Below are 276,643 nucleotides of genomic sequence, written 5' to 3' on the forward strand. Positions count from 1 at the left end.
GCAGCTCAGCATGGAAAACTTTCCAAAGGACTTGGTTTGGTTGCGTGCTGGAAGAAAACCAAGTTTTAAAACCTTGAACAGTTGATGAACCAGTTCATGTTTCCCAGCCAGCCCCAGTTCTGCACTCATCGACTGCAGGGCCAGAAGGAACCATGACATGAATCAAATTTGACATTTTACCCAGCCTGGGCCAAGGAAACTCACCCAGAACCTTCTCCAGCAGCCCCACAGCTCCTGACAGCAGCGTGGTGGCTGGGAGAGCATCTGTCAGCTCTGTGGCAACAAACGAGGCCATGGGCACAGCAATTCACTGCCCACACCCTCAATGTGGGGACACCCATGGCAGTGGCAGGTCAGAGCAGATGTCAAATCCCCCTCACCACTCACCTTTATGGACACCTAAAGTGCATTTGGGAACGTGCCCTCTGTGGGTGCTGGGAATGAGCTGTTTGCACCCCATGGGGGTCACCTGATGGCCACAATGGTCACCCAGGCCAGAAGCAGAAGTGCCACCACCCAACATCTCCTTGTTGAGGAAGGAGTCTCCTGCCACGTTACTCAGTGGGGTCCAAAGCGCCAGGATTGCACTGTGGAAATAATTCAAATTAGGCATGCGTGTAATTACCGATATTTTATCCAAACAGGAGGAGCTGGAACATCCCTGGGTATCTGGGGAATCATCTCACGAGATGCAAAGCAGGAAACGCTGTGGTGGATGGGGGGGACAGGCTGATGTGAACCCTGCCCAGGGCCGCCTGGTGGGACAAGGGGACAATAAATGTCCTGAGGGCATGGCACCAGTGTGGGCCTCCCAGCCAAGCTCCTCCTCTGCCGCCCCTTCCATGATATATCATGGTGGGACAACCATCCAGACAGCAGATATCTATTTCCAAGCATCCTAAATGCTTGGAATGGCAAGGTCTTGTCCCATCCTGCTCATTTGCCGGCTCTTTCCAAGCAGCAGGGAGGCTGCATCCCTGCTGGTGATGCCAGAGCCTTCCTCGTGGTGGAGGATGAGGCTGTGGCAGTTCCCCGATGTGGGACCTGGCAGAGGGAGAAATTGTGTCCAGCGATCCCCAGGGACTGGAAACCACCAGGAGAGGTGTGGATTGAAACCAGCCAAACTCCTCCAGGCCAGCCCTGCTCTGGCTCAGCTCTGAGCAAGTTTTCAATGCCCTGGGTTTAGTTTTTTGGGGTTTTTTTTGCTTGGAACAAGCTCAATGCGCCAAGTTTTGCATGATTTTCTGCCTCCAGCTCCAGACTTTCCAGAAACTCAACCTCTAGGCTTGTGCCAGACGCCTGCTGCTGGCTCCTGGCACTGCCAAAACTGCCCTGGAGGCTGCTCAGGAGTCGCCAGCTCCAAGGCCAGGCACGAGCCTTACCCGGGCTCAGGGGACAAGGTGGGGATGGAGCCTGGGGCCAGGGCTCATCCTGGTGCTGCTGGGAGCGTGTCAGAGCAGGCTCCTGCAGTAAAGGTGAAATTTGCAGGGAGCTCCTGTGAAATGAAAGCAGCCTCTGGAGCAACCTTTCCTCAGGAATTACCCTGCTGATGAATCTCTCCTGAAGTCACTGGTGATAAATGAAGCGATGAAGGGACTGACCTGCCTGTGGGGCTGGGGTTTTGTGGAGGTGGGCAGGGAGAGATGTTCCCCCTCCACCACCACCATTTGGGCTCTTTACAGACCTGACACCTCCTAAATCTGTGTCACCAGAGCAGCCCTGGGTGGCTCCTGCAGTGGGGACTGTGCTGGGAGAAGGCCACCCAGGCTCCTGTTCCCTGTTCCAGTCCCCTGTTCAGAGGGGACTGTGGAAACTGGGGAGAGGGTGTGGGGGCCAAAGTGACCTCGTGCAGCCGGGGGCTGGGGCAGAGGGCCGGGGGTGCTGCTGCTCTCAGCTGCGTTTGGTGGTCCCCGCGTGTACCAGGGGCTAATGCGTGTGAAAAGCAGATTTATTTTTGCCTACGTTTCATATTCTTCACGCTCCACGGCGGGAGACAAAGGATCAGCTCTTCAATGGAGTCCTAAGAATAAACCTTAAACCTCATCAAATCCAATCCGGCAATAAAAATTGCCCGAACAAAAGGCCAGGGACGGAGGGTGGCGGCGGGGCCGTTTCCCCACGATAACAAGTTTTCACAAGACTGTTTATCCGCACAATTCGGAACGACACTTAAAATCTCTAATCCCAATAGGCATGAAAGTGCTTGTCCCGAGCAAGCAGGTGGATTGTCCCGGAGCGGCCGCGTTGCCAACGCTGCTCGGTGGCCGCGGCGGTGCCCGTGGGGGTCACGGGGAATGTGCTGAGACGGGGCAGCTGCAGCCTGAATGCCTCCCTTCAACCTCAAAGCCTCGGCCCCTCTCCCCCGCAACCCTCTGCATCCCACCCCCTATTCAAGGCGGTTTTAAAAGGCAGCAAAATGGTTACAAGGTTTAAGGCAGAGGCGAGCAAAATGCTGCACAAAGGGAGGACAAAGGCGTGCGGCGGCCGGTCCCTAATCCAGCATCGCCCATGGCAATGCAGCCCGGAGCGGGGCTGCGCGGATTAAACCCACTGCCAACGCCGGGGTTTAGCGGCAGGGCTGGGGGGTGCCGAGGGCTGTCCCCCCTTCCCGGCCCGCCAGAGCCCTCCGGGGCATCCGTCCCTCCAGGGGCAGGCGCAGGAGGTGGGGTGAAGGCAATTCACCCTGTCCCTCATCCCAGGGAGCAGCGCCAGGGCTGGTGTGGGTCCTGTGGAGGAGGTGGAGTGTTGGGAGCTGATTGATGCTGGGCTCAGCAGAGATGCTGAGGGTGGAGCAAGAGCCTCCGTGTCCCCAGTGGCATCTTCAGCCCAAAGAAACCCTTTATTCCTCCTGTCCTTAGACAAAATTCCAGAAAGTGTTCATAGCAAATGACAGCTCCTAAGCTGCCCAGCCTGAGGCCTTCCAAGGCTGTGCCATGAGTCACTGGACCAGCTGCTTATCCTTAATGGCTGCTGCCTCCAAGCTCCCAGCTCAGCTCCGTGCCAGGAGCAGGTGCCCACATTCCCAATATAAAGCTCTGTACAGGGGGAATCTCCCTTCTGGGGCAGGGATGGGGTGAGCCACAACCCCCATATAAAACCCCCATATAAAACCAGCAGTCTTATAACCACCAGGACCGACCTGGTGGTTTAGGTTTAGGTGATTTAGGGGGTTTAGGTTACCTCAGGACTGGTAACTGAGGATGCCCACACCTCTTTGTCCCACACACCCCAAATTCCTGGTGGCATCCAGGACAGTCTTGGCTCCTGGCACATGCTGCCCATCCTCAATTTATGGAAAACTCCTTCCTCTGGCCCTGATATTCCCTCAGCACCCAGAAAAGGAGCTGTCTCCCTATAGCTTTAGTTTTCTCCTCTGTCTAAAGTTGATCTTGAAATTAAGGCAACTATTTTGACAGTCTCTGCATTATGAGCCTGGCTCAGCAGAGGGCTGCTAATCCCTTTAGCACTCCAGAACTATCACCCAGACAGCAACAGCACTCGGGATCAACCCAAACTGACATCCCCTTCACACGTGGAAGAGAGGAGAGAAGCAGGGCAGGGTCCTCTCTGGGGAGCAGGGGGCTGGGACCCCGTGGGTGTCGGGGATGTGTCACGGTGGCAGTGACAAGTCCCGGCGGCTCAGGGTGAATAAATGTCAGCACAATGCCACCGAGCTGCGTCTGTGGGTGACAACGGTGACACCCCTGCCTGGCACCCCTGCCCTGCTTCCCACGCCCACCATGCCCAGGCTGCTGTTGGGGCACGGTTTGGTTGCAGGGAGAATTGCTGGGCTTGGGCTGGGAGATGCCCTGGGGGCTCCTGAGGTCGGTGGGACACCCCAGGGGAAGGACATTAGAGGACAGGTGAGGGGTGCGTGTGCTGCATGCCCCTCCTCAGGGCTCAGGTGTGCTGCAGTCCTTGCTGGATGCTCTGAGGCTCCTGCTTGCTGAAAAGAGGCTTTTAATTACTGTCAGTGCCCAAGCCCTGCAGCAAACTGCTCTTTCCTCTCCCCAAAGATGGGCCAGGGGCGGGTCAGGGCTTTGGGCCATTTTCAGGCACAGATTTGTGATCCAAAGTGAAGGACAGAAATCCCAGGAGTACAACATGCACAAGCAGCTGGTTTTTAACCAACAGGGCACAGGGACAGTGATTCAATCCCTGCCCAGAGCTGCCCAAGGCGTTTCTGGTAAGGAAATCCTCAGAGAGAAAATCTCTTCTCTCCACAATTATGGCCACTGGAGCAGTGTTTGGACACACTCAGTTGGTGCAAGTCCACCCTTTCCTTCCTTAATCTGCCTTTTGAACGTCTATGAAACCACAGCAAAAGCAACTCCCTATTTGGCCAGGTCGAGTATTTTTTCCTCCCCAAGTTCCTGGCAAAAAGGAGGCCCTTGAATAAAGTTGAAAAAAATAAACACAAGACAGTGAGGTTGTGCTTTAAATTAGCATTAATTTACAAAGCCCAGACAGACCCGCTAAGCAAACTGTGCCCATTAATATATTAACAACAGATTTTCCCTACTGCTCCTTTGGGTCCAGAGCCTGAACAGGGGCTGGTGATTAAGGCTTTTTTAATTCTAAGAGCCTCAACGACAGAGCTGGACCCGCGTGTGCCCACGGCTGGGAGGGTGTCAGGGTGACCTCAATAAAGTAGGTGACCACGGCACCTCTAATCCCCTCTTTTAATTGATTACTCTCACCCAGCCCCCGAGGCCATGAGAATGGGGGACCCACCCTCTATAGATTAGCACCCTTTAGTTTACAGATCAGCCACTTTTTCAGTCCTTTGCCCTGCAGCAATGCATGAAAATAACACTAATCTCATTAAGGACAGAAGGGAGCCCTTCAAAGTTTATTAATAATGGGAGCAGACAGGGAGAGAGTCAGGCTCTGGGTCAGATTTCAAAGCCAGGGAAGTGGCAGGAGCTTTCCAAGGGCCTGGTTTTGCCAGGCAGGAGGGATTTTGCCACATTTCCAGCTGGGTGTGGAGGTGCTGGTGGTGACTCTGAGGAGCACTGGGGTTGCTGAGCACCTGGGACCCTCCAGGTATGGCTGGGAAGGAATGGGCAGTGCCCACCACTGGTTTGGGAGATGCTCCAAGCTCTGCTCCACTGCACAGGACTGTCTTCCCTACAACCCCCAGCTGAAGAATTTCTTGAATGATGGCAAGATCTCATCACCTTGAAAGAGACCTGGCAAACAAGATTTTAAGATTTAAACACCAGGACTCAGAGGCTGACATTAAAAAGGAGAATAATTTCAAGGTCAAAGCAGCATCCTAGCCCTGGTGCTGGTGAGAGCTGATGGCTGATGGTTGTGAACCTGGAGTAGGGCACAGGCTGCCCATTTCTGCTGTCTGAGAGAAGGGTGTCTTGAAGGGCCACTGGCACCTGAAACTGGGCTTATTTCATCTTCCTCTTCCTCACTATGGGATGAGAGAAAAAACACCTTCAGCTCAGAGGTCTGGGGCTCTATCAGTGCCATGAGCAGGCTGTCAGAGGTTATGAGAGATCACCCAATTTCTCCCAGGCTGCCTGAATCCCTCAGGAAAGTCCATGAATTTTTAAAGCACACTCCATGTGCAGTGTCCCCAGCACTTTTGGGGGATGAGCCCTGATTTACTCCCTGCCTTCAAGCAGGAGATGATGGCACAAAAGCTTTGGCAGAAGCGGGACCTCAGTGCTGCCACACCTGAACTCCACCTCTGTGATTTCCCAAGCATCCTGAGGGATTGGGGACCATTGACCAGTCCTGTGGAATGCTGTAAATCCCAGAGGACCTGCAGAGCTCCAGGGAGACACCTCACCTGTGAGAGGGCTGAACCCTGAGCAGGGCATCCCTCCCAACACATGGGGGGATCCCAGGGCTCAGGAACTTGGGATGAAACTAAACTGGGATCCTTTTATCACCTGGAAGTGAGGAGAGAAGCAGCTCATGGACCACAGGAGCTGCCCCAAATCCACAGGGTTAAACCACCAATACCCCAACAGGGCTGGATTTTGGGATGGGTCTCTGGGCTGTAACACCAAGGGTTTGAGGGGGGCTCAGCAAAAGGATGAGCTGGATCAAGAGGAGGGAGGGTCCCAGGCTGCAATCCCTCCAGGCCTAACCTAATCACCATCGCTCTGCATTATTACCCTGCCTAACGTGGCATGCTTTTAAATAAAATATGCAAAGATTTCTCAAATTATTTCCCCGGGGCAAGTGCGTTTTCTATCTTTGCTCGTGCATGTTAATCTGAAAAATGCAAATTCCACACACACCCCCATCTGTTGGGGCTCGGCCATTTATTAACTTCTTTTTTTTAATGCAAACTGTTTCTTTCTTTTATATATATATATATATATATATGAAAAAGCAATGAGTTTTGTTATCTCTGCCCTATTTTATTTCATTTAGAGAAAACAGGTTTTAATGGGTAAAAAAAAAAAAAAAGATAATAATAAAATGGCCCCAAGGTGCTAAGAATTACAACTCACTCAGCACTGGAGTTTTAATTGGAGATTGGTGTTGGGTAGGATTAGGGCAGCTAGAGGGCTGGGCCTGTTTTAAGAAGAAATGCTGATGTTCAGGGGACAAGATTTGCTTATTTATTTATCCAGGATGACTTTGATATTCAGGTCTGAGCCAACAGCACATCTTGAGAGACTGACAGCTTCCCTGTGGCTGCCTGGACTTTGGTGGCACTTCCTCAGGCTGCAGGGCTGTCCCCGTGCCCATCCTGTCCTGCCAGGGGGTGACAGTCCCAGACTCCCCAGAGCAGCACGTGGGCAATGCCCTCATCTCTGTTGTTAGGGCTCCTTTGCAAAATCATTAAAAATATCAAGAAAAAAGCAACGACAGACACAAAAAAAAAAAACCAGGGGAAAGGAGGACCCCAGTGCCGTGTTTTCCCTGACAAGAAGCCGATGTGACAGAGCTCGGCGTGCTGAGCATAATTGGCAGCCTCTGCCCAGGAGAAGCCCATGGACAAACTTGCTCCAGGACGTGAGGATGCCCCGTCCTCGAGCCCGCGGGTCCCCACGGCAGGGGGGGAACGGGGACCGTGCTCCGGCACGGCCGCCGTGGGGAACATCAGCCTTCACCTGAGTAATGAGACAAAACCCAGGGAAAACACACATGAAAAGGAAGGGAAAGAGAAACTCTTAGGAAATAAGATCAAAGTCCTGCCTTCAAAAACGTTGTCCTGCAGCTACGAAGAAATCCAGATCACCCTAATTGCGGCAGCCGCGCGCAGCGCTTGGCACAGTGCTGGAGTGGGGGACGGGCTGGGGGGACCCAGAGGTCCCAGCACCCAGCTGGGAGGGGCAGGAACACAGTGGGGATATGCTGGCCTTGCTGGTTTTATTTTTGGAGTACTCCTGTCCCTGATCCTGCAGGAGGCCCATGGAGATCAGCAGCGATGTCTGAATGAGAAGTGTGGTGTGGGTCCTCATGTGGAGGAGCAGAGGGAAGCTGCTGGCTTGGGACATATCATACATTGCACTTAATACAATTGTATTAAATAAAATGGTATTAATATTTATTATATAAATACAGTATTTTATTAATATTGTTCCCGCTAGACATTTTAAAGAGAAACATTGGATAAACTGATGGCCAACTGCTTGGACACAGGCTGTTGGTTTATGCAGGGCAAATGGTTACAGAAAAGGAGCTGCACTGGAGAAGAAATGTCTCTCTTTTGGAAAAATGCAAAGAAACTCTGGAACCGAGGCTCTCCCAGAGCAACTTCTAGAAGATGCAATGGAGCAGAGTCATGGACTGTTGGGGGCCAAGGAAAGCCCAGGTGTGCTGGGTGCTCTGGGCACAGGAGAGTCACTGTCCTGGGCTGGCCCTTGCCAACCCCCATTTATTGCCATGTTCTGGGCACAGAGTGGCTCTGCAGGCAGACACTGCTGCCTTTCATGGGGCTGGTGCAGGGATGGATGAGCCAGCAGCTTTGCCTCCTCTCACCCCTTTTCAGCAGTTGCTCCCAATCCTTCTCTCCACCATAGTCCCACAGCACCCAGATCCTACAGCACCCGAGCAGCTGAGGGGACAAGGGGGGCTGGGAGTCACATCCTCAACCCAGCCTGACCCCTGTAATGGGTGCAGAGCACCCGGGTCCCCACCACCATGCAGGGAAGCAGCTGGCTGGCCCTTTAAAGCCTTTTTTTTCCCTCTCTTGTTAAAAGATGTCTGGGAGGGGAGCTGCCAATCTGAAAAATGATCCTTCCTTTTTTCCATTTTCTTCCTTCTCTCCTTCTAGCTCATGCTCATCTGTTCAGGTGAACCGCAGGCACATTCATTAAATCTCTGTCTTTGACACCTCAGCTGCTTTGGAGCCCTGGGCTGCTCTTTCTCTTTTCTTTCCATGTTTTTTTCCTGTTCCCCATCTCCGAGCCCGCCTGATCAGCACACTAAGGCAGCGAGAGTGAGCTGCAGAATCGTTAACGAAGCACAACTCTGCTGGTGAGGTGCTGAGTGGCCGGTTTTGGGGAGGATGCTGGGAGCACCCACCGTCCCTGCTCGTGGACAGGGAGCACCAGGGCACTGTGAGGTGCCACTGCTGGCACTGGGGTGGCACGGAGGGACATGAGCATGGTGACAGCACAGCCTGCACCCAGCCAGCGCCCCAGGGCTGCGGCCGGCAGCCAAGGGATTGGCTCGCTTCACTCGTCCTCAGTCCCACTAAATCCCCTGTTACTCCATGCAGGAATGCCTTCCCTGCTCCCCAGCCCCCTGGATTCCCCAAATCTTCCCAGGGCTCACCCTCATGCACCCCTTCCTTGCCTGTCCCATAAGTCCCATCCTGACAGGGAGGCACCTATGGCTCATCTTGCCACAGATTTGCTGCTTGGCCAAGAGGGACAGAGCCCTTCTCCAGCAGCTGCCTCTGGATCAGCTTCTGATGCTGAGTGGGGCTGGAGGAAAGAGATAACCCGCCCAGCAGCCGCCAGGAAGGATTTGGCCTCGGCTGTGCTGGCCCCTGGCCGGGTACCTGCTGGCTGCTCCCAGCCCTGGAAGCCCCAGCACTGAGCAGTGAAGGGAGTGGGGGATGAGATGCTCTCCATGGCCTCTGCCCGTGGGTTCAGGACAAAGGGGCAGGAGCAGAAAGGATCCCTTTGGTAGAGGCAGAGCCCTGGAAATGAGGAGGAGGGCAGAAGGACTCGGGCTGGACCCAGCACCTCAGGAAAGCACGTGTCCAAATCCCAGCTCCGTCTGGGATGGAGCGTGTGCACCCAGGGAGGGCAGTGTGTCCTGCAGGAAGGGACAGCCTGGTGTGGAGCAGTGAGTGGCTCCAGGAGGCTCAGCAGGACTGGGACTGTAAAGCTGTGAATTCCTGCAGAGTTTTGTTAGCGGGATCGGCGCACAGCCTGGTGCCCTGCTCCGAATTAATTATCCGCTGACACGATTTCGCTTCTTTCCCTTTGTGTTATTTTAATTAACAGAGATCTCCTCCAAGCAAGCCAGCTGTCATGTAAATTGTAAAACTGTCAGCATGTACAGGAACTTAACAGGGACTGGAAGAAAGCCTTGCACAAAGGGATGTGCTACTTTCCCTTTTTGGTTTTCCTTCTCCTTTTTTTAAATCTGGCATATTTGTAAAGTTAAAAAAAAAAGTGTGAAGATTAGGGTGGGGCAACAGATGAAGAAAGCCCAGATTTTACTTTAGATCCATTTCTTGAGGCAGAGGTGCAAGACAGAGGTGCTCTTAAGTACTTTGGATCAGGATTGTTTCCTTGCACATCCCTGTAGCCTGGACATTCCTCCCAGTTCCCCTCCCCTCCATCCACACAGGCTGCAGGTGGAATGAAACCTACCATAGGAAGGAGCCAGCACTAAGCTGGGCAAAAGGAGACATCCGTGGCTTTGATATAATTAATCTGGTCTCTGTCCATTGCAGATTTCACCCGCATTCATCCTGAGCTCGATGAACCCCTGTGTGCTGACAGCCAGCTGCAGGGCTGGCTCCAGCTCTACTCCTGCATCACCTAGGCTTGAGACTTTTAACTATGAGCTGAAATCAGCCAGTTCTTCCCAAGATCAGACTCTGCAAACAAGCAAAATCGTGTTAATGGGCCCCATATGTCTTTGGTTAAAAGCTGCTCCAGCAGCAAGAGCAGCAGATGCAGAGTGGAGCCCGCGGAGCCGGAGGTACGGCAGGAGTTCATGCGAGGATACTCCGTGGACATACCATCTCCCCTGAACGCCAGCAGAAGCCTGTGGTAACCCTGCAGCAATCAATTAATAAATGTTTAGGCAAGTCAATGAAGGTTAGCAAGGCCCCAGCTCCACGGGAAGCTCAGGGAGGACAGTGGGAAGTGGAGATGCTCCAGAGCAGTGGATGGCAGCAGGACACTGAGGGTGAGATGTGCCAGGGCAGCCAGGGATCTCTGCACTTTGTGGGACCTCACAAGGCTGTGGGGCAGGAGGGGTGCTCACCAAACCTGCAGAGGCACCCCCATTTTTGTAAGAATTTATATGCTTTTCTCACTGCCTAATTTTTGGGAGAAGATCAACAGCCTGGGAAGGGCCTGGATTTTCTACAGTGCGATTTTTAGTGCATATCTCATCCTTATAATCTCCAGATCTGGACTATGTCTGGATGAGGACTGAGCTACTTAATTCCATTTCTTCCCTTCCTCACCACAAATGGTTTTTGTTCCCCTTTAAGAACAAAGCAAAAAGATTCCAAACCGCATTCTGGTAAAGAAGGATGGATTTTCTTTCCCAGCAGCAGCCAGGGATAAAAGCCTGGAGACAGCTGAGCAAGCTACAGCATCACAGCCCAAATGCTGAGCTTATCCGAGGAGCACAGCCGGGCTGCGAGGGCTCCAGCCTGAGCTGAGGGTTCCACAATGAGGCCAGGGGCTGGGATATGCCAGTCGCATATGGAGGTTCCCTCTCAGCCCCGTTTGCATGCCAGGCATGCTGCTTGTCCACTGAAACAAATGACCTTGAGCTGCGCTGCGGGTCAATAAAATAATTTGCTAACTGATCCATCTTCTGTGGCAAACAGATGAATCAACTCCAGCTCCCTGGGCTGTTTTATGTACGGATGGGAGAGCCGTGAAGTTAAAATAACGTGTGTGGCCACATCCATCTCCGTGCAATGAAAGGATGGCTCTGAGTGAATAAAGTTGTGCATTTCTAGATGGGGAAAAACCATCTCTGCATGTCCTGACACTTGGTGAGGTGGGTGCTGCTCCCAGGGCAATGTGGCCCAGGCCACACTCTCCCTTAGTGGAGCATTGTGTCCCCTTGCTCCTGCTTTCCACACGTCTCCTCAAGCAGCTTTGCTGCCCTGATGTGTTCCTGATGGCCCCTCCTGGGCTTCAGTTCCTAGACAACCCTTGGCCATCCTGTCCTTGCTGCCACCTCATTTCTCCACAAGGAATGGACCAAAGACTCCAGTTCCAACAAAGGGGACTCACAGCTGGGAGCTGGAGTACAGTGGGAGGCACACTCGGGTTTTACCGGTCTCCAATGCAGCTAAGCACTAAAAGCAATTAAGAAATGACCATTTCTATCCTGGCAACACAACCTGCAGAGGGTGGGCAGGAGCTGGAGCCACCGGGGCTGGTGCGCGCGGCCGGGCTGCATCTGTCGGAGAGCGCGGCAAACTGGGGCATCAGAGGGAGCAGAAAGGCCCCGAGGCAGGCTGTGCTCACTGAGCCCCTGATCACAGCGAGGTGATTAATGCCCTTCTGCTCCCGTGCGCCGCTGCTCTGCTCCGTGCTCCCCTCGCTCAGCCCTGCTGCCTCGGCAGGTCCCACACCGGCGGGCACCAGGCACTTGGCTGTGCAGGGACGGTGCTCAGCTCTCCTGGTGCTGAAAGCAGGGATGGAAAAGGGCAGGGCACAGCAAAACCAAGGGTTCATCTTTGGCCATGATAGTCTGTGAATTAATGTCTGGTTTTGGGAGAGGGTTTTTATCACCTTTTCTTCCAGAGCTTCACAGCACTGTGTCTGTCAAGGGCCAGCATAATTCAGGAATCCCAGGGCTGAGACTCAGACCTGTTCCTGCCTCATGCAGCCTTGGACAGGCTGGAACTGGCCCATATCCACCTCTTTGTGGATCAATCTGCTGAGTGCTTTGCTGTTGGTTTTAGGCTGGTGCAATGAAAGCAGAGTCTGGCAGCAGGAGACAGCCCAGATTTAAGCTGGGGACCTCCCCAGGGATTGGCATCCCAGGTTTCAGTGCTGAGGCAGAGGTTGCTGGGGTTAAAAATTCCCTGTGCCCTGCTGTTCCAAATGCTTATCTTCCAAATTCTTTATTAAAATTGCTGGTACAAACACGATTTTGTAGGAGGTTCCTGCAGTCCTTTCAAGCAGGAGGAGGGTACTGGTGAGTTCCTCATGCCAGACACAAGCTTGGTGCCCAAACTCCTCCTCTGACAGCTGGAGCACAGAGCTGGAAGCAGAAAGGTGGAGTCCTGGAGCCCAGCACTTGCTGATCTCAACACTGCATTCTGCTGCAGGATGGGGGATGCAGGTGGAATGTGTCCCCGTCTACTGTCCCATAGTGGGGTGGGTTACCTGGCCATGCTCCTCTAGCTTCTCCCCGCAGGTTAACAGGGTTAGGCACAGCTCAGCCAGGTTAGGCACAGTTCAGCCAGGTTAGGCACAGTTCAGCCAGGTTAGGAACAGCTCAGCAGCAGCAAATGTCAGTGAGCAGGAACAAGCAGCCGTGCTCATTCCCAGGAGGAAAGAGGTCACGGTTTGCCTGTCCCAGAGGTTAACAAACCCTGCACAGCCACCCTAAGGGCACAGGAGCTGCTTTAGCTGAACACCAGAGATAAAAGAGCTGCTCAGAGGAGTCAGAAAAATGGGGTCCCTTCCACAGGGCCACAGGAAACGCCTCATGGCCCAGCAGCGTCACACCGTGCTCCTCTTCCTTGGCCACGTACCGGGCAAAGCTCGCTGCGCGCCGGGATCGCTGCAGGGCACTTCCTGCGAGCCATTAAAGCACGTTGGGTAATTAATACCTTCCATGCATGAGGAAAAATGAAAGGCAGGTGGGAGGAGGAGGGGAGCAGGGAGGAGGCAACTCCATTTTGAAGGCTGTCGGGGTGGTTTTCCCTTGGTGAGTTGTTATAATTTGGAGGCTCCTTCACGCTGCAGCGTTCACACCTCTCAGACATTATTCACAGCCTGGTTCCAGCCAGCATCACGATGCTGTCAGACTAAGTAGGATCCATGCTGCCTGCTGGAGCAGCTCTCTTCCTCCTCATCCCTTGGGACCACTGAAGGATGAGCTGAAGCTCCCCCACATCCAGGTTCAGCACCCAGCCAGCTTCTCCAAATCCCCTCCATAGCTGATAGTTACTGGAAAGGCCCCTCTGTGCTAAAGAAAGCTCCATTTCAGCACCTTAAATACAGTTTCTTAACAAACAAAATGTTTATTTTCTGAATAATAATAATAATAATAATAATAATAATAATAATAATAATAATAAAAGAATTCCAGCCTTGGGGCATGTGGTGGGATGGCTGCAAGCTCATTGGAGCGTGTGTCCATTACCGTCCGCGCTCCAGACCCCGGCGCTTTATTCCGGGAGAGTGACTGACAGACCCTGATCGATGCTGATTTGGGTCTTAAATAAACACACTGGCCCTGGTTTGCTGGGAAGAGCAAGGTGTCAGCATCTGGCTGACAGGCAGAGAGAGGCAAACTTTGCCAAATGGACATTTCTTAGCAATATTTCCCTTTTTTGAAATTTATTTCCCTTCTCTCAGCACTATGTCATGGGAGCGAGGCAGAAGCTGGGATAGGGCAGTCAGGAAGGTTTCAGAACAGAGTTATTTTGCATTTTGCTCCTTTAACTTATGTCTTCTGTAAACATAGAATGAAAGAAAAATAGAGTTCAAACATTCAAACAGAATTGTGCTGCTAAGAGCCACCGGATCTCGCTGGTGCCTGATCAGACCATCGAGCAGGGAAAGGTGCTTCACTGCCGTCAGCTGCTGTCAAGAGAAAAGCCCTTTGATAATTTGCTGAGCTGTGGCAATTCACATCTGCAAGAGCTGGAGAGCTCCAAGGAACCCCGAGCTTCTTGGAAATGTTTTTCACCAGCATCATGTAGGTCTTAAAATTATGGGAAATGGCACTTGAGACTTGAGTGACTTAGGCTGATACAGTTTGGAAAATATCACTCCGGTCATTTTTCTCACCCTTTGAGCATGATTTTGTCAAATCAAACACTTCCCCAATGCCCATTTCTCCTTTAGTGCCACGTCAGGCATCAATAGTGAAACAGCAGCAGATAAAGTTTGCTGCTGCAACACCCCAAACACTTGTGTGCACCCATGTTCTGGTGGTGACCCTGTGGGGTGACTGTTATCTCCTCATCTCTGACCCTGCGTGCCAGCAGATTCCAGCCTGGGCAGAAATGAAGGTCACAAGTTACTGAGCCAATCTGAGAAAGAAATTCCAGGAGAGCAAATCGGGATTGTTTTAATTAAAGGAAAGAGGCAGGGGAAGGGGGGCAGAGCAACAATCGAGCAATCAAACAATATTTTTCCCTCGTGAAGATGAATAGTTTGAGGTAGGATTAAGAGGGCTGAAATTGTCTTTTTAAAGGAATGTAAAAATGTGGAAGTTGGATGATTGACAAATAAAGGGCACTTTCCTTTAATTTAAATATGTTCCTAGTTTGTGCAGAATATGTTAATTTATACATTGCCTAAATAGCCAGTAGCTATTGTCTGTAAAACCACATCAGATCAGGGCAGCAGGGCAGTTAATGTACTGGCTGGATGTTATGGCTGGTCAGTGAAGCGATCCGAGCTTCCTTCCACTGGCTCCCAACCCCTAAATGGAATAGCTGAGCTGTAAAAAACTGCCAGGGGCATAAACTGAAGTTCATTCTGTCAGCCTTCAATAGGACAAGGCTCTCCTTCCCACAAGGACCCTCAGCCCCAGCTCAGCTCCTGCTCCTCTGTGACCCCAGAGCTGTTCCCCTTCCACTGGAGAGCCCTCCAAGCCCCTGTGCTCCCCACAGGGATGATTTCTTGGGGAACACACAGCCCACCCCAGGAGCTGTTCACAGCTTTACAGCACCCTCCCCTGACCCTGTGCTCCCCCCATGCCTCAGTTTCCCTGGCTGGAGGCTCTCCCAGACCCTCCAGCCCAGCTCTCCTGGGCCTTTGGTCACATCTGCTGTCTCCCAAGGTCCCACAGCAGCTCTTAGCCTCTCCAAAAAGTCCTGCTCAGCTCCTGCCATGCCATGACCTGCCCTGGGATTCTCAGCTGGGCCTCCTGAGCAGCCTTGGGACCCCAGCTGGATTTTTAACCCTGACATTTGGCAGCCTCTGCTCCAAACAGGTCCTGACTGTGATCCATCCATACCTGACCTGCCTCTTCCTCTGCCTTCATGTGTAGCCAGGACTTGGTCTGGTCTCTGGAGCAATTTTTAATGCAGAGAGGCTTCTAATTAACAGGATTCTGAAGTTAATTAAAACAATCTCGTTTAGATCTCTCCATGAGTGCTCACAAGGGCAATGCTGCTTCCCTGTGCTCCTTGGGAGCCTCTGCTCACCTCACAAATCACACCCCAGGGGCTGTTGTGTCTTTGGGAAAGGGTCTGGGGTGTCACCTTAAAGGCTGCCAGGTCCTGGAACAGTTTGTCCAAAGGACCAAAGGACTAGCATGGAATTCCAGACTCCACAGACTCCAGGGCCATGCTCCAGCCCTCCTGGGTCCTCCATTCCCCTCTGGGACAAAGCTGCTTCTCCATAGGTGACTCCTAAAGAGAAACCCTTGTCTCCCATGTCAGCCCAAAACCAACAACATTATGGACCCGTCTTGTTCAAGAAAGGTCCATCCTCTGCATTCCCAATGCATTCCCAAAGATCAGTCTGGATTAAGTTTATAGTGATATGATAAGTAGTAATAATACTGCTGCCTTGCCCCTAATTATTTTCAATATAATTACGTACCCTCAAGAAACCTTTTAAATAGCACACTCTCCTCAGTGCTCCGGTCCAAGGGATTCATTTGTCTCAGGAAAGGAATATTCTTGGGGCTGAATCCTTCATTAGTCTTTCCTGGAGAGACTCCTGCTGAAGTCAGCGGGGTGTGTGTGTCCCACTGGAGGATGTGGGGCTGTGCCTGCCTGGGCAGTGCCCACCACAGGAAAATTTTACAAGCCCCTCGGAATTCGGTTTCTTGGCAGCATAAAGCATTTGGTAGGGAAAAAAAGCCTGAAGTCTTCTGGAAAGTATTAGTGAAAGACTCAGTTTCACTGTCTTTTATCAGCTTCTCATGCTTCCTTCTCTTGTGTTTTAATCCCACACAAGTGCTGCAGCTTCAGTGTGTGAAGAAAAAAGAGGGAAGACACTCAAAGTCTGGGATCATACTGTGTGAGCAGGTGCAAATCAAAATTGCATAACCTTCACATCACTGTGGTGCCCTGCCCCACCTGGAGATCACAATGGGGAAGGAACAGCAAGGCCAGTGTGTTTGGAAGGAAGGAATTAAATGCATACATTGAATTATTTATACAATATATTTTCAGGTGATCCATTGTTCTTCTGAGCAAATTGACTTTTCATTCAGAGTGTGCTCGGGTGGGATCTTGTCTGTGGCACCCATATGGAATTTCCTGTAGCAAAAGATGCCCTGGACTGGATTCTCCACTGTCCCAGTTACCTGCTGCCCTCCTGTCCCACAGCTGGCAGCATGTCCAGGGTCTGGGATCCCTGTGCATGCTCACAGATGTGGGATGGGATTTCCATACATGTCCCCAGCCTCAGGACAGGATCCCAGCCCAAATCTGATGTGCTCCCGCTTTCCATTTTCAAACCTATGGAAGATCAAAGCAGGGTTCAGTTTGTGGCTTTTCAGCCGTTCACAATCTTTTAAAGATAAAAAACCCACATCAATGGATGCTTTCCTATGATCCTGTTTTATTTACTTGCTGGCACAGTGGCTGTGAGTCCACTTCAATTTTCATCCTGCAGAGACTCTTTTGTGCCCTACAGGGTGTCCTGAGCACTCCCCTGGATTTAGGGGTTATTCCTGGTGGATGAAGCATCTGTGTAAATCAACACCTGCTTGACCCAGGAACAGGACCCGTGGCATCCCCAGTCTGCATCCCTGAAATCCTTTGGGGAAAGGGAGGACTCTTAGTGGGAACTGAGAACCCAGTCCATCCCTCTCTGTGCATTCCCACACACCTGCACTCCAGACTGTCCCTTCTGTGCACCAGTGTCTGAAAATCATGGATGGCTTTCCAAGGAAATTTCCTCACTGAAATAGTTAATGAGGACTGATCCCATCCCCCAGCTCTCTCCCCCCAGCTCGCCACCCCTCTGAAAAAAAATCAGAATAATAATTAAAAGATGCCTAGAAACGCTCTTGGAAGAGCATAAATTCTGAAGATGAAAGTAAATGATTAAAATAATTAAATACTTCAAGTTGACAAGCAGAAGCAGAATCTTGCCAACGGACATTTGTCGGTAATTAGTTAATTAATCCTAACACAAATTATAAGCCATAACAAACCAGTCAGGCTGAACACAGCCGGCTGTTCGGAATTAAACTTAGAAAAAGAGGGAGTGAGAGAAAGAAGAAAGAAAAGTTTGGAGATTCTTGCAGATCTGAAGGAAGATGCTGTGCAGGAGCTGGTGTCCCTCGGGAAGGGCAGCCAGGACAGGGGCAGGAGTTGGGCAGAACAGGGCTGTGTTCCCACCTGGCAGGAGCACAGTGGGGTGGGATGCATGGGATAGGCAGTACAGAGCAGGATTTGGGACTTCCACCCTTCTTCTGTGAATAAATTCAGCACAAAAGCTTCCCAGCTCTGTTTCCCACTCTGCCACTGGTACCAGTGTGCACTTGAGAACATCCTTGCCATGGGAATGAGCTGGTCTGGGCAGGTCCTTCAGATCCACAGGCAAGTGGTGGCTTTAATCCAGGGGTTTCTGGAAGATGTGTGGGCCAGCTCTGTGAAGGGCTCAGTTCTGGGGTGCTGGGAGGGCAGCTGGTTTGCAGCTGCCCATTAACACCCTGAAAGTGTTTCTAGGACAGGCTGGAAAAGCAGGGTCAGTGCTTGAGAGCTGGGTCCTGCCAGGGAAACTCAGTGCAAATGACACCAGGACACGTGTGTGGTCAGCAGGGACCCTGATGCCATCCAGATCACTGGGACTAGGGAAGACAGAGCCTTTGTGCAATGGGAAGAGGTTAATGAGCTGTGGGCCGGTTTCTCACCTCTGCTCACCTTGGCTCAGGTCCAATTTTCAGCCCTAGATTAAGTGAGGTTGGTGATCTACAGGCACAACACAGTGACTGACAGCTCATCTGTGGCTGCACTGCTGAGTTCACACGTCCAGCTGGGGCTGGGGAGGCACTGAAGGGCCAGGCTTTGCCCTTCCTCCAGCATGAAAAAGCTCTGGAGCAGCCAGAGTTGGTGTTCTGACAGGAGAGGACCTGCACATCCCTAGCATGGGGACACTGCTGGGTGACAGACTGGGCCAAATGACAGCTGGCAATGCAGCTCAAGTGAGAAATGGGACATACAGGTTGCAAATGGGCTTTTAACAGCACGGGAAAGAAGGCACGAAATGTTTTGAAAGAATAAACAGCTAGCAGGGAAGTGTGACTATCCCACAGATCCCACACTGTTGGAGGAGCTGCCAGTGACTGATGTGCCACATCTGGGCACTATCATGTGAGGGGAAGTACGAACATGTGAGTACACATGACCATCTCCTGATGTGATTTACAAGCAGAGGAGAAAGAGATTACTTACAAGACAACGAGAATTAACACTGAAGAAATGCAAGTCTTGTCTCTTTTGGCCCAAACTCCCTGAGTTGCCTGCACAGTGGTTCCTATTTTCCATCAAACCCATCCAGAGCTCTGCTGAAGAGAAAGTTTCATCCGCATGTGCATGAGCATGTGTACGCGCGTGTTCTAAGTGTTTTGCATTATGTGAGCTCTGACCTTCAGAGGGGAACAGAAGGAATATTTTCCCCCCTGAGGCTAGAGTTGTCAGTGAAATGTCTGTCTTCCTTAATAATTTCAATCCGGGTGACAGGGGACAGGGCATTTTGCTCTGAACGAACGTACTGTAAAAACTGTCAGATAGAATTTGTCTCAAGAAGCAACATTTCCATCCATTCGGGGTCATAATTACAGGCATCTTATGACCTGTGGAGCAGCACATTTTTCTCAACTGAAAAAAAGGAGTCCTAAAATAGGTGGTTTGGTCTTCTGCAGAGCTTTGGATTGAACCTAAATGGAATCTAACAAACAACGGTGATCTGCAGCAGAATGCTTTCTTCGTGTTTGCTGGCTGCTATTTAAATCCAGAACAAACTGTGCACTGAAGTGACGTAGCAGAAAAGAGGGAATAGAAATTGCCATTCACTGGGCTGGAGTAATGGCCTATTTCTCCTATATCCTGTCTCCTAACTGCCTGCCTCTCAAAATTTCCTCCACACTGACACTAGCCAGCGTCTTGTTAATGAACTGAATAAGTAACTAAATGGGTGATTAACCAAATGAGCATGACGATAATTTGATTGCGCTTTCCACACTTTTAAAGCACAGGAAATAGTAAGAAAAGAAATAATTCAGTGACCAGCAGGAATTCAAAGAGTACAGAGCTAGAGGAACTGGGGGAAGCTTTGACTAGATGTGGCTGTCAATAAATCCCCCACAGCACTGCAGAAATCTCTGGCTAAATATTTAGATTTCTTGATTTGTGCCTCCACACAGGAGAAAAAAACCTATTCATTGGTTTGAAGCAGCTTTTACTTTAATGGTTTGATTTTATAATTAGCACCAATCATGAAATTGATCATCCTGCTGTTATGTGCAGTTATGAGTCACAACTTAAGGCTGGACATCATTTTGGGGTTACCAGCCTGGGTTTGTGTAGCAGAGCCTGCAGTGCCTGCTGCTTTCCCACCTCACTGAGGTCTGAGTGACAAATCAGACTGGGAGAGGGAACCCAAAGGTACCACAGTGGGGAGATGGTCTGCACTGCTGGGGAGAGAAAAAAGTGAAAACTGAGAAATAACACCCTGTCCTCAGCCATCCCAGCTGCCCACAGTGGCTAATCCTCTTCCCCACCCCAAGCAGACAGTGGTGACCATGACAGAAGCACAGGGAAGGAACATCCAGCCGAAGAGCAGGGCCCAGCTGGACTCTGGAATGCTCTCATCCTCAAATCAATCCTGCCAGAGATACAAACGTTAATCAGCTGTTGGCAGGGCAGGTTACAATCCATTTTCACCTGCACACTCTGATGGATGCCCTGTTCTTGCCATCACAGGTGGAGGGAAAACACTCTGCAGTGAGCCTGGGAGCAGAGCAGCTCTGGCAGAGAGGGATGCCTGTAGGGTTCACAGAGCCAGGCACTGACATTCCCTGACATGTTTGCCAAGAATGGGGACCCTTGGAAGGAGTTTTTCTGGTGGTGGGCAAGGAGGACAGTGTCTGCACACTGATGTTAGCCTGGGAAATGTCTGAAGGGAAAATGGGGCACCCCAAGGTCAGAACAATCCCTCTGCAATGCTGCTGTGCCCCTGAAAGCAAGCACTGAAGGGAGATGCCAACAGCCTGCTCTGCATGCCAGGAGAGCCAGGCTCAGGATTTAAATCCCACTGACAAACACCTCCATCCAGGTAGTGTCTAACACGGTCAAAATAAACATGTGAAAGAGATTCTGTAGCTTTGCTCATTAAAAATTCAGCAAAAGCTGCTCTCCAGGCATTGTGGTGGGAAGGACAGAGCCAGACTTGGCATCAGGATTGCCACAGGCCGGGCATGGGATGAACAAGGCAAGGCTTGTCCAAGCCACCCATCCCTGAGGGGAATCTGCTGAAAGACACCACGTTTAGGCCTATAGAGAGTCAGTTCTGGGAGCTCTGTGGAGCCCAGACAGGAGATTAGGAGCAAAGCCCCGTGTAAGCCTTGCAGGGTTCATGTTGGGGTTGGTGATCTGAACCACACGGTCCAGCAGCTGCAGAGAAACTCAGTGAATCAAGACATTTCTATTCCCATCCACTCTGTTACCCTGCCCTGTGATCTCCTAAATCACTTCTCCTCTCTGCACCTTCATTTCCTGCACCTGAAACAGCAAGAACACACAGATTCTTTTCTTCTCTGGCAAGCAGGAGCTCCTGCAGGAAACTTCATCCAGGCATTCCAGTAACTGTAACATCATCTTCACTAACATCACATTGAGAGACAACAAAGGACAAAAGCTGGTGCAAGCACTGCTCAAACAATCCCTGGAATGATAAATCCCTCCTATCCCACCATCCTGGGTCACACCACAGCCCCACAGTGGTCATAGGAGCAGAAAGCTGAGCCAGATCCCTCAGCACAGCGTTTTCCAGCCCAAGGCAGCAGCAATGCACCCAGGATGGCTCAGCATAGCCCTTCTGGAAGGAGAGCAGGATATTGGGATCACCAGACTGGGAGGCAGAGGTAGGCCTGGGATTCTCCCTTTGGCTGTGAGGAACCAACCTCAATGGTTTTGGGGGCTTTTGGACACTGTTCATCCTCCTTTGCAGGCACTGCTGGGCTGCACGTCGGATCCTGAGGCAGTTCTTCATGGCAAGAGAGACACTGAGAGGCTGGAGCGTGTCCAGAGAAGGGAACAGAGCTGGGGAAGGGTCTGGAGCACCAGGAATGGCTGAGGGAGCTGAGGGGCTCAGCCTGGAGAAAAGGAGGCCCAGGTGGGACCTTCTGGCTCTCCATAAGTCCCTGATAGGCAGGTGGGTGAGGTGGGGCCATCTCTCCTACTATGAGAAGAGTGAGCTCAGTGAAGGACAAGAGGAATTGGCCTCAAGCTGAGACAGAGGAGATTCAGATCAGATATTGAAAAAATGTTCACTGTTTGCATGGTGAGACACTGGAACAGGCTGCCTGGGGAGGTGGTGGAGTCACTGTCCCTGGAGGTGTCCGAGAGCTGGGTGATGGGGCTCCAGAGGCAGCGCTGGTTGAGAGACTGAGTGATCTTAAATCCAACCTTCATGACTCCATGAAAATCTTATACACGTATTCAGAACCTGGGGACATGGTTTAGTGGATGGCACAGTGGCAGCACTGGGCTGAGGATGACCTTGGAGTTCTTTCCAACCTCAGTGCCTCATTCAGCCACCGTGTGTCTCTGGGATCTTTCCCACCTTTAACCATCCCGTGATTCCAAAGGGATGGAATTTGACCTCCTCAGATTCGAGGCCACCCTGTCCTTTTATTCCAAAGGGATGGAACTCGACCCCCTCAGATTCGAGGCCACCCCGTCTTTTTATTTCAAAGGGATGGAACCCAATCCTCTCAGATTTGAGGCCACCCTGTCCTTTTCCACCTTTAACCACTCCGTTATTCCAAAGGGATGGAACTTGACCCCCTCAGATTCGAGATGACCCCGTCCTTCTCCACCTTTAACCACCCCATGATTCCAAAGCGATGGAACTCAACCCCCTCAAATTCAAAGCCACCCCGTCCTTTTCCACCTTTAACCACCCCATGATTCCAAAGGGATGGAACTCTTTCCCCTCAGATTCGAGGCCACCCCATCCTTTTCCACCTTTAACCACCCTTTATTCCAAACCGATGGAACTCCTTCCCCCCCACCTCCCCAGTCCCCTCAGGGCTCCCGGCCCCGCGCGGGCGGGCGGCTCTCGCGAGCGGTGACGCCATCGGCGCGCGCGGGCGCGCAGGCGCGGCGGGGCGGGCCGGGCCGCGCTGTGTCACGGCCATGGAGTACCTCATCGGCATCCAGGGCCCCGACTACGTCCTGGTGGCCGCGGACACCGTGGCGGCCACCAGCATCATCCAGATGAAGCACGGTGAGACCCTGGAAGGCGCCGGAGCCCCGTGCTGAGCCCTGGCCCGGCAGGGCCCCGCGATGTGCGCGGTTGGGTGCGGCGGGCCCGGCGCTCGGGCTGAGGGGAGGCTGTTCCCGGGGAGGTTTCTGGGTTTGAGCGCTGCCGGGCCCTTCAGGGAGGTGTAGTGGCTGTAGGAAGTGCCGGTTTGAGCTCTGCCGGGCCCTTCAGGGAGGTGTAGTGGCTGTAGGAAGTGCCCGGCGGCCTCTGGAGCACGGAGCCAAAGTTGGGCTTAAATCGCCGCTTGCTCCGGGTAAAGTCCCCAGTCGTGGCCGAGTGTGACCGCTCTGTGTAGGGTTGTCAGCCTAATTTACCTGTTCAGGTGAGCGTTGGCTTGTGATCCCAAACCTCGCTTTGCACAGCAGTGTAAAAGGGTTAAAAAACCGCACAGGGATAGAGGTTGTTAGAGGTTGTGAAAGCTGGTGGTACATACAAAATAAAAATTTTATCACTTTAAATAATGTTTCTGAGTTAATATTGGTTCCAAATAGGTTTGTTCACAAGCTGTAAGAAATACGAACTTCGAACATAAGATTTAGTTGCTTTTGTTGGGAGGGGGAGAACCCATACATTTCAGATCTATATTTAGACTATTTATTTGTAAATCAGTTTCGGCCTGGAGAAGTTTCTAGGTGACCTAATTGCCCCTTCCATTACCTGAAGGGAGCCTTCAGGAAAGATGGAGAGAGACAATTTACGAGGGCCTGGAATGACAGGACAGAGGAATGGCTTCCCACTGCCAGAGGGCAGGGATGGGTGGGATATTGGGAAGGAATTGTTCCCTGTGAGGGTGGGCAGGCCCTGGCACAGGGTGCCCAGAGCAGCTGTGGCTGCCCCTGGATCCCTGGCAGTGCCCAAGGCCAGGCTGGACAGGGCTTGGAGCAAGCCTGGGACAATGAAAGGTGTCCCTGCCATGGCAGGGGATGGGCTTTGAGCTCCTTTCCAACCCAAACCAGTCTGGGATTGCAGGGCTGGGCAGCGGCAGTGCCTTTCCCTGAGCTCCAGAGAGCAGCTCCAGTGCTGTGATGACTTCTGACATAATTTTAGAGGATTGTGACACTCGGTGCCTGCCTTGCAGCAGGGATTGTTCAGCACCATTTAGTGAGCTGGAGGGGAAGCTCAGAGGTGGAGGCTTGGTGTTTGTGCAAGCCCTCAGTGGAGAAAAGGGATTTTCCCTTCAATCCAACAGCTCCTCAGTGTCTGTCTGAGATATCCAAGTGCCAGATACCTGCTCTGGTGAGAGGAGAATCTGTGTGAGCACAGGATTGTCTTCAGCACTGTCATTGCAACAACCTGGATGCCCTCAACACAAACTTAAAACTGTTTTAAACTGCACTTACATTAAAAAATATGGATTACTGTTCCTTAATTTCCTGCTTATAGGTCAGCTTCATTATGATTTATAATCATTACTTTAATTTTCATTCTCTTTGGTAGTTTGGTTTGGTTTTTTCCTCAAAAAAATGACAAGCAAAAGAAATGTTTCTGGAAAAGCTTCATTCATGTAAACTTCTGGTTTTTGGGACTGCTGGATATAAGTAAAAGGGCATCATTTGACGTGGAATTCGTTTCTGGATTTCCTAAGATTGCTTTTGCTCAGTGTGTTGATATTTCAGCTTTATATTGAATTATTTGCTTCTGTTGCAGAATATTTGAATAAAGTTGAATAGTCACTGAGCAAAATTCTTACTCCTGATCCCGGGAAGCAAAACCTTATGTTTTGAACACAGTATTCTGTGTGAAGCTTTATTATTTCCTACCTTGCTTCTAAGGTGGGAAATACTATCTATTTCTGGAATGCCTCCTTCCTGAAGGGCTCTGTTTCACTTTAACAACTCTTGTGTTCTGTGTCACCAGCTGTGAGACACCAAATGTCAGTCTGTGCTCAGAAAGGCTTTTTACTGGTGCTCCAGGTCATGATGCAGTTATCCAAATCTCTTTCTTCTGTAAAGTCCTGATGTGTCAGGATATTAGCAAAATAATTTTTTCTTCCTCATGACCATGGCACTCAACGTTATTTTTCTCTGCCTAGACCATGACAAAATGTTTAAGATGAGTGAAAAGATCTTACTGCTGTGTGTGGGGGAGCCTGGAGACACGGTGCAGTTTGCAGAATACATCCAGAAAAATGTTCAGCTCTACAAAATGAGAAATGGTGAGTGAAGCAGGACAGGCCCTGGGGGTTGGGAGCAGAGCTAAGGGTGGTTCCCAGGTGAATGTTGGTGGAAAGTGCTGTTCTCAATCCTTCTGTAAAGATTCCTGCATTTTTAGTGCCCAGCAAAGGTGATAATTCAGGCAGGATGCAGAAATAGAGTCTGGATTGTATAAACAGTATAAATTAAATAGTTTATCCAAATCCTAGCAAACTTCTTTGCAATATAAACGACACAAATATTTTACTGACAGACTTATTATTCTCTTAATACGTCCATTGCATGCTAACTGTCACCAGTTCTTTTGTTATACTGGACAAAAAAGTCAAGCTCCTTGTCCTTAATACTTTAATTTTTTGAAGCCATATATTTCTATGGTCCATACAGATATGAAATACCCAGAGTCTGAGAACCCTCTTTATGCTTGTAGCTTTCAGAATAAACCAGAATTAGACAAAAGGCACTACATTTTGTCACTAAAGAACACTTTGTTATTTCAAAAAAGGCATGGGAAGGTGAAACATGAATGATTTGGGCTGTTACCAAATAAATATTTGTCACATTTCTCCTCCAGGTTATGAATTGTCTCCCACTGCAGCTGCAAACTTCACCCGGCGAAACCTCGCGGACTATCTCCGGAGTCGGGTGAGTAAAGCTGAGAGATCTTGGCACAGGTTCCAGGCAGCATTTCCATCCTCAAATAATGGAGTCTGAAAAAGGTGGGAGCTGCTGTCTTTGATGATGAATTTGGAACTGGCTGCTCAGGGGTTTAGTGGAGTCAAGGAACAACTGGATGTTGTATCCAGTGCTCTGGTCTGGGTGACAAGGGGTTGATGGGTCAGGCTGGACTCGATGATCTTGGAGATCTTCTCCAACATCACTGATTCTGAGATTCTATGAGTTCACGTTGCTAAAATAATGTCTTAGTGAAATAGAACTTGATTTGCTTATTTTAAAAACTTATCACATCACTTATCAATAACTGATACAGCCATAGACTTAAAATTCCAGCCTTGGGCCCAGTAAACACTTTGTCACACACTGCAGACGTGAAGTGAATTAAACTTCGTGAACATCGAGATAAGGTTGTGGGTTTTCATGCAAATGCTCCAAATCCGTTTAATCTTCTTGGAAAATGATTTCATAGAGCAAAGCTGTTTGATGTATTTAGGAAAACAAGTGCCTTTTGTAAACAGCAACATGAGGCTTTTTGGTAAATACCACATTCAAGTTGGGGTTGTGTTTTCAAGTTACTGAACTGCAATTAGTGATGTTTCCCAGGGTGATTTTCAAAGTATGAAAAGCTGCTGTGAGGGGGCAAACAAACCTTTAATGATCTAAGGTTAGGAAGCATTTCATTGAGAAGAATGTAATGTGCTACATGAAAGAAAACAGGAAGAAAGAGGATGTTGGGAATGAAGTTGTTCAGCTCTGTCAAGGATAGAGTGTGGGTTAAACTGTGTTGCTGTTCTAACAGTGCACTGCTCAGGCCTGAAGTCAGGTTTTACAGTAGCAAATAAAGGCCAGTATTAACCTCAGAGCTGTATTGTTGAGAACTACACATGTTGAGTGAGAGTTCTTCCAGAACTCATGCACAGGAACAGCCAGAGATTATTGTTCTGATTTCTGACACGGATCAGTAGCTGCAGGTAGAAGTTTTTCCTTGTGGGTCCCTTCCAACTCAGGATATTCTATGATTCCACACTGCTCTTCTGGTTTAAATGGCTTAATCCAGCTGCATGGCTGGCAGGTGATGGTTGGCAGTGATGCTGCTTGCTTTAGCTTGTGTTGAGGTGTGATTTGGAAGGTCTGTGTGTGTTCTGTGCATTCCTGTGCAGTTCTCAAGGCTGATGTGAAGCAGTGATGCTGTTGGGGCCTGGCCTTGGTGCTGATGGCTCATCTCAGGGCCATGACCTGCACAGATAAGTCTGAGTGTCCTGTCCCTTTCAGCAGAGCAGCTATTTCTTACATATGATTTAAAGTACCTTTAACAGGCTTTTAGGTAAACCTGCCCATCAGGAGGCAGCACTGATGTGGCACCTTTGTCTTGCTCTGTGCCACGTCCCTTGGGGGCTGCTCCTCCCTGTGGCTCCACTCCTTGCTGAGCCCACGCCTGTCTTCCAGCTCACCTTCTCCAGAAGGCAGCAGCGTGGGGAGGACACTGGCAGAGGCAGATGTGTTTATTTACCAGAGACAAAAGCGCTGCTCTGGTGCAGATGGCAGCGCCCCAGGGCGCGCGGCGCTCTCTGACACTGCTGTCACACTACACTGATCTCCACATTGCAGGCAGAAGCTTTTTTCTCTAACTTAGCACTTCATGGTTTGTTTGTGGCATTTAGAATTTTACAAAACAAGCCTTGCCATCAGAGTTGGTTTTTTTTCCTGTGAATTTTGTTACATTTTCATCATAATGTACCAGAAGGATTAACACTGGTGCTTGAAACTGCATAAGGGATTCCTGGAGGCTACTAATGTAATCATGTGGATCATGAAAATAAAAATTAAAAGGTAAAACATGCCAGTGCCTCCTGTTAGGAGTAGGAAAATAATAGTTGAGAAGTAAAAAGTTTGGTGGAGAAAAGTTTGGTGCAAAAGTGTTTGGTACATTGATCTCACTGCTGAGGTTGTGTGTGTGGGGGGGGAAGTAGGAAAAAAAGCTCCCTGCCCTCCAAAGGTGATGAAGTTCAGTCTCTGATTGTGATGCTGTTTAATTATAGGTGACAGGGTCTGGCTGGATTCCAAAGGCAGCTCTCAGCTCCCTCTCCCCATGTCCACACTTGGCAGGAGGCTTTCCCTGCTCCCACCTTTCCCCCCTCGCTGTGACTTTGGCTTCCGCCAGATGTCACAGGGCTGTGTCACCACGAGCTGGGCTTGGGCTGTTTGGCACAATTGTGCTCTTCAGCTGTAAATTCTGAACAATTTCACACATCTCCTAATTGCTGTCGTTATTTTAAATCAAACAGCACCAAGTGCAAAACTACTTGGGATGAGAAATGGTGCTTCTGTAGGAAGGGAAGTTTGGGGTAAAAATAATGTCCTGGAGTGTTAGTCATCACTCATTTGATGGCCTTTTAACTACACCAGCCTTGTCAAGAGTTGAGAATTGTTGGCATGGACCGAGTTAGAGAAGTCAAGGAAGGAATGGACAAAAGTGTTGGGATGTACAAGAAATTCCAGTCCCAGCCTTGAGGTGTTACACTGCAAATTTCATTTATAATCATGGAAGTAGTAAATAGATTATGTATATTTGCTAATGTTTAAATCCTGCCTTTCTAGAGTAATAAGGCATGGGGGATAATTATTTACATTTGAGTTTTAAGAAGTCTCAGAGACCATTAGCAGGAGAACTTAAAACTGAAAATCAGTTTACAGATGGGTTTAAGTCTGTATAACACCATTTATTTATGGTTGAGTATCTCGCATATGCCAATGTTGGTAATTCCAAGTCACACAATAATTTGAGTGATCTTGTGTCATGGCTCTTAAATATCAACTTGTGTGATGTTTCAGAATAAATAAATGATGAAATACAGCCTAATTAAACCAATACAGCTGCATGGTAACTTCTTTCCAAATATTCTTGGATGCTTTGAAGATTAAATCACACAATTTAAAGTGATGTTTTATATATAACTGTAGCCTGCTTTATTCTTTCATACTGACTGAAAGTAAAAATATAGTGGCATGGGATTTTTTTTTGTGTGTGTGTGGAAATTTACTGTATTGAGTATCAAAATGAACTTTTCCTATGATGCAGTTAATGTTTTGGCTTTAGGGTGAAATTTTGTTTGCTTTTTTAATCTGGTAGTTGCATCATCATTTTTTTTCTTGTTTTGTTGCTTTGTTGATCCAGGTTTTCCAGCAGTTTGGAGATATCCTGTTAGGACAATTAATTTAATAAGAAACATTGTGTAGATATGGAAATACTGGAAGTATATAAAAGCTGCTTTTAAAAATACATACAATGCCCAAATTTTTTCTGATCCTGTGTTTAAACATAATACAGTGCACGTGTGTTTCATGGTTTTACAAAGTACAGATCTTGGAAGGAGATGTAGGAGAAGAGATGTCTGATTTATTCGTGATGGTGGAACTCTAAACCCAGAACGTGGAGTAAACTGCCAAATATTAAAGATTAAACTTGGTACATGCCATAAAAACCAAATTGCCAGTGCACAGGACACTGTGTGTAACTGCACTGTGTGAGAGCTTTCACACGTGCTGAGACGGGCTCTGCTCACTGCGAGGGGGAGTGGCAGGAGAGCACAGGGCAGGTTAAATGAACAAAGACTTCTTACAAACTGCAAAATGTTCACCTTGTGCTCACGTGTCAGCAGTAAAAATCCACAATTTTTATGTTGAGATGAAAGAATCTGGTGTGGAAACTTCATTCAAGTTTTTTAAAGTTTGAGTGTGTTGTGAAAGCTGTAAAAACCCCTCAAACACACTGGTTTTCAAGAGAATAAGAGTTCTATGTTTTTATTTGCTTGTGCAGTCCATGTTACCAGAAGACCTGATCACTTTTAGCTTGAGAATGTGCTGCAGACAGGATTGATGTAGCATTTTATGATGAGGAATTGGCTAATCAGCTCTGCTGCTGTTCCCTGGTGCACAGGGAGTCAGGATTCAGAGATGTGCTGTGAGTGCTCTAACAAAAACATCGTTTCTCTTGGCAGACCCCTTACCACGTGAACCTTCTCCTGGCTGGCTATGATGACCACGAGGGCCCTGCCCTGTACTACATGGATTACCTGGCAGCTCTGGCCAAGGCTCCTTTTGCAGCACATGGATATGGAGCATTCCTTACCCTCAGCATCCTTGACCGCTATTACAAGCCAGGTGAGTGGAGCCACTGGACAGGAAAATTCTCCTGCTTCAATTCAGGCCTTGAATTTATTAACCAGTGAGACTGACATTTGCTGAATCAGGTGGCATTGCTGTGGTGCAACAGATTGGAACTTGACTTTTTCTTAGATAAATGGAGCTCGAAAGGTTGCCTTTGGTTTTGCTAGCATGGTAACAGAAAACTAGTCAACTCCTTAATTTTTTTTCCTGTTTGCAGCATAACAGACTGGGAGTAAAGGACATTTCAGTTATTCTAAAATATGATTAGACTTTCCTGGATAATTGGCAGCTGGTAGTCTGCTTTTAATAAATAAGTTTGACAGCTCTATCTTCTTGCTTGTCTGTTGGCTCTGACATGTACATTTTCCCAGAGTATCAATATTCAGAGGTCAGTCCCAGATGCTGTTGCTCCATATCTTGGATTGGCTTCATGTGTGATAAATTAAAAACATTCAAATGAAAAGATATTCCTAGCAAGATCATCTCCAGCACTCTGAAGTGGTGGTGATGAATCACAGAGTATGGAATGGTTTGGGCTGGAAGGAACCTTAAAGCTCATCTCATTTCACCTCCTGCCATGGGCAATGACACCTTCCACTGTCCAGCTGCTCCAAGCCCTGTCCAGCCTGGCCATGGACACTGAGAAGTGATGGGGCAGCCACAGCTTCTGTGGGCAACAGAGAGGTTTTAGACTGATTCACAGTTCTGTGCACTTGGCAGCTGCTCATCATAACTCTTGCACATGTTTGTACCTGTCTAAACTTTTAGTTTTAGCATCATAATCCAGTGCCAAGATACACGGCCCCATCCCCACTGTGCAGATATGGAAATGTACAATACACAGAATATTGTTAATCTGACATCTTTGGCTTTAGCTACAAACTATTTGACTCCTGTGTGCAAAGCTGAGTTTAAGTTATTATCTCTGCTCTGAGATTAGAAATCCTTTCATCTACCTCCTTCAAAAAATGTAGCTATAAACTGATCATTTTCATTTAACTTGCCTGAGCAGTGGATGTAGGTCTGGAACAAAGCCTAGAAAGAAGTTTTAGACCCACCAACCCTGTTTGTTTTCTAGTCATGTCCCTCAACAATCTATTGTTCCATTTTCACCATTCCTTGTGGAACAGAGGAAAATAATGAACTTCATTGTCATGGCTTGTCACCCCTGTAGAGTGCTGGATTTTATCCTGAAGTGTGAGAATAGCAGGAGCATCCCACACGTGCCTTGTCCTTTATTGAGCTCATACCCAGCAGGAACATCCACTAAACCCATCTCCACCTCCTGCCCCGGACTCGCAGCCGGCTGGGGCAGCTGGAGCTGATTTAGAGCTGCAATAAACTGCAGGAGAGGGAGGTGGCTGTGCTTCTCTGAGCCAGGCCCTGGCCATGGGAGGCAGAATTCCGTCATGCTTCCCATTCCCTGTAACAAATCGATTCTCAATGGCTTGTTGGGGCGTGAGCACTGTGGTGCAGGCCGTCCTCAGGACATCTGGAAAGTGTTTTCTGTGAGCTGGGAAGGAGAGGTTTTGGTGCTCAGCTGAAAAGTTGTTTAAATTTAATAAAAGTTTCTGTGGAGAGAGATGGCCTCTAATGAAATCAATCTGTGGATGTTTTCCCTTTCAGATATCACACGTGAGGAAGCTGTGGAGCTCTTAAAGAAATGTCTAGAGGAGGTGAGTTGCTGAACTCAGGCCCTGATGCTCCTGAGAAAGGAATGTTTGTTTGCATTCATTCGCTGATACTTTCCTGTTCCTCTTGTCGCATTTCTTGCTGCCTTTGCCAGAAGGGTAATAAAGGCACTGGCCAGATGTGGAACAGCTACTGAGGAAAAGGATTTACAGGCACTTGCATTGCCTTTGCACGGTTCACGTCCTCCAGAACATAAACTTGAGCTTTTTGCGTGCTTAGCATAATATTGATCCAGACTTTTTCCTCTTATGTTTCTTCTGAATGTACTGCAGCATGCTTGTCACTTGTGTTACACTTAAGAGCTCTTAGAAGCATATACTAATTCTTTTCCAACTTGTGAAGTGATACCTGAGGTAAAGCCTTGACCTTAAAGTTCATGACCAGTTTTAGTGTCAACATTAGACTCCAGACATTTCAGACACCAAGGCTTTTATTGTAGGAAAATAGTCTTTATCCTTGTCTTTAGGAGATTGATTTGAATGTAGATTTGAATCAAGAAGTGCTCCAAAGAGGTCCTGTTTGAAGTATCTTTGTGATATGTACACTTTGTGTCCAAAATTTTAGCCCACTCTAGTTTTCCTGTTTAAATGTCTTCTTGTTAAGAGGCCTGGCTATTTTACATCTCTACCCAGGGTTTGTCTAATGGCACCATCTTAGAACAAACTCCCACTAATTCACTCCTGAGCAGTGAAAAAACCCACTCTAGTTCCTAGTATTTCAGGTCACTAGAACCAGGGTGGAAATTGAAAATATACTCTTCTCTTTTATTTAAGCTTTGAGTGAATCTTATTTCTTCTTTTTGTCTTTGCTGAACAGCTCCAGAAACGCTTCATCCTCAACCTGACCTCCTTCAACGCCCGGTTCATTGACAAGGAGGGCATCCACGAAGTGGACAATATACCCCTTGCCAAAGTGGAGTCCTAACCCCAAGATCTTTCTTCAGCAACCTTCTTATTTTGTTCTCTTGTTTTGTTTTTTTCTATTCATTTGAAGTACACGAGTAATGTACTGCAGTGGGAGCTCAAATAAAGCCTGACATTTATATAGCCAGTTTTATCTTTTTATTCCACTGATCCTTCCTGAGAGGATTTGAGTAAATTGTTCCACAGTAAAAGGGAAACTTGATTTACAGTTCATGGGGGCACATTCAGGTTATTTATCTTTCCTCTTCTGAGATTTTACTGCTCTCCAAATTTCTTTGTGGGAAAACTGTGTTTTCTAGATGACATTGTGCTGTCATCCCTCTCATCACTAAAGCTCATCAAACCCCAGGCAAGTGGTTCATGCCAAACATGCAGCATCTACATTATTTTTTCAAAGATGTTACCACTCTTTGTTGTATAAAATACTAATCAAGTTTTCAAAGACCTAATTTACTTTTGATAAAGTTTTTTTTTTTCACTTGAATTAGATTGATACAAAGGTTTCCAAGTAGAATGGATTTTGAAATGCACTTTTAACTCACCTGGCAATGGTTCTGTTACTGGGAAAGAGCATTCTGCTGGCACAGTGGGTTCAGAACTACATTAAATAGAATTTAAGTAGTATTTTAAATAGAAACTAATATATCAGTTGTGTGATGTTTCTTAATTGATGTGTCTGTACATTTAGAAGTACATGAAAGCAGTTCAGTGAGAAATTAAACTGCAGCACTCCTCATAAATCTTTGAATTACTCTCAGCTAGCTAGAGCTTTGTTTCCTTGAGAATAATCCCTGATGATCCTTCTAGGCTCAAGATGCTGCTTCCCTATAAAACCCCCATTCATGGAACAGCCTCAGATAATTATCATGTGGCTGATACTTGTGGTCTGCCCAGAAGTGATTTTTCTGAGAACAGTTTTTGGTGTGACTCCTTCCCTACTTGAATTGGCATTAAAATTGCTCTGGGTGCTTATTTTTATGTTTGAATAAGCTCATAAAAAGAATCTTGGGAGTAGGGTAGATGTGCAGACTGATAGCTGTGTGTTGTGGCACAACACCCAAGTTCTCAGGTGGAGAAGGTGAGTGACAGACTTAACTGTTAATTTGTCTAAGCTTTTTGGTCTTACCCTCAGTGGTCTGTTTGAGAAGCTTCGTTTCTTCCCCAAAAAAAGTTGTCAGTCTCAAAGTATTCCTGTCTTCTGGAATGGATGAGAACTGGATGAGCCTGAGACTTGCTTAATGACACAGAAGAAATTTGCAGCTCCAGTGCCTTTACTCACCCTGTCTCTTACTTAAATCTAATTCTTCCCTAGAGTCCCATCAGGCTTTGTTGTTTAATTCTTCCCAGAATGAGTTTAATTACAGCTGGTTTTGCTGTAATGGCTGCAATGGCTTTTATTTAAGGCCAATGGCACAGAACTCTAAAACATTTTGCTAAAACTCACTTTATCTCTTGAAAACCTTTAAACTTTCACACTCAGCAGTCCCCAGCCTGATGATTTCCTCTTGGCAGGTCACATTTAACACGAGCAGAGTCGGAGCGTTGTCGTTCCGCCACTGAAATCTCACCCCTTCGCGTTGCATTAATGTACTTGCTTAGCTTAATGCAGCATCTCTAATTTATTTTCCCACTGATGTTGAATGTTTTTGCAGGTTTCTTGTCTCATTTCAAACTCATCACTGCAGAGGGGCTGAGCTGCTGTGATATTTTTGTCACTGCATATCAAAGCAGCGATGCCTCTTCATTGGAGGGATTCATTGTTCAGACACCAAACTGTGGTGTGGAGCTTTTGGATGATGTGAGCCTGGCAGAGAATCTGCCTGGAGTTTTTATTGGCACCTATTTGCATGCAGGTGATTAATAAACATAAAACAATTATTCTCTGGTTGGAGCCAGGTTGCAGTGGAACATATGTTTTGCCCAAGGGCAGGGCCCAGGATCTGAATCCCCCAAGGAAAGGAAGATCCAAGGGGTTGCATCTGAAGCCAATGGAGCAGCAACCTTGAGGAATGAATAAATACAGCCCTTGATTCCAAACCAGGAACAAAAGAACTGGCCCATGATGAGATTGGACTGTAGCCTCTAACAAAGGAGATTTTTTTGAGGACTTTCCAAGAATTCATACTTTTTAAGGAAAAGTGTGATACTTTGCTATATAATTTACTTTTTAAAATGTGCTGATACTCAAATTCAGAAGCCAGTTTTCATTTTTGATTGTATTACATGGAATCTGCTTGAAAAACCAATATTTAAGTTAATGAAAGAGTAGAAAACTTACCTGCTTCACATTTAGCCCTAAAGCTTCTGAAAACCATATTTTGCCTGGAATCCAGGAATACCTTTTCAAAAGAATTCACCTCTCCATTTGTATTTGTCATGACAGACCTCTTTCATAAGAAATCTCTGAAATAATTGAGCACTGCAAGAAAATACTGCTTTGTACTAATTTTTGTGGTTCATATTATGAGAAATGAATGTAGTAGTCAAGGTACCTTGTTCCTGGGGCACTGTGGCCACGGTGAGCTGCTCTGCCTTGCCTTGCCTGCTAATTCTGACCATATGTTTTACTCTCAAAGCCTCAGGGCCCAAAGAGTTAACAAGGCCCTTTTTCTCGTGTTAGGTTTCCTGTTTAAGGATGGTCTTTTCCTGGGGAGCAGATCATCACCAGCTCATCTCTCCAGAGCTTGGAGTGAGCTCCAAGATCAGTTTACAGATTCTCTGTGCCTTAGGCCACATTGGGTTGGGAGTGCTTTGCTGGAAGAGGAATGTGAGCGTAGGTGCAGCGCTCACGGGGCTTTTTCTTGGTGTTAATTACACCTCTCCATGGAAGAAAATCTGTGTTTTGGGATAGACCTCCCTGTGACCAGAAGCATTGGCCCAGAGGAGCCATCAGAGCTCAGCTGCCTTGTGGAATTGGTCTCACAGAAATTTGTAATGGTGCCAAGCCAGTTCTGCTGCCTAAAAGTGACTCTAGCACTCAAAAGTCCTCCCTGAGTGAAGTGACAGCCAAGCAGGGACATCAATCAAAAGCTGAAATGCCTGGAAGGTGAAACTGTCTCCCATGCTGCTGTATTCACTTTTGTGGGGAGCTGCTGGTGAGGGGGAGCCCCCCAGGCTGATTCACCTTCCTTTCCCCAGGATTTCTTCAAGAAGTCCACGGCCCTGTTCTGTTAAACCAAGAGATGCTCCAGCCCTGGGCAGGTGAACGGCCTCAGGCAGGGACTGGGTATCAGTGCAAACCTGAGTGTCCTCAGCAGAAATTCATGAGACTGCCTGATAATAATAATAATAATAATAATAATAATAATAATAATAATAATAATAATAATAATAATAATAATAATAATAATAATAATAATAATAATAATAATAATAACTAGAAATAAAGTGTGTGTGATCAATCCTCCAGCCTATTCTCAGCAGTCCCTAAGTTAGGGGACTAATAATAATAATAATAATAATAATAATAATGAAGTGTCTGTGATCAATCCTACAGCCTATTCTCAGCAGTCCCTAAGTCCATCTTCTGTTCATGGTGATCAGTCACTGGCAGAAGCTTTGTCACCAAATGGAGCTGTCACTTCCCAGAGTCAGGATGTGGGAGCAGAGGGGAGAGATCAGGCTGAGCTCTCCCAAGGATGTGTTTGCCTTTGCTCTTGTCTCTAGTTTTGACAGTAGGCTCCTCCAAGAGGCATTAGCCCATGCCAGGGCTGACATTAGGGATTATGCTCATAGGATTTGGTTGAGTCCATTTTCCCATCTGAAGCAGGGACAAATATTCCTTTTGTATTAAATAACTTGACATTTAAGGAATAAAAAACCTCTGCTTGCTACCTGTGAAGGACTATATTTATATATTTAAGGAAGGAAAATTTTATATTTAATTATATATTATTATATAATTAAATTATATTATATAATTAAATATATTATATAATTAAATTATATATTAAATTATATATTTAATAAGGAAAAATTCATTTATCCTACTTGTAAAAAGTTTATCCTTCAAGCCATTTTTAATTCTTTCAGGGTTTAACCTTACATAGAGTTTCCATGTGTTGTTATCAGTCATCAACAGTAATCTAATGCAGGAAATTTTCACTAATCAAGCTAAACAGACATCAGTTGTTTTAACAGATTAAAAAAAAAAAGCAAGCAAAATGTAAATGGTGGAATTAAAATATACAACTTGTCTATTTTCCATGCCCTTGACTATGTTGGTTTAGATCTGACTGGCTGAGGACTATGTTAAGAAATAAGTTAGTTGTCTTGAAAATGTAAAGTGACAGTTTAAGTGTTTTGTTTCTGTGCTAATGTGCAATTAGGTCGTTATCCAATAAGCTGATTCATGTAGTTTAACTGGAGACAGCTGTGGAAGGCAGAGAAAACCCTTGGCTGTTGGGGCATGGGGAGAGGGTGTCTAAAAGGATCTGTTTCAGAAATGCCAGGATGGTATTTTCCCCTGTGTAATACAGTAAAATTAGCAAGATTTATGAAAAATTAAATTCTGCTGATCAGATCTATAGAGTGAAAATCAAAATGAATGCCAGCAAGTGAGGAATAATTTTTGATCTATAAATCAACTCTAAGACAGCCCTACAAGGTGGGGCCAAGCTAATCACTGAATCCTCTGAAGTGATTTCTTGGCTGGGTGTGTTTTGATTTGGTTAAATTACCTTTTCCTTAGTAGAGGTTTCCTTGATGTTGTTAAATATTTCTCGTGTTTATGCACAAACATAAAAAATTGTGGATCTCCTCGAGTTAATTTCCATCAGACAAAGGAAACTCTGGGGGTTTTTGTGTCAGTATTTTGGGGATTATTGACAATATCCTGCTGCTGTACCACCAAAACACCCGTGGGCCTCAGTGGTGCTGCTTGGTCTCCTCCTGCCAAAAGTTGCACTGGGAATGTGGCTGATGCCATTCCTGCTCCCAGAGATTTTGGGTTGTAGGGAACACCTGTGTGTCTCCCCAGCTCTGGATTCAGCAGAGGGCAGTGATCTTGCACGCTGCTGCCTTCTCCCAAACTGGTTTTTCCTCTTCCTGCCTGGCAGAGCATCTGGTGGTCACAGAACCTATGGAGAGGGGACCAGAGCCTTGTCCAGCAGTGGCAGGTGGGATGTACAGGGTTGTTTCCTCCTTTAAGACACTTATTTTATTTTTCAACAATTTTATTTTTCCCAAGTGTTGGGCAGTCGTACCATGAAACAGGAAATTATCCATATTTTCACAAAGGAAGATAGCCAGTGACTCACCAAAAACCCAAAAAGAACAGCTGGAACCCATCCTGTCCTAGTTAATCCAAGCACTGACAAGCAGGGATGTGAAGTTAAGGTAAATATTCAGGGTTTTTAGGTTATTTCAATTCTCCCTGGCAGAGCTGCTCTGGACATTCACTGCTGTGTGCTCACAGTGAGGATGCTCACAGGATTTTATCAGCAGCTGTGCCAGGGAGGGAATAGCTCCTCCACCACATGGGACTGTTTTCAAAGGACTTTCTGTGATCCCACAGCAAAATTTGCTGAAGAAAAAAAAAATCAGGAAAAGTCTGCAAAGGCTAGTTTGGAATGTGGGATATCACAAGCCATTCATTTGCTCCCTCCCAACAAGCCTGCAGTGTGCTGAGGCTGTGGCTCAAGGGTGGCTTTATGGGCCTGGCTGGAGCAGAAAATGCATTTGTCTGTGTAATTAAAATGTCCCCAGTTGGATTATATGGGAATCAGAAACTTTCAAGTACATAGCCAGACTCTGACATGGGAATTAGGAAAACATTTCCAAAGCTGTCAGCTCATTTGGTGGTTTTCCTTTTTTTTTGGACAGCAGTTCCTTGTATCTTTGAAACTTTTCTTACTGGGCAAGGCTGAGTTTGGGATATGAAAGGATTTCCAGGGTTTACTTATTCCTTATTTTCTCTGATTTAAAATGATACAGCTCAAACCTGGTTTTCTTCTTCTTTTTAAACTCACATAGTTCTTAGCGAGCACCTTAAAGAAGAAAATCATTAAAACAGGGGTTTAATTTAATTTGTCTTGCAATGTTCACTCCATACACATGAGGAATCTGCCCAGAGCATCACTCTGGGGGCTTTGCTTGGGCACATCTGATATTCCAAGATTTTTGTGTTGGTTTTTGCCTCAGGACTGATGGCCTGTGCTGTGATGAACCAGGGGAAGGCTGCTTGTGTGAGCTCCCTGTTCACATAAGCCAGGAAAGGATTTGAGGTTGACCCCTCCTGATGTGTTTAGGAGCTGTGAAGCCACAGAGTTACAGTTTTGGTTTTAGTTTCCATGTTGGCTCCAAAATTTACAGGGTACTAAAGCAAAAGGTTCTTTATGTTCAAAAGCTGTGAAAAAGCTTATTAACACATGGAATTAATAGAAAACATTTTTGCCCCAAGCTGAGCTGAACAGAGCTGTTTTTCCTCACAGGATTTGCTGGATTACTCCTTGGCTCAGCAGGTTCAAAGGCATTGACAACTTTTTTTAGGAATACTTTAAAACAACAATGTTCCTTACTTTTTTTAGCCTTCTATTTAAGTTTTCTGCTTTACCAAGTAAGACCTTTGTATTCTCCAAAGAATATTTTGAAAGGTGCTCCATAGGGTTTTCCCATCTCTTGGGCCTTCCTCGCTTTCCTGAGGAGAGCTGAATGCTTCAGTTTGCCTGAAACCTTCCCTTTTCCCCATCCTGGGGTGGGCTGTGGATGCCCTGTGCCTGTTTTGGCTCTGGAGAACTTTGGAGAAGTTTTCTTTGGAGAAGTTTTGTGCCAAACCCCATCTTCCTCACAAAGAGAACCTGGACAGGGCCAAGCCAGGGCTGTCTGTGCTACAGGACTGGTCTCATCTCTCATGGTGATTACTGTGTGCTCCTGGAGGATCCCTGTGATGACCAAATTAGCAGGAAACTCCAAAAGCCATAATCTGTAATATATAATATATAATGTGCTGCTGCCATATGACAGGGCTTGGAGAGGAAATGAAATGAAAATGGGTCAGGAGTGGGAGGCCTGGGCTGAAATAATTCCCTGTGGTGCCAGGGTCCATTTAAGAGGCAAAACAGCAGCACATTACCAAGAGGGTGTAGGAAAGGTTGTTTTTATGGTCCAAACTGAGCAAACTGGCCTTTCCACCAGCCTCCTCCTCCTCAGCAGTGCCTGCATCCTGTGTCCTGCCTCCCTGCTGGAAAGCTTTTGCAGGGAGTGGAGTAGAACAGAGATGCTTAAAGGTGACAGGCTTTTATCATTAGAAATGTCATTGTAAACATACAGATTATATCTTTGAAACAGACTGTTGAAATGAATTTTGGGGTGGTTTTTGGTTTTTTGGTTTTTTTTGTAATTATGGTGCAATTATAAGTTGATTTATCTGTGTTTGAATCCCAACCATTTCCTAAACTCCCAGGTCCCTTCAGCTCTTTATGTCACATCTGTTTCCAGTGAGGTGCAGGTAACTGTTTCCTTTGTAAACTTATCTGCTGAAATAGAAATTTGCAGGGAGGATGTTTCAGCACGGGGTCTTATACAATGAGGATTTGATTTTTGATGGCAAGAACAAGGTACTGTGGGAACATAAATGTAACACTCCTGAAACAGAGGCAGATATTTGGATTGGATAAAATGTTTTCATAGGAAATGCTCCTTTTTTTTTAAAGTATTTGCTGCATGCTGAGGAAAAAAATATCTCAGGAAAAGCAACATCCCTGGAAGATCCAATCTGCACAGGAATCTGGTCAGAGTTCCACGTGGCTGGCAATGAGGTCTTCAACACATGGTGAAACTCTCAGAACTCCTGAATAAAGGCACTTGGCATTTCAGGCGCTGATGTTCTGAGTCCCATCCAGTGAAAGAATCCATGGATCCACTTTGATCAGGCCTGTGACAGAGGAAAATTTGGATGGGAAGACTTTGAGTGTCCAGCGAGAAGAATGTGATTTACTCATAGCAGGTGTTTAATGATAAAGAAATCCAAGATGCCATTGCAGAATTAGCTGAAACTTCTCTGTTCTGTGAGATAATAAATAGAATCACAGAGAACATGTGGAGTTTTGGGCCAGAGGAGGATGATGGACCAGTTGATTTTTGTTGAGTGCAAGTTGTTCCGTTGCTGCCTCTTGGGGATTTTTTAGTGAATTTAATGCTCTAAACAGTGGAAAAACTCAAGAAGGATTTAAGGCACTTCTGCACTGCAGAGCCATTGTCAGGTGGGAAGCTGGAGCATCCAGGCACATCTTGAGGTGCTGCAGAACTTCTTGGCTTGGACCAATAAATTGATTTTTCTCTGAACCCATTTCACAGGCCAAAAAAAGCTGAGTTGTCTCCATTTAACATTTTCTTTGGCTATAACCTTTGCTACTAGAACAAAGCTATCCTGATGAGAAATCCTTCAGGATCTCAGGGATCTTATCCTTTTCTGTGCTGAAAATAATGAAGTTAGAAGCATCTGAACGTGTCTGGATAAAAACATACAAAGGAACCGTCCAGAACTTCACTGCCATAATTTTTCCTGCCTTGGAAAAGTTCTGGGACGCCTCATCACCACAATCATGGGGACAAAGCCTGGGTGGGTGTTCAATGTCTGGAATTATTATTGCTATTTATGGTATCCTATGGAAACGCTCCGGTGGCCACAGTGGGAATTATTTTCCATATAAAGGAGATGAGGTGGGATGACCAAAGTGATAACTTGTGTCTCAGCATTGCCACATTCTGGGTGATGGCTGGGTCAGACTCTCTGTGCCAGCTCTGTTTGGGTAATGGAGTCTCCACATCCTGCACCTGGACAGGGAGAGCAAGGTCCACACCAATTATCTCAGGAGCACCATGTCACCCTCACAAATCACATTTATTTCACTGCCTGATTTGAAAACATTTCCAGTGTTGGTGGTTTGATTCAGTTGCACCACCAGGAAAAGCTTCCCTTGCTCACAGGCTGTGTGGCTCCTGGATTCTGCATGTAAAGCTGGGAATTTAATGGACTCTCCTATAGGAAGGAATGCATTAACTACAGGTCAGCAAACTCTGGTTATTGGGTTGTTTCACACCAAGAGCTGTTATTACCCTGTTCCCTTTAAGGTCCCTGTTTAAAGGTAATTATTTAGTCTGTCCAAAGCTGTGTGGAATTCCAGCACAGCCTCTGCTCCCTGGTGTTAATGATGCAGCACAGTCACAGCTCCAAGTTCCCCTTGGTTTGCCCTTGGGACAGCTGACTCTAGGGATTGAAGAGTTTCTCTCTTTTTCTTTTTCACTTGTCAAGGATTGGTATGTGGTTTCCCTGGATTTGTCATTCATTCAAAATTAATTCAAAAAAGATTTTTTTTTTGTTTCATTCTCCTTTAGAATTGAAATTCCAGCGTGTTCTGTAACAAGCATAGAAACCCTGAGCCTGGATCTATTTTTACTCTTTGACACAATCCTATGTATTTTCCCACTATGAGATTTGTAATCAGTGTGGGAATTTATACTGGGCTTGAGCCTGGAATTGTGTAAAATGCTTTTTTTTCTCTTAGGATGGAAAAGGAGAGGACATATCAGGGGATGGCCTTGTTTGACAGTGAGCTGGGAGGGGACCCCAGTACAGACAAGAATTGGCCTTGCACGACCCCTGACCCTTCTGAAGTGTCTCTGTGGGCCTGCAGGAATGAGGGTGTGCAAAATTTTGGGGAGTCTTGATGCTTTTAGGAAGTTGCTCCTATGTGACTTGTCCATTACTCATCTTGAGCACCTGGGGTGGAATCAACAAGTGAATCCCAATCATGCAACTTCCTCCCACTCACAGGTCATTGGAGGTGTCCTGGCCTTTCAGGCACCAGACTGTTCTTCATCAAACATTCCAAAGACTTGCAGGTACCCAAAAAGGAAAATGAGGAGGGAGGGATTTTCCACCCCATGGATGTGGTGTGTAATTACTGGAGGCAGATCCTGATTCTCTGTCTGCGTTGCTCATCCGTGCTGTGTCTAAGAATTCCTTGATATTCAAAGTGCCCCAGCCAAGCCAGGTTTGCATAATGTGATTAAATTAGGAAATGATATTTCATGCCTGGATATTATAGTGTGCACACACACACACACTTTCATCCTGTGTTGGAGCGTCGCTTGCTCTGCTCTGATACCGTGCACCAGAGGATGTCTGCAAATGGAATTATTTCAGCATAGTTATCCTAAATAACCCCATGTAGGGAAACCTGTATTGTAGCACAAAAGCACCTTACTCTCCTTTATCATAATCCATTTAAATGTGGATTATGCTGATGCAGAACAGGGCACTCCTACTTTGGAATAATTTTAAATAGGAATAGTTTTTGTGCTTTTGGCTCACGCCCTGCATTATCCAAACTGGCTTTGAAGTGTAAACAAGCCTCTGATGTGTCTGTAATATTTCCATTCTGCTCCCTGACTCCTCCTTGTTTCTTGGCTCTTCCTTTGGGAAGGTCCAGAGCAAAACCAGACCTGCAGAGCCCGTCATTTAGGTCTTTGCTTTCACAAACCTCATACCAAGGGACGTTTCCAATCCAATTCCCAATTTAAATGCCTTCCTAAGCTTTGAAGGGAATATTTAGATGCAAGTTTCTGACGCTGAGCCATCCCCACAGATTATATTAGGACATTAAATGTTTCCTTTCACACTTTCCTGAGATGGAGGTTTGTGTTTCAAACCTCCTGTGGTCTCTTTTGGGGCTGTTTGGGGTTTTCCCTCTATTACCATCAGCCTGTTCTGCACCTCCAGAGAAACCTGTGGGGTGCAGCTCTGAGAAGGGCCCAATGCAGGGAGTGCTGCCAGAGCTCAGTCCCTGCAGCTGCTCCTCTGTGAGGAGCAGTGATGTGTAGGGAAGGCAGCAAGGAGGCTCCCTAAAATCACCCTCTTCTCTTGTGTCAAAAGCCATTTTTACACCTCTTCCTGTGAAAAGTCACAGCTTCTTACCTGAGGCACGTAAAATTTACTTAAATCTTCTTCCTGACCACTTCATGGGTGTCCTGGCTCTTGGTTTGGTGTCATCTTTCCCTGTTTGTGTTCTTTTATCCCATAATTTTCCACACCTCTGTCACATTCTGCTCATGTTCTTCCTCCTGCAGCTTGGTCCTGCCTCATGTGGGAGTTGCTCCCACCTGAGTTCCTCATGGATTTACCCACTAGAATTTACCAGATCTGTAAGTGCCATTCAGGACAGAGCAGTTCAGGGCTAGCACACATAATCTGGCTTTTGCTTTGTTAGTCCTTTTTCTGACCATTCCCATTGTGTTTATTTCTAAGCTCTGGGAGCTGGCGCAGAGTCCTGCTCGTGGTGACGCCACGAACAAAACCAATTTGGAGCTTCATTGCCTGGAGATCAGTGGGGCTGTTTTATCTCCTGTTTTATCACTGATACCATGAGGTCCTTCTGCAGCTCCTCACAGACAGGTTTAGATTTGACTACCCTGAGTAGTTCTGAAACATCAGCAAACTCATTCATCTCCACTGGCGCCAGGGCTGGGGACACCGGGCAGGAACAGCAGCTCCTGTCACCCCCAAGCTCTCTTTGTGGCAGCACTCAACCCCCAGCCATGAAACTGGAGAATTCTTTCTTCAATCTATGCAATTTTATATAATTTCCATCTAATAAACGATACAATCCCTTTTATATACAGAGGCAAAGGATCTTTTCTCACAAAGACGATGGAGGTGCTTTCTTCAAATAAAAAGAGGTTTATTAAGAGAATGAGAATGACATTGTAGTGTGGGTGTTGTACATCTATTGCAGCATTAAGAGAAACAACAGCAAGTACAAAATCCTGCAGAACTTCTAGAGTCATCATCATCACAGCCTAGCTTGTCCATGCTACAGTTTGGTGGATCCAAAACTTCATTCCCATTTCTAATGGCAGAAAATCCAAAGATTTTCATCTTTCAAAAGAAAAAAACCCAACCCAAAACAAACAAACAATCAAACAAAAAAAGGCAAAACAAAAAAAAACCCCAACTCAATTTGATATAAATAACTTGCACTGGACATTTTAAAACTTTCAGATTTTAATTACACATAAATAAATATATACAGATTTAGAAGAGTTCCGTTTGGCCTGGTTCAAGTTCTGCTCCTTGTGCTTTATTTATTTATTTATTTATTATTATTATTATTACTACTACTAAATTTAGAAACTTGTGTGCTGTTATCTGTGGGTTGTGGAGTTTTGTTTAGTCCTGGGTTTAACTTCACCTGCCTTTTCCCCAGCCAGGAGGGCAGCAGTCAGGGGGACTCCCCTCGGTCCTGCCCTGGGACCCATTGGCTGTGTGGTTGTTCCTCCCTCGTGCCGTGGCCTTGGGGCTCCTCAGCCCACAGGAAAATCCACAGTGAGTCTCAGTCTGAAGCTGTAAACAAAGCCTGGACCTGCTTTAAATCCACAGCAGTTCTGCCAGCAGTTTTCCTTGGCCTGGTGTCGGGGCTGGGCTCTGGGTGGGGAAGTGGGAAGGTTTCCTGGCTGTTTGCCTCAAAACCAGCAGATAAATCCAGGTGGAGCCGGGGCTCCATCCCCCTGCCCTCGGCTGCTCCTGCTCTGGGTCTTGCACTGATGAGGCTTTTGCTCTTCCCTCTCAGTCTTTTCACTTGGAACAAATTCCAGGATTTCACTATGGGTTTTTTTTTTTTTAAAAAAAAAGCAAAATAAAATCAAATTGCACATGACTTGTCTTCCTGCATCCACGTTACAAAAAAAAAAAAAAAAAGGCAAAACCCCAAAGCCATCAGCCTGGCTTCTCTCAACCTCACTACGTTCATTAGCACTGCTTTCTTCTTAAATTCTTTAAATCTTCTCTTTTTTTTCCCCTGCCTTTTCTTTGTTTGCTTTATGACGTCCAAACTCAGCAGTTCAGAAAACAGTGCTCTGGGTCACCTTTCTTCTCCCTGGAGCCACCTCTGGTGCCCGGGGGAGGCTCCCCGGGGGGAGGCAGCGCTGTTATTTTGTTATTTCCGATGCTTCGCCTCTTTGTCTGACGCTTTGGAGTCCCCGGCCGTGTGCCCGTTGCCCGTGCTGTTCATGAATATTTTATCCAGCCCCTTCAGGGACTCCACCAGGTAGTTCTGGAAGGCGGTGAGGGCAGCACAGATGGCCGGGCCCCCGAAGCCGTGGGTGATGAGGCTGAAATGAGTCAAACAGCTCTGCACGCCGGGCTCCAGGATCAGCGAGGGGCGGCTGTTCCCCAGCGGAGAGCGATCCTGGGCTATCAGGTCTGCAAACTCCTTGCAAATTTGCCTGAAAGAGAGAGGTCTGGTCACTCTAATGCATGTGGAGAGCTGCAGGAGACACAGCCATGGAATCATAGAACAGTTTGGGTTGGAAGGGACCTAAAAGATCATCCAGTCCCAAACCCTCTGCCATGGACACCAGGCTGCTCAGAGCCTCATCCAACCTAGCATTAAATGCTTTCAGGTGTGGGGCATCCACAACTCCTCTGGGTGTATTTTGAGGTTCTTTTCCTGCTCTCTGCCTCAACAACCACCTCCCCATGGTGACTTTTTGGCTCCCGCCTGGGGAAAGCCCCTGAGTGCAGAACTGGAGCCAGAGCTTTGAAAGGGCACATGAGGCAGTACCAAAATGCTCTCCAGGGCTGGGTTACCCTCTCCCATGCAAGAACAAACCCTCAAATCCGTGCAGGCTGTCCCCTTTCTGGACACCTTCCTTCCCCACAGAAGAGCAAAGTCTGGGGGCTAATGCTGAGCCCATCTCTTCCCCACAGAAGAGCAAAGTTTGGGGGCTAATGCTGAGCCCATCTCTTCCCCACAGAAGAGCAAAGTTTGGGGGCTAATTCTGCCCCTCCAGGCTGCTGATCCCCAATGCCCCAGTGGCTCCCTGCCCTCTGTACTCACTTGGTAGCCAGCAGCATGTTTTTCCTGGTGTGCAGCTCCGTGGGGTCGGAGTGCTGCCGGCACAGGTACTCTGCTGCTGCCTTGGCCGGGAACTCGGTTTCGCAGACGTAGCCGAAATCCCGAGCCAGGTGAATGGCTTCACCTGAGAGCAGGACAGAGGGACATCAGCACTGTGCCAGCACCAGCGGGACAGGGAACTGGGAACTGGAAACTGGGAGCTGGGAACTCCTGTAGAGCTTCAGAACTGTTGGGGCTCGGTTCTGGTGAGACCGGGGCCCTTCCCTGTCTCAGTGGCCACCCAAGAGCTCTCCCCACCTTCACCTCCTGCTGCAGAAACACCACTGAGTTTCTAATTCTCATCTGTAAATGAGTCTGTGTGGGCCAGATGAGCCAGTGCCAGCTCTAAACAGCAGCTGGGTCCTTCCTTTACTACGTTTTATAAGAGCATCAAGACAGTGCTGGCCCTGGAGCAGGCTGAGGAGTGACTCTGGGCATCTGCTGCAAAAGGAAGAATAGCAGAGGTATTTCTTACTTGGGAACATCCCCTGCTGCATCTTTCCCTGCTTCATCCCAAGTTTCCTGCTTGGCCTCTCCAAATTGAGAAGAGATTGAAAGAGAAACTGGAGGGTCACAGCGTGACCTCAGCCCTGGGACTGCTGGACAAGGCAGGGCAGGAGGAAGGGGCAGGGGGAAGGGGCAGGAGGAAGGGGCAGGAGGAAGGGGCAGGAGGAAGGAGCAGGGGAAGGGGCAGGAGGAAGGAGCAGGAGGAAGGAGCAGGAGGAAGGAGCAGGAGGAAGGAGCAGGGGAAGGGGCAGGGGGAAGGAGCAGGAGGAAGGAGCAGGGGGAAGGAGCAGGGGGAAGGAGCAGGGGGAAGGGGCAGGGGGAAGGAGCAGGAGGAAGGGGCAGGGGGAAGGAGCAGGAGGAAGGGGCAGGAGGAAGGGGCAGGAGGAAGGGGCAGGAGGAAGGGGCAGGAGGAAGGAGCAGGGGAAGGGGCAGGAGGAAGGGGCAGGAGGAAGGAGCAGGAGGAAGGGGCAGGAGGAAGGGGCAGGAGGAAGGGGCAGGAGGAAGGGGCAGGAGGAAGGAGCAGGGGAAGGGGAAGGGGAAGGGGCAGGAGGAAGGGGCAGGAGGAAGGGGGTTACATCCCCCACAGGGCCCTCGGGCTGGACGTGCAGGCAGCGTATCCATCACCCCCTGGAAATGCCCACCCATTGATGGGATTGATCCATCTCCAGGCGTCCCGTGGAAATAATCAGAGCTGATGGCCATTGATCATGCCCAACACCCGAAATCCCGGTCGGGCAGGCAGAGCTAATTTGCCTTGCCCCCCTGCTGCTCACATGTATTAGGCCATCCATCCTAAAGCATTAACCCAGATCCCATCCCAGCCTGCCCAGCTCCCCGAGCTCAGTCTATGGAGCCCTGTTACAGGGAAGTGTCTCTGCTTTCCACACAACAACAGTACTTCCACTTCATTTCCTCCTCCAGAGAAAGAGCAAATAAGGTAAACCCAAAGACTGCAGAATTGCAGTTATTTGTGTGTTTAAAAAAAAGAGTCAGAAAGGAATAACTGCTGAAAAACTGATACTGGGATAATGAAAGAGAGCTGAGTGACCTCATGTCAGAGCCAGGGCTGGAGCCAGGATTTATTTCTTCCATGAGTGTGTGAGTGGCTGCACATTTTAATGTTTTTTAGAGGCAGTTTGGATGCTGGATTAGAGAGGTGCCAGGGGGAACAGGACACTTTGGGTTTAGTGTTAAAGACACATTGAGCCAGATCTTGAGGAGGAGAGGCTGCAGGAGAGTGCACAGAGGGCCATGGTGGGCAGGAGGGCAGCAAGAGCCTGGCTGAGGGCAAACCTCCTCCCAAGAGCTTAGGGGTGTTTCTGGAGTGGAAATACAGCCCTGCTGCTCCCTTGGGTCCAGGCTGGAGGTGCTCTCATGGAGCACTTGCCCAAGAGAGGTCGAGTGCTTGGTGTACGTGGTGAGGACTCCCAAGGGAGCTGTTTCTACCTGGTGCTCCCTGAGTTCTCCAGGAACATCCTCCCCATCGCTATGAGCGGCTGTGGGTCAGTGTAAGAAAACCATATTTCATTAGCACTCAAAACCCCATCCATTGACTCTTTTAAATAATTAGACTTCAGGAAGGCAGAGGGGAGAAAACAAATTAAACCAAGACAGCAAATGTTCAGGAAAGAGCGTGTTTGGGGCAGAGGGGGACAAACCAGTTTCTGTGTGCTGGGTGGTGGCAGTGCAGTAGCAGCTTCCTCTGGGTGAAACATCCCCTGGTTCCATCAATGCTTACAAGCAGGAGGAAATTATATCCATCAACCACACTCCTATTTACTATGAGCTGGGAAGCAGGAACCCAAACATCAGCAGCCACTTGAAATCAAACTGTACATTTCTTCCTTCCTTTCTTTCCTTCATTCTTTTCTTTCTTTTCTTTTCATGGAAATCAGCCTTTCATTCAGCACAACCAACTGCCCTGGGTAACAACCTCCGCCTAATGAAGCGGGTCATTTAATTTGCTGGCGACAATGGAGATGATTTTCTATTCAGGATCCGAAGGCAGCTGCCCGCACCGAGCTGAGCAGGGACACAATGGATTCCTGAGCTCAGAGGGAGGCAGAGCTGTCATTCCATTTGTTTGCATCCCCGTGTGCTTTTCTCCCGGGATGCAGAGGCAGCATCATCATTTCCATGGTGGAGAGAAGTAGGAGGGGAGGAAGTGACCGAGTTAGGCAGGGGCACCTCACATGTCTGGGCAGGGCTCTGCCTGCCAGGGCAGCACCTTTTCCATGGCTCTGAGGGTGGCTGCTCCACACCTGAGCTCCACCTGCAAAACCTCAGAGCAGTTTGACATCTCCTTGGTGTCTCACTCATTTCCTGGAGCAGGGAAGGACTTGGATGTGGGCATTTCCTTCTTTTACAGGTGACATCACCCAGACCTGAGCTTGGGATGCTGCCCAAGGGTAGCGTGGTTGGAAGCACCTGAGCTGTGCCTTAGGTGGGCACACGGGGCTGCAGAGCAGCTGGGAAATTCTTGGCAGCTTTATTCAGGCTTTTTTTGTGTTTGGTCTCTGTGAGCCAACTATTAAACACAGCTCAAAGAAATGAGGGATACCCTGAGCTCCAGCCAGGAGGATGCTCACAGTCCTGCTTGGCATCCATGAGGAGCCCTTTTCCATGGGCCACACGTGATCCAACAGAAATGGCTGAGTTTTGGAAAACAGACATGGAAACATAGACTAGAATGGTTTGGGTTGGAAGAGACCTTAAAGATCATGCAGTTCCAGCCTCCTACCACAGGCAGGGCAAATGTGCTTGGACATTTTCTGGGACATTTGCTGTCTTGGTTTCATTTGTGTTCTGCCCACTGCCTTCCCAAGAGTCTGCCCATTTAACAGGACACGTTCATGAATCAGTGTGGAGGCTTACACAGGGACATTGCCATGCTCATTCAGTGGTGACCACTCCATATTTTAAGAGTTCTGGTTTATGGAAAGCTGGAAATTAAGGGGATACAAGTTTTGGCACTCCACCCTCCACAGGAGCAGGGAGGGACCCTTACCTTCCACGAGGGATGTGAGCAGGGTGACGTTGGCAGCTTTGCGCCTTCCTGCAGGTAGATTTAGTCCAATTTTCTCTAATCTTTCCCTTAAACACCGACCTCCATTTTTTGATTTGGCTCTGAAAAGAGAAAACAAAGAGGGAAAATAAATTTCCACGTAATTCATATTAAAACAACCATAATCCTAGTTTAAGCTTTGAGGTTTGAAAGGACAGAAGAGAAAGCAGTAAAAATACTATTCCTTGATGTACCACACACCAGAATTTCTCATCTCTTTATCTGAGGCAAGAGCTGGTGCTGAACACAGATCCTGGGGCTCTTGGGGCAGCTTACCTGCGGAGGACCCCGCCGAGGAGAGAGGCGTTGAGACACTCGGGGGGTGAGAGCCTCCTCTGCACCTCCCCGACCGTCACCTTGTACTTGGAGGTGGAGCTGAGGAGAGACAGGCGGCCAGGCACGGAGCAGAAAACCTCGTTGGGATTGGTGACCCCTCCAATCAGGCCGTCCTTGTTCATGGACAGCGTGGAGATGGTGGTGCCGTTGGCCTTCGAGGGGATGGGCACTGGAGACAAGGGAGAGGGAGAGAAGAGGAGACCATGGCTGAGAGACCCAGACTCTCCAGGCAGCTCTCCAGCACCTCCCAGACAGCAGCACTGCTGCTGGGATGTCTCATTAGTTCCTTATTTTCCTCAATGAGAGAAGCGAGGTGGGGTGATGAAAATAAACTAAATAAAGGTTGAAGGAAAGGAAGAAGCCTGGACGCTGCCCTCACCTGCATTCCCACAGCTCCCAGCCCATCTGTAATTAAAGCCAAGGTTTCGGCTGGTCTCCTGAGGATTGTCCATAGTGTGGATGGCTGGACCTGTGGCCAGCTGCCCTCCCTGTCCCCTCTGGGTGCTCCATGGAGGTTGGTGGCCAGGCAAAACGTGGCTGGTCCCGCTGGCCAGGATGCGAATCCTCTGCAGGGATTGCAGCTGCAGCTCAGCTCGGTGCCAGCACACACTGCATCCCAGCAGGCAGGATCAACCTCCTCCATTCCCTGCCCCAAACCCAGGAGCTGCTGGGCTGGCCCAGAGCTCTGCTTCCATTATGTGCCCACGGGAACCAGGGGAAAGAGTTCCTTTGCCTTCAGCTCTGGGATTAACCCCACAAATAGCCACAGCCCTAAACTTTCATCATCCCTGGCTAAAAGGAAGCTTAACAAGATCAAACCCAATTAATCCAGCACAAACTTCCCTCTGCTTAATGGGCAAAAGTCAATTAACACAAGGTTAGGCAGGCACTGGTAACTGCAGCATCTTGTTGGGCCTATGGCATGACACCGGGGCAAAGGGGCTCAGTTTTCCCATTTGTCATTCCAAAAGAAACATTCCTAGATGCAATAAAGGTTTGTAAGTTAAAACTGTGGGTGAAACTTGTGCCAAATCTCTTTGGTTTTTATGCTCTGAAACTAATAACCAATTTAACTCAGGGGGAAAAATAAGCAGGTTTTGAAAGAATCCAAAGATCATTTCAGCCCTGGCATTCTTTGTGCTTCCTCAGGAATGACTGTTCCACAGTCAGATGGTTCCTGCAAGTAATGCAGCAGTGACTGCCGTGGTTTATAAAGGAAATACATATGGCCAAAATGAAACAGCAGCCCCAGGATTAAGCAGGGAGGGTTCGTGGACTGGACCTATGAGGGGGCGCTTACAATCGGCACATTGAAAATCCAGCTCAACGACTCTCTAGCATGGCAATAAAAATCAGCACATGCTACATAAAAATGACTCATGTTTTAAGACTAAGGGATGAATGGAAAGGAGCTGAAGGACACGGAGTTTCCTCCCAGCACAAAACTTGCACCAAGTCAGGGAGCCAAGGGTGAGATGCACCAGTGCCCTGCTGGAGTTGGCAGCTGTGGTCCATGTTTGCCATGGCTGAGGCTGGTCTAGGGCAGAACAAACACAGGAACTTCCCCTGAGACGTAGGAAACCAGAACTATTTCCAGGAAGGAGCAACTTCAAAGCTTTCTTCCGCAGTCCCAGAACAGGTTAGGTTAGTCTCTAGGGGATCCCTTAAAATCAAAAGTCAGAGCGTGGTTTGCAAATATCCGTGCAGTGCTGCTGAGCTGTGAGGCCCTGCGGGGTCTCATCGATGGGGTTCTGCTGAAGAAGGGGCCACCCCCAAACCAGACTCCCCTGGGGAGCAGGTGTTGCTTGTAGCATGGTGTGAAGAGCTGCGTGTAACTGATCCACTCGGTAACCTGGATTATATTTGGGTACATCCGTGCATGCTTGTGATCATGCCATGGCTGCACTCAAGCTGCATGCACGGCCAGGGATCTGCACACACCCGAGGGACAGCAGAGCCATGCAGGGAGAGGGAGAGGGCTCGTGCCTCACCACACATCCATGGGACACAGCATCTGGGGAGGGGGCAAACCCAGCTGGTACCAGCGTGACTTAACACCAGAGCCTGTGGAGAAGGGTGGGATACAGCTCTGCGCTTGCCAGGCACCCCACAGGCAGTGACAGAGAGGCACAGGTGATGTTGATGTGCAGCGTGGAGACACAACGCTCGGGAAACACGCACTGGAGCTTTTAGGAATGATGCTACTGTCAGAAACAAAGCCCTGGAAAGCTGTGCCCTGGAGCTGACTGCTGTGAAGGGTAAAGCCCAGCACAGCTGGATCAGCCCAGCTCTGTGCCACAAGCAAACCAGGCAGGCACCAGCACTGAGCGTGGATTTTGGCATTGCTCTTCTGCCTCGAAGCCTCAGCCAAGGCCACAGCCCTCTGATCTGGGCGCGTGCAGGTGTGGGACAGGGTGGCTGTGTCACGTAGAGCTTGTGCCCTCACAGGGGATGTGAGAGAGGCATGGAGCAGGCAGCAGTGCTGGGAGCTGAGCCGGGCCCCGGAGTCCTGCAGCAGTGCTTCATCCATTAGACAGCATTGCCTCGATACAACAAGAATAAACAAAGCCACATTCGCCATTAATCACGAATTATTGTTATTGAGCCTCACCTGCTGCTGTTTGCCTGGTCTGATCTGCAGCTTGTTTGCCCATAAACATGCTGCAGGAGGGAGACAAGCTACCATTAAAGCCTGACAGCTTTGTTTCCTTGGCTTTTGGGGAACCAAAATTGTCTCTTGTCATCTGAGTAAACCAAAAGTCCCCCTCGATCTTCAGTTGCTGCTTTCCCGCTCCCGCAAGCAGCAGGTGATCGGAGCACCTGAGCCAGCCTGCAGACAAGAAGGAAGCATGAGAGCGGTGCGGGCCAGCAGCCCCGCGCCCCAGCGCCGACCCCCTGCGCCTGCCGAGCCCCGAGCTGCTCCCGCAGCCTCTGCCGAGGGCTCATCCCGGCTCCGGTGCAGAGCAGAGACCGCTCGGGGCAGAGCCAGGGTCTGCACGGTGAGGTTGAGGCGCTGAGCAGCCCCGATGTGAGCGGGGATTGCAGGCGCCCGGGAGAAGGAGCAGCCGGGCACAACAAGGACCCGAGATGTGGGATGGAAATGTCACACCGTGTCACTGCACTCGTCACCCCCCCTGCGGGATCAGCCATAGGAGACACCCGTTTTTGGCAGAGTAGGACTCCACCTTTCCCACAGTGACCCGGCTCTCCCTCCCTCGTCCCCCTGGCAGGAGCTCGGGCAGGGTCGGGTCCCACTCCTGACCGTGGAAACCCAGAAACACATTCCAGAGATGCTCGTGCACACAGTGTCACACCAACACACCACAAAGGCTGATGAGGAAGGGTTGGATGCTGCTGCCCAAACAATCACACCTCCAGCCCTGCCTGGTGAGCAGGATGGGGAACCCCTGGGTCACCCCAGCCCACCCCAGGAAGCTACAAATGGCTGGGCACAAGTGGGAGTTTGGGTTGATTCAGCCAAAGAAAGGGGAAGAAGGAGACCTTAGACCTTAAATAACTGCTCAAAGCACTCCTGGGGAATGCAAGGTCCTCTTTGTTATCTGTTCTTATTATTTATCAATTATTATTTATTGATGCTTGATTGCTTCACTCTGTCCTCCTCCTTTTCTTAAACTGCCTGGCATTTCTGAGAGGGTTTTTCCCATGGAAGTGCTTTTTATTCAGATTAATCCTGCTATTTCTAAATCAGCAAATTTAGGTGAGCTTGGCTGCAGATTTCAAAAACTGAGGCCCCTGTGAAGCATTTTGACCTGCCCTGGGAATGCTGCAGGTGGGCTGGACACAGGCAAGCACTGGCACAGGTCAAAGGGGTCAGATCTGAAAGGGAAAACAGATTTTGGAATAAGGTTATGCTGGCAGACCTCAAAGGGCTTCACACATTGCTGATCCTCAGCCCAGTGCTGGTACAGCTCCAGCCACCAAAGCCATGAACTCACTCCTGACTCAAGCCAGCTCCTTAGTGCAGCTGGGGAAAATTGAGGCACAGAGCAAGTTAAATGATTTACCAGAGCTCAGGTACGTGGCATGATGTGTGTGTGTGCAATTCCATGTGGGAATGCTTTTCTAAGCAATCCGGGTTCAGCTGTTGCCCAAGTGTTGGGGAGTGCTGTGCTGCAGGCTGCTTACCTACAGCCTCTGTTTTCATAGCCCTGGATTTTCTGTAGGAAGCTGTGAAATCGAGCTGCTTGTCACCACATCATCTTGGCTCCTGGTGCTGTGGTGATTTGGAGAAGGGCAGCATGGCAGCAGCAGGCACACAGCAGAATCTTGCTGAGTGTGGGGAGGGAAATGATCCTCATTTCTTCTGTACACCTCACAGGAAGCTTTTCCATCAGACTCAGCCTCTCACTGCAGCCTTGAACCTCACAGGGCAGGTGCCACTTGCAATCTGTTCAATTCCAGGTGTGTGTGAGCAGCCCTGGAGAGACACAAACTCCCAGTGAGTCGCTTGCCTCTGTGCTTGGAGCGGGTACCCATGACTTCATCTTCCCTGTGAACCTCAAGGTTTGTCATGTCCCATCAGAGGAGCCTTTTGTGTTGAGTCAGTTCTGGTTTGTCTTTAAAACATACCCTGGTGTAACTGTCAGATGATGAACCCCCAGAACTTCATTTGCTGTGGCTCAAAAAACCCTGATGCAGAGAGTGATTTCAAACAAGTCCTGGTGTCCAAAACTACCAAGGGTTTCATCCCTTGACTTCCCTGAGCTGGAGAACACCCTGCCTGCCTGGGGTTATCTCTTTGTATCTGCCACAGCCAGAATGAAATTGTGTTATGACACAGGACAAGTCACTATCCCTGTTTGGGCTTGACTGTCTCCAGCAACAAATTGCAGATAATAATATAATAATGTCTACCTGGGAGGGATGTTATGACACCCAATTAAAACTTTCCAAGTAATCTCTGGTGGGAGATTTCTCCAGGTGAGAAGTCCTTGGGTGCTGAATGCACCAGGAGGAGTTGGTCCAGCCGCTGAGCATGGGATGTGATGATGCCCCTTGGAGCAGACAGGCAATGGAAAGGCAATTCCATGAACAACAGGAGTCCCACACCTCCAGGATGCTGCAGCCCATGGGATGGGATGGCACAGCTTTGTCTCCCTGAGGGTTTTCAGGAGACAGCTGGGAGAAAGATAAAACCTCGGCTGAATGGATTGCTCAGCTATGAATCCAGAGAATGGAATAAGGAGCCTCACTCCTTCGAAGTGTCCCAAAAGAAAGCACAAAGTTTCTGCCACTTCTGGCTTGCAGAGGTAGATCCTTTGGATCTTAAGTTCAAGAGGCAAAAAGAAGGAGCAAAACAAACCCATTCTTCAAAGGCTTTCACCTAGAAACCCTTGGAGAATTTCCTGCTTTTGCCCAGTGAAATCCAGCACGAGCCGATCCGCAGCCCTGCGCCTCCTCTTCCTCATCCTCCCTCTTCTGCACGGTCCGGACTGAGGATGCTCCGTCATTCCTTCTCCTTCCTCATATTTGTTCACCGAAGTCTGTGGGTGAAATTACCATTGTGATTCCTGGAAATGGGCACTTTGAAATGTAAACGTTCGGTGGAAAAGGTGCAGCTGCAGCCCGGCTCAGTCTTCGTGCGCGGAGCTGCGGGAGCCGGTGTCCGTGCTCAGGGCTGGCAGCAAAACATCGATTTCTGGGTTTAAGGGAAAAGAAACTTTCCTACAAAAAGAGAAAAATACGAAGTACAGAGTCGTTTCCATAGGAGAAATGCGCTGCTCGCTTGCAAAATTATCTGTTAGCAGGAAAAATTGTGGTACTTGGGAATTGAGTTGCTTATCGTGGTGTTATTTGTTCTGTTCCATTTCCAGCTGGAGCTCTGGGTGCTGTAAGGGGAAAAACAGGTCCAGAGGGAAGATGCAAATCGCTGCCCGTCTTACAAGTCTGTTTTCTTCTCTCTCCAGATACACTGCAGGTAAATTCTCTTCCTCGGTAAGGCGGAATCCCTGAATATCGGAGCTTTTATTGCGACATCCCTTTAAAAGTGGGAGTGTGCTACTGTTGAGGTTGCATTTTAAAGAGCTAGCAGTAAATCGCCTTAGGAGACAACCTGGGACAAAGCAATCGCTCATCTTCAGGCACAGCAGCTCTGTCTCCAGTCCCCCACCAAAGCCTCTGAGCCCCCCGTCCCTTTCCAGGGCCGTGCCCCGGCCGGCTCGGCTGCCTCGGGCATCGCTGCGGGGCAGAGCTGAGCCGTGCCCCGCACACCTGCACCCTCCGAACCTGCCGCAGGTGCCGAGGTTTTGGTTCCACGGCTCTGCAGGTGCAGCGGTGACAGCCCCGGTTTGTTCCCTGGCCGGGGGTGCCGCTGCTCTGACCCGCTCCGGGTCCCGGCTGATGGATGTTTGTGTGCAGCCCCCGATGGAAACGCTGCAGAGAGGGGAGGGATTGCTGCTGTCTTCCGGGAAGAGCTGTCAGCGAGCTCATCTAACCTTCCTTTGAATGTCTCTGATGTAAATTATAAGATGGAGATATATATATATAAAAAAAATATCTGAATGTGGGTGTGAGCCAGGGCAGCTGCTCCTGCCATCCCTTTAAAAGCCCTTTTTCAGGGAGGAGGTGCTGCAGAGTTCAGCTGCACCAATTTCCTGGTGTTTCAGCAGAGAGGTATTTATTGATGGTCCAGGGAAGGAGGTCAGAGCCATCAGCTGTATTTCAAACGCACACTCTGTAATTATCCTCTCTCCCCAGAGGGGATTATACAGGTATTCTCTTTATCTCGAATGCACAACCTGAACCGAGTCCCCCTGTCAAAGAGCCTCTCTAGGAACCACCACCATCATCGGCCTTTTCAAATGGAAGGATGGAAAGAATCTTGGTTTTATCTGCGGCTTTTCGAGATCGCTGAGCTCTGATAGGGAAATGAATCTCGGACCCTCAGAGGAGAGCAGGGATACAGCCTCAATCTATTCCCATGAGAAAGCTGATCAGGAGAGGTCCCATGCCTATGCAAAACTCCCATATTTAACATTTTGTTTCCCATGCAAATCCATTCATCAGGTTGGGAAAGAAATATGAAGTTGCCGTGTGATATTAATTCCATTTTTCATTCTGTACCTCTGTTTGAGCCAGTGAAGTCCCAACCATGAGTCACTGCAGGTGTCTCCTGGGGAGCTTTGGGATGGATCTACAGAGCAGGAAGGTTCAGACTCCCCCAAATCCATGGGAACAATGGCTTGGTTAAGAATGGTCCCTGCTGAGTACATCATGCTTTGATAGGAATGGCCAGCTGATATAATATTAAAATTTACTCAGCCCCCTGAGCTCCTGCAGGACTTGGGAAGGGGACTAGAAAGTGCTTTGCAATTGATAATTTCAGCTAAGGCATTTTCTGCTTCACCATTTAGGAATGACTCGACCTCAAATATGCTGCTGTTCAGAATAGTTTGTCAGTTTTTTGGGAACTGCTCACAATTAATTTGTGGTGAGCTCCCACATGTTTCCTTTCCATGCTTCATTTCATGGAGTGGATTCTATTCTGCTGTCTGGGGAACCCTGATGTCACAGTCTGAGCAGTAACTGCAGAAACACTTCACTGGAAGGCACCAAACATCAATGATTAAAATGTCCCCCTAAACAGTAAAACTCAGGTGTCTGAACCTTTAAAGGGAATGAATGAAAATTATTTGGGTCCTGCTTTTGAGTGACGAAGTGTTTGGAGATATTTCCTGCACTGCTGGTTGGAAACCGCCCCGATGCAGCGACTTCATTGGAGAAGTCAGTTTAATCTGGTAATTCACATTATTTCCTTCCCCCTTGATTCTAAATTACTTTTTCTGAATCTGCAGCTATGCCCTTCTATATCTACATTAGAAAATTAACTATTTCAATTTCAGTTCAATTACTGAATAATTATTTAAAATTCAGTCAAATTCTGCCCGTTTAGAATTCACGTTTCACAGCACAAACCAAGCAGGTTTAGAAACGGGAGGTTGGAGAGCCAGAGGATTTAAGCCACACTGCTCCATGCTGACACCAAGGGAAGTTCCCCATCCATTGTCACCCCTGGCTGTGCTGCAGCAAGTGCTCCCAGCCCCACACACTCCATAACTCTGCCTGCAGCATCAACCACCCCAAATTCACTCCTTTAGCAGCACAAACACTTTGGCACCCAGTCTATGAGCTCTTTATGTGTTTAAACAGTTCAATCCATTTCACAACAACATGCAGGGGAACTTTTCCCTGTATTCCCTATTGATGCACCTGAATTTGTGTGGTTGGGATCTCCATAATCTAAGAGGGGAGAGCAAAGCTGTGACATTGCGGTGAGCGATGACCGATCCCGTGGAAGCCATTGCCATGTTCCTGTCAATTTGTTAAATCTATTCAGGTTGTTGAAGGGCAAAAGACCATCCAGCAAAGATTAGAACTGAATAATAACAGAAAAAATTCTTCCCTTCGTACTGAGCTCGCTGCCAGCCCGCCGAGCTGGCGGGGTTTCAGTCTGGGTCTGACCACAGCAACGTGAATCTCTCGGTTCAGCGGCTCCTCGGAGCTGCCCTTGGCCAGGGATTGCTCTGGGGACAGGCACTGCTCACCCACTGTCACAGCAAAAAAGGCTTTTCCTTTTCCTTGCTCGGATGCCCTGGGTTGCTGACACCAGTGTATTGCTGCGACAAACCCTCTGATGATGGTTTTTCAATGGCCACCCCATCTCTTGCTAACTGGATCCTGTGCTGGAAACCTCCCAAAGCACCCTCGGTCAGATCCTCTGCTCGAACCTCTCCAGCCCTGGGAGGGTGGCTCTGCTTTCTCCCACACATGTGGCCACTTTGGGGCTCCCAGGGAGCCCTGGGGACACCACTTGCTCCCTGGGACCTGTCTGACCAGTCCGGAGGGAACAGGGCTGACCCAATCCCTCTCTCCCTGGCGCCTCGGCACTCTGGTGACTGATGCCAGATAAATGCCTGAGATAGAGGGTGGGGAGACTCAGCCCGGCTGGAATCCCAAGCACGCACCGCAGACACTGCCGTGGATTTTTAAGCCACGAAGGTGAACCTGCTCCCAGCTCCCCTGGTCCTGCTCCAAGCCCCAAGCTCCTGCCATGCTGTGTTTTGGGGTTCTTTAATTGCAATGGGCACCTTGGGCTCCTTTCTAGCAATTCCCTCTCGCTCCCATTCTCTGCCCTTTCTCCCCAAACCACAACCAAAGGGAAGGCAATACCCAGGCACAGCAGAGCTGGGCTGGGGACAGGCCAGGGAGACGAGAGCTGAGCATGCAGAAGCTCCAAGCATCACATCCAGATTTGCTAATTAGTTCCTCCATTAAGAATTAAAATAAACAAACAAATGGAAGGACAGCAAGAGTGAGTAATTCCCTGGATCACACAGGAAAGGGTGGGATGGTTTAGTGGTTAGAGTGCTAGTCTAGGACTTCAGAGAACCTCATTTAGGCTCTTCAAATAATTAAGAGAGATTGCAAACATTTTTTTTCTGAGATCATCTATCTTGGAATATTATTAAACTGGGAGGAATAGTCTGTGTTTGCCTCTGCTCTGCTGCAGGTTTAGTGTGACCCTGGTCTGGAATGACATTGATGGGTCCTATGGGTCTTGCCTGTGCCTGTGCTGCCCTGGGTGTGTGTCCTGATGGACCCCAGTGAGGCAGGCATCTGTGCTGTCACACAAATTAAGATCTTGGCACCACTTCCTTTGCAGGGACAAACACCACTGGTGTAACCTGGCCAAGGCTGTCCTGCTGCCAGTCCACCTGTGGATGAAATAGCCCCTGTGGGAGCCAGGGTAGTGATGTGACAGTGGACACCAAACTGCAAAGATACCGAACAGCCCCCAAAATGAAGGGGAAGGTGCTCCAGAGCAAGCCCAACACGTCTGTGCTGCTCTCTCGGTGCTGTCCATGGAGAAGCCTCACCTGAGGTTCTCCTCCCAGAGCAGAGGTGCTGCTGCTTTGGCTCAAGCCACAAGCCAAAAAACAACCCAAGCTGGCTTTCCTGAACCTACCCTTTAAGAGTTGCTCTTTATTTCAAACAAAGAAAAAAATTCATTTAGAAACATCTAATTAAACAGTAAGTCATGACAAGGTACATGAAACTTGGAGATAACACATGCCTGGGAGGCAGTGGGGAGGTTGAGACAAAGCCCAGCGCCTTCACCAGTACCCGCGTGTGTTATCTCACATGAACACACACCTGGGCTTATCCTGGTGCAATTATAGGACATTAAAAATATAATTTTAATGGAGGAATGGTGATCTGGATGCAGTTCAGAGTAAAAACTTTCTTTCAAGTTTCTCTGTTTGATTAGTAGGTGTTCCTGCCGCGCACCGTGAGCGCGCGAGGCAGAAGCGGCAGGCTCGGGAGGTGTGACTGTGTTTTGAGGAACGCTGCTCTATCTCCCTGTGTGTGCGAGGGCTTGTCGAAACTTTAAAGCATTCATGAGCAGCACTAAGGCAGCAAAACTTCCAGTCAAGACCCGGCTTGTCCCGGGTGAGCCCCTTTTCCTACTCAGGCAAACTACCGCCGCAGATGAAGCTGCAGAGAGCTGGGAGGGCTCCCCAGCGAGCCCAGCACCCTGCAGCTGACTGGAAGCCAAGTACCTCCACCCACGGCCCTGGACAGTCCTATAAAAGCTGTGTCTTCACAGCCCCAGGTGTTTTACAGGATGACCTCATTTATTACCTTACTCGTCACAGGAAATGATGTTTATCTAATCTACCATTCTTTCAGGGTTTTTTTTTCCCCCTGCCACATCTGGCTTCTTACATTTCTTACAGCTCAGTTCCTCCTTGCACCAAAACAAAGGAGAAATGGCACTGCTGCCATCATGCCAGTGCCTCAATCCCACCAGTTTGAGAAGAAGCTGAGAAGCTTCAAAACCTGGAGCTCGCGTGCGGTGGCGAGTGGATCTAAGGATCTCGGTCCTTAATCTCCCTCCTCTGCTGCATTCCTTAGTAGTGACAGCTACTTCTTGCAATATTCCTGACTGTGGGCTCTGAGGCACAGCTTTCCATCTGCCTGTCCAGTATCCAGCCAAACAGGTCCACATTCCTGAGCAGAAACGCTAGCACTGCCCCTCGGAGCGGCTCGAAAGCCTCGGATGGAAACTGGAACAAGTCACAAACATGAGGGAAGGCAGCAGCAGCCAGGACCAGATCCACAGAAATGAGGGACAGTGGCAGCACCAGATCCACAAAAACAAGGGACAGTGGCAGCACCAGATCCACAAACACAAGGCACAGTGGCAGGAGCAGGTCCCACTGCCCCAGCACGGAGCTGGGGACGCGCGCTGTGCGTGCCTGGGTGCCAGTGTGAGCCCACGCTGGTCACACCCTGCTCTGTCTCTACTCCAGGTTGTAAAATGCCACAGCCAAAACTCGTGCCCGCGAGCGGGTGCACCAGCCCCTGTGGCTCACCCTGCTCCTTCTGCCACAGGGCCCCAGCTCTCTCCTGCCCACCTCCAGCAGGACCCAGGGCTGCTCCCGCACCCCAGCGTGTCCCCAGGTGCCAGGGAAAGAGATTGGTATTTTTCTTTGTAATAAAAAGGCTCTCCCAGAAGCTTTCTGCTGATCCCAAAAGGATGTGAAAGCAATAAAACCCCTCCTTATTTTACAACCAAGCTGCAGGATTTTTTGCTACTGAGCACAACGACCTAAATGCTTGATTTCATAACCAGAAGGTCGCACCCTGCACCAGGAGCTCGGGACTTGCTGAGTCCCCAGTTTTATGTCTGGGGGGGTCTCACAGCCAGACCTTGGCAGCTGACCTGGGCATCCAAACATCAGGGCAGCAGGTGAGTGGAGCAGAAAATTCCTGAGCTGCTGTAGACTAAAGCAGCCAGAGCCCCAGCTAAACTTTTTCAGAGCTAATTTTAATGTTTCTCAGTCTAATATTTCCTGGTCTTATATAAATGCTTGGAAGGGAAAGTAATACTAATACTAATACTACTAATAATAATTATAATAACTCAACCACAAACAAAACAACAACAAAAGAAAGGCAAAGGAAACAATTTCTGAAATACTGATGGGAAAAAAGGAGAATGAACAAATAGGGGTACAAGATATTCATAAATGCTCTGCTGCCCTGTCCAAGATTTTATCTATTTATTCCCAAACGAAATCTATCACCCCATTTGTCACGACATCACGGGGGAAAAACTCATCGTCTGTTTTTCAGAGCTATCACATCTCTCCCTGCTCCAAGTGAAATCCCAGCTCACACACCGCACCCCACAACCGGACTGGACCCTTCACCCGGGATTTCTCGGCGCCTCCAGCCCTAGGGATCACCACGGCGATAACGAACCAGAACCAGTCCCGAGGGCAGCGGTGGAAAGGGGTATTTGAACGCCTGTTCCCAGCCGGGATCTGCCTCCCTGGGCTGCACCCGCTGCCGGGACCCGGCTGCCCCCGCCGGCAATGCGGGATGGGGGTCCCGGGGCGGTCCCCGAGCCCTTTCTGGGGTGAATCCCCGCTTTTCCTCTCCACTTGTTTCATTCGGGGTTACCTGCACCCAAGGAGCCGGAGCGCTGCGGGCTGGGGAAAACACTCGGAGGGGAGAGGGTGGCAATGCACCGCATTTCGAGATGCCCACAAAATCCCTGGAATTTTATTAACGGCTGGAAGTTTAGTTGAGAAGGAAAAGGAGGGAAAACAGACACGCCGTCAGTGATGCTCCCACACAGCGCTCCGAGGCTCCGGGGGCAGCATCTTCCCCTCGCCGGGCTGGGGGACATCGGCAGTGACCCCCGTTCAGCGGGAATGGCCCCGAAATCCCGGGATACGGGAGGGGAGAGGCTGCGGGGACAGCGCGGGGCTGCGGGCTCTTCCCGCCCGTTCCGGGCTCTTTCCGACCGGGGACTAAATGCGACTCCAAGGACGGGAGTTAAAAGGGAGGTTTGGGGATCTGGGGCAGGTGATTAATATTTTGTTGAACCAGGACAATAGTATCAGGGCAACTAATTAGGCGGGATAAATCTGTTTCCACACGCAAAGATTTCTATCAGGTTTCTGTCCGACGGCCATTCCGTCAGGAATTCAGGATTAATCGGCGTTTGGGATCTCGGTGCGATTTAGGACAAAACTGCGCTTTTTAAGTTTAACCTCGCTCCCTTCAGATTGGGGGTTCTCGAGCCCTGCTGCCCAGCCGCTCCCTCCGGCTCTTTCTGCCCGGGACCCGCCGGGAGCTGCCTCACATGGCTTTAATTTAATTTTATTTTTCCTGGGGTGTCATTCACCCGCGGGGGCCCGGGCTCGGCTCTTGCCACGCTGGGCTCCAGAAGACAGCTCAAAGCTGCCAGGGCTACATTTTATACATTCTAAAAAATTAAATAAAGCCGAATGTAAAGGAATTTATTCCCCGGGCCGTGTGGAGGGCAGAGGCGTTTGATCCAGGATCCCCGGCTGCAGCTTCCATAATTCCTCCGGTTTCTTTAGAGCTGAACTCGCCCGTTTGGGAGCTTCCAGGGGCAGGGAAAGAGGAGCGCGGCCATCGGCTCCGGATGCCGTTCTCCCGATCCCTGACAGCGGGGCGGGTGACGGAGCGGGGCCGGGACAGAGCCCCCGGTGCTGCCGCCGCTCCCGGGAGCCCCGGTGGCTCCGTCCCGCCGCTTCCAGCGGGGCTGCCCAGCTCCCCCCGCAAACACGCTCGTGGCTTTGGATTTATCGATTTCCCCAGCAAACTCGGAGTTGCGCTCTCCAAACACAGCAATAATAATAGAGAAAATTTAAATAATAATAAAGAGGGCAAAAACAGGGACGGAAAAGAGATATTAATATTTAAAAAAATATTAAAATTCCCAGACAAGAAAGGGCGTGGAAGAAAAAGTGTCCGGCACAGGGGCTGCGGTCGAGCTTTTTGCACCATTTCTGCCTTTAGCCAGAGATATTTTAATTTTATTTTTCCTTTCTTTTTTCTTTTTTTAAATTTTTCTTTCCAAGACTAGGGAACTAGAGAATTTCCAAGGGCAAAAACCAGGCACTAAACAACGACAAATCCTTCCGATAGAAGACAAAAAATTCTAAGTAAAGGCGCTTTTGGAAAAAGGAGGGGGAAAACCTCACTGAACCACTATAACTCTAACCGAACTTCCAGACTAACATTCCCACTCCGGGATATTTCCCGAGCGTTCCGGGGCGCTCCTGCCCTGCCCCAGCCACGGAGGTAAGGTCGGTGCCGGCTCACGCACCCCTCAGCTTCTTGCGACCATTCCTCACTCCCGAATGTTTAATGAAACGCCTCTCCAGCGTTCTGATTAAAGCTCAATTAATGCGGGTCATTAATGTCCCGCTGGCAGCCGCGTGTTGCTAGAATGGCCTTTCCTAGGGAAAGGGGATGCGGCGCACCGGGAGCGCCGCTCCCCCCGAAACGACCGGCGGCAGCTGGGGAAGGACCGCACGAACGGGAGGTTTTTCATGCAGTTACCGGGGATCGGCTACGGCCCGGACCAGCACCGGGACTGCGGGGCTGCAGCACCCACCGGCCCACGTTACCGAGCCGTCCCCGTGGCTGCGGCTCCGTTCTGGTTAAACGCATCCTCCCCATGCACAAAATTCTGTAAAAAATCGCGGGGAGAAGCCAAGAGCAGCGCTGGAATATTCCATAGTAGAGATCGCCCCGAGAACCAAACCGGACGCTCCCGGGCCCCTCTCATCGCTCTCACAACGGCCCGGCGGAAAATTTAGTACAGAAATATTTTAGGGAGTTGAGCTGTTTTACCCACCGGTTCCTTGGGATGTGGGGGACTGGTCAGGGTGCGGGGCAGAACCGGACGCGGGAGATCTCGGGGGTCGAGCGGGATCTCTGCCCGCAGCCCCGATCCCCGCGCCGGTCCCGGAGGAAAAGGCATCGCCTCCCCTCTGGTCCCGGAGCGAAGCCCCGGTTCTGGAGCGGCAGAGGCGGGGGGGTGTCTGCAGACCCGGGCTATTGCCGAGATGGGGCTGCGGGACAGGCAGCACCGGCCCCAGAGCCGCGCCACTTCTCGTCTCCGTTAAACGCGTCCTTCCCCTCGGTACCGGTCCCGCCGAACGGGCCCGATCCGCCGCGGTGTGAAGCGGTTCGCGGCCCGCGCTGCCTCCCCCGCCGCCGGGCGCGGGGATCCGACCGGGGCACGGCGGGACCGGGAGCACCGGGAGCTGCCGCCGAGCGCCGCCGGGGCATCCCCGGGCTCTCCACGCAAACCGTACGCGGCCGCCGGCGGGGTGGGCCCCGGGGCTCCCCGACAGCAGCGTCCGCCCGTCCGGGCCCTTCGGAACCGGGAAGGATCGACGGCAGCGGTACCGCCCGAGGGAGAGCGGTGGGCCGGGGGCGGGTGGGCGCGCTGGCCCGCCGGGACCCGCCGCTTTCGTTTCAGTCTCGCCGGGGACAGCAGCGAGCCCTTCCCGACGGGCGGGGAGCAGCCCCGCGGGAGGGCGGACGCGGGGGGACCCGACGCTGGGAGCCCCGAGGGCAGGAGCGGGGCCCGGTCCGGTGCCGCTTTCCGCTGAGCCGCCGCGCTTTTCTTACCTTTCTTGATCACGGACTGATCGAGCAGGTTCATCCCGCCGTCGTCCACGGCCTGAAAGCACCGAGGGAAGGAAGAGCCGTCAGCCGGCCCCGGGCACCGGCTGCCGGCGGCGCGGGGACGGCCCGATTCCCCCCGCTGCCCCCGGCCAGAGGGAATTCTGAGGACACGAGTGAGCCCCACTAATGGGAATCCCCGGCCCGGTGTTTCTGTTTGCCCGGGGGTACGGGCGCCGTGGGGCCCGACTCGTCCCGGCCTGGAATCCTCGGTCGCACAGGCAGAGGGATCTGGCCCCGTCCCCGGACAACCAACCCACCCCGGGCACCCTCCCGGTGCTCCCGCCGTCCCCCCGTACCTGGATGTCCTCGAGGCCGTGGTGGCCGAGGCCGTGGAGGCCCAGCGGGCCGTCGGCGAGGCCGTGGCCGCCGTCGGGCAGCCCGTGGAGCAGGCGGGGCACGGCGGGGTATTCGCGGCGAGGGTCGAGCCCCAGGGCTCGGTGGGTCTGCGAGAGCAGCCCCGGCTCGTCCTGCCGGCCGCGCTGCGGGGGCCAGGCCGGCTGCTGGTGCTGGTGCAGAGGGCTGAGCGCCGCGTACGGGTCCGCCAGGTGAGGGTAAGCGGGCTCCTGGCCCTGCGGGTAGGGCAACGGCGGCTGCGGGTACGGCGGGGGGAAGTAGGGCGGCTGGAAGTCGGCGGCGGGCGTGTGGCAGAGCGGCGGCGCCGAGCCATAGGGCGCCTGGTTGAGCGAGGGCAGCTGCGGCAGGCGGGCCCCGGCCGGCGCCCCGGGCAGCCCCTCGGCTCGGTCCTGCGGCGGCGAAAACAGCGGCGGTGAGGCGGGCACGGACCCCCGGCCCCAGTCCCCGGCCCCCCGTCCCGTCCCGTCCCGTCCCGCCCCACGCGTGCTCGTCCCGCACTCACCATGCCCGGGTAGCTGTGCACAAGCATCGGTGCGGGCCCGCGGCAAGCCCCGGGCGGGCCGGGCCCCGGGGGTGCCCCCGTCTCCGCCCCTCTATCCCGCCGGAGCGGCGTCTCCCATCGCCCGCCCGCTCCTCTGCGCCGGCCCCGACTCCATGCACGCCAGTTATAGCGGCGGGGGCGCGCCCGCCGCCCCGGGAGCGCGCGTCAGAGCGCGGGGACGGGGACGCGCCGCCCGCTCCCGCGGGGCCCCGACGGCTCCCGACAGCGGGCGCGGCGGGACGGCGGCGGGAGGCGGCCGGGGCGGGGGGCGAGGGGCACCCGCCGCCCCCTGGGAGCGTGGCTGGTGCTACCCCCGCGCCGTCGGGCGGCCCCGGTCCCCGGTCCCCGGTCCAGCACACCCTCCCCGCGGTGCCACCCCGGGTCCCCTGCCCTAAGAGTCCTGCTGCGGAGCAAGCCCCGAGGGTCGGGAGAGCCCCAGAGTGCGGGCGGGCTGCGGGGCCGCGGCGATGCTCTACGGTTTGACTTTATTAGCCCGAGCCGGGTGCGGGGCCCCTCCGGGAGCGCTGCGAGGGCCCCGGCGGCAGCTGCGACCTCCCGGGAGCGCGGCAGGAGCGGGGCCCGGGGCCCGGTCCTGCCGGGAGAGCTCGGGGCTCCTCCCGGGGCGCTTCACCCTCCTCCCCGACGGGGAGCGGGGAGCTGCATCCCGGACTGGGGACAGCGAGAATTGGCTGGGGATGCTCCGGGTCCGGCTCCCAGCCCGAGGAGACGGACGGGAGGACGGGCGCCGGGTGCAACAGAGCCAGGGGAAAACGGGGAGCACCGACGGGCAGCGTGCCTGCCTCTCTGCCCTCCTCCATCCCTCCCTCCGCCTCTCCGTCCCTCCCTCCGCCTCCCCATCCCTCCCTCACTCTCTGTTTGAGCCCTCCCTCCGGGGCAGGACGAGGCGGGCCCGCAACACCGGGTCCCTGAGCGCGGCACCGGACACCAGCGGGGCGAGCCGGGCAGGGCAGGAAGGTCCTGCCAGCGGCACTGAGTGACTCCAGTGCCATCCCCCCCTCCCCGGTATCACGGCCACGCGGGTCCCACGGCGGAGCGGCGATGCCCATCCATCCCCACGGGCGCACGCACACCCTCGGCCGCTCACAGCCCGGCACACACTGGCGGCACCGGACACACGGTGACAGCTCCCCGCGGCCCACGGGCGCCGTGGCCGGGCTGTGTCACCGCGGGTCCCAGCGGTCTCACCGTGCCACCCGCAGGGCGGGACCTTCCATTGGCAGCGCGTGTTTTACGTGGAGCAGAGCACAAACCCTTCACCCCCAGCTGTAGCACGCCGCGCTGTGTGATCGACATCAACAAACACAGCCCCACACTGCAGTTAATTTAATTCCACTCTTCCTGCCCCGAGCTACAGCTCCCTTCATTTTCATTTTTCCTCTGAATTCCCACAACTCAGACCTCTTTGATTTCCAGGTTTAATTAACAATGCTCATTAAATGAATTTTTATTCATTTCTTTTAATATTACCCTGCCACCTGTCTTTAGGAGGCATGGGCTGATCGCTTATTCTAATTTATTTCTGTTAAAGATGGCATTTAAGGGTGGGAGGAGGGATATGAAGAGGTATAGAGGGTTGATCCATTCAAATCTCTTCATCCCCCTCAAATGCTCTTCAAGGACGCTGCTCCTGGAAGTTCTGTATTTATTTTCCACCAGATCCATTTCATTTGCTAGGAAAAATTGGATTGGACATGCTGTATTTTGCAGTTATGTTCCAGTTCATTCTTAATGTCCCTTGCTCGTCTAGTGCGTATAATGTCGAGTCTTTACTCATCTGAAAGAGGTGAAACTGTGCAAAATCCAGGCAGGAAGGGCTGTGAGTCAGCCTGCACAGGACAGCAGGCAAGCAGGAGAATGGTCCCTTGCAGCAGCTTGGAGGGAAGCTGTGTTTCCACCCAAAACTGAGACAGAGCAGAGGAAACCTGCAACACTGACAGACAAAGGGAAGGAAAAACAAAGGCAGAGCTGTCCCACTGCCCCTCACAGAACATGCTGGGCAAACTGGGGTCATGGGAACACATCAGGCTGGGGCAGGGCCTGTGGGGGGGGTTGCCCTCCCCAGTACAACACAGCAGTGCTCAGGAAGGAGAAAAGGACCTTGCAACAGACTCTGGGCTTTAGGAACCCCAGGAGCTCCCCTGCCCTGGCACCTTCTCTCACCTTCTCTGGGAACACAATCAGCACCTTCCCAGCCCTGGTGTCCTGCCCAGCAGCACCCTCAGAGCCCTACAAGAAGCAGAATTGTCCTTGCAAGATGACCAAGACCCACCTGAGTCCTTCAGTGCCCCAGACCCTCTGTACAGCACCTGTCTGATGATGCAAACCAAACCCCTGGGCCTCTCATGGACAGGAGGCACTCATTAAACCATGATGAACAATTATTCACTTTTTGCTGTCCTGAGGTCCCAGGCAGGGCCCAGGACTGTCACACAAGGGGTTGTTAGCGTACTCTCCCAGCAGCTGCCTGGCTTTTTACTGGTTCAACCTGGCCAGGACAATTGCTGGGATCACCTGAGCACTGGAGGCTCAAACACAGCTCCTTGCTACCTGCTTTTTAGCATCCCTGTTTAAGGACCACAAGTCCAGCTGTGCCACCCCTGCTACATCTCATGGCAGGAAGGAGGGGGCTGCCCTGGGTTCTGGCAGCACAGCAGCCAAATAACAACCTTATGAAATATTTAATTTTATTGCTAGGGCTTTTGGGGTGACATGAATAAATGCTGTAAGATAACGCATACCATGGTCAGGTTTGCAATGGCATTATGACATTTAAGCTGCCAAAGAGAAGCAGAATGTGGATCTGCTCCTCTGGGGCCACGTCCATCTTGTTGGAGCACAGTGAACAATAATCTTGCTCCTGGAGAGCTTGTCCTGGTGCTGGAAATGCACTGGGAGATAAAGCACGGTTTGCTTTGGGTGTTGCTGGCTGCAATCCCACTCTGTGCTGGGATCTCAAACACTGGCAGAGAGGGGATGTTAGATGATGCCACATCCACCTCTCTGGCACCAGATCATCAGTGCCCGTGGATGCCAGCTGCCAGAGGCAGAACCTGTGGTTGGGCTTGCAGAGCTCGGGGTGGCTGAGGACATCCTGCAGCCTTTGAAGCCTTGGCCAGGCTGCCAGGGCAGCATCTCCCTCGCGTGGGCTGGGCCAGCCGGGCGTGCTGGGGCCTGTGGACTGGCATGCATGGAGCCAGAGGAGGTGCCCACGTGGCACGAGGCTTCCAACAGCTCCAGTGCCCTCCCCTCCTGAACATGCAGTGCTCATGTTGTTAGCACTCAGTCTTGGGGAGGCAAACAGTCTTTTTGGGGGTGCTCTGTCCAGGAATGTTTGGAAAGTGCCCTGGGACAAGAGAGCAATGATACTGCTCAAGGAGCTCGGCCATCTCCACTGGCATTCAGCCTGGTAACATCCCAGAGCCACGTGGGTGTCTCACCCCTTCCATTGTCAGCTCAGAGCTGTGAGGGGCTCACAAGGAGCATGTTTTGTTTCATGCAAGGAAACAAATGCATGACAAGATATCAGGGTCCCAGGGAGGGTCCAGCTCTGGCAGGGCACAGATGGTTCTGCTCACACTTGAGGGGACTTTACACCAAGGAGTGTGAGAATGAGGTGCAGATGCTCCTCTCCGGGCACCTGCTGGTGGCCAAACCCACTCCCTAAGATGGGGAAGGATAAAACTGGAAAACCTTCTGGGCTCTCAGTTTGCCCCCAGGTAGCCTCTCAGGGAATTAAAGACCAGTAGCCAAAGGCCTCTGGGTTAGGACTGTGCTAGTGCTGGAACTGTGGGCTCAGGCTGGATCTCTGGTCAGGTGTTGGAGCTCCAACCACTGCCCACGGGAATGAACCACGGCCAAACCAGATCAGCTGCCCACAGCAAGCCCAGCAGTGCACTGGGATAGTGGAACATCCTCCTGGTGATACAGGTCATATCTCTCATTAGCACTAATTAGTGGCTGTCATTAATGGGAAGCCCACGCCCCTGACCAGAGGCAAAAGAGCATACAGGACTGGGAGCACTTGAAGGTAAAGGCTTTGAGGGTTTGGGTGTTTTTCTGACACTGCATTGTATTCCCAGCTTTTCCTGCTGCTGTGTCCCTGTGGTGCAGGGATGTGTTCCTGGCAGGCTGAGGAGCCTCTCCCAGCCCAGCTCCACAAAGTTCTGCTCTTTTCTAAGGCCAGGAGGCTCATTTGCTGGTTTGGCTCGCACTGCTCTGCTGGCAGCACCTGCCTTTGTTCCAACTTGCACTGGCTGCTCAGGGCTGAGCTGAAAAGATCTGAAGATACTTTCCCTGAGCAGCAGCCTCCTCTCCAGTTGTGTAAGGCACTCGCTCTAATAAAGCAGCGAGCCAAAAACACAGTGTAAAGCAGGAATACACCCAGAGCCAGCCCTCCTTTTGAGGCAGCTTCGTGCTTGATTTTCCCTTGATCAGACGATTCACAGCCCCCTCCAATGAGTTCTGATCAGCGCCTCGGGCTGGCAGCAGAGCCGGTCCCGGCGAGGCAGCAGCGCCCAGAGAACTCCTCGGCTGACACCTGGTGGAAAAGCGGGAGCAGGGAGAGCCGCCCCGATCAGCCTCAGCCTCAGCAGCCTCAGCAGCGGCCGCTCCTTCTGGGAAATGCCCTCGGGACAGCGCGGTACCCAAGAGCTGCAAGGCCAAGCTGGAAAGCCGGTGCTGCAAGAGGTTTACTCCACGGTGCATGTGGCCTTTCTCTTCTGTAAAGCACGACGTTCTTTGGTCTGCAGGGAATCAGCAAGGGGGAGTTCACTCATTTTGGCTTCCACACCCTAAATGGAGCAGAGGCAGACTGAATCCTTCACATTGCAAGAATGGAAATCTCTCCCTCTACATCCCATCCTGGCAGTGAGAGGGAGGAAATAGAAAATCCCATGGATGTACTTTGGGCAGGTGTTTGATGGGGCAAAACAGGCAAAGCAAGTGGTGCTGGGAAGGTTTTTTAGGTGTGAACTTGGGATGATGGTACCAGTGGAGGATATGAACTGGGGGATCATCTGGCAGCACAGCATCTTCAAGGCACAAGGAGTTATTCCCAGTGCTACCAGTAAATAATAAAGTTTTTCCCATTCCTGCCTTTTTCAGGGTTCTATGTGTAGTTACTAATATGTGCAGGACTCAGAGAAAATAAGGTGAAAACCTGCAGGGCTTACTGTGACCATATGAACAGGAGAAGCAAGCATCCTGTCAGGGCCCTGGGCAGAAAGAAATCCCAGCACTGAGGAGTGTAAAAAAACAAACTGACAAAATGTCTTTAATAACAAAACAGGCTGTTTTTACAGAGAAATCCTCACAACAGGTCAAGCAAGGGCATGGTGAAATGTTCTGAGGAGCAGCAGTTCTGCACACTGATGTGGACAGTGCTGATCATGCTGGGTGCTGCTGCATCACTCCAGTTTTGTAAAGTTTGGTCATTAAAATGGGTTTTTTTTGTGCCCATCTGGCAGCAGAGAGCACAGCAGAAGTGCTGAACAGACTTTGTGCACGTGTCTGGTTTCATTTCCCACCTGGAGTGCTGCTGGCTCCTCCCTGCTCGGCCAGACACTGTTCCAGAGCTGCCATTCCATACAGATTGGCCCAGTCCATGCCGTGGTGGGACAGGATCACATCCCTGCACTGCTGGCTGGCTCTGGCCAGCTCCACCAGCACGGCCTGGAACACAGTGACGAGCTCACAATCCACAGAGGCTGGAGCGACCTGGGACAGCAGCTGTGCCAGTCCCTGCAGCCAGTGTGCCCCCAGAGCCGCGTGGGGCAGCCAGGGGAGCAGTGGCACGCAGCCAGCCCAGGCCTGCATCCCCAGGAACCAGAGCTCAGCGATGTCATCCCAGGCGCTGGCGTAGGCAGGGGACACGGCCAGGGCCAGCCCGTCACTGCTGGGGTCTGCCTGCGCCACGTGCGCCCGCGAGAGGAAGCCAATGGCAGCTCCAAAGAACTCCCTGGCACGCTGTGTTCCCTGAAGGGCTGGGAGGAAAGGGAAATGAGTGTTACAATGCAGAGCTTGCTCACTCAGAAAAGGGCCCTGGGGAGCAGAATATCTTCCTGCCCTAGAAATCTCTTCATCCCAGCACACCAGCCTGCTGGTTCTTTCACTATTCCTTGCTCCTGAACCCTTTTGGTTGATCACTTTTCCAATGACAAACTGGACCAGTTTCCCTTCTATTTGCTTTTTCCAGCCCAACTTCCCAGCTCCTGGTCTCTGCCCATGCAGCACAACGTGGGCTTTGCCAATGGGAACTTCCTTTACCTGCTGACCCCGCAAGGATCCTGGCCATCATCAGGCCCAGAGTGGCAACGTTTGCTGCCAGAACCAGGTGATGCTTCTGGGGCAGGAGAAGTGGAAGAGACTTCAGCAACACATCCATCAAGGAGGAAAAGGTTTTGTCACGCCTAGAGAAAAAATAAACCCTTTTTGACACATTTCCTGAGCAGAGCCAGAAGCACCTGAGAATGTCAAGGTTAAAAACAGCACCAAAAATATAAAGAAATAGGGGTTGAAAAAGGAACATCCCTTTTCAGCATGGCAGGTTAACAGATCCTCAAGCTTGATGCACAAGGCACCCTCTCTTCCCACTGCCAACCTCAGAGCCAGCTCCCACAGCTCTGTTACCTGAGCAGGTCTGGAGCAGTCACAACCAGGTTAAGGAAAATCCCACACATGGTCTGCAGGCTCATCTCAGTGCTTGTCAGAGGTGCTGGGGCCGTGGACTCAGAGGTCAGAACCTCCCACTGCTGCAGGAAGTACTCACACAGCAGTGCTGGTGCCCCTTCGGCAATGAGGATGTCCCGGGGTTTGTCCTCTGCTGTCAAATGGCAAAAGCCAGGTAGGAGAAATCTGGAAGGGGAAAGAAACTGGGAGCATGAGGTAGAATGGGTCTGAGCCCTGCATTTACATCCATCTTTGGGGAGAAAGCCCCCATGGAAGTGGCACTGCAGGGAGAATGAAAATAGAAAAACTATTTGAGCAGCTTTGCACTAAAATGCAAGAAATGTCTGCTTAAAATGCTCACCTCAGAGCATCCTGGGGTAAGGCAGAGCCCTCAGTGCTGACCAGCTCTGCCTGGGGAAGACTCACAGCTGGGCTGCCTTCCTTGAAAAGTTTCCTGGCATAATCAACAAGGAAAGGCAAGAGCTCACAGATTTCCTGCTTGAGGGAGGATGTTTCTTCTGCCATCCAGGCTCCAAGGACTCGAACAGAGGCAAAGATGAAAGGATCTTGCAGCTCCTCCTGTTTAACCTGCATGAAGAAAGCAAAGTGACACATTATTGTCACTGTCATCAACTACCACAGGCCTGGAAATCACAGTGGGACAAGAGGGAGAGTTTGCTCAGCACAGAGCCACCCCCACAACCTGCTCTTTGTTAAAAGCCCCTGCCTTACCTGTCTCAAGTAGAGTATTACAGCTCCAAATGCCTCCTCCATAATCCTCATCAGCTGCATTTTCTGCACGTTTTCTAGCAGAGGGTTCTCTTCCCTCAGGCACTCCTGGATCCCCATCTCCATAAGGACATAGCAGGCTGTCACCACTTCCTTCTTCCCCTCCACCTCCAGGGGATCTGGCTCCTCCAGGGTCAGGCGGACCTCCACACAAGCCAAGTTCACCAGCAGGGCCAGGAACTTGCTGCCAGCACTCCCTGCTGGGATCCACTCAGCCCCACAGGCCTGCATGAGGCTGGCTGCGAGCTTCAGAGCGGGGTCCCGCTGTGACTGGCTGAGTTTGCTGCCCAAAACGTCAGCCAGCCCTTTGTAAAGTCTGCACAGGCACTCGGAGCCCTGCGAGTTCTCTGTGAGAGGATGTGACAGGGGGATGAAGCGAGGCAGAACCTCACACAGCTCAAATTTGGTCATGTCTTCAGCCTTGAGGAAGTCACTGGAGAGCTTGGTGAGCACAGCCAGGAGCTGTGGAGCATCTCTCTGCCAGCACTTGGCCTCTGCTATGGCCAACAGCCCCACAAGCAGTGTGAGGGCACGCTCAGAGCCGTGACCACCATTCAGGTAGGCCTGGCACAGGGCAGACACTGTCCCTTTGGTCACCAACTCCCTGGGGCCTCTGGCTGTAGCCAGGACAGCGCTGAGGCACTGGTACACATCATCAACCATGGATGTGCAGTCTGGGTCGCAGGGGGACAGCAGGACGTCATTGAAGGTCGGGATTTTGTTCAGGATCTGGGAGTGCCCAGCTAGCTCTGGGTCGGTGCAGAAACAGGCCAGCAGGGTGAGGCCGAGGGCACGGAAGGTGTGCGGGGGGCAGTCGGCTGGGGGCTGCTGGGAGATCAGCAGGCGGGTCGGGAACGTGAACCCGATCGCGTCGAAGATCTGGCGGCGGGTCTTGGCATCCACCTCTCCGGCTCTGACTGCTTTGGTCACCTACGAGGCAAAACAGGAGTGAGCGTGAGCATAGCAAAAGGATTTGGTACACGTACAGGATAGAACTGCTGCAAATCAGAAACCAAAACAACTTTATTTAGTGAAGTTGTTTTGGGAAGTACCCAGTAAGCTGGCACTTGATCCAAGTGCTAATCCAGACATTTACTACGGTGTTTCAAGAGTGTGGCAGCACCGACTGACTCTCTGCACACCCAGGTCAAGGCCAGGCTCTCTTGCTTTGCTGAAGGGAACCCCAAAGCTCTGAAGCAGCTTTGCTCTGAGCTCCCAATCCCCCTTCCCACATCCCCCGGGCACTCCCGTGTCCAGCGGGGTGTTTGGCCTCCCCTTTACCCTCTCCTGAGGCGATCCCGCGGTTCCTTACCAGGAGCAGCGCTGCGAACTGCTCGCTGTCGTTCCTCGCGTCTCTGAGCACACTGAGGCACCGCTTCAGCGTGGCGAGCCTGTCCCCGGCGTCCGAGGCCATGGCCGGGAAGTGGGGCTGAAAGACTAGAGGGGAACGTGGGCAGCCTTCCCTCGGCCCCTTCCCTCAGCCCTGTCCCTCACGGCTCCGCTCCTTTCCCTCTGCCCCTTCCCTCGCTGTTTCCGCTCCTTCCCTCACGGCGCCCCGCCCGCAGGCGCGCGCCGCCTGCCCCGCCTCCCCCTCCAGCCAATCCGCGCGCCGCCTCCGCGCCGCCGGCCAACCGCGTGCGGCCTTGTTGGGCGGTGCCCGAAGCCGCCGCCTCCGCGCGGAACTGTGGGCAAATCACCTGTGGCTGCGCGGCCTCCGCGCCCGCCCCGCCCGGTGCGACCGGGAGCGGCGGGGGAGCGAGCGCCGGGGACCCGCGGCTCCGCAGCCCTGGCACTGCCCGCACGGCCGGACCCAGCCCTGGTGCCGGGAGGCGGCGGTTCAGCTTCCGGGTGAGCGTGCGCCGCCATGGCCGCGGGGCGGGAGGCCGCGGTGCCCCCGGGCCCGCCGCGCTGGAGCCCCGGCCGTGCCCGGCGCCCGGTGCCCGCCTGAGCTCGCCGAGGAGCCGCTGAGGAGCCGCCGAGCCTCGCCATGCGCCCTTGGTACGTACGCGCCGCCGGCACGGAGCGCGGCCGCCTCCCGCGGGGCCCGGGCCCGGCCCCGGGGGCTCCGTGCTGGGGCTCCGGCCGGGCAGGGGCGGGCACCGGGGGCTGGGGCGGCGGAAAGTTCCCTCAAGGACCTGTTGGCTGTGCGGGCGCGTGTTTACATCCTCCTCCCTCGTGAAGTTTTCCTCCCGTGTCTGTTCCTGCTCTGCTGCGGACGGCTGAGTGCAATTGCTCGAGGTGTAACCAGCTCTGAGTGCTTGTGGAGCGCCGGTGGATCCGGCTGTGACAGCATTCCCTGCCACAACATTCCCTTTGCATTCTTCAGAACTGGCCTATTTAATGCCGTTTAGTGCCTAATGATGCTTTCATTGCTCCCTTAAAATAGACACTATTTATTACCCGTGAAATAATTAATGTTCTCCTACCTATCACCTAGAGATAATTTGCATTCAATTAGCATATAAGGCTATTGAATAGCCTTTGGCATTAGAAAGGCAGAGAAGTTTAGCGGTCTCTGCCCTGTGGGGCAAAACAAGAAGCAAACCAGGGCGTTAGCTGCCAGTTTCCCAGCGTTGCTGTGCTGTCGTTTCCCTGTTTCTGGCTGGCACCAGCCAGCACGGATGTGCCTGTGGTGACATCTCCGGGCAGATGTGCAGGGGTTGTCCCTGCCTGTGTTATCCTCACGCTGCTGCTGGGTGTCCAATCCTCAGGCATACATGAAATTGGAATTTCCTAAATTTCCTAAATAGCCTGTTTGAACAGCTGTTGTGATATCAGATGAAAAATGGGGTCTGGAGGAGAAAACCACAAGGGAAAGGCTCTCTGCACTCAGCACTGGGAGCTGTGCCACTACAGATTTCATTTTGGTATCAGACATTGATAGTTCCTTAGCAACAGCTGGACTAATCACAGCTGATAAGACATTCCTTTTGCTCCACAAATGCTCTGTTCACTTTGCACTCTCGCTGGATCTGTGCAGGAGCATTTCAGTTGCCACAGGGTGTTTTGTGTTTCATACCCTGCGTGTTTCTAGAACCCTGCTGCTGCCCACAAAGGCCATGGAGAAGAGGTTGGAAGCCAAGCCCAGCATCAGCACCCGGTTCCTGTCCCAATACTGCCTGGGAAAAGCTGTGAGGGAGCTGGGAATTCTGCAGCTGTTCTACCTGTGCACTTGCCTGTGTGCCTCGTGCTCCTCTGCAGGTGACTCTTCTGTTCTCTCTGAGACTCTGTATATGGATTTTTATGGTCTTTATCCCTCTTACTTGTTTAAAATACTCTGAGAGAAAAGTGAAATGATTTACTAGTAGACATTATAGGGTTGGTTTTTTATTGGTTTCCTTTTTAATTGTTTTTTTAACTGAGAAACCAAAGCAGTTGTTGTTTTCAAACCGAACAAAGCACCACCCTTAGCAGTTACTAAATGTGCTCTCAAAAGTGTAGCTTGTATTTCAGAGAGAGCTTTTTCTGACCTTATTTTTTGACAAAAGGGACAAGTGATAATCTGGAAAATAATTTAATTTAAGGGAAGCAACCTGGAAAGGCAGGAATGTTTTTTAGCCCTAAGATGTTTAATGCTCTTCCCAAGAGCAGTGTGTCAGAAGTCTTTATTTGCCTACAGGCAATGGTTATGTTTGTTTTTTTTTTATTTCCTGTTCAAACTTGAGCAACCAACCTCCTGCTCAAGTAAATAACCAAGTCAGTGGCTAGGATGGAAGTTTTCCTCTAATGGATTGTGTGATGTTTGGTTTGGGAAGGGGGTTGGTTTGCTTTGTTTCCCAGTTATGTGGACATGTTCTCCAGGCAGCTGCAGCGTCCCTGTTGTGTTACTGGACCATCCTGGACAGTTCCCAGTGGCAGATTTGATTAAGCTAATGAGCTGTGTGATTTTAATCAGCTAATTCAGACCCTGGAAAAACATACTGGTGTTCCTGCTAAGGGTTGTGTGTTTGAATGATGAGTGTTTCCTTTTCGACTGAGCTTCCTGCCTGCATATCCTGGCTTTAGTAATTTCTTGGAAGTTCAGAGTTAGAGCTCCTGTGAGACTCCTAGAGGGGTGTTCTAGACAGTGTTGGTGTGTTTAAGGGCTGCTCTGCTTGGAAGAGTTAAAGCCAGGACTCACAGAATTGTTAAGGTTGGAACAGTGCAGCTCTGAGATCATCAAGTCCAACTGTTAAATGAGTGAAGAGTCCATTAAATTAAAGCTTTTGCGTGTGCAGAAATAAATATAATTATATGGGCATAGCTACCCTGATGTGGACATTTTTTCCATTGCAGAGTTTTTGTTATTTTGGGCTTGTTTGTGTCGCTCAGGCAGCGGAGTCTGTGAAGCTGAGGAGGAGTTATGGCTGCCTAGAAATGAGCGTGGTCATGTGGAGTTACACAAGGGGGACTGTGTTGACAGAACTGACTGACTGACTGTGGGGCAGGTTTAAAAAGTCCACAGAGTCAAGCCTTTAATCATTAATCTGCTATCAGGCAGGATTAACTGCCTGGGCAAGTCTGTAAACCTGAAGTTATTAATAGAAGCTGTTCCTGTGTGTTCCATTCCCCTGCTGCTCAGCAAGGCTGTGAGCTGCATCCCTGGGACAGGAACTCCTGAGTTCCAGGGAAGAGCAGTTTTCTCCACTGATGTGACAAAAACACTATGGAAAAGTGACTAAGCACACCCACTGTGCAGGTGTCTTGTGACTTGTGTGGTGCTGAGCTTAGGAGGGAACTCATCCTCAGGAATGTTCCTGCTTTCCACAGACGAATGCAAGTGTAGATTTTGTTTTCTCCCAGGGCATGTAGAGTTGTCTGAATGTTTGATGCCCAGCAAAGGCCATGGAATTTGAAAATGCAAAGTGAAAATCAGTATGTCTCTGTGGAAAATTCACATCTGGCGTGCTGGGAGTTGCCTGTTCACTTCTGTCATTCCTGAGAGTTATCTGAGTTTTAACTGTCCATGTACAGCAATTCAGAAGAACATACTGGCTAATTTCAAATAAATATGTCCCAAGCGGCCATTAACAGAGTTCTGGAAATGAAATGTAGCCAAAATATTATTCAAATCTTGTTTTGGCAGAGTGTTAAAAGAGAAGCAGAATGTTCTCAGCATGGCAATGTTGTGTCATCCAGGCTAAGTCATGGCTCTGACATGCTGAGATGTTTCTGGGGGTCCAGGCTTTATATTTGAGATGAATAAATATATTACCTGTGTTATGTAGTGATTTGTCACAAGGGATATCTTCCCTGGGAACATTTTTCTTTTAAATGTGCCCCGTTCTGTGTGTGCCCCAGTTCCAAGCCTGGTACTAGAAACTGCTGCTGAATTTCACTGCTTCCATATCAAGCCTTAATTTGAGTGGTATGTGAGAGCCAGGCCTGACACATGAGGAGAGATGGATGAGCAGTGATGGAGGAGGAGGAGGAAGGATTTTAGGAATGTGGGAAGCAGCACATTTCCCTCATGCTCAGGATATATTAGCAACAGTGATTCACCTTTAACAGAAAGGGAATTTTACAGGCAAAACGTAAATCTGAGTGGATAAGATCCTGTTGAAATTCACAGGGATGGTGTAATTCTTCAATTTGTTATTGTTTCTCCAAGTCTGGAGAGAGTGTGTGTGCATGCACATGGCTTTGGTGTGTACTCACATTCCATATTCTGTTCTAATTCCAGCCCCATCAGGTTGGTGCCAGGAGCTTGTCCCTGCCTGTGACTGTGACAGTGGTGCCAGGGGCTGGCAGTGCTGGCATTTCAGGTGTGATGAGGCTGGCAGTTGCCCTGGGCACACAGATTCCCTGTCTGCTCTCTCTCCAAGGAAGTGCTGTGTGTTGATGAGGTGTGACAAGGGTGCTGAGGTTTTCAGAGATCCTGGTGTCAACTTGTCTTGCTGTTGAGCATTTGCAGGTTTTCTTTTACACCTTTCATTGCTCAAGTGAGGATCTTCTCCCTCTTCTGCACAGTGGTGGGTTCAGACACCCACAGGGAGCTCTGTCCCCTACAACTCAGTCACTAAACTCAAGTTCATTCTCAATCAGGATATTGTAATTTAAATTCAGGCTTTATTTAAATGGAGAAAAATGCTTCCTATTTGTGTTGTGTTCAAGAACTCCACTCTTGACAGGGAGGGAGCCAGATCTGGAGCATATTCTCCAGCTGCACAACTCCCCAGGCCAGCAATACTATTTGTAAAGTAATCTTCCAATGACCTATTATTGCTTGGATGCTGAACACAGCACAGTACAACAGTCCCATAGGTCATTAGGCTATTTTTAGGGAGTCCTTAATCTGCAGAGCTCTGAATTTTGGAAGCCTTTAATCCATTGATCCCTGCAAGCACTCAAAATTTTCATGCTAAGAAAAAAGAATCCATATGCAAAGCAGTTGCTGCTTTACTGCAGAGCTGAGACCTGAAGTGACTTGACTCTTAACTGAAATTATGTCAAATGTTTGAGGGTTTTTAATGAAAAACACTATGGCAGGGTGGGTGGCAAGGCTTTGCCTTGCAGAACCCTTTTCTAGAGACTGTTAACAACTTCCCAAGTGGAGCAGATTCAGTCAGAATAAGCAACAGAAATACCAGCATGGAAGAGTTCAAAATACCTCTGTACTGTGCTCCAAGCCAGTGCCACCATTTGCAGTGTTTTCTTTCTAGGCAGACTATGGGCAGAGAGGCAAGGCCATAACTGGTTAAAGAGCTGTGCCTGGGATTTCTGGGTTCATTTTCTGCCTCTGAACTTCCAGTGTGACCTTGGCCCAGCTGCTCAGTGTGGGCATTATGGGCTCCTCTGGAACAAGAACATTTCTGTCTTCACTTCTGCTTCTCCATCCCTGTTGGAAAGGGTGGTGGTGGCTTAGGTAGGAGAAGCAGATTGTTCCTTAAAATCTTGTGTATGTGCTGGATAGTGAGGCCAGGTAGAGATTCTGAGAAGTCAGATTTACTTTCCTGTGTCCCTCTCCTGCATTATTCCTGTGTCCCAAATAGTGATCTGTTATCCACTGCTTTAAAGGACTGAGAATTGTCTGTTTGTCTTCCCTCCTCTTTCCCAGATGCAAACTGGAACGGATCTAAATGTGAGCTGGGGAAGATCCTGCTCGGTGGCCGTTTGAGATCGTGGGCAGGTCACCATCTGCAGCTTCTGGAAGGGTTCCATACTCTGAGCTCCTGTCAGACCACTTGCTGCCAGCACCCCACCTGTGATGCCTTTTGGTTCTTGGAAAATATGTGCATCCAGGTGAACTGCACCATGCCTGGCACATGTCAGGCCAACAAGACTGGCTTTTCAGATTCTGTTTTGGTGTTTTTAAAGAAATCAAAAAGCACAGAGCACTTGTTGAACTTCCATATGGAAGGTAATGGGAAGACTTGGAGTCACAAGTGGTTGGACTGGGATATCCCTGTCCAGAGGAAGAAAAGACTGAGGAGATCATTGCAGAAGTGGAGGTTGGCAGGTAACAGGGGGCAGCTCCTGAGAAGGGATCTGGCAGAGAACTCCAGAAGCAGCCAGAGTGAAACAGAACGCTTGAAGGATCAGGTCCTGAGGCACTTAGTGGCAGACAGAGCTGCTCCTGAGAAAGAAAATCAAAAGCAAGACTTGCTGAAAAATGGACAGAATCCAAGAGAACTGAACCCCAGAAGCCCAGTCCCTCCTAAGAGCAATAATGTGAACAGGTCACAGGATGCTGATGGTGACTTGCCCCAGGTAAGTGGTGGGTGGGGCTGTCTGGGACAGCTGTCCCCTCCTCCTCAGTCTGGCTTTAGGTTGATTTTAGACTTGGAACTGCTCAGTGATGGGATACCTTTTCAGGTTTTCAGTTTCCAGCCTCCTATCAACAAGGCACTGCCAGTGGTTTGGGGTTTTGTTTGGATTTTGGGGTAGGTTTTTTTACTGCCCTTTTCTTAGCTGGGATAAACAGTGTTGAGTTGGAAAGTGAGGCAGGATGGAGTCTGTGAGAATGCTTATCCTCTGTATTATCACACAGTGTGCTTGCCAGATGAGAAGGAAAGGTGACATGTCAGTGGAAATTGTCTGGGAGCTGAAAACTGTTACCTGTAAAAGTACCTGTTCAAATCCACACAATTAAAAAATCTGTTTTCATTGAAATGTTGAATCAAGGCAGTTAAATACATTATTTTATAGAGTCATGCACAGAGCTCACAGTGTACTTCGATGTCAATCTGCTTCCTTGAGTTGGCATCTTAATTCCAAATGTTCTCTTTTTTGAAGAGTGCTCCAGTTTCTCAAATCCTCCAAAGCTTACCTTGGCACTGGTGAATGAAATCAGTTTAGTCTCTACTCCAAATACATACAGTGTTAAGCCAGTACATCATGATGTTACAGAGAATTTGGCACATTTGAATTGTTAAGTGATGTTTGTATTTTTACATCTGCAAATGATTTTTTGAGCCTTATCTCAAAAACGCTTGTGCACTCCTGATGGCGAAATAGAATTCTCCTTTGTTAAACTGCTCCTGAAATAGCTTTTGCCACGTTTCAGGGGTTTGGCTTTGTACAAAACTCTGGTTCTGGAAATGACTGACTTTTTCAAATCCTGCTTGCAGGTAGGGCTGTGACTGCCTGAGCCACCACCCTGGAGCAGGATGTGGCGAGCAGCCAAGGGGCACTGCTGAGAGCTCCTGGGCAGCCAGGGTGACATGTGAAACCAGGCACTAAACCTGACAAATGTTTGATTTTCCAGAACCCCCCCAGCATGTGAGGCTGACTTGAGCTCAGATTTCTTTCTCCCCTGCAATGCTGCAGCGTTTCCACCCTCCCTGTTCTTTCCTCCTCCTAGGAGTTGAGCTGAGATGGTGACCCCATTCTCTCAGCTGTCATACATGTGAGGAGATGTCTTTGCAGCCTCTCTTAAATGTTTTCTCTTGCTCTTGGGGAGCAGCTTTTACATCTCCCTGCTTGTTCTTTTTGCAGTTTTGCTTTCCAGGTTGTCCTGCTATTACTGTCCAATGTGTGTCTAGTAAACTGGTTGCAAATATTAAATTACACTGATTAATCAGCTTCTGAATGTTGCTGAACATGCAGGGTTTCCCATCTTTAGGAATTGCTCCCTTTGTCATTAATGTGCACTGTTGGATGTGTGCTGGGGAAAGGTTTTTATGCTCCTTGATGATTTTTGCTAATAAGAAAGTCCATGGCTCTTAACAAAATGGAAGTTCATAAAAATAAAACGTTTTACTAAAATATAGTGATATAATAGAATTCCTGACATTTGCATTTTTGAGGTTTAGGATGGAGTTTTTGAGGAGAAGGAAGAATTAAAATACCCACCTGGGCTAATTCCAGGATTATTGAACCATCCCACTTTACTTGCAAAATGCAAAGCCAGCTCTGCAGCTGTCCTTGCACTTCAAATCCAAGAGCAGTTTAATGTGAGCCAAGGATAAAACATTGGGGGCTGTGTTCTTGGACATGGCCAGACCTTCCAGGAGGGAGGTATTCCAGGCTGGGACCAAAATAAAGTTACACCCATGCTGAAATCAATAGAATTTCTGGGTTACATTTGGCCCAATCCATGGAGCAAATGGCTGGGTGTTTCATGCTGTTCTTTAGGAAGGGTTGGAAGATGGGGACAGTACTGGCTGTCACACCTGAGAGCATCAAACACCTGAAGTAGGAGAGGAGATTTGAAATCAAAGTGCTCTTTCTCCTCTGCTGCTGCTGCTGAGCATTGAATGTATGGAAGGTAAATATTTTCCTTTCCTTTTGCAGGCTCAGAGAGAAGGAAAATGATAGTTTTGGGAAAATATTGCCTCTGTGGGTTTTAATTTTCCTTGTGCAGCTCTGATGGCTCCACAGCCATCTGCAGTGGCATTTGCTAATGTGCAGTGAGCATTAATTTCTGGTTTTACTGTATCTATGCTATGGAACCAGGATAAACCACTGTGCATCCTGCTCATCAGCCCTTAACTAAGGGAGATTGGTACTTTTTCATTCAAGTGAGTGACATTTTCCAGGCACCAGTTTTTTTTTTCTGTCTCGTTGTAAAATTCCTTGTCAATTTTAAAATATAGCCAGTCAGGAGAAGTGTTTAACTGTAGCACTGCTGATGAGCAGGGATGCTGCAGCACTGCAGCAGCTCTGCAGACAGGCTGGGGAAGGCTGGAGCAGGAGTGTTGCAACAGAGCCAGAGAACTCCTTCCTGCCCTCACATCAAGCCCACTGTTTGGCTCTTGCTGTCACATTTCCTGCAAGTGCTGGGTGCTTTTCATCCACAAGGAACAAGGAAACGTCTCTCTTTACCACCAGCACTAACTCTGTAATGGTTTGTGACATTACCTTCATTTTAGTGCCTTAAGAGTCTTCACAGATGTGGCACTTAGTGCAGACAGCAAGGAAATCATCTAAGCTGAAAAGAGCCCATTTTGTGAATTCAGACCAGGCCTATTTAAATTAAAAAATAGAGGTAATTTCCAGGACAGAGGTATTTTTCTCTCAAGTAACTTGGGCTCAGTGTGGATTCTGATGCACAGGGCTGCTCTAGTCCCTCTACCAGACATGGGACTCTCAGACAAGGACACTGGGTTATTTGTCTCAGGCCAAAGGCATTTAGGGGTGGAATCAAAATTGTTTGAGGCTCCTGTGTTGACTCAGGCCAATGTGTCACTCCTCTCTATTTTCTAAGCTAATAAGATAGGACAGCTGGCAAACTTCTCGTCTCCTTGTCATTTATCCCCAAGAATGAAATAATCTGTTCTTTGCTTTAAAGAATTCAGAGTTATGGAGCAAAGATAAGAAATGTCTCAGCTTGCAAGCATTAGAGGCATTTTTGACTGTTGTGTTGCCCCAGGCAAAGCTTATCTAATTCCAGCTCTCCACAGACATTTGGCTGTCAATTCATCCTGAAGATTTTTGGAAGGAAGAGGATCTCTCTTAACTGTAAAGTGGGGTTTTTTGGGAATTAAAAGTGAGTCAAGAAAGCATTCAGCTCACTGGAAATATTACCAGGCAAAGTGGGGACTCTGCTGTGGCCAGCAGGTGAATGTGGATCTCCTGTGTGTTTTTTGTGGCTCTTGTTCTTGTGACCCTTCTGGGTTGATTCTTGAGAGGCAAAAAGTTGTTTCCCATAGTGAAGTCATGGGAACATTCTGCTCCTGTGCCTTTCCTAAAGAGTCTGTCTCACTTGGGTTCCTGCCTGGCTGTTCCCTCTTTCTCCTGCCAGCATTTCAGACTTCATCTTGAGGAATGGGAGGGAGTACCCTTTGCAGTTGTCAGTGGGTGGAAGATGATACAGCTTGGGACATCCAGCTGTCCTGAGGCCACTGAGAAAGAGCAGCATGCCAGAGTTTTCCTGCCTGGATTCCAAAGAATCCATACTTCTGTTTAAGTAAGCCCATTATAAAGTAACCAAATAAAGGAAGACAGCTTATGTCTGTAACACTAACAAACAGTGTTTGATTCCTTGGTACATAAAGCTCAGATGTTAATCAAACAATTGTTTTACATTCTGTGAGCAAAGGGAGCTGAGATATGGTGAGAGGAAATTATTTGCCCAAGACTGAAACAAAAACCTTGCAGAGAAGCCCTGAGTGCTTCAGTGCTGCTCCTGGCTTGGCTGGTTGTTCAGTGTGGGCAGCACAGCTTTATTTTTACAACCAACATTTAGTGTTTTCTAAAGCCCAGCCCATTTACTGACAAGGATGTTGCCCACCATGGTCTGGAGTGTTTTCCCAGTTCCTGTTTCCTGGACTGAATGCCAACAGCATGGTCTAAAAGCATATTGAGTATATTTCCTCCAATAGGAGCTTTTAATCACTCCTCTAATGGGCAGTAGTGGTGGGAAATCCAGCTCCAAAGCACTTTCTGAGTCAAAGATGGTAAATTGCTCTATTTTAAATATTTAGCAGATGTTCTCAAAATAGACTTAGCTAAAAAAAAAAAGTGCTACACACATGGACTTCACATGGTGGAGGGTAAATTGTCAGGAGTATGGCCTGGCAGGCTGGGAGCTGGGATGGGGCTAGGTAAAAGGAATTTTTTGATGAAAGAAAGGAAATTGTTCCTGCCATTCTGATTATTTTCAATCAAGTGGCTCATCCTGTGTGGATGTGAGCAAGCTTCGTGCCCTCCAGCTCCTCTCCCTGCCCAGCAGCATCTCCTGGGGCAGGCACGCAGGGAGCTGTGTGTGTCAGCTCACCTTGCTTTGAAGAGTGATTCCAAAATAAATTTCCTCTTGCTGTAACAATTCAGTTATTACATAAAAATGCCACTGCAATCCTCCTGCTTCGTGTTGGCCAACTGCATGGCTTCAGGAAAAGAAAATCCCAGCCAGAGTGAATGAACCCCAGTTTGTGGTCCCTGTCTTCAGGCTCTGTCTTATCCCACCTTTCTGTTCTTTTGCAATTTTGAACCTGGATCTTCTCTTATATTTGCCATATCAAATATATATGGTATGCTGTAGCTAAATCTGGTGTTAACTGGTGTTCAGCTGGGGTAGAATTGTGTGCTCTGGAGGAAGAACATGAAGAAACACTTCAGAAAAGAGAAGGGGAAGCTGTAAAAATTCCTGCTTCTGGAAAAACAAACCAGGGATTTTTCAGCCTCACTAACTGTGGAGGAGGAGAAAGGCAACTTCAAACTGCCATTCAGTGTTCAGATCAAACTCAGACAACTTCTTCCTTTCCAGATCCACACAGGAACATCTGCACCAGAATCATCAGTGCTGGCTACATTCTCCAGCCCTGTGGCACTGGACCTGACAGCTCCAGGGAAGACTGAGCAGCCTGGGCAGCCTGATGATGCCCACCCTCAGTTTCCCACAGCCAGCCCTGTGCCAGTGAAAAGCACAGCAAAGGCACAGGCAGAGACTTCTGTGCCCAGTGGAGTGCCCACAAATGGCAGTGTAACTACAGCCCAGAGCAGCACTGCTGCAGCCCCAAGCACTGCTGCCACCACTCCAGGTGAGGACTTGCAGGGCTCCAGCAAATGTCACCTGCTCAGGCTTTTTCAAGCCACAGCAGTGTGGAAGAATATATATAGATATATTATAAATATATCTGTAAATATATGGTATCAAGGTACCATAATTATCTATCTATCTATCTATCTATCTATCTATCTATCTATCTATCTATCTATCTATCTATCTATCTATCTATCTATCATATCTATCATATCTATATCTATATCTATATCTATCTATATTATATCTAGATGTAGATATATAGATTATATAATAGATATAATATACATAAAAATGAGTATAAATATGTATATAAAATATATAGATAGCTATATATCTATAATGTGTATATATCTATATATAGCTATATATTATATATAGAGTATATTATATATGATATAATTATATATAGTATATTATATATAGTGTACTATATATTATATATAGTATATCCACTATATTATATATAGTATATATAATATACTATATATGTATATATATTATGTATAATATATTATATATGTATTAAAATATATATTAAAATATATAGATATCTATATATGTGTGTGGATATATTGATATATCTATATATCTATGTCTATATATATGTATATCTATATATATTATATATAGATACAGATATAGTATATTTTATATATGTAGTATATATAAAATATGCATAAAATATATATATATAATATATATAGATATATAGATAATTTGGTACCTTGGAGAAAATACTGAGGCGTCTGTGTCAGCACATGTGCTGTTGGATCCCAGTAATTCCTGAGGTCTGGAATGGAACTTGAACATCATAAATCTGCATGTGACCATTGCATGTGAGGACAGCTGGGAATTAATGAGGATATCTTAGTTCCCAACGTGAAGGCTGAGATGTGATGCAGGGCAGAGTCCTGGGAAATGTTTTTCCAGTAGCCTTGGCACACTGCTATCCATCAAATCCAGCAGAAACCTTAATGTGTGCTCAGAAGAGGGTGTAACTGATTCTTTTCTGTCCCTGAAGTGTCACTGCACAGTTCAGCCGTGGAGAACAGTGTACTTGGCTGTTAGCCCGTGCTTTGCTCTGCAGCATGCTGATGTTCCTGTTCACACTGGTATTTCCTAAAACAGACTGTTGAAAGTGCACTCAGGCCAAAATGCCCTTTGGCAGCTCTGTTCCCTGAGCCGGGCTGGCAGCTCTCCCTGGAGGGGTGGCTGCACACCGGGAATGGCGTGTACTGCCCGTGTGCTGTCTCAGAATTCACTGCAGCCAGTGTGCTGAAGCATTCACTGCTGAATTGCTTTTGAATTTAGGGTGCCTTTCCCTTACAAGGGAACAAATGGAAAGTGGAAGGGAAGCGCTGCATCCAAAGATGGTTTTGGCAGGAAGTTCATTGGCTGCTTGTGCTGACAAGTTAATTTTTTTTAATTATTTTTTTAAGGGCCTACCCCACCTAAAACTGGAAAATATGCTTTAAAAATCTTCATTGGTTTGTCTGGGACATCTAACATAGCCAGGGCCTCCTGGTTTTGCTAGCCAATGCAAAGATGATGTAAAGAGTAGTTTTTCCAAGGTTTTTTATCTGTTTGCCTGGGTTTTGTTTTTATTATTTCCTAATGAGATCTGATTGCTTTTTGCCTTGGAACTCTTTGAAGGTGAAAGATTGATGGAGTATTTGAGAGGGGAAAAAAAGGTGGTTAATTCCACTAGCTATTAAAATTGGAAGATAGATAAATAATAGATAATAAAGGTGGGAAAATAGCAGAATGTCTAAGGTCCCTTTTCTCATTTTTTTAATTTGGATTTTTTGTGCATACCTCTGAAATATTGTCTTTGACAGGGTCAAACTAAAGAATGAATATTTTCTATGCATAATTCCCAGGTCCAATAATAAAAAGATAAATATAAAGCAAATGGGAAGGGAAGAGAGAGATGAGAAGGCCAAGAGGTGTTTTTAAGAAATGTGTTGAATTTTCTGGTTATCTTAATGCTAATAAAAAGCAGAAAAAAATATGTCCCTGGCTATAGTTTTCAAGGTTATCCTGTAGTTTTTAAAAGGAACCTGTCAGTTTATTTGAAATGGAATGGCAAGAAAATTCTTGAGCGGGGGGTGGGAAAGAAAATATAAATAAAAAAGGACCAAGTTTGTATCTGAGCTTCCATACCCAGTGTGGCAGCTATGCAAGTTTAAAAAAATTCTCTTAGCCCTCAAGCAATTTTTCAAAGAAGAAATTCTGTGGATTCTTTATATATTTGTGAAGCTTTGGAATTGCAGTTTGGAAGTAGCAGTGTTTGTCTTGCTGTGCCATGAGCCTGCAGCTGAGTTCTCTGCCAAAAAGCTGTCAAGTAAAACCCTTCCCATCCTGCTGGACCTGGGTGAGGAGAGTCCCTGTGCAGGGCCCAAGGGCCAAGTTTCAGCACAGTATCTGCAAAGAGAGAGGTGACTAAAAATTGTAAACCCCCATTAGTGCTTTTACATTGACAAGGAGAGCAAAACCTGAGATGGGAGGGCTCTTGAGGAGCAGGATGTTTACAAAATACATCATCATTTGTAGCTGGGGTTTATTCCATCAACTGAAACCAAGCTGGGGTTTATTTTTCCCCTGTTCCTCTCCAATTCTGTGTTTGTCCCTTTCAGCTATGAAGGAGCTGGTGGTTTCTGCTGGAGACAGTGTTCAAGTGACCCTGCCAAAGAATGAAGTTCAGCTGAATGCATTTGTGCTTCCTGAACCACCACCTGGTAAAGCTTCCCTGGGAATTCTGCTAAGGGCTTGGGATGTGAAAAGGCAAACAGTCATTATGTGTGGCATGTAATAAGGGCAGTCTTGAAAATGTCTTTTGTCAGAGAGCACTTTCCTGTGGAAATTTTTCATACTCAGCTATTGCCTTGTGCTGCCTCTCAGAGAAAATAGTGAGGCACAAAAAAAATGAAAGTGCTACAAAGCCAGTGGATTTGGGAGATTGTGGGATGAGATGGGAGAAGAGATGGCACATTCTCAGAGTGGTGTATGAGGAAGAATTGGACTTTTAGCATCTAGTCTTGATATTAGCTGGTAGGAACTGAGGCTGTTTTAGCAAGTGATCAAAATCTGAACTGGGGTATTTGCCTGCTGAGGAACACATTCTATACACTCCTCATTTAATCAAATTGTTGGCAGTTATTTTAAAAATTCTTAACTCTGTCCACTGTGGCAGTGGGAGCTGTAGAAGCAGGTGTGTTCCATGTTGTGGGCAGCAGGGATTGATTCATTCCTGCTCAAAAATTGGCATTCCCGTGTCTGCAGGATCTGAGGATGTGATAAGGCTTTTCTCTCTTATTATCCTGGAGCTGTGATTGTTCCAAAGCTCTTTATTGCCTTGGAGGCTGAAAGATGGGTTTTGATTCCAGAGTAAATGAGTTTAGAAGCACAGATTGTCTCTTTTCCTGGGTATATTCCCAAAAAGCCACAGCCCAAGCTGTCTCATTTCTCCACAGTGCAGCAGAATGTGCCTTGTAAATGTTTAATACCTTTGCAGTTCTTTAGCATGGCAGAAAGACAGGCTTTGAAAAAAAAACATCTGGACCTTTTCTTTTTGTTTAAGGAACCACATATTCCTATGAGTGGGAGTTGATTACTCATCCAAAAGACTATAGTGGAGTAATGGCAGAGAAGCACTCCCAGACCCTGAAGTTGTCTAAGGTAAAGCTTTGGCTACTTCCTATCCTGCTGTGTTAAATGCCAAGTGGAGAAGATGGGGACCCCACCAGCCTGGAAAGACTTGTTTGGGATTTCAGAGTGAATAGGAAATTGCATGGTGGGCAGGCAGCCAGCACTGGACTGCAAGCCCTCTTCTGAGGCTCTTAGAAAAAGGAGATTGATCTGGCACGAGGGAAGGAGGAAATTGATTTCAGGAGGTACAAGCTGCCTACAAGCAGTGTCACAAGGCACACAAATGGGACAGTTTAACAGTAACAAGGGAGGGAATATTCCTGGAACAGTGGGGTAGTCTGCTTAGGTCTGAGCCTTGTACTGCCCACTGGAAGAGGGTCTTGCTGCTTCCATTAACAAGAACCCTGCAATACCTCATGACATGTCCCTGGCTGCTGCTCTTAGACAAGCTCTGACAGGGAAGGGGTTGCCAGTTCCTGCACATGGGGATTCTTAACAAGGAAATGACTCTAAGTACTGTGAATATACAGTTCTGTACTTGAGACATTCCTCTGAGCAGCCTGGATTCTACTGCACTGAGAAAAAGAATCTACAGGCTTTAGTAAGGATATCATGTAGAGCCAAACCTTTGGAAAAGAGTGTGCAGGTCTCTGGCAGGGTTTCAGCCTTTTGGGTGTCAAGATTGTTATCCAGCACCTGGTCCCTCATCCTCTCATTTTGGCTCAATAGTGGATGGTGAAGAGGTGACTGCCTGGCTCATGTCACCTAGAAGGAAAAGAAGAAGCACTTGCATTTATAAAAATACACAAGAAGAGATTTTCTTCTTACATGCAGCCTTTTTCACCTCAAATGCAATCTGCTAGCTCAGATTCCTGTGGCCAGACAACCTGAACTAATCTCTATTATCTCTCTTCTGTTTGCCTTTTGTTGCTGGAAAATAAAGCTTGACTGACAGTCCTGTGGCAGAGAGAAATACAAGTCTTTCTGCATAGCCATTGTAAACTAAAATACCTGTGATGCCATTTTGGCCTGGAAACCCTCCTTTGCTGTGTATGTAGAGGCTGAAGCACAATTGCCTGGGTGCTCCTGTGCCAAAGCACAGGAACTTGACCTTCCAATAGGTCCTGACATGGTGCCACCAACCTGTAGGTAAATAATCCTTTGTGTTTGTTTCCAGCTTACTGTTGGCCTGTACGAGTTCAAAGTCGTTGTGGATGGGGAAAACGCTCATGGAGAGGGATATGTGAATGTAACAGTGAATCCAAGTGAGTGCTGGGATTGGATTGGATTTTCCTTGACTTCAGCCATCTCTGACAAGCCAAGGCAGCTGTACCATGGGGTTAGATTGTTTGGTTTGGTGTGGGGATAGTTCATTGTGCTATCAACTTGCAGCATGTAATATATACATCATTTAATATATACATCATTTAATATATACACATATATATGTGAGTGTATATACATACACACACACACACATATATATGTGTATATATTAAATAATTTCCTGAGATTGGAAGCTATTGCTAAACATTGCTATTTTTGCTGTACTGTATCAAGCCAACCACTTGATAAAAGAGCTCTAATCCTGCTATGGAAGTGCTCAGCACACATCTCACCCTGACAGGCCACTGCTTCCATAAAAACTAGCTGCAGTCTGACAAAAATCTTATAGCAGCAGGAGCAAAAACTCAAGAGAAGCCAGAGCTTTGAAGCTCCTTTGGAGGTTCCTTTCTTTCCTGTCCATAAGAAATATCATTCCCAACCACAGGCAGGTTAAGTCAAATCTCATTCCCTATTGTAAGACTTGGTTTGCAGGTGAGCTGGTGGAGGTACAGCATCTTGTGCTGCCTCACTTTTTATGTGGCCTGTGTAAAGAGACAACCACAAGTGTCAATAAAACCCCTTCATTTTGCAGTCTTCAGCAAGACTTCTTGTACAAGCTTTGTGGGCAAAGAAGGCCTCTTGCACTCCCTAAATTAGCAAGAGTGTGTGGCTGGTCTTCTGGGTGCTGTGGCTGATCATTTCCTTATAAGCAGTGAGTTTGCAGCTGGCAGCATGCACCAAAATCCTTCACTTTTCAGAGCAGCAGCCACACTGTGGCAAGAAGCTGTAGGTGCTTGACCCAGTAGGGAAAAACTGATGCAGTGCAGCCTTCCCAGAGCACTGATGTGCTGGCTGTTCACCCCACACTGTTTGAAGTCCTTTTTGGCAGCACTGATTCCCCAAGCTGGTGTAGAACATGCTGGAAGCACATATCACTGTTGCTGATAGTTTTGCAGTTCCTTGGCCAGGACTTTCTGCCTGTAGCGTGATGGTAACAGCTGGGTTGTTGTTGCAGAGCCCCGGGTGAATCAGCCTCCTGTTGCCATCGTGTCCCCACCATTCCAGGAAATCTCCCTGCCAACCATTTCCACTCTTATCGACGGCAGCAGTGAGTACCTGCAGGTTTTAGTGCAGCATCCAGCAGGGGGCTTTGTGTTTGGTCCTGGGCTGGCCTTTTGCATAAAGTTCAAGAGAAACAATGACATTGTCAAACACAGTTCAGTGAAAAGAATTGGCCTCTCTGGCCAGGAGAGCAGAACACACACAGCAGCACCTCTCCATGTTCCTTTTGAAGGGCACTGGCCTGAGCCAGTCTCCTAAAAAAGGAAAAGCTCTGGAGGTTGCTGCTCAGAATCAAAAAGTAATTACTGTCAGTCAAAATTACCGGGCTCTTGGCTAAACTTCAAATGTGTAAGTTACTGACACGCCACCTTCAGTGATCCTGGCCTGCACTAGAGCTTTTCAGGAGTTCCTTTAAACAAATTCAGGTTGTCTTAGGCCCAGCTAGCATTGATTTGTTACAGTTTGGGTGTCTGAGCATAACAGGGACTTTGGGCTTCAGCCAAAAATACTAAACCCAGGGCAGAAGTGGGGACTGACCATTGGAATCTGTGAAGCAGCATTTTCCAACTCTTTGTGTGTGTGTGTTTTCCTCCATTACTGAAACAGAAAGCACTGATGATGATAAAATTATCAGCTACCACTGGGAAGAGCTGAAGGGTCCCCTGAGGGAGGAGAAGGTTTCCAGTGACACTCCCATACTGACACTCACCAACCTGGTACCTGGGAATTACACTTTCAGGTAGGTCACACCTGGCAGAGTCCATCAGTTCCCATCCCTTACGAGTGAAATGTATGAGATTCCTGAAGTGTTAATCTGCTTTAAAAAAACCCAACACAAAACATGGAGAGAACTCCGTTTTGTTATGTTCCCTCTCTCCACTCCTACACTTTCAAGCAGTTTTGTAGCTTTGCACTTCAGGAGAGATAAGCTGTCCAGCTACTTCTTATTCTTGCCTTGTAGCCCTGGTTAAGATGATGGCTGGTCTGTCAGTACTGCAAAATGTCTCTTGAAATGTCAAATCTAAACTCTTTGGGTAAAGGCTTAGGAAGAAATGCAGTCTTCAAATCCAGTTTTTAAATGCAATGTGTTTGTCTCAGATAAGTGAATGAGGTATAATGGATTGATGCACAACCTGGGCAATAGGTGGTGGCTGATTTTACTTTTGTATTTGTCCTGTGTTTTTCCTTTGGCCTGTATTTTGGTGTGATGTCCATCACTGCATCAGCAGATCTATTTAAAGTAAAATAACCTGGAGTACCTCTTAGTGATCACTGCTTTCTTGTTAACCTGTTGGCATGAACTTACCACATCCATGTTCAGGTCTAGATTTAGCAGAAAGCAGTTGTGTTTTGTGGTACCTGCCTACCTGAGGAGATGTGCTGTGTCCAGGCCACTTGGGGGTTAGAATGCACTTCTGTGTTTCACCTTGGAACTGGTTGTTAGATTTCAAGTGAGAGATGGATGTGACTGTTGAATTACTTGCATCACTTTGAGGCTGATAATTGGACATTTGGGGGAAGTTTCTATTCAGAAAAGTCTGTATTCAGCTCTGGTCACCATCACTTCTTATTTCCCTCTTCAGTCTAACCGTTGTGGACTCAGATGGTGCCAGTAACTCCACCACTGCTAACCTGACTGTGAAGAAGGCAGTGGATTATCCTCCAGTGGCCAATGCTGGCCCAAACCAGGTGATCACCCTGCCCCAGAACTCCATCACTCTCTATGGCAACCAGAGCACGGACGACCACAGCATCGTCAGCTACGAGTGGCTGCTGAGCCCCAACAGCAAAGGGAAGGTGATGGAGATGCAGGTCAGTGTCTCCTGTGCTCCATCTGGATTGCTCACTAGCTGGGATTTTGTCTATAATCAAACCAGTTTTAATGGACTGTTAGCAAATGTCTTTTAGAATCCTACAGAGCAAATGTGTGATATAAGTATGTGCCTAAGGTTAAATCCTTGTGAAGCTGGTGGTGGTTTAGTGGCTTAGCTGGAGCACCAGCCTCACCACTGGCATCCTGTTCCTTTCTTGAGCAATGCACTTTTAAAACCTGCTGAAGAAGGGGGATTGAGAGAGGTGGGAACTTTTGAGCTGAATCTTGGAGTCTGAATTTTACTGATACTGGCCAGACTCTTCTCAGTGCTAAACAGTAAATGTTGGAACTTGTTTCTGTGTCATCATTTTAGTTTTAAAGACTATTACTACTGTCAAATTTATAGAATAAGAAAGTCCATGAATCGGGTTCACAATGTGTGGGATTTGCACAGGGCTCCCCAGAGATTTTACTGGAGTTGGGAACTATTGAATCCCTAAAGGTCTGCTTGTATGGCATTACTCTTGTAATGCCCCACAACAGTGTCCTTGTAGTTGCATAAATTTAGCTGCAAGAGCTTTGCTGAAGTGGCCCAGACTCCTGCTCCCATAGCAGGAGTTGGTAATAACCCCCTAGAATGTGCTGGTAACAGTTACTTTAGAATCAGAGTCTTCTGGCCCACCATCATCTGCACGAGGATTGTTTTTAATCCATGAAAATCTTTTCTTACAGGGTGTGAGGACACCAGTCTTGCAGCTCTCTGCAATGCAGGAAGGTGATTACACCTACCAGCTCATAGTGACTGATTCTGCTGGGCACCAGTCCACTGCAGAGGTCACTGTGATAGTCCAGCCAGGTAAGCTGCCTTTACCTGCTCTTGCTGCTTCCCTTCCAGGGGTTGGAGGTGAGCAGCAATCTGTCAGCGACCTCTAGATCTTATGGTGACTTTCAGAAAAGCTGATCTGATTTAGGAACATTCTGGGCTGGTATATTGCTGATAAATGAGCAAAAGAAAGCTTGTATGAATATTACCTTTGTGGGCCATTCTCTTATTTTACACAATGTAACCTAATTGATATTTTCCTACAATAAAGGCAGGATTGTATTTCCAAACAGCTGTGCCTGCCCACAGTGCTGGGTCCTGGGACAGGGGCAGGAAAAGTGGAGCAGTACTGAGAGAATGAGAGCAAAAATCAGAATTCCTAGTTTTCAGTTTCATTTTATTGCACATGTGTGAATTAAATGCTTATTGAATTTCTTAAATGCTTTTAACCTAACTTTATCTGAATACAAGGTAGTGGGCAAGGGATGTACTGGAAAATCTTATTGGTGGTGTTTTAAGCTTCACCTTTATGGTGTGTGTGTGAAAAATCCTGCATTCTTTTCCAGAGAACAACAAGCCCCCAAAGGCAGATGCTGGTCCAGATAAAGAATTGACTCTCCTGTGGACAGCACCACTCTAGATGGCAGCAAGAGCTCAGATGACCAGAAGATAGTCTTCTATCTTTGGGAAAAAACACGGTGTGTATCACCTTCCATGTTCTTGTGTATCCAAATCTTTCATTTAAAACACCCCCACACCTCTCTTGTGTTCAGTCATGGTCACATGGGGCCTGACAAGCTTTACCTGAATAAGACAAGGATTTATATTTGATTGGAAAGAAGGGGGGTTTTCTTTGAGCATGAGAAATAGCTTTGCCTTCATCTCTAGGCCTGGCTCCCACTCTGAGCATGGTGTGGCTCAGCTGTGTTTCCATTCACAGCAATGGAGCTTGGGTCTCATGGAGAGACTGACCCTTGTGCTCAACAACAGCAGGGCCTCCTAACTCGATGCTTTTGCAGTTTGTTTGAAGGAGGCAGAGTTCTCTTCAACTCTAAATTCCGTGAAATGCTTTAGGGAATTCAGGAAAAAGCCTATTAGCAACTTGCAGTAGCTTTTTCTGTTTGTTAATGCAATGTCTGTGCAAAGCCTTAGAAATGAAGGACTGTTATTGCTTTGCACCTTTTTTTTTTTTACAAAATTGGCTCATTGTGCAGTTCACAAGCCAAGTTGCTGAAAGTACCACTATTTGTAAACACCACCTAAGTGCTGTTATCAGTGTTCCTCTGGTTTAAAATTAACCAATGCATTAACCTGCCAGAAATTATGCTTTTTGTTCTGGATTCTGCACTTATTCTTTAGATTATCTTGCTGTAACTGGAGAACATAATTTTAATTTTTATAATGGCCTATTATTTCCAAGCTCCTGTTTGGAGCGAGGTTGCCTCCAGTGCTCTGTGCAAAGTTCAAACTTATCAAAACCCCTGAAAAAGGCCCAAAACTAACCAAACCCCTTGTGTCTTGGTTAGGGGTCCAGATGGTGTGAAGCTGGAGAATGCCAACAGCAGCATTGCCACTGTCACAGGCCTCCAGGTTGGGACATATGAGTTCACTCTGACAGTGAAAGATGAGAGGAACCTGCAGAGCCAAAGCTCCGTCAACGTCATCGTCAAGGAAGGTACGTCCAGCCATGAGCAGAGCTGCTCAGTCACTGGTTATCTCTGAGCAGTTCAGCAAAACCTGTGTTCAGAGACACAACAGAAGTAAGGAATGGAGGGAGACAATGTGGAGAGCACTGAAGTGGCCTTGAGATTTGCCCTTTTCTGGAGGAGTGGTATTTTCAGCTTAATCCTGCAGCATTTCCCTTCTCTTCCCTGGGGTTAGACTGGGATTTCTGGAGTACACTGGAGATCTAATGCAGTAATTTTTAATTGGGCATTACAAGATCTTTCTCCAAGTGTTTTCTCTCTGTTTATTTAGAGATAAACAAGCCACCCGTTGCAAAGATTGCTGGTAATGTTGTCATCACCTTGCCCACAAACACAGCAGAGTTGGATGGATCAAAGTCCTCTGATGATAAAGGGATTGTCAGCTACTTGTGGACCCGAGATGAGGGGAGCCCTGCAGCTGGGGTGAGCTTTCTTTTGTAAAGGATCACAAAAATCAGTGCAAGGTAGTGTTGACAGCTCCTGAGGAAATACAAAGCTCCTTGTTGGGCTGTTACTCTGTCATATCCTGAAATATGACAATACATGGTGCTGCTTTGATCCTTTGTTTCCTCATACTTACTTTGTTCTGCCTTCCAGGAAGTCTTAAATAATTCAGACCATCATCCTGTCCTCCTCCTGTCCAATCTGGTAGAAGGGACCTACACATTTCACCTCAGAGTAACAGATGCCAAAGGAGAGAGTGATGTGGAAAGGACCACGGTGGAGGTCAAACCTGGTGAGTCTGAGTTTTGTGCCGTACCACATTTGCCTGCAGCCCTCTGGATACAGCACACTGGGATTAAAATGTGTCATCTAGTCTAGTTTAGAACTGTAAATGTCAAAAGTTTTGGGGGATGTGGTTGTGTTTTCCTGTGGTTTTTGAGGGCTGACTCTCACTGCTTCTGTTACCTTGTGTCCCTTCCCACAGTGTCACTCTGTAGTTCCGTGTTCAAATCAGAAACATCCTAGAAAGATAACTAAAAACCTGCCTTGTGCCCAGGCTGCTAAATAGAAACTCTAAAGATCTGTACAATCTACATTCTGTCTAGATCCTAGGAAAAATAACCTGGTGGAGATGATCCTGGATGTGAACGTGAGCCAGCTGACGGAGCGGCAGAAGGGGATGTTCATCCGGCAGATTGGGGTGCTGCTGGGCGTCCTCGACTCCGACATCACCGTGCAAAAGATCCAGCCATACACTGAACAAAGGTGGGGGTTCATCTGGGAGGGTACACAGCAAGGAATTGCTTGAGGGTTTGGAAAATCAAGGCCTTTTGGAAAGCAGATTGGATCGCTGGGACATGTGGAGTTGTTAACGTTGATATTCCTGCTCGCATCAGAGGTGCCAAGCAGGTCTTGAGTATCTTTCTCCTCTGGGGATGGTGCATTGCCCTTGAAAACTGCTGATGCTGGTGTATTTTCACCTCAAACCTGTAAAATAAGAACAAATCTGATTTGTTTTTTGAAAATTGTGGAGACTCTGTAAAGGGATGTTCTGCAGCTGGAAAAGTAACAGAGTTTAGTGGAGGAGTTTGCTGAAACACTTAGAACACACCAGAGTGTGTAACAATCCCCTTCACCTTCATGCCAGATTGGTAGCTCATACAATCACAGACTGGATTGGGTAGGAAGAGACCTTAAGGATCATCCAGTTCCAACCACACAGCCCAGGCAGGGAGCATCTTCCACTAATTCTGCAGAAGCTTTATTGGCTACACAACTGCTTCAACCTAATGTATAAAAAATGTTGAAAGCCAATGTAATTTCTGTTTGAAGAGATGGAAAAGCTTAATTTTGATTGCTAATTGGCTTACAGAAAACTGCATTTATCCTAAACACATGGAAGTTGACTGCTGATCAGGGCTGTAGGTCAGGGTGGTATTGCCTACCTGGAGAGTGGCAACAAGCCATGAGTGGAAATCTGTCGAAATAAGTGCAATATTGCACTTAGTTTTTATTAAAAGGGGAGTAGTTTTAAAGTACCTAAAGCACTGAAGAAGATTTAAGGGACATGCTTAAAGTCCTGCAGCAAGTCAGCAATAAATCTGCTGTTACTTTACACCTAGCTGAGTGCTCTGATGTATCGATTCCTTTGTGTCCACATGGCCTGCTGTAGCAGGAAAATCAGAATTCATTGTCCATGCAAACCTAGAGAGCTGAGAACAGAGGAGCCAGCACTTTCTGTTGTAACTGTAGCTCTCTGTCTCTGCCATGAGCAAACCAGTCGCCCCTGAGTAAGGCAAGTAAGGGATTCTTGTCATTAATGCTTCATCTGTTTATGTGTTCAAGCAGACAAAAGAGTGGGAAGTGTTATAAAGGAGCAGAGATTGTTTCCTGACAGATGGCTTTAAGATCCCATTTTTGCTTCCACTGTCAAAGTAACTTGTGCTGTTAAAAAAGAGCTTTTTCCTCTGACTGTTGGTTTGTTCTTTTTCACATACTCTGAGGGTTTCACTGATATGCCATTGACTCATGAGCTCACTAGTGATAATAAATCCACATTCATGCATCCTTTTGTGAGTCTAAAGGATCCACAGGGCTCTGCAAGGTGAGCAAGCCATGAGGAACAAGTTCTTCTATCATAAAGTTAATGCAGTAAAGCTGCAGAATACAGAATCCTTCACACCTGGGTTGTTTTTGGGCTACAGCACTTGGTGCATTTAAACTCAGCTTTGCAAAGACTGTAAACTTCCACTCTCTGGTGTTGGAGCACTGTGCTCTGAGCATGTAAATGGACCTCCAAGTTTCAGGGTAGTAAACTCTCAGGATCCCACAAAGAGGAGGGAAGGAAGGAAGGAAGGAGAGTATGAAAACAGCAAGACCTTAAAGTCTGGGGATTTGATGCTTAGCATGAACATGCAAAGATCTGCTTGATGTGCAAATTTGAGTGCAGCCATAGCTTGGAAAACATGAATGGATCAGATATTCTGAAGGGTTTTCTACTGTAAGACCAGATCTGCCATTACTGCTTTCAAACAGAGCCAGAAGTCTGGTCTTCAAATAAATTTGGGATTCTGAGTAAGTCCCTCTAATGACAGACTGGAGAGTGTGCTCTCCACCTAATGTTTGGAGAAGCAGCAGGTAATTAATAATTTTTGCCTCTCTTCCAGCACGAAGATGGTGTTCTTTGTGCAGAACCAGCCTCCCCATCAGATATTCAAAGGACGAGACGTGGCCTGGACGCTGAAGAACGAACTGAGGAAACAACAGTCAGACTTCCTCATCTTCCGGGCACTGGAGATTAACACAGTCAGTAAGTGAGAGTCTCTTGGGATAGACTGAACATCTTTTACCTTCCTTTCAGCTGCCTGACAGAAATAAGGGTGCTAAAACCACCCACATGCCCACACACACTCACTGCAGGAGCTTTCATGTTAATAAATGGGAAACAGAAAATAAGTCTATTAGACTATTCACTAATTGCTTATTTACCAATTAATTCTGTCTATTCACTATTCAACTTCTTATAAATAATTACTTGCAGTGTTGCTGTGAAGATAAGAGTTCACAAAACCAAAAGCAGATTGATACTTATGAAACTAAAATACAGTATTAATGGACTATAGCCACTGAAATCAGTGTCATCCTGAAAACAATAAACTGCACATCTTGGTAGCTGTGAACCCACTCATTTCCTATGCAGCACAAACATCAGTCTGCAGGAAATGTTCCCCTTCTATCATTATTTTACATCTTTACATTAGCACTGCTTTTCTTTTATGAGATCCATCCTGTGAGGATCATTTGCTGATCAGTTAGAGATTTGAAACTAGAATTGTGTAAAGTAATTATTTTCATTACTTCCTGATTTTACCATTTTGTGGCCTTCAGAAGCCATTTTTCAGTTCTGTTTGGTGCCTCCAAAGGATCTGTTTGTTTCTTGTCTGTCTCACAGTCGGGGTTTGAATTGGAAAATCAAAACTTTGTTTAAAAACATTTACTTGACTAATATACAAATTCCATAACTTGTATATCAAAATGAGGATTTATTAGGCAAAATATATGTTGCTGGTGAAGTGGGATGTTTCAGTTTGGCAGGAAGCCCAGGTGCTTACTTTGCACTTCTCACCTCTTGTGATTACGGCTGAGCTATGAATGAGCTACAGAGGGGCCACATTCAGATCAGAGCCTTGCAGGAGGGGTTGGCTGGATTGAACTATTTTGTCCCATTTTTGCCTCACCTGTGAGTCATTTAGTTCACCTTGCTGGTTTTGGCCCCCAGCCTGTCAGCTGAACTGCTCCGAGCACGGGCGCTGTGACTCCTTCACCAAGCGCTGCGTGTGTGACCCCTTCTGGATGGAGAATTTCCTCAGGGTGCAGATGGGGGACGGCGAAAGCAACTGCGGTACGTGACCCCCCCGGGGCGGGCACCTTGGCAGAGAAACCCCTGCTTGGAACCCAGGCTGGGCACATGCCAGGCGCCTGCTGTCTCCCTGTTGTTCTGATGAGATGCTGACACCAGCACACAGACTCTTGTCTCACCTCTGGGCAGATGTTTGACAGGGGAGTGAGCTCCCTTCACAGCCTCCCAGTGGACACTCACTAAAGTTGAGTCTATTCCGGGTGTATAAAGCACAGCTCTCTTCTGTCATCTCTGTCCTGCCACAGGAGAGCAAATTGTATAAACCAGCACACAGTGAACACTGCCCAGCAGGTCCACACACTGGATCCCCTAGGGGATCTGGTGGTGCTGCCTGTGGGGAATGCCAGCCTCTAATTCTGCAAAGAGGAATGCCAGCCTCTAATTCTGCAAAGAGGCAGGCCTTGCCTTTTCTTTCCCAAAGCCAGTCCCCTAAAATCTGCACTGTCAGTTGTACGAGGTGCCAAAATGTGTTTATCTCTGGGGTTTTGCTTGCAGAGTGGAGTGTGCTGTATGTGATCATTGCATCTTTTGTCATCGTGGTTGCCTTTGGAATCTTGTCGTGGATGGTGATCTGCTGCTGCAAGAGGTGGGACTGAGACCAAACCCCTGCTGTATCCAGGTTTCACAGCCAAGTGTCTGCAGTAGGAGGTTAAAGATTCAATCCCATTGTCCCAGCAGGTCATCTGCTGAGCCTTGGGATGCTGGGTTTTCTCACTTAAGTGTTTCAAGTTAAATTTTGAAGTTCCACAACTCTGAGTTATATTAAGAAGGAAAATTTGGATTAACCTATAAATGTGCAACTGAGCAACATTTTAATGTTTCGCTTTGTAATATGAACATAATCCTAAATAGCAAGTGATTTAGCTTTGAAGATCAGAGTTGTTTTTCTTCTGGCTCTTTTAGAAATGGACTGTTCCTTAATTCCTTTTTCTCCCCTTTAGACGGAAAGGAAAATCCAAAAGAAAAAGCAAATACAAGATTTTGGATGCAACGGATCAAGAAAGCCTGGAGTTAAAACCAAATCCCAAAGCAGGTAAAACATGAGAGGGAAGAGCTCAGCACTTCCAGAGTGCTGACTGGGGACTCTTCTTTGGTAGACTTAAAATAACAGTGAAGCAAACGTGGTGTAGGGACTGACAGAGGGGTCTCAGAAGATCTGAGAGCTTGTCTCAGATCTGTATATGGGGTATTTAGTAAAGTCATCTAACTTGTAGGTTTGGAAATTGGGGCTGAAAACTGGCCTGGTCCTGGTGTCTCCACTTGGTACCTCAGAAGTAGGAAGTGGATGCATTAAGCTGTGCAGAACAGTCTGACTCAGAAAGCCCAAAATTGGGTCTTGACTGTAACTTCTCCTGCTCTGAAGTTTTTCCCTGGGTTCTGGTAGTTCCCTTCCTGCCAATATGCAATTCTTTGGTCATTCTCTACAGCAAAGCAGGGATTCAGTGGCACTAAACATTACACTGAACTGATCAACACCTGAGAACAACCTCAAAATACTTGTGTATTGGAGAGATTGAGGTTTATTTCTGCTCTGCTACTCACCCACCACAAACAACTGGTTCATCAACTTATTTATTCTTGCTCCTGTGCATAACAGGCTGTGAAAATTTCACATTTTAGCTCATCCTCTAGTTTTCCAGTAAGCAGGTGCATTTCAGAGGGAGCTCCATGAATTCCTCAGTGCTCCATGTGGCTACAGGTCCATTGGCCCATTCCAGAAGGACAGGATTTGTCTTCAGTGTTCTTAGCCAGCATTTCCTTGCCTGCATTGCTGACCTGAGAGTGCTTGTCAGTGCTTTGCAAAGATCAGGGAGTTATTTCAGGCTGGAGTGGTTTTATCTGATACATGAACCAAGCCATGGCCACCTGCTGACTGACCAGGAAAAGAGGGAAGTGTTGGGAAGGATGTGCCAAGTACAGCCCTGCTGAAAGCCAGGCAGCTCTGCAGCTGCTGAGTGTGTGTTTCATGTCAGAGTGTGTCCTGGTTTTGTTTAGAGAAGGAGATGTGTTAACTGTGCATGGAAAAGAGTCCCTGATCCTTGTTTGCTAGCAGAAAATGACTGCTCATCCTGGTATTATCCCCCTTAATGGTGTTCCAGCAAAGTGAGCAGTGCCCAAGAGCAGCATGGAGGGCATTGCAGTGACAGACTGATCAGCTGTTCCTCTGAGGACCAGGCTGTCCCAACTGCTCAAACACAGATACCCTTGCAGGAAACCTGGGTGTGTTTCCCTCCCTCAGCACCCAACTCTGCTTTAATCTGACCATCTGTCACCTCAGAGCCCACTGTGCAATAAATGTGCTAAATGTGCCTCACCATTTGCTCTCTGGTAACTAAACTCATCTTGCTGTTTCTGAGGCTGGTTGCTGACTGAAGTCTTTTTCCCTGCTAGATATGTCCAGGGAGCTTTCTGCTAAGAGAGGAAATGTTGCATTTCTCCATTAAGGAAAAGCTAAATTTAAATATTTCCTCTGCTGACAATATCAGTAAATGTCTCTCTCCCGTCCTTGTGCATTAATCTAAATTCATCCTGCTAATTTCTCTCTTCCCTTGCAGGCAGGAGTAGCAGAGAGGAGAGTAGGGAGAGGGTAGTGAGATGGCAGAGATCTCCCTCACACACCTACATATTCTCTTACTCCAGTTGTGAGCCCTCCAAGCATTTTCTAGGCAATGCCCCGAGCAAGGTCAGGGAGACAGAGCTCCCACGTGTGCTCACATCCCCTTCTGGTCACATCATTGCCTTCCTGTCTGCTTGTTGTGCTTTGTGCTGTCTTGGAGTGTTGTTGTGACCTCTGACATGCCAGAGTGTCTGAGACAGGATCACTTTGGCTTCAGCATCACAGGGAATAAGAGACACACAGAGGAAGGTCAGATTCTGCTGCCTCTTAGACGTGATCGGAAAAGGAGACTTAGAGGGGATGGAGCAAGGTGAGGTCCTCACCGGTGTTAAAAGCTTTTCTAACCTGGGAATGTTTCCCCTTCAAGGTGGCAGACAGAAAGCCCAAGTCCTCAACACGAGCCTGATGCACTCAGAGTCTGAGCTGGACAGTGATGAAGCCATCTTCACATGGCCTGACCGGGAAAAAGGGAAACTGCTCCGCAGCCAGAACGGCTCCTTGCGCAACGGCCAGCTGAGCCTCAAAGGCAAGAGCCAGAGGGAGGAAATCCTATAGCCCCCCTTGGACAGCCTTGGCTGGAGCTCAGCAGGGAAGGCCAATCCCATCCCTGTCCTACCACGGCCTTTGGAGGCCACTTTGACCAGGACAACGCTGCTAACTCGTTTCACAGAAAATAACTTTGGTTTTCTGGGTTTCTTTTCATTCGGTTAAAACTGGTTGTACTTGAATTTGAACTTCAAGGGAAATCAAAGGAGGAGAAGGCAACTGTGAACCCCCAGGAGAAGAGTCAGAAAAGGATGGAGCTGGCATCTGGAGAGGGCAGGACAGAACCACTTGGAGCAACTGTGAATGTGCAGGACCCTCCTAAGCCACCTCAGAGTGCAGTGGAGGGAGCACCTGTGGACTTCAGCTCACTTGCCTTGGAGCTCCTTGGAGAAGGAAAGTCAAGTCCTTGAGCTGTGCTCTGAGCTCCCTTCAGGCTCCCATAGCCTACCACAGGCTACTTGTGCTGTCCATCAACTTTCTTCTCCTTTACTCTCACCTTCCCTAATGGTTTGAGCACTATTTTAATGTAGACTTGTCCTTTCACATGCACTTGGCTGCTGTTGGAGTGTAGAGGAGGGGGAATGTAAACACTCTGGCAGTTTGCAGGTAGGAGAGGGGTTTGTGGCTGTTCCAAATCACTGTCAGGCTGCTCTCATGATGGGTGTTGGGACTTGGTGCCTGTTCATGTGTGAAAAGCTGACCTGTGGTTACTGCCCAGGCTGGGAGACCCCCTCCTGCAGCAAAGTCCTGCTTGGTACCAGAGCTGGGGACACACACACCCACCTTTGGTACCTGTGTCCAACGTCTGGCTTCATTCCAAAGCTGTGACATGTTCTGTGGCCCCAGCACCTTCTGTTGGTCACCAGGCCGTCCATGAGGCTGGACATTACCCATATCTCAGTTATGGAACACTATGTACTGTGGTTTTTTGGTTTGGTTTTGGTTTTTTTTTCCCTTAAAATTTGCACATCCCAGGTGATGGGGATTGGTGTCTGCAGTCCCCAGCTGGCTGCTCCTTCAGGCTGGCAGCTCACTGGCCCTGTGCTGTTGTGGCTGCAGAGCCCTGTGTGCTCCTATTGCAGTGTCAAGAGCACACTGATGTCCTTTTGTGGTGGAAAAGGGAACTCTGGGTGCCCAGGGGTGGTGGGCAGTGCCAGCAGCACGTGGCACAGCGTGTCACTGTGTCCCTGCTGCCTGAGCCCAAGGGCAGGCAGGGGGGTCCTTTCCCATTCCCACTCCCTTTTCTCACTGTGCTGCTGTCGTGAGTTGCACCCTGTCCTCGGGCAGAGCTCAGCCTCGTGCTGGCATGAAGGATGCCACTGCTTCTCTGGGGATGGGTGGGCAGTTCATTGCCTTTCTTTGTGTTTAATTTAAAAACTGGAAACTGGTTTCATTGGCTTTTTTTTTTTCTTCTTCTTATTGAGCTATGAAAGCCAAAAGGCTTTAAGTTCCTCAGTTGTATTTATATTGCTGCACTACTGATTTGTGTTGAGCTAGATGAAGATTAAACACTATTGAACGTGAGGGGATGTTCCCTCACTGAATGTAGTCATGGCTGCTGCTGAGTTTGTTTTTTGGGCAATCAGCTGTTCCTCAGGCCCAGCTCTTGCAGCTCTCCCCGTGCTGAGGCTGTGGCATTTGCTGGCGTCACAGCACGGGCCACCCTCTGCCTCTTGTCTGGCACACAGCTGGGGCTTGGCTCAGGCTTCCCCTCCCTGGAGGCTCCTGCACCCTCCAAGCCCACCCAGGACCACACACAGGAGGGCTGACCCTGGGAGGCTCCTCAGAGGCCACAGCCCAGCGCTGGCTGTCCCATGGCCCCACACTTAACTCTTGGGTGACACCACCCTCATGTGCCTCGTTTGGATGTAAGTGAGCAAACTGTGGGAACAGGAGGGTTTGGAGCTGCAGGGATTGAGCAGGTGTGCCCTGAGGCTGCAGCTGTGGGAGCACTTTGTGCTGGGAGAGGGGAGCTGTTGGGCTCTGCTGAGTTCTGGTCATTGTGGGATTGTGCTTTTGGAGCCCCTCTCTCCTGCCCAGCCCAGGGAGGGCCCCCAGCAGCAGGTGGGGGCTCAGGCACTGCAGGGGTCAGAGCCCTTCTCAACAGCCCCAGGGTGGGCTTTCAGTGAGCCTGGCTGCTTGTTACAGGAGAGGGAATTACAGTCAGTGCAGCTGTTACCTCCAACACCTTTGTTCAGCTGCAGTTGTTTCCTTCACCCCTGTGTTTCACTGTGGGGTCACAGCCCTTCAGGTGGGGGTGCTGTACTGAGGGGCTGCACCCCAACCCAGGTTTGGGCTTTGGGGAGAGCTTTGGCCTTCCCTCTGTGCCCAGTGGGCTCATAGTCACTTGCCATCTCTGAGTGCAGGTTTGTGACAGCACAGCACAAGCTCACATTAGATTCCTGGCTCCCATTAGTATTCCCTGGCTGTGCAGCCTCTTCCCCCTCCACATGTTCACCCTCAGTGCCACCAAGGCTTTGGGAATGGGGACAGGCTCTGCACCCCAGCTTTGGGGGGCACAAGGATGTGTGGAGCTGACAGAGGTGAGGAGACCCCCTGGGCTGAAGGTGGGAACCCCTGGCCCGAGGTGGGAGCAGGATGGGCTGTCTGCTGCAGTGCCCCAGGAGCACAGCCCTCCCCAGGTGAGTGCACAGAGCCTCCCTGGGGTTCTGGAATTCCTTTCCCTGCTCTCCTCCTCTCCCAGTGTCACTAATTTTGCCGCTGGTTTGTTACCCGAGCGCGGTGAGCGTGACCTTGCTCAGGAAGGTTTCTGCATTGCTATGCTTTATGATTTCACAATTAGACACTGGCTACAAGTTGCCCACGTGTGGAAGTTAAAGGCTGAGACATCTGTCAGATGAACCAGCACCTTCACTCAGTTTTATTTCCTTTAGCATATTCAAGTGCTGGTGCAGATGTTTGAGGCAGATTCTATAGTTTTTAAATAGTTTGCTCTTAAATCTTTTCCACATCCTACTGCATAGCTGGGAGTGCCCAACCTGTCCGCACTTTGGTTAATGATGTTTGGGGATTCCAGTGTTACTTGGGTCAAGACTAAAAGTCTTTTTTTTTTTTAAACAAAATGCTTCTTGCACGTGGGAAGATGTTTCTTGCAAATGGGAAGATGTTTTACTTCTTTGTCCAGTTTCAGCTGTGGGACAGTTCTCACCTAAGACTGGATTTCACAGGAAAGCAAAGCAGCAGCTGCCCCACACCTGGATAGCAGCACCTCCTCATGCAGCAGAGAAACATTGATTAGTTTGTGGAGTCCTTGAGGGAGGTGACTGTGGCCACCCAGCTCTTGCTGGGGCTGCCTGTGTAGGGAGCACACTTTAGCACATGGCAGCCAGGAGGGACCCGATGGACACAGATGTTTTGGAGAGGGGAGGAGATTCACCTTCAGAGCTGTCCTTCTGTCCATGCAGAGTTCACGTGGTCTGCGGGGTGGGCTGGAGCCTCTGAGTTCACGTCCCTCAATGTCACCTAAGGACAGAGGAAGCCGGATCTGCTGAGCTCCCAACTTGGCTCTGCTTGGTGGGTGGGGAGAGCTTAGAGCAGCCCTGGGCAGTGCCTGAAGGGGAGATTGGGGTTTCTCACTGCCCTGAGGGCAAAGAGCTGCTCCTGCCTCTGGCAGTGTTTGGCCTGTGTCACATCCCCAGGGGGGGATCAGGGCCTGGGCTGCAGCCTCTGAGCATCCGCAGTCTGTGAAATGGGTTTTATTGCTGGAATTTCACAGCTCAAGAAACTGAGGCAGTTGTGGCCAAGGCAGCAGCTCGAGGGCTCTCCCACCACGCCTGTCCCGGTGTTTTGGTGGCTCAGCAGCCCGGGGAAGCCCCGCAGTCCCTCGGGTGCCGGGATTTGGCCAAGGCCAGGCGCCTGTCGGACTGTGACGGAGCTGGGGAGGTCGGGGCTGCAGCCACAGCTGCACCACTTTGTGCCTCCCTAAGCAGCACCGTGGCTACAAAGAGTTAAAAAAACCCCAAAAGCTCTTTCCGGAGCCAGAGGAACCCGGTTTTTCCTGTCTTTGTACTCATCCTGCTGCATGTGCTGTCCTTGCTCCGACCGTGTGGATTTGGCACTGCTCCCCAGCGCATTCCTGTCATTAGGATTCCCTGGATTGCTGCTGCTTCCCTTCTTCCAGCCGGGCTCTCCCTGACAGCAGCTCCCACACCTCGCCCGGGTCTCCCGTAGCCACGGGGGGGACACAGTAACGATTGTCCCTGTGCCGAGGGTGTGGGCACACTGCAGGGTGCTGGTGGCTCCCTGGAGCTGGGGACACATTGTGGCACCCTGCAGAGGTGCCAGAGATGCCACAGTATGTCACCTCCACCACCGGCTGCGGGAGATGCCCCCGGGGCTGTTCCGGAGCCGGGCAGGAGCGTTGGTCACGGCCCTGAGAGAGGCCGGGATTTGCGGCGGCTCAGCTGCAGGACCGACCCTGTGCCGGCCATGTCCCAGTGGGAACTGGTGGCCCCATCACAGCCCCATCACCAGCACCCCTCACGTCCCTCCTGACCGGGCACAGGGCCAGCGTCACTCCCCGGGGGTTGTTAGAGGCATTTTGGGGCGAGCGTGGCTGGCTCGGAGCAGGAGCTGCCGAGCATCCCTGTCCCTGCCGCCGCTCTCCCGCTGCTCCTCCTGCTGAGGCAGAGCCCCGAGGGGCATCGGGGGCGATGCGGCTGCTGCGGTGGAGGCCCGCGGGCACCGTCACCCTCCGTCCATCCGTCCGTCCGCCCGTCGGTCCAGGCGGGGCCCCGTGCTCCGAGTGAGTCCGTCTTTCCATTGTTCAAACAATCTCTTTTCCACACGCGGTGCCAAAGGCTCCCCGCTCGCTCCCGCACGCGCCAGTATATTTAGCTGCCTCTAAGCCTCTACCTTTCCTTATATAGGAGAGGCCAAACGAATTTCTCACTCTCATTATTAATAGCCTGAGAGGAGCTCTTAGGAGGCTGCCAAAAATAGCAGGCAAACAGAGCGCACCCGGGGTGGGGAGGGTGTCGTGGCAGGCAGGGAGCCGCCGGGACCGCCGCGGGAGGGATGCCACGCTGCTGGCCCTGGCTTTTCCCTTTGGGAACCACGCTAAGGTGTCTCCCAGCGTCCTGCCCCGGGCAGGGGGTCCCCCTTGCCCTGCCAGCTCTCTGCAGGTAGGACAGGTGGGGCTCCGGGTGGGCAGAGCAGCCCTGTACCCCCGGACTTGGCAGCTGGGGATGCTGGAACAACCGCCCCGTGGTTGGGGACGCCCCAGGTGGGTGGCCTGGGGCAACCCAGGGATCTCCATCCCCACGGGGTGCCCTGGCCATGGGAATCTCGTGTGGCTGAGGTGGTGACAGGTTTTACCCTTCTGTGCACTCCACGAGCTCCGTTTTGCCCTCGAGCTGCCCTGGGCTGCTGCTGGGCCCAGTGGTGTGTGCCGGCTCCCCCACGACATGGCTTGGGACCCCCGAGGGCACCCGAGGGATGTGGGGCAGGTGGCAGAGCTGGCCGGCTGTCTGCGTGCTGGTGGCAGCCCTGGCTGTCTCTGTCCGGGAAGGAGAGGGTTTCTCAGCAGAGATCACCCAGAATCGGGCACATGTGCCGAGACACCGGGACCAGGATGGGGAGAGCGAGGTGGGAGCTTTGGGGTGCCCAGCGAGCGAAGGGTCTTCAACTGCACCCGTAGATGTTGCATCCCCGGTAGGGTCTGCCTTAAATCCCTCCCTCCTCCCTCCCTCCCTGGCGAGGAACTTCTCCCGCTGAACTGGAGGATGCTGCAAGCTCCTGCGGACGAGCCGGAGGAGTCCTGTGGCAAAGTCAAGGCGAGCAGAGAAGCAGCGTGCTCGTGCCGGGTGTCACCGCAGCTCGCTGCCGCCAGCCCAGCCTGCTGCGGCCGCTGTCACCTCCAGCACCGTGAGTGGCCTTGCGGGCGGGAGGTGCGGGGTCTGCGGGGGGCAGCGGGGCTTTCCCCGCCGCCAAGGTTTAACCTTCAGCGAGCCCGGCCGGTGCTGAGCCCGCCGGGGCCGGGGATGCTCCTGCTGCGGGCGCCGGCAGCGGCTCGGCGTGGGCGGGGAGGGGACGCCCTGGGGAGGGGGACACCGCAGCCCCCCCTGCTTGGGGCCAGCCCGGGTGCAGGCGGAGGAGCGGGGGTGGCAGCAGGTCCCTGTGTGGCTGGGGGGACAGTGGGGCCCCCCCCGGCAGGTCCCGGCTGCAGAGGGGTCCTGGGTGGTGAATGCTCGGGCTCTGCGGGCAGCACCCGGCCCTGCTGCCCGCGGGGGTCCCCCCGCAGCGGGGCGGGTCGCCCCCTCCCCAGGGAGCCGAGGCGACCTCCGCCACGCAAAGTGGGGACACCCCGCGCCTGCGGGATAGGGTGGGAAACCCAACTTCTGGGCACCTCGGCATCGCGTTTCGGACTGGCACGGAGGGAAGCGCTGACCACCACGGCCGGGTGCACCAGGGTCATGCGCCCACCGCCCCGACACGGGCAGTGCCGGGCGAAGGGACGGCAGGACGGGACCCGCGGTGCTCCCCGGGCACCCTGTGCCAGCGCTCCCCTTGCGCCCACCTCCCTCCTGCTTGCTGGGCCTCTTGGTGTTTTATAAGACACTCAGCAGCTGCTGCAGTGGGTTTGCCGGGGACGGATGAGCTGGGGGAAGCCGGCTGGGGGGGCAGCGCTGGATGGGAAAACTTGGAAAGGCCCCTGCGGGGCAGCGGCTGCAGAGCTCGGCCAGGGACGCGGCGCTGGCGGAGCCGGGGGGGAAAAAAAGACTCTTCCTTTTATAGCCAAGCCGGGGTTGTTGGGTGCCTGCGGACGCGTGGGTGCCACTACGGCCGGCCCCGGCAGCCCCCGGCTCCTCCGCCTCCCCCTGCAAAGCCGCCTGGTGCCCACAAACCACCCCGCCCGGGCAAGGAGCTGCTCTTGGGGCACGTAGAGAGCACGGGGGGCTGCCCTGGCCGGGGACTCAGAGCCGCTCTGCGGGCATGGAGAATTCCTGGAAGAGGGTCTGCTCCAGGCCACAGCTCCCGTGGTGGGTTTCGGCTCGGGGTTTACAGCAGCGCTGGGGCTGGGGAGGGCTCGGGGATGCCGTCGGTGGTGGGGGGCACGCCCAGGGCTGCAGAGGGGTTGGTGGTGATGACAGGGAATGTCTGGGCACAGAGAGGGCAGTGGGGGAGAACCGGTCTGTGGAACAGGGCAGGGGCAAGGAGGGGAGGTGGGAGCAGGCAGGGGGGGCCCGGGCTGGAGCAGGGGGCACAGCGAGGTGCCCCGGATGCAGTGAGGATCCCCTGGAGCTGGTGCAGCCCTCCAAGGTCACTGGGAGAGCCCAGCTGAGGGCTGTGGGAGCAGTGCCACGGGCTGGGGCTGCGTGGGCCACTCGGGCTGGGGTGTCTCTAATTCCCAGCACTGGGAGGCTGCCCAAGGTCAGCCGAGGTGACTGAAGATGAACTCGGCTGCGATGTGAGAGCCCTGGCTCTGTGGTTTCAGGGTGGGTGGGTTCAGCCCTGAGCTTTTGACTCCCACTGCAGCCTGACAGTGCTGGCAGTGCCTGGGAGCCCGGCACTGCTGCAGCAAATCCTCAGGGCAGCATGGCACTGCTCTGCAGGGCCGGCAGAGCCCCGGGGCTGGACTGGGTGCATCTCTGCAGCCCCGGGCTCAGGACACCCACTGTGTTTGATTTGGGGTGGTTCAGGGCTGCTGGTGCTGCCAGACACGCTGTGCCCACTGCTCCTGCTGGGCTGGGCCCTTGTCTTGGCTCCTGGGAGCCGTGTCTGGGATCCTCAGGGCTGCATCCCTGGGGAGCAGCCATGGGGGAGCTCCTGGGCTGCTGCCAGAGCATCCTGGCTGTGTCATGCTGTGCCTCACAGCAATGGTTGGTGTCTTGGGGGGCCACTGAGCCGTGACTCTGCTGCCTGTGGCTGCTGTGAGCTGGGCTGGTGACGTGAGGCTGGACTTGGCCCCCGGGGGCTCCTTGCAGGGAGCTGTGGTGTGTGTGGCCATGGCTCCTGGTGCTGAGTCACGGCCACGCCACGTCCAGCCAGCCCCTCCTGCCCACAGCCAGGCCCCCATGTACCTCTCACCCCCTGTCCTGAGAGGTGCCAGCCCTGGGAACCCCAGAACACACCCTGTACCTGCCATTGTCCCATTCCAACTTCAGATTTAGGGCTGGGAAGGTCACTGAAGTCAGGGCGCGTCCCCTCTGTCACCCTGCCATGGCTAGGACCTTCCCATTTACCAGGCAGATGGGTTTTGATCCCATGATACTGTAGTTAACAGCTATGTGTGCTGGGCATGGGAGGCCCCCACAGTCCCTCCGACTGTCAAGACTCTGAGTTCTCAGCTGCATCCCTCCTCCCATGGGCAAAGGCACCTCCGGCATTCCCAGTTCGAGCTGTTGGGTGGGGAGAGGGTGAGAAAGCCCTGAGTCCTGTGTCCTTCTCCTGGTCCTGCAAACGAGATGGGCAGGGCCATGGGGGTGTGGGACGTGGGTGCCCACCTACACTGACTTTATGTGCACCAGCCTGAAACACTGCTCTGGCACATGGACAGATATGGGGATGTGGAGTTTGTGGGTGATGGGGGATGCAGGGGGGCAGGGGAATGAGTTGGTGCATCCTGGCCCAGCAGCAGCAGCAGCAGCAGAGGGAACCCCTGCCAAGCCAAGAGCCAGGGCCAAGGAGGATTCCCCTGTGGAAATGGCTGCAAGCACAGGCACCCACCCCTGCCACCCATCCGTGCTGGCCCGTGTGGGCTCACAGGACACGGCCCTTGGCTGTGCCGCCATCTCCTCGCAGGTGCAGCTCCACAGGTGCCCCCACAGCCCAAACCACTGAGCCTCAGCTGCATCCCGGAGCATCCTGGCACCCTCAAAGGGCAGCCAAAATCCCCCAAAACACCAACCTGAACACTCTGCAGCCCCCCAGGGGCTCTGGGTCCGAGGCACACATGGGTTGGCCTTGGCTCCAAACACGAGGAGCTGTGGGATGGCTGCAGGCACAGGGGCCACCTGGGCAGTGCCTCCACCTCGGCTGCACTGGGCACAGGCTGAGGATGGGACTGGGGGTGGGCAGGAGGTGTCCCCAAAGCCCCTGCCCAGTCTCGGGTTTCACCATGGCCACGGGCTCCTTCCAGGACCTCACTGGGGCTGGGGGACACGGCCGGCAGAGGGACAGCCCCGTGCCCCGCGGCCCCAGCCCCGCGGCGCCCGCCTCTCCCTCCCAACCCTACATACTTCTTCATATGCCCATATGGAGCCGGCCGGTGCTATGGAATGTTAAGAAGTATGTATTTTTGGGCTGGGACCCCCACGCCGGGAGCCCCCATCTCCAGCAGCGACCAGACGGAGCCTCCGGAGAGACGATGCGTCCCTGGGGCTGGTAAAAAGGAACCAGATCAACTTGCAACTGGATTTGGTCCCCTTCAACCAGCTGCAGCGGCGCATGAGCCACGGCACCCGCTGGCCCTGAGCGCTGCCGCCGTGCAGCCCCGAGCGGGCTCGGGCTGAGGAGTGGCTGCAGGGAGCGGGACAAACGGGGGTGCAGAGAGGGGTTTCTGCTGTTTTTTGAGGATGCCCTGTGGGGAGGAGGCAGAGCGGCTTCAGCTCTGCCCTCCAGACTGCTGTCGGTGCTCGTCGGAGCCGCGGAGTTTCATCGGTCCCAAACCTGCTGGGGAAAGGCCCCGTGAAGCCGCAGGAGCCCTGGCACAGCCCGAGCAGCCCCAGCCCGTCCTTCCCCCGCAGCTCCCGTCCGAGGCCTTCGGGGCCAAAGGGCTCCCTGAGGGGACAGCCCAGGGTGCGACCCCGAGGACGGGAGAGCCCCAGTCCTGCTCTAGCAGAGGCAGCACCATCAGGAGTTAACCAGAAAGCGAAACTTCAGAACTTCGCGGAAATCAGCTGACACACAACTGCCGTGCCTGGGGGGAGCTTTCCCGAACGCCATTGACCCCTCAGAGCGTAAACAAGACTTTGGTGCCGCGGAGTGTCGCGGTGGGTGTTCGGGGACAGCAGCCTCGCTGATGCGGTGACAGGAACGGGGCTGCTCACCTCGCTGTGCCGGCGGAGCAGCCGGGGCTGGGGAAAGAGGGGGGGGGTCTCTTCTTGTGAGGGGAGGGCCGGGGTCTGCTGGGTGGGAGAGGGGCGGCTGGGGGCGATCGTGCCGGGCAGCAAAGCCCCGCTGACCCCACCTGCCGGCCACGCAAAAAAATCTTCTTGCTTCCCAAGGGACCGGGATTAGAGCAGCCTCACTGCAGCTCTCGCTCCTGTCGCGCTGCCCATGAGTAAGTTGGGTGGCTCGGGGGGTGGGGGCCCGGACCTTGGCGTGGGACAGATCGAGGGGGGCACAGGGACCCTGGGGTTCGCCCCTTCTCCCCTCTCCTCCCGGGCCTCTGCAGGGCTGAAGGAGGGCGGCGCTGGGAGAGCTGCTGCTGCCTCTGGGACCCTGCCCTGCCCGGCGCAGGGCACGGGGCTCCAGCTGAGAGGGGCTTTAGTGCCCACATACCCGCCCATTTGTCATTTTCTTTTTTAGGCTTTCTTCCATTTGCCGTGACATACTTCGCGGTACTGGTCATAGGCGCTGCAATTTTGGGTGAGAATTTGGCACGGGATGAGCAGCGTTTTGGTTCTCTTGTGGCGCTGCTGAGTGGGAGGGGACAGCTCTGGGCGCTGTCTGGAATTCTGCCTGGAGTTCTGCCTGTCCCCGCTGCTGCAGCCCTGCACGCTGCTCCTCTCCTGCTGCCCAGGGCTGTCCCCGTCCCTGCAGCCCCAGCCCTCGCTCCCCGCTCTGCTCCCTGGGTGCTTCTGGGGAGGCCGGTTCAGGTGCAGGTGGCAGGGGGAGATGTGGCTCACAGAGAGCACCCTAACACTGCTCTGCCCTCCCTGCAGCAGCCGCAATGAATCAGGCTGTGGACGCTGCTGGGAATGCTGGGGGTGCACGTGGTGATCCTGGTGAGTGGGGAGGGCAGGGGGCCTGGGCTGTGCTGGGTGGAACACGGGGTTGTGCCCTGGGCTTACTCTGAAGCCAAAGCAGCTCTCAAAGCCATCCCTGGTCTGAATGTGCCCAAACTGTGGGAAAGGGATCCATCCCAATGTGGTGGGAAAAGCCAGGACCCGCTGGGGTAGGGTTGGGGCTGAGGGCATTGGGGCTGTGCAGGCAGGTGACTGCTCTGTGGCAAGACCTGCTGTGCCCACTGGCAGCAGTGGTCAGAGGTGGAAATGGAGAGCAGAAAGGGGCTGGGTGTGCTCAGGGACCAGAGCTGACTGCAGGCCAACTCTCTGGCACAGACTGGGGAGACTCTTGCTGGAGAGACATTGTTGGCTGTCCCTGCCTCGTGCTTGTCCATCAGCAGGCAGCCTCGATGCTTCTGGGACCTGATAGTCATGTCTTTATAGGGGGGAAACAAAAGGCCAGCCCCCGAGGCTACAGCCAACGCCATGCTGTCCAGAAGAAGAAAGCCTGATCACCATGGACAGTGAACAGAAGGTGATTTCCTTCCTTCCAGGCCGCCTGCTTCATGTCTTCCCACCAGCATGAACTAGCATGCCCCCACTGACCAGCAGCTGCCCCTTTAACAGATTTGGGTGGCCTTGAGCAGTAAATGATTTTGAAAGCTTTAATAAAAGTGCATTTCTGGTGTGGGTGTGTGTGGTGGTGCCTGGTGTGTGTCGTGGCTCAGGTTCCTGCCTCATGCTTGTCCCTCAGCAGGCAGCATCGATGCTCCTGGAACATCACACTTCTGTCTTTGCAGGGGCTGCATAAATGGCCTGACTCTGCCCTCTGAGCAGCAGCTGATCGCATCTGGAACAGATCCGCTCCCTGTATTCAATGCAAGGGAGCAAAAGCAAGATCCCTTCCTTCCAAGCACACGGATTCGTCTTCAAATGGCTGGTGCTGGAAAGTCCAATCCCTCCCACAGCCTCTGCTTTCAATGATTTGGAATTAAGCAGTAAATAAGCAATAAATGCACAGTGCTGGCATGTCTGCATTGTGGTACTTGGGTGTGCGTTGTGGCTCAGGTTCCTGCCCTGCAGCTGGGGATGTGCTCCAGGAAGGGATTGCACAGGCAGTGTTTGCAGCCTTGCTCCCCGTCCCCCTGCACAGCCACTCTGTTTGATTTGGGGTGGTTCAGGGCTGCTGGTGCTGCCAGACACGCTGTGCCCACTGCTCCTGCTGGGCTGGGCCCTTGTCTTGGCTCCTGGGAGCCGTGTCTGGGATCCTCAGGGCCACATCCCTGGGGAGCAGCCATGGGGGAGCTCCTGGGCTGCTGCCAGAGCATCCTGGGGGGAGCATGGCTGTGGTGGCAGCCACCGTGGTGGCTCACAGCAAGGGTTGGTGTCTCACAGCAAGGGTTGGTGGCTCACAGCAATGCTTGGTGGCTCACAGCAATGGTTGATGGCTCAGGGGTGGCACTGAGCAGTGACTCTGCTGCCTGTGGCTGCTGTGAGCAGGGCCAGAGATGTGAGGCTGGATTTGGCACTCAGGGGCTCCTTGTAGGGACCTGTGGCCGGTGTGGCCACAGCTCCTGGTGCTGAATCGCTGCAAAAGAGGTGGGCAGGGGCATGGGGGTGTGGGACGTGGGTGCTGCCCTACACTGGCCCAGCTACTCCAACCTTCAACCTCTGCTCTGACAAATGGACAGGGACATGTGGAGGGTGTCCTGTGGAGTGCAGGGTGGCAGGGGAATGAGTTGGTGCATCCTGGCCCAGCAGCAGCAGCAGCCACAATGACCCCTGCCAAGCCAAGAGCTTGGGCTGAAGGGGATTCCCCTGTGGAAATGGTTCCAAGCACAGGCACCCACCCCTGCCACCCATCCGTGCTGGCCCGTGTGGGCTCACAGGACACGGCCCTTGGCTGTGCCGCCATCTCCTCGCAGGTGCAGCTCCACAGGTGCCCCCACAGCCCAAACCACTGAGCCTCAGCTGCATCCCAGAGCATCCTGGCACCCTCAAAGGGCAGCCAAAATCCCCCAAAACACCAACCTGAACACTCTGCAGCCCCCCAGGGGCTCTGGGTCCGAGGCACACATGGGTTGGCCTTGGCTCCAAACACGAGGAGCTGTGGGATGGCTGCAGGCACAGGGGCCACCTGGGCAGTGCCTCCACCTCGGCTGCACTGGGCACAGGCTGAGGATGGGACTGGGGGTGGGCAGGAGGTGTCCCCAAAGCCCCTGCCCAGTCTCGGGTTTCACCATGGCCACGGGCTCCTTCCAGGACCTCACTGGGGCTGGGGGACACGGCGGGCAGAGGGACAGCCCCAGCCCCGCGGCGCCCGCCTCTCCCTCCCAACCCTACATTTTTCTTCATGTGCCCACATGTGCGACCCCGAGGACGGGAGAGCCTCACTCCTGCTCTAGCACAGGCAGCAATACCAAGAGTTAAACTGAAATTAAAACTGAGAGAGTTGTTTAAGAACTTCTCGGAAATCAGTTGACTCAGACCTGCCTTTCCTGCCGGATGGGGCGAGGGTGGGTCTATTGATTTTCGGCCGCCATTGGCCCCCTCAGAGCACAAAAGACACACCAGAGGTTGAGGTGCCGCCGTCCCGCGGTGGGTGTTTGGGGACAGCAGCCTTTCTCTGAGGAGGGGACAGTAACGGGGGCTGCTCCCCTCGCTGTGCCGGCGGAGCAGGCACTGATCCCTGGGACGGGCAGGTTTGCGTGCATGGCCTTGGGGGTCTCTTCTTGTGAGGGGAGGGGCCGGGGGCTCTTGAGTGGCAGAGGGGCGGCTGGGGGCGATCGTGCCGGGCAGCAAAGCCCCGCTGATCCCACCGGCTGCCTGTGCAGAGGAATCTTCTTCTTGCTTCCCAAGGGACCGGGATTAGAGCAGCCTCATCGCAGCTCTCGCTCCCGCCGGGCCCACCATGCGTAAGTTGGGTGTCTCGTGGGCTCTGGGACACGGGACCTGCAGTGGGACAGCCCAGAGAGGGGGGGCACTGGGACCCTGGGGTTCGCCCCTTCTCCCCTCTCCTCCCGGGTCTCTGCAGGGCTGAAGGAGGGCGGCGCTGGGAGAGCTGCTGCTGCCTCTGGGACCCTGCCCTGCCCGGCACAGGGCACGGGGCTCCAGCCGGGAGGGGGCTTTACTACCCACACTGCTGCCCTTTTGTCATTTTCCTTCTTAGTTCCTGTTCCAGTCATCCTTGGAATTTTAAAGGTCGTTGGAGTAGTCGTAGTCATGGCAGGAATTACAATTATAGGTGAGAGTCTGGCATGGGATAAGCAGCGTTTCGGTTCTCTTGTGGCACTGCTGAGTGGGAGGGGACAGCTCTGGGCGCTGCCTGGAATTCTGCCTGGAGTTCTGCCTGTCCCCGCTGCTGCAGCCCTGCACGCTGCTCCTCTCCCGGTGCCCAGGGCTGTCCCCGTCCCTGCAGCCCCAGCCCTCGCTCCCCGCTCTGCTCCCTGGGTGCTTCTGGGGAGGCCGGTTCCGGTGCAGGTGGCAGAGGGAGATGTGGCTCACAGAGAGCACCCTAACACTGCTCTCTCCTCCCTGGAACAGCGATATACAAAGACAAGATAATCCTCAATATAAAGAAGGGATCTTTTTCCTTCCATTTTCAAGCTGGTGAGTGGGGAGGGCAGGGGGGCTGGGCTGTGCTGGGTGGAACATGGGGTTGTACTCTGGGCTTACTCTGAAGCCAAAGCAGCCCATGAACCCCTCAATGGTCTGAATGTACCCAAACTGTGGGAAAGGGATCCATCCCAATGTGGTGGGAAAAGCCAGGACCTGCTGGGGTAGGGCTGGGGCTGAGGGCATTGGGGCTGTGCAGGCAGGTGACTGCTCTGTGGCAAGACCTGCTGTGCCCACTGGCAGCACTGGCCAGAGGTGGAAATGGAGAGCAGAAAGGGGCTGGGTGTGCTCAGGGAGCAGAGCTGACTGCAGGCCAACTCTCTGGCACAGACTGGGGAGACTCTTGCTGGAGAGACATTGTTGGCTGTCCCTGCCTCGTGCTTGTCCATCAGCAGGCAGCCTCGATGCTTCTGGGACAGACACTCCTGTCTTTATAGGGGGGAAACATAAGGACTGACTCTGCCCTGCAAGCAGCAGCAGGCATCATGCTGTCCATTGGAAGAACTCCTGGTGCCCACTGCCAGCGAACAGAAGGTGATTTCCTTCCTTCCAATTGGCTTCATTCATGTGTTCCCACTACTGGAACTGGAAAGCCCACAGAGACCCCCAGCTGCCCCTTCAAAAATTTTGGATTGCCTTAAGCAATAAATGCTTTTGAAGCCTTTAATAAAAGTGCATCACTGGTGTGTGTGTGTGTGTGTGGTGTTTCTTGGTGTGCGTTGTGGCTCAGGTTCCTGCCCTGCAGCTGGGGATGTGCTGTGCTCCAGGAAGGGATTGCACAGGCAGGGTTTGCAGCCTTGCTCCCTGTCCCCCTGCACAGCCAGGGGCTGCTCCCACTGCAGCCTGACAGTGCTGGCAGTGCCTGGGAGCCCGGCACTGCTGCAGCAAATCCTCAGGGCAGCATGGCACTGCTCTGCAGGGCCGGCAGAGCCCCGGGGCTGGACTGGGTGCATCTCTGCAGCCCCGGGCTCAGGACACCCACTGTGTTTGATTTGGGGTGGTTCAGGGCTGCTGGTGCTGCCAGACACGCTGTGCCCACTGCTCCTGCTGGGCTGGGCCCTTGTCTTGGCTCCTGGGAGCCGTGTCTGGGATCCTCAGTGCCACATCCCTGGGGAGCAGCCATGGGGGAGCTCCTGGGCTGCTGCCAGAGCATCCTGCATCCTGTGAGCATCGAGCCACTCCCCGAGCTGCTGCTGCTCACTCCCACTTTTTGTCTCTGGCTGTCTCTCTTTCTCTCTCCCTCCACTCCTTTTCCATTTTTCTTTCTCCTTCTCTACCTTTTCTAACACTTTTTACCAGGGTAACTTTTTTTGTTTGGTTTTTTTTTTTTTTGCATTATCAATAAACAGGTTTCAGATACAATGTTGTCTCAGTTGACTTAATTTCATTCCAGACCATCTATTTTTAAAAGAATTCCCTGCAGTTCCCCACAGTGAAAAGCCACAGGCTCCCTGCAGGGACAACCCTAAGGTCCAATGTCCTGGAGATGGGGGAGCCCCAGCCCCACTCCAGCAGAGACACCAGTATCAAGAGTTGATTAGAACGAAACTGAAACTCAGTGATTGCGCAATTTCCCGTACATTACCTGTCCTGACATTCCCCGTTGGGATCCTTCCTGCTGCCCTTTGACCCTCAGAGCACAGCAGACACAGGACAGGTTGGTGGTGTGGGGTGCTGTGCTCCCACAGTGGATGCTTGGGGACAGCACCCCCTTTCTCTGTGTAGGGGGGGGCAATAACGGGGGGCTGCTCACCTCGCTGTATCGGTGGAGCATCCCCCAAGCCCTGGGCGGGGCAGGAGCCTGGGCAGAGTCTGAGGGTTCTATGCTCCTGGGTGGGACGGGTGTGGCTGGGCACGATCGTACAGGACACCAAAGCCCCGCCAGCCCCACCCACTGCCCACGGAAAAACGTCTTGTTCTCGTTTCCCCGAGGACCAGGCTCACAGCGGACCCAGTGCAGCTCTTGCTCCTGGCCAGCCCACCATGGGTAAGTCGGGTGGCTTGTTGGGTCGGGGACACCGGACCTGCAGTGGGACAATGTGGGACAGATTTGGGGGGGAAAGGGACCCTGGGGTTCGCCCCTTCGGGTGTCTGCAGGGATGAAGGAGGGCAGTGCTGGGAGAGCTGCTGCTGCCAGCGGGCCCCTGCCCTGCCCAGCACAGGGCACGGGGCTCCAGCCAGGAGGAACTTTAGTGCCCAACTCCTGCTCATCTGCCATTTTCCTTCTTAGACTTTCTTCTACTTGTCGCTGCATTCCTCATTGGAATCATCATTAGACCTGCACTTGTAGGTGAGAGTCTGGCACGGGATGAGCAGTGCTCAGCTTTGCTGGTTGTGCTGCTGAGGGAAAGGGCAGCTCTGGGCAGTGCCTGGAGTTCTGCCTGTCCCCGCTGCTGCAGCCCTGCACGCTGCTCCTCTCCCGGTGCCCAGGGCTGTCCCCGTCCCTGCAGCCCCAGCCCTCGCTCCCCGCTCTGTTCCCTGGGTGCTTTTGGGGAGGCCGGTTCTGGTGCAGGTGGCAGGGGGAGATGTGGCTCACAGAGAGCACCCTAACACTGCTCTGCCCTCCCTGCAGCACTGGGAAGAGGTGAGGCCATCAAGTTCTCTATAAATTACAAGTATTTTGGCTTCAGTCTCCGAATCGGTGAGTGGGGAGGGCAGGGAAATGGACTTTGCTGGGAGGGAACACAGAGTTGTACCCTGGGCTTCCTGTAGAGCCAAAGCAGCCCTTGAACCCTTCAGTGGTCTGAACCCAACTGAAATATAGAAAAGGGATAAATCCCCAATGTGGTGGGAAGAGCCAGGACTTGCTGGGGCAGGGATCAGGGCTGAGGGGATCAGGGGCTGTGCAGGCAGGTGACTGCTCTGTGGCAAGAACTGCTGTGTTCACTGGCAGCACTGGCCAGAGGTGGAAATGGAGAGCAGAAAGGGGCTGGGTGTGCACAGGAAGCAGAGCTCACTGCAGGCCAACTCTCTGGCACAGGCTGAGGACACCCTTAGTGGGGTACAGCCTTCCAGGTGCCCCCACAGCCCAAACCACTGAGCCTTGGCTGCATCCTGGATCATCCCTTCACCCACAAAGGGCAGCCACCCCCAAAACACCATCCTGAGCATCCTCCAGCTGCTGAGGGGCTCTGGGTCCAAGGCACACGTGGGTTGGCCATGGCTCCAAACACGAGGAGCAGTTTGGTGGCTGCAGGCACAGGGGCCATCTGGGCAGTGCCTCCGCCTGGGCTGCACTGGGCACAGGCTGAGGATGGGACTGGGGGTGGGCAGGTGGTGCTCCCCACAGCCCTGCACAACCTCTGGCCACTGGCTCCCATCCAGGCATCGGGTGGCTTTGTCATAAACCATGTTTGAGTCACCAGGTGCCTGTGACAGGTGACAGACTGGGCTGACAACGCTCTCTGTCCTCTATTGTGCCCCATGTGTGACCTCAGGTCTCTCCCCACCCTCAGTTGAGTTTCAGTTCCTGCATTCTCTCTATTATTTACCTCAAATACATGCATTCTGCAGCAGTGTTGGTAAACAAGGCAGCACAGTATTTCCCCAGCACCCTGAGCTTTGGCCTCCCAGGGCAGTGCCCATGTCCAGGGCCTGGGCTGGCCATGGGAGCAGGGTCCAGGCCCAGGGGTGTGGCCCTGCTGCCTGCACTGCCCTGGCTGTGGGGACACCTGATGGCAGCAGGGAGCTGAGATCTGGGGGATCTGCTCCTCTGTGGGGTGCTCCCCCTTGCTAGGGGGGATAGTGGAGGCCCTATGCTTAGGCAGGGCCAGCTGGGGAGCCCTGGGCTGATTTCTCCTCCTCTTCCTCAGGACTCCTCACAGCTCTTGGTTATTGTGCTGCTTTGGGCTGGGCTAGGGGTAATTTTAATTTTCCTCCCAGGGGCTGCTCTGGGGCTGTGTTTTTGGTTTTGTGCCAAACACGAGGTTGATGCCACAGAGCTGCTTTGTTAGTGCTGAGCCCAGAGCCCAGAGCCAAGGCATTTCCAGGCCCTCACACGGCCATGCTGGGGAGGGATTTGGGGGTGTGCGGGAGGTTGGGAGGAGACGTGGGAGGGACAAGTGACCCCCACTGACCAATGGGATATCCCAGACCGTGGGACATAACATGAATGGACAAAGGAGGGGACGTTTGGAATGATGGCGTTTCTCTTCCTGCGTCTGTCCTGTCTGCAGGAGTCCCTCTCTCCCGGAGGAGCTGAACCCCTCCCTGCCCACGGGAAGCAGGGACTGAATTCCTGGGTTTGCTTTGCTTGCGTGCACTGCCATGACCCCACACTCTGGAACTCCCCTGGTGTAGTAGTCACATATCCTCTGAACAGAGAGAGACGTAATTCTCTCTCGCAGAATTTTCCTAGGAAGCTGTGAGAAGCATGTGAGAAAACTCAGAAAAAGTATGACAAACAATTCTTATCTCCACTTGCTGCATCTGTTGTTGTGCAAATGTGGAATGTGTTATGGAGATTGTTTATCGAAGAGGGATTTCTTAATTGGACTCTGGTGATGGTGCTTTGATTGATTGACCAATTAGGTCAAAGCTGTGTTGTTACTGTCTGGCAAGGGCGATGGGTTTTTCTTAGTAATTAGTATAGTATAGTATAGTGTAATATAGTGTAGTATAGCATAGTGTAGTATAGTGTAGTGTATTATAGTGTAGTATAGTGTAGTGTAGTATAGCTTAATAAAGCATTTGCTCAGCCTTCTGCAATCATGGAGTCAATGGACATTATTCCCTGTTTAGGGGTTCACTGCCACAATACCCTGGTATCATGGCTGGGACCCCCACTGCTGTCCTGTGCCCCCCTTGCTGTATCTGACCCCCTGAATAAAGACTCATGCTCAGCCCTCTGCCTCCTGCCTGGGTGTGACTGGGATGGGGCAGCCCCAGGGAGAGCACCGGAACCATTCCAGTGCGCCAGGCACCGTGGCCAGGTGAGCAATGCTGTGGGTAGCGCTGCTTCCTTCCCTCTTCTACCTTCCCTGTCCTTTTCCTTTTTGTTTTCCTTTTCCTCTTTTCCCTCCTGCCTTTTTCCCTGTTAGCTGTGAGACACAGAGGCAAAGGAGCTGCCACTGGAGCAGCTGCCCAAGCAGGTAAAGGTCTGGCACTGCCAGGCTGGGGCTGCGAGTGCTGGGAAGGAGAGACTCAGGGAGCTACTGTGAGGGAGGGGCAGCACCAGCCTGGAGCTGCAGTTTTCTGTCTTGGTGCCAAAACTGGGCTGACATCTATCCTGCTGTCACTCGGTGCAGGAGACTCTGTCAAGATGTTCAAGATGAAGCCAACTCCAGAGGAGGAACCCAAGATCCCCATAATTATATATGAGAAATCTGGGGAGCACACAACTCCTGGTGATGAGCCCAAGAAGGAGAGAAATTCAGATGAGAAATCCTGGGATGAGACAAATCATGGTGACAAACCCAAGGATGGGGATGGTCCTGAGGATGGTCCTGGGGGTGGTCCTGGGGATGGTCCTGATGGTGGTCCCAACAATGGGCCTAATTCAGGTAAAGTTCACAGGAAGTTTGGGTGAGACATCATGAAAAAAATTCTTCACTGAAAGACTGATTGGGCACTGACATTGTCTGACCAGGGAGGTGGTGGAGTCGCCATCCCTGGAGGTGTTTAAGAAGACACTGGAGGTGGCACTCAGTGCTGTGGTTTATTTGATGAGGGGGTGTTAGGTCATAGGTTGGATTTGATCTCAAAGGTCTTTTGCAGCCTTGTTCATTCTGTCATTCTTTGTGACTTCCCAAGGGAAGCCAAGCAGATGCCTGATCCCAAGATCCGTGCCAGGCAGCCTGGAAGCCCCAGCAGCCTGGGCACCCTGTGGAGAGCTGTAGGAGCAATAGGTGCCCTGAAATCAGAAATGCATTGCAGGAGGGGCTGTAGTGGTGGTGGGTGTGCAGTCAGGGCCCAGGTACCTGCTGAGTGCCCTGGGATTTGCTGTGCTCCAGGAATGGATTCCAGTGGGCACTGCTGCCAGCCCTGCTCCCTCTCCCCCTGCACAGGGAAGGGCTGGCAAGGCAGTGGGTGAGTTTGTTATGAACTCTGTTTGATTGACCTTGTGCTGGTGGCAGGTGACAGACTGGGCTGACACCTGCCCTGTGTCCCGTGCTGTTCCGGGTTGGTGGCTGTGGCGGGCAGGGCAGGGTGGGTGGGCACTCCGGGGTGTGCCCCTTCTCCCTGTTCCTGCCAGCCTGGGGGGACACTGGGACCCACCCCTCCAGAGGCCTCTTCCCAGGGGTCTTCAGAGGTAAAAGGCAGATGAAGGCAGGGGGAGGTTGGAGGAGCTGCTGCTGGCTCTGGGACCCTGCTCTGCCTGGCACAGAGTGCTCAGCACTGCTCAGGGAGCTTTGCTGTCCATGCTCATGTCCTTCCTTCCTTCCTGCCATTTTCTTTCTCAGGGGAGAATGGAAGTGGCATTAGAACTGTCATTGGAGCCACAGTGGGAGCAGGTGAGGGTCTGGCACTGGATGAGCAGCGCTCGGGTTCACTGCCCGCTCCCAACCCCGCGTGGTCCTGGGGACGGGGCTGGGCTGGGGGCTGCAAGTACCAGGGCTGGGGAGAATTGGGGTGCAGGTGGGAGGAGGAGGGGCAGCTCTGGCTGCTGCCTGGAATGGAGTTCTGCCTGTCCCCGCTGCTGCAGCCCTGCACGTTGCTCCTCTCCCAGTGCCCAGGGCTGTCCCCGTCCCTGCAGCCCCAGCCCTCGCTCCCCGCTCTGCTCCCTGGGTGCTTCTGGGGAGGCCGGTTCTGGTGCAGGTGGCAGGGGGAGATGTGGCTCACAGAGAGCACCCTAACACTGCTCTGCCCTCCCTGCAGGATTGGCAGTGGTTGGCCTCCCGGTGTTCATCGGCGCGCTGGGGTTCACCGGGGCCGGCATCGCCGCTGGCTCCGTCGCTGCCAAGATGATGTCGGCAGCTGCCATCGCCAACGGCGGCGGAGTGGCTGCTGGCAGCACTGTGGCTGTGCTGCAGTCCATCGGTGAGTGGGGAGGGCAGGGGAGCTGGGCTTCATCTCCATGGCAGGGAAGAGATGCTGGCTCTAGAGCAGAAGCAGCCCTTGAACCCCTCCCTGGTCTGAATTGCTCCAAACTCCCAGGGCTCTCCCTGCCCGGGAGGAGTCCTTGGCTGGCTGTGCCCAGTGCTCGGTCCCTCAGCAGGCAGCCTTGATGCTCCTGGGAGCTCAGATCTCGATTTGTCTTTGCAGGAGCTGCAGGTCTTTCTCTTGGAGCCAAAGTTGGGCTGGGCTCAGCTGGTGCAGCAACCGGTGCCTGGTTCTTCAAAGGGAAGAAACCTCCAAGTGACAACCCCAAAAAAGGATAAAAACCCAAGTGACAAACCCAAGAAAAAGTACCTCGGGTGACAAACAGGAGGAGGAGACAACTCCAGATGAGGAACCCAAGAGAAGCCAAGCAGGTTCCTGATCCCGAAGCCTTGCCTTGCACAATGCAGGTGCTGGGAAACCCCCACAGACCCCTCAGATCTTTGCCTCCCCTTTTAAAAGCTTTGGATTGTTGTGAGCAGGGATTTCCCTGAAGCCAATAAATGTGCTTTGCTTGCGGCAGAGTTGGTGTTTGTGTGTGGCTGCTCTCTTGGGTGATGGTGGCATTAGAGGGGGACAGGGCACAGGGGATGCTCAGTCCCCAGGACTGAGCTGCTCGCTGATGCTGCCCCCAGCTGCCCTGCACTCAGTCTGGGGCAGGGGAGAAGTTACAGCCCACACCAGAGCAACAGAACCCACTGTGAGTGGGAACACCAGGTGGCAACCAGCATGGGTTGCTGTGCAGGTGATCAGCTGCAATTTTAACTGTGGCTTAAAAACTGCTGAGCCCTCCCCATATGAAATCTGTGAGATTCTGCTTTTAAGCTGTGTCCTGCTTTGTAAACTGCTCTTAGATTCCAGCGTCATAGAGGAAAGGAGGATGGCTGCACTCTTTTGTTAAGGTTAAAGGTTTTTAATCACTTCTCCAGAATACAGATACAATTGAAACAAAAACTCTTTTGAGGGTCTCAATAATTCACTTCTGAATACCATAGATTGAACTCTATAAATTCTCGTATTAGAAAATGTCTGTTTAGTATAGGTTATGATGCACTGCTGACCTAGTTACATCTGAAGTAACACTTTGCAGTTTTATAGCACCTTTCATTACAGGGCTGCAAAGCATCCTGTGGAATTCTGCCCCATAATGCCCAAACGAGGTGCTTGGTATGCGTTGTGGCTCATATGCCCTGCAGCTGGGGATGTGCTGTGCTCCAGGAAGGGATTGCACAGGCAGTGTTTGCAGCCTTGCTCCCTGTCCCTCTGCACAGCCAGGGGCTGCTCCCACTGCAGCCTGACAGTGCTGGCAGTGCCTGGGAGCCCGGCACTGCTGCAGCAAATCCTCAGGGCAGCATGGCACTGCTCTGCAGGGCCGGCAGAGCCCCGGGGCTGGACTGGGTGCATCTCTGCAGCCCCGGGCTCAGGACACCCACTGTGTTTGATTTGGGGTGGTTCAGGGCTGCTGGTGCTGCCAGACACGCTGTGCCCACTGCTCCTGCTGGGCTGGGCCCTTGTCTTGGCTCCTGGGAGCCGTGTCTGGGATCCTCAGGGCCGCATCCCTGGGGAGCAGCCATGGGGGAGCTCCTGGGCTGCTGCCAGAGCATCCTGGGGGGAGCATGGCTGTGGTGGCAGCCACCGTGGTGGCTCACAGCAAGGGTTGGTGTCTCACAGCAATGCTTGGTGGCTCACAGCAATGGTTGATGGCTCAGGGGCGGCACTGAGCAGTGACTCTGCTGCCTGTGGCTGCTGTGAGCAGGGCCAGAGATGTGAGGCTGGATTTGGCACTCGGGGGCTCCTTGCAGGGACCTGTGGCCGGTGTGGCCACAGCTCCTGGTGCTGAATCGCTGCAAAAGAGGTGGGCAGGGGCATGGGGGTGTGGGAGGTGGCTGCACTCCTACACTGGTCCAGGTGCACAAACCTCCAGCACTGCTCTGTTAAATGGATGGGGGAATGTTGATTTTGGGGGTCCTGTGGGGTACAAGCGGACAGGGGAATGAGTTGGTGCATCCTGACCCAGCTCAGCAGCAGCAAACGGGGGCTGCAGGGAGTTGCTTCGGCTGGTTTTTGAGGCTGCCCTGTGGGGAGGAGGCAGAGCGGCTTCAGCTCTGCTCTCCAGACTGCTGTCGGTGCTCGTCGGAGCCGCGGAGTTTCATCGGTCCCAAACCTGCTGGGGAAAGGCCCCGTGAAGCCGCAGGAGCCCTGGCACAGCCCGAGCAGCCCCAGCCCGTCCTTCCCCCGCAGCTCCCGTCCGAGGCCTTCGGGGCCAAAGGGCTCCCTGAGGGGACAGCCCAGGGTGCGACCCCGAGGACGGGAGAGCCCCAGTCCTGCTCTAGCAGAGGCAGCACCATCAGGAGTTAACCAGAAAGCGAAACTGAGCGAGCGGCTTCCTTGCTGATTTCTCGGAAATCAGCTGACCGGCCATTCCCCTTAGCTCCACCTCCCCTGCAGCGCTTGGTTCCTCCGAGCGCAGCAAACACACGAGAGCTTGGTGGCGTCAGGTGCCGCGGAGTGTCGCGGTGGGTGTTTGGGGACAGCAGCCTCGCTGATGCGGTGACAGGAACGGGGGCTGCTCACCTCGCTGTGCCGGCGGAGCAGCCGGGGCTGGGGAAAGAGGGGGGGGTCTCTTCTTGTGAGGGGAGGGCCGGGGTCTGCTGGGTGGGAGAGGGGTGGTTGAGGGCGATCGTGCCGGGCAGCAAAGCCCCGCTGATCTCACTTGCTGCCTACGCAAAAAAAAAATCTTGTTCTCGTTCCCCAAGGTACCGGGATTAGAGCAGCCTCACTGCAGCTCTCGCTCCCGCCCAGACGACCATGGGTAAGCTGGGAGGTTCCTGGGGTGGGGGTCTGGGTCCTGTCGGGGACAGATCGAGGGGGGCACAGGGACCCTGGGGTTCGCCCCTTCTCCCCTCTCCTCCCGGCCATCTGCAGGGCTGAAGGAGGGCGGTGCTGGGAGAGCTGCTGCTGCCTCTGGGACCCTGCCCTGCCCGGCGCAGGGCACGGGGCTCCAGCTGAGAGGGGCTTTAGTGCCCACACTGCTGCCCTTCTGCCCTTTTCCTTCCTAGGTGCACGTGTAGTCACCGTTGGAATCGTCATTCTGCTCATCATTGGGTCTGCAATTGGAGGTGAGAATTTGGCACGGGATGAGCAGCGTTTTGGTTCTCTTGTGGCGCTGCTGAGAGGGAGGGGACAGCTCTGGGCGCTGTCTGGAATTCTGCCTGGTGTTCTGCCTGTCCCCGCTGCTGCAGCCCTGCACGCTGCTCCTCTCCTGCTGCCCAGGGCTGTCCCCGTCCCTGCAGCCCCAGCCCGCGCTCCCCGCTCTGCTCCCTGGGTGCTTCTGGGGAGGCCGGTTCTGGTGCAGGTGGCAGGGGGAGATGTGGCTCACAGAGAGCACCCTAACACTGCTCTGCTCTCCCTGCAGGAGCAGCTGCAAAGGATCGCTCCTCTGAGGGTGAGTGGGGAGGGCAGGGGGGCTGGTCTGTGCTGGGTGGAACACGGGGTTGTGCCCTGGGCTTACTCTGAAGCCAAAGCAGCTCTCAAAGCCATCCCTGGTCTGAATGTGCCTAAACTGTGGGAAAGGGATCCATCCCAATGCGATGGGAAAACCAGGACCTGATGGGGTAGGGGCTGGGGCTGGGTGGTTGTGCAGGAAAGGTGACTGCTCTATGGCAGGAAACTCCTGTGTCCCCTGGCAGCAGTGGTCAGAGATGGAAATGGAGAGCAGAAAGGGGCTGGGTGTGCACAGGAAGCAGAGCTCACTGCAGGCCAACTCTGGCAGAGACTGAGGACACCCTTAGTGGGGTACAGCCTTCCAGGTGCCCCCACAGCCCAAGCCACTGAGCCTTGGCTGCATCCTGGAGCATCCCTTCACCCACAAAGGGCAGCCACCCCCAAAACACCATCCTGAGCAACCTCCAGCCGCTGAGGGGCTCTGGGTCTGACGCATGCATGGATTTGCCATGGGTCTAAACACAACCAACCAAGGTCCATGCTCAGGGGTGGCTGTGGGCTCAGGGCCCTTCTGGGCAGTGCAGGGGACAGACTGGGCTGACACGTGCTGTGTGTCCTGTGCTGTTCTGGGTTGGTGGGGCAGTGGGCAAGGCAGGGTGGGTGGGCACTTCCAGGTGTGCCCCTTCTCCCTGTTCCTCCCAGCCTGGGGGAGCACTGGGACCTGTGGCACACCCCATAGCATTGTCTAATACCCCGTGGAGGGCTGAGACTTAGCAGTAGGAATTGCAGAGTCATTATGAGATATTAAAATAAGCTCCTGTCTTCTACCTCTCGAAACCTAGCTTATATCTGTAACCCAATAGGGCACTTTCCCTTAACCCTTACTATTGGACAAGTTTGGATCCCTCTGTGCCCTATAAAAAGGGGCTGTTTTAGCCCATACAGCAGAAGAAGAGCCGTCGCTGGAACCCTTCACAGACCCCTCAATAAACCATTGCTGTGGAACGCCAGGACCCTTCTTCTCCTCTCTCTTGTCTGCTTCTCCCCCTAGCCCTTTGGTGCCATAGCAAGCAAGCAAAGAGCTGAAATCATAAGAGAGCTGATAATCACTAAAGAGCTGAAACCCACTAAGCTTGCTTAAGGTAGCCAGCGGCTACGAGCTGACTGGGTATTCGGGAACTCTGTCTCCAAGAGGGACTGAGTTATCTGGATAGGACTGCCTTGCTCAGGGGCTAAGCCTGCTCTGTGGGCTGGGGCAGGGGGGAGACCCCTTAGACACCCACCCTAGCAGTGGCCTCTTCCCAGGGCTCTTCAGAGGTAAAAGGCAGGGGGAGGTTGGAGGAGCTGCTGCTGGCTCTGGGACCCTGCTCTGCCTGGCACAGAGTGCTCAGCACTGCTCAGGGAGCTTTGCTGTCCATGCTCATGTCCTTCCTTCCTTCCTGCCATTTTCTTTCTCAGGGGAGAATGGAAGTGGCATTGGAACTGTCATTGGAGCCACAGTGGGAGCAGGTGAGGGTCTGGCACTGGATGAGCAGCGCTCGGGTTCACTGCCCGCTCCCAGCCCCGCGTGGTCCTGGGGATGGGGCTGGGCTGGGGGCTGCAAGTACCAGGGCTGGGGAGAATACGTGGGAGGAGGAGGGGCAGCTCTGGCTGCTGCCTGGAATGGAGTTCTGCCTGTCCCCGCTGCTGCAGCCCTGCACGCTGCTCCTCTCCCGATGCCCAGGGCTGTCCCCGTCCCTGCAGCCCCAGCCCTCGCTCCCCGCTCTGCTCCCTGGGTGCTTCTGGGGAGGCCGGTTCCGGTGCAGGTGGCAGGGGGAGATGTGGCTCACAGAGAGCACCCTAACACTGCTCTGCCCTCCCTGCAGGATTGGCAGTGGTTGGCCTCCCGGTGTTCATCGGCGCGCTGGGGTTCACCGGGGCCGGCATCGCCGCTGGCTCCGTCGCTGCCAAGATGATGTCGGCAGCTGCCATCGCCAACGGCGGCGGAGTGGCTGCTGGCAGCACTGTGGCTGTGCTGCAGTCCATCGGTGAGTGGGGAGGGCAGGGGAGCTGGGCTTCATCTCCATGGCAGGGAAGAGATGCTGGCTCTAGAGCAGAAGCAGCCCTTGAACCCCTCCCTGGTCTGAATTGCTCCAAACTCCCTGGGCTCTCCCTGCCCGGGAGGAGTCCTTGGCTGGCTGTGCCCAGTGCTCGGTCCCTCAGCAGGCAGCCTTGATGCTCCTGGGAGCTCAGATCTCGATTTGTCTTTGCAGGAGCTGCAGGTCTTTCTCTTGGAGCCAAAGTTGGGCTGACTGCTGCCCTGGGCTCAGCTGGTGCAGCAACCGGTGCCCAGCTAACTGAGTGAAAGAAACCTCCAAGTGACAACCCCAAAAAAGGATAAAAACCCAAGTGACAAACCCAAGAAAAAGTACCTCGGGTGACAAACAGGAGGAGGAGACAACTCCAGATGAGGAACCCAAGAGAAGCCAAGCAGGTTCCTGATCCCGAAGCCTTGCCTTGCACAATGCAGGTGCTGGGAAACCCCCACAGACCCCTCAGATCTTTGCCTCCCCTTTTAAAAGCTTTGGATTGTTGTGAGCAGGGATTTCCCTGAAGCCAATAAATGTGCTTTGCTTGCGGCAGAGTTGGTGTTTGTGTGTGGCTGCTCTCTTGGGTGATGGTGGCATTAGAGGGGGACAGGGCACAGGGGATGCTCAGTCCCCAGGACTGAGCTGCTCGCTGATGCTGCCCCCAGCTGCCCTGCACTCAGTCTGGGGCAGGGGAGAAGTTACAGCCCACACCAGAGCAACAGAACCCACTGTGAGTGGGAACACCAGGTGGCAACCAGCATGGGTTGCTGTGCAGGTGATCAGCTGCAATTTTAACTGTGGCTTAAAAACTGCTGAGCCCTCCCCATATGAAATCTGTGAGATTCTGCTTTTAAGCTGTGTCCTGCTTTGTAAACTGCTCTTAGATTCCAGCGTCATAGAGGAAAGGAGGATGGCTGCACTCTTTTGTTAAGGTTAAAGGTTTTTAATCACTTCTCCAGAATACAGATACAATTGAAACAAAAACTCTTTTGAGGGTCTCAATAATTCACTTCTAAATACCATAGATTGAACTCTATAAATTCTCGTATTAGAAAATGTCTGTTTAGTATAGGTTATGATGCACTGCTGACCTAGTTACATCTGAAGTAACACTTTGCAGTTTTATAGCACCTTTCATTACAGGGCTGCAAAGCATCCTGTGGAATTCTGCCCCATAATGCCCAAACGAGGTGCTTGGTGTGCGTTGTGGCTCATATGCCCCACAGCTGGGGATGTGCTGTGCTCCAGGAAGGGATAGCACAGGCAGGGTTTGCAGCCTTGCTCCCTGTCCCCCTGCACAGCCAGGGGCTGCTCCCACTGCAGCCTGACAGTGCTGGCAGTGCCTGGGAGCCCGGCACTGCTGCAGCAAATCCTCAGGGCAGCATGGCACTGCTCTGCAGGGCCGGCAGAGCCCCGGGGCTGGACTGGGTGCATCTCTGCAGCCTCGGGCTCAGGACACCCACTATGTTTGATTTGGGGTGGTTCAGGGCTGCTGGTGCTGCCAGACACGCTGTGCCCACTGCTCCTGCTGGGCTGGGCCCTTGTCTTGGCTCCTGGGAGCCGTGTCTGGGATCCTCAGGGCCGCATCCCTGGGGAGCAGCCATGGGGGAGCTCCTGGGCTGCTGCCAGAGCATCCTGGGGGGAGCATGGCTGTGGTGGCAGCCACCGTGGTGGCTCACAGCAAGGGTTGGTGTCTCACAGCAATGCTTGGTGGCTCACAGCAATGGTTGATGGCTCAGGGGTGGCACTGAGCAGTGACTCTGCTGCCTGTGGCTGCTGTGAGCAGGGCCAGAGATGTGAGGCTGGATTTGGCACTCGGGGGCTCCTTGCAGGGACCTGGGGCCGGTGTGGCCACAGCTCCTGGTGCTGAATCGCTGCAAAAGAGGTGGGCAGGGGCATGGGGGTGTGGGAGGTGGCTGCACTCCTACACTGGTCCAGGTGCACAAACCTCCAGCACTGCTCTGTTAAATGGATGGGGGAATGTTGATTTTGGGGGTCCTGTGGGGTACAAGCGGACAGGGGAATGAGTTGGTGCATCCTGACCCAGCTCAGCAGCAGCAAACGGGGGCTGCAGGGAGTTGCTTCGGCTGGTTTTTGAGGCTGCCCTGTGGGGAGGAGGCAGAGCGGCTTCAGCTCTGCTCTCCAGACTGCTGTCGGTGCTCGTTAGACCTGCGAAGTTTCAGGGGTCCCTGGGGAACCTGCTGGGGAAAGGCCCCGTGAAGCCGCAGGAGCCCTGGCACAGCCCGAGCAGCCCCAGCCCGTCCTTCCCCCGCAGCTCCCGTCCGAGGCCTTCGGGGCCAAAAGGCTCCCTGAGGGGACAGCCCAGGGTGCGACCCCGAGGACGGGAGAGCCCCAGTCCTGCTCTAGCAGAGGCAGCACCATCAGGAGTTAACCAGAAAGCGAAACTGAGCGAGCGGCTTCCTTGCTGATTTCTCGGAAATCAGCTGACCGGCCATTCCCCTTAGCTCCACCTCCCCTGCAGCGCTTGGTTCCTCAGAGCGCAGCAAACACACGAGAGCTTGGTGGCGTGAGGTGCCGCGGAGTGTCGCGGTGGGTGTTTGGGGACAGCAGCCGTTCTCTGATGCGGTGACAGGAACGGGGGCTGCTCACCTCGCTGTGCCGGCGGAGCAGCCGGGGCTGGGGAAAGAGGGGGGGGTCTCTTCTTGTGAGGGAGGGCCGGGGTCTGCTGGGTGGGAGAGGGGCGGCTGGGGGCGATCGTGCCGGGCAGCAAAGCCCCGCTGATCTCACTTGCTGCCTACGCAAAAAAAAAATCTTGTTCTCGTTCCCCAAGGTACCGGGATTAGAGCAGCCTCACTGCAGCTCTCGCTCCCGCCCAGACGACCATGGGTAAGCTGGGAGGTTCCTGGGGTGGGGGTCTGGGTCCTGTCGGGGACAGATCGAGGGGGGCACAGGGACCCTGGGGTTCGCCCCTTCTCCCCTCTCCTCCCGGCCATCTGCAGGGCTGAAGGAGGGCGGTGCTGGGAGAGCTGCTGCTGCCCCTGGGACCCTGCCCGGCCCGGCGCAGGGCACGGGGCTCCAGCTTAGGGAGGCTTTATTGCAGATGGGCTGGGCTGTGCTGGTTGGAACACGGGGTTGTACTCTGGGTTTACGCTGAAGCCAAAGCAGCTCTTGAAGCCATCACTGGTCTGAATGTGCCCAAACTGTGGGAAAGAGATCCATCCCAATGTGGTGGGAAGAGCCAGGACCTGATGGGGTAGGGGTCAGGGCTGAGGGGATCAGGGGCTGTGCAGGCAGGTGACTGCTCTATGGCAAGAACTGCTGTGTCCACTGGCAGCACTGGTCAGAGGCAGAAATGGAGAGCAGAAAGGGGCTGGGTGTGCACAGGAAGCAGAGCTCACTGCAGGCCAACTCTCTGGCAGAGACTGAGGACACACTTAGTGGGGTACAGCCTTCCAGGTGCCCCCACAGCCCAAACCACTGAGCCTTGGCTGCATCCTGGAGCATCCCATCACCCACAAAGGGCAGCCACCCCAAAACACCATCCTGAGCATCCTCCAGCTGCTGAGGGGCTCTGGGTCTGACGCATGCATGGATTTGCCATGGGTCTAAACACGAGGAGCTCTGTGCTCAGGGGTGGCTGTGGACACAGGTGCCATCTGGGCAGTGCAGGGGACAGACTGGGCTGACACGTGCTGTGTGTCCCATGCAGTTCCAGGTTGGTGGTTGTGGTGGGCAGGGCAGGGCAAGCAGGGCAGGACAGGATGGGTGGGCACTCCGGGGTGTGCCCCTTCTCCCTTTTCCTCCCAGTCTGGGGGGGCAGTGGGACCCACCCATCCAGAGGCCTCTTCCCAGGGGTCTTCAGAGGCAAAAGGCAGATGAAAGCAGGGGGAGGCTGAAGGAGCTGCTGCTGGCTCTGGGGAGCTTTTGTGTCCATGCTCATGTCCTTCCTCCCTTCCTGCCATTTTCTTTCTCAGGGAAGAATGGAAGTGGCATTGGAACTGTCATTGGAGCCACAGTGGGAGCAGGTGAGGGTCTGGCACTGGATGAGCAGCGCTCGGGTTCACTGCCCGCTCCCAGCCCCGCGTGGTCCTGGGGATGGGGCTGGGCTGGGGGCTGCAAGTACCAGGGCTGGGGAGAATAGGTGGGAGGAGGAGGGGCAGCTCTGGCTGCTGCCTGGAATGGAGTTCTGCCTGTCCCCGCTGCTGCAGCCCTGCACGCTGCTCCTCTCCCGGTGCCCAGGGCTGTCCCCGTCCCTGCAGCCCCAGCCCTCGCTCCCCGCTCTGCTCCCTGGGTGCTTCTGGGGAGGCCGGTTCCGGTGCAGGTGGCAGGGGGAGATGTGGCTCACAGAGAGCACCCTAACACTGCTCTGCCCTCCCTGCAGGATTGGCATTGGTTGGCCTCCCGGTGTTCATCGGCGCGCTGGGGTTCACCGGGGCCGGCATCGCCGCGGGCTCCGTCGCTGCCAAGATGATGTCGGCAGCTGCCATCGCCAACGGCGGCGGAGTGGCTGCTGGCAGCACTGTGGCTGTGCTGCAGTCCATCGGTGAGTGGGGAGGGCAGGGGAGCTGGGCTTCATCTCCATGGCAGGGAAGAGATGCTGGCTCTAGAGCAGAAGCAGCCCTTGAACCCCTCCCTGGTCTGAATTGCTCCAAACTCTCTGGGCTCTCCCTGCCCGGGAGGAGTCCTTGGCTGGCTGTGCCCAGTGCTCGGTCCTTCAGCAGGCAGCCTTGATGCTCCTGGGAGCTCAGATCTCGATTTGTCTTTGCAGGAGCTGCAGGTCTTTCTCTTGGAGCCAAAGTTGGGCTGGGCTCAGCTGGTGCAGCAACCGGTGCCTGGTTCTTCAAAGGGTAGAAACCTCCAAGTGACAACCCCAAAAAAGGATAAAAACCCAAGTGACAAACCCAAGAAAAAGTACCTCGGGTGACAAACAGGAGGAGGAGACAACTCCAGATGAGGAACCCAAGAGAAGCCAAGCAGGTTCCTGATCCCGAAGCCTTGCCTTGCACAATGCAGGTGCTGGGAAACCCCCACAGACCCCTCAGATCTTTGCCTCCCCTTTTAAAAGCTTTGGATTGTTGTGAGCAGGGGTTTCCCTGAAGCCAATAAATGTGCTTTGCTTGCGGCAGAGTTGGTGTTTGTGTGTGGCTGCTCTCTTGGGTGATGGTGGCATTAGAGGGGGACAGGGCACAGGGGATGCTCAGTCCCCAGGACTGAGCTGCTCGCTGATGCTGCCCCCAGCTGCCCTGCACTCAGTCTGGGGCAGGGGAGAAGTTACAGCCCACACCAGAGCAACAGAACCCACTGTGAGTGGGAACACCAGGTGGCAACCAGCATGGGCTGCTGTGCAGGTGATCAGCTGCAATTTTAACTGTGGCTTAAAAACTGCTGAGCCCTCCCCATATGAAATCTGTGAGATCCTGCTTCCAAACTGTGTCCTGCTTTGTAAACTGCTCTTAGATTCCAGCGTCATAGAGGAAAGGAGGATGGCTGCACTCTTTTGTTAAGGTTAAAGGTTTTTAATCACTTCTCCAGAATACAGATACAATTGAAACAAAAACTCTTTTGAGGGTCTCAATAATTCACTTCTGAATACCATAGATTGAACTCTATAAATTCTCGTATTAGAAAATGTCTGTTTAGTATAGGTTATGATGCACTGCTGACCTAGTTACATCTGAAGTAACACTTTGCAGTTTTATAGCACCTTTCATCACGGGGCTGCAAAGCATCCTGTGGAATTCTGCCTCATAATGCCCAAACGAGGTAGGAAAGTCTGGCCAATTTACAGAGGGTACAACCCAGGTACAGATTGGGAGGGACAAGGTATGAGGTGTCATCGATCCTCAGGAGTGACGGGAAGTGTGAGCTGGGGTGAGTTTGTGGCTTAGCTGGGGAGAAAGTTCAGGTGCCACCACCCTCACCCTTCCCTCCAAAGCTGCAACCTGGCTCCCAGCAGGTCAAAAAGATGTTTGCAATTTGCTCTGGCTGTTTATGCTATAAATAGGCAGAAGAGAGGATAAAAAGCCCAGCACTCACAGGCCCAAGCTCCTCTGTTGACATATCCAAAGGTTGACTTAAGAATCAAGACTACCAAGCTGGGGTGTGTGGCTTGTGCTGCCCACACCCACTTGGATTTCCCAAGATTAAAACCATGTTCTTGGGATTCATTTTGAGATGTGGGGTGTAAAGCTCTAACTTCACTGTTTCATTGTCATAAAATCCCTTTCCCCATCTGAGAGGTGAAAGTCAGGTATCCCAGGTCTTTAACAAAAGTTGAATATCTGCTGAAAATCCTTTAGCTTAGGCAATGTAATGTCCAATGAACAATTCAGTTCTGTGGCTAGAGGAATCCAAGCTGCCCAAGTTCTTTTGAGCCTTTATGACTTTAAAAACCATTCTGCATCTGTGCAACACTCCCTGGAGCAGAGCCAGCACTGGTGCCAGTGGCTGAGCACCAAGGACCTCCTCAATGAGATGTTTGGAATATAAAACCATTAATCTTAGGGACTTAATATTTATATTAGTGTTTTGCCATGTACCATCAATTACCTGCCTCCCCAAAGCACATTCCCAGCACCTTGCAACAGCTCTTCTGCCACTTGCTATTCCTGGCATGTCCAAAATTGTTCCCTCTGAAAGCACAACACAACAGAAAACTTCTGGAATGCTCCTTGGGATTGTGGTGGGAAAACTGAAGATAAAAGGCAAGTGCTTATAGCTTTGCTGCTGGAAGAAATTGGTGCCAGTGGTCAGACTAAATGAGTGGTTTTTTCCCTTAGTTTAAAAAAATCCACCTAAAAAAGGGCTGAGGACAACTTCCTAACAAATGCAGTAATATTGTGCAAAACCATTTGACCTCCTCATCGTTTCCAAACCAATTGTTTCCTCCTGGGGGAGATGCAAAAGCAGAGTGAGTCCTACCTGCCCAGCTCTGGTGCTGGAGCAAAGGGATTTCCCTGTAAGGCAAAGGAGGGGATCCCCTGGGGACTCCTCTGTCACCTCACCCATTGCAGGTGTGAAGCTCTGGCAACATGAGACAAGACCTGCAGCTCTCAGAGGCACAACACACCCATTCAGTGCTCCCAAAACTCCTTCTAGCCTTTCTCCTCAGCAATGGTCTGTCATTTTTACAGACTTTTGGTGCTCATACACAGGTAAAGGAAAAAAACCCAACAGTTAATGCTTGGGAACTTAAAGGCTCAAAACTTATTTCTTACATAGCATCTTACAAGGCTGATGATGCTACAGGGGAAGTACTGCCACAGAGCAGCTCTTTAATGAAGGCAGCAAATCTTTGTGTTGCCTCTGGAATGTTTAAAAAGGACAAGAGGCCAAGGAAGAATGGGGAGGAACCTGTTGTGCTGAGGGGAGCAAAGTTCCAGCCATACCAGGGTTATGAGCACAGTAAGCACTGGGTGCTGGAGCATTTGTTCTGGCTTCTTTGGTTGTTAAGGCAACAGTGAAATTGCTGCTCAGGAGACCTGGGAGTTACTGAGATTGTTACCAAAAACCAATGACTTTATTGCACATTCCTGTGAGTCACCTCTGTGAGCCCTGGCACTGAGGCAGCAGCACAGCTGGGGACATGTGATGAGGGACTTTGCTGCTGTTTTAAGTCTCCAAGGAGTTGGAAACCATTCCAGAGAAATCCTGGAGTGTTTTATTTTAGCAGTAGTTGGCAGAATAATTCTCAAGGTAATTTAACTTCCTTTTGCACCCTGTTCTGTGGCTTTCAGAGTGCCCCCAGTTGCTTTCTTTAGTGAACTGAAGTCAGGATGGAGCAGCAGGTTTGCACTGAGCACCTCCTGCACTGGGAGCTCCTGGAACCCTGTAGCAGAAAGTTTTCCATTTTTCTTTCTCACACCCATCTTTATTGATTCTCTGTCCACACTGAAACTACAGTTTAACACTGGATGTGGCACTCAGTGCCATGGCCTGGTTGACAAGCTGCTGTTAGGTCTCAGGGTGGACTTGATGATCTCAAAGGACTTTTCCAGCCCAGTTAACTCTAGGATTCAGCAGGACACAGCATGATTTTTTTTGTTTGTTTGTTTGTTTAAAAGAATATCTCAATAAATGTTGTGTGCTCAGCAGTCAGAAATGTTGATTACAAACAAGACTGTGTTCAGAACTTTGAGCCTGTGTGTATAATTTGTATACACTTTAATCCTTCAAGGTAATCCTTCTTCCCTTATCTGTGTGAACTTGAGTTGAGCTGACAAGAAATCCCTCAAGAGGCAAAAACAGCCCAGGCAGACCCTGGGAAAAACAGACCATTGCCAAAGGGCCTCCAAGCAGAAGTGAAATAGAAACTAAAACTACTTACTGTGTTAATTATTACCATGGAACTGCAGTGAAATGTTTCTCATGTCACAGCCACCACACCAAAGGAGTTTACACAATGTTTAACAACTCTGCTCTCAGCCAGTGAAAGTTAAAGTGATTTCACTTGCCTATCTTTCATTCTCAGTGCCTGCAAAAAAATTGACCACAATTAAAGTGCTCCCAGACAAGAAACAGTGAGGATGTTCAGAGGAAGAAAAGTGTTTCTCATAAGGTACAAATATCCTACGTTATTCTATGGGAATATTTCTGTTAAGGTCTATTAAGAAACTCTCAACACTTTGGGATTATTTTTCACACCATCCCCATCCTGCCCTCCCCACAGCCTGTCCTCACTGCTGCTTTGCTCATTCCCAGGGGGGTCAGGGAAGGAGGCAGCACCTCCAGCAGCTGCCCAGGAAACACAGGAATTCCTGGAGCCTCCCCTGTGCCACCGAGGCTCTGGGCACACCTGTGAGCAGCAGACACATCTCAGACATTCTTAACCCCCTACAAACTGATCTTTCCAGCATGATTTTGTTTTCCCTGAACCTTCCCAATCCAAACCACTGTGCCTGCAATGTCACTGTTCAATGTAACAATGGGGAGGGGCAGGTTGGTGTCCGTGGTGCAAGAACTGAGGCTGCAGGAGCATCCCTGTGCTGAGGAGTGGCCAAAACATCTCCCCCTGCCAGGCCATGGAGAAAGCAGAACCTTTGCTCACAAATGACAGACACAGATGGGCTTTGGTCAGACAGAATCAGGGGCAGGTTTTACTTTTCACATAATTTTCTGTATTAAAAAATACATCAGTGAAATCTGTTACAGGCAGGGACAGGACTACCGAGTACACAACGTCAATAGACTACTTTCTGATTTTATTTTTGTTAAATTACTTTTGTAACTGCTAAAAAAATAATAATAAAAAAAAAACGACCAACCAAAACAAAACAAAAAACCTGAAATATTATTCAAGGCTGTTGATTTTCATCTCTTGAAATTTTAGTGACAAGCTCAAATATCAGACCCTTGTTACAGAAGATGGATAACTGACCAGAACTAGATAAAAACCATATAATTCTCCTCTTCAAAAATAGCTTGGGTTTCCAATGAATTTGTGACCACTGCTCATCAGAAACACACACCTAGAGCTTGAGAAAACAGAGATACAGACAGTATCTGATAATGTCCTGTCCTCTAAACACCACATGGGAGCTTTACTCTTCCAAAAGACTCAGTAACAGCCAAGCCTTAAAAAAAATCTCTTTCAATTTCCAACACTATGACTAAATCTCTTTGGGTGGGGCGGGATAAAAACACACATGGTCATTTTCTACCACAGTTCTGTTGTCAGAAGTAATACTGCATCCTTTGTACAACACTGCCCGTGTTGCAAAGGTGGAAAGAGAAAGAGTGTGTGTGTGTGTGTGTGTGTATTCCTGTTTGAAACGACAAAGCCCTCTCTAGATTTGCCTTACAAAAGAATCAAAACCATAGGAGTAGGGAAAGAGGAGAAAGGAAAGCTGCCTTAAGGGAAATAAACTTTCCACGCACCACAGTATTCACTGGGTTATATGGACAGACTGCAGAGCTACTGGGCTGGGAAGGGAATTCTGCACAGAGCCCAGGACATCCCCTCCTGGACATTGCCCAAAGGTCACTCAGAAGTTTGACCTGCAGCACCTCTTCCAACACAGCTAGAGTTGGTGTGAGCCCGGAGCGGGAGCTGGAGTCTGGTCTTGTGTGACCAGTTAAGAGCAGCCAGAGTTGTCCCTTGGGATGGTCAGTGGCTCCTGCCTTCCTAACATTTTGATCCCAGTTTTCAAAAAAACAAAAATTATAAAAGTGTAGGTGTAGGTGTATTTATAACGGAAGGTGTCTGTTTGTCTAAACCTCACCCCTTTCTCTCGTATCCTCTGGAAGAGCTCAAGGATCTCCACGTGTTCCTTGGCAGCAAGGGCTGCCAGCCAGCAGGCTGGGAAGTCACCTGAGCCACAATCTAGCTCTCCATGCCTGCCAGTGTGAGGGTAGATTTTACACAACCATTTTCCTTAAAAATATCTCACAACTTTTAAAAATTCCTAAACAGATAAAGGATTTATGCACCAATCCAATGGGTGAGTTCCACTTGGATTTGTTCTGAGGATTGATTGGTGCTGCAGGACGCTGGGATTTGCAGCTTGCACAGCTTGCTTCCTTTGCTTCCTTCCAGTTCCAGTTTGTACATCCACTGTGGTACAAAATCTGCCTGTAGGTGACGTTATCTTGGCTTATTTGATACACATTTTCCAAAGGCTGGACGTATTCACATTTTGGTGCTTCTGATGTGTATTCAAAGGAAAATACCCCACTGCAGTTAGTCTGATAACTCAATATCAGAGTCCTCTGATTTGACTTTGGCAAGTTCTTCGTGTACCTCCCTCACCATAAGAATCCTTGTTAACATGATGTCCAAGGTTCCTGGGTCTATTGGCAATGTGGAATACCATATGGGGCTGTTGGGAACACAGGAGCGCTCGGGCTGCAGGTAGAACACATCACTCCTCTGCTTCACACTTTCAGAACTGCCAAGGCAAAGGAAACACAGTTTAGGATGCATTTACAATCTTACCAACAGTTTAATAGAGAATCAGTGAAGAAATCAAAGTTACATTGGCATGGCAACACCATCTCCCCCTTCTTAAGAGGGAACAGTTAAGTTGTTTCCAGGTCACCCAGCATTAATTGCTTTTAAAGAAACAAAGAAAATCAAAGTAACTTCATTACAGCAGTGGTTCTTCAGTGTCATCCAATTAATGGTAGAGTGATAAATGCATTTCACATGCAATTTCTGAGTTAAACTGGTTCTGGGATTCCAGAATTGCTGCATACTGTGGACAAGTGGAAATGGCCTCAAGGTTTAGACTGGATATTGGTGAAAATTTCTTCACTGAAAGGGCTGTCCAGCCCTGGCCCTGCTGCCCAGGACAGTGCTGGAGTCCCTGTCCCTGGAGGGATTTAACAGCCAGGTGGATGTGGCACTTGGGGACATGGGTTGCAGTGCCCTTGGCAGTGCTGAGGGAACAGCTGAATTTGATGAGCTTAGAGGGCTTTTTGAACCGAAATGATTCTAAGGTGGTGTTTAAGAGTGAGTAAAACCAAATCCCAGCTTGCCTGGCCATGCTGCCATGCTGAGCCCATCTGCCTGAAAGCCTGACTGACTCCAAGGCAGCCTCCAGGCTCTGGTAGGGTTCTGAGTCCCTCCTGCCTGGTTTTGGGATAATCACACCAAAACAGCAAAGGAAATTTGTACTGCTGCCTACACCACTGCAGAGGCTGAGCTATGAAATAGGATGGGGAACAGGAAAATGCTTCCCCAACCCAAGAACAACTAAAAGCTTCTAATAATGTGCCAGTGAAGACAAGGAAGGTAAGAAGAGGGAGAGAAAGAGTCTGGACAGCTGCATGCCTGCCTCTGCCTCAGGAATGGGACATTTGTAGTAAGCTCAGCAGATACATTTCTGAGGATGATTTATCTGAGTTTCAGCTGACACTAATGAGATGCTGTTTCATTTTATATGTGTATTTCCTTTGAAGAGAGAAGAACATCACCTTCCACCTGCTCAAGGATCTAAGTAAAGTTTCTATATAAATAGGAGAGAAAAATTATTTATATCTCTGTCCTTGCTATAGTCTCCTTCCTAACTCCTAAACACAAGTTAATCTCACATCTCAGCAGGTAAAATTTATCAGGAGTTTTACCTAATTCACTCTTCTCCTATACTCTTTCACGAGAAACATGATGTTCCTTGGGTGTTAGTTATAATCTCCTCACAACAAGGATGGTGTGTGGGAATTAAGGGGGAGGAGAATGCCATGGGCACTGTAGTAATGTCTCACATTTATATCAAAGAATTTATTTATTTAAAGAATACATCTCTCTCTGTAACTCTGCTCTTGACTCAACATGAGTAACAAACAAAATAAAAAGCTGTTTGGGGGTCTCAGAGCAGCGCTGCTGTTGGAATTCCTGTTCTGCTCCCACTGAGGGATTGGGAAAGCACAGAAGGCACAGAATGTCTGAGTGGGCTCCTTGCCCAAATGCCTGTTCTAATCTACACACAGACCAAAACTCAAGTTCTGTCACTCACCATTTTGATAAGTAGAATTCATAGAGTCGGACTGGGCACCGGAGGGGGTTATCTGTGTTTTCAGCCATTTCCACTGCTGTGGGAACCTCCTCATCTTCACTGCGTTTCCTCTTGCCGACTGATAATTTATCTGGATACACAAAAATGGCATCACAGAAGTTCAGTGAAAAGCAGCACCTTCAGAAACAAGGCCTGGCATCTCAGCCCAGCACCCAGTGGTGACTGCATCACCCAAACCCACCCCTTGAACTGGTTCTGTCCCGTGTCACCATCCAGCCATGGTCACCTGTGTGATCTGCTGTGTGGGCAAGGACTGCACATCCTACAGGCCAGGTCCACAGCCCATTCCTCATCTAGAAAACCCATAAGAACTAGCAGGAAAATATGGAGGATATAATTTTAGTTATTAAAGATGAATTCATGTAATGCACTGGAGCTAGGAACTGAAGAAGCCAAAAGGAACAAAGACTTCCCCTTCCCAAGTGCCAAAATTCATTGAGAACAAAAATCTGTGTATCTTTGTCTCTAAGTACAAGCCTCATATTGTTGTTCTCCACTGGGGCTGCCCCCCACACAGACCCAGGATAAATATGGGAATTAAAATGGCACAATAAAGGTCTGGACCTGCAAAACCCAAGATTGTGAAGTGCTGAGAAAAGGACTTCAGGAAAGGCCTTTAACTCCTGCAGTATTAATAGAGCTTTATGCAAGTTGAGGATGTTATGAAAGACTTTAAACAAATTTGCAGCCAAATCTGTGACACCTTTGTATGTTTTTCCTGGGTGCCTTGGCTCTTTGAGAATTTCTGTTTAAAGCAGTGAAAATACTGCAAATGTATTCAGGATAGCAGCATATGCTCAGCTGTGCTTACTGCAGAACACATTTCTCCCCAATCCTTTTCAAAAGAGAAGCAGACAATACAAAACCACAGAACTCTATGATTCTGTAATTCACACCACACAAATGTGACTGCCCAAACACCAATGATAAGAGAGCACTCACCTGATTCTACCTCTTGTTTTTGAAAGGGTGGGAAAAAACGTAAATATGTCATCTTAGTATTATACTTGAGAGTTCGGGTGCGCCTCATAACATGGGCAAAGGACAGTTTCAGGTGCTCACTGACATTCTTTAGTTGGAAATATTTGGTGTTGAAGAACAGAAGAGTGTTCAACAAAACGATGGGGGAATATGCACCCAGCTGCTTACATTCCCACAAGTGTTCCTCTTCAATTCTTGAGAACATATAACCTACAAAGAATGGGTAAAGAAAAAAGAAAATAGTTATTTATGCATATAAATCCTTTTTCAGCTAACCTCTATTCATGAACCATATATCAAATCAAATTCACACCTATCATCAGCAACTGTAATCCAATAAAACCAGAATATTGCATGCACAAACGTAAGAGGGAGCAGGGAGAACCAAGCTGTGGAACAGCATGATCTTCCAATACCTGAGGAGAAGGATAAAAAGGAACTGCAGACACCAGCAGATTCTCACTAAGTTCTAATTTCACTGTATTAAGCCACAGTCAGCCAACTGCAACAACGTGTAATTCCTACAACATGAAGTATGAGTTTAAAATGTCCCATTTTATGTATAAATAGCCCATTGAGATTATCCTGAATCAGGAAAGGGAGACGTGGGGGCTTGGAAGAAATTTGTTGTAAAAAAGTCACAGTGAGCAGCAAACTATAGGTAACTGGATTATTTCTGTATGAAATAAAAAGTTCATTTTTCTAAATGAAAAGGCAGTTGTGGAGTTGCCAACATTATTCAAATTTCACTGATACTCTAAAGATGTTGTGTGCTCATTGGGCTGGTGTTCAGCTCTATAAATCACATAATCAGGCTTGAAAACCAAATAAAAGTATCTGCAGAATTTGGGAAGTATTAATTTGGACTTGAGACAAGATTCCGATGATTTGTTAATGTGATCCCCAAACTCACCGGGAGTATTTCCTGCACTAATAGGGAAATATACACAGATGTTGCAGTACCTCATCTCAAATACAGAATTATATTCTGGCTACTTGTATTAAAAAAGAGCTAAAACTTGAGGGAAGAAGAAAACTAATGTGCTGAGTGCCAGAATGGAAATCCTTTCTCTCCAGAGGCAAAGATACATTTAACTGTAATCATAACTGCTAGAAACAGAAATAAAATCCATGGTGTAGAGAGGGGAGACTAATGTGAGAGCTTCAGATCACATCCTCTTCCTGGCCCTGAGAAAACATTAATTTATGATACAGCTGTGCCAATCAGATACATAAAACAAAAGCATTGTCCTACCATTTGGAAGAATTGTAGGTTCCCAGATTTTCAAAAGTTTTGTAAGTTCAATCATAAACCTGGAATAGGGCTCGGTGAAAATGTTATCTATTCTACCATTCTCAAACAGGTACTGCAAGAGAAAAAAACAGGAAGAAAACCAGTTTATGATTATATAACAGTGTAGAGAAGATACAGCACATCAAATTCTTTTCCTTTCTTATCTCCCAGTGGCTTATGGGGCCAAACACTTTGGTGAAATCTCCAGCAAAACAGTAAATCAAATTTTCTGCAGGGACTGGGACCACTCCAGTATGAAAGGAAATATCTCAGCAAGAACTGTGGTTAATATTTCAAGCTCTAGAGCTGTTTTCTGCAAAATCATATTCTTCTTTATATTTTTGAAAGAGTCTGCATATAAAAACCAGAATAGTTATTGAGAATTTTTCTGTTGAAATGAACTTTACATGTTAATACCTCCTGACAAGAGACAGAGGCTGCACCAAGGAAGAAAAGTTCCTTAAACTTTTCAAGGAGCAGTTTAAAAAAGTTTTCTAAAAGGAGTTTGTATCAATAAATAAGTCAAAACTGTGACACAAAAATCCCTGATACTCTGAGAACTTATCAATGGCACTTTGAATTTTAACTCTTTCTATACTTTCTCCATGCATAGCAAGGAAAAAAAAATTAAGATAATTTGATGTCTAATTAAATAGGTTTTATGTCAAAACAGCTTTTGACTCTTAATCTCAAAATGACTGTTTCAGAACAGGACCAAGCAGGCTGTTCTAAAGGAAATAGAAATGTACTGAACATGGAGTTTTAAACACAAATCAGCATTATTATAAGATTGTACTGCTACTGTTGCAAGGCTGGTAATAAGGACTTACTACATTATTCTTAGTATTCACTAATTACAATGCAGTTATTCCCAGTGTATTTTCTCTGTAAATATTGCCAGAGGTATCTGTCTTGTCACTGAGAATCCTTCCTGGGCAACCTCTTCCACATCAAGTTATATATTGGAAGAGCTCTGTGCAATTATTTTAGCTCGAAACCATTCCATCTTAAAACAAGAATTTCCGAGGAGCAAATATTTCCTAAACATGAAAAATGATCCAAAAAGTCCCAAATCCAAGTACTTATGTCCGAGTAGAAACACTCAGCCCCAACATCACACTCCTGTAAAAGGACAGAAGAACTTGGTCACTGTGACCGTAAGAAAATCCAGAAAAATGGGTCCTACATAGGACTAAGGCAAACAATGAAACACAAAAATAGACATTCTTGCCTCCTCTAGAAAGCCCAAGCTGCTCTGTGGGGCTGTGGATGTCCCATAAGTGACCAGAGCAGTTCTGTATGTTCTCAGCAGTGCCCCAATCCCAGAGTTACCTGCTGAATTCCAAGGCACAAGTATAAGATGCTGTCAGGGTCGTATTTTTCTCCGTTTGGTCTCCGCACCTCTTGAATAAACTGGCACAAACCAAAACTCAGCTCAGCAAATGTGCATGAGAGAATGTCCTCCTTGAGCTTCACAGGATGAACTGGGGTCAAAGAAATGATCAGAAAAATTAATTCAGCACATTAAATCTTCCCACTTTCCTTATTATTTCATGTAGGCAAAACTCCTAAATTCCTGTCTCATACATTAATTACCCTGTATGATTAAATGGTGAACTCCTTCCTATCTGTTGGCTGAGAACTGAATGATTTGGCCAATAAAAGCCAGCCCAGCTGCATGTGCAATCAGTATAAATGTTACAATGAGCACTGAGGTTGCAGGAATTTGGAGTCCAGACATGTAAATGTTTGGGAGTCTGCTGAACCCAAAATGTGGGACAGCAATGGCTGCAACGAGCTCGAGGCTGATAAATGGATTTCACTCCTCCAGCTGGACTCAGGGGGGAGAGAGACTCACTCCAGAATCAGAAAAAGACCCTGAGTATTTCTAACCATGAGTTGAGTGCAGCAGATCCCACTTAAAGGAAGAGTTCAGTGGGACCATGCAGGTTTGGAAAGGGAAGCAGCACAACCAGGAATTGATTGATCAAATAATCTGCAATGAAACTACCAGGCTTGGCTGCTCCACACCTCAGAAATGCCTGTTTGGGAATAAGCAGGGAATCTTTCTGGGCACAGTTTCCTAGAAATGACTGTAATATTTACTTCTTTGGCCTCAAGAAGAAAACATAGTAACTCATGTGAATACTCCTCTTCTGGGAAATAAACCCCAGCTGTTCTCATGGAGTGACAACAAAAATTCCAAGTAAGAGATGAAAAGGCAAATCTCATCCTAACTAGAATTTTTCCCTTTGTGGGTCTTTCTTATCTAAGTCCTATCATGCTTAGTTCTTTAAACTGCAGAAGTATTTATTATGTTCAATTCTAGTCCTAACTTAAATGCTCTGCTTGACTCTGAAAATTTGCCCACAAAACTCAGTGCAATGATGTAAGATCTGAGACCAGGGAAAAGGGGAGTTAGACATTGCCAAATCCCAGTTCTGCTGGGCTTTTGTAAAAAACAAAAAATAAAAAAATAATCATTGGAAAAATGAACAAAATTGTATTTAATTGTCATTGTTATCTATCCCCCCTGTGAGACATGAGGAGCAATAAAGTTTCAGGCAGGTTGCAGCACAGAATGGGCAGGCTTTTGAAATGTTTCTTTCCAGCTGTGAAGCCTAGAAATAAGGTGTGAAGATTTTGATGTTGGATGACACAATTTTTTTACAGCAAACAGTTCTGCTGACCAACAAATACTTTGGGAATGTGCCAGCTGCAGATAAAATGGATGGGGCCAAGTTGGTGCTGTCAACTTAGAATTATGGCCTGATAGATCTGTAATTTCATGGTTCTATAATAGCTCAGAAAAGCTCTGCAGCTGCATAAAGCATCTGTGCTGCAAATGAAGAACTACTGCATGCAAAGGAAGGCAATGTGGAGATTTCTAGTGCTTTAAAGACTTTTTTTAAAGGAAACATATCAATTAAGAATGTAATAGCTATGATTTTTAAGTGCATGGAAAGATGCAAGACCAAATTCTATAAAATCTATTCTCTGCTAATGGGCATTGCAAAACTCAGTGGTATCTAATCCTAATTTTCACCTGAACAATGAATCAAGCCAAATGCTCTTCAACTATGTATTTCTGTTTCCACTGAGAGACAAATTTACCTGAAAACTTCAGGTCCCCTTGTTCCTCCTGTGCATTTTTCCATTGGACCCAGTTTTTCCAGGCATTTACCCCATACATGTATTTTAGGGTCATCCCAGAAACAGAGCAGCCAGGGTAGGAGCCCTGCATCAAACTCCGGGGCTCCACAGCAACCACAGACTTCTTCCGTCCCTACAGGCAAGCAAAGAGATCCAAACAAAGCAGCATTTCATCAGCTCCTCATCCATGGGTGGTTAGATTAGGGCACATGATGTGGTTATTTCAAAACAGAAGGGATTTGTGTTGCAGAAGTCATTCCTTACCCTTCTTTTTGGCTGGGGGAAGCCATCCCTGTGTCTCCGTCTTGCCCGTGAACGTGAATGTAAACCCGGTCCTTTACTGAGAGGGTCAAATGAGTCTGGAGTCAAATCAACACCATGAAGAGTTTAATCACATGATTTCTCAGCCCAGGTAGAAGTGTCACTGTCACTGAGATACTATGGAACACCTTACAGCTGACAATCACACCTGTATATTCAAGTAATCCTGACATTTGACTAATTTAGCAATCTGTGCATGTGCTGTATAAAGATAGCAAATTCTCAGTAGGACATAAAAGCCCCCCAAACAGTGGGTGTATTTTTTCAGGCAAATATCTTAGCAACTGCTCCACATGGGTTATACCCAGGGACACAGAAGTGATGAATTCAAAGGAGGTAAGCCAGAATTTCCTGCTACTCCTGTCAGGGGTTCTGCAGAGTGCTGTCTTTAAAGACAGTAGTAATATTCTAAAAATAGTAATATTTTGTAGATGTGATCAACTGTTGCAGCTTTAAACATCCACTGTCACTGGATGAAAATGCACAAGCAGGCTGCTGGGACAATGTTCATGCAGAAAACTGTGTGTGCTTTTATAAAACAACGAGTTTTTCTTCACATGACACCGACCTGATGGGAAATCTGCCTCCAGATCCTGTTCCACATCACCTTTGGAGAACTGCTTGAGTTCTGGATCAGGTTCTGGCAGGGCATTGGACCGTAAGGTGTAGTGATTCAACTCCTCCTCCCAGCTGTGAGGGGTGGACACTGCTTCTGATTCCAGATCTCCACTGTACGTGCTGCCCTGGTCTGCAACGAGAGGGACCACAGGGACCATGTGCTACAGGAAAGGCAGAACCAGGAGTTTGCAAGAAAAGATGCAGCAGGATCAAAATCCATTTGTAAAATAAAGAAATCTGACTGACCTTTCTCAAATATCTTGGGGTCCAGGAAGAGCTCGTGCTCAGATGTTTGAGATCCTTTAGAAAAAGAAGGAAATCTGTATCTACTCATGGCTGACAGTTTGCACAACTAATACAAAATACTTTGAACAGCAAGAACCTATCTATTAGGTCATAACATGAACACACATGCTATGCCTTCTGCTCCACTGGAGCTCTCCTAGCAGCTTTCTACCTTGGTCATGCTATTGCAGGGGAAACAGGAATCACAACTAACATAGGTTTGGGTTTGCTTTTCCTTCCATCCCTCTCTGTTATTTGAGTCATCTGTAGAGCAGTAGGATATTTTGTTTATATCTTTCCAGCTTGTTTCACTTTCATTACATGGATTGGTTGCTCTCCAACAAACTCTGACCTGCCTCACCCTCCATAAAAAGCCTGATAGGAAAATTTTCTTTCAAGGCAGCTGCTCTGTCTTCTTGATTTTGACTCTTCTAACACATGTTGTACTGATCTGGAGGTTTCTACCCCTGGTAACCTGTCCCTGTCACCACAAGTCAAATCAGCCTGTAGAATGAGGGAAAGGGAAATTCTGTGGTGAGAAGACCTTCACCTCATTGCATTTCATATTCTCTTTAAAATCACCACCTACCACCATGAGAGTGTGTTTTTTCTCTCTCTGCATCTTCTGCAATCATTTCTGCCATCTGAAGGAGATCAGCTTCAAATGGATTAATGGAAATCTTTTCCTTGTTTTCCTGAATATTTTCAATGATCTTATCAGCATTATCCGGGGTGGTTGGGATGAGCATGGGAACTGGTACCTATGGAACATGTGGAAAATATCAGAACATACTTAGGGGTGAAGGGAAACAGCAAACACATCTCAGGAGGTTACTCCCATTTAGCCTTATGTATATCTTAGGACTACTAAAATGAAGTTAAAAATAACTCCAGACTGGACAGCTCTGTACTCTCCCTACAATTTGGTAGTTTTGTGTGATGATGTTTAACCAAATATGATGCAATAAGGAGGGAAATGGCATCAAGGACTCCAAATACCACTTGCATGAGCAGACACAGCACCCAGTGATGCAGTGCTGGGTGTGCTGGATGTAAAACAAGCCTGTAAACCACTGCCTTCAGTGGTGAGCTGCAGCATAACTTACAGGTACTGGCATCCCCAGGGGAACTGGTGTGTACTGGGTGTAGAGGTGGAGGGGCACTGGCACAAACACTGGTACAGGAACAGGTACCACAATGATCCGGGGTTGAGCAGGTGCTTCTTCTCCTTCTGTTGTACCAAAAACAGAACAGACAAAAAAATTGTTGGAAAATACCATACAACAACCTGAAAACTAGTTAAGGTTTAATTATACATTCAAAAATACTCTCTGTTACATAAATCATGTATTACTCTCTCAACTGCAGTACAGACAATTCCAACAGGGGTAGGAGATCACACACCCACCTGTCTGGCATTCTTTGTTTTGTGTGTGAGGTTTGCAGGAGGTGGCCTTAGTCTGGGTGATGGGCTTACACAATAAAGCTTTGTTTTTCAGAAGCCTGGGTGGTTTTGATGATGGGAGCTTTAGGGCATCTGTCTGGGTACTTGCCTGTTTGGAAAACACAAACGAGGGTCGAGTCAGTATTGGTTTGAAAGATAACATAAGACTAGAGTTTGTTCTATACTAGGGGAAGCTGAACAATTTAAAACTGTATTTGCTGATAAAAATGATCATTTAAAAACTACTGCAAAATAAGCTTGCTTATTTGGTGCTTTCTGGTCTCCATCTTAATTTAATTTGATTCAACAATAATGTTGTTTAAAGCTAATTTTGCTAATAAAGCTTATTTTGTTAACAGTGCAGTCAACAAATCTGCAAGAATATTTGGTTTCTGTCGTCAAATAACTGCTATAAACTTTTGACCTTGGAATTTTACTGATGGCAGAGATATAAAGAGGAATTATGCTAAGATACTTTTGATGACTAAAAGTCTGGCTGATACAGACACCGATAAAACTGAGTAAACTAATGTGAAACCACTGAAAACAAATAAATGTTAAAAAGGAACAGCAATGCTGGCAGCAGCAGTATCATTTCCTGATACACACAGACTGACTATTCATGCTTGTACTAATGTCCTGCTAACTGTAATTTTCAGTCATGCATTCAAATAATAGGATCTATTTCAAGAGGGAAAACTCATACTCTAATTCATAAGTGACACTCCAGCTAAAAGCAAAGCTGTCAGTCTTCCAGAACCTAAAGCTACATAAAAGCATCTCTGATTTTAGGAGAGTTGCAAGATGCTACACCACATACCTCAAAGGGCTCAGGAACAGGGACTCAGAGTTATCCCCAGATAAGTGGTGACAGGGGCTCCCCACAGCTCTGTACCACACTGCCAGGGGGTGGGGAAGGAAAATGAAGCTGCAGGAGCTTGGTCCTGTCAGTCCCAGCAGCCCAGGCTGGTCCTTTTGCTATTCTATCCCATTTCTGAGCACAAAAGGCAGCCTCAAGTGCAGAAACCGCACATGAATTACTTGGGAACCACAGACACCTCAAGAGCTACAATCTTAAGTTTTGCCTTAAAATATCCAATCTGTCAGTGGACACAAGGCTTTTGTACCATCTAAGTTCTATCAATTTTTAAAAAAAGCATCTGCAAGCTGGATGAATTTTTAATCCTCATAAAAAATTAGTTACAAAATGATTGTGCCAAATTCTTGGATAATTTACTTGCTATTGATACAATCTGAAAACTGAAAAAAGTCTTGTAAAACTTACATCTCCTATTGTTTTTGCTGTCACAGTAGGGACTGCACCTGTGAAGGAAAAAAAAACCCCATAAAATAACATGTCTACTTATCATCAAGAACAACAATCCATATTCTGCCAAGGTCAAGAAAAAGAATTCCAATTAAAACTCATTCCCTGATGTATGTACATAAATTTAAGTCATTATTTATCCCTAGATAAAGGAAGGACAAAAGCAATCATCTGCAGTGATGTGAAGCATAATGAAGAAGTGGCCGTTGTTCTCAGTAAAATCCCTGAGCAAATATAAATGTTCAGGAATAGAGATGTAAAAGTACAGGCATGGTATTCAGCTGCCTTACCCTGTAAAACATTGTTGGAGTTAACAGTAGGCTGGGCAGCTGGGGTGCTTGCAAGGGACACCACGTTTGCTATGACAGGGGTTGAGTCCTTTCTTAAAGAAGGAGGGCCTGAGGAGGAGGCTGGTGCCATGGAAAGGTTTGCTGGACACAGTGGACAGAAGAAAATGAGAATAAGCAGTAAGATAATTGAGAAAAAAAGCATTTCTGAAACAACACCCACCCTTCAGATCTGTCTCCAGGTGAAAGAGGCTGCTGTGTGAGAAGGGGATGTAGGTGTCAAGTTGCAGCATTTCAGTTTAAACAGGAGCTACTTCCACAAGCAAATCAAGCAAGAAGGGAAAAGAGCACCCACCAAAGTCAGCAGCAGACTGCACCAAATTCAAACAATGTGCACCATGGCCTAAAAACTGCCAGTTAATATTTATTGGTTTTGGGTATCCTACTCTTGCAGCCATTCAGTGGGAAATTATGCCCCTCTTTAGGATCAGTGATATTCCTGCTTTTTCTTTCCCTTTTCCTTCCTATCTTTGAGGGCCTTTCATCTCTTTGTGTCTCTACAGAAATTCATAGTTCCTGTTCCTGTGGGCTTCATTCCTACACTTATTCCTATTCCACCTGCTCAAGGAAACAGCTACAGCACTTGTACACTTTGGGATTGATAATTCCCAAGAATAAAAACTTAATGACACAAAATGGGAAGTCTTCATATGCCTACAGACTGCACAGAAGTGGCTGGTTTAAGTGCATATATAGGAGTCTGTATTTAAAACCACTAAGTCTATTAATTTCACCACTTGATTGTTAAAAGAATATTAACATTCTACCATATCTTCTTGGTATTATGAAGATGAGCTAGATATTAAACATGTCTGCACTAAATATCAGCAGAGTTTACTCCAAAGAAGCAGGTTTTTGTTTCATGAAAGTGACTGAAAGCAAGTGTTTTTGCTTCATCTTCTTTAAAACTTGTTTGGTACACAAAGCAATTGCATTTCACACCTACAGAAGTTTGAAATGGTTTCGAGTAAGAGTGATCTAAACCAGAGCCCACTCAGCAGCAACAGAAAAGCTCTCCAGGAGAAAACAGATCTTAAAGAGTTCACTGAAGTGAATTTGCAGATAAACATCCATCTCACTACCCCACACATCAAAAGGCAACACCATCCCCAGGCTGCTTTACCTGTGTTGTTTGGGACTGGAGGGTCAGGAGCACCTTGCTGTTTACAGAACAACAGAATACAAAGCAGATTGCAAAAATGCTTCATCTCCCCTTGCCATTTGATGGACTCGTTGAGTTTACCTTGTCTCTTACAACCATCACACTTTGCCATCTAGGAAAACAGAGTGAGGGAGAAATTGAATACATTTGGAAACACCAACAAGGGGTACAGGTATAAAAACCTAGAGGATGTGAGAATATAGCTTACCTGGTAAAACAAAACAGTGAATTTAGACATGCACTCCTCTGAGCAAAATTCTTCTGTTTTCCCCCCAAAGTGATTCTGGACCAGTTTGGGGGAGGTTTGTAAACAGTAACTGCACATTTTACAGTGGTTTCCCCAGCGCTTGGACAAGTCGTGTTTATAGAGCAGTTTACAAACTAAAAGAAAACAGCAAAAATATTCTTTAATACCAATATGAAAATCTCTCAGCACTCCTAATTCCTGTACTAAGTGACGTCTCTAATAATTCATTGAAACATACCATTAAAATGTAAATTGTGAACAGGGTTCTGTGTTCCTAAACCCAAAAAACAGATTCCTAACTTAAAAATATTAGATTTCTTTTAGTATTACTGATAATTTTTAGGCAAAACACTTGTGACTTGATTTCTTTGAGGCAGGGTTTTGCCCTTTCTTACCTTCACTACAGAATGTTTTATCTATGCCTGAGACTCTCACTGTCTCCTTGATAATTTTCTCAAACCTGCAGTATTCACACAAAGCCATCATATTGCCCTTCTTCTTATATTCATCACAGCAGGTCTTCCCACAGAACTGGAACATTTTACCCTGCAACACAGCCAGAATGTTTTGGTTTCAGTGTTTGAATGAGTCACATCCCAGATAATACATTTAAATTGTTAATAGAAACGCAGAAGAGTATTTATACCCTTAGAAATCAGCAACTGGCAGATGAGTCTCCCTATTTAGTTTTATAATAAATCAAAATTTCTTGCAGAAAGCCCTCACCAATGGTCTTTGTCCTTGGATTAAAAGGTACAAGAGACAGGGATGTGTTTATTTAGACAGGGAATTGTTTGGTTTGGGATTTTTTTTTGGAGTTCTTTTTTTTCTGGTTTTAAGACTATAGAGATAGTATCAGTATTAATTTGATATTGGTTAAACCAAATGAGTTTCAAAACCCTTCATAGCAGGTCTGTGCAAGCAACAAAGCAGTACTGACAGACCAATGCACATAAACTAGGATTTTTTGAGTTTTTGTTCTGAAAAAAGAGCTTTGAAAGCCTTGATCTTTATTACCTTGTAGTCAAGCAGTTCTGGTTTGGTGGCAAATGATCTGTTACAGTGCTGACACTTGATTTTCACAACAGAACGGGTAAAGGTGACCTGCTGGCACTGGGCAGCCAACCTCTGGAGCCCTGCTGCAGCTGGGCTGCTCGTGGAGCTGGGGGACACAGTTGAGGTGGTGCCAGTGCCTGAGACTGTCCCCGAGGAGATGCTGACAATGACCTGGCCCTGAGACAGGGGCACTACTGAGGAGTTCAGTCCTGTAGGCTTGTTGAACAGATTCTGTGGGAAAGCAAAGAAATAGGCTTTACTTTACAGGGTTCCACCTTACACCTGGGTATTTCCACCATCAATTTAGCATTCTGTTAATTCAGCTAAGAAGAAATCCTAGATGTCACACCTGAAAAGCTACTACACAATTGTAGCTGCAAAAATTTCGTATGCTCCCATCTGACATAGCCAAGTGATACTGAGGGTTTGCTGAGGTTTTACAGCTGTTGCACTGAACTTGAACACCTGAGGGTGAAACAGAGAAGAAAAAGTGATTTATGCAACATCAAGTTGTATTGCAGCTAATTTTGCACAGTGCATACAAAACCAGAGTCTGAGTGATGAGCCAAGGCACAGACAGAAGCCCACGATGATGTTTCCACAGATTCAGAAGCAGACACTGCAGCTGCTGTGCCTGTTGCTTGCCAGAAATTTAATTAATCTCCCAGTATCCCTAGGATGTCAGTAAGCATTTTCCTATTTTTACATGAAAAATAGCTGAGAATGTTTGGCTAGCTCTATGCAACATTGGGCAGAGGTAATAAAGCTGATCACCCCAGGGAACAAGGGCCAGGAGAGTCCCAGCAGTGGGATGGCACATGTCCACACAAGAGGTTTGTCTAGCTGGAAAATCCACCAGCTGCACTTGCAAGACCAAAATAAAACAGATTTAAGATTGGTTATGATGTGGAGTTCCCTAAAACCAAAACTGAAATAGTTACACTATCACTGCTACATTTATCTACAATAGAATGCCCTTTCATGCCCATCGCAGCACTTAAAAAATCACTTCCCACCCTCCCAAAAAAGAATATCAGCCTTAGCTTTCACGACAAATAAAGCTGGGATATGAGCCACAGGAAATGAAGTTTCTATAGAAGTAAAAGGAGAAGCTTACCTGAAGAAGTGACCATTTTTACTCTGTATGCTGACAAACAGTTAACAGAACAAAACAGTTCCGTCTTCCCCAAGTTATTTGTGCCCTCCACCATCTCAGCTGAAGATCTCAAAGATTTACACAGTGTGCAGGGTGTAATTTTAGCTGACTTCTGTGGAAACAGGGAAATTGCTTATTCATTTGAAACTTGGCATTTTTTATTAACCTGGAAATTGTCGCTAACATATGCAATATTTGTAAAACGTGCTGGTGTGCTTGAAACAGAGCTTGTTTTCTAGCTGTGCTATTTTTGGTGCAGATTCATTGATCTGAGCTGTGGTTTGAGCACCTTCCCAGGCCACTTTAACCAGTACCAGGCTGTCTGCAAACACTCCTACAGGTACTAGCACAGATCAGCACCTTGCACCAGACAACTTCCAACATCTTGCTGAGGGGATTGACATTTTGCTTATGGTTTTTAATGCATCAGCTCTGTAGATAAACAATATTCCCACTGAAGAGATGAGAAAACAAGGAACAGGGAGAAGCAGGTCCCCTGATGATGTTTGATAGCAAAATGGGAAAGAGATCCTTATTCTAGTAATAATCACAGTTTTCAGTGTGCGGTCTACAAACTTCTTTTGAAGAGAGACACAGGAAAAAGCCTGATTTTCATAGACACATTTTCTGTGTTTAAGGTTTTTTTAAGGTCTTTAAGTTTGGAAAAAACTTTGAGAATTAGTGCACCAGATTATTTTAATATGACAGCCTTAAAAATGCACTTTGTTCTATCACCAGCTATTCCAGCTCTTCACAGGACAGAACAGAATACAAGCTTTTAGGGATTTTAAAACACCCACAAACCTCCAGAAATTATCAGAATGTACCTGACAATTGAGCTGAATACTGTTTAAAAATCAATTAAAAATAGATATGACTTAACCTTATAAGCTTTGAACATACTGTATTTTCAAGAGAATTATCACATATGGGGTTTTGATGTGTGACATAAAAGCAGCATGAAAATGTTTCCAGCTTATTTAATTTTATCTCCAGATTTGTTTCAGAGGACAACTAATTCTGAAGGCAATTTTCTGGATGAAATACATTTACCATAATTTTTTTTTCAATTCATTAGGCCTTTCTTGACCTAAGTGGCCTGGATAATGGGACAGCAGAGTCGAGTCATAAAATGAAGTTCCATTCTGTTATCAGAGGGCAATTTTTTCCTAAAGTAATTGCTTCAGAATAAATAATTCAAGAATAATTGAGCTATTATAATAAATTAAGGTTCTCTTAAATGCTCAGGTCTTCAATAATAAAAAATAAATATGAAAAGTTTAAAAGTTAAAATCATAATTATCAACTAATTATTACTTTTCCTTTCCATTTAATTCAAGGGCTACAATTTAATAAAGAATACTCTTTAAGGAGCATCTCAAGGCTGAAAACAGCCACAGGAGGCTGCTGCTGAGTGATCCCACTGTGTGTTCTCCCACACTGGAATTGTCTGGTAGCTGGTCCAGTAGTGACAAAAAACCAGAGCAACACATGTGGGCAAAGATTGAGCAGCAAATTATCATTCCTGGATGTGTTCAAAATCCACTCTGACCTGTGACACTTTGTGATATGGTTTAGTGGACATTGGTATTTGGTTGAAGGATGGACTTGATGATCTTGGAGGGCTTTTCCAACCTTAATGATTCTGTTATTCTTGAAATGACAAAAGCAGTTACCTTAAACCAATATAGTAACTGAAATAATCAAACAGTAAAAAGGGTGTTTCTTAAAACACTTAAAATCTAATAAAAATTAGATGGATTCTATTTTTAGTATTTTGTCCAAATACAGAAATCATGGAATCCCAGAATGTTTTGGGTTGGAAGGGACCTTAAAGCCCATCCTGTTCCACTCCCTGCCATGGACAGGGACACTTTTCACTACCCCAGGTTGCTCCAAGCCCTGTCCAACCTGAGTTTGGACACTTCCAGGGATGGAGCAGCTTCTCAGGGCAGACTGTTCCAGGGTTTCCCCACCCTCACAGAGAAGGATTTCTTCCCAATGTCCATCTAAGCCTGGAATTTTTTCCCAATATCCATCTAAGCCTGGAATTTCTTCCCAATGTCCATCTAAGCCTGCCCTCTGGCAGTGGGAATCCATTCCCCCTTGTCCCATCACATATACCTGCTTGTAACCTGTCACACAGATGGAACTGCAGAATTTTTTGGACTGTCCCTCTATCTGCAGGACGTGACACTGGCCAGAGCCACTGTAGCAGTATCCCCCACAATATTCACAGCAGTTCATGGTCAGGTTGTTGGCTGAGCGGAACTGGGAGAAACAGGCGTCGCTGCAGAGCTTGTGCACCACGTTCTGGTAATTCACCTCGTGCCTGATCTGCAAGAAAAGGAACATACAGCAAGGACAGGAAGAATATGTCTGGTCATCTCTGAGCCAGCAAGCTGTGCTGAGCTAAAGAAATTTAAACAAGGAAAATGGAAATTACCACTGCATTCTTCTGGCACATGCTGCACTTGCTGGAAATGCTGTTGGTGTGGATAGTGACAATGGGTTTCCTTTTCAGTTCATATGTGGACAGACAAGACTGGCTGCAGAAATCCTTACTGAAGTCTGTGTTGTCAAACTGGGCAGTGATTACGTCCTTTGGATTTAGAATTTCTCTGTGGAAAAAGAAAAACAAACACAGAGATAAAAGATTAATGGGAGTTTCATGTCAACTTGCTGTTCTTGCTTATTCTGGAGACTAAACATTCTCCAGGAGAGGATGGATCCATTTAATTGAAACCTTGAATACATTAACTCACCCATGTTTTAGTTTATTTTAGGGATTCATAAATCTGTTTTTCTTTAGAAGAAATAATGCATAAAATACTTTTTGAAAATGTACTCTTGTTAGTAATTTTGAGAGTGAAATGACATTTTGAAATGGCAGGCAGATGCTGGACCTTTTGAAACACAGTTTTTCATATTTGGCTCATTTAAATATAAAAAAAGAGAAGATGCATTCTGCACAACAGAGGCTTTTAAATCTATGTGTGTGTAAAACCCAATTAAGGAAATGGAACTGCAAGCAGACAGACCAATTAACAAAGAACAGCATCAGCCACCAATTTTTGAAGGGAAGCATAAGAGGAGCAGCACTACCAACACAGCAAGGGGCACAAGAACAGAACTGAAGCCTTTCATTATCTGCTTGAATATCAATTATTAGTAGAACAAATGAAAGCACTGTCCTACTTTGAGCAGCTCGAGCAGGTTTTCTTGGTAGAAGCTGGTGGGCGAGAAGCTGGAATGGTGTATCCAGTGAGGCACAGTGTGGAGCAGAAGAGCTGGGTTGAGCCTTTCCTCTGGTAGGCAGTTTGCCCCTTCTGCAGGATTTTTTTACAGCCAGAACAGGAAACCCGAACAGCTGTGCTTGGAACTGAGGGTAGCATTTTACTCATGCCAGAGGATGCCACAGCAGGCTGGAAACCTGATGACAGCTGTGGAACTAAAAAAAAAACCACACAGAGAAAACACAGAGTCAGTGTTACAGATCCAGTACAAAGAACTCACTGGTGTGTAGGGGCAGGCACAAGGCTCATAGCTTTATTTGGGTTGTCAGGGTCTAGGGGAGAATCAAATAGCAGATGAACTCTCCACAAATACATGCCCTGTGCTGGTTTTCTGCATAGCAGATTTTTATAACTACTCTGAAGATGGAGAATGCACTTCTAACGTCCCTTTCATGGAATCATAGAATGGTTTAGGTGGGAAGGGAATTTATAGTTCATGCCATTCCACCCCCTGACAGGAGCAGGAACACCTTCCACTACCCCAAGTTGCTCCAAGCCCCAATGTCCAACCTGGCCTTGGACATTTCCAGGGATCCAGGGGCAGACACAGCTGCTCTGGGCAACCTATGTCAGGTTCTCTCTACTTTCACAGGGGAACAATTATTTTCTAAGATCTAATCTAAGTCAGCCCTCCTTCAGCTTAAGACTATTTAACACATTCAGTTCTCCTATGCATTTCACATTCAATTTTCCTATGCCTCAAAACCACTATTATTTTTAATCTCAATTTCATTCTCTCTAAACCAAACTAGTTCTTCATTCCTACTGGGATCAGACACAGCGAATGAAATGCAGAGTGACCTGCAAGACTATTTGCAAAGGTGACACATTTTACAGATTTAAATGAAATTATTCTTGCCTATTCCTTACCAAGAGGATTGCCACTGACTGAAAATACAGCACTGATTTTCAGCTCCCCTTCCTGAGATTTTGGCTGTTGGCCGTACTCCTAAAACAAAGGAAAAGGAAAAGGAGAACAAATACACACATGTAATAACAGGTCACATGATTCCATTCTTTCACAATGCTGCATTGAACCTCAGGGAAGAGTGGGTGTCCTAAGCCTGCTCCAAAGGCTGGGTGACAGGTGAGCAGCACACACAGCTCCTGCTCAGAGCTCCACAGCAAACCACACCTGAGGGGGCACAAATGCACAGGTGGGGCTGCCTGGTGCATCCCCTTCTCCAGCTGCACTCCAAGACAGCTCAGAATTCAGCCAAAGCTTAAGGAAATCTCTGCTTCCCATTCCAACTTTCCAGCTGGAAGTGCTTTTGCCTTGCCCCTGTTCTGGGAAAGAAGTTTTATCTTCACATAAAGGAGGATAGCAATGAAATAGAGCTGGGACCTCGTAGGGGAGAGTTCTGTTTTAACCAGGAGTTAGGACCTTGGAGCAGCCTAAGGTGAAGCTTTACAGCAGACCAAGGCTGGACCATCACAGCCCCAGCTCCAGCACGAGGGGAATCACCTCACATTTGGTACAGGATGAGAAAATCCCTGGACAGCTGCTGCTGGAATAGCTGACATGCTAGAAATGACTGGCTGAGTCCCCAGCAGCTATTCCCACTGCCAGCACACTTCCTGCCCCTGCTCTCCCCAGAAATCTGAGCCAGAAAGCAGCTTGGAACACTCCACATGGAAATCTTAATAGGCTGAATAACATAATCTCTTGGAACTCCAGAGATGATAAGATTTAGCCTACTTCCAGTCGTTTGGGAGTAGTGAGGCATGATGTCATGTTATGACTGAGCTAAATTCACAGTTGCTGCCTGGCTGCCAGGGAAACCAATTCAGAATCACTAAGCAAAAGGAAGCTCTCCCTTCCCAGTGGCAGTGAGAGGCTCCCCCAGCTTCTGCCAGCTCCCAAAATCCCACAACAACCTCCACTGAGCACGTGCCCAGACTGAGCACTCCTCTCACTCCTGTGGGAAAACTGGAAGTTTCTATGCTAGACAAGCAAACTATTTCTCAACATGTTTCCCAGGAGACAGGCAGTGGTATTCCTTGACCATGTGAACCATCAGACTCAAACAATCAAATCTCACGTTGAGAAGTTCAAAGCTGGGTATGGGCATGCTGTGATGAGATTCTTAAGCACCATTTTTATTATTATTATTGAAAAATTAATCATTTGCAGACATACAGTTTTTAAAGCACTTTAACTGTAATTGTATCATTAGTCAAGAGCAGGAAAAGAAATGGAGGCAAATCCTGACATCAACTGTGCATGATCAAGCAGTTTCACAGCAGCTTAACAGTGCTGAAAGCCAAAAACTTTCAGCTCCAACTATTGGTTACAGCAAGAAATGCTCTTATCTTTCAGGATATATTAAAAAAAATCCATAAAATCCCCCCCATAGAAATTCCAATCTAAAGCAAAACAAAATGAACTCAGTTCTCCTACTTTTCCAGTATCAGGCAGAGTTGATAATCACAGGATTTTACTCCAGGAAGGAATTTTTTGAACCATACGATATTTGACATTTAAATTCTTCAAGTCTTCATTTTTACTTATTAATATGATCTTTGATAACCACAGACATCTCGCCTTGCATTCCACACAAATCCACACAGCAGATGCCATCTTGGGAGGACAAAAGAAGAGACAGATTTAACTAATCTACACGTGGTTTGACATTCTACAGGTTCAAGGAAAAATAAACCCAAACAATCCCACAGAGACTGAACAAATCAGAAGGACAGTAAAATCTGAAGTTGCAAATATTTTACTTATTAAATTGAGAGTATTATGGGAAAAGAAGAAAAAGTGCTGGGAAGACAGGCCCAGAGAGCAGAGGAGGTTCAGCAGAAGGACAAAGACTGATGCTAAAAACTAACACCTACACAGGAACACCAACACTCATGTGTTGGTGCAAAGGGATGCATCATTTTGGGAAGTTTTGCACACCTTTCACATATAAAATCTGACATGTAACCCAGATATGAGCAGTGAGGAGACAGGAATTGCAGCACAGCTCGTTCCCCTGGTGTCACACAGCAAACCAGTGGCACAGAGGTTGGCTGGAGCTCAGCAACCCTGGCCCCAGCACTGCCCAATCCATAGGTCAGACCTTCTCCAGATTGCAATGGCTGAGTTTTACCTGTATCACCACAAAAAGTGTCAGTCTTGAATAAGAAAGTCACTTAAACACATACTTAAATTGACTTCACTGATGTGTAAGTACTTAAATATTTTGCTAAGTCCTTTAAGTGCTAATTTAAAACAGGAACAAACTACTGTGCTTGCAAAGGCAGCTTTTAAGAAGGAAGTAGCAGCAATAGCTGCTTTAATTAATATCTCTAATTATGAGCACTCATAAGTTATTTAACAAAATGTGATTTACAGTTTATTTCCTAGTTAGGTAAAGTGTCTATGTTGCCACAGATTTAGTTACAGAAGTTTTAGAGCACTTGGCTTTGTTTCTAACTGAAAAGAAAAACATTTTCAGAGACAAGGTAACAAGACATCAAAAAGTTGAGGGGGGGGTGGGTAATTTTTTCATAGTAGTGTAAGAGGGAAAAATCCTTCAACTAAACTATATTCTTCAAGTTAAATTTCGGTCAACAAACCAAGTAAATGGCTGAATTTTCGTTCAGCTTAAGCGGTCAGCTGTCAGACCAAAATGAGAAATGCAATGGGAAACTTACCTCAGAATTACCAGGTTCATCTTTAATTTTGTCTAATAGTCCCTGCTGTGGGGCCATAGCTTTAGCATATTCGTCATCCAAAGGCTCCTTCTTAATTCTAATATTTGGTGCAAAGGAATTCCCCAGCTCTTGTCCAATAGATTCCTTACTAGAAAATAGGTAGCTAGACTCCTGAAACAATAATATGAAAAAGAATTCACCCTCCTGCATCTGCCATGAGGAGTTGGGCTGCTGCCAAGGGGAGTTTGTGTTGCAGACCAAGAGATTTGGGTCCTGCCAAGGTGGGAGAAATGCTGGGCAGCAGCTGCTGCCTCAACCTCCCTGCAGCCCCCTCTCTCATCCCACCCCCAATGCTTTCCACTCCTCTGGCCCAAGCAGAAGACACCCAGCTCTGTAAGTTGGTTGTTTGGGAGTGTCTCCTGTGGATACAGCTGTTCCCTGGCTCATGTGGAAAAAAAGTAGCAGGTCAGGTGGATGCATCCAGCTGTAGGTTCGGCTCACTGGTCACTCCAATCATGCTGAACAGGAAAGTGGCTACCAAAAGAATCCTCAATCCAAAGAGAGGCTCAGGAAAATTTTACAAAATTATATGTACTGTTTAAGTAGCAAAGATGTCTAAGAGTCAGAAGATCAGTTTCCTTAACACTCAAATTTACACTCAAATACAAAATACGTATTTTGAATTATTCCAGCATATTGCTGCACTTGCAAAAGTGGTTGAAAGATCTATAGCTTACCCTGAAGTTAGTTTCTGGAGTTTGTGGCGCTAACTGCGTCCGTAATGTTTCTTCTACTTGATTATGAACTGAGGAAAACATATACATTAAATAGAAATGAATACAGGTTCCAATGCATTTCCTTTAAAACTATCAGAGTCTCATCCTGCTCCCCAACCCCAGTGTCTGACAGCACCTCACCACTATTAAACTACTCCCTTTCTCCTCCCTGTAGGGAAGGTGGTAATCCCTAAAGAGAATTGACTCTTTTTTAATTATTCTATTGGATCATTATTTTCCCATTCAGCAAATAGTTGCAAACTTCCGATGCAAATTCTTCACTCAGAATTTTCCACACCTCAGCAGGTTTTGAACTCCCCTGTTTTGACATTTAAATCAGAAAATACTTTTCAGAGCAACATCTTCCAGCTTTTCCTTTGCTGTTCTGTTCTTTTGCCTTTTCCCCTCTTCTCAGGAAATAGCATCTTCTGCTTTTTTAGAACATATAATTTAAAAACTTTGGATTTGCCTAGATGCTGGATGCTACCAAGAGCATTTATCATTCTGGTTTCAACTACTGACTACTTTACCTGATCTTTTAACTGTAGGTGTTTACAACTTTCTGAAACACATCCTATGTACAGAAACATTCTTCCCTTGACTTCTAACTGAAGGTACAAGTAGAGATACATCTGTAAATTTATTTTACAAGATATTTTTATTGCTTCTCTATCATTGGTGCCACCTGGAAGCACTGATTTGAAGATGCTGTTGCTGAACATTTAAAGTTTAAACCTCAGAACTAGAAGCTGTGAATGTGAACAAGCAGCCAGGAGTGCCTCACGTGCTGGCTCACCCTCCCTCTGCTGAATAAGATTAAACCATGTGGTCCTGCTTGGTTATTCTTAACTCCTTCATTCACTGCTCTGCTGTAACTTTCAGAGCTTGAGAAGACAAAAATAAGTGTGTGGGCAGCAAGATTATGGAGACTGTCAAATGAGAAAGGGATTTTAGGCATCTTTGGTTCTTTCCATGTTGGCTGGATGAAGTCCAAGACACAAGTATTTGAGGAAGAAGGGGAGCAGTCTCCCAGGAAAAGCAGATTTCAAGCTATGTTCTGGCTTAGTTCCTGCAGACACTAACTCCTTTCTAGCAAGCCTTTCCCTGATACTATCAAATCCACACTGCTTTAAATGCCTAGGCACTAGTGAAGAATTGGTGCTTTGCTCAAAAAATCTTTAGTGGCCATCAACTTAACCTAAACTTCATCACCTTTTCTTTTAAGAAGCTCCATGGTCTATAAAAAACAGTGAGAAAAACCAAAAGGAAGCTTGAATTGTCACCTAGCTTGGTTTAGGAAACCACAACAACAAAGGTTATGCTGAGGCTCTGTAACAAGCTGTGGAGGATGAGACCTCCCTGACACTGCCAAGCCCTTTGCAAATCCTCCTCCTAAGACAGAGTTCATTGGATTGCAGGATTCTTCATAAAATGCTCCCCTACACACAGCTCTGCCTGTTCTCTTCAACAAGGTGATGTTTTTAAAAATTAGCCCTACTGCTGATTTCTTTCTAATTCTTTCTTCCTCTTTGCTGGGCAGCCAGGTCTATGATGGCAACAGTTACCTGCTTTGTCAAGAAAACTGCTTTTCAATCTAGAATCCATATCTTTAGGGATTTTTTCCGACCGTTTTTCACGTTCTTGAAAATGTCCTTCTCTATTCTTGTCCTTTGCTGAAAAAGTCTCTTTGCCATTATCTCGTGTTCTGCTAAAATCTTTTCGAAGTGATTTAAATACGGGGCCCTGCTCAAAGGGGGAAGTGAGATCCTTCTGGATTGCATTCTGAACCTGAATTTCTTTTTCACTGTCCAGTTCATGATCTGGAACTCTCTTGCCCTCTTCCAGATGATCTTCATCATGAATTGCTGAAGAAAGAGTGTCTTTTGGAGTGAAATTCTGATCATCTTCGTTGTCACTCGCAACAACAGGTATGCCTGCAAGATCCCCAGAGTTCAGAAAATAATCATGATCATCACCCTGCAGTGAATTCTCAGGTCCTGCTCGGTTCAGTGCTCCGTAAGACAAGCTGTCCAGGGCAGGTGTTAAGTTGTGCTCAGCGTCCTCAGACATCTCTGCATCCAGAATTTCACCACCTAGGGAGACAAAAATCCCAGTGAACTGTCAGAAAATTGACCAATTTCATGTGTCATGAAGGAGAAGTGTGAGTGTCCTAATCTGGCTGATGCTGCAATTTCTTGAATATTCTCAGCCTTTTCATGCCAACATAACTGTGAAAACATTGCTGACATAGGGATGGTTCAGTTGCCCTCACCACTCTGAAGCAGAAGCTGAACTGAGTAAAACTAACCAAAGAAAGAAAAAATATTAATTTCCATTCACCTCACTTGTAGCACTTGTGGAGAAGGCAATGCAGGAGGGAATGAGCAGGAAGGGCTGGGATGAGGGCAAGACAGTCTTGTTCAGCAGCAATGACACTTCCAAGAAAGGCTTTGTGAAACTATGACATTAGAGAATAAATAGAAATACTTACATTTTTCTGTAATATCAAATACCGCATCAGATTTATCTTCAAACTGTAAAAAAGGAAAGCACTGTGTCATTGTCTTGGTCAGCTGCCATGTACTTTGCTAAAAAGTATCTGATCAAAACCAAGCAGAAGGATCACAATTCCTCCTCCTCCTTCCTTCTTTGCCTCAAGCAAATTTTTATGAATTAAGACAGTTACATCACTGAGAAGCCACACTAACCCTAATGAGCTCAGAATACATAGAAAAGGCACACAAGGAAAATTTAGAAATAGTGTTGCTTCCCAGAGGAGAGAGGAAAGGGAATGTCAATATTCTCTACTACCTGGGATACCATTACCAGGTCAAGGCCACAGATTCTGCCCTGATACTCACGAGCCTTCATTCCCTCTGAACATCAAAAATAAAAACCAGGAGCATGGGCAGCTCCCACTGCCATGGGCAGCACAGGCCCAAGGGTTTCACCTCTCTTACAGGGAATTTTCCCCTTTCCAGGAACAGGGAAATGAAATATTTAACTTCCCAACACAGAGAGTGTCAGCGTGAGCATAAGCACAGAAGACCCAGATGCTGACTGAGTGCTGCACAAACATCTGTCTGCATTAAACATCCTCTCTGACAGATGTTGAAGTTGTTGGCATGCTTGGATGGTGCCTGGAGAAGGATAATTAAAGTTTTCTTCAGAATGTCCAACTCATTAGCAGCCTTCTTTTCTGCCCAAGAGATAACAGTAATTCATTTAAGCCCTCTCTCCTTTCTCTGCCTTGCCAGCTCTACACTTCTTTCCTGCTAGATCCTGCTCACACTGCAATTCTTAAGCCATCTTAAGGAAAGTAATGGGATTTGATAGCAAAGGGATGAGCCTTAATTTCATTTAACTCAAGTCATTTAGTTGATAAATCCAGTATTTCTCAGGGCTGTGATGGGAGCTATCAGTTTGGTAGCAGGCAGCTCTAGGAAAGGATGACAACAGACTGTCCCAGAGGCCATTTGATGGCAAAATGTCCCTTTCCAATACCACTTGCAGGTCTGCAAAGACAAGGCAGCTCCTTCAGCTTAACTGGACACACATGGAACAGTGAGGACATGTCCAGCACGGCATCAAGTCAGTTGGATACTGCACCAGAACTTTCTAGATTCTCTGAGCAGACACTTGAGGCTGGAAAAGTAAAAGAGAACCAAACCAAACCAAACCAAAGGATACAGTTCCACAAGGCTGATGCAAGTCTTCTCATGTAATTATCTACAGGGAAAGAGTAAGGAAATACCTCCCAGGAAGGTTTGCAAGGCCTGAGCTCTGCTCCTGCTGTAATGATCTCAGGAGTGTCTGGAAGATGGAAGTTGAATGTTGATCTAGAAACCCATTAAGAGTCAACTAAATTGACCCAGGTGTAAAACTAATCCCCATAAATACTGGATATACTAAGTGCTCCTAGAAGCTGCTGAGGACAGGGACAGCAGGGGTGGGTTACTTTTACAGAAGAACATGGAGAGGAACTTGTTGCCATTTGATAATAATATCAGAGCATGAAGTTTTAGGAGGCAAAAACAATAGCCCAGGTCCTTGACTCTACACTGACCTTTTTTTGATCCTTTTTTGCTTCCTGTCAGGAATTCTCTATCCTCTCCAAAAATGTCACATCAGAATTTGATGGTAGGATGAAGGGAATTTTCAGTTGAGCTTATCCTTTTCTCAGGGTAGATTTCTATCAAAGTAGTTCTTTAACTCCTTTGAGACCCAAAGTACCTGGGGAAAATATTCCAGGTCCTACACAACCCTGGCTGGCTTACACACCCAAACCCTAAGTATTCCTTCTCCTGGTGGTTACAAATCTTTTGCCAACAGCTGACAAGCCCAGGAATGCTTGTATTACCAAGGGATACATTTTGCAGTGTGGATCTGTCTCACTGTTTCATTCAAAGAAACACTAACAGGCAAGTCAGCACAAGGGGCCACCTGCAAGAGTATGAGGGACTCCCAGAAACATTCTAGAGAAGCTGGAAAACATTTACAATCTACCTGGAAAGAACCCAAGACACTTCCCAAACACAAGGTCACCCTAGGGAAAAAATCTCCCTTGTTTCGTTCCTTCACTCCTTATTTTGTGAGGATATGAAAAGAAGAGATCATCTTCTTTCAAAAGGTTTGGGTACAGAGGAAGACCTGAGTCTGTGGTCAAAAACTTTCCCTGGAAATATTTATAAACCTATTTATAAACCTATAAATTTATAAAATGCAATGTTTTAGGCTACGCCTTTAGGAACTCCAGCATCTGACAATACCAGCAGCCTTATCTAAGCCACCATCTAGTTTCTGACTATGAACAGCATCAGAACTCCCACATAGTGAAAATTTAAAGGGAGAAAACCTGGGAAAGTGTTGGGATGATTGTGTGTGTGTACCCATATGTATCTACACACACATAAACATATATATATTCCCTAACAAATTACTCATTCCATAAGTCTATAACTGGACTGTCCCTGGAATTAGAGCTAATATTTTTTTTCAGCATTAATGTGGGGTATTTTCTTAGTTATACACTTCTAGTCCCTTCCCCAATGTCACTGCAGTCTTGTTTAATGCCACCTCAAGAGGAAATTTTGTGTATCACCAGTTACAAAAATGTATCACTTTAATAAATCATGGACATTAGCTTTTAACTGGATTATGGTCTTGTATCACACAGAAATGTGAACAACAATGCCCAACTTACTATTTCTACATTATTCTATTACAATTCTGCAAGACAATTCCATCTCTCCAGTCCTCATGCTTCCTCCTTTCATCACTGTTAATTCCTTTCATTTCTTCTGCTCAGATTTTTTAAGATTTAGTGAGAAGTGGAGCAAAAGTACTTGAGGGGCCAAGATGGAACTGATGGCATTTCCTCTGGGTCACTTTTGCCAGAACTAAGGAGAAAGGCACCTCAACACCCTGCATTAAGTCTTTGATAACTACAAAAGGAAAATCTCAGGAATGGAGTTTTCTGTTCAAATACTCAGGCTTCAACTCTTCAACTCAGTCCTCAAAACACACTGGCAGTTGTAAAACTAAACTCAATAATTCAGTATTCTAAACCACCTTCATTAAATCATCTCAGCAAATATTTGCCAGAGAATAATAATTCTTAGCGGCTTTAATCATTTAACTCTGTAAGAGTTTAACACAGAACAGTTTAAGTTTGGTATTAGTGAAATTCAATGTTTTAGGCTATGCCTTTTTAGTGACTGCCTCATTAGCTAGGACTACACACAAAGTGGTGCTCTGCCTACTCAGGCTGTAGAAAACAAATAAATGAATGAATGAAATGAAACAAGAATACAGAAATGGTGACAAAACAATGAGGTATTTCTGAAAGCAGTGTGACTTGCTTAAAAGTAACTACTCTATAAAAAAAGACAGCATTGCTTTTATAAACAAAATAAAATTCCACCAGATATGTCACTGGTTTTTTATAGATGTGAATCATGAGATTGAGGGAGCAGGGTCACAGCCTCAGCACTAACCTGCCTTTGCTGGGAGTGGAGGACAGAAGGACAGAAGGACACATATTTACACTTCAATACAACATGCTAATTTGAAATGACTAAAAAGCTGATCCATACCTTCATGGTGTTCAACATAGCCATGTCATCCACAAATCAAACAATTCATAGATTATTTTGGTGCAATATAAAGAGAGAAGCTGCCTATGGCTACAGTATTGCTTTGTATGCAAAACAGAATTCCATTAAGAAATAAACAAAACAGTGTATCTACTTTACACACACAGAATGTCTTTCTAGTAAGCTTCTGAAGTTTGATCCTAGATTTTAACATACCCATAAGCAAACTGTGGAAAGGAAGCAGATGTTAAGAGAACTGCAATTAAAAATAGTCAGAAATGATTCTCAGTTTGCCTGTAGTTTCCTTGTCCCTCTACGCACACAGCATTACCCCCACTCCAGAATCCACTCAACTGACAAGACACCAAAAAAAAATAATAAAAAAGGAATTGAAATTTCAATCGCTGTTCTTGAGGCAGGTGGGGTGAGCTCAGGAAGCATCCCCTGACCTTTTCCACGTGGCAGGGCCCTGGCAGGGATGGCAGGAAGGGATGGCAGGAAGGGATGGGAGGAAGGGATGGCAGGGAGGGATGGCAGGGAGGGATGGCAGGGAGGGATGGCAGGGATGGATGGCAGGGATGCCAGGCAGGGATGGCAGGAAGGGATGGCAGGGAGGGATGGGTGGCAGGGATGGATGGCAGGGATGGCAGGCAGGCAGGGATGGCAGGAAGGGATGGCAGGGATGCCAGGCAGGCAGGGATGGCAGGGATAGCAGGCAGGGATGGCAGGCAGGGATGGCAGGGATGCCAGGCAGGCAGGGATGGCAGGGATAGCAGGCAGGGATGGCAGGCAGGCAGGGATGGCAGGGATGGCAGGCAGGGATGGCAGGCAGGGATGGCAGGCAGGGTTGGCAGGCAGGGATGGCAGGCAGGGATGGCAGGCAGGGTTGGCAGGCAGGCAGGGATGGCAGGGATGGCAGGCAGGGATGGCAGGCAGGCAGGGATGGCAGGCAGGGATGGCAGGCAGGCAGGGATGGCAGGCAGGGATAGCAGGCAGGGATGCCAGGCAGGGATGGCAGGCAGGGATGGCAGGCAGGGATGGCAGGCAGGGATGGCAGGGATGGCAGGCAGGGATGGCAGGCAGGGATGGCAGGCAGCGATGGCAGGGATGGCAGGCAGGGATGGCAGGCAGGGATGGCAGGGATGGCAGGCAGGGATGGCAGGGATGGCAGGCAGGGATGGCAGGCAGGGATGGCAGGCAGGGATGGCAGGCAGGGATAGCAGGCAGGGATGGCAGGCAGGGATGCCCGGCAGGGAGCAGCCAACCACGCTGCACCTCTGGCACCGCTGAACTCCGCGGCACACGCGGGATTCCCCAGCAGGTCCTGCCGGAGCCGCTCCCCCCGAAGCACGGGCAGCCCCAGGGATTTGTACCTGCGGAGCACCGGGGGAGGGAAGAGCCGGGGTAACAAAGAGCCGGGCTGCTGCACATACCTGCCACAGGAAAGGAAAGGCTGCGGCAGGAAGAGAACCTGCCGGGGTCACTGCCATAGAGCCGAGCAGAGCCCCCCCTAGGCGGCTCCGGGACCCCCGGCACCGCAGGGACAGCGCAGGGACAGCGCAGGGACAGCGCCCTCCTGCCCGGGGACAGGCTCCGAGTCCCTCTGGGCACAGGGAAAGAGCGAGCTCGGCACGGTGGCTGTCGCTGAGGCTTCCCTGAGCCATGCTGAACACTTGGAAAGATTGTTCTAAATCTAGGCTGAGGGTAATGCAGTGGAGATGGTGATGGGAGTTTTTAAAGGGAAATCCCAAAGGTAAAAAGCAGGCATTTCCCAGCTGCTTGTGGTTCCCTACATTCTGTCAAGAAATAGTTTCACCTTCCATCTCACTTACACATCTTCAATTTTTAAGTGTCAGGACAGAAGATTTAGGTAATACAGTGGAGATGGTGATGGGAGTTTTTAAAGGCAAAGGCAAATCCCAAACATGTAAAAAAGCAGGCGTTTCCCAGCTGCTTCTGGCTCCCTACATTCTGTTCAAGAAATACAGTTTTACCCTACACATCTTCAATTTTTAAGTGTCAGGACAGAAGATTTAGGCATGTGCTGCTCCCTTTTCATTTCTGCATTTTAAGAATTCTGGATCATTCACAGGGACCAGTTCAGCATGGATTTTTATGGTCCCTTTCTACCACCAGGCTTTTCTGATATTCCTGAGCTTTTGGAATATTCACAGGCCAATTCCAAACAAACCTTATAGTTTCCATACCCACCCAGCACACACAGAACCTGCAGACTGTTACCAACATGTATAGGGCCAAGATGAATTTGTCAAACATACAGAAGTCACAGAGAGCCTTATTTTTTTTTCTGGAATATTGGTGGGTTTAATCTATACCTACAAAAACCATAGGATGATCCAAGCCCTTCTCCCATTCACACACAAAATCATGGATTTGAGAAGGAAGCAGCTTCACATGTCATGGTTTCACCTGGCAATCTCAGGACCCCAGACTGGTTTGGGTTGGAAAGGACCTTAAAGATCATTTTGTTCCAAACCCTGCCATGAAGAGGGACTCCTGCCACTACCCCAGGCTGCTCCAAGTCCCAAAAACCTGGCCTTGGACACTTGCAGGAATGGGGACAGCCACAGTCCTGGCTGGCTGTGATTTTTTCCCTCTGGGCAACCTGTGCCAGGGATTCACTACCCTCAAAGGGAAGAATTTCCCTTTATTTGTTATTAATATTTATATATTCCCTAATATTTGTTATTAACAACAAATTTCCTTGCAATGGTCTTTGCAAAGACACCAGATTTTGAATGTGCCTTGGGTTTTTCAATTAAGAAACAGACACAAACCACGCAGCAAGCAAACAAATCAAGACATCCACAAGAAAGACTTTGTTTCCAAACAAAGAATTTCTTCCCTCAAAACCTCACCTCTGGCTCTGTGCTGAACTTCTCTGCTGCTGGTAAGACACAAACAACCACTAAGGTTGGGATTTGGTTACACTGAGGCTGTAAATGAGCTGAAATAAAAATAATTCCAGTTTCTCACAGCATAAGGCAGGAGAACTAAATGGGAATTACAAAATGTAAAAATGCCCAATTCAGAGCAGGGTCTGTGTCACAATATGTATGTTTATGCTGTGATGCTCAGCAGTAACTTACTCCAAACCAAGTGTTTCAGTTCAGTTACATATTTTAGCTTATTCCACAAGCAGGCCAGCACTGTCCAGATCACAAGTGTGTGCTTTTGGCCAAAGCTTTCAAAAGTATGGCTAGTCAGAAGGTTATGTTCTGCAAAGCATGGAATCCCCTTAATTGCATTTAGCTCAGAAGCTGAACAGCTCATTGAGAGAGAGCCATCACTTGTCCTTTAGGGAAAGCCAGTCCCTGGAATACAACCAGCAAGTGCCAAGGGTGACAATCCAGGGTGGAAGAGCAGCTCTAGAACCTCAGGAAGATCTCTCTATTCAATCATTCCAGAAAGATGATTAACTATGTTAGTAATTAGTTGCTACTAGCTATATTACTAATAGGAGAATAAAAAAAACCCCAACCCACTGGAAGTTAATTTTTAAAGAGAGTGAACTGTTTGAACCTCAAGTTCTCTGCTCGTCATTACAATCTGTCCTCAATTAAGAAACCCACAAGGTGGTTTTGTGAACAAATTGGGAAGATCTACAGCTGTAGCACCCTTTGCTTGACAAACCCAGCAGGAGCATGTCCTGCCCAGCCTGGTTTGTGCTCCCAGCCCCACTCTGGTGACTGGGCTCAGCTCCACCAGGTACTGCAAGTCCTCTCCCTTCTCCTAAGAGCTCAGTGCCAACAGCAATTGATGGTGCAAATGGGAGAGCCTGGATGTACACCCAATTCTATTTCAGTATTTCTGTCCTTAAAGAGACAAAATATCTACTTCATTCTTCAAAGTACCTCCCTAATTCTGGCTTCCTCTTTGCCTTTTCCACGATTAAACACAACAAAATCCTGTTAATAGCCTGCATTAACTGTACTTCATAAAGCTTTCTGAGCAAACAGCACCATATAAAGATGAATTTCAATGCAGATGAAATCTTTTCATGTTCTTTCAAGGCTTTTAAGAAATATCAAGACTTGCAGAAATACACAAATAAGTTATTAAAAATATAATAATAAAAAAAAGGAAGTACTCCAAAATGCCTCCTGTGGGAATAACTCTGTATAGTTGTGCTAATTCTGTTTCAAGTTCTTCTCACCTAAATTTAGACAACTAAACATTAGTTTATTAGGCTAATGATTCAGATTTCCTCTCTTTCCAAAGGAAATTGAAGAATTCTGGCAGCAGCAATTCATCCTGCCCTGGGACTGTGGACCAGCATCTTCTCAAAAGAGAAAAGGACCAAATGTAGAATCAAAGTCTTGGCTTTGTCACCAAAAATCTGATGTATTAAACTTTGGTTATGACAACAATTGGTCATCACACTTTTTTTTACTAAAAAACTCAAAGGCATTAGACACAACACACTTTTAAACTATCTAATGTAGAGGTAACCCCTGCAATACTTCCGACTACTCTTAAAATTAAACAAATTTATCTAAAACAGTAGAAAACACAGTAACCAAAATTAAATACATTACCATGTATTTATCTTCAATCAGTATTTGCAGAAAAAACAGATGCATCACATAATTTTTGGATAGATATTAGTTTGGTAAAGCAAATTATAGTCTCTTAAATGTCTGATTTCCCTTGGAATTTCTGAGGAGCACTTTCCAGAGGAAAAAAGAATGGCACTAGAGGCAGAACACAGGCTAAGAGGATGGACACTGCAAGCAGCCCAGTCCTGCTGACCTGTCCTCAATGAAATATTCTCTGCTGCAGAAACCTCCTTCTGAAGAGTTCAGAGGATCCCAGAGAACGAATGTTATGAGCAACAGCACAAGTGAGGTCCAAGAGCTCTTAGGCCTTTGCCACCCTCATGGAATGGATGATGGAAATCATCTGAACGGAGTCAGTAATGACAGAAAACCTCGGAGTCGTGAGAGAAAACTTCCTGTAAGACTTCCCTAGGGAAAGGCATTGTGGAAGGAATGCTGGGGTACAGGTCACCAGGCACAGACTCACAGGATGATTCGGGTTGGAAGGGACCCTAAAGATCGTCCAGTTCCAGCCCCTAATGAGAGAAGAGTTGAGAGAAGCACTTCAAGAACATTGTGAGTGATTTCAGAATTAAATCCCACAATTCTAAAGATGCAAAAGGCCTTGAATTGGGCACAAAGAGCTGACTTAACTTTCTGTATTTTACACAATGTGAAAAGTCTTAACCTAAATGCCTGGGATCCATTATGCTCATTTTTGTAAAGAGAATTCAAAGATTATGACATTAAAACATCCTTTGAGAGGTGCACAAGCCTTGGGAGAGAAACATTTTCATCATCTTTCTACCATTCTGGAGTAATTCGGCAACAAAACTTTCTAAATAAGATGATCTCCTTCAATTTTTAATTACAGTCATGCAAAATTAAAAATCTTTTGCAAACATCTGTTTTATTAATGTGGACACCCAAGTGTTCACCTGTTCACACCACATTAATTTCCAACAGTCCAAGTGTCAAATTTCAGTACAGCCCAAACTGTCTTGCCTGGTCCAAGGGGTTATCAACAACTGTTGTAAATAAATGAACATTCCAGTCAAAACATTTAACTGTTCAAAACAATGATATTATTCACAAATTGAAGTTGAATTGCCAAAAGTATTTTTATAAACTACATTAAAAACATACTAGCAGATATCTTTCAAGTTAATATTGATCTTATGTAGTAAATGTTCTCCTTAGCTTACACGACAGTTTGACTTAGGGCAGAAATCAACCTGCTTTAAAACAATTTAGCCATAAAAACTTCCCAAAACCTCTTAAAAATCAAATTAGATAAACTTCTGTCAGTCTTAGACTGGCAAAAAATTTATTCTTTCGTTTGTTGCTCATTCATGGATTGAGTTAAAAGATGGTGGCTGCTTATCCATGGGATTTGCAACATGCCAGCTTCAGTGTATGTGCTTCTGGAATAATTGCAGAGATTCTAATCCTGAAAAGAACAATTCTGAAAACACCACCAACTGCTAAGCTCCTGTCTGAAGAAATCATTAAATCACTCTTTATTTTCTCCACACAAAGGAAAATAATTTTTACAAGAAATGCTTGTTTGCCTTAGGCACAAGACTTGGGAGAATCTAAAACCATGACCTCCTGTAGAATGGGAACTGGGCCACTGTGGGGAAGAGAACTGGGATATGCAGGTCTTCCATGGCCTCATTAATTATTAGGAGATCTCTGTGTGCTGGATTCACAGTTTGCTAACCTCACTCCTCACAGGCTCCACCAACCTTGGGAGCACCCCAGGATTCACTTCTCCCCACGTTCCTCAAGAACATCTTGTGGCAAAACCAGCTTTGGGACGATGCCTCACGGGCAAGTTGTGTTTCCTCTTTCCTAATTTACTTGTCCTGAGCAACACCACTTTCCTGCATCATTCCTAACTTTTACTGAAGCCCTCTGCTTCAGCAGGAGCAGAGAACATTGTCAATGCCAACAGCATGGGAAGCTTTCCATAACCTGCAGGGACACGTGGAGCAGTAACTGATGGAGACTTCCAGGGAATAATTAGCCAACAGAGAGAGAAATGATTTTTCCTGAGACCAATGAAGATGATATTGACCAGATGATAAATTTGTTATTCCTCAGTGGGTAACTGACAATCTTGGGAAGAAAAAAGGCAACATTCTCTTTTCTGCATGGAGCACCAAGTAACTCTAAAGGAGCATGTCAAGGCAATGAGCATGAAGGAACCAGAGACACCAGCACAGACTGCACAACCTCTGAGCAACCTGCTCCAACACTTGGCTGTCCTCATGGTGCACAAGTGTTTCCTGATGTCCATTAACATTTCAATCACTGGCAATGAAGTTTAATTCAAGATTTCTCAAGGTACTGTCCTGCATGCAGCCATTTCCCGCCACACTTCTTGCAGTTAAACAATATCTGATTTCCCAAAGACCTGCACGTTTATGTACTGTCTGTAAGCAATTCCACAAAACTCCTGGAGCCTGTAAGTGAAGTGTTTGAAAGACACAGGTTTAAGAGATTCAGAAATGATGCTCACTCCCTAACTGCAGAGTAGTCAGACATCTACACAACTCACTCAAGTGAGACCCTGAGAGGTCATGCTCTCTTTGGTAATAATTAGTTTCAATGTTTATCAACAATTACTGTCACAAGTTTCAAGTTCCCTGATACAAATTCAGCAATTAAACTTCTCTCCCACGCGCCAATGGAAAACTTGAGCCTCTGCTCTTGTCTTTCCAAGGCTGGAGAATGGGAAAGCTTCTTCATCTTTGGGGAAAGGGAACTAGACAGCTCAGTCTTGTAGTGGGCTATTGACTCTTCGACGCAAGCAGAAACATGATTGAAACCTCATTCCTGGCAAAAAGCTTTCAACTAAATGCTACATGTGTGAAGGAAAGAGGACTGGATCCATGGTAAGATTATTTTCAGCCCTACTTAAAACATTCACCCACAGTTCCTTCACATCTACAAAGTGTTGGCCACAAAGAACCTTCCACTGGCTTGAGAGATGAAGTAATTCTTCAAGTAAAGTTGGGCTTGACCATCTTGGAGGTGTTTTCCAACCTTCATGATTCTATGATACCAAATAGATGAGAATGGACAGTGTGCTTACAGACCAAGAGGTGACAATGACGGCCCAAGCTGTGACAACGAAGGACCAAGAGCTGGGATGTTCATGGCTAAAGGTACTGGCACAAGGGTTGCAGCCAAGTCCTGGAAGGGGCATGGCCAACACGAGTCACACAGGGGCTGCAGCCAAACCCTGGGACAGCCATGGGGAACAGAAGCCATCCAATGCTTACAGCCTGAGCACCCAAGAACTCGATGGTGCTGCCATCTTGACTCACTCTGGCCTGACATGGACAACTGGAATTAAGAGGAGCAGCAAGGACATCGTGCTTTAAACAAGGAGACGGACGGTGACGACAGCTCCTGCTTAGCTGCAAGTTTATTATTTAAGTGATGCCAAGACGCTCGTGGCGGTGATGCTTGGGCACTGCCCTGGGGGAGAGGAAGCTCAAGGGCCCCGAGGGGCAGCGCTGCTGGCCTGAAGCCGGGCAGCTCGTGCGGCTCGGTGCCCCCGGGAGCCCCGGCGGGGCCGCGCCTCGCCCGCCGCATCCCGCCCCGGCCCGCGCCCCCCGCGCCCCCCACTCACCCTGCCGCGGGGGCCGGGCCCCTCCTCCTTGGCCTCCGCCATGTTGCGCCCCCCCTCAGCTGTCCCAGCCCGGGGCGAGGGGCCGGGGGTCACTCCCTCTCAGCCTCCTCCGCGCTCCGGGGGGCGGCGGCTCCGGGGGGCTCCGCGACGCGGCGGGCGGGGCTGAAGGGGGGCCCGGCGGCTCCCCGAGGGCGGCGGGGGGGGGGGCTCGGACCCGCCAGGCCGCGGCCGCTGCTCCCGGAGCTGCCCCGACCAGCCCAGCGCGGGGCCGCTCCGCGCATGCGCCGCACGCCTGCGCGCGCCCGCGCCTGCGCGGCGGGGGCTCGGCGGGGCCGCGGGGTCGGGGGTGCCCTGAGGCGGGGGGGACGCTCCGGGATCCCGCGGCGGGAGCGGCCCGGGGGCTCCGCCGCCCTCACGGCGCTGCCGGCGGCGACACCGGGGCGGCCGCCTCGTGGAGCGGCTCGCGGGGCTGTCGCGCTGGCGGCAGGTGGTCGGTGGGCTCCTGGGGTGAGGGCCCGGCCAGGCCGCAGCACCGCCCTCACGGCGCCCACCTCACCTGTCCTGCCTATTGTACCTCTGCTGCGTCATGCGTGAATGAATTCATTTTGAATTAAGTAATTTTTTAACTGAGTTTAATTGAATTTTGTTGGTACTGTTGCAAAACGTGGAATACCTAAAAAAAATTTTAAGGATGTTCTGTGATGTTTGATGCCTCGTCAGCAAGGAGGAAGGTTTAATCCGTGGAACAAATAGCAGCTCACAAGATGTAAGCGATGTCCAGGTATTAGAGAAACAAGTTATTGTTGGTAGAGTTGCCTTGTTAAGGGTTAGGCCTGGACATGCTTCATGATCTCAGTCCTTGAGGGAGTTTAACAAAGCTTGGGGAGAAGGATGTGCCAGTGATGGTGGCCACAAGAAATGCACCACTGACAGGCCACAAAGACACCTGGCAGGACTGCAAGGTGAGGAACAGCCAACAAACCCAACCTGGTAATTGTGCTGAATCAACTGCAGCTGGGTGAGGGGTACTTGTGGCAGGGGGAGATCACCACTGCCAACCCATGGACCACTGACCCAAGAAACCACCACCAGCCCAAAAGAGAGAAACACTGAGCATGGCACTAATTAGCATGAATAGCAAGAGAATCATTACCCAGCAGAACACTAATTAAAAGAGAACTATGTAACACATAGCCAATGAACACTGATGGCCTATTAAGAAAACCTTTGAAACCATATGTGAGATTCAGATTATTGAGGGTTTTTTATTGTGGGCAATGTTGGACATTGCCAGCACCCAGAAGTTGGTAAGGACAATGCGTTCTTGTCTCTTTAATAATTAAATAATCTATCTGCTAATTAAAACTTGGTCTTAAAGGAAATCTCCACTTCCCAGTTTATCTGATTTGCACAATTATAGACTGGTGCTGAGCTGCAGCTGCATTTCAGTGGTGACTGAAGTGATCCTTATATAAACACTGTCCTTCAGCTGGCCTGAAATGCTGGATGCAGAATATTGGGATTCATTTAGGAAATCCTGTCAGGTCTCTCATAGAAATCATGGCATTCCAAGGACAGAGAGATAATTAATGTGATAATTTAATAATTAATGCTTTTCACTTATGCAATAATCCTCATCCTCGAGTCTAAATTAAAATAATCCTTATCTTGAAGTCTAAAATAATTACAGTTGATGAGTTGTTTTGTGAAATTTCTCCAAAAAAATTGGGGTTTTTTAATGGCAAAAGATGTTATAAGGGAACTGTGAACCTGATAAGAAATTTTATAGTAATTTAAAAAAAAAATTTAAAATTCTTTTCTTTGTAGCTATCTAATTAAAAATTTAGATAGCTACGAAGAAAATAATGAATATTTAAATATTTTTTTAATGGGGACAAAATACAATAACGTTAAAAAATTAATAGGGATTTATATTTAATTTTTTAAGAGTTAGGAATTCTAATGCTGTCTCAATATGGAACTGCACATCAGGGTTCCCCAGGTGTTTTGCACAAAAGCTCACTGTGAATACAACAGTTGTCCCAAAAGCATGGGGGTCACAGCACAGATTGTGGACCAGCTGAAAATGCACAGATTTCTCAATAGGATTTATCTAGGAAGACAGAAAATAGAAAAGTAAATTTACTATATAATAAATATAATAAAGAATAAATATTTATTAACTTAACAAAAATGCTGAGAAATTCGAGTATTTGGGGCAGACCTTAGGAGTTTGAGTTTGGTTTAGGAATTAAGATACTTAGGAAAATAAACTTGCTTTTTCTTTTTGCCCTCTGCTTTCTGAGGCTTTGCAAAGGCTGCCTTCATGTTTTCAGGCTGAAGTTTAGAAATTGTAGGTGTTTTTGTGTTGACTAAACCTCTTTTTTCTTGTCATCCTAGTGCCAAATACTCAACCACTCAGGATAACCTCAAAACCCACGAGAACTCGACAAAACTACTGTAACTTCTTGGGGCTACATTGTAAGTTTCCATAGGATGGTAGAAAATGAACTTGTTCAAGCCTTTTGATGGGAACAGACATTTTTGTACCATTGTGCTGTTCTCCTAAGGAATCAGGGGAGTGATGGAACTTTGAACATGCAACATAAAATGCTTTCAGACCACTGTACAAAGAATTCTGTGAGAAATAGATCCTGTCACTACAACAGGTGATAAATCAGCCATGTGCTGTAGAAATCTCTGCCTGCTGCAGGTTTGCTGAGGGTGATGCCACAATGGACAGAGAAGGGGGGTGACAGTGAGAGCCACCAGATCAACCCTGGTGTGGGCTGAGACATCCAAACCTGTTCTTTGTAGGGTGTTGGAACCAGAGCAGGAAATTCTTCGGCTTCTTCAGGCTCTCGACTCTTGGGTGTTGTTGGCCCAGCTTTGGGAAGACCTGGCTGTGGCCTTCCAGTGCCTGAGGAGGACAGCAGGAAAGATGGACAGAGGCTGTTTCCAAGACCTGGAGTGACAGGACAAGGGGAAATAGCTCCCTACTGCCAGAGGGCAGGGTTAGATGGGAGATTTGGAAGGAATTGTTCCCTGTGAAGGAAGCACAGGAGGCCCTGGTACAGGATGCCCTGAGAAGCTGTGGCTGTGCCTGGATCCCTGGAAGTGTCCAAGGTCAGGCTGGATGGGGCTTGGAGCCTCCTGGGATAGTGGAAGATGTCCCTGCCCATGGCAGGATTTGGAACAAGATGATCTTTAAGGTCCCTTCCAACCCAAACCATTCCATGATTCTGTGATTCTGCAGGAACTGTCTGTGCACTAATGTGGGTAAAAAAGACACTGCAGAATACATAGATAATGTGGTGATGACTCCTGCAGAACAGACCAAGATAAATGCCTGGATAAGGCAGGAAAAAGATAAGATTGTTCCACACTATTGTTTTTGAATTGCTTTTTAATTCACCCCTGGAGTGCCCATATTCCAATCTGCTGCACAACCCTGAGTTGAGACTATTCCTCTTTAAACCAGTGACATTTAAAAAAGGAACCACAAAACCCCCTCCACATGCAGGCTGCAGTTCAGTGAACTGGATGAATGATCTTTGCACATCCCCACGGGCATGCACAGCTGAATATAGATCACCCAGAAAACCTGCCAGCTCTACAGAGTGGGGCTGGGCACTCCTACAAACCTGCCAGCCCCATGGGTTGGGGCTGGGCACCCCTACAAACCTGCCAGCTCTACAGAGTGGGGCTGGGCACCCCTACAAACCTGCCAGCTGTCCAGAGTGGGGCTGGGCACCCCTACAAACCTGCCAGCTCTACAGAGTGGGGCTGGGCACTCCTACAAACCTGCCAGCTCTACAGAGTGGGACTGGGCACTCCTACAAACCTGCCAGCTGTCCAGAGTGGGGCTGGGCACCCCTACAAACCTGCCAGCTGTACAGAGTGGGGCTGGGCACCCCTACAAACCTGCCAGCCCCGTAGGTTGGGGCTGGGCACTCCTGTTTCTGCTCCAGCACAGAGTCTGCAGAGAATTCCAGCTGCAGGTGGAACAGCCCTGCTGTGTGTTTCAGGCCAAACATGAATTAATAATAATCAATAATCTTGTTTTCTTTCCAGTGAGCATCCAAATAGGACAGCTTTGGGAGATGGGTGGAGGAAAATACAGCTGTTGCAGATGTTGTACCCACAAAGAGTCATGAAATGGTTTAAGGTTGGAAAAGACCTCTGAGATCACCAAATCCAACCATCAGCACAGCATCACCACCACATTCACCACTAACCATGTGGTGCTTTGGGCACTTCTTTGTCCTTGTTGTTGTCATAGACTGAAAAGGGATGTGGAGATGAGCAGCCAGTGGCCTTTTCTGTCCCAGAGATGGGCAAAACTGTGGACACCTCTTAATTTTAGGTGCTCTCATACTGCAGACTCTTCTGAAGCAGGGCTGTAATGCTGTAAGAAAATATAGGGAATATTTCAGGGGAAAAAAACCTGCAGTGGTGTCTCCTCTTGAGCCCTGAGCAGACAGGGGGACCCAGGGGCAGTGAGGGTGTGGGTTTGTGTCCCAGCTCAGGGGCTGCTCTGGCTTGTCCCTCCACGTGCTGGGTGGGATTTGCGTTTCCCTGGCGCTGGTGATGTCAGGAGCTGCCAGGACAAAGGGGAACAGGAGGCTTGGAAACAACAAGGATCAAGGAAAGAGAAAAGCCAAGTTTTAAAAAGCAAACGCTTAGTCATAGAGCCACAGACGCAGGAGGGCTGGCAGGGGCCTATTTCCATCCTGAAACTCCCCCTCATTCCCAGACTTGCTCTGGCTGTGTTTGCTGTTAACATCCCCTTCCCCCACCACCCACAGATAACTGAAGGAGCAGCCGTTGAAAAAAGGAAAAAAAAAAAAAAAAAAGGCAGTTGCCTTGCTCTGCCTGCAGGAGAAATGTCAGGAAGTGTCTGGTGGTGGGTGGGATGAAAGGAGGAAGCTGAACTCTAAAGAGAATATTCTAGCTCTGCTCGTACAAACAAATGCCCCTCTGTATTCTGTTTGATAAGAACATCCAGGAGCAGGTCCTCCTGCGTGCAGGAGTGTGGAGTAACTTACACAGCCCTGAGTGATTTATTTGTACATGCTGCATTACCCCCAGCACTCCATGAACTGGAGGGGAAAAGATGGAAACAGCTCAGGAAAAGCACAAGCATCATCAATAATTAATAGTGCCTTTTTTATAATAGGAATGATCCAATATTAATTATGAAGTTAATTTCTGTTTGGATGGTTTGTGCATGTGTATGAAATTTGGACCGGGATTTAAGTTCAGTGCAATCATGCTTTTATTCTAATTACAATCATTATAAATCTATTTTGCATCCTCTTTTGAAGTCTCAATAACACAGGCTTTTGTTTCCAAACATGCCAGACAGCAGTTTTTGCACACCAAATATGGCAGCTCTCAGCTCCCCAAAGTGAATCTGGTTATAAATAAAAAAGAAATTGTTTTGCTTCATTGTCAGTGTGCAAATGTGAAAATAAGCCCAGAGCATGGGTCAAGATAAGTAGTTTGGATTTCTAAAGTCACAGAGTCAACAGGGGAGAAAGAACTTAATTGCACACATCATGAAATATTTAAACAGACAGTGACCAAGGTGCAGATGTGGGATGGAGAGTTATATAGCTAATTCTGTGTTACAAACAGCTGATCTCTGCATCAGGGACTCTGTATCTTTCTTACTCTGGAGCCTTAAAAATTGAAAATTGTCAGTGCATCATTTTGAAGCTTTATTTTTTTTTTTTTTTGTACTGAGTGATCGGTTGGGAAAAATTCTACAGCAGAAGCACAAAACCCAGACAGAGAACTGAGTTTCTTATTTATTTGTAGACCACCAGCCCTCTTGGGACATGGGTGCATCTCATCCACAGCAGACTGGTGGGTGGAGGTTGCCATAAGAGCAAGTAGAAAGTTTCTCTTTGTTGCACTTGTTTTCTTATACAATCATTATCTATTTTCCAGCTGTATTCATGCCTTTCTTGTGCTACCAGGACACTTATTGGAAAGTTTTTCTAATGGAAATCCAGTTTATGGTAACAAAAGTTTTGTAGCAGGTTCGTGGCAGATTCTTTTGCTGAAGCAGAAGAAAGGAAATGTGAGTTTTCTCTTAAGTTTTGGGTCTTTCCTTTTGTTTTTCTATCTGCTCTTGTCTCCCTGAAGAAAATCCAAACTCCCACCCCAAGTAGCAGTGGGAGAGCTCATGCTGGCACCAAGCTCACCCTGTGAGCCCCCAGAGTAAAATGGGGTGAGATCAGTAAAACCTGCACAAGACATCTCAGATTGCTTGCAGGCTCTGCTAGCCATCATGTCACCGTGATGTTTAGATCTTATTATTTGCCATAATAAGATGCCAAAAGTAATTTTCAAAAGGGAACTGTTAGACTTTTGTAAAATCTGATTGTGCTCAAGGTCTGGGATAGGTGTCAGGTTGTCAGAGCAGTCATCCCCTGGGAAGTCTCTTCAAGTGGCCTGCTGCTACAGCAGGATTAATTTTATCTTTGTCTTCTGAGAGTCACTGAAGGATGATGTGAATAACCTCTGGAGTTCTTTAGCCATTTGTGTTGTTTGGAGACCTCCTCTTGAATCTTTATTGGCAATTACTGCCCTCTCACAAACTCTGGTTGCTGCATTTTAGCATCATCCTGAATTCATGCTGTGACTACATCACTTTTTCCAAAGGCAGAATAAAACTGCTAATTTTAAAATTTCCACCATTTTTGTGTTATGAAGCAAAAAAAGGTTTTGATTTTCTGTTTCATCTTTTGTGTTTGTCTTTTGGAAATAGCAGTGTATTAAAAAAATAATTATAGAGAAGACATTGCCAGTCTTCAGATTTTTGAGAAAGTCATGGCAGCCTTGTGAAATACAGCAGTGTGAGTTTACTCCCTTCTGCCCCACTGACATTCCATGCATAGCCAAACATTAACCAGAGCTCAGCTCAGAGTGCTGGGATTTTGCAGAGTTGGTGTATCTGTTTCCCTGCCTGTCTCTGTGAGACAGAAGAACAGGATTCTCTGTAACACATCCCATTCTTGCCACATATTTATTGTCACAGAATCCCACACTGGTTTGGGTTGGAAGGGACCTTAAAACCCACCCAGTTCCACCCCCTGCCATGGGCAGGGACACCTTCCACTGTCCCAGGGTGCTCCAAGCCCTGTCCAACCTGGCCTTGGACACTTCCAGGGATCCAGAGGCAGCCACAACTTCTCTGTGCACCCTTTGCCCACCCTCACAGGGGAGATTTCTTCCATATATCCAGCCTAAATTTCCCCTCTTCAAAGGGGGAAGCCATTCCTTGTCCTGTCACTCCAGTTTCTGATGCAGAGTTCCTCTCCAGCTTTCCTGGAGGCCCCTGCAGATCCTGGAAGATGCTGTGGGGTCTCCAAACAACCTTCTCTTCTCCATTGAACAGCCCCAGCTCTGCCAGGCTGTCTCCATGGGGAAGGTGCTTCAGCCCCTTTATTAAATTCACATCTCTCCTCTGGACTTGCTCAACAGTTCATGTTCCCCTTATGTTGGGGAAGCAGGACTGGATGCAGTATTCCCAGGTAGTCTGGGAGAATGCCCTGGGATAAACCTGGTGGTTTATCAGCCTGCTGGCCTCACTCCTTTGGATGCAGCCCAGGGCACAGCTGGATTTCAGGGCTGCATCTAAAGGACCCTGGCCAGTAGGTGACAAAACGTGACAGAGTTTTAAATTCTCTTTATCAAAGAAATACAAAATTAAATTCTTTCTAGTAGAAAACCACAGAAGATTAAATTCTCTTAATAGATGGCATGCATACTGTTAACTGTAGGGCAGTGGGATAAATTCTAGTTATGTCTGTCTCATTTCTCTCCACAGCTCAAGGACATGTCTGGATTGACAGCTTTGTGCTGAGTGTTCCTGCAAGGCACTGAGCATCCTTAACTCCAATTAACATCACTGGGAATGGAGGGCTCTTGGAGCCTCTCTGAAGACAGTCTTGGCATGCTCAGCTGTCCTAGGATCACTCTGGGATCACCCACTGACACAGCAGCTACTGCTGAGAGAGGAGACACAGGCAGCAAGAGGAGGGAAAGACCACTTTATCCAGATTGTGTGATCTTGTCAAGTCACAGAACTTCCCAGCCTCAGAGCTCTCTATTTTTAAGGCTATAGGCATATTTGTGATGGTATAGAGGAAAAACCTCTTGGAGAGCAGATTTAATCCGTGCTCAAGGAGAGGTGAAAACAGCCCTGGAGGGAGAGGAGGACCCTCATCACTGAGTGCCAAGGAAAGCTGCTGTGAGCTGAAGAGCCTCTGCAGCAGCTCTTGGCCACTCCTGCAGTCCTGCCTCAGCTTCAGATACCAGGTGATGCTATTGGCATTTTGCTTCCTCCTTTATTCTATCAAAGGTCACTTCATGACACTGTGGTGAGCCCCTGAATGATGGAAGGTTCTGCAGGAATCCCTATTCTTCCAGGAAGGTTTATCCCAGTGCACCACAGGTCTATTTAGCAGAGCCTGCAGCAGGGCAAGGATTCTACCCTGCACCTTCTGGGTGCCTCCCTGCTCTGCACTCCCTTCCCACTCCTCCCTTTGCTTCCTGATTCTTTAAATTTCTGAGCACCTCTAGTTCTGGGACATACTGGAATTTGTGCACACAGCCCTTGAACTGTTTTCTTCTGGGTCAACATTTTCCAGGGAATGCCCGGGAGTGCAGACATCTCCTCACAGCATTTAATTGCTTCTTCAGTAGGAAGGGATGTTAGTGGGATTTGTGTTTGTTTGTACTTGGGACACTTACAGAACCTCATGGGGTAATTATTCCTAATTAGCAACTTGGACACACGCTGCTCCTTCCTCCTACAATCTGCAATTAATAATACAGACATAATTCAGATTTCTCCTTGCCAGTCTTGTGTTTATGTTTATAACAAGAGGAAACAGTTTAGGGAAAAAAATGTATCTGAATCAATCACCTGCTGAGCTCCACACAGGGATTACCTGAGGATTATCCTGTGCTCGTGGCAGCTGAGACATTCAGAACTTTGGGCACCTCTGTGTCAGCCTGATTCCCTGTCATATTCCTCTAAGGTCTTTTCCTCATTAGTCACAGACTGCTTCTTACCACGGCTTAATTCAATTTTTAGATCACTTGTAGGGTATGAAAAATCCTCCTCAGAATTAGTAACACTAGTGGTATTTTAAAATAGATTCATATTTTGAGGGCCAGAGAGGTCTGGAGTTCTTCCTTTTTTGCTTCTCTCAACGGCCCCTATTAAACTGAACAAATGTATGTGTGCACTGAACATCCCAATGAAAAGATCAGTTTAAGGATGGAGAAATGTTTCAACTCTTACCCCAGGTGTCACAGAACATTTCCAGTCTCAGATATATTTGTTTACAGTGGAACATACTGGGGAGAACATCCCAAGCTTTTTTCCTCAGTGTCTGTTTTTGCACAAAACCAGCCAGCTGCCCAGCATGCACACTTACAAAGCAGGTGATTGTTAACAGAGTTGTTTTTACTTCAAGTCCTGCTCAGGCATCAGTTTTTCTCTGATTTGAAGACCAGGATAAACACTTATATTGCAGCTGCAAAACATGGACTCTTACCCTGGCCTCTGCTAGATCTGGAGAAATTCAAAGCCACTTTGCAGACTTCAGATAAATCCTAGAGATTCTTGTACAGATTTTTCCTAGAGTCATAGAATCACAGAATATCTTGAGTTGGAAGAGACCCAGAGGGATCATCAAGTCCAGCTCCTGGTCTGCCTAGACACCCCATCAATCCCTCCTTGGGTCCTGTGCCTGGTCACACAGAGCAAGAGCTGAGCTGCCCCTCCCCTTTTCTGTTCTGATCTTTGTTCTGCAGATTTTTGCAGAATTAGGAGAAGAATTTTACTCTTTATTTCTTTTGAAGAATGATAAAAATTAGTAGCTCCCGAAAATACAGTTCACTTATACCTAAGACACAGCAAAGGCAAACTCAACCCTTTTCCACTCAATATCATTTGTTTCCTGAAGAGACAGAACCAGATGTGACAGCAAGGTGATGCCAGTTGTTAGTTTGTGATAAGAGCCATTCCCAAATTTGTTCTTGCAGTGATTTAACCTCTGAGACACCTCGTGGTGGAAACACTCACTGCTGGCAGCAGGGCTACGGCCAGAATCCATTTTAAAACAACCTGGAGTTTCCATCCTGCAGTGCTTGGAAGTGGCTGAAGTCCCACAGCCAGTATAACACTGATTTGGGGCCAGAATCAATCTGTGGTTCCTTTTTAATTTAAAATATATAAAGCCACAGAGACAATTATTTTGTTGCTCTCCTATAAGGAAAGGCTGGGAGAATTGGGATTGTTCAGCTGGCAGAAGAGACTTTGGGAAGAGCTAATTCTTTCCAGTACCTGAAGGAGCTGACAGGAAAGATGGAGAGAGACAAATTACAAGGGTGAAGGGGAATGGCTTCCCACTGCCAGAAGGCAGGGATGGATGGGATTTTGGGAAGAAATTGTTCCCTGTGAAGGTGGGGAGACCCTGGCACAGGGTGCCCAGAGCAGCTGTGGCTGCCCCTGGATCCCTGGAAGTGCCCAAGGCCAGGCTGGATGGGGCTTGGAGCAACTTGAGATAGTGGAAGGTGTCCCTGCCCATGGCAGGGGTGGAACTGGATGGGCTTTAAGGTCCCTTCCAACCCAAACTCCTCTGTGATTCCATCACTCAATGAAGAATGAAACTGACCTTTGACTTCCCCAGGGTATCAGAAATATTCATGCAATTGGCGATGTTTTAGCACAGCACTGCTACAGTTCTGCTCTGTGAAATTAACGTGGGACTTTCCCTTGCGTTTCACACGGGGTTTGATTTTTTTTTTTTTATTTCAGAGCTGAAACGGAATGTGAAACATTCCTGGGAGCTTGAGAGGGGGATGGATGGAAACACTGCTGAAGGGAAGGTATAAAAATGGCACTGCTGAAAGCAGGGACACTAAAGAGCTGGAATGTGCTTTTGGCCTGTTTTCTGTAATGAAACACGGAATGTCGGGACTGTAACCACCACGGTCTTGGTACAGCTGCTTTATTTTTCACTCCAGAATGCACCGTGGACATTTTGGCGAGCTGGCATCGCTTTTTGTTCGCACCACGCTCTGTCCTGCTTTCCTGCGGTGTCTGGAAAGTACTTGCGGACTGCTGTTCCCAAATCAGGGCTCTTGTTAGACTTTTCACACAAAACACTGAACATGACTCCTCGTGCTGGCGCCGGGGTTCCACTACCACCCTTGAATGCATAAATCGGATATTTCCTATCCCAGATTTGGTTTCAAAGCAGAAGCGAAGGCTCCGGCCGCGTTGAAGCAGCGAACTGTAATTGAAAATACGTTTATTTGACATTTTTCCAGCCGCAGCCAGGGTTGAGCGCGCCTTGAGGCGCCGCGCAGCCGGGCCCGGGCCGCGCCTCCGCCTGACTGACAGCCGAGCCAGCCAATCACGAGCCGCGCTCCCGCCGTGACAGCGCCTCCCGCCGCTCAAACTGCCCAATCAGCACGCGGGGGGTTAACGGACCGGCCCGTTCCAACGTCGGCGGTCAAACGCGCCAATGGACAGAGGGCAGGCTCGTTACCAATGAGATCAAAGAGTTAGCGGAATTGCGACACGCTATTGGTGACTTTGCATGTCAGTCACTGCCGCCAGTGCCGGTGGTTGGCTGGTGGGGAGGAGGGGGGCTTCCGGGGGCGGGCATACTATATTAGGGGCGGACAAAGGCGGCGGCGAGGCCGTCCAGCTCACCGCCATTTTGCGCAGCGGGCGCTGAGCAGTAGCAGCCGCCGCGGCCGGAGCTCTCTTCTCATCTCCGCCTCCTCCCTCCGCTACACACCATGTCGCGGGATCGCTTCCGTAGCCGTGGCGGCGGTGGCGGCGGCTTTCACCGGCGTGGCGGCGGTGGAGGACGCGGCGGTCCCAACCACGATTTCCGCTCGCCGCCGCCCGGCATGGGCATGGGACAGAACCGCGGCCCGATGGCGGGTGGCCCGCAAGGCCCAGGCGGTCCGCCGGGAGGAGGCCCGAAGCCTGAACCGCCGAAGCCACCCACGTCCACCTCCGCTCCGCCTTCTTCATCCTCCTCAGCCTCCGCTACCACGGCGGGACCCACCGGCAGCCAGGCGGGAGCGCCTCCATCCTCTGCGCTTCCCGCGGGGCAGCAGCCACAGCAGCAGCCGCCAGTTTCGGCTCCTTCCTCGTCTCCTTCCGGTGCACAGCCGCAATCCAAGCCCAGCCCCAGCCCCACACCGGCCGGCGGCCCTAAGAAAGGACAAGGACAGTCTCCCGGCGGCGGCCCCAAGGGGCCGGGCGGCCCGCAGCAGGGGCCGCACAAGGGCGGCCCGGGGCACCGTGGCGGGCCGGGCGGGGAGCCGCGGGGCCGCGGGCAGCAGCACCAGGGCCAGCAGAGCCTCGGGTCACAGCAGGGATCGGGAGATAGGAGCGAGAAGCTGTCGGACGAGGTGAGTCACGGCCCCCCCACACCTCCCTCAGGCACAAGATGGCGGCGGCTCCGCGCGCCCGCGCCGCCATCTTGAGGGGAGGAGCGGGGGAGAGGCGGCGGCGCCTCAGCGGGATGCGAGCGGTCCCCGGTGTCAGGGCGGCCCCGGGGCTGCGGTTTGCGTTCCGTCGCGTTGCCCAGGGCTGCGGTTTGGGTTCCCTCGCGGTGACTCCGGTGGTGCTGGGGCTCCGGTTTGAGTCTCTTAGCGGCGCAACGGGGCTGCGGTTTGGGTCTCTTGGCGGTTCCGCGGTTTGGATCCCCTCGCAGTGGCCGGGCGGTCCCGGGGTTGCGGTTTGGGTTCTCCGGGGGTCCTCGAGGCTCCCCGCAATTCTGTGTGTAGCACTCAGTGATAGCTCGAACTGGTCTGATTCTTTATAGGGGTTTAAAGCGAACCTCTCTCTGCTGAGGCGGCCCGGGGAGAAGACGTACACACAGCGCTGCCGGTTGTTTGTTGGGAATTTGCCTGCTGATATCACAGATGAAGACTTTAAAAGACTGTTTGCCAAATACGGGGAGCCGGGAGAGGTTTTTATCAACAAGGGGAAAGGCTTTGGATTCATTAAATTGGTAGGCATTCGTGTTGTGTGTTCATCCGTTTCGTCCTCGCGGTGTGGTGATGTACAACTTAGTTTTCTAAGGCTGGGTTTTGCACTTCCCCCAGGAATCTAGAGCTCTTGCAGAAATCGCAAAGGCAGAGTTGGACGATACCCCCATGAGGGGCCGGCAGCTCCGCGTTCGCTTTGCCACTCACGCCGCTGCCCTGTCGGTGCGGAACCTCTCGCCCTACGTGTCCAACGAGTTGCTCGAGGAGGCTTTTTCCCAGTTCGGTCCGGTGGAAAGAGCTGTTGTGATTGTAGATGATCGAGGTAGATCAACAGGAAAAGGCATTGTTGAGTTTGCATCAAAGCCAGCTGCAAGGAAAGCATTTGAACGGTGTACTGAGGGGGTGTTTTTGTTGACAACGTAAGTACTTTGTCAGGATCTTTTAGTTTTAAGCTGAATAAAGACTGCAGGATTCTAGTTGTTCAGAATAAGGGCTTTTAGAGGAGTAAAACGAGTATTTTCTGTTCAGCACTCCCAGGCCAGTTATTGTGGAACCGTTGGAACAGCTGGATGATGAAGATGGTCTTCCAGAAAAGCTTGCTCAGAAGAATCCGATGTATCAAAAGTAGGCACTATCTTTTGATATAAAGAGGGCATTAATGATGTTTTAAGTGGTATTGTCCCTGGCACTGAGGACTATGGAAAATTTTTCAGAAACAGGCTTTAGATTTTCGGTTGTATTGTCAGTTCTTGGGGGGGGGGGGGTTTGTTTGTTCATAGTTTAAAGTAACAACGATTTGATTAGTGTATTCACTAAGTGTTACACAAGCAGTTTTCTACATTGTAGTACAAAGAAATAGCAGCTTGACACATGGTTTTGGTATATGTAGAAACTTGAAAAATCAGACTTGAATTGTTTAATGCTATTGTTAGAAGCTGTCATCTCCCTTAAGGCATGTCTCGGATTGGTGATCCCGTGGGGAACTTGGAAATTTACATTCGTGGTTTGAAAGGAGAAACAAGAAATTTTAACTCATTGCCGGATTTGTATGAACTTGTTGCATGTGGATTTGCCTTATGAGCTGACTACTGGCATAAGGGAACAAAGAGTATTAAAGAGTCAAGAGAAATCTTTTCTGAAACAGCAGTTTTATGTTAGAATCTGTATATTAAACCTGTTGTAGGAATTTTATATTTTTCCAGATCACAAAAGGGAGTGCAGGGAGGGAGATCCAGTCAGTCTTGCTTGGCTTAGAAAGAGCTCAAAATTCCTTGCTTTGATCAAAAATTGTTCTCAAAGCTGCCTCTAAACCACTTACAATGTGGATTAATACGGTGCTCCAAGCGTTGAAATAATTCATACTGGTAGTGCATGGAAAGCTTTTGAACTTGGTAATTTTGTTCCATAAATTACTGAATTTTAAATTGGAGTTTATTTATATGACAGCCTGTTGGCCCTCAGGCACTTTTATAACTATTTACTTGAAAGTGAAGGCTGTTATTTGCCTTTGACACAGAGTGCTTTGGCACTGGAAAACTCCATCTTGATTGTGCCTGCTTGGGCAAAGGCCTGTTTTTTTTTGAAGATTTTTCCACCTGCAATTGTCAGCAGTGAAGTGTCTAAAGACAGTTAAGAATAAGCAAACAAGCAGTAGCACTCTGCAGATTTGCTTGGATGTGATAGTGCAGGAGTCTCCACATGTGCTGTGATAATTACTTGTGTTCAGTGCTGTTGTCTTAAGTGTGTGAGATGCAGCAGTTCCATCACAGCCAGTTCTCCTGTGGTTGTCAGGTGTTCTCAGGGTGTCCTTGATGTTCCCTGATAATTCAGTTATTTGGGTCGTGATCTTGTATTGACCTTGAGTTTCCAGGATTGCCCAATCTGAGTCTCTTCCTTTCTGCAGGGAAAGAGAGACTCCTCCCCGTTTTGCTCAGCCTGGCAGTTTTGAATTTGAGTATTCTCAAAGGTGGAAATCTTTAGATGAAATGGAAAAGCAGCAGAGAGAGCAAGTTGCAAAAAATATGAAAGATGCCAAGGACAAACTTGAAAGTGAGATGGAAGATGCTTACCATGAGCATCAGGCAAACCTCCTGCGTCAAGGTAACGAGTTCTGAACTCTTACAATCTTTTTGCTTTAAATGCTGGCTTAGGTGTATGGCTGTTTAATGGTTTAGTGAGGAAATTCATGCTTCTGACTATGAACTTGAGAATTTCAGCGTTAAAGAGGCACTGGTAGTTTTTTGAAATTTCAGTGGTGTATTGCTAAGAACAGTGACACTGGAATGTACTTCTCTGCCACGGTGCAGATCTAATGTAGTTAAAATGGGACATTGTGTGGAAAAGCTGCTCACAGGCTTCATTCCTGCAGACCTCATGAGGCGCCAGGAGGAGCTGAGGCGGATGGAAGAACTTCATAATCAGGAAATGCAGAAACGCAAGGAAATTCAGCTGAGGTTAGTTTGGCTTTCATGGGATTTTATTAAAAATTATATTTACCTTTTTCTTTTTTCAGTTACTTACATATGAAAGTTTTTATTTTTCAAGAAACACCATTGCTGCTTCAGTTTGTGTTAGCGAAATTGAACTGCTGTGTAAGTTTCTCCTTAAATATTTTGACATCGTAGAATATGTTTGGTTTTTGTTTTTTTTTTTTTTTTTTCTGAAGTGTAATCTTTCAGTGCTTTTATATTGCTGGAGCAGTTGATGTTAGTGTGTGTTCAGTGTGCTCCACTGCTGGGATTTAACATCTGCTTTGTGGTGACCAGGCAGGAGGAGGAGCGCCGGCGGCGGGAGGAGGAGATGATGATCCGTCAGCGGGAGATGGAAGAGCAGATGAGAAGACAGAGGGAAGAGAATTATAGTAGAATGGGTTACATGGATCCAGTAAGTGACATGGGGGTGGGTTTGGGTCACGTTACCATGCTCAGGAATTTTGTAGGTGTATTTTCAAATGGCTGTGTTTGCTTCCTTTGGGTTGGTGATTGTACTGTGTGTGTGTGTATGGGCAGTGGCAGCAGTTGGCTGTACATGTGCTTTGTCTCCTGAAAAGTTTGGAATTTGGTGGTTGATTATCCAAGTTAAAAGTTGTTTCTTCTATGCAGAGGGAGCGAGACATGAGAATGGGTGGTGCTGCCACAATGAACATGGGAGGTAAAGAACCTTTTAAGTAATTACTTTGTGTGGCTAACTTAGAAATGATCAGAATATGATTATATATTTCTCTCTCTTAGATCCTTATGCTTCAGCAGCCCAGAAATTTCCACCTCTGGGAGGTGGTGGCGGCATAGGTTATGAAGCTAATCCAGGAGTTGGCCAAGCAGCCATGAGTGGTTCTATGATGGGAAGTGACATGGTAACGTATCCTGTGGTGGCTTTAGCTTAGCACAAGGGAGTTGTTGTGGTTGGGAATGAGTTCTCCAGTGTTCGGATGGTTGTGGAAATGTCACTGTTAACTGCTGACTCTCTTGTCAGGTGTTTAACACAGGACAACGTGGCAGTGTGTAGCACTAGAGTAGTTGATAACCTTTATGGTAGCTTACACACTCAGAAATTGTTTGTAAGTGGATTCAAATGTGCTCTTAAGCATATCTGCAATTAACTGACTTCATTGGACTTTGGAAATTCTGCGTCACTGTTAGGCTTGGAAGGATTTTTTGTGAATTCTAGAGAATCTGACAAATTTCATCAAAATACTTAATGTGGTAGGTTTTCAGTAATTTGATGTTCTGTATTGATGGACAAGAGAGATTTTTTTGTTCTCCTTCCCAATGTGTAACACTGTTTTGGCCCTTCCAAGCCTAGGTAGGCTGGATGCATGTTGGTCTGGGTGTGCTGTTCAGTCCAAAATCTGCGCTCAGGTCTGTCCCAGCAGCAGATAAACTTAAATTACCAATGGTAAACAGCATATCCCTTAGTCTGTGCTGATGTTGCTGTAGAAGAGCAGAAATGCTGGTTTTTAGCTTCAGGCATGTTCCAGCTATCCTGGACTGTAGCCATTTGTGGTTCCTGTCTCCCAAAGGAATGATAGCCCGGTCTGTTTTCCTGTGTTGGGCATGACACAAAGGTAGAGCCTGTTAAAACCACAGCATATCTCCTGTTCTGAGGTATGTTTCCAAACTGTACTAATTTCTGGCACACTACATGTGTGACTGGGCTTGGAGCCTGTTTGGTGTTCCTACACTGAAGCACCACGGATGCAGATGACAGAAGTGTTCAATGGGCAGGATGGGAATCTGTTGGCTTAGGTGGCGATACCAGTGTGCTTTCACCCTCCTGAAAGGGTGTGCACCTGCAGCACAAGCTGAACTAAATGATTTTTGGGTGGGTTTAGGCCTCTGGCTTAATGAGCTGAGCTACCATAGTAGCTTGTCAGATACCTTCTGTTTTATCTTTTTGGGGAACATATCTTTGGAATGGTAACTTCCCAGAGCATCATTGATTCAGTAGACAGTGCTGTTGGCCTTAAGGTACCTCAATAACCTACTGATACATGAGCAGTTCCTGAGCTTCCTGTGAGCAGTTAGGCAGTGTGTGGTGGATACTATGTACATTTTTCTCCTGAAAACCATGGTAACAGGTGCATGTTGAACTTGTGTAATCCCTGAAATGTGATCTGGTCAAAAGATGTGACAGTGAGATGGATTAACTGCCTGGAGTTTCATAGGTTGGGGATCTCTGCCACACAATGCGGTCACAGTTCCTGGGCTGATACCTTTAAACAGAGCTGGAGATGAGCTGAAGCTGCCATGAATTAGGCAGAAATAACCTAAGTAATATTTGTGAAACTCCTTTCTTGGAAGGATTGATGCTGACTTTCAGAAGTCAGGAGCTCTGAAGTGTGCAATTTCAGTTGCAGATACTTTTTGTAACAAACCACCTACCATTGTTCTGTGACTCGGTAGTGGGAACCTTGGTTGAAATGAAAATTTAAAGCTCTCTTTGACCTCCTAATGTGTAACTTCTGTAGGTTGAATGCTGATCACACCTAGTAATACAGTAACTGAACAAAGTACATGCAACTAGACGTACTAGTAAATAGACCTGAAGTCTCTGCTTTATTGCAGAGTAACTTAGCTGTTACACCTTGGTGTGAAACCTTTTCAATTGCTGTGAAGCTGTGAATTTCCAAGAGCTTGTGGTGAAGGTGGGGTGGGAAGGGAGATACTGCCTGGATGCACACAACCCTCTGTGCATAGCTCTAACTGGAAACACTGAGTGCTTGGACCACGTTTTGCATCTGATGCAGCACCAGCAGCTCCGGAGTACGTTGGGTTTGAACAAGTGCCAGTCTTTGCTCGAGCAGTTGTGTTGGTTAGGTAAAGCACTGGTCAGTAGCTTTTTTCACTTTTTTTTTTCTTCTTGCAATGCAGTAGTGCTCACAATGAGTTTTGGTACTGCCAAAGGCCTCTGCAGTTTAGTCAGCAGACCGTAGTCTTAACCCCATCTTGAAAAGCACATGGTCTCTAGACAGCACATGCCAGTCCTGGTGAGTAGGCATTCTGTTACATTTGATGAATGTCAGCTCCTGCTTCAGCCAATTGGAGCTGCATTCTCTCGTTAGGCTTATTTGGAAATGACAGTGATGTAATCTGAGCTTTTACTGCACTAAAGGTGAGAAGTTCACAAGCTATTTGCATTAACTTGGTTGAAAATTTTGCTAGAGCTCATTTGGAAAAGTTGTTAATTCACATCTGCACTAATGCTTACATTTCTAGCACTGCAGGGAGGATCTGTTCTTTGTAACAGATGTATGAGAATGCATCAAGTGGGAACATACCTCAAGGCATGTATTACAATAAACTAATTTTTAAATTACCCTTTTTTCCTTTCTATGTTCCCGGTACCTGTGGATCGGCTCAATGGTGATTGTATCGACGAACCTTGACTACGGAACCTTCTAAAAATATATACTTAACACACATGGACATCAACTACTTATAATGAACTGTTAATTCTGTTCCAATAGCGTCCTGAACGCTTTGGGCAGGGAGGTGCGGGGCCCGTGGGTGGCCAGGGTCCTAGAGGAATGGGGCCTGGAACACCAGCAGGATATGGTAGAGGGAGAGAAGAATATGAAGCCCCAAACAAAAAGCCCCGATTTTAGATGTGACCTGTAGTTTCATTCCAGTTTGTTTTTGTCTGTCTTGTTTAGACACCGACTTCTTAATTCTTGCATTTTAGTAAGAAAGCTACGTTTTTATGGATGTTAGAAACTTACTGACCTAATATTTGTAAGTGGTCTGTTTGGGCGAGTACAATTTAATTATGTAATGCAGTGTTTCAAAATCAAATTTAGCTGTTTTTTTGATGTATAACGTCCCTAACTTGATGGCAGTGTACCTTGTGCCACTGAATTCCCAAAGTGTACCAACCTTTTTTTTACTGTGCTTAAAATAAATAGAAAACTAAATGTAGTAACTCTTCTTGCCAGTCGTGGTTAAACAAATGAGGCCAATACCACACCTGCCACAGTAACCTGAGAGCCTCGAGCTGAGGTCGGACCTAGACCAGGGTGTGGAACTACAGTGAAGAGTGAGATCTCTTCCCACAGTGCCTCTCTAGCCAAAGATTGGGTTAAATTGTAGCCGAACTTTGCAGTAGGTGCAGATTTTTTGAGCAGTAATTGTGCTGCAACAAGGAAGCAAATGAAAATCTTACAAATGCTGTAAGATACATTATTTAAAGCTTCACTGCAAGCAGTGCAGTAATGAATTCCATATTTTAGCTATGGGTGGTGGGATGGTAGCACTTACCACCCTGGCAGTTACTGCTTGGAATCTTTCAAAGACTTTAAGCAGAAGACTAGCAATGGTTATTTTAAAATAAATTCATAGAATGCCTTGTATTGGCTGACTTCCTCACTAAAGGATTGTTAATGTGATATTTATATGCTCTTAAGCTGTCTTGAGATTACAGGATCTGGCCTTGCTCCATATTGTACACCTGCCTGAAGTTGCTTGGCAAAAAGACCAGAAGTGTTACTCGAGTGATTAAGGTTAATTTGCTTATGTCCTCATGCTAACAGTGGACTAATTTGCCTAGTTCAGAATACAATCATTTGTATTATGGGGACTGCAGGAACTATTCTTAAATTGTGTAGCTGGTGGGCAAATCCTAAAATCCTGTATGTAAAATACAGCAATCAGCTTGCTTGCATGATGGTTATCGCTTTTTTATTATTGATGTTTGGAGATAATGCTTCAAAAGTAGTATCTGAATCTGGAGTTTTAAGAGTTACTACTACACAGTGCAAATAAACTCCCTTTAAGGTTCTTTTTGTAGAAGATCTGATGAATTCCTTAGTTTGCTGTTCATTTTATTAAGCCCCAGAAGAATTTCAAAGCATTCTGGACTCATTGGTAAGGTAGTTGCTTTGCTTGTTATTACAATGTACCAGGTAAACTGGGAACGTGACTTCCCAGTGTCAAATACCTCAGTGTTAATGCAGGATACATCAACCTGCTTGGCACAAAGTAGGTAAACTTAGCTTGGCTGTACCTTCACATGATCCCCAGCCACTGGAGTTCTGTGAATAGCTTTAATCTTCCCAATATCCTTCCATTCCTTATGCTGAGCATTGGCTAATTCTAAATTTTCTGCTAAATTTTCCCTGTGGTTAAAACATAAAGTGTCAGATTTCAGGGTTTTAGGGTACAGATGTCTGATCCCTCTTGAAGTACTGTTACACCTTAAATGACAGAATAGCAAGTTGGGAAGTGCTGATACAGGTAACACTGACTGGAACATGAAGCTCACTAAAGAGTGATTCAGTTTGTTTGGTGAATGCTTTTTGTGTACCCAGAAAAGTTTGGGGGTTGATAACATGCTACAACCATGAATTGCTCTTGAGGAGGGAATTTCAAATTGGCAGTTCCTAAACTGCAGACCAAGTATTTGGAAGTTACTTGTATTGGGTAGTTTACAAATGAGCAGTATGGATGCAATTTGCATTATTGAAGCGGTTTTAAACAATATCTTTTCTGGAGGGTGTTCATGGGACACCCTCAAAAGGTGAAGGTGTCCGAGGTGGGGAATTCTAAACATGAACATTAAATTAATTTTTTCAGTTTATTTTTCAGATTACATGTCATTCTTTATTAAAAGAGATGCTGGTGCATATCCTAAAGTATGTTCTTTTATAGTTCTGTAACTTGGAAGAGTGAAGGATGCTGCTGTCTTTGTACCTTACAGAGCTTTTCTTTGGGTACCCCTGTTTTGTACGTAAGCTACTGTTGCTAGGTATTAAAATAGCTGAGCTGCAAAACCATGATTAGTAAATATATTTGAAAGATTTGGCAGTTTTCAAAAGATCTGAAAGTTTGGTTAAATCTGGCTTTGTTGTAGCTGCATAAGCAGAATTTCTAAAACAAGTTCTGCTTTGAGTTGCATGTACTCAACAGGCATATATGATGAACTAGCCAACTTCTTTTCAAGACCTTTTAAAGATGGTGTCTTAAAAGCTGGCAAACATGTCAACTTTTAAATCTGATAAAAGTTACTAAATGTGGGAGGCGAGAAAGTGACATTCCTTTGATCTATTCCTATGAGGTTTTGGACTTCTTTCATAAACTCAGATTTATATAATTGAATCTTCTAAAATCATTCAGAAAAGTGCTTTGCTGGTCAGACCTGTTTTTGGATGGTCTGGATCACATAACATTTTTGTACTGGACTTGGAGGACATTGGCTGTTGCAATTTAGCTTGTTTTATCAAAATTGAGCCCATTTTGACACTCAGAGCTCTAAAAACTGCAGCAAGTAGAAACTGGTATCGTTACACATATGTCTTCACACTTTCTCAGAAATGAATACAGAATAATCTTACCTTCTGGCGTAGATACACTAATCATTTATACAGCTGATGAGAAATTGAAAATGCTTTTGAGATTTTGTGGTATTTTTGTGGTAGACAAATTCTTGGCTTCTCCTTGGCAACCATTTACTGTGGCAGCAAGTTCTTGCTGGAGTTTGAGACTGCAATTTACACTTTAAACTAGTGGCCTGCTACATAACTGCACTTAGCCAGCATTTCTGCAGTTCATAACTGTGAGGAACGTAGTACCACAAATGGCAATGGACATTAGGACCCGGATGTAGTATTCCTGCTTGCTCCAAGATTCTCATTGCCGACTGCGTCCAGGTAGGTAACAAGCAATATAATATAACTTGGTGACTTTCTGTGTAATCTTATACTGTGGGTATTCTGACATCACACTTCTGACTGTGGAATTACAGTGCAGCACTCCATACCTGTATGCTGAGCTTGCATCAAAGCTGTGTGGTTTTCGGTTTGAAGCTTTTGTCTCGTTCAGAGACAAGAAATAACTTACTGTGGTTCTTAGATGAGCATTTCCAGACCCGATTCCTCTGTACTTACAACTTGGCTTGGGTGGATTTTTCTTAGTTCCGATGTAATGAAGATATTCTTAAATGAGCACTGTGGGGAAGAGGGAATGTGATCTTAAACTCAGTTCAGTAGTTGACAAGGTGCTCTCAGTGCCTGGAAAAGAACACGTTTAAACTTTCTGTAGTGATGAAGTGGCCCATCTGCAGCTCATCCATGTGTAGAGTCTTGGCTTGGTGGGAACGTGTTAGTAACCACTGCTCTTGCCTCGTGTGTGCTGTGTGAGAGTCACCTCAAGCTACTGGTACAAGCAGTTCTGAGACTGATCCAGAATATTTTTTGAGGACATAAATGAGTGCTTGATTGAATATCCCTGTGAGTTTCATAGAGCTTATTGGACATTGCAGTAGTCTTTATTTTATACTTTGATTGACAAGCCTGATATATTCCTCTGCTTTAATTGACAGTGATGAGATTCTGTACTTCTGCCTCGTAGAGTCATCTTGATAGCGTAATGTACAATTTCATTTTTCATCAGTCTTGGGATGTAATTCTAAACTCTTCATTACTAGAACTCCTGACTATAGTGTTCCAGGATTAACATGCTTACGTTGCTAGACATCCAGACATGCTGATCTCCAGCTCTTTTGCATTAGCTCTTGAACCTGAATTTCAAGGTCCCTTGTTCCAGTGAATGATCTGGCTCTTGTCTGATACTCAGTTTATTTCACAGGTGTTGTAATGTGTTTTCCCTTGTTCTGCAAAGTTCTGCTTTGCATACTTGTTTCTGGTATTATTGTCACTTCTGGACCCTTCTTTGTTACCTTCCAGGCAGGACTCTTGCTGGTGAACAGGGATCTGCTGGACAACCTTGCCCTCCGCTGTAGCCACCTTTCCATGTTCCATTGAACCCTTGAAGTAGCAGGTGCACCATGAGTTAATGACAACAGGTCTTTGGTTACACCACAGTGAGTGTAGCCCATGCCAGCTGGTCACACAGTGACACCTTGTCACAAAGTCAGTTTGGCTTTTCATGATGGTTTACCTTTACCTGTGACTTGAATCCATTTTGTGATGGCTTATCCTTACCTGGGACTGGGATCCAGTAGCAAACCTGCTGGCTGCTGCCACTGTGCTGTCAGGTAGCAAAACTGAATTAGTGATCTTAAACCATTGCTCAAGATCTGACTTAAGTTTTTCCATTGTGCTCTGGATACTTGACCTGCAGGAATGTCATGGAGGGGTTATTGGCACATCTGCCTCATTCTACGTACTTGAACTAAGCAGGTTTTTGACACTCTTGGAGCAAGCAATTTGTGACTGAAACCATGGGGCTCAAACCAGCTCTGGCTGCAGTAATGAAACTTGGTGTGGTAGCAAACTTAGTCATGTCTGCTCTAAGTCAGTCTGTAACAAGTGGGTACAAGAAATGACATTCAAGTGCTTGCATTGTGTTTCATCTTGGTTTTATCTGTGTGTGAAATACACTTTTTCTCAAAAGCTTACCTGAAGCTCAGAAGTGTGGTGTCAGAATACATCTGCGTACTGCTAGGCCCTCCGAGCAGAGCCTGCTGCTGGCAGGAGAGCACAGCACAGCGTGGATGGGGCTTTATTGTAACATTAAGCATACAAAGTGTTGATTTGCTTGCAGTTCTCCCCATAGCTAAACACTGAGGCCTGTGAGTAGTTTTAGGACTGGAGCAGTAATGGGGTTGCATGTCTCTGTTAATCATTGCCAGCTGCAGTGACATGATCAGGAAGGCCAGTGTTCTGTTCCATTATGTTCAATGAGGCTGAGCATGTTGGGAAGGATGCATCCAAGTATGCTGCTCTGGGGAATCACTTGGCTTCTTCCACTACCAGCAAGTTTTGGAATCAGCTAATTAGCTTCAGATTTTTTTTCACTCTCCATACCAGCTAGTGGGGCTGTTAAATAGCTGCTGCCTGGAAAAGGAAAAAAGGGAGGATTGGCCTTCTCCCAGCTGTGTCATTGCTGCTAGGTAATGATTGACACGTTAGGACTTGGCTGTGCAATCCCGCAGTGGTCTGTGAACACCCCATCTCTCTATAAATGTTGCTTCTGAACACCAGTACTGAAGAGCTAACTGGGGAGGGCTGGGAGGAGTGTGGCTAGCAGGGAATTTGCAGTGTTCAAAGGATGCACAAAGATATAGTATCCCTTATGCATGGTGTTTGTTGCTATGGCAGAGAAAACAAAACGTGCATAACTCTCCTGCTCCCAGGGGCTGTGAGGAAACCCAGGTGGGTGGTGGGTTGGAGACTAAGGCCTGAAGTTGTCCCTGCCTGGTCAGATCATGCTGTGCCCAGGGTGGGTTCTGCCTCCCAACTGGAGCTGTGCAGAGCCTTGTACCACATCCCCAGCTTTCACCATTGCAGGTTGCCCTCAGCTATAGTAAAGGGAGGCCTTGAGGAGGGAAGAACCTCGCCGAGGATAAAAGCAGTGACAGTGCCAACCTCTAGTGTCTGCCTTTGGCTTCTGAAGCACTTGTTCTACTGTAGAACACGAGAGCTCCAAGAGGCCAGGACCACTGCACTCCCTCAGGAAGGGGAAGAGAGAGGGCATTGCTACAGGAGACCAACAGGATCATAGAGTTGGAGTAGCTGATGAAATTAAAGCCTTCACATAAGGGATAGTATACCTCTGGCTGCAATCAAACCTCACTGTGCTCAGACTGGGGTTATGGTTTGTGCTCAGGGTGCAGTTCTTCAGGCAACTGCCTGCATATTCCTCAGCTCTTGATGAGTGTTCAGGCTAGCCTATTTCTGCCCCTTATTCTTCCACGTAATAGTTTGGAATAATTGATAAGTTCCCCCTCATAACTAATCAGTCCATGTATGTTAAAACCTTATTTTTAAGTTAGTTTTTAAATGGTCACAATTTGCTGTGTATGACTCTAATAACTTCAGTTGTTATCCTTTAGGTGAAGATGAAAGCTGAGTGACACCGGAGTGCTCATCCATTGGAAGTAAGTATTGCTTTTTTGTCCTGGATGGATGAAATAATAAAGGTTTTTGGACACTTTGTGTTCAGTCACTGAGTACCTTTGAATTGGGGAACACTGAAAAAATGGATACATTAAATATGTAGGGTAGAACACAGTCCCAGCTTGTCACACTGTGGGCTTGAGCACCCTGACTCCACCTGGGCTTGATATCTTGACAGCATCAGCTAAAAATACCTTTCTAGACGTGGGTTTGTACAAAAGATTTCAAAATCACTTGGGGGTGTAATAACTTGGGAATGTTTTTCCAGTTGAGGAGTTGAACATGAGCACATCCAGCACGGTGCCCAGTGGTGTGTGGAGGGACCAAGGGAGCAGGTGGACAAGTAAGTAGTTGTTGTCCTTACAGTGCTGTGAGGGCTTGCTAGCCCATCACCCTGTGCTGGGTTATGTAATTCCTGCCTGAAACATGTGATTAATCTCAGTTCTGTATAAAGTTTCTGCATCTTGCTTCTGTAGAGCCAAAATGTAACCGTTGTCTGAGGCTTTTCAGCCCCGCAGCAGCAAATAAATTCTTTCCTTTGTGTGCAGCAGGTGGTCATACAAGAAATGACCATTCCTGCACTCAGGCTGCAGTTGGTGATTGTCAGCATGGGAAAAGGAAAATAGAGCAGCTGCTTCTCAGATGTTAATTCAACTAAACCTTGTTAAAAAGCTATTTGCTGAAACACTTGAACAATGAATTAAAAAAATAACCTGGTGTATAAATCAGCACGTATAGGAGTGAAGCAAATAGCAGTTCAGAGAAATAAACCAACTTGCAGAGCTGGAATTAATGACATTTTCCCTCTAATTTGCCACTAAACTACAAGGGGAAACTTCAGATATTTAAAATCTTGTTTGAGGAGCAACCTGCTGGTACCTTAACTCGGGAGTCACAGGTGAGTAACAATAGACCTGTAAGGTGTGAAGCCAGTGGGGTTCAATGGGTGAATTCCTGTTGAATCCTCTGTGGTTTGTCACTGCTGCTCCTTGCTGTGGGGTAGGAAAACAAAGCCATATCTGGTCTTAAAAATACATTAATTCTGTTAATTTAATCTAAAATCTGATGTGAATACTTGAGAATATTTGGCAGGCCCATGGCCTGTGATTCTGAATGATGATTCCATGTCATGTAGTTTCTGCTGCTGTTTCTGTCTTTCTTCCACAATCTTCCTAATTGTGTGCTTTGCACTTGCAGAAAAAGAAGTCTGAGTGCAGTGAAGAGGAACCAGGAACACACAGCTCTTAAAAATAAAATATTTAAATATTTTTTATAAATTACTCCTGTTTTATTCCAGAGGGTATTCAGTGAATAAGCAATCTGTCAGTGTGGAGTGGTATGGCTGGGTCTGAATTTCTGGAAATTTCACTCATTCCTTACTCCCATTTTGCATGTTACATAGTTTGTATTGTAGAATTCCGCATCTTTACCTGTGCCTGGTTGGCTTTTAAAATCTTTCTTGGTGATTACTGTAGTAATTAAGCCTAAGATGCCAAGAGTTAGGGTTCTGTAGAAGCCAGAGCAGTGCTGGATTTAGCTATTGCAGCACACATTGCAGTGGTTCACATTGCTTCACTTGATTCTTTGGCAGCTGCACTGTGCACATACACTGTGGTTCATGCTGTCATTGATTAAATACAACCCTTTGTTTAAATATCAAGTTGTTTAAATGTTGAAATACACCAGTGGTGGCTCTGCTCATTGTAGCAGGGTTTCCTCCCACAGTGCCACAAAGTGTCGTCAGCATTTGGCTGGGACCTGCTTTGCCAGGTTAGAAACATGAAAATAAATTGAATTTCATGTGGCAAAGTGGAATGAAACACTTGGGAGGGGTCTGAATGCCTGGGAGTGCTCATGGCAGGGGGGGTTGCTGCTGCAACTGGGAGCTGCTGCTGTTCTCCCTCAGGCAATCGGGTGCTGGTTGAGGGCAATCTGAGGTGTTTCACTGATTTCATGACTTCGTGGTATTGTGTGGATCTTCAATAGCTGCCCTGCAGGGGCTGGGGTTCAGTGTCTTTGTCTCCACAGCTACTGCTGCTTGTGCAACAATTTTTCTTCAGATTCTGTTATTTTCCGGTAACTTCTCCTCATTTCCACTGTTGCAGCACTGGCTGCTTCCTGTGGGAAAGTGTTCCAGCATTCCATGTGCTGAGCTGCATCTCCTCAGCTCCCTGCTAGGAGCAAACTGCAGCCTGTGTCCTGTAGGGACAGGATGGGTTTTCCCTGCAGCTGGCTGTTCCCATCACCTGGGCTGTCCTCTGCTGAGGCTGACACCTTGTTCTACCAAATGGTTCATTAAGTATCTTCTCTAATCAATAAAAGATTAGAGAGCAGATACACTTGAACAGTATCCTGGGAGCAGTATGTGCTGCTCTGATCCTACTGAGTTGCTGCCCTCGGTTTTTTAGGTTTTTGATGTTTATTTTTTCAATTCCTTTTTAACCAAAGAGCCTTCCAAGCTGTGAAGGCCTGGAGCCTGCCCTGGCATGTTGCTGTCATTGCATGGTGTGCCAACCCTAGCTCCAAATCATGTCGAGCAGCTGAAGAATCATGTGCTGCCAGGAGTAAAAATAGTGTCACTGCCCCTGGCCCCTGTCCAACCAGTGCCTGTGGCAGCCCCTGCAACCTGGTGGCCGAGCTGGGGCCAGTGCAGGACCAGCCTGGCCGTGCTTTCTGTGCCCCACAGTGCTTCCTCGTGCCTGGAAAACACTTCAGGCTCTGATGATTTATTGGCATTAAAAAAATATTTCCACTTGAATTACACAAACGTCAGCGCCCGCGGCTCCCCTGGGGCCCGGCTCTCGCCAATCCCGAGCTGCCGTTCCTGGAGCTCGGCCTGTGCTGGTGCTGGAGCAGCGCGGGCAGTGACGCAGAGCCCGGGGGAGCGCAGAGCCCGGGGGAGCGCAGAGCCCGGGGGAGCGCAGAGCCCGGGGGAGCGCAGAGCCCGGGGGAGCGCGGCCACCTCCGTCCCCCCGAGCGGCGTCCCTGGGGCCGGGGCATCCTCTGCTGCTGCTCCCGCTCCATGGGCTCCTGCCTGCTCCATCGGCTCCTTCCTGCTTGCCATGGGCTCCTGCCCGCTCTCCATGGGCTCCTGCCCGCTCTCCATGGGCTCCTGCCTGCTCCATGGGCTCCTGCCCACTCCATGGGCTCCTGCCCGCTCCATGGGCTCCTGCCCGCTCTCCATGGGCTCCTGCCTGCTCCATCGGCTCCTTCCTGCTCGCCATGGGCTCCTGCCCGCTCTCCATGGGCTCCTGCCCACTCCATGGGCTCCTGCCCGCTCTCCATGGGCTCCTGCCCGCTCGCCATGGGCTCCTGCCTGCTCCATGGGCTCCTGCCCGCTCTCCATGGGCTCCTGCCCGCTCCATGGGCTCCTGCCCGCTCCATGGGCTCCTGCCCGCTCTCCATGGGCTCCTGCCCGCTCCATGGGCTCCTGCCCTCTCCATGGGCTCCTGCCTGCTCCGGAGCTGTGCCCAGCACTGCCCGTGCCCTGCCTGCCATCGGTCCCCGCAGCCCCTCGCACCCAGGTGCTGCCATGATCACACCTGCTCACAGAGCCCACGAACCCCTCCCAGCTGTGGGATTTATTGCGGGGTGGGGGGGGGTTCCCTTTTTCCTCCAGCTCTGTTTCGAGGGGAGGACGTGTCACAGCTTGGGGGGTGACGCTGCACATCCGAGCATCCCCTGCCCCGGCAGCATCCAAGGGCGAGGGGGTCCCCGAACCTGCGGGGCTTGGCTGGGCTCAAGCGGGCAGGGAACAGAACGGAGCGGGGCCGGGCTGGGAACGGGACCGGGCACGGAGCGGGGCCGGGCTGGGAACGGGGCCCGGCTGGGAACGGGGCCGGGCTGGGAACGGGGCCCGGCTGGGAACGGGGCCGGGCCGCTCCGCCCAGCTCCGCCTCCGGGCCCGCCCGTCCCGCCATGGCGGCGGCCTTCACCGCCCTCCGTGTCCTGCTTGGGCTCTTCTTCTTCCTCACGGGCGTCCTGAAGGTCTCGGACTGGCTCTCTGCCGACCTGCACCGGCACATGGTGAGTGCAGCCACGGGCTCGGCAGGCTCGGGGGCCGCAGGGCCGAGCCCGGGGGGAATGAGCAGCATGGGGGCAGAGCAAAGAGCAAAGAGCACTTTGGTGTGCAGGGCTGAGCCCTGGAGAAAGGAGAGGAACAGGTTGGGGTGCAGGGCTGAGCTCCAGGGGAAAGGAAAGGAACAGGTTGGGGTGCAGGGCTGAGCTCCAGGGAAAACGTGCAGGGCTGACCCTGTTGTGGTGCTGGGCTGAGCCTTGGGTGAGAATGAGCAGGTTGGGACTACAGAGGTTCAGGGTGGAGCACTTTGGGTACAAGGCTGAGCCCTTCATTGTGAGTCAGCCCAGAATCCCTTGGAGCGCAGGGCTGATCCCACTGGGGTGCAGGGCTGATCCCCTTAGGGTGTGTGGTTATTTAGGATGCAGAGCTGATCCCCTTGGAAGACAGGGCAGGGCAGAGCAGACACACTGGAGGGGCTGTATTGCCCCAGCCCCAGGCTCAGGGCTGCCTCACCCCTCTCCCACCCTTCCCAGGCATCGGAGTTCGTGCGTTTTGCCAAGGTGTTTCCCCTGAAGGACTTGGGGTTTGTGCCGGAGCCGGGCAGGTACCTGGCGGCCGTGGGCTGGGTGGAGGTGACAGCCGGGCTGTTGCTGGCATTTGGGCCCCAGCTGCTGCAGGAGATCAGCAACTTCATCCTCAGCGTCGTCATGATAGGTGAGAGCCAGTGGGCACTCACTGCCCATCGTGGGGTCTGGGGACACCGTTGGCCAGAGACCCCCATTCCTGTGCTCTGCTCCTTGCCCAGGTGCCATCTACACTCTGCTGGCGCTGCAGGAGCCGCTGGCCATGTGTGCCCCGGCCACCCTCTCCCTCGGCCTCCTCCTGCTGCTCAACATCCGCGGGTACCCAGCTGCCCCCCGGCCCAAGTTCGAGTGATGAGAGGCGGGAAGGACAGACGGGAAGGACAGACGGGAAGGACAGACGGCTCGGCTGCTGGGGAGCAACACCTTTATGGTATTTTCAGGGATGACGTCGCATCCTTGCTGATGAGACACAGTGTGTCCTCTCCTGCCTCTGCCAGTGACTGGTGCTGGCTGTCCCCACACTGTGGGACCTGGGCTGGTGCTGTGGGATGGTGGCCATGGCACCACTGTGACACTGCTGTGACACTGCTGAACTCGCACAAGGTGTCCGGCTCTTTCCAGTGTTTGGCCACACTAAGCAGGGGCTGGTTCTACTCTCTTTCAAATTTTGGAATAAAACCTCTTGTTTTTCATGTTTTGCCTCCCTGTTTATTTCTGCCTCCCCCCCACGCTGAGCCTCGGGGGCTGAGGGGATGTCCTGGGGCTGGAGAACCCAGGCCCTGGGGACAGTGCCTGGACACAAGGCCTGGGGACGTGTGGGAGCTGGTGCAGGAGCTGGCACAGAGGCAGATGGACAGTGGGGACAGCTCATCTGAGGTGGGATCCCACAGCCCCCCAACAATGTGCCAGGCCCCTTGCTGCACACCAAGGCAGTGACAGGAGCGAGTGCCCAGGCAGGCATGTGCTTTTTGTGGATCTTGCTCCCACAGGGAGCCACCCTCTGCCACCCCAGATGGGCACAGCACGCTCAGGATGAACCACAGCTCACGTGAAGTGGCTCCCAGCAAGGGGGCTGGGATGGCTGTGTGGGGAGTCTGGCTATTGGGATGAGCAAGGGGTGTAAGTCACCCCTGTAGCCCTGGTGGGACCTGAAGTTAGGTGTCACCTACCTCAGGGTGACATCTTTGGTGTCCTAAAAGAGCACACACAAATTTCATACCACACAAAGCAGTGACTCAGATGCTCACAGATCTTGGGGGGGCCTCTAGGGCTGCTCCCCTTAAAACCAGCTTTGAAGCCAACAAAAGCACAAAGAGGCAGGAGGAGGCAGATTCCTGCTTTGATCCCTTTGGGGCATCCCTCTTGTCCCCAGCTGCTGGGTGCAGAAACCTGACCCTCTGCTGCTTTCATCCAGGCGTGGGTGGGAGAAGGGCCCTGGGAAATGGAATTAGATGAGGTTGGGGGCACGGCAGGGGGGTCATCCAGGCCAGTACTGGCCACTCCCACATGTCCCCAGCCCCGTCAGCCGGCGCAGGGGATCTTAGGGTGGCTCCAGCAGGGAATTCCCTGTTACATACACACACAGGTGCTCTCCCCACTCCAGCTGCTGTCCCACAGGCAGTAACACAGGGGGGTTTGGGATGGTGGGTGGGGGTCAGGCAGCCCCTGCCTCCCCCAGCACTTAAAGCCGTCCCCAGCCTGGCTGGGTCACAGCGAGGAGCAGCCAGAGGGGACAGAACCGCTCCCGCCTGACCCGACAAGGTAAGTAACAACCGTGGTGTGGGTGGGATGGAGCATTCACTGTGTGTATGATGGGGAAGGAGGAGGAAAAGGGGAGCCCTGAGGGATTCAGACTCAGGTCCCCCAGGCTCAGCAGCTCGTGCTCTCCGTGCCTCAGCCCGGGGCTGGGTGCCGTGCGTGCCGAATCCAGCCCTGCTGTGCTGGAAAACACCAGCTGGTGACTCAGTGCCTTCGTTGGCGAGGTGTGGGCAGGCAGTGATGGGAGGTGAAGTAACTGCAGCCCTGGATACAGCCACTGCAGCACAGTGTGCTTTCCCATGGCCAGGACCAGAGGCAGACCCTGCTGTGCAGGACTGGGGGGCACGGGGGGTGCTGGCCCCCTGTTTGTACCCCCTGTCCCTACCTGGGTTTCTCCATTCTGCAGCTCGCTGAGCCAGTCAGTGACTTCCTCATGCCTGGCTCCATGTGGAATTTGGGGTGCTGGGAGAGGGCTGGGGTGGGTGGCCCCACAGGCACGTGCTGTGTGGGAGGTGTTAAGCCCTGCAGCTGCCGACTGGAGCCAGTGTGGCACCTTCGGGTGCCTGCGGCTGCAGCTCTGTCCCCTGGCTGTGCTGCAGCTGTGCCTGCCACTCCCTGCAGGATCTAGATGGGCAGTTGACAGTGGCCTCTAGGCTCCCTTGTTGTGTGGGGGGACAGAGCTGGGGTCTCCTTGTCTCCTGTGTGAGCTGAGCCCTTCTGGCAGATGAAGGCATCCCTCAGGGCTCTGCCTTCAGTGCCCAGCAGTGCCAGCCAGAGAGGTCGTCCTGTCCAGGTCAATGTCCCTCCCCTGTCCCCAAGGGTTGCCCCTGACTGTTTCCCCTCTTTGCAGGAGCCAGGGATGAACAGCTCAGTGCCGGGACCTCTGCTGGTGGAGCACCCTGGAGAGTGCCTGCCCAACAACCCGGCGCAGTTCGTGCTGGTGCCCATCGTCTACTGCCTGGTGCTGTGTGTGGGGCTGCCGGGCAACCTGGTGGCATTGCTGGTCTTCCTGCAGAGCGGCAAGGTGAGGAAGGCCATCCGCATCTACCTCATCAACCTCACGCTGGCTGACATCCTCTTCAACCTCACCCTTCCCCTCTGGATCCACTACTACCTGGCTGGGGGGGACTGGCTCCTCTCGGAGGCCACCTGTCGCCTGGCAGGGGCCGCCTACTACCTGGCGACCTACAGCGCCATCACCTTCATGGCCCTCATCAGCTTCAACCGGTTCTGCGCGGTGCGGGCGGCGCGCCGGGTGCTGCCGCTGCCGGGGCCCCGCGGCGCCGCTCTGGCCTGTGCCCTGGCCTGGCTGCTGGGGCTGGGCTGTGCCGTGCCCACCCTGGCCACCCACCAGACCTTCCCCACCCCCGCCGGGACCACCGCCTGCTTTGAGCAGCACGGGCGGCAGCGGGGCTATGCCTACGCCATGGTGGCTTTCTTCTCCGCCGCCTTCCTGGTGGTGCTGGGCACCTACGCCTCCATCGCCCGGGCGCTCTCGGTGCCCGCCGCTGCCTCGCCAGGCTCCCACCGGCAGCAGGCCCGTGCCATGGTGCTGGGGATGCTGCTTGTCTTTGTTGTCTGTGTTGCCCCCTACCACCTGACGCTCGCCCCCTGGGTGGGTAGCCGGCCCCCCGCACCTCTCTGTGCTCCCCCCGACACCCTGGATGTGCTGCACACGCTGAGCGTGGCCCTGCTCAGCCTCAACAGCTGCCTGGACCCCGTCATTTACTGCTTCTCCATCCGGCGTTTCCGCGCTGACCTGCACCGCACCCTGCGCAAGATCGGCCGGTGCTTCCCGCTGCCCCCGCCGGCCCCGCCCGGGCCAGCTCCTGCCGCCCGAGCATCCTCCTTCACCTCCTCCTAGCGGGGTGGGCACCAGGGCCCTGCCCCCGCCTGCCCCGGTGCCACATTCCCACTGGGACCCGGTCCCTGTTGCCAGGTGAGGGATCGGGAGCAGCGTGGGGGGAGCTCCGGCTTCGTGCGCTCCCCTCCTCCCACCCCGCTCTGCTCTCTGTGCATTCCCACGCGCCCGCAGCTCCTGCTCGAGCACGGATCCTGCCCCCCGCATTGCAGGCACCGGCAGGGTGGCACTGGCACTGGGAGAGCGGCACTGGCGCTGCAAGAGGGACTCACCCAGCAATGGGAGCTGAGCCACAGTGGGGTGGTGAGGGATGCTCAGAATGGCGAGGGATGCTCGGTGGTTGCTGTTGTCTCCCGGGGATCCCCATCCTGCAGGGACACACATGACCCAAGACCCCCATGGCATGAGCTGGGCTGCTGGAGGGGCTGTTTGAGGCCCCCTATCACGTCCTGCAGTGTCCCTAAGCCTCATGCCTGCAGCCCTCCTGCTCTTGGCCAGGATTAAAAATGAACCAACCAAAGGCTTCTTGGCTGGGCCCTCACCGAGAGGTTTCTGTGCCATGGATATGGGGCAGCCCCGACCCCCGCAGCCCCTGCCCCCAGCCCAGCCCGGCTCCCACAGCAGGACCCTGCCCCAGGGCAGATATTGGGGCGGACATTGCACCCGGGGCTGCTGACCCGCACCCCCTGCCCCGTTCCCTGCCCCGTTCCCTGCCCCATCCCCTGCCCTGCCCATGCGGGGGCGGCCGTGCTGGGCGCTGCCCCCACCCCGCACCCGCCGCCCCCGCCCCGTGAGCCCCGGCGCGGCGGGGGCGGCGGAGCGGGCTCGGGGCCGGCCGTGGGCGGTGTGTGGGCGGGAGATGGTGTTTTCCCAGCCCTGGCTCGTTCCTGCTGCCAGCACAGCCCCGCTCCCGGTGCTGCACCGGCGGGAGGGCAGAGCCGCTGCTGTGCAGCCAGGCGGGTTCTGGGTGTGGTGGGGGACAGGGGTGCATCAGCTGCCCCTCAGCTCGGGGTGTTGCTCCCCCAGCACAGGGCTGCTCTCCAGCACACTCCAACCCACGTGCATGGAAGGAACCGGGCTGGAGGAGATGTGATGCCTGGGGACTGCTGGCATGGCATGGGATGGGATGGGATGGGCAGGGTGGCAGCGGGCACCAGGACGGGTGGGTGATGCTGTGCCCGTGGGTGGTCAATGATTAAAGGCTGCCTGGATGCCAGCAGAGAGGTGGAGGTGCTGGGTAAGGGCTGACCCTGGGGAATGGGGACTCTGTGCCATGGAAGCTGTGCACCACTGTGACCCAGGGACACCATGGCTCAGTAAAGCCAGCGTGGGTTCGTGGGATGCCCGTGCTGCCCGTGCTGCCCGTGCTGCCTGGACACTTTGCCCCCATGGCTGGATGATGCGTCCATGTGCCACAGTGCTGCTGCTCAGCAGAGCTGGGACGTGTCCCAAGGTGCCTCTGCTCCACACCCGGCCCCAGGCCAGCTGCCTTCGACCACCCAGTTCTTCCCCTTTTGAAGTTCCTATTAAATTTTAATCCTTTTATATAACTGCTGAAGGAGGGGGCATAGCTCTGCTCCCTGCCTGCAGCAGGAGCAGCAGTGTCAGCAATGCAGGATGCTACAGGGCCTGGTGGGCTCTGGGACTGGAGATCTCTTCCTGGGGGCACCAGGACTTTTGGGGGGCTCTCTGCACACCAGGAGTGGGGACAGCTCCAGCTCTCGCTCTGGCTCTGCCAGGGTGTCCTGTTCAGTGGGAAAACCTTGGCACTTGAACCACAGCCTGGGACATGGACAGGATGCTTAAAAACACACACAGGGCACTCATTTGGGCCACATCCCCCCACGCACTGGGCAGGGTCTGGTGAGGTGCTCTGGGCTCAGCTTGGCACCAGGATGGGGCTTGTGCCACCGTGCTGCTCCTGCCACCGTGCAGGGCGTTACCCAGGTTATTGTTCCTGCACTTCCAGCCCGTGCTCGCTGTAATTATTATTATTATAATTATTATCAAATTACAGGGTGTGGTGTGAGTGGCTCAGCGGGCAGGCAGCAGCGGGTGGCTCTGGGTCTGCTGAGGGAAGGCTGGGCCTCGGGGGCTGTCCCGGCACCCTGGGGCTGTCCTGCCACCCCGGGGCTGTTCTGTCACTCAGGGACTACCCCGGGGCTATCTCAGTACCCCAGGGCTGTCCCTGCACTCTGTCCCCTCCCTGGCAGGCTCTGTGCCCGTGGACAGGCGTGGGTGACAGTCCCGGAGTGCCCTCGGCTCGCTGGGGTGATCCAGGGGGATGCCCACGGGCGGGTACCCCTTGTCTCGGTGCCAGTCCGGCTCTGCAGGAATTCCCACGGGCGGGTACCCCTTGTCTGGGTGCCAGTCCGGCTCCGCAGGGTGCCTCGGGGGATGCCCACGGGTGGGTACCACTCATCCCGCGCCCGCAGCATCTCCCCGGCCCCACGTGCGGCTGCCCCCGCTCTCCCCCCCGTGGGGTCCCGGGGCGCCGGGAGGCGGCGGCAGAGCCGCACCGGAGCCATTTTGCGCCGCCGCCGCCCGCTCTGGCTCCCGGGGAAAATCCACCGCCGTGTCTTGGCGGCGCCGCGGCGGCCCCGCTCCGCTCCCGCCGCTCCGCGCCCGCCCGCGCTGCACTGCGGGGCCGCCGCCACTCGCATGCTGCCGCCCGCCGCGCTCCCACGCGCGGGGCGCCGGCCCGGGCCGAGCCGGGACCAGCCGAGCCCAATCGAGCCGGGCCGGGAGCAGCCGGGCCGGGGGCGGCCGAGCCGGGCCGTCGGGGAACCGCCCGGGAGCCGCCGGAGGATGTAGGAGGCGGGAGCGGGGTAAGAGCGGCGGGGGCGGCCCCGGTGCCGGGGGTGCCGCGGTGCCCAGCGCAGAGCGGGGGCCGGTGCCCGGGCTCCGCCGTGCCCAGCGGGGAGAGGGGGGAGGAGATGCGGGAAGCGGTCCCGAGGGTCCGCGGTGCTCAGTGCGGAGGGGGCTCTCACCGACGAGGCACCGGAGCCGTGCGGAACCGGCCCCGCGGGAACGGGACGTGTCACCTGCGGACCCATCCGGCCCCGCCGAGCGGGTGTCCTGGGGTGAACCGGGGAGGAAGGAACCGGGGGTGGCCGGGGGCGTCTCAGCGGTACCGTGGCGCTCAGCTCCGCCAGGATTCCCCGGTGGGTGGGGGAGAGGGGGTCCCCATCTCCTGCTGCCCGAGGCACTGGGGAGAGCGGCACAGCCCGCAGCCCCTCCAGCCTCCCCTGGATGGCGACGCCAGCCATCCTGCGTTCTCCCGTTGCGGAGGGCTCGGGGCAGGCCCAGGACCCCTCCCCACCCACCGGGCTCCCCCTCCTCATCCTGCCGGGGCTGCGGCTCGGACCATGCCCGGCCGGGTGCTGAGCTGTGCCCATCACCGTGCATGCAGGCGCCGTGGTCCCAGCCAGCCTGGCAGGCAAGCAGAGCTTCGGGGGCCCCTGTCTGGCTGCTCCCTCTTGCTGCTGCCTTCCTTCCTCCAGACTGTTGGGGTTTCTTGGAGGAGTCGGTCTGGTCCCTCCATCCTGTGCCAAACCTGCAGAGCAAGTTGGTGCTGGGACCGCTGGTGTCTCTCCATCCTGTGACATCCAGCCCTGCATGTCACCTCCCTTGTGGGGTCCAGGGCTGTGCTGCCCACAGCTGATCCCTGCCTGTCTCCTGGCCAGGAAGAGGGGACAGAGCCTGGCTGGTGGGGGTTGGTTATCCCTGTGGGAATCCAGGCAGCCTTGCTCGGTGTAAATGGGAGCAGGATCCAGTCAGCAGTGCAGATTCTCCTTTAGGAAATTGATGTAATTTTTGGTCTTTCTCAGTTTCTCACCCCCATGCTCCACTGTTCCCCCCTGAATGCATCCATGGTTCCCAGCCCTTGAGGACTCTGTGTGTGCAGGGATGGAGCAGGGGAAGGCCACTGGGAGATGGGCATGGCTGCAAGGAGCATGTCAGCCCTTTCAAGCTTTATTACAGCGCCGGCAGGGCTGGGAATGCAAAAATAGCCATCAAAGTGACCGTGGAACATCCGAGCCTGGAGGGGCCCCTTTTGGCTGTGGCGGTGGTGGGAGCACTGACGTGGGGAGATGTTGGTGTGAGCCAGCTTTGGGGCTGCCCTGGGTGTTGTCACCCCACTGAGCCAGGGCACCAGGACCAGCTCCACGTGTCCCTGCTCTGGTGAACAGGGTGACAAAACCGTGGTGTCCCTCTCCAAGCCTGGGCGAGGTGGTGCTGAGCTTGGTGCCCAAATCTCCCTCCTGAGTGCCAAGGCTTGTGCCACGTGGGCTTGGAGGAGCAGCCCCCAGCCCTCTCAATCCTCCTGCTGGGCCTGGCTCCCAGCAGCTTGGGCAAGGCACGGGGTGAGTGGAGGGTGTTGGGAAGCCCAGCCTGGGGGTGTTTGGGGGGCCCTTCCATCAGCAGCTCAGAGGCAGAGCAGTGCCAGCACCTGTGGGATGCAGAGCCTGTGTGGGTGGCTGGTGGCTGTGCTGGTGAGGGTCTCCCCAGCTCTGCCCACCCTCAAGGGCAGGATCAGGCCCCGTGCTGGGGTCTCCTGGCCAGGTGGAGCTGCTGCGGTGGGGGCTGGGGCTCCAGATCCAGGTTTTGCAGACGCTCGCATCTCTCCAGCAAGCTGAGCCGAAACCCTGGATCCCACCCAGCCAGAAATTTGGATCTGGAGCCAAAGGTGACTCTTGGCCCTTATTGCCAACACGGGAGAAGCTAAAATCTGGATCTGAGCAGAAACAGGAGGAGCCTGGATCCAGCGCAGGGGCTGAACGTGTGGCTTGTGCTCCTTCTGGCCATCAAATTGGATTTCCTGAAATAGCCTGTTGAAGACCAGAGCCCAGCAGGGACCGAATGACAGGTCACCAGGGGTGTGGAAGCCCCATCACGATCCTGGCTGCCTGCTTCAAGACGTTGGCAGCCAGCAATAATAGTAATATACGGTGCCATTGCCGGGAGAGCGCAGCGCTGGAGAGCTAAGAATAGCAGGCGAGACGTGCCAGCAGAGGGGGACTCTGGGCCGGGCGGGGGCCGGGGCTGCGGCTGGACGTGCTCTGGGGGACACCCCGGCCATGGGGTGGCAGCTCCTCCCGGCGGGAGGACATCCCTGTGATGCAGGTGGCTGCGGAGGGCAAGGGGAAGGGGATGTGGAGAGTGCTTGGTGCTGCAGAGCCTGGGTAGTGCCCCTTCAGCCTGGCCCCTGGGCTTTGCCATCCCCAAGAACCAGGTGTAAAGCCTGCTCTGATGAAGTGGCCTTCAGATCTCGGCCATCCCAATGGCCCTGTGATGCCTGGTCCCTCTATGAGCAGCAGCACAGGGGGGCCAACTGGAAATCCATGGACAGGGCAGACAGCTCAGCACTCCATACCCACCTCCCCCAAAGCAGGCAGGATTGAGCCCCTTCTGCCCAGTCCTGCTCAGCAGCTCATTCCAGGGCTGCACAGTGTCACTGGCAGGGGACAGAGAGGGCCAGGCCACCACAGGTCCAAAAGCTGAGCTCTCTGTCAGCCGCCACAGCACGTGGCAGTGGAGCAAGTGCCCATCGGGGTAAGGAGAATTAATTTGTACCTTCCCCATTTCTGCAAGACCAGGGGTGCTGCAGCACCCCGTGTCCCCCTCCCACAAGCAGCTGTGCTCCTGCAGTGCCTGTGTCAGTGCCTCTGCAACCTGCCCTCAATCTTAATTAGATTTTCCACGTCGCCCCCCAGCTCACTCCTCCCCAAATGCTGGAGCAGGAAGAAGCCATGACATGGTTTCTAATCAGCTTCTGAATTCAGATTCCTTTTGGCTGTTGTTGGAGGCTCCCCTCAGCCTTTGTTTGGTGCTGCCCGAGCAGGGTCTGGGAGCCCTGGGAGCGAGTGGCTCAGCAGCTGGGACACCCTATGCAAACCTGCTCATGTTTGGTGACAGCAACTTCAGGAACACCCCCAGCACCTGCCAACCCCATCAGAGGGGCATCCTGCGGGCACTGTGGCTCTGCCCAGCACTGGGCACCACTGCTGTGTTTTCCTGGGGTTCATTCTGCATCACTCCTGGGTGGGAGCTGGGCATGGTGCCCTGTGGCTTGTCCTGGTGTGGCTCCACTGCAGCCAGTGCCGTGCCAGGTTTGGCTCTGCCTCCAGCACCCAGACCTTGTCAGCAGCGAGTTGTGGCTCTGAGCAAAGCCAGGGGATGCAAACAGTTCCCAGAGCTGCCATGCCCCAATTAATAGCCTGTGAATCACGGTGCTGTTGGAAGAGCAGATGTTTGTGGCGGGGTTGCCAGAGCTCAGTGCTTCACCAGGAGTCTGCTTGGCCTTAAATTGGCAGCTCTGGGCAGCGGGTGGTGACGGGGCCTTGCTGCCTGCCTGGCCCTCTCCTGCAGGAGGATCAGGAGATGTTTGGGCTGGGAATCAGCTGAAGTTTTTGGTGGGCAGAGGGAAGGGGGAGAACAGCCTGTGTGTGGGCATGAGGGGTGCTGTGTTGGAGTGAGAGGACCACAAGAGCTGAAGGTATCGAGTCCCATTGTGACAGGACCTGCTGATTTCCCAGTCTTGGGGAACCTCTCCTCTTCCCAAAGGGATGCAGGTGCTGTGGTGGCACAGAGAGTGCTGGGGCACTTGTTTGGTAATGGTGAATGGTTGGTACTGGGGAAACACTGTATGCCTTGGAAGTGGCTGTCCCTGCTGTGGTTGGTGTCCCCAGACGTGGGGCTGGGGTGAGACCCCATTGATGAGCCCCAGCTTGGTGCCATCTGTGCAGCTGAGCTGAGGGGTGGCCTCAGTTTCATGTTTTGTTCATGACACCCATCTGCATCAGGGCCCTCTCTGGGTGGGGGCACACTGGGGACAGCCCCATGGTGGGGGAAGCACATGGTTCCCCTGCAGCAGGTGTGTGTGGGGAGCGAGGGCAGCACTCGGGGGCCTGTGGGGTGCACAGCCATGTGTGGGGTGGGGCACGTGGGATGCTGTGAGTGGGAGCAGCCAGGTGCACACGGCCATGTGCAGTGATACAGAGCTGCTGAGTGTCCATCTGTGTGTGCAGGGCCCTGTGTCCGTCCATCCATCCATCCATCCATCCATCCATCCATCCATCCATCCATCCATCCATCCATCCATCCATCCATCCATCCAGCAGTGTGTAGGTCTGTGTGTCCATCTGTGTGTGCAGGGTCCTGTCCATCCATCAGTGTGTGGGGCCATGTGTCTGTCTGGCCATGCAGGGCCGGGTGCCCATCCATCCATCAGCCTGCGGGGCTGTGTGTCCATCTGGCTGCGCCGGGTGTCTGTCCATCCGCCGGCCTGCGGGGCTGTGTGTCGGTCTGTCCATGCAGGGCTGTGTGTCCATCTGTGCAGGGCTGTGTGTCGGTCTGTCCGTGCGGGGCCGTGTGTCGGTCTGTCCATGCAGGGCTGTGTGTCGGTCTGTCCGTGCGGGGCTGTGTGTCAGTCTGTCCATGCAGGGCTGTGTGTCGGTCCGTGCGGGGCTGTATGTCGGTGTGTCCATGCGGGGCCGTGTGTCTGTCCGTCCGTGCGGGGCTGTGTGTCAGTCTGGACGTGCGGGGGCCGTGTGTGCGGGGCTGTGTGTCTGTCTGTCCATGCGGGGCTGTGTGTCGGTCCGTGCAGGGCTGTGTGTCGGTCCGTGCGGGGCTGTGTGTCGGTGTGTCCATGCGGGGCCGTGTGTCTGTCTGTCCGTGCGGGGCTGTGTGTCGGTCTGTCCGTGCGGGGCTGTGTGTCGGTCCGGCCGTGCGGGGCCGTGCGTGGGCGTGCGGCGCTGCTGGCGTGGGCAGCCCCTTCCCGGGGGTGCTGTCGGTGCGCGGGGGTGGCCGAGCGCGCCGGGGAGCGCGCGTGGGTGTGTCCCCAGCGCGCGGGGGCGACGGCTCCGCCACCGCCTCTCTCCGGCTGCGAGGTGCCGGTGCCGGTGTCGGCACCCGGAGCGTGGCCGCCGCCGCCGCCGCCGCCGCCGCTGCCGTGGGTGGCCGTGACCCCGGGGACGCCTCCGGCCTCGCTGCGCGGCCTGGCCGCGGCATGGGCGGCCCGCGGGGAATTTGCAGGATCACAGGGAATCCATCCTCCGGCTCCTGCCCAGCCCAGGCCGGCAACTTCATGGCTTAGCAGCGGCGGAGGGTGAGTGGGGCGCTGGGTGGGAGGGGAGAGGGCCTGGCTGCGTGCAGGGGGCTCCGTGCCTGGCAGAGCCCCAGTCCTGGGAGAGCCCTGCTTTGTGCCCAGCGGTGCCAGTTCAGCGAGATCCCCCGGCCCGGGCAGCCCACAGCGCTAACCCTTTCGTGGCCAAATCCTCCTCCCTGGCAGCCACGTTCTCTCCTCGGTGTGCAGCCTGTGGCTCCCGGCCAGCCCTCGCTCAGACGAGCCTCGGCACAGCCTTGAAGCTCGCCCGACCGGGATGGGGAGATCCCAGCCCCGAGGTCTCTGCTCCTGTTCCCTGCAGAGCTGGGCTGGGGGCTGTGTGTGCTGTAGGGGCTGTGTGTGCTGCAGGGGGTGTGTGCTGGGGCTGGGGGCTGGGAGCTGTGAGAACTGGGGGAGGGGATGTGCTGAGTGGGGGCTGTGGGGAGCAGGGCAGGGCTGCCCCTCTGTGTATGCGAGGGGCAGGGTCGCCTCTGTGTGTGTCTGTGTGTCTGTGTGTCTGTGTGTCGGTCCGGGGATGGAGCTGGGGAGCCCCAGCTCTGCCTGCCAGACGGCCCCGCTGCCGGGGAGCGGCACAGCCGGTGCTGACATCTGTGCTTCGAGCCCTGCCTGTCTTCAGTCGGCTCCTTGGCACAGTCACAGTGGCAGTTGGGTCCCTCTGTGCCTCTCTGTGGATTCCCCCATCACCCTGGCTCTCCGTGACACAAACCTGTATCTCTGCTGTGTTTCCTTGGAGGGGAAACTGAGGCAGGAGGGAGGGAAGCAGCAGAGCCCTCTCCCGATCCCTGTCATCCTGAGGCTTGATCCCACGCCTCACCCTGGCTTGTTTTTTCCTGCCAAGTGATGCCAAGAGCCAGAGGGGAGCGAGGGCGTCCTGGGACACAGCTCTGGGCTGTGTCTGCCCGGGGCCCTGGAACCACCCAGTTCCTCCTGCCGCTGTCTGGCACAGCCCTGGCCTGGGGCTGCCACAGGGGCTGCTGGCGGGGACACCAGTGGCACGTGTGGTTGGGTACTGTGGTGACACTGGTGGCAGTGGTGGCCATGGTGGCTGTGGCAGTGCTGCTCACGGTGGGAGTTTATTGTGGTGGGACTTTCTAGTGGAGGCCATGGTGGCAGTGGTGGCATGGCGATGGCAGTGGTGGCCATAGTGGCAGTGGTGGCTGTGCTGGTGGCGGTGGTGGCCATAGTGACAGTGGTGGCCATGGTGGCAGTGGTGGCCATGGTGGCAGTGGTGGCCATGGTGATGGCAGTGGTGGCACGGCGATGGCAGTGGTGGCCATAGTGGCAGTGGTGGCCGTGGTGACAGTGGTGGCCATAGTGACAGTGGTGGCCATGCTGGTGGCGCTGGTGGCGCTGGCCATGGTGGCCATAGTGACAGCGGTGGCCGTGCTGGTGGCGCTGGCCATGGTGGCCGTGCTGGAGCCGGGCGCTGTCCGCGGTGCTGATCCCCCGAGTCCGACCCGCAGCACGAACAGGCGGCGGGTCCCGACCCTCTTTGCCCCCGGGGGTGCCCCTGAGGTCCCCCCCTTCCCTGGGCACGTCCCGCCCTGCCCCTGCCCTTTGATGTGCGGCAGCTCCAGACAGGGCTGGCGGGGCGGGAACCGCGCGGAGCTCTGTGCCCTCACCCCGGCTGTGCTGTGCCCGGCACCCACACCCTGCCCGCCGGGCTGGGCATGGGCACAGCCTCCCCTCCACGGGCGCTCTGATCGTCCCGCCGGGCAGGTCGGACAGGGACGGGCTGGAGAGCGGGACAGGGCAGGGCAGGGCGTGTGGGGACATGGGCCACCAAGGCTCCAGCACTCCCTGCTGGCTTTGGGACAGCCAGGGAGGGGCTGCCGGCCCTGCCCGGTGCTCCCGGGCACGCACGGGTTGGCTGATGTGCCTGAAGCAGCGCTGCTGGTTGGTGACACTGGGCTCACCTCGGCCCCCCAGAACCGTGTCCCCAACCGCAGTGCCGGTGTCACTGCTCCCAGAACAAAATGTCAACCCATGCAAATGAGACTGCGGGAGAGGCTGATTGAAGGGCCCTGCCCCGCCCCGGAGTTGCAATCAAATATGCAAATGGCTCCCGAGGAGGCTAGTGAAGGCTATTAATAGCGGGGATGAGGCTGGGAGAAAGGGTGGTGTTCCTGAGGGAACGAGCTGGTTCTGCTTGTCCCTCTGCCCAGCGTGTCCCTCTGCAATGCCTGGGCAGGTGACAGGTACTCCCTGCAGGGAGCCCAGGGGTTGCTTTGGCCACCAAACCCTTTGAAGGGCAAGTGCTGCCCGTGTGCCCACTGCCCAGCGTCCACAGGGAAACCCAGAGGGACAATCACAGCTGCTGAAACCCCTGGGCTGAGATTTCAGCCCTGGGGAGTCCAGCCAGGGGGGATGAGGTGCCCAGAGGGACCTGGGCTCTGCTGGGGGGGTTCCTGTGGCTCAGCCTGGGCAGGGAGCTCAGCCTGGGGCAGCTGTCACCATGCTGGGGGAGGAAGGGGCTCCCTCCCACCCTTCACCCTGTGCTTCCACACCCCCCTCCCTCTCCTGGTTTCCCTTGTTGCCATTGAGGCAGGTGATGTCCCTCTCCTGCCAGCTCCAGTAAGAGCACAAGGCACTGGTGGGAGCCACACTGTCCCCAGTGTCCCCAGCCAGCCCAGGGGTCTCGGTGTGCTTGACCTCTGCTGCAGCCCCTCCACCCCATCTCTTGGGTTTTGGGCTCCAGGAACCATTTGACCTTTTTATAGAAAATTGCGGAAGTCAGGCTGGAGTCAACAGTAACTAATTATTTAAAATCTGAAACTGGAATAATTAGCCCAATTAACAGTCTCAGGTGACGTCTGATTCCATCTGATAACGGCCCGAGGAAGAGGGAGAGTAATTAACCTGTCAGCCTGACATTTGTAGGTCAGCACTGGCTCCTCATGATGTCGGGGTGGGCACAGGGGTATTTTGGGGGGGTCCCATCTGTCTTGCTGCAGGGGATCTGCACCTTTGGGGGTCCCAATGGAGGGAGGAGGCTGTGGATGAGCCCAAGTGGTACCTGGGGGAGATGGGCTGGGGGGGACGGGGTGCTGGGCATGGGCAGGGGCTGAGTGTCCCCCAGAAATGCCAGAGCCGCTGGAGAGGCAGCACCTGTGGGCCTTTAAGGTTGCTGTGGAAACGGGGCTCTCGTTACCAGGAGGAGCCTCCTGCTTTCCAGGCAGGGCCCCCATCCCTGCAGGAGGGGATCCCCACCCCGGGCACCTGGGACTGCACAAAGCCCCGGGGCTGTGGAAGGGACACGGCCAGGGCATGGCTGTGCCCGTGCAGGAGGGTGGCCTTGGGTGGCACGGACCCCTCAGTCCAGCTTGCCCTTGGCATGGCCGGTGGTGCCAGGTAGGTCTGGGCACACACCTGGACACGGCTGGACCCTCATGGGCACATATGGACACACGTCCATCCTGACCTGCCCGTGCAGCCCAGCCCCTTGGGGACCCTGTCCTCACACCTCAGCTGGCACATGGACCCAGCCTGGCGCTGGGGCTGTGCTGGCTGCCCCCTGGCAGGGCACAGGGAACAGAGTGTGCCGAGGCACAGCCCCCGGCCACAGCCCGGTGCCGCGCTCAGCTCCTGGAGTTTTAATGAGGTAAATTGTATAAAAAGCTCCGTTTGCCCTAAATGCCCATCCCTGCGTGAAGCTGCTGCAGCACAGCCCGGGCACATCCCTGGAGCTGGGCAGGGGGCTACGGGGCTGGGCACACGCTCCCGGGCTGGGCACGTGGCAGCAGCAGGGGAGGAGGAGGACGAAGGCGGTTTAGCACATTTGCAATCATTTCCCTCCTCCCCCCCAAGTTTACAGCTTAGCTCAGCGGCTTATCAGCCTCCAATCTCATTAAATCAGGCAAATTGTAGCATCTGATATTTTATGGAGATTAAGGTGTGCGCCCAGACTCTATAATTATCGGCAAAGATGTATTTACAATACCTTGTTGCTAGTAAACAAAAAATAACTTCGGATCAAAGCTCTCTTCCAGGGGAATAAATCTGCCCATCGACTCCTCGCTGTGGAGCACGGCAGGGAGACACCCGGGGTGGGTGGGCATCGCCGGGGGGACACGGAGGGGGGCGTTCCGGGGATGTCCCCGGTCCCACGTGGCCGCTGTGAGTCCCCTGTGCTGGAGCCATCCCCAGGGTCTCCCTTGCTGGCATCTCCCTGGTTGCACCCACCCCTCCGGCCGCGGCTCCAGCGGGGATTTCCACCGCAGGGACCTCCCCGCTGAGACAAGCCTGGGATTTATCGGCACATGTGCGTTGCCCCTGGATTCCTCACGGCGGTGGCAGCGCTGCGGATTACCGATGTGGTGACGCTGGTTTATTGCTGCTTGAAGTGGATTTATCCGTGCGGCAGGGCCCGGGCTGGCTGCTGGTGTAAATCACCACGGCACGGGGCCGGCGGGAGCCTCGGGGCTGTGGCTGCATCCTCGGCATTCCAGCCTCCCTGGGGGTTTCGTGGCTGGGCTCCCCACGGGACCATCCACTCCACAGCACAGATCAGCTGCCCCTTCTCCATCTCACTCTTGTGCCCACTGAAACGAGAATAAAATGGTGATAATGCTGCAGACGTCCTCTGGAAAGGGCTCTGAGGCAGATGAAAAGCCCTACTTAAGAGTGAGGCCATTATTATTAATAACTTGGAGCCGGGCTGTAAATTCAGCCGACACAGCTATTATGGGAAATGAACCTGCTCCTCCCGTGCTGGCTGCCAGGTGTGGGATGGGGATGGAGAGCAGGGCTGGATGGCCCCATGGCTGCTGCTGGGCCGTGTCCACAGCTGGGGCAGCATGGCCAGAGGGGGCAAAAACACTTGACTCCATCTCTGGGATGATTTCTTGGCTTTTTCCTGGAAGGCTGGAGGTGTGAGGGAGGGATACTGGGGTAGGAAAGGACGTGACTGAGCTTTGCAACGAGGCTGAGACCTGGCCCAGGCTCAGGTCAGGGGTGATGCAGGGTGTGAGGAGCATGGGCAGAGCCAGGTGCTGGGACAGGCCAGGGTGGCACCGCTGAGGCTGGGCAGGACCCTCCATGGCCATCCTGGGCTGACTCTGCCCATCTGAGGAGCATCCAGGGCAGCATCACGCCTTGGCAAAGGTTGCATTAAAACAAAAATAACTCGGTGCCATTCAGTGCCCAGCGCCTGCAGCCAGGTCAGAAAACCACAAAGCTGTTGTGGCTCCCGTTCCATCGGGATGACTTCACCTCTGGCACTGCCACCCCTGAGCAGGGCAGGTGGGGGCCCAGGGTGGCAGAGCTGGGCATGGAGGGGGCGTGGAGCACCATGAGGTGCCACAGGGGTGTCACGGGGGTGCAGAGCACGGCCATGGGCTCGTGGTGCTGCCTGTACCCAGCTCAGGAGCTTCTGCGGGGGAACGAGCTTTGATATAAATATCTTTTTGCTCAGCACACGACCTACTTTCCAGACAATGCCATTAGCCTCCCGACTCCCTCATTCATCTTCTGCCGTCCTCCCCCAGCCCTCCCTGCGCTGGCACCCGCGCCAGCACCGCACACAGGCCATGGAGGGGTGAGCCAGGACGGGCACCCGGCTCGGTGGCACCCTGGGGACCCTGTGCTGGCCTTGGGGACATCCAGCAGCCCCATTCTCACAGCTGTTGCTGCCTGTCCTCTGCTCCTGCTGTGGCTCGGTAGAGGGTCCCTTGGGGGTTTCTCCACCCCATCCCACAGGATACTCAGGTGTGTCTCCTCCCTCTGCCTCCAGCCCCATTCCCTGCCAAGTCCATGGCCTGGGTGGCAAATGGCCCCATCCAGGGACATCCTCAGCCAGGCCCAGCTTCGTTGGGTACATCCTGGTCAGGGCAGAGCGGAGCACAGCAAAGCAGCCACGCATGGGGCCAGGGGGAGGGTGTGGGGTCAGGACCCCTCCTGAGCACCCCCAGAGCTGGTGCTGGGCTCACACACACGTGGCTCATCTGAGGATGATCCTGCAGGAGCTCCACGTGCTGGCAGAGGCTGTGCTGTGCCGTTGGCAGTGGTGAGTGGCTGGTGGGATTGGGGGCAGGTGGGGCAGGGGGTGCCCAGTCCCACTGCCACGACAATGCCCAGCCCCTCTGGCTCGTGGGGATGGCTCTGACACCAGTTTTCCCCCAAAAGCTGGAAACATCTCTCCAGGCCCACCACCTGCACACCTCCGTGCACCCCTGGGATGAGCCCCCGCTCCTCCCCTGCAGCTAAAATTAAATATTCAATTTGTATTGCTGGTAAATCCTGCAAATCTCTTTTATCTCTAAGCTGTTGTAGCAGGAATATCGGTGGTGTAATCTCCATGGGGGCTCATCCCACTGCCCTTCACAGTTCCCTGGCTTGGACCACGCTCTCTTTTCCCTGCATTTTGCTCTGGGATGCTTCTGGATGGTGGAGCAGGTCTCCAGTGCCAACAGCAGAGCTCCCCATGGCACCCATGGCACCCATTCTGTGGGTGCTGCTGGCTTTGGGGACAAGGGTGTGCATGGTCTCCAAATTGTGATGGAGGTGCTCTTGGCCCAGGTGATCCAGGTGGTCCCACCAGAGCATCCCCCACGCCTGCTGTGTCCTCACTCAGCAGCCATGCCCCCCTCCCCGTGCTCTGTCCCCGCGCTAAGAGCGTTGTGCAGAATTATGTATTTAAATATTTAGGTTTTCATCAGCTTTGCAAATTAAGCCCATCCATTAAAGCGGCAATTTGGGTCCTCTGCTGGCAAGCTGGGCTGTGCCAAGCCTCGGGCTGGCTGTGCTCATCCCAGCCCTGGCCCCAGGGGATGCAGCCTGGGAATGGGACGTGATGGCCCCGAGCATCCCTGCTGGCACAGGGACCAGGGCTCTGCTTCCTCCCCGTTCCTGGAAACTCCAGCCCCTGTGGGCCCTTGGGAGGGGTGTGGTGCCTTGAAGGGAACCGGTTGGGCTTGGTGTTATTTGGGATTGGTGTTATTTGGGGTGGAGCTGAGAGTGCCTTGTCCCGGATGAGCAGCAACGCTGGCGACAGGTGAGAGCCCTGGCTCAGCCAAGCAGAGCAGGGATGGCAGTGCCAGCCTGCTGGGGGCTCAGTGGGAGTGAAGCTGGGCAGGGAAGGGGCAGCCTGCCCCGGGGCTTGGAGGAAATGGGCAGGAGGTGGTCGGAGTTGTCACTGCTGCCATGCTCAGTGCTAAGGCTGCGCTGCCCCCAGCTCACCAAAGAGGCTTTGGAGTGATCCCTGGCTTAAGCCATTACACAGCATGGCTGGGGAGTAAGTGGCTCTTTAAGCCTTGGGGCCTAGCTGGTGCCTCCATGTGGGTGGGAGGGAAAATGGGGGTGATGGGGAAATGGGGTTCATCCAACACCAGGAGGGAAAATGGGGGTGATGGGGAAATGGGGTTCATCCAACACCAGGAGGGAAAATGGGGGTGATGGGGAAATGGGGTTCATCCAACACCGCTGCCAGCTGGGGTCCCTGGCACAGCCACAGGGCCTGAGGGAGCTGCCATGGCCCCCAGTGCCCCTGGCACAGGTAGATTTAACTCCTCAGCAGGGCTGAGGGGGCTGGAGCTGCCTGTGCCATGGCGCTGCTGGATTCTCACCCCTGCCAGCCCTTCCTCTGCTGCCATGGCCCATTCCCTGTTCCACTTCTTTCCTTCTCAACCAGCTTCCCATTCCCTGTGCCACCTCTTTCCTTCTCAACCAGCTTCCCATTCCCTGTTCCACCTCTTTCCTTCTCAACCAGCTTCCCATTCCCTGTTCCACCTCTTTCCTTCTCAACCAGCTTCCTGGCACCTTGCTGCCATGCCCCCAGGCCCAGATGTTCCCCATCCTAAAGGGCTTTTGAAGATGTGGCTCTTCCACCAAGATCTGGTTTGGGCTTTGCAGGGATGGAATGCCAGGCTCCTTTCTTTGCCTTGGCAGCTCCAGGATGCTCCAGCTCCTTTGCACACCCAGCACAGCAGCTCTTACCCCCAGAGAATCAGGTCTGGGGCCAGGGTGGGTGGTCCTGGGCCGTGTGTGCAGTGCAGGGAGGGGGTTCCTGTCCCCCCGAGGTGGCAGCAGGCAGAGTCAGTGGTGTTGTGGTGGGAAGTCCCCGCGCTGGCGGCCGTGCAGGGATCCCTGGCAGCTGGGCGCCTCGTGGCCGTATTTCCTCGCTCTGCTCCAGGAGTAATTGCTCAGATGGGGACGTGGGGCAACTCCCATCCCTCTCCCGGCATGGTAATGAGTGAAGAAGACTCAAAGACAAATGGCTCATTAAGAAGCAGTGCTGCATTGCAGGATTTTTCATCCCACCAACCGCTGCATCAGCAGAGGCAGCACCTCTCGCGCTCGCTCTCCCAGCCCTGGAGAAGGAGCTGTCAGGCAGCTGGGGCTGGTGCCAAAATTAATCATGTGCTTAATAACGTACCCAGCCCGTCAAACGGCCTGTCCTCAGCCTCCAGGCTCTGGAGCAGGGTGGCTGTGCTGGACTGGAGCCCTGGGGCATCGTGGATCTGGGGTTGGTGCCTGGGAAGTGCCCATTCTGGGTGAGAAGGGATGTGTCAGGGCAGAGCTGAGCCAGGGGAGATGCCCCCAGCCTCAGGGTGCCAGAGCCCCCCAGTTATGTCAGGGTGTCAGGGTCTTCCAGATTTTTTGGGGTGCTAGAGCCCTGCAGCCCTGTCGAGGTCCCAGCCAGCTGTGCTGGCTTCTGTGGCCTTCCCAGTGGCCTCAGTAAACACTTCCTGCTCCACTCATATTTGCAAATCCTCAGCTTGTGTTCATCTTTCATGACTTGTAACAAATCTTGCCTCATCCCATTTTTCCAGCGGTGCCCGGTTGGATCCTGCCCCTCACAGCCCTCTGCAGGCAGTGCCTGCCTGCAGCTGCTCTGCTTTCTTTTATTAACAGTAATTGGTTTTGATTTCCTGATTGCAGCCAGTGTATTTTCTGTGATCTTTGCATCCTGCTCACACTGTTTTCCTCTTTCCCTTCTCCTCTTTCTCTCTTTAGTTTTTCCCCTTCCCCCTTTCCTTTTCATCTTTTTTCCCCTATTCCCTTTCCCTTTCTTCATCTTTTCCCTTTCCCCTTTCTCTTCTAAATTTGGTGATCTCTTACTAAGCCCCTCTTTTTTCCTCCAGACTGAGTAAATTTTACTAATTCAGCCTCATAAAATAACAGAGCAATTAGTAATAAAATAAAATGTTTGCTTTCCACAATCCTTCTCACTACAACGAGCTGGGAAAGAGTAAATAGATTAAAAGCACGGTGGAAAGGACCTGGCGGTATTCCATATTTATTTTCTTCCGAAGACCGTAGATCAAATTTGTTCAGCCCCTAAGTGGGAAAACCACTTTATTTTATTTTTTTTCCCCGGCTCCAGCTCGCTCACGCTGCGTGTTTGTTCTCTCCCGCTTTCATCCCAAGCCATAAAGGTCCCCAGCAGGACCCAAGCTGGCAGAACCTCGCATTAATTTGCAGAACGGGCCGAGCTCGCACTTCTCCCGGGCTGGAAGGTGGAAAAAAAAGTCCCTTTGGTGACGCTGGGAAGGCGGGGTGGCGGGAGGAGGCTTTGTGGAGCGAGCGGCCGGAGCCGGAGCAAATGAAAGTCGATGGCGAGGAGGCCGCTGGGCCGGCTCTGGCACCCGCTGGCAGGAGATTGCATAACAGGATGGGACTGGGGATGGTTTTGGGGCTAAACTGGGTGAAACACGTGGCCGTGGCCGTGCGGAGCTGTCCCCGTTGCTGCGCTGGTGTGGGGCGGCCTCAGGGGAGGATGGAAGGCTGGGCTGATAAAAAACACACAGGGAGGTGGCTCAGGCTGGTTTTGGGGGGGAACACCCTCGCTCTGGCTTCATCCCCATCCTGTTCCTCCCCCAGAGCTGCTGCCCCAGGGATTCCCAGCGTGGAGGAGCTGCTGCTGGTGAGACCATGAGGACAGCATCCCCCTGAGCGCCGGGCGGTGAGTGCCACCAGCAACCTTCACCAGACCCCAGCAGGGGCTGCCCACGGTGGGGCTGCTGGGGAAGGGCAGGGGGCCAGGACCCCCCGAGTGCAGGGCCACCAACCCCAGCTCTTGGGGTTGGACCTGGAAGTGTTGGAAAGCCCAGTCTTGCCCTGTGTCAGGGTGGTTTGCCAGACCCAGACATTGTGGTGGGGTTTTGGTGTCCTCTCACATCCCCGCTGGTGTTCCTGGAGCTGGAGGAAGGATGGGAGGATCCTGGGTGCTGTGGGGTCCCAGGGAAGCTCAGGCTCCTGGGGGGTCTGCCCTGAATCCCTGCAGCCCTGGGGCTCAGCACGGTGCTGCCTCCAAGGCAGGGATCTCATGGGGCAGCTGCTGGGAAGCGGAGCTGCCTCTGCCAAGTGCTCCCATGGGAAATTAAGCAGGAGGCGGAATTTCAGGATGGCCTGGAGCACCAGGGACTGCGAGCCCCTCTCCTCCCTGAGCTGACCCTCACAATGGGGAGAGACATCAGAGGGAGGTGGTGATGGGGAGCCACTGGTGGGAGTTTCTCCAGGCTGGAAGCAATAAAGGCGAGGAGTGAGTTATTTGTAATGGTAATTATGCTCTTCCAGTTTATCCTAGCACATAATTGTGTGGGCGGTAGGTTCCCACTGGTGGTAATTACCCTGGTGTTAAATGGCACAAAATTCAGCTGGGCTGGGTGTTTCCCCCTTGACTTAAATCTGTGCTTTGGTGGCACAAATCCCTCCATCCCAAGGGCTGCTCAGTGCGTTGGCCTTTGGAGGGACACAGCTCCAGCTCTCGGCCATGTGCCCATGAGGAAGCTCTGGCCAGCCTGCCCAGTGCCACTGCCAGCCTGCCGCCCTGCCCTCCTGGCACAGGAGGGGACAGGAGTGGTCTCTCTCATCATGACATGAGGCCGTTCCTGCTGGCGCATGGGATGGGTACCCTGTGCTGTGCCGCCCATTCTGAGCCCCACAGGGTCTCTCCCGACCCTTTCTCCATCCCGAGGTTGCCCTCAGGGAGCCCGGCTGGTCCCTGGGCAGGCCATGGACGCCTGTGTCGCCTTGGTGAGCTGGGACACGCATCCTCCAGCACGGCGTGTCCCCACCCGCTGCCGGCGCTCCGCAGGTGCGGGGGAGCGGCGGCGCTGCCTCGCCTCGCCCGCGGTTCCGGCTTTGTTGAATTCCTGCACCTGCCGAGCACAAAAGCCCGGCGGGCTCGTGCTGACAGGCTCCGCAGATATTTTGACTCCTTCTTGCCGCCGCGGCAGCAATATTTGGATCAGCTGCGAGCTTCCCTCCCCGAGCAGGAGATGATAGCTCAGCCTGCGGAGGCAGGGCTGGGCTGGGAGCCTGTTTGTCTGTCTGTCCTTCCATGCTGCTGCTCGATCCCAGGCCAGGGAGTCAGCTCCATCCCACGCTGCTGCTCCTGCTCCTCGCAGCAGCTGTCTGGGGAGGGGAGAGGATCCATCTGTACCAGCTGCACCTTCCGCTCAGCAATTAGGGAGCCTTGTTAGAGCAGGAGCGGGATCTGAGGATGGGGAGCAGTGCAGGATGGAGCCATCCAGCCTCAAAAGAGCTGGGAAGGAAGGTGGTGGTGGCGGCTTAGGGCAGATGTGTTCCCAGGGCCCTGTCTGCTGCTCAGGGCCAAAACGCCACTGCTGCCCACTCCCACACCCCTTGGGGACCCTCAGCTGCTCTCTCCTCCCACAACCCCTTCCCACCAGCCCTGGCCCTCCCAGTGTCCCTCGTTTCCAGTCTCCATGGTCAAATCCCCACGTGCCACAGGGAGCATCCCACGGTCACCTTTCCCTGCAGCCAGTATGGGAGACGTGCTGCCTGCAGCACCCTGCCTGAATCTGACAACAAGAGCGTTAACGACGCCTGTTAATTAGCCGAGATACTCTGGAGAATAAGTAATTTCCTCATTTACAGTCCAACCAAAGACAGAGCCTTTGAGGGGCTGCAAGGCACACAAACCTCCATGCGTGCAGGCGGCTCAGCCTTGGCTGGCACAAGCTTAGCCTGGCTCAACGCCGTCCATCCTCCTGCTTCGCCCTGGGGCTGCCCAAACACAGCACAGCCACCTCTGCTCCTGGCTCCCCATCCCGAGGGCTTGCAGGGAGGAGAGCCCTGGATTGTGGGTCTCCATGTGGGGCTGGATGGAGACATCAGAGCTGGGCCCCCCCGCGCCCCGCGGAAGCTCATTAGCGGCGCTGTGAATCTCAACGGCTGAAAAACTCAGCCAGAGCCGCTTTCTAATGGAGAAACACTTCATAATATTTGGTGTTGCAGAAGAAAACAAGGATCTGCTGATGGCAGCATGTCCTCCCTTGCCGTCTGCAGGCCCTGCTGCCTGCATCGCTGCTGGCAGCACCTTCTCCTTCCCACTGCCCCCTCCGAGCACCTGAGCTGGGGGTAACCCCAGGTGCCTGGCCCAGGCACTGTGCTCCTGTCACCACATGGAAAGCCAGAATTCTGGCACGTCACAGGGCTGAATCTTGCCCTGGAAGCTTCCCAGCCTTCTCAGCTGGTTCTTGTGAGGTAGCCCCAATGTTCTGCTGGTTGTGGGGGTGTAGAGGGGATCTTGACACTGTTCTTGTCCCTGTCCCCACAGATGAGCCCGCAGGGGCATCCCGGCAAGATGCCGAGGCTATGGGGTGGGTGCTGAAATGATGAAGGGCTACCATGGGGAGCGTAGCCAGACACAGCCCTCCTCCGGCCACCGCTGCCGCTGCATCCCTGACAACTGCGAGCATCCCGCCGACTGCATCCCCGAGGGCCGGCCTGCCCTACCTGCCCAGCCCCAGCGAGCCGTGTTCCCTGGAGCATCCCTACTGCCCTGGCGCGGGCAGCGAGTGCCCGGGCGGGCCCCTGAGCGAGCCGCCCTCCACCAGCGCCAGCAGCACCTTCCCGAGGATGCATCACGCGCAGCAGCAGCAGCAGCAGCAGCAGCAGCCCTACGACTCCTGCGACGAATGCATGGCGACCGCCCACCCCGCCAGCAAGATCAACCGCCTGCCCCCCACGCTGCTGGACCAGTTCGAGAAGCAGCTGCCGCTGCACCACGACGGCTTCCACACGCTGCAGTACCCCCGGGCCGGCGGCGCCGAGCCCCGCAGCGAGAGCCCCAGCCGCATCCGCCACCTCGTCCACTCCGTCCAGAAGCTCTTCGCCAAGTCCCACTCCCTGGAGGCGCCGGCCAAGCGGGACTACAACGGCGCCAAGATGGACGGCCGCGGGGACGGCTACCACCACCACCACCACCATCACCACCACCACCACCACCACCAGTCCCGCCACGGCAAGCGCAGCAAGAGCAAGGACCGTAAGGTGGACTCCCGGCACCGGTCCAAGATGTTGGGCTGGTGGAGCTCCGACGACAACCTGGACAGCGACAGCAGCTACATGGTGTCCGGCCGGCACGCCGCCGACCAGGGCACCCAGTACTGCGTGGACGCTCCCGAAAGTGCCTTCAGAGACTTGACCTTGAAGAGTCTAAAGGGCGGCGGGGAAGGAAAATGCCTGGCCTGTGCCGGCATGTCCATGTCTCTGGACGGCCAGACGCTCAAGAGGAGTGCCTGGCACACCATGACCGTCAGCCAGGCCCGTGAAGCCTATCCCAGCGCCGGCGGCACCGAGAAGACCTTGATGCTTCAGGAAGCAAAGGCCAAAGACCGAGCGTACCAGTACCTGCAGGTGAGGGGCTGGGCAGGGTGAGAGAAGTGGGGCTGACTGTACTGTGGGACGAGCCAGGGCTGGGACCCTCCATGCAGCAGCCTGGGGTGCTGTGGGGATGCTCCAGCTCTGCTCCATGTTCCCAGCACCTGTGCCCCATTCCCATGGCCCCTATGTCCCCTCGAAGTCCATCTGCTGCCTCCTGCCCTGTGCTGCATTTAGGGTCAGACAGCTCTGTCAGCTCAGGGCCACCAGCAGTCCTGTGTCTGCTCCCTTGTCACTGCTTTTATCCTGCCTGTGTGTCTGGCTGGGTGCCACTGCCTGCCTCATCACCGGGCTCCCTTCTAGGTCACCCCCCTTCCAATTAAAAACTAATTAACTCTTCTCTCCCTTTCCTGGGGGAAGGAGACAGGGAGCAGCAATACTGTTCTGGCTGGGAGTGGGGGTGGCCAGGGCCTGTCTCCATTGGCAGCAGGGGCATTGGGGCAGGGTGCCGGCCCCATCACCCTGGCTGGGGGCCCCAGGGGACACCATTCCCCTGCCACTGCCCTATAAGGACCCCGTGGTGCTGGCGTCAGCAGCACGTGGTGGCACTGGTGCCCGATACGTCAGGCGGGTGCTGCGCTGGCATGGGTGGGATTTGGCCCAGACGCTCCTGCCAGAGGGGCTGTGAGGTGGGAGCTGCTGCGCCGCCCTGCGTTGTGGGAATGGGGAGCTGTGCCTGTTAGGAGGGATCTGCTCTCCTGGATTTTGGGGCTTTCCAAAAGGGTCAGAGAGCCCAGGGTCTGTGCCTGCATCTCTGGGGTGCATGGGGAGGGCAGGGGAGCTGGGCACACGTGCTGGATTTGGGCTGGATTTGGCTGGCAGGTGCATCCCACCTGGCTCTGCATCCCACCTGTGGGACCCCCAGCCACCACATCCTCCCACGCTTGCCTCCTGCTCCAGGTGCCGCAGGACGAGTGGAGCGGGTACCCGGCGGGCAAGGACGGGGAGATCCCGTGCCGGCGGATGCGCAGCGGCAGCTACATCAAGGCCATGGGCGACGAGGACAGCGCCGACTCGGACATCAGCTCCAAAGTGCTGCCCAGGGCGGCCACGCGGCGAGACAGCTACCGCCGCTCCTCCAGCGCCGACCAGGCCAGGACCAAGTAAGGGCTGCTGTCTCCCAGCCCCGTCCCAGCTCTGCAGGCGGCAGTGGGGCCATGGGCCAGGGCTCCCTGGGAGGACAAGTGGCATGTCCCTGCTCACGGCATTGTCCCCACTCACAGCACCCTCCCTGCTCACAGCATTGTCCCCGCTCACAGCCGCACTCCCCAGCGCAGCAGCACCCAGCCCCGTCCCTGCTCTGTGTCAGGGCACTGGGGGGGACATGGCTATGCTGGGCTTTTGGGAGGGACGTGCTGCTGCAGCCACGTGCAGACCGTGGGGAGAAGAGGCATGTTCAAAGGGGGATGAGCGAGACGTGCTCCAGTCCCTGTAGGTGACAGTTTTGGGGGCAGTGAGGAGTGGGGACAGCAGCAGTGGCCAGCGGGAGGATCACTGTGGCTGCGTTTCCCAATGCTCTGCTGGAATGTGTTGCTTTTGGTGCCATCCCTTCTATTCCCACTGTCTCTCATTAGGTTTGCAAGTAGGCACTATTCTGATTCATATATCTGTAACTGTCCCAGCTGCTGCACGCCACCGCGAATGCTCCCGCGGGGACAGAGCTACGGCCGTTCCTTCACCACCGGCCAGGTACGTCCTGTGGCTCGGGTTCCACGGGGCAGGCTGGGGCAGGGATGTCGCTCTGAGCATCCCCTGCCCTGGCTCAGCCTCACCCACCGCTCTCCCCAGATCAACGACGAGCTCAACCACCAGTTTGAGGCCGTCTGCGAGTCGGTGTTCGGCGAGGTGGAGTCGCAGGCCGTGGAGGCGCTGGACCTGCCCGGTTGCTTCCGCATGCGGAGCCACAGCTACCTGCGGGCCATCCAGGCAGGCTGCTCCCAGGACGACGACTGTCTCTCACTCTTCTCCATGTCGGCCCCTCCTGGGCCGCCCATCACCAGCAGCATCCTGAAGCCCAGCACTTGTGAGTCCTGGGGGGTGGCGAGGGCTTGGCCGCGTGAGGGAACCCCACATCTCCTTGCCTGCTCACCTGGGCACCTGCCAAGGGCTGCTGCTGCCCTCCTCCTGGCCCTTGATCCCTGTAGTGCCCAGGACAGGGTGTCAGTGTCCTGCTCGTCACTCAGTCCCAGGCAGGGGGGTGCTCTGTGTCCCCAGAACCCATTTGCCATCCCCTCCTTCTGTCCCTATCTCTGCCCCTTGCTGCAGCAATGTGGCCAGTGTGGGTCTGGGGTGTTTTCCAATCCCAAAACCTGGTCAAACAGCCCCTCTGAACTCCGGCCCACATCTAACCCAGCTAATGGGCAAACCCTGTGGGGCCATGATCCCCGTGCTGTGGGAGGAGACGGGCAGCATTCCCCGGGGCCCCTGTTCGTGGCGGGAAATGAGCAAGTGTCTGTGTTTTCACGTGCCTTTTCATCCTGCGCCTCTCCCACAACAGCCTTCAGTTACAGAAAAGCTCCACCTCCCATCCCTCCAGGAACCAAAGCCAAACCTCTCATCTCCGTCACGGCGCAGAGCAGCACCGAGTCCACCCACGAGAGTTACCTGCCCAGCGAGGTCGCCCGCAGCCCCGCCTGGTCCAAAGATGCCGCGGCCCGCTGCAACTCGGCCGAGAGCCTGGAGAGCTCCAAGGTGACGGCCGTGGCCCTCGACCTGCCCCCAGTCCAGCCCCGTGCTGCTCCCAAGCCCTCCACCCTCATCATCAAGGCCATCCCAGGCCGGGAGGAGCTGCGGAGCTTGGCTCGGCAGAGGAAGTGGCGTCCCTCCATCGGTGTGCAGGTGGGCTCTGCTCCTCCCTGCGGGCTGCCCGAGTGCTGTGGGCCGTGCTGAGCCACCACGCTGCGCTTTGGGGCTGCCCTCCAAGCTCTCTCTCTGCCCCTTGGCAGGTTGAGGCCGTCTCTGACTCGGATACGGAGAGCCGGAGCCAGAGGGAGTTCCACTCCATTGGGGTGCAGGTGGAGGAGGACAAAAGGTACCACGTGGCTGCACTGATGCATTGGGTTCCCAGGGGCTTCCTACACACCACTGCTACCCCACAGCTTCTTCTCCCTCTCCCCTCTGGCTGAAACCCCAGAGCTCAGCAGCATCCCCATCCCAGGCCAGCTGCCCCCACCTGGAGCAGGATTTGGCCTTTCCTTTGTCCTCTCTGCTGCCCAGGGGAAGGGGCTGCCCTATTCCTGTTTCCTCTGCTGGGCTCAGCCCTTAGCTTTGAGCCCATCTGCCAGGTGCAGATGAACCTTTGGGCGTTTCTGTAGCTAACCATGACATTTTGGCTGGGATGGGAATGCCAGGTGTGCCAGAACCTGCATGGCCTGCAGGAGGGGAGCTCTGGCATTGTGCCCATGCAGCCTGGTGCTCCTCTCCATCCCTGGTCCAGCACTGGTAGCCATGGAAACAGGCTGAGAGCAGAGGAGATGAGGGACTGGCAGATTGCAGCTGCTCAGGGTTGTGCCTGTGGCCTTGAATGCTCTGGGATCCACCCCGGCATCCCCAGCCCCATCCCACCTATGGGTGTCCCTCACCCTGCCCCTGTCACTGTCATACCTGACAGGGGTGATTTATTAAAAAAATATGGATATTGATCTAGTACCGATATCCAACTGTGATGGGCAAGAACTCTCTAACAGTTTAGAGTTAGAAAGTGTGTGCTTATTGTGGGATAGCTCCCAAATACACACTGCAATTTACAGGTGATTACAGAGTCCTTTTAGCTCTACAAGTATTGAATACCCAAAATACAAATGCATATTCATAACTTTGGTATATCCCATTCCCCGCTTCATATGTTAATTAGTTCAAACGCTATTAAGCATGTGCAGTTTGTTCCTTGAAATGGGTCAGGTTGTCCTTTTCATGGGGAGGGGTCCCAAAATGAGGAAGTAAATGAAGTCTTCCTCCTTCTGACCTTTCTACCTTTTCAAGGCAAATATGACAAATGAACCCTCGGTAGAACTCCCATTCCCGTCTTCAATTGGTTTCAGAACAGAGGAGGCCACACGTTGTCTTATGTTCCTAAAAGCATTTATCAATTTCTATATTCTTCATTATAAACACAGCTAACCAAACATTGTGCTGACAAGCAATCAGTTATCAGTTAACTACCAACTCTTAACTTCATCAAGCCTAACCATTTATTTAAATTAACTCCAATAAAGCTTATCTCTAACTAAAATCTTAACTCCTCTAAAATCTCTAAATTCCTTAAAGTTTATGTCTCAGAGGGATGGGACAGTGAGGGACTGTCCCATCAGGCAGTGAGGGTCCCCACGCTCTCCTTGTCTCCGCAGGCGAGCGCGCTTCAAGCGCTCCAACAGCGTCACAGCGGGCGTGCAGGCGGACCTGGAGCTCGAGGGCTTCACCGGGCTGGCCGTGGCCACCGAGGACAAAGCCCTGCAGTTCGGGCGGCCCTTCCAGCGGCACTCCTCGGAGCCCGAGTCGGGCCGGCAGTACGCCGTGTACAAGACGGTGCACACGCAGGGGCAGTGGGCGTACCGCGAGGATTACCAGCTGCAGTACGACACGGTGGAGGTGCCCCGGAGGGATGCCTGGATCGAGCGGGGCTCCCGCAGCCTCCCCGACTCCGGCCGCGCCTCCCCGTGCCACCGCGACGGGGAGTGGTTCATCAAACTGCTGCAGGCAGAGGTGGAGAAGATGGAGGGATGGTGCCAGCAGATGGAGAGGGAGGCGGAGGACTATGACCTGCCCGAGGAGAGTGAGTCGGGTGGGCTGTCACAGCGAAGGGAGGGGCTGGGGATCCTGCAGAGCTGGGGGGGCACAGTCATGGTCCTGCAGTGCTCCCACCTTGGAACATCTTCCCTGCCAAGGCTGATCCTGCAGAGCTGGAGGGGTGCAGTCATTGTCCTGCAGTGCTCCCACCTTGGAGCATCTTCCCTGCCAAGGTTGAAGGGGTTGGGTGAGGGCAAGAAACACCGGGAAACCCTCTGGTTCTGGAGGGATGTGAAGGAGAGAAGTGACACGATGTGTTGGAGGGCTCTGAGCTGCTTGTGACTGTCTGCTCTCCCCCCAGTCCTGGAGAAGATCCGGAGCGCTGTGGGCAGTGCCCAGCTCCTCATGTCGCAGAAGGTGCAGCAGTTCTACCGCCTCTGCCAGCAGAACATGGTGAGTGTGGGCAGGGCAGCGTGCCAGGGGCCAGCTGTGCTGGGGAGGGGGTGTCTCATACTTTCAGCCAGTGACTATGGACCACCATGGAGGAGAGCTGGACACAGAGCCAGCACAAGGGGCTGGCATGGCCCCATGGCCAGCAGAGCCAACATCCCACTGATGGATCAGGATGGCACTCTGTCCCTCTGTCCCCACAGGATCCCAACGCATTCCCTGTGCCCACCTTCCAAGACCTGGCTGGCTTCTGGGACCTCCTGCAGCTCTCCATTGAGGATGTCAGCATGAAGTTTGGGGAGCTCCAGCAGCTCAAGGCCAATGGGTGGAAGATCATGGAGCCCAAGGTGAGGGCAGGGCTCTGCCACTGGCACTTGTACCTGTCACCTCTTCCTCCCTCCTCATCCCCAAGCACAACTGCACCCAAACCACTGCTGGGCTCTCACTGGTGGCTGCTTTTAGCAAACCCTCGAAAAACAGAGCTGGGAAAAAGCGAGGGTAGAGAAGGGCTGTTCTCCCACTGATGTATCCCAGCGAAGGGCCAGGCAAGGGTCCTGGCACAGGATGGATAAAGGGATGTGCAGCCCTGCCTGGCAACCTGTGGAGGGTCTGTGGAGCCTCTCAGCATGGCTTGAGCCCGCTGGGATGCCCATTGCTGGGAGGTCCCAGCCTGAAGCCCCTGTTGTCTGTGCAGGAGGAGAAGAAGGTGCCTCCCCCGATACCAAAGAAGCCGCCGCGCTCCAAGGTGCACCCGGTGAAGGAGCGCTCCCTGGACTCGGTGGACCGGCAGCGGCAGGAGGCCCGCAAGAGGCTCCTGGCAGCCAAGCGAGCCGCCTCCTTCCGCCAGAGCTCGGCCACTGAGAGCGCGGACAGCATCGAGATCTACATCCCCGAGGCGCAGACCCGGCTGTGACCGCAGCCTCCGCTTTTCTACCCGGACTGGACGGCGCGGCCGTAGCTCACTGTGATGGGGGGCCGCGGGGACACCCTGGGGCAGCTCTTGGCCCCACTCACAGCTTCTCTCTTTTCTATCTTAGCCCTTTCGTGGATCCGACGGCGGGTGAACGCAAAGCCCGGTTCTGCCCCGTCCCCTTGCCCCCCACTGCCCGCATGCCCCTGCCAGCCTCTCCTGGGGTCCGGGGCTCTCCCTCCCTCCCTCCCTCTGCCCTCCCTGGGGCTGTGTCCCAGCTTTCTGTCCCCTTCCCACTCCCCAGCCCTTCTGCACAGCCGCCCCTGCATCCCAACCCAAAGAGAGGTGACCTCCAGCCCCCGGCCCCGCCGGGCTGGAGGGGAGGGGGCTGCAGGCAGGCCCCCCCGCCTCTCTGTACTCAGTGCAATCCCCTGGTGTGTGGCGGGGAAGGGCCCCCAGCCCCTGCCCGGCCACAGCCCCCCAGCCCTGCCCTGCCGGCACGAGGCTTTGGGACGTGCTGGGGACAAAGGGGTCCCCTCGCTGCTCCCCCCGCCCGCGGCTCAGGTGCCGTGGGGACCCAGGGCTCCCTCCCCTATATACATATATAAATATAACCCAAGGAATAAACCAGAAACTACACGTGACCAGCGCTGTGTCCTGCCTGGTGGGACGGGCCAGAGCAGCAGAGGCCCCCCGGTCACGGCGAGCCGCCCCGCTTCCCTCGCACGGAGCATCGCCACGCGCTTCTCCCCTTCCCGCTCAGCCCTCCGTCCCCTCAGCCCATCCCTCATCTGTCCGTCCTTCCCTCCTGCCAGCCTGGAGGCCAGGAGCACCTCTGCAACGTGGCACTAGCCAGGGACAGGCAATAGCCCCCCCTCCCGTGCCTTGCTGCAGGTGGGAGATGCTCCCCCGGTGAGCCCACCTGCAGTGACAAGGACCACACTGGGCTTGGCACCAGTGGGTGGGACCGGGGTGTGGGCATGGCCAGCAGCTGTCCCTTGAGTGTGGAGCTAGAGACACCCTCAGGGGGACACCCCTTCCTCCTGAGCTCCCGGAGCCCTGTGGGGTGGGACACCCCGGGATAGGGCTGTCACCTACCTGATGCCTCTCAGGGCCAAGGGACACCCTGGGATGTGGCTGTTCCCAGCTCCCCCATCACTGTGCACAGAGCCAGGAACAGGGTGGAGAGCTCCCTCCAGGGCAGAGCAGCGTGGTGGGGCAGGAGGCTGCATCTGCCTCATCCCTGTCCTTAACCCCGTCCTCCAAACATCCTGTCCCCCCCCTCAGTGTCCCTTTTTGGTCCTTTTTTGGTGGCAGAGGGGGGAAGACCCCACCCCTGTCCCTCACTCTGCCGCGCCAGCAGCCCCACGCAGCATCACCAGCCACCCCCCAGGGCAGGGCCAGTGGGTGCCAGGTAGCTCCCGAAATCTGGGGCCAAACCTCCCGAACTCTGGGGCCAAACCTCGCCCAGGCCCTCAGGCAGGGCGGTGGGGTCAGAGGCAGCTGGGGGACGCCTCGCTGGGGTCCCTCGCTCCTGGGGGTCCGTCGGTGCTAAACACCTCTGTGACGGCAGCACCCACTCAGCCACCCAAAGCCCTTCCCCACCCCACTCCCCCTGCACCCCCAATTTAGGGATGTGCCTGGGAAGGGCCCCCGGCCCCCGCCCCGGCCAGCGCCGTGCAGTGACCGTGACACGTGGCTCCCTTTTTATTGTAACGAACCGCCGCAATTAATAAAGATGACTTTGGTTACTCCGGGCCAGCGGCCGCTTCCCTGCGGGGACACGGCCGGCACCGGGCTCGCCTTTCAGCTGTCTCCCCATCCTTTTGTGTCCGTGGGGTGGGAAAGGCATGGGTGTGGTGCGGGAAATTGGTGACCATGCGGTGGGAGAGGCGTTTTTGCAGGTCTCCTCGTGGATCTCCCCATGGAAACCTCCCACGGGTCTCCCCATGGGTCTCTGCCTCTGAGTCTGTCCCCATGGGTGTCCTCCTGTGGGTGTTTCTCTCCCTGTGACTCCCCACGTGAGTCTCCCCAGTGACACCTGCTGTGGGTGTCTCGCTGTGACACTCCTCGTGACTCCTGCATGACTCTCTCTCCCCGTGGCCAAGACACCCTCTGTGATCTGTGCGTGTCTCTCCCTCTGAATCGTCCCTGGGGCTCCCCTGGGGCTCCTCCCTGTGTGTCCCCCCATGGGTGACACCCCGTGACTCTCCCCGGGGGTCTCCCCGTGACACCCCTTGTCCCCTGCAGGACTCCCCTCCACGTTCCCCCCTTGTCCTCCCCTGTATGTTCTGCCATCTCCCCTGATGACTCCCCCTCGTGTCCCCTCCACGCTCCCCTTCGTGCTCCCCTCCGTGTCCCCCCATGTCACCCCATGACTCCCTCTCATTGTCCTCCCATATATTCTCCATGACTCCTCCTCGTGCCCTCTGCATCCCTCAATCTTTTTCCCTTCGGTGTTCCCCTCGGTGTCCCCCCACGTGTCCCTCATGATTCCACCTCGGTGTCCCCCCCGTATCCCCCCTGTGTCCCCCTCGATGTCCCCTATGATCCCCCTCTGTGTCGCCCATGATTCCCCTCCATGATTCCCCCCCTCGTGTCCCACATGGCTCCCCCTCAGTGTCCCTCCCGTGTCCCCCCCCCCGTGTCCCCTCGGTGTCACCCCCGTGTCCCCCCGTGTCCCACCCCCCATGTCCCCAGACGCTGTCGTTCCCTCCGTGTCCCCCCCCTCCCCTCGGTGTCACCCCCGTGTCCCCCGTGCCACCCCCCATGTCCCCAGACGCTGTCGTTCCCTCCGTGTCCCCCCGTGTCCCTCCCGTGTCCCAGCCGCTCTCGCTCCCCCCGTGTCCCCTCGGTGTCCCCCCCGTGTCCCCCCGTGTCCCCCCCCGTGTCCCAGCCCCTGTCGCTCCTCCAGCGCTGCAGTTCCCTTGCTGTCCGCCAGGGGGCACCCCCGGCCCGCCGCCCCCTCACGGCCGTGACCGGAACGGGCGGGGCCGGGCCCGGGTGAGCGGGGCCGGGGCCGGGGCCGGGGCCGGGCCCGGGTGAGCGGGGCCGGGCGGGGGTCCCTGCGGACCCGGGCGGGGGTCCCTGCGCGGCCCACGCGGGTCCCCATTCCCTGTGGCCATTGCTGAAGGCCCGGTGCGAGCGGGCCCGGCCGGTAACCGCCGGCAGGCATGTGGTCCGTGCTGTGGGCGGCCGTGCGCTCCAAGGCCCCGTACGTCACCTTCCCGGTGGCCTTCGTGGTGGGGCTGGTGGGCTCCCAGCTGGAGTGGTTCCTGCGAGGAGACCCCCCGGCCACGGCCCAGGAGGAGAAGAGCATCTCGGAGCAGCGGGAGGACCGCAAGCTGCAGGAGATCGTGGGCGAGGACCTGACCAAGGTGGTGAGCCTGAAGGACAAGCTGGAGTTCGCCCCTCGGGCCGTGCTCAACAGGAACCGGCCCGAAAAGAGTTAATAAAGGGTGATTTGGGCAAAGGCGGTGCCCTGGAGCTGGGGATCCCCTGACACCTGCACTGCTTCCACCAGCCTCCCTCCTGCACCTGCTGCTCCTCACCCTGCCGGGCCCTCCGGAGGGTCAGGTTTGCCACCCCATGGATTTGCTCAAGGTACCCAGAGCTCGGTGGCAGAGCGGGCAGGGAGCCGTGTGTGGAGATGGAGAGAGTCTGAAACTCCTCAGCTCTCGCCAGGCCTGGCTCCTGCACCACAAAACACTCTCGGCCTGGTTCCATCTGTGTCTCCTCAGGTTTGATTTCTTCCATGGTGTGAAAGTAGAAGAAGTTTGGACCTGAGTGCCATGGGATGGGGTCAGGCTGACCGCCAGTGACAGGAAGAACTGCTGCCCTGCTTCCAGATCCCCCTGTGGCTCTTGATGAACCCCAACACAGCCCCACGCCACAATGTACTACAGCAGCCATGGAGCTCTCTGGGGACCCCCTCCCTGCATCATCCCACCCAGGAACGGTGGCAGGGGGAGCTGAAAGTCTTGGTCCTGCTCCGTTGTGGTGCTCTGAGCGTGGTGATGTGTTGGGAATGGGGAGATCTCTGCCCTCTGCACAATAAACTTCTGTCAGTTCTCGGGCCTCTGTGTCTCCTGCATCAGCGCCAGCCCTGTCTCGGGGCATTTCTCTGCTCCCTGCGTGTTCAAGAAGCAGCTGCTGCAGTGGGACAAATGCCGTTGCTGTGCCTGGCCGGGCATTGGCAGCAGGGTGGTGGGCAGGAAGGAGGAGGAGGCACCAAATTCCCAGCCTGTGCTGTGGCTGTGCCTCCCTCCCGGCTCCCCCAGCTGCGTCATCTGCTTCCGTTTGACCTCTGTATCCCGAGGAGAAGGGCTGTGACAGCACAGGGCGGGGTCCCAGGGGACGGGGGTCCCACTGGGGTGCTGAGCAGTGAGAAGCTGGCAGCAGGTGGCCGGTGTCCCCTCCAGGCTCAGGCATTGCTGGCACAGCAGGGACAAACCGCAGCCAGAGCTGCCTGAGCAGGCCCAGGGCCGGGGTTATCGCTGCCTCCTGCCTTGTTTTTTCCCGTGGTGCCTGAGCAAGCCCGGCTCTGCCGGCCCGGCCTTCCCCTCCCGGGGACGATAAATCTGCCGTGCCGGTGCGAGCGCCGAGGTCAGCAGGCAGCCAGCATTCACACCGCGCTGTGCTGTGCCCCGGGGCCATTCCTGCCCCGCCGACAGCTTTACTGCCCTGCTCCCGGCTCTGTTTGCTGCCCGAGCTCTGTCCTGGGCTGGACTGCTGCCCTCGGCTGGGCTCATGGCCCACCGCCGCCGGGAACACTCTGACCTTTGCTGCGAGGGCAGCTGGGCCTCGGCAGAAGGTGCAGGAGGAGCCTGGGTGTGATTTAGAGCCTGTCCCAGCCCTGTGCCGCTGCCACCTCCCGCCGGCGCCCACCACGCTGCCCCCCTGGCAGGCTGGCACTGTCCCCTGAAGTAGCCCCTTCCCCTTTGTCTCCTGCTTTCCCAGCCAGGCTGTGGGGTGACGGCTGTTCCCTATTGTGTGCAGCGGTGGGAATGGTCCTGCTCCTTCTCCCAGCTGGGACCAGCTCGGAAACTGTCTGTGAAATGCCTTTGTCCACCCCGCGCCGGAGCGGCTCCCCCGGCTGTTTACAGCCCATTGATCCCCTCGTTCCCAGGCCCGGCCGGGCACAATCGGCCTTTGGGGGGGCCTCGCTGCCCCATTTCCTGCCCCATGCAGTGTCAGCCAGGGAGGCTGCTCCAGCACAGCGCTGGAGGGATGCCCCGGGCAAGGACTGAGCCCTGATGGTGACAGCTTGGGCATTGATGGCACCTGGCCGGCAGCCCCTGCCCTGCTCCCATCCCTGCCGGTGGCACTTCCAGATGTTTTCCGTGTGTCTGGGGACTCCCGTCCATCCGCCGGCATTGCTGCAGGTCTGTGGATTCCCGCAGGCGCTGGGACAGGGGTGAAGCCGCTTCCCTGACTCGTTGCCTTTTCTCCTAAGCCTCCAGTGCTGTAAACCCACCCTTCCTCCCATTGAATCCCAACAATGTGCCGCTTGGGAAGTGCCGGCGGGACAAGAATAGGAGCGGGCAGCTCTCAGGGCTAGAGCGAGCAGCCCTCACGGAGAGCCAGAGGAAGCTTTGCTGAATAAGCCATTATGGTAAAACCCTGCTCACAGCCACTCACAAGCAAATGCTCGGTTTGGTGCAGGGGGTTTGTGATCCAGGCTGCTGTGGAAGCCCTGCCTGCAGTGAGCCTGTCCCCAGGCAAGGAGTCCCACACCTGGCCAAGAGGTCAGTGTTTGGTGTGAGAGCATCCTCCAGCTTCAGGGATGTCCCTGCATCCATGACTACATGGTGCCACGGATCAGGGGTTGAATCCAGCAGCCACAAGAACTCCAGGTCCCAGCCCAGCCTGTGGTGGCTGTACCCCGGGCTCCTAACTATCCTAGCTGTCCTCTCAGCAGCCCTAGGAGGATGAATGGGACTCAACCAAACACAAATCCAAAAGATCCAAGCCTTTTCTTCCATCTCCCGCCTAGGCTGGATAGCAACCGTTATCATCTACAACCAGGGGCTCTTGGCATGGCCCGAGGGCAGCTGCAGCTTCCCCATGGACCCTCTGTCCTGCTCAGGTCCTGCATTGCTCCTGGAATCCATCATGAACAGCTCATGAGAGGAGGAGAGCTGGTTTCCTCAGGCAGGATGCTGGCAGCGAGCTGTGCCCCAACTCACTGAGGGGACTGGGACAGCTGCTGTGCTGGGGGGACAGTGACATCCCCCTGGCCATCCGGAACACCTGGATGGCTGCTCTGGATGTCCGGTTAGATCAGAGCAGGGATGCTCCAGCTGGGGATGAGGTGACCCTGTGCTGGCACAGGGATGTGTGACCGTGTTCACAGGGGTCCCAGGATGAGGGAGGAGACGAGGATCTGACTCCATGTTTCAGAAGGCTGATTTATTATTTTATGATATATCAAAACTATCCTAAAAGAATAGAAGAAAGGATTTCATCAGAAGGCTGGCTAAGAATAGAAAAAGAAAGAATGATACCAAAGGCTTGTAGCTTGGACAGAGAGTCTAAGCCAGCTGGGCTGTGATTGGCCATTGATTAGAAACAACCACATGAGCCCAATCCCAGATGCACCTGTTGCATTCCACAGCAGCAGATAACCATTGGTTACATTTTGTTCCTGAGGCCTCTCAGCTTCTCAGGAGAAAAAATCCTAAGGAAAGGATTTTCCATAAAAGACGGCTGTGACAGGGATGTCCCAAGGCCTGGAGTGATGCTGCCTTGTGAGGAAAGGAGCAGGGTGGGAGCTGGTGAGGAGAGCAGGGGCTGGCAGGGACTCACACTCTGGTGTCCCATCCTGGTGCAGTGCAGTGGCCCCAGGACACCCTGGACCTGTCCCCAGTGGGGTGACCCTGGGACACCCAGACCTTCCCAGAGCACGGCGTCCCCACAGCCCTGGGGCACGGCGGGTGCTCACCCCGGCTGTGCTGGAGAGCAAATAAAACATCCTTCAGCGTGTGTCCCACAGCCCCTGGAGACTTCTGCTCCCTCCCAGCCCAGGCTTTTCCCAGGCTCTGGTTTTGCCCTTTTTCGGAGAGCAGCCAAGTCTTTCCCAGCCTCCATGTCTCGCTTCCTGCTATGGCTCCCTCCATGCTGCTCCTGGAGGCTCCTTCTGTGGCCAGAAAAGGCCTTGAAGTGCCGTGGGAGAGGAGCAGCTCTGCTCTACACCAAGTCACGTCCCTCAAGCCATAGCTGGGGACAGCTACAGGGGAACATGTTCCCTTCCCATTCAGCCACAGGGGAACATGTTCCCTTCCCATTCTCTTCCCATCAATCCCCAACGAGGGGATCAATGGCTCTTCCTACAGGTACAGCTCAGGCTTGATCCCCAGCACTCCAGGACCACTGTGGGTCCTTGTTTTTAGGCCACATGGATCTTCCCATGCCACAAAAAGCCCCTGGCTCTGCTGGCAGCAGCCTCTGCTTGCCTGACGTTGCATCAGGATGATGCCCTGAGCTGCTGGCAGGGTTAGGAGCCATGCCAGGGTGGGCACAGGGTGCTGGGCACTGCAGTCCTGGTGCCTCCACACAAGGAAATGGCCGGGGGTGAGCGACAATGTCAGGATGCAGCTATTGAGTGCATTTCCTCCCTCCTGCAGTTCTCACACAGGGCTGCATTGTCTGCCATGCCCGTGCATGGAGGGACCCTAGTGGAGGGCTAAATATAACCCCAGGGAGGAAGGGAGCTCCGTGGGGTTTGCTTTTCCTTCACTGTGCACCATTGGAAAGGGCAGGATTATTCCTGGTTTGGGGTTGCCCCAATGGTGGCTACCGTGGGCACAGAGTGCTGGGGCCAGGGCTCTGTGCCTGGCCTGGGAGGATGCTCCTGACTGCTCCCACTCCCCCTGAGGACACACCTGGGCATTGACAGGGCCCTGTGGGCAAGTGTGGCCATGCTGTGGCCCTGCCTGGCACCCTCCTGCCCAGCCCTCTGCCCTTCTTCCCCCTCAGCTGTGATTCTGCTCCCACCTCAGCTCTTCCTGAGTGGGTCAGATTTAGACACTTGCTGTTTGCTGTATGCTGGGAAAGGTTAAAAATAAACTCCTTGGTGCTTGGCCAGCACCTCAGGCAGAGCCTTTCAGGCAGGACACTCCTCTGTCCCAGCTCTGTCCAGGCCATGGCAGAGCTGAGCAGGGTGCCTGGCACTGGTCCTAAATGGGAGGAGGGCAGAAACCTCCCTGCAGAGGAGCCCCAGGGCTGCTGGGGACTGTGACTGGCCTTAGACCAACATCCCCAGCAGGAATTGGGGTTCTGGGGAGTGTGTCCCTCCAGCACTAGCAGAGCTGCCTCAAAGTGTTTCCTAACTCTGGGGGTGCCCATGGGAGCCCCTCACTGTGCCAACGTGGGGCTCAGCATCATCATCCAGGGCCGACTGTTGGGGGAGCGAGTGCCGTTCCCACAAGGGACCGGAGGGAGCTGTTGACTCAGGAGGGAGTGTGGAGGTGTGAGAAATGCCTGTCTGGCCTCTGTCTATCCCCGGGCTGTGCCAAAGGGCTCAGCCTGGGCTCTTATCAGCTCCAAACTTTTATTTGCCTAAGGGCTGCCCGCCCACCTTCTGGGAGGCTGCTGCCAACCCCAGCCCCGCTGCTGCCCCCTCCCCAGCCCGGCCCGCAGGTAAGCCCCTGGCTGTTGTTGTTGGCAGCACGTCCCGGCGGCGAGGGGGTCGCTGCAGCTGCCCCGAGGCACTTTGTCACAACACGGGAACAATGGTGGGACACGGAGCTGTGTTTGTGCAGCGCCTGGGCACTGCATTATCCAGGCAAGGGGATTGAGGGGGGGGGGGGGGGGTCTCGGCTGTCTTGTTTTCCACCTTGCAGGGTCGCTAGGAAAAGCGTGATGCTCCCTCTGTGCCAATAAAAACAGGAGTCCAGGAGGGGGGAGGTGACCCGGGGACACGGTGGTGGCTAAACATGGCATGGCTGCTCTGTTCCCTTTCACTCCCTTTCCTCCTGACCCAGCACACCAGGCTGCTCCCCCCAGAGCTGCAGGGCTCTGCTGGTACCTGGGGAGCACTGGGATGTGCCCTCCATTGTGCTGGGGTGGCCTGGCAGGTCCCAATTGAGCAACACTGGGAGCAGGGCAGGCTCCTTCCACAGCAGATCTACCCCAGCATCCTCCAGGAGGGCACAGGCAAGAGCTGGGAGCTGTTGGTGGGCCCAGACCCCACCCCAGGGGGTTTCACCCCCCTCATCCCCAGCAGGGAGGAAGCCAAGGGTGGGCTTGGCTCCCAGCCCAAGGGCAGCATAGCTGGGTGCCTCCCTCCTCATTTCCTCCAGTGGCCGATGGCAATGATACTGCCCCATATCACCCATATTTCATTTTCTCCAGGGTATTTTTAGCCTGTCCCACCCTCACTGGAGAGGCCTTTGACAGAGAGCAGGCTCTGCTCTGGCCTAGCTTGGCTGGGGAAACTAAACAACAGCCCCAGCCACATTGTGTGCCTTTATCTGTGGCTCATTTCCACCTATTATGCAGCCACGAGCAGCTCTATGGCCTCTGCTGGGTTTATCTGCAGTGGAGGGAGAGGGGCTGAGCTCTGCTTTGGGCCACCATGAGCCTGGGATGTGACAGTTCTGTCAAAACCCTGAGTTAAGGCTGGCCTCAGGGGGACAGGAGGCCACAGCAGGGAGGGTTGTGCTTTCAGTGGGTGAGTGGCACGCACAGCACAACTGGGTGTTCGCTTTCCCCTTCACCCCAGAGGACAGCATTTCCCCCTCCCTCAGCTCCAACCCCTCACCTGCCCTCTCAGAGGCAGCTGGAGGCTGCAGGAAGCACAATCACACCTCCCTCACTTTTTCTCATTCATCCAACTTTATTCAACAAGATGCAACACAGAATCTGCCAGGGGAAGGGAAACAGTGCTGAGGGCAGTGCCCACACCCCACCCTCACGTCTGGGTCACACAGGACCTGCAGCCCCTTGGTCACAGCAGGACAATCCTCTCACACCATCAGCGGGCTGGGGAAATCAGGGTGACAGCTCCTGTGACAACAGATTGTCCTTCCAGTCTCCCCTCCCCAGCCCCTCAGCCCACAGCAGGAGATGACTAGTGCAAAGTAATAAAAACCCCAAAACTATCAGGTGCTGGGCTGATTCCTTCCTAAACCCCACAGGGCTCCAAGGCACATGGCCAGGCTGGACACAGCTCCCCAAAGTCCCTGCAAACTGCACCTTTAAGGCAGAAACTCCATGCTCAGCCCAGCAGGTTAAAAATAACTTAAAGGCACACATCCCATGGGAAAGAGCCCAGGGCTGGGAGGGGAGGAACTCACACTCCTGGGTCACCCACAGTGACCCAGGGATCTGCTGGTGACAACAGAGCTGGCTTAACCCCTCCGTGTCCCATGGGGAGGGGGCAGCTTGTGCAGCAAACCCTGGGCAGGTGCCAGGGCCACTGGAACGGGATGGGGCTGGTGGCCAGGGTCAGTCAGCGCTGCCCCAGCCCAGCTTTTCCTGGCAGTCCCCAGCTCAGCCTGCTCCGTGTGGAGGCTGCAGACGAGCAGCTTCCCACGGCTGCGCTCCTGGCTCTGGGGTCTGGCTGAACCGCAGCTCCCAATGGCCAGCAGCCTCCAGCCATGCCTTGGGGACAGCCTGTTCCACGGCGTGGCTCCAGGGCTTTCTCCCTTTCCCACGGCAAGGCACACAGGACACGCTGTCCCGGGGAACTTCGTGCAGTTTCCTTCCTTGCAGGGTCTGTGGGGAAAACCGGCGAGAGCTCCACGGCCGTGCCCCCGAGCGTCCCATCCCAATCCCAGGGCGGGCAGGTCTCTGGAGCCTCCGGAGGGGAATGTGTACAGCACAGAACCGGGCAGGAGGCAGCTGCCTGCCCACAGCCAGCACCTTCGCAGGCACAAGGGACCGAGGAATGTCCCCCTGCAGGCCGGGGCCAGCCCGGCACTACACGTACTGCTTTTTGGAGGCTGAGCTCCCGGGCCGGCTGCCCGGCTTCTCCTCCGGGGCGGAGGCTTCAGCAGCCCCGGGGGCGTAGGGGTCCGACAGGGGCCTGCTGCCACCGCCCAGGGCCAGGTTCTCCTCGTTGCGGTAGTTGGCCCAGTTCTGCTCGCTGGAGAGCTTGTTGTAGGTCTGGTAGGAGGGTGCGTGGCTCTCGGCCATGGGCAGGAAGGGATAGTGCTTGGGAGAGTAGGGACTGGAGACCATGTCATCCACAAAGGTGTCCTGGCTCGGTCCAGCTGGCCCTGACACTTTCTTGATGTTGCTAAGGAGGCTCTTGCAGCAGAGGTGGAAGAGCTCCAGGAGGTTCAGGACTAAGGAGACCAGGCCCATCACCAGCATGAAGATGATGAAGATGCTCTTCTCGGTGGGGCGGGAGATGAAGCAGTCCACCTGATGGGGGCAGGGGTCCCTCTTGCACACGTAGCGGGGCACCATGGAGAAGCCGTACAGGTACCACTGGCCCACGAGGAAACCGGCCTCAAAGATGCTCTTGCAGATGACGCTGGTGATGTACGTCCACATCAGCGCCCCTCGGATCTTGAGCCGCCCGCTCTCTGTCATGTAGATCTTGGACATCTTCTTCTCCAGGTCTGCCAGGGCCTGCTCGATCTTGGGGTCCTTGCTGTGCACAGCCCGAAGGTCGCTCTCCTGCTTCTTCAGCTTCTCCTCCTTGCGGGAGAGATAGACAACGTGGCCCAGGTAAATCAGGGTCGGGGTGCTGACAAAGAGGAACTGGAGCACCCAGTAGCGGATGTGGGAGATGGGGAAGGCTTTGTCGTAGCAGACGTTGGTGCAGCCCGGCTGCTTGGTGTTACACACGAAATCCGACTGCTCATCCCCCCACACGGACTCCCCGGCCAGGCCCAGGATGAGGATGCGGAAGATGAAGAGCACAGTGAGCCAGATCTTCCCGATCACTGTTGAATGCTCCTGGACTTGGTCCAGCAGTTTCTGCAGGAATTCCCAGTCACCCATCTTCTAGGAACCCTTTGCCTCTGTCAGCAGAGAGAAGACAGCAGCCACGTCAGTGCCCTGTTCCCATGCTGGGGAGCACAGGGCAGATGTGACCACCCAAACCCTGCTTTTTCAGGCTATAGCTGCTCTGCAGAGTGTCCCAGCAAACCCTCTGAGGAACATCCCACTTCTGAGGGAGGGAGGGTTTCAGGCAGCGTTTAGGAGCCCCAGAGGGCTCCTCCTACACAGTGCAGGAACAGGGAGCTGGGAGAGACAGGGATTCTCCCCTCCCAACGGCACCCACAGCTCCTCGTGGCTCTCCTGGCCCCTCTGGGGACAGCTCACACCCACAGTGGGGCTTTGGGGCTGCCCAGGGAGCTCAGGGCACCTGAGAGGAGGCACCGTGGAGGCTCACGAATTTCCTGCTGCCTTGGTTTTCCCAAAAAGCAGAGAGCAGGATGGTCTAGTGGGGAAGCACAATCCCTTGGGGTACAGCTGCCACCCCGATGCCTATTCAGGGCTCACCCCAAATGGAACGCCCAGCCCCTCAGCATCTCCCTTGCTGCGGGGCGATGGACACCCAGCCCCAGTCCCCTCCCATGGCCAGGGGATCCCCAGCACCGCTCACCACCCTGCTGCCACTCCCGGGATTCTGGGCAGCCAAGCCCGGCTGTGAGGGAGGGACAGAGCGGCCGCAGCCCCGGCTCCTCATTAACCGCTGCTAATTTAGCACAGAAGTGCCGGCTGTGTCGCTAAAGGAACCCCCGGCAGCGGTGGGGTGCCCTGTTCCCAGCACGGTATCTCCGAGCGGTCCCGGTGTCCCCGAGCGGTCCCTGTGTCCCCGCAGTGCCCGCACTCACCTCCGCCGCGCCGGGCACGTCCCGCGGGGCTCGGGCCGCGCTGAGTGAGAGGGGTCGGCCCGGGTGGCTCCGCTTATTCGGGGCCCGGGGAAGCCGGAGGAGGAGCGTGGGCAGGAAACTGGGGGCCGGGGCTTAGCACCGGGCCGGGCCGAGCTGCAGGTGTGCGGGGCCGCCCCCTCCCGCGGCCCCCGGAGCAGGGGGCGGCCCCGGCGGGCGGGGCGGGGGCGGCCGGACCCGTCGGGGCCGAAGCTGGGGGGGAACGGTGGAAGCTCGGGTGCCTCTCACACTCTCATCTACGGCTGCGGGTCCGCCACTGGGCAAAGCCGCTGAGCCTGAGACCCTGGGGTGCTCCGTCCGTTCCCCGCCGGTGTCCCGGGGATGTTCCGTCCTTGCCCGCCCCGGCCGGACCGCGGCTATGGCGCTCGTGGTTTGCCCCCGAGGGTCCGTGCGGCGCGGCGGGCGCTGGGTGGTGCTGGAGCCCCACCGGAGCCCGGCTGCGGTCCCGCATCCCGCCGGTTCCCGGGATGAACCGCACCGTGCCTGGCTCCCATCCCGTATCCCGCAGGATCCCGGGCTGAGCCCCACCGGAGCTCAGTTGCGATCCCGCGTCCCGCCGGTTCTCGGGATGAACCCCACCGGAGCCCGGCATGAACCCAACCGGTGCCTGGCCCCCATCCCTTATCCCGCAGGCTCCCGGGCTGAGCCCCACCGGAGCCCAGCCCCACCGGAGTCCCGCATCCCGCCGGTTCCCGGGATGAACTGCACCGTGCCTGGCCCCATCCCGTATCCCGCAGGCTCCCGGGCTGAGCCGCACCGGAGCCCGGCTGTGATCCCGTATCCCGTCCGTTCTCGGGATGAGCCCCACCGGAGCCCGGCCGGGAAGTTCCGCGCAGGTTCCAGACAGAGTTTTGCTGTCGGGGGTCTCAGCACACCCCGGTGCGGCTGTGAAACGTGAAACGCGGGCGAGCCGAGCGGGGCTGGGAACAGCCGACCCTCTGCTAGTGCTGCTTAAGGAGAGATTAAATGGAAATCATTTCTATTTATTGTAATATTTATCAAGGTTTAGTAAATAATTGATGCTCATCCCTCCTTGATTTCCTTGGGGGCCAGCGTGAGGTTCTGCTGAATTAAAGTTTAACGACGCGTGACAAGCTGGGAGAGGCGGAACGGGCGGACGTGATCTCGGCTGTGGGCTCGACCAATGCCCAGCTCAGACAGATGAGAAGGACCTGGCTGCAGGCTCCTGAGGAACCTCTGCAAATCCATGTCTTCTGCCCTCACCAGTCCCCCAATTTCCAGCGTGCAGAGCAGATTTTGTTGTCTCCAAACACGACATTTATTGAATTTTTGGATCCGTAGCTTGTGCCAGGTGTGATGTGCATCTGAGGTGAGGGGGGACACAGAGGCACCAAGAGAAGCAGCAGAGCCAGCAAAGGCTTTTGGGCAAGACACGGCTTGGTGCTTGTGTGAGCCAAGGGGGAGAAATAGCAAACTGGGCAAACTGGGCCAGCAGAACAGTTGCCAACAGACTGGAGGCCTGGTCCTCTGTCATTACTTTGGGTGCATGAAGAGAGCTCTGGCCACGGAGCCCAGAATTCCTTTGGTTTCTTGGTACAAAAGAATGCAGTGCATGAGTGAGGCAGGGTGAGCTGGGAGGACTGGCATGCACTGGGTGACACCAGCCCTGGCTGGGCACCAGCTGGGGGCACTCACACCCAGCATGGGAACAGCAGAGCTGCAGGACCCAAGAGAAGCTCTGGACACACGGAGGATCTGTGTGCTGCTGTGATGTCCATGCTTGTGGCACTGCCACCTGCAGAGCTCCAGGGCTGCCCTTGCCTTACCTGTGTCTGCTCAGGCACCCGTGGGTCTCTCTCCAGGGACATTACTTTGTTGGGTTTAGTCAGTTTTCACACAGGTCGACTCTTGAGGGTTCAGGGATTTGCCAGGCTGGAAAAGCCAAGTTGAGGGGAATGTGAACCAGCTGGGATGGGTGAGGTCACAGCTCTTCTCCTCTGTGGGAAGAACAGACACCCTCAGTCATGGCCACAGGCAGCCAGCACCCACCTGCCACCGAGCGTGTCCACACCACTGGGACAGCCAGGGATGTGCCCATGGTCCCAAGCAGGAGAGTTCCCACGGATGTGTCCCCCTCCCCTTACAGCCACTGAGGTCCTGGTTGAAGAGTCTGGTGGTGACCCGTGGTGCCAACCATCCCTGGCACATAGCAGGACACTTCTTCCCCCACCACCCTTCCCAGCACCCCTCAGAGAGCAGTCAGGGCTGCCACACACCTAGGCTGGGACTTGCTGTCCTTCTCCTCTGACTTGACGTGGCAGTGGCAGGTGGAGGCCTTGCTGTAGCTGACGGAGCGCTTGGTGGATTTCCTCCACTTCCTTGTCCTCTGGACAACTCGCTTGAAGATGAGGTAGAAGATCTCACAGACGGTGAGGACGATGCAGATGGAGGAGGCTCCGACCATGAAATAAGTGAAGACCCTTTTCTCGGTTGGCCGAGCGATGTAGCAGTCCACGGTGTTGGGACAGGGATCCACGTTGGTGCACTTGACCAGCCGTGGCAAATCGAAGCTGTCCCACATCTTGTGGAGGAGGTAGAGGAACAGGATCTCTATGATGAGCTTGAAGAAGAGGCTGAACAGGTAGGTCCACCACAGCCCGCCGTGCTTCTTGCCTGTGTTGCTGTAGAGCTTGGGGCAATTCTCTCCGTTCTTCTCCCGGTTCTTCCTCTCGCGGTCCTCCCGGTAGGCCACGTGCATGATGACCAGGAGGGAAGGACAAGTGACAAAGATGAGCTGCAGGGCCCAGAGGCGGATGTGGGAGACGGGGAAGAAGTGGTCATAGCACACGTTGGTGCAGCCCGGCTGCCGCGTGTTGCAGTCAAAGTCCTTCTGCTCATCACCCCAGACCTTCTCGGCCGCCACCACGTAGACCAGCACACGGAAGACAAAGACCATGGAGAGCCAGATGCGGCTGAAGGCTGTGGAGTACTTGTTGACCCCGCTGAGCAGCCCCTGCAGCGTTTTCCAATCCATGGCAGCTGAGGGAGACCAGAGTCACCCAACCTGGAGAGGCAGAAGGAGCAATGGAGGCACCACTGGGGCTGCACATCTCTCGCTGCACTAACTCTCACTGACCTCTGAACCCTCTCCCCCACCACATTACACTCATCTAGGATGGGGGCTCTTCACCCCTGCAGACAGTAAAGCCCATCCTCACACTCCTGGTGACAGAGGTGACTCAATCTCTCTGCACTTCCTTCTGACAGAGCCTTTGCTGTCAGGGATGAGCCACCCGGCCAAGTCCCTGCCACCAGCCCTGTGCCTGATTGTGTGTGCTGGTGCAAACTGGCAGCACGATCTGCTGGAGCAGGCCAGGATCACCAGCCAAAGGGGAAATGGCTGCTCCTGTCCCAGCTGGTGTGCTGGCACGTGCCAGGGACCTGTTTTCTGTCTCACAGGTGATACCTGAGGCAGCCCAAACAGAGGTGACAGTGGGGCTGCAGAAAGTGAGAGTCCGTGTGTGTCACAGTCTGTGTGTGTCACAGTCTGTGTGTGTCACCCTGGCCAGCGCTCTGCTCCTGCTCCGGCAGCAATGCCGGAGGTGCCGATGGCCAAACCGGCTCTGCAGCTCAGCCTGGGGCTGCCCTGTGTGAGGAGGGAGACGTGCTAAGCCTGACCTGGAGCTTTACTGCACCTGGATTTACAAACCCCGGTGGTTTTTACAACCCTCTGGGCTGTGAAGGTGTCTGCCCTGGCAAAGGGATTCACAGAACACTGGGTGTCTCCCACTTTTAGGGAATTGCTGCTGCCTCTTGCCCACCCAGTGCCTTCCAAGACGTACCTGGAGGAGGCTCAGGCTCCTTCCCCGCTCACCGGGGGCTGTGGGGTGGGGAGTGTCCAGCACGGGGCATAGCCAGGGCACGATGGCAGAGTGGAGATCAGGGTCCTCTCATCCGCTGCACTGCAGTGTCCCAGGGCTGTGGGGTGGAACAGAACCTGGAGCACTGCCTGGAGCCCATGGAACACTCTGGGACCCTGTCCTTGGCCAGGGCCACCCCGCAGCAAACCCCGAACCTGTGGCTGTGCTCCCACACTTCTGGCCCAGGGACGCACCAGGAAGGGTGGCTGGGCTGAGTGGCCCCAGGCTGGGGTCCCTGGGGTCCCATGTGCCAAGTGCCAGGGCTGTGCCTCTGCCCATGCCCACACACCTTCGCTCACCACCCCGTCTGGAACCAGATCTTCCTCCCCTCCTACCGGGAGTCAGGGTGGGGAGCAATCGCCGCGTTCCCACCCAACCCTTGGATTTAAAACTGGGAGAGGGAAGCTGCTGTTTTCTCCAAAAGCTGGTGGAGATGGAACCTGGAGACTCTACATGCCCCCAGTGCCAGCCTGCTACTTCACCCACAACCCCAACCCTGGTGCCAGCGAGACCGAGCCAGCACCCACCTGCCCATAACCCACCTGCCCAGCACCTGTGTGCGCAGTTCAGCCCAGCGCTGCCTCCACTCATGGACCCGCAGCGGGGCAGGAAGGGGCTGTGATCTCCGTGCCAAGCTCTGTGCCAATCCCCGTGGCAGCGGGTGTGTGCAGCACTCTGTGAGCCCCCACGGGCTGCCCGGTGCTGGATGGCAGCCAGGCAGAGCAGGGGCAGCTCTCAGGAGTGCTCAGCTGTGCCGGCAGTGCCCGTTTGCCTCCCGCAGAGCCCGGCACCTTTGCCAGCCCCCGGGATGCCAACCCACTGCGTCACAGCTCCTGCCCCGTGTGGGCGCAGGGCGTTGGACCCGGCAGCGCCCTGCTCCCACCTGGGCTGCAAACTCAGCAGAAACGCTTTTCTCCAGGGGTCTCTCTGCCCCTTTTGGGAGTGGAACAGAGGTGGCCATGGGGTGGCCATTGCTGCTCCTTGGGGTGCCACGCCGTGCCATCCCCCTTCATCGCCCCTGGCACGGCCTGTGGGGTCTTGATGTGGCACTGTGTGATGTTGGGATCCCCACTTCCGACCCCACAGCCACAGCACCACCCTGTTACACCATAGCACAGCTCCCACTGTCCCCTGTTACCCCGCAGGGCTGTCCCCCCTCCGCCCTGGCAGCCCCAGAGTGCCCTGTGCCCCAGCAGGTACCTGTCCAGGTGGGAGAGCCAGAGGAAGGTCTGGATCAGATCGAGGAAGCTCCTTCCCAGCCTGAGCCCTCCTGCACACGCAGGGTTTGAGTGTGCAGGGGAGGGGAAGGGTGGTTGGTTTGGTTCCCAGTAACTGGGTGAGTCTGGCAAACAGCTCCGGAGAGGCTCTGGCTGCACATGCACACACACGCTCGGCTCCAACAACAAAAGGCAGGTCAGATCCCGCAGGGAGATCGGCACAGACGCATTCCTCCGCAGGAAACTCCTTCCAGGTGATGTCCCATCCCTGCAGGGCACTGCAGACTGGCAGCAAGGCCAGAGACCCCGCACTGTCCCCCAGCTGTGGGCCCGCCAGCAAGCAGGGCTGAGTGTCCCAGATTATGCAATTGCAACCCACTTTTGAAATGATTTTGCCTTAGTAATAGTTTTGCAACAGCTCATCGGTATCTCCAACCTACAGGAACTTGCAGGCACCGCCCTGGCGGGGCCGGTGTGGCCAGGTGGGACCTTTCCCATCGAGCAGGGTGGCACCAGGGTCCCCGTGCAGCCGGACCCTGCTCTGCTGCTGCCTCGTGCCGCACCCCCATGGCACCTGCGAGGTGTCCCTAAGGGGGATGTCCCTCTGTGCCTCTCCCCAGAGCACCCGGGGGCTTCCAGGAGGCTGAGTCAGCCCCATCCCACCGGATATCCCATGGATAGATGCCTGTGCCCAGGAATGTGCTCACCTGGTTTCTAGAGTGCCCCGAGGCTTCCCTGGAATCCTCCGGCACACCCTGGGGCCGATCAGCCGTGCTGGAGCCACCTGGGCACCTGGCCAGGGCCACCCCTCCCATGGGGACACTCTGAGGAGCCCCGGGCTGCTTGGTGCCTGCAGGGATTTGCTTCCTGCTCTCCTGGCAGACAAGGAGCCACTTGCCCCGAGGCTTTTTTGTCTCCAGGAGGGCAAATAAAGCCAGTGAGGGTTTGCCAGGCTGGGGACAATGGATTGGGAGTTTAGGAGACTCAAAGCAAAGCCAGGTGGCAGCCTGGGGGTGCAGGATGGGGTGAGCCTGGAGGAAGGGACAGCCACAGGCACCCCAATCTCATCTGAGAGCCACGCAGAGGCTCTGGAACTTTCCTTCACCTCGGAGCTGCCCGGATCAGGAATTTGAGCTATGTTGATGCAGAGAGCTGGTGTGGCAGGAGCTCAGCAGGAATCTGGGGGCTGTGGGCTGTGAGGTGGAAAAGCCTGGGGAGGGGGAAGTTGCCAGAAGCGCTGGCAGCTCTGATTCCTTGCAGAGGCAGCTGCTCCCTGCCCCACGGGCAAACCCTGTAAGGGCCAGGTGGAGAGAGGGGCCGGATCCCCCTGGGCAGCCTCTTGCCTGCAGTTTTGGAATTTCTGGAGCGGCCCTGTGGTCACGGTGAGAGAGTTCAGGCGCATTTGGCATGGGCAGAAGATCACCCTCAGGCAGTTGGGTGGGGAGCTGAAACAGCCCATGCTTTGCAGTGCTGGAAATGCTGAGCTGGCTGTTTGGGTGAATCCATAAATCCATCAAGGGGCGCATCCCTGCGCCCCCGCTGCCATCCCTCTGCCAGTGTGGGTGCAGGGACGAGGTGCCAGCGTGGTTCTGCAGATCTCAGCACTTGGGAGCTTAAGGGCTATGCCCAGGACCTGTCACCCTGGTGCCACCCTGCTCCAACACAGCAGGGTGACAGCTGAGAGGCCTCAGGGCCAGATGTGAACACCCAGGGACTTAGGGAGGCCCAACCTTGACTCCTCCATGAAGAAAAAGCCCAAACTGTGGAGCTGGATGCCAAACCAGCAGGAAAAGCTCAAACATAAAACCCTTTTTAGAAGGGTCTTAAATGGAGCATGGCAGGACTGTGCCTGCCAACAGCTGTCCCCCTGCAGGGCCACATCCCCAGGGATGAGACTCCCCCCAAGAACAGGGGCAGAGGAGTCATGGGGGCCTGGGAGCTGGCAGCCAGGGCTGGACATAAATCAGAGAGATTCTCCTCAATTCCCAGCAAACAGGCAGGTTTTGGCCAGGGCAGAAACAAGCCCAAGCTGGGGAGGCCAATTTACCCTGACCTGTGCATGCAATCCCCTCCACATCCCTGCCTGGGCTGCAGTTAGTGGTGAGTTTCTTTAAAATCCCCTCACCCCAAGGTTTAAGAGGTCTTCTGGGACTCTACAAGCAAATACAGGGAATTTCCTGTGTGAGGACACAAAATCTGGGAAATATTCAGCTTTTATTGTGACACACCCTCTGGTTTGCTGACTCTGGTCCTGCCTCTGCATTCCAGGAGAAATCCCAGTACCCAGACCCCCATTTTTGGCACCAATATCAAAAGAAGCAGCTGAATGCTTCAGTTTTTCTGGCTGACTGCTGCTTATCCCAAGCCTGGATGGTGCAAGACACTCAGAGCTCTGCAATGTTTGCTCTGAGCATGACAAAACAGCACAACAACATCCAGCAACTGGATCTTCAGGTGTCTCTCAATGAGCAGCAGCTCCAGCTGTGCTTTGGTGTGCAGAGGTGGCACAGGGAGGTTTTTCTGGGGCTCATTTCTGTCCCCATTAGTGCCTGCACAGGGGAACTCCTCAGGGTTTCACTCTCCATCCTGAAGCAGGAGTGGCCAACCTTGCTGGAAAACAAACAGCCCAGCCCATGCTCTTTAATTCGGGGCAATGGCTCGCACACAAAGAACAACTTGTGTCCTCTGACGTGATGCACTTCATAAAGAAAACTTTCAAGTGGATAATCCAGCAGCAGGAGTGGATGGAAGGAAGGCAGTGCCAGCACAACTTCCCCTGAGAAGTGGAAAACATTCTTATTTCATCATTTGTACCGATGTATTTGATTTGTTCGTCTGATAATACAGATGTATTTCACCATCTGTGTCTCTGACCCCAGAGGTCCCCGAACTCAAGGAGCTGCTGTGGGCTCAGAGGGCTCAGTGCCTGTAGCCAGGGTTCCCCCAGGGCTTCTCCACCATCCTCACCCTCACCAGTGGCTGGTTCAGTCCCAGCAGTGCTGCAGCCCCACCTGCTCTTGGCTTCCCTTCAGCCCTGCCTGTCCCCAGCAGCCCCTCAGCCTCCCATCCAGCTGTTGGAAAGAACTCAGTTTTGCCCATGGAGGGTCTCAGCTGGATCACTGCAATGATCTGTCACTGAGAACGGCCCCAGTCACATAAAGGACACAGAGATGGTGTCCCCTCACCCCCTGTGCCACTTCCTTTGGGACAGAGCCAGGGAGCGCTGGCACTGTCACTGCTTATGGAAAAAATAATTATCACACCCTCTGAGCAGAGCAAAACCAGTAACAGATCGAGCTGCATGTTCAGTGTTAATGTTACTTGTGAGTGCATTTGCCATGAAATTATTGTTAATTATTCATGCCAGCTAATGCTCAGCTGCTCTGGTGGCCTCGGAAGTGGCAGCACCGCCCGTGTCACGGCCGAACGCGATCTATTACAACAACAAACGAGATCAAATTCTGCCATTTAATGTCATTGTTTAATCAATGCTTGGGGTGTTTTCCTCTCCTGTGTTTGGCTGTTTTGCTCAGGTGTTTTGCCCTGGCCAGGCAGGATGATCCAGCAGCCCACAGCGGGCTCTGCCTGCCTGGCCGGATCCTCACGCCTGAGCTTCACTGTGGTGGCTGCAGCACCCGGGACCTGCTCTTGTCCCCACTCAGCTAATGAGTGTTATTAATGACAATTGCGTCAGTCTGAGGTGGCCCTGACACCCACTGAGTGGCTGATGTAGGATGAGAGGTAGGGAGAGGGGTTTCCTGGGGGATCAGGGTGTCTGTCCTGGCTGGTACAGGCTCAGAGTGTGGGCACCACTGTCAGTTCACAGCTGCCATGGAGCTGCTGCTCCTGGCACTGCCAGGGACAGCACGTGTTCGACAGCCCCTGCTTTACCCCAAATTCAGCAGGATGATGTAAAGTGCCTTTCCCAGGACAGGAGAGGCAGAGACCCCTCAGGCACAGCCCAGCTCCAGGGTGCTGCCACCCTCAGCACTCCTGCACTGGAGCACAGAGGAGGAAGAGCAGCTGGGAAGCTGCAGGCCAGGCAAGCAGCTCCTGCTTTCTCCTGGGCAGCTCTAGGAACCAGCCTCATCCTTGGGCAGCGTGCTGGGACAGGAGGCCGTGAGCGGGGTGGTGGCTGAGGGGGGTTTGCAGTCAGCCCCCATGGAACCCCTGCTCACCCGTGCCCACAGGATTGGCACAGGAGACAGGGCAGTCGTGGCTGCTCTGCCTGCTGTCCCCTCCTTCGGCATTCAGGCACTCGTGGCACCGCTTCCCAATCAGGTAGGTGGCCTCGATGAGGTTCAGCACCACGCAGACACAGGTGGTGACCACCATGAAGAGGGTGAAGATGTTCTTCTCGGTGGGCCGGGAGATGAAGCAGTCCACCACGTTGGGGCAGGGCGGCAGCTCGCACTTCACCACCCGGGGCAGGGTGTAGTTCCTGTAGAGGCGGAAGAAGATGTAGAGGAAAACCAGGTCCACACTGGCCTTGAAGATGAGGCTGAGCAGGTACGTCCACCAGAGCCCGCCCCGCTTCTTGCCAGGGTTGGGATAGATGCGGCGATAATTGTCCCCTTGGGTCTCACGGAGCCTCTCCTCCTTGGCCTCCCTGTAGGCCACGTGCAGGAGGACCAGGAGGGACGGGCAGGTCACCAGGATGAGCTGCAGGGCCCAGAGGCGGATGTGGGAGACGGGGAAGAAGTGGTCAAAGCAGACGTTGGTGCAGCCCGGCTGCCGCGTGTTGCAGTCAAAGTCCTTGTGGTCATCGCTCCAGACCTTCTCAGCTGCCACCAGGTAAACCAGCAGGCGGAAGATGAAGACCAGGGAGAGCCAGATGCGGCCGAAGGCTGTGGAGTACACATTGACAGCACGGAGCAGCCCCTCAAACCAGCCCCAGTTCATGGCTCCCCAGTCCTCTTAGCCAGCCTGGGAAGAGAGGAAACACTGTGACACTGAAGTGTGGATGCCTTGGGACACAGAGAGAGAAACAGCAAGAGAGAAACAACAGCAACTTCTCACAGCGGCTTGTGAGAAGTTTTAAGGGGCTAGAAAGATGTGATAACTTGTTAACTATAAACAATTTGCAAGTAGTGTTTTTCTACTTTATTTTTCTTTTCCTCTCAAAGACAGTGTGTAAGGAAGATGTTTCTGTTAAGTAGCCAATAGAATAAAATCTATCATACTGCTCCATAAAGCCGCGGGGTTCTTTTAAATAAAGCCTTCTTTGCCTTTTCTACAATCCTGCCTCTCACCTCGGCACAAGAGTGACACTGAAGCAGCAGCAGTTCCCCACTGGAGCCCCTGTGTGCCTCAGAGCACTGAGCCCTGCTCCTGGGGCCACCTCTGGCCTGTGCTGGCACGCAGGGACACCACAGACAGCACTGACCTGCTCCAGGTGACACCACTGATAACACCGACCTGCTCCAGGTGACACCACTGACTGCACCGACCTGCTCCAGGTGACACGTCTCCTCCAAGCACTGTCCCCTACTCTGGGCACCTGACACCACTCGAGGTTTCTGCCACAGCATCCTCCAGCCACCTCCGGCGCTCATCGCCCATCCCGCCCCAGCTCCCGCCTCGTTGCCCAGGTATTTGTTATTAATTTCCCTTACGTTGCCAAGCCTGGCCCAGGCAGACAACAAATAGGAGCAGCCGGGGCGTGACTCACCGGGCTGCGCTGTCCTCTCCCACCGCTGGAATCTGCCCGGTGTCGCCGCTCCGTGTGCCCACGCCGTGCCCAGGGGGCACCGGGGAACCCCGGCAGGGCAGAGGCAGCGGCTGGGCTGGGTGGGCTGCACAGCCCCTGCAATGCCGAGAGGCTGCCGTGGGGCCGGGCATCCAAAAAAACCGATTTTCACCGACCCCAGGCACCTGCGTGGCCGATTTGAGCCCGGCTTGCATCGTGCCGGATAAACGCACACCCTGCAAAGACTCCCAGGGCTGCGTTTGGCGCTGGATCTCCTTAAACATTTTGCCTACCAGTGGAATAACAAGATTCCCCCTCGCTGAGGGGTGAACACACCCCACAGCTCAGCCAATGCACCCACCTGCAGGACTGGAGCGGCCACGGAGCTCCCGGTTCTCGTCCCTCCCTGGAGGAACGCGCACACCCCAAATTCCTCCTTCCCTGTGCACGCTGCCGTGCCCGTCTCCCTGGGGTGCCAGGCTGGGCAGAGGCACTTCCCCAGCGCCCTCCCCACCCTCTCGGGGCAGGGGGTCGCGGCAGAGGGGGTCCCCAGGCCGCTCACCTGCGGGTGTCCCTCGGCAGCGCTGCTGCAGCCTGCCCAGGGCAGGAGAGCATCGCCCGGCCCCAGAGACTGCACATGAGTCACCCCCGCGCTCCTGGGAGCGAGGAGGAGATTCCCGGGGGAAGGGATGAGGCTCCAGGCGGATCCCCACGTGTCCCGTGGAAGATTTCCAGCCAGATTTCCCGAGGCGAAGGGCGGCCCCGCACTCAGCGCTGCCGTGCCGGGAAGGGCCGAGCCGGCTGCTCCGCCGTGGGGAGGGGTGGGAGCTCAGGGCTGGCTGTCCTCAGCTTCTGCAGGGATGTCCAGCACTACCCGGGGTCCCTCCATGCCTTCCCTGCACCCATCTCCCCTCTGCTCCAAAGTGGCCAAAGCCCTGGGAGCGCCCCCCCTCTCAGCAACACCACCCTTTATAATCCTGTTTGATTGAAACTTTGCACCATGGCAATAATTTGGCATTTATCCCTTGCCACCTTCTGTTTAGTGGGTGGCAGTTGATAATTTCACTGGCAATTAATTAAGCACTACCTGGGGTCCCTCCATGCCTTCCCTGCATCCATCTCCCCTCGCTCCAAAGTGGCCGAAGCCCTGGGAGCGCCCCCCCTCTCAGCAACACCACCCTTTATAATCCTGTTTGATTGAAACTTTGCACCATGGCAATAATTTAGCATTTATCCCTTGCCACCCTCTATTAAATGGGTGGTAGTTGATAATTTCACTGGCAATTAATTAACTGCTTACCTGTGCACCCCTCACCTGCAAGCTGGCACAAGTTTCTTCCCCATCCACCCCTCCTTGATACCAGAATCTGAACCCCCAGCTCAGAGAACCCCTCTGGGAGGTCTGGCCCCCATCTCGCAGCTGTGGGGTGCAGGGATGGGGGTCAGAGGGGAGGGGAGTCCAAGGAGGTGTGGGGTGCAGGAGTTCAGGTAGAGCTGGAGTCATTTGAGGAGCAAACACACATTTCATTTGCAATTCTGCTGGGGTTTAAAAAAAAAATGTAGAGAAACAAATCTAAACAGCTGTAAAGTAAATTACCAGTGTTTGCGGATGGCTCCAGGGAAGAGTTCTGCAGTTTGAAATCAAACAAGCCCATTTTTATTTTTTTTTTTTTTTTTTTTAACGTGCCTGTGTAGTGGCTGTGCTGGGAAGGGGGGTCCCAGGGGCTGCGTCCCCCACACAGGCAGGGAGGACCCAGAGCAGCACCCACCCAGCAGCACCCAGTGGTGGGTGGGGGGATGTTCTGCCCCAGGTACCCCTAATTTTGTGGGTGTCAGAAGTGGCTCTTTGTGTCTCTCTGGGTTAAAATCCCCTCTTTAGGGGACTGCCAGGTGTGATGGGTGGTTTCTGCTTTGGGTAGAGCCCCTCCATCCCTCCACAGGTGAGTCCCCAGTGCAGGGGACACAAAGGTGTATTAATGGCAGCACTTTATCTTCCAGGAACAAGCCCCATTAGTACATTTTCACTACAACATGAAATATTAATAACACTTTGCATTTATATAGCGTCATTCATCCCGCAGTCACCAGCCAAGCGGCTGACATGAATCAAACACTGCAGCCAGCTCTGGAGGAGACAGGTAAATGGGATTAGACCCATTTTCCTGCTGCACACACTGAGGCCCAGGGTTTTCTGCAGGTCACCGGTGCCACTGAGGGTGTTTTGGAGACAAAAACCCGACCACACTGCTCCGACCGGGCCTTCCTCCTCCTCCAGCTGCTGCAACAGGAATTTGCTGTTCCTGGTGCTGTGCTGACAGTGCACGGAGGGGAGTTAGGAAACCTGTCAGCCCACTGAGAGGCAGGCCCTGACACAACCCCCGGGCTCCGGCAGCATGAAAGAGCAAGCAGAGAACCAGTGGGGAAAGAAAGGGCTCTTTTCATCTTATTAAAGAGCCTTGCACTTAAAGCCTCCTCCAGCTCGCAGCACAGGGAGATTGCGAAGGCTTTTACACACCAGCTGAGCAGGACTGGCTCCTGCAGCCGGAGATGCTGCATGCAGATGCTGGTTAGCAGGGCGGAATCCCGCGACTGGTGATGGATAAGGACAGATAAACAAGTCCTGGGCAAAGTTCTGGAGAGGCGCTGAGCGGCAGGGAAGGGGTGTGGGCACAGCCCCTCCGCCCACCGCCCCCAGCACCGTTGTTATTCCACGAAGAAGGCACCTTGTTTGCAGATAATTAAAACCCCCCAAACAGATTAGTGAAAATTAAACACCCAGAGCAGGCTGGATGTTGGCTCAGCCGTGGGGGAGTCTGTGAGCATCGCTTGGCTGCTGCTTCCAACCCTGCCTCAGCCCCGGGACCCCCTTTCCTCAGCCCCGTGGCTCCCCAGATGCGTTCCCCATCCCACAGGAAGTTCTTCCTCGGAAAATCTGTGTTCGAGGAGTGTCTGGATGGGAGCAGGCAAGCCCTCCCTGGTCGTGGCCGTCTGACACGGCCAGCACCCATTAATCTTACATTTCAATGTGAGGCTGCAGGGAGTAACCTAATTTCTAGGGAGACCTTAATTAATCACCGATTCAAACCGCCTCGATGAGGTGGTTTGCAGCCTTGGAGATAAATTGACACGGTCAGCAGTGGCTGAGGATGAGGATGGGGTTAGCAGGGACCTAAATCATGGCAGGTGATGGTGATGAGCAGAGCAGGGGACAGTGAGAGCAGGGGACAGGGCACATCTGTCCTGTGAAACCTTCCTCTGCACTGGCAGGCTGATGAATGGGAGATGGGAGATGCTGCTGTGGCTCTCTGCCCCTGAAAAGGAAGAGATGAGAATGTTCTCAGCCTGTGCAGCCCATGGCCCTGTGAGGATGGCAAGGGAAAGATGTGGAGGACAAATTCCAAAGCAGGAGGAGACCGTGGGCAATCACACAGCCCCAAATCCCAGGCAGGGAGGGGCTGGGGGCTTGATGTCCTCACGGCAGGAGCAGAATGTCACGGACAGACCCCTCACTGCCCGTTTTGGGTTGTTTGGCCAAATAATCACCGCGCAAAGGACATCGCCGCCCTTGCCACTGACCTTGGCAGCCTCCAAATGGGCGGCTCGCAGGTCAAAGACTTTATATCCCATCACCATTCTCCTGAGTCACGCCTGTCTCCTGGCAAGTTACATTCTTTTCAGATGGCAGCTAAACGGGAAAGAGGTCGCGCTCCCAATACGGCGACAATGGGACATGACAGCACTTTTCTGAGTGATTAAGCCTCAGGTGATGGCGGGGCTACAAGACAAGTGGCTGAAGGCTGAAAGACTTTAATCACCTCGGACACGGCGCTGCATCCTCGCACTCCATCCTGCCAGGGTGGGTTTTTAGTGCGAAACAGGAGCGATAATAAAAATAATCCAGCCCAGCCTGCGCACCCATCCGTTAGTTATCCGTGCTGCTGTTAATAACCAGCCCGGGCAGCCTGTTGGCCCTCAAAGATCCTCCCGCAATAAATCAGCGCTGATGCCTTAAAATAACTGTCCGGGGCTGCCGGAGCTGACACTAGATGGCATTGGGAGAACGCTCAGCCGCCTTCCCCGGAACAGTCTGGCAAAACAGAGCAGAAAACTCAGGATGACGGAGCAGAAAATGTCTCAGCTGGGGAGAGGCCACCAGCTCACCTCCATCCTCACATGCACCAGTTCAACTCCATCCTCACAGTCCTCACTTCACCGCCATCCTCACATGCACCAGTTCATCTCCATCCTGAACCCACCAGTTCATCTCAATCCTCATGTCCACCAGCTTAACTCCATTCTGAACCCACCAGTTCATTCCCATCTTTACATCCACTAGTTCAACTCCATCCTGAACCCACCAGTTCATCTCCATCCTCACATCCACCAGTACAACTCCATCTTCACAATCCTCACTTCACCTCCATCCTGAGCCCACCAGTTCATCTCCATCCTCATGTCCACCAGTTCATCTCCATCCTTACATCCACCAGTTCATCTCCATCCTCACATCCACCAGTTCACCTCCATCCTGAACCCACCAGTTCATCTCCATCCTGGACCCACCTCATCTCCATCCTCCCATTCCCCAGTTCACCTCCAGCATCTCACCTGCACTGAGACCATGGTGGTGGGGCAGAGCTCAGGGTGTTTCACCTCTTCTCTGAGCTAGTAAAATAGGTTGTCCCCAAATTATTTTTTCCCAATGAGAAGCTGCACTTGTGGCTCCCCAGAGCCCAATGCCCGCACTGGCACCAGCACAGCCCTTTGGGACTCGTGGTGGCCTCCCCTGGCAGGTGTAGGAGCACCTGGGCACCTGCAGAGGGGATGGTGATGAGGAGTGGGGCTTTAAAGTGAGTCCCAGACCCCAAACGATGCTGCTGCCCCAGCCTCCCAGCAGCTCCCTCCACATGGAAAGGTTTTCCTGCTGCAGCCTGGGCTGGTGCCTGCCCTGCCCTGATCAATCTCTCCCTGGAGATCTGTTTGTCTGTCCGTCCATCCACCCCTCAGTCTCTCATGCCTGGGTGCATCCCTGTCCCCAGGGCTGGTGCAGACAGGTCCCTCCAGGGAAAATCCCGGGATATTCTCAGTGGAGCAGCACAGCTCACTCACCCTCCCAGCCCTGCAGCTCGGCTTGGAGCCAGAACCCGTTTGCAGGCGCCAGCAGCAGTCTGGCCTTCCCCCCATCACTCCAGGCTCCTTCTACCTGTCAGAGCCAGTCTCTCCTTCCCCCAAATCACCTCCTGCACCCCACTGAGCCGAGCTGACTTTGTCTCTTAATGCTGCATTGTGCCGGCAGCCCGAGAGCCACAATAGAGCTCCTGATTGCAGCTCCCTCCCTCCCTCCCTCCCTCCCAGCCCCAGCCCCACTGGCAGCGCATGGCACATGGCTCTGCCACAGCCCACCCTCCCCTGCCCTCCCAGGAGCACCCCAAAAGCCTCCATCCTCCAGAAAACTCCACACATTTGGATTTTATGTCGCTGTTGTTGGGGTGGTGCTACAGGTTTTGGGGTGTGCACCGGTTTATCCCCATGTTGTAGGGCTGGGGTTCTCCTCCCCCGTTCTCCTTGCAGGGTAAAACATAACAATGCCAAGACTCAAATCCTCTCCCAGGCACCTGAGCTGGAGAGCTCCACTTTTTTTGGGATCTCTGCCCAGGCAACCTGACGTGACAGGATTCTTCCAAAGGCTCAAAACTTGCTCTCACTGTCAGGACAATACCACATTAAGAACAACCCCTCTCCCCTCTCAGCTGGCTTGCACCTCTCCTGGAAACTCTGGGCAGCAGAACTAAACTCTGAAAAGGGCCCAGACTTGGCTTGAAGCAAGAGATTTCACATCATCATGTCTTAAAATGTCAGCACTTTAATTAGCTCCATCTGAAGCTGGAGTGGGTTTGTCACCCCTCCTGCTTTCAGTTCAGGTTGAGAAATTTGCTCAGGCTGACCTTTTCCCTCCCAGACCCAAAAAAATCCCCAATCCATATTGGCATTTCCTAAAAATAGGACAAAATAGCCCCCCAAAAATACCAGCCAGCTGTAGGGATGATGTTGTGCAGCATCATGCCAATGCAGGGAAAGGGACTTCAGCTGTGAGATGCCTGCCCTGACAGAGCTGAGGGGATGTTCCCAGGTTCTTGTGTCAGGTTTTTCCCTCTTATCTCCTTCAGACACTGCTGCTGGGCCCCCTTCTTCCAAAGGGATCCACAGTTAGATCAAGGTGTCCCCTGCTCAGTGTTTTCTACAGCATCATTTAAATCTCCATCTCACTCACCCTTTTAATTTCATTTCTTGTACCTGTACGGCTGCTGGAGCCATAACTTACACTCCAGGATAATTTCTTGCTCTAACGGATACAGTGAACTTCTTCACTATCTGCTGACCAGCTGGGAATGCTTCTCCAGGTGGGATCCACTGGGTAATGATTCCATTTCAGCTGCTGGAGATGGAGGCTCCAGCCCACTTATCCTCTGTGTGCGTGTGATAAATTAATAAAAGCAAAGCCAGAGGAAACACCTGAAAAAACACAGGGAAGTGGGAGGTGACAGTGCCCCACCACAGCTGCTGGGCCGGGAATGGCCATGCTGAGGTGTCGCAACGCCTCCAAGGGCTCTGCCCTTCACACCAGGCTGTCCCCAGCACGAGAGCAGAAGCCACCAAAAGCCAGTGGCCACTGTCAGGAGGGTCACAGGCGTGTCCACCATAGTGATGGCTGGAGAGATGTGGAGCTGTGGAGGGCTCAGGGATTCTTGGGTTGCTGTTGTTAATTGCTGTGCAGGTGTCTCTGCTTCAGCCCATGTGGCTGAAGAACGAGTCTGGACTCTTCACTTTTCGGCCTTGAGGTTGTTCATTAATTCTTATCTATAAAATTTTCCTTCTGCCCAGCCGAGATCTGCTCAGCAGGGCAGCCACAGGCACTCTGACCGCCCTCAAGGGTGGTGTTGTCCTTTTATACTACAAACCACATATAACATATTTACACTTAATTCCCAATACCTATCACCTGTGTTAGACAGTGCACTTCTACTCTAAACCAACCCCAAAGTGCCAACATCACTGCAGAAAATGGAGAACAAGAAGAAGAAGGAGAAAGGCTGGACACGCCCAAGTTCCTCCATCTTGTCCCCATAACCCCCATACCAAAAATCCTAAAATCTACATTTTCACCCTGTGATCATTTTGTTATTACACCATTCAAACCTGTGTGGCTTTCAGGTCCTCATACAAAGCTGGTAACTTGCTCCAGGGCTCAAAATCAAATCCCCAGGTGCTCTGGGCTGTGTGCCAGGGTCTCTGAGCCCCCTGGAGGGGTCCTTGGTAACTCCGGACACCCAGAGGGATGCACTGAGTTCCGACAAGGGATGTTGGGTTTGAGTCTGGCCCATGGAGCAGTTCCTGGGGCATGGGCTGGTGCTGTCCCTGTGCCCTCCTGGCGTGGATTGCTCTGCTGATCCCCTCTGCAGAGCGAGGCAGAGCTCCAAACGCCTTCCTCAGAGCCTGATCATTCCTCAGCGCGTCAGAGGAAGAAGAGAGGCATCAAAAGCAAGCTGGCTTTTGCTCGTTGCTCATTGCTCATTGCCTCCCCGCTCGTTGCCACCCAGCCTGGAGCCCCGGCCCCGCGGCGCTCGGCCTTTGGTGGAGCGTGACTCTCCTCTGCCACGCAATTATGGCTGGGAAAGGAAGGGCCAGATCGCCCCGGGAGGGGGAACAACGAGAGCCTTTCATCCACACCCCGCCTGCCGCTCGCTATTCTTATCCCTCCTGATCAAGGGAAGCGTTTCCTCCTCCTGCCATTGAAGCCGTGACGTGGCTGGGGCAGCGCCGGGCTGGGATGGGCTTTCCCCAGCCCCACGCTGCAGGGCATGACCCTGCCAGGATGGGTTTTGAGCGTTGATGGGTTTTGATGGGTTTTTTGCATTGATGTGGAGATGGAGGTGCAGCTCCAGCGCTGCCGCCCGCCGGGGAAGGTCAGCCTTGGTTCGCGCTTGATGTGGGAAACGTCGGAGCTCCAACCAAGGGATGGCTCCTGTGCCTGTAGGAGGAGGAGGAGAGGAGCTCTGGGAGGGAAATGTGGTCATTGGGATTTAAAAATTCCCTTGTGCTTTCATGAGGGAGGCTCGGGCTCTCATTTTCTGCTTGGGTGGCTTTGCCCCCAGCTCTTGTCCTGGTGAGGAAAGGAAGATCCCGTGAGTTACCCCTCGAGGTTGTGTCCCACTGCCCTGCAAATGGAAGGTGCCATTAGCACCAGCCATGGTGCCTTGGTGGTGAGGAGAAACCTCCCCAAGAGCCTGTGTCCATCCCACCCCCTGATGGCCAGGCCAGGTGGTGGATGGTGTAATACAAACACAGCCAGTGCCTGAAGGAGGCCACTGTGCCCATCTCTGATAAGTGATCCCAAATCAGCAGAGCTATCCCAGGGTCCAGGAGACCCCACACTGCCCTGGGGATGCTCACAGCTCACATCTGCTACAGGAACACTTCCCTCCTGCAGCACACGGGCGTTGCTGACACTTCCAGGCTGTCTTTGCCACTCTTTGGTTCTTACAAACTGCTCCAAGGTTTCTGGAGATGCTGGAAGAGGAGCACTCCAAAAGGCAGCTCCTCCTACCCTCAGGAGCAGACCCAAGCCAGGACTGCAGCCCCCAAAAAACCCCAGGCTTGGCTGGAGGGACCCCACTGAACCTGGCCTGCTCCACCACCATGTCAGGCTCACAGCTCCTCTCCAGCCTGTCTGGAAACTGAGGCTTCTGAGCTCCTTCTCTGTGCCACCAGAGCTGCAGGACATCAGCTTCACCACCTTGAAGGACCAGGAGCTCTTCCCAGATGTCCGGGATCCCGCAGAGAAATAAAATCCAGTAAAAATTCACTCTTCAGTTTGTTCCCAGGGAACTCCTCGCCGCCAGCCCCAGGATGAGCACTCCTGCTCATGGATGAAGCCTCATGGATGAAGCCTCGTGTTTCAGGAGCCAGGGCTGCTCTCTCCCAAGCTCCAGGGTCACAGATTTCAGGACTTTTGGCTTGTGGCACTGGGGGTGTCCCAGAATCCTGGGGAGATGCTGAGGTGGAACAGCCCCATGGAGAGGAAAGCAGCTCCCCACACCTCCTTGCACTGGCCTCCTTGCTGCTGGTCCATGCCTGACTGCAATCAATGTAACCTTTTAAAATTAATCTACTTTCTCTCCTCTTTTGCACACAAATACAGTTGCTGAAATTCCTCCATTTCCATGACATTTGGGAAAAAATTTGTGTCTCAGCGGAACGCTTTCTTTACACTATAGATGTCATTACTTTAAAGGGGAAATTAAAGTAAAGGTGGTGTGTATTTTTTATTTTATTTTTTTTTGCCTGTGATATTGGAAAATAAAGGTTCTTCCTCCCTCTAAGTTCAAGCAGCTGCCAAGTGGAACGAGCAGAGCAGCCAGGACAGCCGGGGGCTGCTCCCAGTGCTCCCAGTCATCCTGCTCTGAAACCGGGGGAAAATCCCTGCTACAAGTTCATGGCCAAAGGTCAGTGACCAGAGATGCAGGGCAGCAGCCCCAGCACGAGCACAGGGAGCTGCTGCCTTCTGCTCTGGCTCCTGATTTCTCCACACAGGAGGGAAATTGGGAGTGGAGGCCCCAGTCACCCACTCGGGAGCAGGGGGAGGCAGCAGCTCCTGGCTGAGGGGCTGGGCAGGAAAGGCTGAGAGCCCCAATTTACACATCACTCTGCTTTTGGACCTAAAACACAAAATGCAGGCCTTCTCAGCTGTGCTCCAAAAGCAAAGCTCAGGTCACTCCCAGCTCTGGAAGGCGAGGAGGGGACGAGGAGCTGTGGCCTGTGTGTCACAGGAACAGAGCTGGACTGGGATGCAAAGGGACATGTGTCAGCTTGTTCCCATGGGCATGGCTGTAAAACAAATCTGAGTGCAGGAGGGAGGAGCATCTTCATCCATGGAAAGGGTGGGAGATGCTTCCTCCTTTGGAGATAAACATGAACTCCCATGGAGGTGGACCTGTTGTGCTCCAGGACAGCAGCCAGACCTCCAGCTGCCTCTGGGAGAGAAGAAAAAGGGTTTAAACAGCGAATTCAGGCTCTGTGGGTGTCCCCACTGCTCCCCCTCTACCCAGAAATGCCCTCACTGTGCTGTGTCCCTGCCCAGAGCAGCCCTACAGAACCACCAGGGACTCTGCCATCCCTGGGAACACCTTTCTGTTTGTGTTTCTGGGCATCTGAGGATGCAGGTCCTGAGCATCTTTCTGTGCACATCCCCTGTCTTTCTGGGGATGCAGGTCCTGAGCATCGTTCTGTGCACATCCCCTGTTTCTGAGCATCGTTCTGTGCACATCCCCTGCTTCTGAGCATCTTTCTGTGCACATCCCCTGTTTCTGGGGATGCAGGTCCTGAGCATCTTTCTGTGCACCTCCCCTGTTTCTGGGGATGCAGGTCCTGAGCATCGTTCTGTGCCCATCCCCTGTTTCTGAGCATCTTTCTGTGCACCTCCCCTGTTTCTGGGGATGCAGGTCCTGAGCATCGTTCTGTGCCCATCCCCTGCTTCTGAGCATCTTTCTGTGCACCTCCCCTGTTTCTGGGGATGCAGGTCCTGAGCATCGTTCTGTGCCCATCCCCTGTTTCTGAGCATCTTTCTGTGCACCTCCCCTGTTTCTGGGCATCCTCAGATGCAGGTCTGGGCAGAGGGCACGGGCAGGGCAGCAGGACCCCCATGGACCACACAAGGTCTCCCATGGAAGGAGGATGGAAAGGGCAGGGCATCACTGCCCCGCCAGGCATGGTGAGGAGTGCGCAGTGTCACACAATGTCCCCGGTCCCCTGGCATGTGCAGGATGGCGCCCACAGAGCCCTCCAGCCACCCGTCAGCGCCGACGTGGCTGGATTGCCTGGGAACGAGCCCAGCATCCCGCTCCTTCTCTTTCCCAGGCTAATTTTATCCTCCTCCCAGTGACAGATTGAGGGCTTCAAAACCCAGCCCCTGAACTCTCCCCGGCTTCCCCGCCATGGAAATTGCAGCGCGGTGGTTCAAAATGGGAGAGCAATTTGCAAAACAAATAAGTCTCGGATTAGCTAACGAGTGTCAGGCTGACCTTACAGGGACCCCTTCATTAGGAGACACTGAGCACCGATTAACTGCTCTGGGATGGAGGGAGCCACTTCAGACTGGTTTAATGAATTAAATATATGCTCCTATTTGGCTCTTAATGTAAAAAAAAAAGTTAAGTACAGTAATTGTCACGTTCCCGAAGTCAGTCATCTCCCTACCTCGCAGTTCACCGAGACTTTCCCCTTCCCAGCACCAAAGTTTAATTTGTTAATGTGCTTCTGGTGTCACGGAGCTTCCCTCCATTAACACCAGCCCATCAGAGTGTTCTGCTCAGGGAGCTCGGGAGTGCTTTCCTCCAGGTCTCCTCCTGCTCTCCAGGAATATTCCAGCCCTTGGATTGCTCCAGGCTCTGTCCTGGCCAGCAGCTCCTTCAGGGGCTGTGTCTTCTCCTCTGCTGCTCCTCCTTGTCACACAGGACAAGAGAAATGGCCTTGAGCTGTGCCAGGGGAAGGTCAGGTTGGACACCAGGAGGAATTTCTGCATGGGAAAAGCTGCCAGGCATTGGAACTGCTCAGGGGGGTTTGGTGCCCACCC

At 51.8% G+C, this 276,643-nt stretch overlaps 16 protein-coding genes and 2 long non-coding RNA genes across 26 annotated transcripts; 12 read left to right on the plus strand and 6 right to left on the minus strand.

Annotated features, from left to right (window-relative positions):
- The first annotated feature begins 22,671 nt into the window (after positions 1–22,671).
- PSMB2 (proteasome 20S subunit beta 2) lies at positions 22,672–32,569 on the plus strand. The gene is made up of 6 exons (XM_036397227.2): positions 22,672–22,793; positions 24,862–24,984; positions 25,557–25,627; positions 29,659–29,821; positions 31,454–31,503; positions 32,336–32,569. The coding sequence occupies exons 1-6, from the start codon at positions 22,703–22,705 to the stop codon at positions 32,441–32,443; spliced, it is 606 nt and encodes a 201-aa protein (XP_036253120.1). The 5' UTR covers positions 22,672–22,702; the 3' UTR covers positions 32,444–32,569.
- A 12,808-nt stretch (positions 32,570–45,377) lies between these two features.
- Positions 45,378–66,670, minus strand: TFAP2E (transcription factor AP-2 epsilon). Its single transcript, XM_036397164.2, has 7 exons — positions 66,644–66,670; positions 66,084–66,530; positions 65,731–65,782; positions 50,185–50,413; positions 49,852–49,970; positions 46,281–46,422; positions 45,378–45,666 (listed from the first exon to the last, which is right to left on the minus strand). Exons 1-7 carry the CDS (start codon positions 66,668–66,670, stop codon positions 45,378–45,380), a joined length of 1,305 nt encoding a protein of 434 aa, XP_036253057.1.
- A 5,279-nt stretch (positions 66,671–71,949) lies between these two features.
- Positions 71,950–75,691, minus strand: NCDN (neurochondrin). The gene is made up of 6 exons (XM_036396961.2): positions 75,471–75,691; positions 74,102–75,088; positions 73,731–73,957; positions 73,331–73,555; positions 72,968–73,110; positions 71,950–72,684 (listed from the first exon to the last, which is right to left on the minus strand). Exons 1-6 carry the CDS (start codon positions 75,570–75,572, stop codon positions 72,218–72,220), a joined length of 2,151 nt encoding a protein of 716 aa, XP_036252854.1. The 5' UTR covers positions 75,573–75,691; the 3' UTR covers positions 71,950–72,217.
- A 163-nt stretch (positions 75,692–75,854) lies between these two features.
- On the plus strand, positions 75,855–106,517 carry KIAA0319L (KIAA0319 like). The gene is given in 22 exon segments (XM_036396960.2): positions 75,855–76,156; positions 77,193–77,359; positions 81,195–81,847; positions 86,787–87,060; positions 89,702–89,803; positions 90,646–90,743; positions 91,891–91,978; positions 93,055–93,147; positions 93,708–93,840; positions 94,685–94,913; positions 95,647–95,770; positions 96,304–96,351; positions 96,354–96,435; positions 97,264–97,412; positions 97,715–97,866; positions 98,041–98,179; positions 98,493–98,652; positions 100,554–100,696; positions 101,666–101,788; positions 102,302–102,392; positions 102,748–102,839; positions 104,791–106,517. Coding segments are annotated over 21 exon segments (3,303 nt in total). The 5' UTR covers positions 75,855–76,156; positions 77,193–77,217; the 3' UTR covers positions 104,979–106,517.
- An 8,294-nt stretch (positions 106,518–114,811) lies between these two features.
- LOC129046927 (uncharacterized) lies at positions 114,812–116,908 on the plus strand. Its single transcript, XR_008508789.1, has 6 exons — positions 114,812–114,922; positions 115,157–115,212; positions 115,461–115,520; positions 115,817–115,879; positions 116,324–116,414; positions 116,680–116,908. It is a non-coding gene; the product is annotated as an uncharacterized LOC129046927 (long non-coding RNA).
- Positions 116,909–118,444: 1,536 nt separating this feature from the next.
- Positions 118,445–120,180, plus strand: LOC129046928 (uncharacterized). 2 transcript variants are annotated; one of them, XR_008508791.1, is made up of 5 exons: positions 118,445–118,477; positions 118,739–118,794; positions 119,049–119,123; positions 119,423–119,488; positions 119,932–120,180. It is a non-coding gene; the product is annotated as an uncharacterized LOC129046928 (long non-coding RNA). The 2 variants fall into 2 exon arrangements; XR_008508790.1 differs by having other exon boundaries at positions 118,457–118,581.
- A 4,574-nt stretch (positions 120,181–124,754) lies between these two features.
- LOC118695368 (PE-PGRS family protein PE_PGRS26-like) lies at positions 124,755–127,056 on the plus strand. Its single transcript, XM_054517180.1, has 4 exons — positions 124,755–125,017; positions 125,762–125,946; positions 126,311–126,472; positions 126,698–127,056. The coding sequence occupies exons 1-4, from the start codon at positions 124,755–124,757 to the stop codon at positions 126,811–126,813; spliced, it is 726 nt and encodes a 241-aa protein (XP_054373155.1). The 3' UTR covers positions 126,814–127,056.
- Positions 127,057–128,956: 1,900 nt separating this feature from the next.
- Positions 128,957–132,599, plus strand: LOC118695610 (interferon alpha-inducible protein 27-like protein 2A). Of its 3 annotated transcripts, none has more exons than XM_036397246.2 (7): positions 128,957–129,048; positions 129,289–129,344; positions 129,592–129,651; positions 129,948–129,977; positions 131,435–131,485; positions 131,842–132,003; positions 132,229–132,599. In XM_036397246.2, the coding sequence occupies exons 2-7, from the start codon at positions 129,341–129,343 to the stop codon at positions 132,318–132,320; spliced, it is 399 nt and encodes a 132-aa protein (XP_036253139.1). In that variant the 5' UTR covers positions 128,957–129,048; positions 129,289–129,340; the 3' UTR covers positions 132,321–132,599. The 3 variants fall into 3 exon arrangements, with proteins under 3 accessions (XP_036253139.1, XP_036253140.1, XP_036253143.1); XM_036397247.2 differs by having other exon boundaries at positions 128,981–129,014; positions 129,287–129,344; XM_036397250.1 differs by lacking the exon at positions 128,957–129,048 and adding an exon at positions 129,064–129,082.
- Positions 132,600–134,488: 1,889 nt separating this feature from the next.
- Positions 134,489–137,133, plus strand: LOC118695611 (interferon alpha-inducible protein 27-like protein 2A). The gene is made up of 5 exons (XM_036397251.2): positions 134,489–134,595; positions 134,837–134,892; positions 135,981–136,031; positions 136,388–136,549; positions 136,775–137,133. The coding sequence occupies exons 2-5, from the start codon at positions 134,889–134,891 to the stop codon at positions 136,855–136,857; spliced, it is 300 nt and encodes a 99-aa protein (XP_036253144.1). The 5' UTR covers positions 134,489–134,595; positions 134,837–134,888; the 3' UTR covers positions 136,858–137,133.
- A 3,940-nt stretch (positions 137,134–141,073) lies between these two features.
- On the minus strand, positions 141,074–180,148 carry ZMYM4 (zinc finger MYM-type containing 4). Of its 5 annotated transcripts, none has more exons than XM_036397242.2 (29): positions 179,924–180,148; positions 168,118–168,160; positions 167,192–167,719; positions 165,588–165,655; positions 164,851–165,021; positions 162,076–162,154; positions 161,108–161,360; positions 160,356–160,530; positions 160,034–160,246; positions 157,871–158,021; positions 157,103–157,218; positions 156,715–156,984; positions 156,093–156,243; positions 155,659–155,831; positions 155,412–155,562; positions 154,232–154,372; positions 153,900–153,937; positions 152,579–152,723; positions 152,277–152,401; positions 151,760–151,931; positions 151,132–151,185; positions 150,836–151,015; positions 150,211–150,305; positions 149,908–150,079; positions 148,126–148,277; positions 146,755–146,866; positions 145,461–145,709; positions 144,459–144,588; positions 141,074–142,892 (listed from the first exon to the last, which is right to left on the minus strand). In XM_036397242.2, exons 1-29 carry the CDS (start codon positions 179,963–179,965, stop codon positions 142,685–142,687), a joined length of 4,557 nt encoding a protein of 1,518 aa, XP_036253135.1. In that variant the 5' UTR covers positions 179,966–180,148; the 3' UTR covers positions 141,074–142,684. The 5 variants fall into 5 exon arrangements, with proteins under 5 accessions (XP_036253135.1, XP_054373165.1, XP_036253136.1 ...); XM_054517190.1 differs by having other exon boundaries at positions 167,603–167,719; positions 179,924–180,145; XM_036397243.2 differs by having other exon boundaries at positions 157,871–158,018; positions 179,924–180,145.
- An 11,528-nt stretch (positions 180,149–191,676) lies between these two features.
- On the plus strand, positions 191,677–206,590 carry SFPQ (splicing factor proline and glutamine rich). 2 transcript variants are annotated; one of them, XM_036397220.2, is made up of 12 exons: positions 191,677–192,382; positions 192,799–192,987; positions 193,082–193,383; positions 193,493–193,588; positions 194,868–195,064; positions 195,333–195,417; positions 195,730–195,847; positions 196,066–196,114; positions 196,195–196,316; positions 205,250–205,294; positions 205,582–205,656; positions 206,511–206,590. In XM_036397220.2, exons 1-10 carry the CDS (start codon positions 191,759–191,761, stop codon positions 205,268–205,270), a joined length of 1,803 nt encoding a protein of 600 aa, XP_036253113.1. In that variant the 5' UTR covers positions 191,677–191,758; the 3' UTR covers positions 205,271–205,294; positions 205,582–205,656; positions 206,511–206,590. The 2 variants fall into 2 exon arrangements, with proteins under 2 accessions (XP_036253113.1, XP_036253112.1); XM_036397219.1 differs by having other exon boundaries at positions 191,678–192,382; positions 198,930–205,294.
- A 2,632-nt stretch (positions 206,591–209,222) lies between these two features.
- On the plus strand, positions 209,223–210,607 carry TMEM35B (transmembrane protein 35B). Its single transcript, XM_036397128.2, has 3 exons — positions 209,223–209,339; positions 209,865–210,045; positions 210,137–210,607. The coding sequence occupies exons 1-3, from the start codon at positions 209,232–209,234 to the stop codon at positions 210,265–210,267; spliced, it is 420 nt and encodes a 139-aa protein (XP_036253021.1). The 5' UTR covers positions 209,223–209,231; the 3' UTR covers positions 210,268–210,607.
- A 1,925-nt stretch (positions 210,608–212,532) lies between these two features.
- On the plus strand, positions 212,533–213,537 carry LOC118695380 (platelet-activating factor receptor-like). The gene has a single exon (XM_036396895.1). It carries the CDS (start codon positions 212,533–212,535, stop codon positions 213,535–213,537), a length of 1,005 nt encoding a protein of 334 aa, XP_036252788.1.
- A 2,547-nt stretch (positions 213,538–216,084) lies between these two features.
- Positions 216,085–243,185, plus strand: DLGAP3 (DLG associated protein 3). The gene is made up of 12 exons (XM_036396959.2): positions 216,085–216,362; positions 231,482–231,563; positions 234,186–235,267; positions 236,192–236,394; positions 236,914–236,980; positions 237,080–237,314; positions 237,789–238,129; positions 238,237–238,322; positions 239,638–240,062; positions 240,378–240,469; positions 240,670–240,813; positions 241,161–243,185. Exons 3-12 carry the CDS (start codon positions 234,257–234,259, stop codon positions 241,377–241,379), a joined length of 2,823 nt encoding a protein of 940 aa, XP_036252852.1. The 5' UTR covers positions 216,085–216,362; positions 231,482–231,563; positions 234,186–234,256; the 3' UTR covers positions 241,380–243,185.
- A 1,203-nt stretch (positions 243,186–244,388) lies between these two features.
- On the plus strand, positions 244,389–245,446 carry SMIM12 (small integral membrane protein 12). Its single transcript, XM_036397229.2, has 2 exons — positions 244,389–244,979; positions 245,117–245,446. The coding sequence occupies exon 1, from the start codon at positions 244,550–244,552 to the stop codon at positions 244,826–244,828; it is 279 nt and encodes a 92-aa protein (XP_036253122.1). The 5' UTR covers positions 244,389–244,549; the 3' UTR covers positions 244,829–244,979; positions 245,117–245,446.
- A 5,757-nt stretch (positions 245,447–251,203) lies between these two features.
- Positions 251,204–254,210, minus strand: GJA4 (gap junction protein alpha 4). Its single transcript, XM_036397228.2, has 2 exons — positions 254,171–254,210; positions 251,204–253,351 (listed from the first exon to the last, which is right to left on the minus strand). Exon 2 carries the CDS (start codon positions 253,329–253,331, stop codon positions 252,300–252,302), a length of 1,032 nt encoding a protein of 343 aa, XP_036253121.1. The 5' UTR covers positions 253,332–253,351; positions 254,171–254,210; the 3' UTR covers positions 251,204–252,299.
- Positions 254,211–256,436: 2,226 nt separating this feature from the next.
- Positions 256,437–257,222, minus strand: GJB3 (gap junction protein beta 3). The gene has a single exon (XM_036397230.1). The coding sequence runs from the start codon at positions 257,220–257,222 to the stop codon at positions 256,437–256,439; it is 786 nt and encodes a 261-aa protein (XP_036253123.1).
- Positions 257,223–263,477: 6,255 nt separating this feature from the next.
- On the minus strand, positions 263,478–265,630 carry LOC118695562 (gap junction beta-5 protein-like). The gene is made up of 2 exons (XM_036397167.1): positions 265,577–265,630; positions 263,478–264,251 (listed from the first exon to the last, which is right to left on the minus strand). The coding sequence occupies exon 2, from the start codon at positions 264,225–264,227 to the stop codon at positions 263,478–263,480; it is 750 nt and encodes a 249-aa protein (XP_036253060.1). The 5' UTR covers positions 264,228–264,251; positions 265,577–265,630.
- Positions 265,631–276,643: the final 11,013 nt, after the last annotated feature.

The sequence above is a fragment of the Molothrus ater genome, chromosome 24 (genome assembly GCF_012460135.2).
Source record: "Molothrus ater isolate BHLD 08-10-18 breed brown headed cowbird chromosome 24, BPBGC_Mater_1.1, whole genome shotgun sequence".
In the NCBI taxonomy this organism is placed as follows: Eukaryota; Metazoa; Chordata; class Aves; order Passeriformes; family Icteridae; genus Molothrus; species Molothrus ater.

Excerpts from the sequence above, each read along its gene's own strand:
- GJA4 (XM_036397228.2), bottom strand. The coding sequence starts at position 253,331 with ATGGGTGACTGGGAATTCCTGCAGAAACTGCTGGACCAAGTCCAGGAG.
- DLGAP3 (XM_036396959.2), top strand. The coding sequence starts at position 234,257 with ATGGGGAGCGTAGCCAGACACAGCCCTCCTCCGGCCACCGCTGCCGCT. Across the intron at positions 235,268-236,191 it reads GAGCGTACCAGTACCTGCAG|GTGCCGCAGGACGAGTGGAG; the intron begins GTGAGGGGCTGG and ends CTCCTGCTCCAG. Across the intron at positions 236,981-237,079 it reads GTTCCTTCACCACCGGCCAG|ATCAACGACGAGCTCAACCA; the intron begins GTACGTCCTGTG and ends CGCTCTCCCCAG.
- LOC118695380 (XM_036396895.1), top strand. The coding sequence starts at position 212,533 with ATGAACAGCTCAGTGCCGGGACCTCTGCTGGTGGAGCACCCTGGAGAG.
- PSMB2 (XM_036397227.2), top strand. The coding sequence starts at position 22,703 with ATGGAGTACCTCATCGGCATCCAGGGCCCCGACTACGTCCTGGTGGCC. Across the intron at positions 25,628-29,658 it reads CGGACTATCTCCGGAGTCGG|ACCCCTTACCACGTGAACCT; the intron begins GTGAGTAAAGCT and ends TTCTCTTGGCAG. Across the intron at positions 31,504-32,335 it reads TAAAGAAATGTCTAGAGGAG|CTCCAGAAACGCTTCATCCT; the intron begins GTGAGTTGCTGA and ends TTTGCTGAACAG.
- SMIM12 (XM_036397229.2), top strand. The coding sequence starts at position 244,550 with ATGTGGTCCGTGCTGTGGGCGGCCGTGCGCTCCAAGGCCCCGTACGTC.
- LOC118695611 (XM_036397251.2), top strand. Across the intron at positions 136,032-136,387 it reads TGGAGCCACAGTGGGAGCAG|GATTGGCATTGGTTGGCCTC; the intron begins GTGAGGGTCTGG and ends CCCTCCCTGCAG. Across the intron at positions 136,550-136,774 it reads GGCTGTGCTGCAGTCCATCG|GAGCTGCAGGTCTTTCTCTT; the intron begins GTGAGTGGGGAG and ends TTGTCTTTGCAG.
- LOC118695562 (XM_036397167.1), bottom strand. The coding sequence starts at position 264,227 with ATGAACTGGGGCTGGTTTGAGGGGCTGCTCCGTGCTGTCAATGTGTAC.
- TFAP2E (XM_036397164.2), bottom strand. The coding sequence starts at position 66,670 with ATGCTTGTGCACAGCTACCCGGGCATG. Across the intron at positions 50,414-65,730 it reads TCAGTCCGTGATCAAGAAAG|TGCCCATCCCCTCGAAGGCC; the intron begins GTAAGAAAAGCG and ends CCTTGTCTCCAG. Across the intron at positions 49,971-50,184 it reads CTCGGCGGGGTCCTCCGCAG|AGCCAAATCAAAAAATGGAG; the intron begins GTAAGCTGCCCC and ends TTCTCTTTTCAG.
- SFPQ (XM_036397219.1), top strand. The coding sequence starts at position 191,759 with ATGTCGCGGGATCGCTTCCGTAGCCGTGGCGGCGGTGGCGGCGGCTTT. Across the intron at positions 192,988-193,081 it reads GCTTTGGATTCATTAAATTG|GAATCTAGAGCTCTTGCAGA; the intron begins GTAGGCATTCGT and ends CACTTCCCCCAG. Across the intron at positions 195,418-195,729 it reads CGCAAGGAAATTCAGCTGAG|GCAGGAGGAGGAGCGCCGGC; the intron begins GTTAGTTTGGCT and ends TGTGGTGACCAG.
- TMEM35B (XM_036397128.2), top strand. The coding sequence starts at position 209,232 with ATGGCGGCGGCCTTCACCGCCCTCCGTGTCCTGCTTGGGCTCTTCTTC. Across the intron at positions 209,340-209,864 it reads CCGACCTGCACCGGCACATG|GCATCGGAGTTCGTGCGTTT; the intron begins GTGAGTGCAGCC and ends CACCCTTCCCAG. Across the intron at positions 210,046-210,136 it reads CCTCAGCGTCGTCATGATAG|GTGCCATCTACACTCTGCTG; the intron begins GTGAGAGCCAGT and ends CTCCTTGCCCAG.
- LOC118695368 (XM_054517180.1), top strand. The coding sequence starts at position 124,755 with ATGTTCAAGATGAAGCCAACTCCAGAGGAGGAACCCAAGATCCCCATA. Across the intron at positions 125,947-126,310 it reads TGGAGCCACAGTGGGAGCAG|GATTGGCAGTGGTTGGCCTC; the intron begins GTGAGGGTCTGG and ends CCCTCCCTGCAG. Across the intron at positions 126,473-126,697 it reads GGCTGTGCTGCAGTCCATCG|GAGCTGCAGGTCTTTCTCTT; the intron begins GTGAGTGGGGAG and ends TTGTCTTTGCAG.
- ZMYM4 (XM_036397242.2), bottom strand. The coding sequence starts at position 179,965 with ATGGCGGAGGCCAAGGAGGAGGGGCCCGGCCCCCGCGGCAGG. Across the intron at positions 156,985-157,102 it reads ATTGTGTAGTAGCTTTTCAG|AATCTGTTCAACAAGCCTAC; the intron begins GTGTGACATCTA and ends GCTTTCCCACAG. Across the intron at positions 150,080-150,210 it reads TCCCCCAGCCAAAAAGAAGG|GGACGGAAGAAGTCTGTGGT; the intron begins GTAAGGAATGAC and ends GCTTGCCTGTAG.
- GJB3 (XM_036397230.1), bottom strand. The coding sequence starts at position 257,222 with ATGGATTGGAAAACGCTGCAGGGGCTGCTCAGCGGGGTCAACAAGTAC.
- LOC118695610 (XM_036397246.2), top strand. Across the intron at positions 131,486-131,841 it reads TGGAGCCACAGTGGGAGCAG|GATTGGCAGTGGTTGGCCTC; the intron begins GTGAGGGTCTGG and ends CCCTCCCTGCAG. Across the intron at positions 132,004-132,228 it reads GGCTGTGCTGCAGTCCATCG|GAGCTGCAGGTCTTTCTCTT; the intron begins GTGAGTGGGGAG and ends TTGTCTTTGCAG.
- NCDN (XM_036396961.2), bottom strand. The coding sequence starts at position 75,572 with ATGGCCTCGGACGCCGGGGACAGGCTCGCCACGCTGAAGCGGTGCCTC. Across the intron at positions 75,089-75,470 it reads AGTTCGCAGCGCTGCTCCTG|GTGACCAAAGCAGTCAGAGC; the intron begins GTAAGGAACCGC and ends TTTGCCTCGTAG. Across the intron at positions 73,556-73,730 it reads TTACCCCAGGATGCTCTGAG|ATTTCTCCTACCTGGCTTTT; the intron begins GTGAGCATTTTA and ends TTCCCCTTCCAG.